Consider the following 287298-nt stretch of genomic DNA (forward strand, 5'->3'; position numbering starts at 1 on the left):
CTTGGAAGGAGGGAATTATTAAAGGTCGCTGCAAAGCCTGCTGAGAGCAACATAAAGTTTTCTGCTGACTGTGCAAGTTGTGGGTCAGACTCCGAGTCACCTGACAGGGCCTAGAGTGGAACCGACAGCAAACTCGAGCTTTGCCAAAAGCGCCAAGGAGGAGGAAATGAAACCTCACCGCCCTATTGATGCCAGAAAAAAACCAAAAAAAACCAAAAAGACCCCAACAAATTGCAAAGCTTAACTGATAATGAAAAAGCTGGGGGAGGTTCAGGCCGAGGACAGGTATATTTTACAGCTCTCCTCCTTCAAAAGACATTTTGAGCTAAAATACACAAAATCTCAATGCTTTGCAATCCACCACAGGTTGGGCTGCTCATCCTCCTTGGCAGAGAGAGCCAGGGAGTGCTAATGAATTCCAGGAGAACACAGAAGCTAGGCCATATCTACAGGCTTCAGCTGCTGCCCACCTCCTGGAAAAGGTTTGAGCTCGTGCATCACCTCCTCAATTCCATGCAATGATTTATACATTTGAAGCGGACCCCACATAGGGTGTTGTTCTCTCCCACAGAGACCAAAACCTGTCCCACTGTGAGGATGCATCCAGCACTGGAATGCACCTCACAGCTTCAGCCAAAGGAATGTTCCTCAAGGCCACCCCTCCTGGGAGATGCTGCAGGCAGGGTACGAGCCACTGAGACAGGAATCAGAGCCCAGGAATTCTGCTGGAGCACTGCTTCCCACTGGCCCACTGCTGAGGTTCAGGATACCTAAAGGAGGCCAGTAAGGAGACTGGAGAGGAAATTTGGACAAGGGCCTGGAGTGACAGGACAGGGGGAATGTCTTCCTAGTGCCAGAGGTCAGGGTTAGATGGGATATAGGGAAGGAATTGTTCCCTGTGAGGGTGAGGAGGCCCTGGCACAGGGTGCCCAGAGCAGCTGTGGCTGCCCCTGGATCCCTGGAAGTGTCCAAGGCCAGGCTGGACAGGACTTGGAGCAACCTGGGTAGTGGAAGGTGTGGGACGTGACCTCCAAGATCCCTCCAATCCAAATAATTCTGGAATTTGATAGTAATAATGGGCAGGTCACCCTTGCCCATCCAAGCACACCAGGGATGCCATGGGAAGGGTGGAGGATGCCCTGGACTCTGGGTGCAGCAGGCCTGGGAGGTTCATACCTGCTGCCTCATCCAAACTTCTTCCTTGACCCGACACATGCAAATCCACAGATGTTCTGCAGGAATGCTCTTCCTGTGCCTCTGAGGGGTGCAGCTGTTTCCCTGATCGTTTCATTTCCAGTGTCTGGGCTACTGCACACACGTTCCTCCACAGCAGTTTGGGTGTCCACAGGCCGTGTGTCTACAGCCCCAACTCCATCCAGGAGACTTTGTGCTGTGGCTTACAGCATCCCAACAAGCAGGGCTGTTGCTCCTGAGAAAACGGCCCATCCACTCAATATTTCTAGAACAACAGCCTAAACCAAGTTACACTCATTTTATAAATTTTTATGGTGTCTTCTTTTAAATTCAACCAGCCTTGAGTTTGGAGGGCTTGTTTGTTTGGCTTGGGGCTTTTCCACCTAATTGTTTTTGAAAGAAATAATGGGCCTTTCCTGCTTTTTCCTCCCCAGATCTCACTAGGAATGTCAAGCCTGGTTTCCCCTGGATTTGTTGAGGGTCTCAGAAGTGGAACTCGAGCTTTTGGGGGTCCAGTTGAGCCTTTAACAAAACTATCTTTTCTCCTCAAAGTTTATTCAGGTGCCTGAGTTAAACAGGTGTTGGTAAAGACAAAGAAAAAAGCAAAAGTTTTAATCAGTCTAAGAAAAAGAATTTCCTCCCTCAGCTGAGTAGGTTTGGCTCTCCCTTCTGATGTTGTAAGTGTAGTTACTCAGTAATTATTATTTTTTTTCTTCCTTAAATGGAAGATTTCAACCTTTCAGCATCAAATTAAATACCAAAGTGAAACCAAATCAGCTGGTAGCCAAGAAATTTGATCAGAAGGCACCCGCCCATCGCTGCAGCAGAAACCTAAACTGCAACACATGGAGGTGAAGGACTCAGGGTGCCTGTTTTTCCAAAATAAATCTTATTTTCCTAGGAATGCTGGCACATTTCAAAAAAGGTTGCTCTATTTAGAAAATGAACTTTTTTTTCCCTCAGTAACTGTCAGGTTTTTCCTTTTTCCCTTGGAGAGTTCACCAGTTACCCAGGACATTGTCCCATCCCTCTTCCAGGCCACTTAAGTCCAGGAGAGCAACGCCCAGAAGACCCAAACCCTGAGGCAGAAAGTGTTGCTCCCTGGTTTAAGCAGATCAATATTCGGGGAGGATGAACCCAATTGCCAAACAAGCAGAACTCTTCTTTTCTGGTACAGGAAAGCCAGGTCTCATCTCTGTGATCCCACAGCCAGGCTGCTGGGAATAAGAATGCTCTAAAGGCAGGACTTCTCACTGCAAGGAAAGAAGAAATTTCAGGGGAATTGCAGTGCTGTGGGATGAGAAATGAGGACAGAGGTTGCCTGAGCTCCAGGCTTTGCAAACTGTGATACTGATAGCTCAGGTATCCAAAAGCCCAGGTGAAGTTCAGGGCTGGCCAAAGAACCTGCAAAGGCCTGATTTTAACTGGCTCCATCATCTTCTGGAAAATTCCTTTTTTCTCTCTTGAGAACCCCCAAAAAATTTTCCCTTGTTTTCCCCTGGCATTCAGAACTGTGACTTTTCCAAATCGTGGCAATTCCCAGAATCCCAGTGGGCTCCAGCAGAGGCACCCAGCCCCACAGTTACCATGTCAAGCTCATTGTTTTGGCTTCCCTCTGCCCAGCATCTGACCTGCCAGATGCTGCACCTTGGTGGTTAAATTCCATCCCCAGCAGTTAAAACTTTGCTTTGAGAGACGTTCTTCCCTGAACCCATGAGGAGAGCCATTTATTGCAACAGCAGCTCAATTACTCCAGGGCTTTCCTTTGTTTTACCTTGTTCCTGTCTTTTCACCTCACAATGCTGTTAACTATAAGGTTGGTTCACCTCTTGAATCATCAGGATTCAAATTAATCCATGATCAGAATCATCAAGATTCTGGTTAATTCTCAAAAATATTGGAAGGCAGGAATACAAACAGCAGGCTTGGAGCAATCTGGTGTACTGAAAGGTGTAACAACTTCTTGAAGTTGGTGTTGCAATAAAAAAAAACATAAAGAGAAAACAAAAACATAAAGAGAAGCTTGACCCTTCCAGCCATTCCTGAGTGCTGTTGGAACACCCAGGCTGGATTTGGATTCACCTTTATATTAGTGGGAAGCCCTTCTTTCCCAGTTTAACAAGGCTGGAAATGGGGGAGGAAAAGGTGAGGAGAATGAAATGTTTCCCATGCTTTGATTTTTCCAGTTCATGAAAAAATATTTTCATTTTTCCTAGCCCAGGTTTTTAAGCTACAGTTGCTACTGCTGCAGCCACAATTAATATTCCACCTTCCAAAAAGAGGGAAAGAATGAAAGAAAAATTTCTTGCCTGTGGATTCCTAGGGAGCCATTCCACTCCGATCTGCAATTAGCAGTGGCCTCAGGCAAATGATCTAAAATAGAAATGTTATTTTTGGAATCCTGATAGCCACCACTTTTTACTCCCCAGAACACCCGTTCTTTCTGTGCTGTCATTAAAAATAGAATCCACAACAGTGATGCCGCTGCCTTTGGGTTTCTTTCCGCGGCAAGACGAGCGCTGCCATCCCATTGCTGCCAGCACGGGAAATTACATGGATTTCTCACCTTGCCAGAAATCCATGATCAGATCTGAAACATTGTACCCCATGTTTGAGGCAGAACTAGGTCTGGTCAGATTCTCCTCATCCTACTGACAGCGGTGCAGATGGGGATGGGCCCCCAACAGCTTTGTGCTTCAGATCCCAAAAACCTGTAGAGGACACTGAAGATCTCCCTTCTTATTCCAGAGGGGGAGAAATTCAGGCCTGATTTTAATATATCCACAACTTTAAACACCTGCCTGTGTCCTACAGGAGTTAGAAGGGCTCAGAAGCACCTGTCCTCTCCAAGACATGCTCCAGTGGGGCAGCCACAGCTTCTCTGGGGCTCACCACCTTCACAGGGTAGGATTTCTCCCCAATATCCCATCTTACCCTTCCCATGGCAGTGGGAAGCCATTCCCCCTTGTCCCATCCTTTCTGACCCTTGTCCCCAGTCCCTCTCCAACTCTCCTGGAGCCCTTTAGGCCCTGGAAGGGGCTCTGAGCCCTCCCTGGAGCCTTCTCCTCTCCACGATGACCCTTGAAATTCACACCTTGCTTGGTCAAAGCTTGGATGTAGCAGCCACCTTCATAAAGGAGATGGACAAAGAGCCTGTGGGCATTTCCTGGGAGAAAGGGACATCCGCTGGGAAAATCTCAAAAGTCCTTCCCTAGTCTTTTTTCTGTCAGCCTCCTGCAAGCCTTGCTTAAAAAGATCCCTGTTTCCAGGGTCCTCAAGCACCAAGCTGAGGGATCCAGGTCATGGAGCAAGGACAGAGCTGCCACCACCTCTGTCCTTACAGGGAGATCCAAAGCACACCTTGCTGCATTTATTGTCAGGATCATCCCACAGCGGGAATCGCTGCCCCGGGTCAGCCCCTCCTGCGCTGGTCCCGCTGCTCCGGGGCTTTGGAAGCGGAGGAAGCAGAAGGGAAGAGCGGGCACATCAGCTGGTAACAGTTCAGAAACAGATGTACATTCCTGCACAAAACTGCGGCCGGAGCGGATCCGATTACTTTGGAACCGTGCTCTGCTCCGAGCGTCTCATCCCTAAAGCCCCGCACCTCCCGCCCCTTATCTGCTCCTTTGCTTTTGATTAGGAACTTGTCACCGCAGGGGGAGAGCTCTGGGGGACACGAGGGATGAGAGAACAAAGCCCAGGCACCAGAAAGAGCAAGGACAATCCCAAGGCAGCACGGGCAAAGTGCCCACACCGGCTCGCTCCCGGTGAGTGCTGCACAAGCACTGAGGAATTATCCCCTTTAAAAAAGGAGGGGGAAAACCGAATCAGCTTAACCAGAACTGGCTGCAGTAGAGGTGGTTCGATGCTGGGTGCAATTTTGCAGCGGGATGTTTCTGGAGGGAGAAGGGATGCTCTCCTCTATAGCAGGAGGAGGAGGAGGGCAAAAGAGCACAACGGTGTCTGGTTTTCCCCAGTTTTTTCTCCAAAAATTGGCGTCCCTGGCAGCTCCCCAGCAGAAGGGGGTTGGAAGAGCAGGCTGGGTGCCCTGAAAGGTTATTACCTGCACTGTCAGGGCATCCAATCTTTTCCTGCTTCCCACGACAAGCAGAGGCAGGGGTGGCAGGAGGCTAAAATCCAAACTTTCTCCTCTTCAGCACAGAGAGGCCAGAGGGTGATTTTCTGGTCAAATCCTGCCGAGGGGACAACTGGACCCACAGGCTTCCTACAGAGAACAAGCACTGACCCCAAATCTCAATCCATATTCATTATTGCCTGATAACAAAATAATCTGGGAGCCTGACAGTGAGTGTCACATTCAAACAGGGCATTACAATTCCTCCGAAACTATTCTTTTATGTGGCAGTTTTTACTCCCTAACTTCTCTCCCACCCTGCCGTGGTGGCAGGAAGGATGGATCCAGCCCAGCCCGCTTCGCCAGCGGCACCTTCACGCTGCTTCCCCCACAAACCTCCCCAAACTCCGCTTTCCTCCAGGAGAGCTGGATCACGTTTCAGCCGAGGCTGGTCCCCTGCCTTTGGTCTGCTCCAGGGCAGATATTCGCAGGATTGTCACCACCAGTCGTGGCACCAAGCACTGCAGCAGTGGAGGGTCCGCACACACACAAGCGGCAGCTCCAGAGCGATGCTCGCTGGAGCCGGGCTCAGAGACTCCGTAATTACCCCACAGCCAAATCCCACCATAAATTTCCCCTAATGAAGCCTGCCTGATACTAAAAGGCTTTGCACATTTAGAGGTTATGCACAGCAGCAATTCCCTTAGGGAGAAATCCTGCCTCGATCCTGCAAACACTCCTTCGGTCTCGTTTGCTAAAGCGAAGCAGGTTTTTATTTAATTTATTTACTTAATATTAGCTGTTTAACCCAGAGGAGCGCAGGGCTGCTCTGCTGCTGCTGCCGTGCAGCCCAGAGAGGCACATCCCGGAGTGCCAGGAGCAGCAGCTGGACCAGGATCACGCCACGTGGCCACAGCTTTTTCTCAGCACAGCTCCAGTGAAATGCCCAGGAGTTGTGCCTATGCTTGCATGGGATTATCCCAAACTCCCTCTGCCAGCTGAGAACATGTTGACATCCATCCACACAGTCCACCCCCAGAACTCCTCTGTCACTGGTAGGATCAAATCTGAGCCCGTGGAAACACCTCACACACTGGGAGGTCATGCCCCGCTTTCGGTGCTCATGGCTGGGCCATAAAAAGCTGGAAAATAAATGTTGGCAGGGCAGGAAGAGAGGAGAGGAGAGGTACAACCAACAGCTCCACTCACCCTTCTCACCAGCTGGGATCATCTTCCCTTGCCCCTGGTGTCTCAAACGCAGCCCAAAACATCCCTGCTCCCTCCCTGAGCAGCGTTTTGTGGGCACCTGCAGACCTTTTGGGCAGGGCACCCCAGGAGCTCAGCCCTGCATCCCCCTGCTCTCCTGTGCTCCATGAATCCCTGCATCCCCCTGCTCTCCCGTGCTCCATGAATCCCTGCATCCCCCTGCTCTCCCGTGCTCCATGAATCCCTGCTAACCCACGGCGCCTCTGAAATCCCTGCACACCCGCAGTGCTGTGAGCCGAGAACCTGTTTGCTGGGAAAACCAGGAATGGTGCCCCTCCAGCCTTCAGTGATGGCTTCCCTCAATACTTGGGAAGGATCCCGAGCACTCAGGAGGCTCCTAAATAACCACAGGACAAACCAAATACCCCTCTCAAGGGGTGGCATCAGCTTTGAGGTCCGTGGTAGGCACCATCCCAGCCCACTTGTACTCCTGGAACTCCAGGTTTCGGATGCTGGATCAACCCTCAGATCCAGCCCCAAACCCTCTGGAAACTGGGATTTGGGGTACGAACAGGAGCAGCACCCACCCTGCCGAGCTTACCGGGGTCTTAAATCGGATTAAAAATCTATTTGCAGAATGGCCTCGCTTTCCGACTTCTGTGCTGCACCTGAAAACCTTTCCTTTGGAAAGCAAACACAGGCTCTCCCCGGGGGCTGCCAGGGGAAGCCTTTCCACTATAAACATTACCTACCAGCGGTGCAGCCAGCCCCAGGCAAGCCAAAAATTCCTTCTCCTACCAAGGAACACTTTCCAATCAAACCAGACATTATTTTTTCTGTTAATGAGTGTTGATACCTGCTGGAAAACTTCACAAAGAAATGCATTCCAAATCAATTCTTCTGATACAACATCAACGTTTTATGAGTTTCTCTTGTCTTATTTTTTACTACTACTACTACTATTATTATTATTATTATTATTATTATTATTATTATTATTATTATATTTTATTTTATTTTATTTCCCTGATCTATTTTGAAAACATGATCTTTGCCGCTCAGGAATGCATCTGTTCCTGCAATTTGGGCTGTGACTGAAATCAGAGGTTCAAATCTGATTTTTCTCTGCCTTAGCTCCACAGAAGCCAGCAGAGTTTTCCCACATTTCCCCCTACGGCATGATGGAGAGGAAAAAGGAGACCTGTTGTCTTCTGTTGGATAGATCAAAAATCCTGCTCTCACAGTTTTTGTGTGCTGGGATTCCACAAATTCAGCAGCAGGATATTCTGAAGGAGGAAAAAATGTCCTCCTACCTACCTTGGCTGCTGATTCCCTAAAATGTACTGTTTAGCTTTTAATGGAAGGGGGGAAATGGGGAGAAAATGTCAGTGCATGGCCAGTGTTGCCTCTCCGGGGGTTTTTCCACAAACTATTAGCTGCTTTCCAAATGGTCGATATTTTGGGTTTGTCCAGGAGGAAAGAAACCCAAAGGCACGTCCCCCACAAGTCGGGGTTTGTCCCCTCTGCCCCCAAATCTCCACCATTCCCACGGCTTAGCGTGCCCCAGGGAAGTTCTGCCGCTCCAAGGTGACCCTGTGGCATGGGGAGGCAGATCCCCACCCCATCCCTGCAGCACCCCCAGCACGGGGGGCTGGAGAACAGGGCCCCATTCCATGAGAACGGGGCACACTCTCGTGCTTGGAGAGCTCCCTCTGCACCCCGACCTGGGCACGGAACCTCTGCTGGGAACGGGACCCTGGGCAGCACCCCAAAAACCCCAGGGTGGGTGCGGGGGGTTATCCTGGGGGGGTGCCGCAAATCCAGCATACCCAGGGGCAGGGGGTGACATTCACCAACTATCTTCGATTCGAGGTGCATTCCCAAGATTTTAGTTAAGTGTAACATAAAACTGTGAAAGTTTAGCAGGGGAAAAGCCTTCCTCCCACCGACCTGGCCGGCCAATCAGGAGGGAGCCCCGCACCTCCCTCACTTCTGACAACTATTTAGCAACTGAGCTCAGCTAAAGTTTCCAAAAAGTTAGAATAACTTCCTCTCTCCAAGACCTCAGTTTTTTTACACAACCTCGGTCCTTGAAATAAGAGCCCTTCAAGCAACCTGGAAAACGTTTGGTCAGCAAAAAAAAAAAAAAAAAGGAAAAAAAAAGCAAAAAAGAGTCCTCCTGTTTTTCCAAAGGATCTGTCTCAGGAATTTAAAGCACATTTAAGACACACACACACTCACATAACATAAGGAGGGGGGGAAAGGCTCTTCCCCTCCCCTTCTTGCAGAAAGCATGGAAGAAAGCTCCAGTTCTCCTGTTTCCCCTGTGGATAGCTTGGGGACCAGTGAAGAGGAGCTGGAAAGGCAGCCAAAGAGATTTGGCAGGAAGAGAAGATACAGTAAGAAGTCCAGCGAAGATGGCAGCCCCAACCCAGGGAAGAGGGGGAAGAAGTCCAGTCCCAGCTCCCAATCTTACGAAGAACTGCAGAGTCAGAGGATCCTGGCCAACGTCAGAGAGAGGCAGAGGACTCAGTCGCTCAACGAAGCTTTTGCCGCCCTGAGGAAAATCATCCCCACGCTGCCCTCTGACAAACTGAGTAAAATCCAGACGCTCAAGCTGGCGGCGCGGTACATAGACTTCCTCTACCAGGTGCTACAGAGCGATGAGATGGACAGTAAGATGACGAGCTGCAGTTACGTGGCTCATGAGAGGCTCAGTTATGCCTTCTCCGTGTGGAGGATGGAGGGAGCGTGGTCCATGTCGGCCTCCCACTAGCGACCGCCCGGGCCGGGCCAGCCCAAGGGGTACGTACCCGTTTCTCTTCTCCTGGATGACTTCTCCTGGGTCTGTTTCCTTCCCTTTGCCCTTTGTGGAATGCTGGGGGTGCTGATGGGTTTGGGGTCACTGACCTGGAGGGCAGAGTAGACACATCCAGTTCCTCCCGCTCTCCCGGTGCTGGAGGAAATTTTAATAAATGGAGCTTCCAGGAGGGTAAAAATGAGATATACCCCAATTGATTTTATTTTTTTTGGGGGGGGATGAAAAATAATAATCAGCATGCTTTTGCTCTGTGGGAATGGGGAGTAAGAGGGGGCTGGTGTTGAGAGCTGGATGATGAGGGACAGAGGGGAAAGCCGTCACCGTGTGAGATTTGCCAGAAAGCGCTGCTTCGGAGCAGGGCTCAGAGAGGAAAAGGTGATGGCCACAACAGGCTGACAAGGGGATCCAAAACAGCTGCTGCCCCCCTCCGTGGGTGTCTGCACCCCAAAAACCGCAGTGCTGAGCCCCGTGGTGGCCACATCCCCTCTCAGCTGGGGGGCCAGGGGGTCGGCAGGACCCACACAGGGCTCGGCGATGGGTTCGCCCTAGGTTGTGCTTCTCTTAAAAGAAATGAGCAGCAGATGTCGGCTGCAGTCCTGGGCTGTGTCCCTTCCCCCTCGCACAGCAAAAAGCAAACAGACACGGGAGAAACTCTGCTAAATTTTTGGGTTTGTCCAGTTTCCCTTCCCCAAAGTGATGGTAGAGCAGTGGCTGGCGTTAGGTGCAGTTTCTTATTTACTCTCCTCACCAAACCCTTCCTCGTCGCTTTCCATTAGCAGAAAACTACTTCCTCTTCAGCTGCCTTGGGGAGGGAGGAATAAACAGTCAGAAAGGAGTGGGGAAAAAGCCTTTTGATAACACCCTCATCTCCAGCTAATTAAGCAGAGCGGCTCTGCGTTGTGTCAGCCGGAGTTTGGGTCTGGCTGGGCACTCTCTGGGGCTCCATACATAAAACAGAGCCCACGAGCCCATTCCACCAAGCAAACACTCTGAAGGGACATTTTTCCCCGCCACCCTTGTGATGAAAAAATGAAATAATTTTATCATGTGCAGAGTTGAAGAGGAAAGTTTATCCCAGCCCATTGGCTGGGCTTGTTTAAAGAGGCAAATCCATCTTTGTTCGGTCAGCAGTGAATGGCCCGTTTGAATAAATAAAATACAGAACCACGCAAAAACTTGATGCAACTGCACTGCCTCAGTTCAAAGAGCTGAAAAATGTGAAAGCATGGCTTACTAGTGGTGGGAAACAGATGTAAAACCATTTTAGATGCAAATGTTTCACTTGCATCCTGAAATGGTTTGGAATTTGCACTTTGGTGCTGGAATTAAGCTATTCTAGTGATTCCCCAAAGCATGAAAAACGTCTCAAAATTAGTTATTCTACCCATTCTACCTCTAGCACGAGCTGCCTGTTGTTTAGCTTTATTTAAATAAGTAACACTGTCGTTGTGGGGTTTATGGCCATCACTGGCATTCTTATATTTTGCACATAGTGCCCTGATTTCAACTGCAAAAATCCAAGACTGAATGAGTTTTTCAAAAGCTAAACCCTCCGTTTATAAAACAGAGAGCCTTTTCCCATGCTAATCTGGGTTTAAAAACTGCAGCAAACAGATTAAAAAAAAAAAAAACACACACAAAAACCCAGGCTTCTTGTCAGAACCAGATGTAAAATGTCCCCAGCACATATTTCTTCAGCAGTTTAGATTGGCTGAATAGGAAAGTGCTGGGCTGGAACAATGCATTGATTCTGTTGTTTCCCAAATGATGTGTTGCCATTAGCCAAGGATGGTTGGAAATCTGCTATCTAATACACCACCACTCCTAGCACATGGGAAAAAACCTGCCTTTTTTAAACCATGTTTTATACTCCTTGTCGCTTAAATTATTAATAACATTGCTCTGATGATGCAGACTTTATAGGTAGGTGCTCAGATTGTCCCTATCCCCCAAAAAGGTGAGGATATAATGGAAAAATCACCATGCAGAGCCAAACCCCGGCACATTTTGGTTTGATTTGGAATAAATTGGAATTCGGCTCCTTAGCCGTAACCCAACCTCCAACCCGGTGCTGCAAGGTGGTTCTTGCAGAGGAAGATCCCAAACTTTCCACCTCTCCCTGTGCCTGTGTTGTGCAGGAACACACGTGTGGTTGGACTGTTGAAAAGGTTGTTGACAAATGGCCTGGTGCGGTGCGGTGTCAAATTCTATCGTTTATGGCGACAGAAATTACGGCTGCCAGGAAATAAAAAATAAAACTACAACTAGGTCCTCAAGAACCCCTTGAAAACAGGCGAGTTTAGTTGGGTGGTGGGACTTTTCACGGGTGAGAGGGGAGCAGCCTGTGCTGCCTCAATGGACAAAAAATCCATAAGAAGTTGCCCTGTGGGTTTGGGATCAGCTCCTGCCTTTCCTAGGGAGTAGGAACTGCAAATGTGGGGCGAGCACTGCTCAGGCTGAGCTGCCATCCTCCCCTTTCCCGAGGTTTTGGGGAGAGAGAAGTAAGGAAAGGTTTTCTTCTTGGAGGGATGCTCACTCCCCTCTGGCTGCAAGCAAAACAGAAATCAGAGGAGCTGTTTGATTAGAAAATCAGAGCCTTGGGAACTGGGAAAATGCCACCTGGCCCCTGCGAGCGCCAGCAGGTCGCTGCTGCTCGCTTCCCTGGCCATGAGAGCTTTTCCTGTTCTGCTCCATGGAATTCCAGACAACTGACTGGCTCCGGGAGTTGCAGGAGAAACAGGCGCAGCTTTTGCACCTCTAGGACTGCAGTGGGATGTTTCAGCTGAGCCTTCCTCCCCCCAAAATCTCCCCATCCTCACTGCCGGCACCTGCACCCCTCCCCTTGCAGCCACTTTTCCCTTTTGCCTTCGAAGTGTTCTAAAATGGCTCTGAACTGAAAAGAACAAATCAGGGGAAAAAAAAAAAAACCCCAAGACAGTATATTTGCTGATATTCCTTTTAGCAGGGAACAAGCCTGTCCAGCTGGGATGGCAGGACCGGCAGCAAAGCGCAAAGGACAACACAGTCCTGAGCCCCGCACCAGTATGAGCAGCCTGCTGCTCCTTCCCACTCACTGGGAACGAGCCCTTCGCATCCCCTGGGCTGGAACTGGCTCTGGGAGCCCCTTTTCCCACCTTTTCCGTGCTGGAGAAACCATGTTTAAGGCATGAGTTCAATCCACAGCCCTCATGCCATCACCCCTTCAGACTCGAAGGGCTGTTTCCAGTATAGAACACCAGCATCCTATTTCATTTTCTCCTTAAAGAAGCAAACAGATGTTATCTCTGCTGGCCCTGGGAACAAAACCTAATTCTATAGTGTATAGAGAGCAGCACAGTTAGCTGGGGGTGTAGTGACACTGGAACGAAGCCCTTTTTTTGTCCCAAAAGCCCCGGGTTTTTTTATACGCATCCTTCAAAAAATGTAAATAAGTTTCCTTGACAGGAAGGATTGTAAAGTTTGGTATTTACATTAATAGCCTTGTAGCGGTGGGGAGGAGTGGGGGTTTCATCTCAGTGCGTTTAAAAAGCCCAGCAAAATGCATTTTGGATCCTCTGTTTACGTTCACGTCTTTCCTTGGGAAAGGATAAATCTGTTACCCAGCAGACACCAAACACGCTGCAAGTCGGCCAAAAACCTCTCAGGCTCAGGGATCTTTGAAAAAGAAGGTGCAAGGGAAATGCTCCGGAGAAGGAGACGTGCAAAGAGACAAATCTGCCAGGGGCTAGACGCAAATAAATGAATTACCCATCAGAAAGGGCTGGAGACACGCATGGCGGAGGGAAAATGCTGGATCGGGTCCGAAGGAGCGCTTAGAAAAGTGGTAAAAACATGTTATTACTTAATCTGCTGGAGGCAGAGCTGCGGTAAAAGTCCTGTCGGGAGAGATGTGCGTTGAAGGGTCATTAAGGGAACAATCGAGGCAGACATTCCGGCTAAGTAGACCTAATTTGTCTCCAAATTAGTCATCCTCACACCGCTCAGCTCTGCAGAGCGGCCCTAATTTTCAAAGCCTAATTTTCAGTTCTCATTAAAACAAAGGGGGAGATTGAAACGCTTCTATCTGAGCGGCCTCCCCTCACGATTCCTTCCTACATTGCTTTTTGGGGGGGTTTTCCTGCGGTTATAGGTAGTGGTGATAAATGAGCCGGGGAGATCACAGCGGGCTCTTACAGGGTCGGGACAGAGCCTGTAACCACCGCCGAGATCTCTTTTGGGGACATCTCAAGTCACCCTTTCCCCTGGCAATACAATTATTTTTATAGCCGTAGCCCTGAGAATCATTTCCATGTGCTTCAGCGCGACTTTGAAATCTCCGAGCTCAAAACCTCCAGAATTTATGTCTTAGCTGGAGAGCTGCGGGAAAGGTTTGATGGGGCCATGGACATGGAAAGGGACGGCACCAGAACCCCGAAACGCAGAGCGAGCTGGAAATGCCGCCAAGGAATTACAGCTGCCTGGGGAAAGCAGATATTTCGGGGAGCCGTTTTACCCCTCTTCCCAGGTTTTGCAGAAAATTGGGAAGTGGGGGGGAAAAAAAGCAGATTACTCCTTGCAAGGTGCTGATCCCAGCAGACACCTTGGTGGGCTGCTTGGAGAGTCACCACAGCTCCCGAGACCCTTCTCCAGGCAAATCTGGAAGTGAGGAGAACCAAGAAACCATCCAGATGGCTATTAGCAGACTCAAACTAATTAATGATCAGTTCTCAAATATTAAGACAGTAGAAATATTTGCCAGGGATTAAAAAAAAAACAAAAAAACAAAACAAAACAAAAAAACCCTACAAACAACAAAACACCAAACCAACACTTGGCACCCCGGCATTAATTAGATTAGTAGTTGTGGAAGATGACCATTCAGCAACAGCAACTAATCACACACAAAGAGCAAATTAACTCAGCCAGCCCATAAATCAAGGCAAAGCAGCCCTTGCCCTCAGACCCATCCCTTTAACCACTTCCACACCAGGCCCAGCCAGTCCCCCCAGCCCCAAATCCTTGTCCTTCTCCTGCCGGCGGTGCAGCAAAGACGTGGGAATCAGGGCTCCAGGGGCTCTTCGGGATGTGCTTCTCCTCCTGCCTTAGAGGGGGGAATTGGGGGTAAAATGGAGGATCCCTCTTGGAATTTTTTTTGTGATCTGCCACCCAGAGCCAGGTTTTCAGTGTTTAGCAGTAAGGAAGGTTTTCCCTTGGGAATGGGGGGGGAAGTCTTTATCACTTGAAGGGAAGCAGCATCAAGAATTTGGAGACAGGTTCCTTGCAGGAGGAGGGTGCAAATGGGACAGGGAGGTTTGGTTACCATTCCCATAAAAAGACAGCTCCCAAATAAGCAACAACTCCTGAGCCCTGCTGATATTAGAGGGCTCAAAGTGGCCATTAGATCCCTGAATTCTCCAGTTTTGTTCCCTGACTTCTCCGAGTGGCTCTCCCAGTGGCCTGAGCCCTTTGGGTGGAAAAGGTGTGTGGATCTAATACTCTGAAAGGAGCACAGGAAAGGCAGCATGGATACTTCATTCCCAAACCTGCGCCCACGGGGTGTCTGGAAGTGCCCATGGACTGGGATCCCCCTGGATCCAACCTCTCATTGCTATAATTATGTGCCTTGAGATTCTTAATTTATTGTTTAAATTTTTTTACATCTGTGTTTAGGCAAGGGATGGGATGGAGGCAGATCCGCTCTCCCCTAGATCACAAAAGTGGTCAGACACCAAAACAGAAAATAATCCTTGTGCCCTGCACTCTACGGTGAGCGACAGTCCCTCCTCTTCCTCCCGTCTCCTCTCCACCTTTCAACCACATCTTGGAGAACAGAAAAAGGAGGAGGTGGGGGTGAAAGAAGAGACAGATGTCTATGGGTTCAGCTTTATATATATTTACTGGAAGAGGTCCAGTAAGCCAGGCCTAGCTTTAATTGAATTCCTAAAAAGATAGTTTTGCTTTGTTAGCTGCCACCCCCAAAAAGCATTTCCTTAAGAGATATTAGACCTGTGCCAAACACATGCTTTAAAATGCATGAATTGGGTTTTGGGTAAGTTCAGCCACCAAAAATCCTCATGCAGTCATTTATCTGATTATGCCCTCGGTTTTAGCTGTTCAGGCCTCCTTTAAAAATCATATGTTTGTGCTTAAATGTAAATAAACCGAATTACTCTGCTGAAATGGGGAAATCACGGCTGAGCTTCCTATTAAAAAATAATTAGTTCATCCAACTTGGAAAATTTAGTAGGGTGGGATGGAGCCAGTGAGAAGCTTTCATAGAAAAACCAGTATTTTGGATGGCTGGGGGGATTCCCCAAGGCATCCACACCATTGTCCCCAAAACCAAGCTCCTCTAAAAAATTAACCTGCCAGAGACACAAAAATGCACATTTCAGGCTGACCCTAGTGGCAAATTTTACACACATCATGGTGAAATTTCTCCATGTGATGTGGCTCCTTAAGCAGAATTGCTGTCTGGGAGGGGGAAGCTCAGAAATGTGAGGAATAAAACAAATAAAATTGTGGACTCAGGAGGAAGGCAAATGGGGAGATGCTTCCCAGCAAACAACTTGGCATTGGTAACTGAGGATAAACCTTGTTTGGTTAAGGACAAGAAAGGAGTTTCTAGTTTAATCCATCTGGAAAAAACCCACCTGGGCTCACCAGGAACCCCTGTGCCAGCCATCACTCACAGATGCTGTCAGGAACTGCCCTGCAGCACAAAAATCTCACCCTGAATATGGCTGGGACAGAGATGCGATGAAACTTATTAAGGACCCGTTAATCAAAGGGCTTTGGATGGGGAAAATGGATTTTCAGTTTGTCCCAGCTGAGCACCTGCTTCCTTGTCCTTCTCATCTGCATCCCACCAGGATGGCCAGCACCACCTCCACACCACAACCCCTGAAATTCATCCCACAGGAACTTTTTTGCCAGTTCTTGTGAGTTTGAATCTTTCCTTCCCCAAACACACAGAGGTGAGCTCACCCATCAGTGGGCTCCAGAGCATGGCATGGGTGGCAGGAACTGAGCTTCTGCATGGAAGCAGAGCATTTTCACCCATGGCAGTGCCTCTGGAAATACCAGGGAATCACCCCCATGGAAATTTCCCAGTGAGAAACCAATGCATAAAACCACATGGTAAAAACAGGCCGGATGAGATAACACTGGGTTTTTTAAAAAGCGCTTCGCACGCAGCATGTTAACCTGTAATTTTACACATTGGATAAGATGGCTATCCTGCATATTTCAATTTATTTTACTTAATTATTTTGCCTGATGAGCCCAGGAAATTTCTGATAGCACCAAGCCTTTTTTGCCGCAGCAATTGCGAGCATGACGCTCCAGACGCGGCTCCGCAATCCCCAAATCTCCCTTCCAGCTTCCGTGGGGGTTTGTGCACAGAACAACCTGACATTTTACAAGGGCTTTTCCATCCCCAGCCATGAAAGGGGCTGTTTAGGAGATCTCTGGGATTGCCAACACTAAATAATCTATTTTGTACCAGATGGGGCTGAAATTTTGCTGTTGGAAGGGAGCTGGAGGACGGCAGAGCGGCCACGTTCTCAACTCCATTGTGATGTGATGAGTTTGCACTTGGGTTTTGGGACTGAGAAGAGGTTCAGGTTTTTGAACTGTTTAAATCAAATTAAATTCCTGCTCATGAACAGGGGAGATCAGAGATCCCTTTCCAGTAATTCCCTTGGAAACTTTAAAATCAAACAATGATGAATATTTCCTGTTATAACGTGCGCAAAGGAATAACTCACCACCGCTTTCGCTGTTCATGCCAGGGAAATTGGTAGTGGAAAGCACCTGAAAAAGACCCTGTCTCACCAAAAATACAGTTCCAGGCACCCTCAGGGCAATGCCATGCACCCAGAGGGCTGAGGGTACGGAATTGGGAGTTCAGAACAGGCTGATTTTCAGTAGGACCGAGTCGATCCGGAAGTTTTCCTCCTGAGCGCTGTTGTTTTGTAAACCAGGCAGTACTTTCACTCTCAATGAGTGGAAAAAGGTAAATATTTTAAAACTGCTGAGGAAAACAGACATGGCTTTGAAAATTGTAGCTATTCCTTAGCTGTGCATATGCATGGAATTGTAAGATTTTTCAGGCTAATAATGTCAGAGTCAGTTCACGGAATCAAAATCAAAAATCATGGTTTTCCAGGATAATCATGTCAGCATCAGAGAGAAAAACACCTGGCCTTAGATACATTTGCAGACTGCAAATCTGTGTCCCCCTTTTTCACACTAGCTTATTGTTCTCATACATGCCTCACTGGCTCACTTTCAGCTGCAATTAGAGAGTTTTCCATGCCCACTACAATGTCCAAGGTACGTGCACAAGTCCCAAGGATAATTCTTAGATCTGCCCACTCATCCCTGCTCCTCCAGAAAAGAAACCTCCCGTTTAGAGCACGTTCAGAGCTATTTCCTAATGCCATCATTTCACCAGCTGTGAAATGTATTTTTGTCCCTCAGTGCTGTTTTTCCTTAATCTTTTGCTGAAGTGCTACTGCACAGCCTCTCTCACACACAGCTACAGCCACGTTTGTGTTGTTTGAAGATCCAAAAGTTCTTTCTGGAGAGGAAATCCATAGGCTCCCCCCACCCCTTCCCCCTGCCTTGAATTACTCATCCACTGCACTGCTCAGGCTGCCTTGCAGCTTCTCTGTAGCTCAGGCACATCCTTAAAATTGTACACAGGGCTAAAACATTCCAAAACCAGGGAGGTTTGGGTCGTTTCTGAAAGAGGGAGAGGAGGAGATGAAGGTTTCCTGGAGCTGTCACAGGGAGCCTGGGCCAGGAATTAATGCCTAAAACTTTTCAGGGGTTCTGGCTGCTGAGACAATTTGGGAGCAGGGTACTTGGAGCTGCTCCACTGAGGTGCGAGCAGGGATAATGAGACGCAACCAGGGAAGAGCTCAGGAGAGTTGCTGGCCCCAGTGGTGAGCTTGCCTTTACCCCCTCTTCCAGCTGGTTCCCTTCTCCCACATCAGCTGGGAATGCCCAAGCCAGGAATGCCAAACCACTCCCAATCACAGCTCCAGGCCTGTGCAGGCACTGCTGGGACCCCAACCCTTAAACCTGGTCCCCAGCCCAGCCCCTGAGAGCAGGACAGGAGCCCTGCAATTTGGGCTCTCCCTCTCCCTGGCTGCCAACATCCCAGCACCACGGAGGGATGCAGGGACACCAGGCTTCACTCCAGCAGGTCCAGGAGGCATTGGATGGGGCTGGGAGGCAGATGAGGCTGCTCCATTTCCATTCTCTTAGGAAAGTTAAGAATTTTTATGAAAAAGCCAGCGAGGATTTGGCAGCGAGCGGAGGGTGGGGATGCCTGCCAAGGCCTGGACAGCTGTACCTTCTTCACTAGCAAGTTGTGTGATCAGCGAGGGCTGTGCTGAAAGCCAAGAGGAGTTACCAGAGCTGCCACATCGCATTTGGCTGATCCTGCCTCTGGGAGACACCTTAAAGAAACAAACCCACCCTAACAGCTCCACTGCCTTCAGCATAGCAAAACCAGGGGTCACCTCACAGGCCTGGGGTGTTGTTCTGGTGTTCCTCCTCTCTTTTCCCCAATTTTGGATACAAGACGAGGGGAACAGGGGAGGAGGAGACTTATCCAAGGCTGTTTTTCCATTTTTGCTGCGTACCAAGGCCCTGTCTGCCCCTCCCATGTGCGGCTGGACCTTCCCGACAGCTTGAAATAACCCAGGAAATTGTGCAAAAGCTGCGGCGGGCTGGAGGGACACCCAGCCTGGCAGCCAGCTCCAGAGGGTGGTCCTGCACTCCAGAATTCTAAAGCTTTGGTCTGCTGGGCTCTTCAAAATAGCAGGAGGGTGACACCAGAAGGAGGGGAGGAGATGTGATGGGCTTGGAGGAGATTTGGGGAGCACTGACATGCCTGCGGACCCCAGGCCGTGGCTGGGGGAGCCTCCCCTCCCAGCAGAGAGGGTGACAAAAGGCTCTCAGATGCCTTCTTAAACAGAAGATTATGCCCCTTGTCCTTCAAGAAAAAAGCAAGAGATCTATCTCCAGGTGTTACCCTACACCCTGCTTTTCCAAGCATGTCCCAGGCTTGAAGATTTCATTTCAAGCTCTTCACTGAAACAACCTCCTGGCCTCCAAAGCCTCCCTTGGCACAGCCTGCCACGTGCATTCCCATTTCCCTCACAAAGCTCATTTTCCTTGCAAGCATCTCCGAAAGGTCCTTCCGAGCAGCCGGGCCTGCCCCAGAGCTGCACCGAGGTGCCCATTCCCCACACATCCCACGGGCTGTGCACAAACACTTCTGGCCAGGTCTCTTCATCTCTCCCCACCCTGGCAGCCCCAGCAGCAGCAGATTCCCAGGCTGGGAGATGGAAAAGGTGGAAAACCACAGGAGCTGCTGACTCAGCACCTGCTGGCACTAGAGGGCAGGGTAAACTGCATGAAATAAAGAATCAGGTGGGGCTGGGGCTGTGTCCGAGGGGAACATCTCCTGTGCATCCAACGGGGAGCACATGGAATATCTGGGAGCAGCCAGGAGCTGTCTCACTGCCCAAGAAATAGAGGGACTAAATTTTGTGCTGGGCACGTCCCATGTCAGTGATCATCAGGAGAGCAGACTCCTAGGTTATTTAATATAAGGTCAGAGTGTGGCACCAGAGATGCTTCCACCCTGCAGTCACAGCTGCCTTTCTGATAGACTCTTTTTTTAGAAAAAAACAGTTTATTTCTCTGCTGTGTTTCTCTATGTGATTAATCCAAATCCAAAGGTTGGGGTGTGTGAGAAGCAGCTGGAGCCCAGAGAGATGCTGTGTCCATGGGGCTCCTGCAGCACCTCAGCACAGACCCCTGAAAACTGCACAGGAGAGCTGGCAGGAGCATCCTGGAGATACTGGGGCAGAGAGAGGAGAGGGACAGACCCCAAAATCAGAATGGATTCCTTAGGAGAGAGTGGCCAAATGCTGCTGGGTAGGGGAAATGCAGGGGTTTGGTTGTGATTTGGGGGTGGAAATGTCTTGGGCCTGCTTTGCTGCTGAGCAAGAAAGGGGTGGGGGTCAGTCTGTCACTCTCACTGAAAAAAGGGGGTTTGAAGTGCAGCAAATTGAGGAGGTGATGGGCAAGGAAGGAGCCCCCAGCTTACTCCCATCTGCTCTGGTCAGCTCCAGCCTGTCTCCCACTGGTTTTGGCAGGCAGCAAAAGTGCCACAGGATGCTGGGGCTCTTCCCCTTGGTGGGGATGCTTCCCACCAGAGCCTCTGGGCTAATGGAGAGGAGTCATCTCTCCTGTGACCATTTGATGGGGTAGCAGTGGTAGATTTTGCTCTCCTTGCACCCACAGCCCACCCTGGGCTCATCTCCATCATGCTCTAAAACCACCTTGCCCTGCAATTATGGCTGGTGGACGGTGGGTGCCTCAGTTTCCCCACCAAAAAGCAAATACTAACGCTTGCAATGCCCACCTTGCCACCTCCCCAGAAGGTAGGACCTTGCCAGCAGGCTGGCTTTACATTCAGCCCTTTCTATTCCTTTCACAGCTTCTTATTTCAGAGATCTGAATTGCAGATGTTGCTGTGCCTCAGATTTGGAGAGGGACAAAAACGGAAGGAAAAAGGTTAAGCAGCTCTCTGAGTCACTCCAATGCACGACCTACTGTTGATTTAGAAACCTACCTCGGCTGTAAATACAGAATAAGCTTCTCCTAAGTGTTTAACCTCTTGTATTCTGGCCAGAAAAACTAATAAATGAGAGCAAAACATCCCTCCTGGGTCACAGAAGCAACAAAGCTGGAAAACCCTGCGGTGGGGTCAGTACTGAGAATAAAGTGACCCAAAGCAAGTGACCTAAGGAGGGAGGGGAAGAATAAAGAAGACGTATCAGTGGGGCAGATAATGAAGAGAGCAGGCTGTGCTGCTCTCTGGGATCTGCTCCAGGCAGCAAAGGCGGGGAATAACTTCCCAAACAAGCAGAGAGAGGCTGTGCCATGAATAAAATAAAATACCAATAGCATGACTCTGGTTCCACAGGCACCCAGTTGGTGCACCCAGGCTCTCCTTGGAGTTGCACAGGCTCATCACATCCATCACGATCCCAAACAATTTATCCACAGGCTGGTTTTTTGGAGGGCTTTTGGGAAGCAAAGGACACCTCAGCCTAACTGGGGAAGGGCTGGGAGAAGAATTGCAAATGGGAGAATTAACTTTGCTACTGGTCTTGCCATGCCTCAGTGCCAGGGCAGCTCTGGAGAGGGCTGGATGTGCATAGAAATGTCTTGATTCCAGCTTTGGAAACGTCCTGAGTCCAGCTTTGGAAAGCGCTGTGAGTTTTGGAAGGCAGCTGAACCATCCAACCCACCCCACCCCCCACCCCTTCAAATATCTTGTTGAATCATCTTTTGTCTTCAAAGCAGAGGGTGTAGCAGCGGAAGGAGAGCTTTCCCTGGGATTTGAGGCACTGAGTGGGAGTTGAGAGAAAGGCCAGCATCTGCTGATCTCAGGGTACCACCAGGAGAATTCTGCACCAGGATCCCGAGGAGGTCACTTGGGCCGGAGCCATCCCGAGGCCTCCGGTTCCAGCAGGATCCTGCAAAGTGACCAAGGGGGGCTGGAGAGTCCCAACGACTCCACTGATTAAAGGGAAAGCTGATGAGCAAGCAGTTCCAGCATAAATCAGGCTCGCCTTAAATATTTAGGCTTGATTTAAATCGGCAGAGCCGTGGTTCTCAAACCACCAGAGGTTTTTGTAGGGATGGGGATGCTTTAAATAAAAATAAAAGTCACTGTTCTGGTCAGCACACAGATGTAAAACTCAGGGAAAACTGCCTGAGTAGTGCTGATGGATAATTCAGGCCCAAATACCTCTTGGAGTAATTTTCCTCCAGTTCCTCCCCATTCCAAGGCAATTTCCAGCCCTAATCAGACATGAACTGAGACAGGATTCCAGAAGATGTATTTTAAGCTCATTTTTGCTAGTTTAGAACTCAAAGATTATGTGCTCAAGCTTTTCCACCTAAAACACAGAGGCTGGAAATTTCCCCTATTAAAAGTACTACATTAACCAATTAACTAAATTAATAATCTGATCAAGTTGATGATGAGCAGACTGAAGCCAAAGAGATTTAGTGCCCCTCCAGAGCTGGGAGTTTTTTGAAAGACACCAAGTTTTTTTGATCCTTTCAGGAATTCCAGCCTAAACTCATATCCAGTGGCCTTTATCATTTAGTTACTTTATGGGTCTCTTGGAAAAACAAAAATCCCTAACACAAGAGCAGCACAAGTCAGGATGAAGCAGCATTGCCAGTTTGGAATACACAGCTCAAGTCCAAGTGAAGGCACAAGTTGGTTCAGAGCTGTTCCCACATGTCCTGGGCTGTCTCCATGTCTGGTCCCTGGACTAGGCCTCAGCTCCTCTTCCCAGGAAGGAAAATCCCACAGGGAAAATCCCACAGGCATTCTTTGCTCAGCCAACAACATGACTTGGCTGAATCTCATTAAGGGGGCCGGTAGTGAGTCCCCAGAAATTAATCCCCGTGTCCCGAGCCCATGCACACAGGAGGATCTTGGCATCCATGGAAAAGGGGAGCAGATCCCCTCAGAGCAGATCCAAATCACCAATTCCCGCAGTCAGAGCCTGGCTTGTGTAACCAGGAAGGAATGGACTCAGGTCTTTTCACACTCAAAGATCTTTAAGGTCCCTTCCAACCCAAACTAATGGAGTGGAGATGGAAATCATTTGGATGGTGCAACACTGGAGAAGTCCAAGAGCCTCATCCCCTGGCCTTAGGGCCATCCCAAAAGCAGAGGTGGAACAGCCAAGTGAGGAGGTGGGAGCAGAATGAGGATATCTCTGGAAGGAAAGGTAATGCCAGCAGTTCTCCTGCAGTGTCTGGAGCTGGCACAGTTCTGCCAGGCTCCTTATTCCAGCCCTACCTGGCTTGGGAGCAGCATGGAACATTTGGAAGGGAAGGAAGCAAGCATTTAATAAGTCTGAAATAATTTTTTTACAAATTCATTAGCTATTATTTCAGCTGCGTGACCTCCTGAAGGGACTTTCTAGAGGGCCAGATTATGCAGTCAACTGAAAATATAAATAAGTACGGAGAGGGCAGAGATCACTTTGTTCAGCCAAACCGTGTGGGACGTCAGGTTAAGTTTCCTGTCGGGTGCATCCGTGCACTTCCAGGAGGGGAGAGTGGCCCAGCATTTCTTCTGCCAGCTTCAGGGAAAATAATCTCATTTATTGGTGTTGATTTCAATCACTGCTGCTTTTAGGGAGCTTTTAATCTGAATTTCTGTGGGTACGTTCACAGCAATATTTGCTGATGGGGAAGTGCTGAGGTAAGTGTGCAGTGCACATACAGATACAGACCTTCCCCATCCCTGGAAGTGTCCAAGGCCAGGCTGGATGGGGCTTGGAGCAGCCTGGGATAGCAGAGTGTCCCTGCCCATGCAGGGGGTAGAACAAGATGAGGTTTAAGGTCCCTTCCAGCCCAAATCATTCTGTGATTTTATGGTACCATGAGGCCCATCTGTGCCTGTGTAAGAAGGACAACTAGAGAGTTCAAAAGAAAACCAAATCATTTTTATTGAGTAAAAAGCACACAGAGGAGTGAAAATTTCTTAAATTAAGTCATCCCAGACATCCTCCACACCCAGATATTTAATTGAATTTGGCATCACTGATGAACTGTGTGTTGTGTGCAGAAGCATGAACACATTTCTCTACCCACAGACAGATCCAAGCTTCCCTGTTCTCTCCCTGCCTTCAACCTGACTCCCTCACGAGCCTCTAAACCGCTACTCCAGTCACCAAAGGTAACACCCAGCCTCCCTCCACACACCACACGCTGGTTTAACCTGGGAAGCACAAAACTTAAACATCTTGTACTGCAAGTATAAACCACGTGTAAAACTCGGTTGTACAGAGCAGAAAAAGCTGCTCAGCACCAACCAGAAATTCCCTTCAGCCCTGGAAACACCCGAGGCCAGCTTGGATGGGGCTCGCACAACCCGGTCTAGAGGAAGGTGTTGGATAGGGTGACCTTCAAAGGTTCCTTCCAACCCAAACCATTTTGAGGTTTCCTGAGCTGTAAACCCGAGCAGAGCAGCCCATGGGTGACTCCTGATCAAGCTGCTGGCTCCCAGGAGCTCCAGCTTGGCTCAGTTCTGCCCATTGTGGTACCCAGAGAGGAGCAGCGCTGCCAAAATCCTTTGTTGGGAGCAGATGCTGTGGAGAGCTCCTCCCGCTCCCCCCAGAGCGGGGATTGCATCAGTGCCACAGGTTTTCATCCCAGCGGGAACCTCGCAGGGGTCACTCGCCGAGGTTCAAACAAGTCCAGCTTTTGCAGCTGGCAAACCTAAACAAGACCAGCCAGCTGCTGCTGAGCTGAGTCAGCCGCGCTCGCCCGCCCGAAAGCGAACACTTAACCCGTTCGTTTAATCACCCAAACCCCAAAAACCTGACAACTGCAGACAGGAAAACACACGTCTGCCCTTTTGCAGCATGACAGGCTGGAAAAGACCGTGGAAACCGATTTTCCGGGGCTTTTTTTATTTTTTATTTTATTTTTTTTCTTCTCCCGAGACTGCTGAGTGCGTGCTGCTCACAAATCATGTTCCTGGGAGTTGCTGGCTGGGCTGCTCTGAGTCAGCAGAGCATGTGCTAAATTTAAATATTCCACATGTGATTACATCCTCCGCTGAACACAGACCAGCCGACTTGTTTGCTCCTGGAGCAGAGAGATTGCATCTCTGCGCGCTTCGTCCTCCGAAAATTCGAACTTGCTGGAGCGAGGCCTTTGAGAAACAGCAGTGAGGGAGTGATAACTTTGTTTTACCTGTCGTGAAGCCATAAAATCCAGAAGTGCGATGAAAAGGTGACACGGGAGCTCTGAGGGGGATAATTTATCGATAGGAAAGGAACACGGAGCAGTGGCGCAGACAGCAAGCAGAATAAAACAAGGTTTTAGAAATCATTAGTCAGTCATTGCTTCGGGAATTAAAGCCCTCAGGGTGTTCATTTACTGGAGTGGAGGCTTTTGGAGCAGAGGGTTGGGAAGCTCCCGGCGCTATCCAGGATGGAAATTAAGGATCTCATGAGTAAGATCTGGCTCCCTGTTCAGTTCCCCATGGTTTGCCTGCCCAGCATGACCCACAGAGCAATTTCAGGGAAGCCCATAAAGCAGCTGGCCAGCCCCACACCGGGTCCAAGGCAGTGATGCTGCTCCTGGGAGTCTTGGAAAAATGATTCATGGACGGTCAGAGCCTGGACAGGGACTGGGGGGATGAGCTGACCATGCTGCTGGAGGAGGATGGCAGCATCCAAAGCCAGAGAAATAAAGATAAAATATCCCCACCCTGACCAGCCCTTAGGGAGATTCACAGCCCCTCTGCTGTTGCCTGCATCAAGTCCAACCCCTGGCCCTGCACGGGACACCCCAAGGAAGCAGAGGCAGCCTTGGGAAGCAGCTGGCAAAGAGAAGAGGAGGAGGAAGAGGAAAGAGAGGGGTAGAGCTGATTATAAACACCAGGGCAGGGAACGGGCTCAGTACCTTAAAGAGCTGAGGCTGAAGTCCAGAGGGCTTGGTTTAAGAAGCCTGGTTTAAGGGTTTTAAACGTGGTTTAAACAGGGTGTTCTGTGATTTCTAAGCATGGGCAGCACCATCTGCGTGGAAGGCAGCAGACATCAAGTTTAGGAAAACAACTGCACTGTATGGTACTCACATTAAAGGCTGGAAGAAACGTGGGGCGAGGAGAGAGGTGGATTTTGTGTCACGCTGATGTAGCTGCCAGGCCAAGGAAAAAGGAGAGAAAGAGCCCCGGGGCAGGAGGAGATAAGGAATGCAGGGCAAGTCAGGTCTATCACACCTATTCAAATTCCAAGTCACTGTCACCATTCCCAGGGTGCCAAAACCGCCAATCCCAATGAGCCCAGCCCCACAAAATCCAGAGTGGCTCACTCCATGCCAAGAACTCCTTCCTCCCCTGGCAGGATTGTTTGTCATATAAAATATAACTGCCCCTCATGGGGGCAACATCCTCTAATCCCAGGTATCTTAAGAAGTTGAGTGATTCTTGCCATGAAAAAAAAGATCAGAGGGCCTTTATTGACTGCAGCAGGGTTAAGCCAGTTTATTCCAAGTGAGAATTTGGCCCCTTGACTTGAAGGAAGCCATGCTGATTAATCCCAGATGGGGACCTGGCTGGGCACAATCCCTTCCCAAAGTCCTGGGGCTGAATCACCTCCATTGCTCAGAGCCTGGGTGGTTATCGAGGAACAAGGAACAGCACCTGCCAAGTGGGAAACATTGAGGATGGGGCCAGGAAATTGGGATTGAGGAATGCAGGGACCTGTAGGGTATGCCTTATACTGGGGGGAAGATGCCAGAGTAGCGTCCTTTCTCCTGCAGACATCTGGGAATGTCACCTGGGATGGGGATCCAAAATCTGGGCATTGAGCACAGTGAGCAGGGAGATGGGGAATCTTCCTGGCTTCTTCCCACTGAAGGCTTTTTGTGGTGCTCTGTGAGGATCCATGAGTGCAAAAACAGGATTAGATCCATCCATGCTTCAGGGAAGCTGCCCCAGCATTTCTTTGGCAGTTTTGAGGAGCAAACACAGCTTCATTCCTACATCAGATGCCAAGGAAAAGGATCTTTTTTCAGCAATCATCTCCGAGACTAACTCAGGACAGGCAGGATTTTGCTCCCCAGAGTTGTAGGCACAAGTGCCATACTTCCTGCAGGAAAATCTCAAATCCTTTACACGTGTGCCCATGGAGAGACAGCAAAACTGTGATAAACACCAGGACACACGGGTTCCAAGGTGGGTGCTGATGGGTTTTTGGGTCTGGAACACAGAGGGGGTGGTGCCTCCCCCACCACATCACTCATGTAGAGGCATTAAAAATTCACAGCTATGGGATGCCAATGTCTCTCCCCAAATTTCCCCTGAGGGTCTCTGCCCCGAATTTGCATCCTGCAGGCCAGGGGGACTCTGAGGGCTCGGCTTTTCGTGCGGAGGAGACTCCTGGGAAGAGGGAAATGCCTGGGCTCGCAGTTCCCTTGCTCCAGCCCGGCCTTCCAAGCTGTGTTTGTGAGGGCCAGCATCTGGAGCGGGGTGGGAGCCGAGGACTGATGGGCAGCAGCACACGTACAGCTGTGCACATCTGGCCCGCAGGTGTCTCAGCTGCTATTTGTCAAGGACATGAAAAAGCACCCCGAGTTCCCGGGGCAGTCATACCTGTCCTGTGGATTGTTCCCAGGAGCTTGCAGAATTCTGTGGATTTTATGTCTCTGCTTTTTAGTGGGTGGCCCAAATTTTTTTTGTTTGTTTTCCCATTTTAATTTTATTTGAAAGAAGGAGTTTAAACCCTCGATGCTTTTAAAACAGGGACGGTTTGTTGTTATTAATTCCACTGGCGTTAATTCATGCAGCTGAGTCAGTCATAGTGGATGGTTGTCATCCTTCCCCTGCCTTACTCCTAGGAGTAGAGGTTACTACAGAGCTTTTGTGCTGCACTGATGAAAAAAACTGAGGCTGCTCCTTCTTGTGCTCAGCCACAGGTACGGCCAGACTCTCTCCCAAAGTATTTAATCTATGCAGGAACAGGTAAATTGGGGAAACAGGTAGCAAAAGTCTCATCCGTGGGGTAGGAAAATCCCAGAGCAAGCATCCCACAGGGATGCTGCTGCTGCTGAGGTTTGGGAACTGCAGCTGCACACAGGAAAACTGTGAGAGCAGAGGAGTTGCTGGCTGAGCGGCAGCTGAGACCCACAGAGTTCCCTTGGAAAAAGAAGAAAGCCACAGATGTATATGTTTATTTTTAGAGAAGGTGTCTTTCCTAGAATTTGTATTATTTTGGCAGGAGCGCCGAGGGGAAGGAGGAAAGGTTTCCCTTTGGCCAATGATATCTGCTCCCCTAAAATGGGGTGGAGGCAGGAGGGTGTTCTCACAGCCCTCAGTTGTGGTTATCCCTGCAGAGGCTGACAGGCACCAGAGACCATGTCCCAGTGACTGCCAGCTTTGTCCTAAATTAAATTAAATCCAATTCCCCCTGGACCACCTGTGACAACCCCATCCTCCTTCCCTGATTTCCAGCCATTCCCACTGCTTTGGCCCCATTTGGGGTGTGCATTTCAGGCAGTGCCTGCCCAGAATCACCAGTGCTCTGGCAGCTGGAGCCCCTCTGGGTCCGAGAAGGCCGTGGGATATGGGACTCAGGAGGCAGAGGAAGGTGGGATGTGGCTGCTCTCTCCCTTGGTAAGAGCCTCAGAGCTGCTTTTTAGGGATATATCTGTGTCTGTGCAGGCTCTCTTCCCCAGCCCTGGGTATTTCCCTGGAGCTGCACTAGGAGGACACCTCATTCCCTGCCTTTTCCCCACTTTGTTCCACACCTTTCTCCTGTGGCTTGTGTGTGGGAGTGGATTTGAGCCAAAGAAAGCAATGACGAGCTCTGCTAGCCAGGAGAGCTGGTGGGGGCCACCTCCTGCTCCTCTTTGCCCCCAGTCCCTGGCTCAGGAGATGTTGCTGGCATCCCTCTGTGCTGGTTCCATGAGACGTGCAGCTCCCATGGTTCTCCCCAACTCCTGAACACCAGGCGCTGCTTTTCCCTGCTCCGACTGCTCATTAGTGGCTTCCACCCCTCGGCAATTCCAGGCTGCCATTCCAGTGATGTGCTGCCAAGGTTTCAACAAGGGGCTCCCACAAACCTTCCTCCTCCTCCTCCAGCTGCCACCAGCCCTTTTTTATTTTTTTTTTTAATGTTGGTTTAAAGCTGTTTTTATATTTGTTTTAATTTTCCAGTGAAGGAGGGACACAGCACCTTGGGGCAAACATTCCTGACTGCCCAAATTTTGCTGCAGGGAGGCAGAACCTACCAGAGCAACTCTGAGCATCCCAGCAGCAAAATGCTTCACTTTTCAGCATTCCCTTCTCCTCCCTGTGGTGAACACAGCCCCACAAGACTGATTTTAGCTCGGCTACAACTTGAAATGTTGAATAACTGGCTCTTTCTAGGTGTTTTGGACCCCAAAGGACAAGTTTTCCTATGGAAAGTTGTCGAGCCCCCAGGTAGAAGCCATTGAATTCCTCTCCTTGGCGAGCACCCCCCTCTTCTCGAGAGGTTGTTTCCATTCAAAATCGGGTTGGATGGGGTTTGGAGCAGCCTGGAATAGTGGAAATTGTCCCTACCCATGGCAGGGGGTGGAGTGAGATGGGCTTTAAGGTCCCTTCCCACCCAAACCATTCTGGGATTCTATGGGCACCAATAACCCTTTCTGCAGCTGTGTAAGGGAAAAAAAAATATTTAAAGCAAAATTACAAAGTCATTTCTGACAATATATGAGAGAAGCACTCACAGCTGGAGCTTTCTGTCCTGTCCCCTGCCTCGAGGCCATACTCCATCCTGCTCCAAAAGCTGGGAGCAGATCCAGGCAGGAAGGACCAGGGCTCTCCCCTTGGCATCATCTTTTTAGGATCCTCTGTTTTGCCCAGGGAGCAAGGTGTCAGCAAACCATGGGCCTTCCTCAGTGATGCACCAGAGGCTCTGGAGGGGGAGAAACAGCCTCAGGGAGAGGAGAAAAGGCTTCAGTCTCCATTTCCTCATGCCACATACCCATCAAACTGCTCCTGATTACATACTGCAGGACACGGGGGGGACGTTTCACCTCCAACCAGCCACGGGCAGATAAATCCCCCAGGAGCTGGAAAGGCAGGGCTGACTCACAGGGAGGCTGGGGAAGGGTCCGAGGGGGCCCCTGTGGCTCAGGAATGAACCCTGAGCCAGGGATGTGTTTTGAAATGGTTTCCCAGCTGTAAGATGCACATAATTGTGGCTTTCCCTTCATCTGGGAGACTTCAAGAGCAGAGGGTTGATAAGGGTTCCTAGCAGCAGAGGCAGCACAGCCCGAGCCAGGGGATCTGGTTTCAGTCTGTCCCTACCCGCAGCATGAGATCTGATTTTGGCCCTCTCGCCGCCCCCTCGCACAGACACAATTATCTGAATTCCCTTCTCTGCTGCTTCCTCCCCTCTGGAGCCCAGCCCTGCTGTCTTTTCCAGGGCTCCCTCCTTTCCTGGCTCATGGAAATCAAGGGATTTCTGCCGGGTTTATCCTTTCCTGGTAACACCCCCCAAAAATCCAGGGGATCCTGCTGTTTTAAGGTGTGAGGGGTTTTTGGGGGTTTTTTTTGCTTTTTGTACCATCCAAAAAGGTTTTACATTTAAACAAGGACAGCTTGAATTAAAACAGTTTATATTTAAATTAAACAAGCTTAAATTTAAACAAATTTGAGCGATTTATATTTAAACAAGGCCAGACTGCACGGGGCTCTGAGCGACCTGGTCTGATGGAAGGTGTCCCTGCCCACGGAATGGGAAGAGCTTTAAGGTCCCTTCCAGCCCAAACCACTCTGTGAAGTGGCTACCATCAATTTTGGCTGCAGGGACAGCTGAAAACTCCATGAAATAATTTGGGAACATCCCTTCAGCAGTGATCCTCCCAGTCATGGGGTTGCCATCAGCAATTTTGGAGCATTGGCTGCTTCCCACTCTCCCCATACCCTGAAACAGCTGGGCTATTTTTTTTGCCCAGAAAACAAAAACAATGGCAAGAAGAAGGAATCACCATTGGGCATGGAAAATGTTGAGCTCAAGCACCAAAAGTTTTGGGAGGTTTTTGAGCAGATTACACCCCACAGAATACCTGGAGGAAAAGTGCCCAAACCTGACCATGGATATTTTGTTTGATCCATGCCACAGGGATTTTTTGAGGAGTTATTCCCAAAACACCTGGGAATGATGGTGCCTGAGCTCAAGAATGGGAATTTGGTGATTTTCTAAAGCAGGAGCATCACCTTTTGTGCTGTAACCCAGCATTGCTGAAAGCTACTGGCAGAACTATTCCAGAATAGTTTTTTACATTAAAAAGAGGAGAGATTCAGTGAGGAAGAAAATTCCTCACCCTGAGGATGGGCAGGCCCTGGCACAGGGTGCCCAGAGAAGCTGTGGCTGCCCCTGGACCTCTGGAAGCATTTAAGGACGGGGCTTGGAGCAAGCTGGGATAGTGGAAGGTGTCCATGCCCGTGGCAGGGGTGGAACAGGATGAACTTTATGATCCCTCCCAACCCAAACCATTCTGGCATTCTGTGAATGCCACATTTTCCTCACCTTGACGTGTTTGCTCTGTCCCATCTTGTTCAGGCCTTACGTCCAAGAAGCAGCAACTCCATATGGTATTTCTCCTTCTCCATTCACCCTAAAATGTGCCTGGGATGTAGGGTGAGAAAACAGAAGGCCCTGGGGACAGGGCTTTTTTCTACACCCTCAACTTTAAAAAAAGGTGGAAAAACTACCATTTAAAAAACAAAACAAAACAGCAAAACCTGCCAAAACAAAAAAAAAAAAATAATATATCAAACTCCAACAGTTTTCCTGCATTTCACATTTCATTTGCACTCTCAGCCATGTCATTGAAATTATTTCAATCCTTTTGTAACCAAACCCACCCCAATCCTATATAAGCAAAAGCCTGAGGGACTTGTTGCAAAATTTCCTGCAACCAGGGCCGTGCTCTTGCTGCCACTTTCCATCAGGCCAGCAGCTCTCTGCTCCTGTGATATCCACAGGGATCACTCCTGGTGGGGCTGGGAAATGCTTTTGAAGCAGGGAAGAATGGATCAGCGAGGCCTGAGAGAGAGGAAGCTGAGCTGGGTCTGCACCGTGGCCGTGCATCACTGTGTTCTGTGCTAAAGCCAGAGAAACACTTGGGAATCCCTGAGAAATCCCAGGAGAAAGCAGTTCCCATCCCTGGAAGTGTGCAAGGCCAGCTTGGATGGCCCACAGAGGTTTTAGGGGCATTCTCCCTCTTCCTCAGCCCTTTCTTCCCCCGCAATACCCGAACTGACAGGATCACAAGCCGGACTTGGAGCCTGATTCCAGAGTGTAATTTCACAGAATCACAGCATGGTTCGGATTGAAAGGCACCTCAAAAAAGCCAATCCAGTTCCATGGAATTCGCATGAGATGGAGTGTGGCAGGGCCATCCCAGAGCTCTGGAAAATCCACGATCCTACCACAGGGTAGGCCATCACCATAAGAGGGAAGAAAATCAGCCTGTTAGCATGGAACTGCTGTGAAATTCCCAGTTCTCCAGCTGGAGCTGGAAACCAGAGAGAACCAGTGGGAAGGAGAGGCCTCAGGGCAGCAGCAGCCAGAGCAGGGGGTCTCAGCCAGGGTTAAAGGCATCAGCTCTGCCCTGGGAGCAGCTTTGTGCTGAGCTCTCCACTCTTGGGTGGGATTTTAAAAAAATCCCTGGAACTAGACCAGCTTTTTATTTGGTTTTTACCTTCTTTTCATGTCAGCCACATTCAGAGAAGAGCAGGGCACAGCAAAACCTCCTGTGACCATCCTCCACCCCTTTCTTCTGCTGGCTGGAAAAATTTTTTTAAAAAAAGAAAAAAATCAGCAATTTTCTCCGTGGTATCTTCCTGTTCCACATGGATTTTATTTTCCTTTCCTGGAGCCCTCCCTGGATGGGGAAAGGGTCAGCCTGTCATCTGTCAGACGTGGGCATCCCCAAACCACCGGGAGAGGTGGAGCTTTCCTAAGTGGTCCTGGGCAGCCTGACAAGTCCCTGAGCTGGTCTGCAGAATGTGGTTGTAATTAGATAATTAATAACTTGGAAAGGGAAAGGAAAGGAAATCAGCTAAATGGAAGCTTTCCTCAGTGGGAGGAAATAATTATATCTGCTTTTTGATATCTGAGCTGAGGTGGTTTTGCTGAGGGCAGGAGCAGCACCTTGCCTGCAAAGTCATCCCTGCCCCAGCAGGACGGGGCATCCCGTGGGCTGTGCTGGGTCATGGAGCTTGTCCCACAGAGTTCACCCTTTTCCTGGAAGTGTTCCATGCCAGGTTGGAGCAGCCTGGGACAGTGGAAGGTGTCCCTGCCCATGGCAGGGGGTGGAATGGGATGAGCTTTAAGGTCCTTTCCAACACAAACCATTCCAGTATTCAGTTTTGAGGGAGACATTGGATTGCCTATGGATTCACCATTTTAAACTCCAGTGCAAACCAGGCTGTGACATTACCAGACTCCAAATTTAGGCTGTCTATCCAAAAGTCTAATGAATTGGAAAACTTGCTCCTGGCACACTGGATCTTGCCCAGTGCCTGGATTAAATCCACACTGCTGGAACCAGGGTCAGGATTCAACACATGGCACTGAACCATAACCTGGATTTGGAGGGAAAAAGCCCTTCCCACACAACCTATCTCACAAAGATATCCTGCATTCGGTGTATTTATTTTTTTTTCTCTTTTCTTTTTGGTTTTTCCTTCTCCAGACTGTCCAGTGTCTGCGACTGAAGTGGAATTGGGATATATCCAAGTTTGTAGCTTCTGAAACCTTAAAAACCTCAAGAAAACTGGTCCAAAAGACCCCTCTTGACCTCCCTCGCTCTGAACTCTTGCGGAGCATTTTAGACTGAGCAGCAAAACAGCACCGAAGAGAAGGGGCTGAGACTTTGCAACATCTCTCCCCAGAACGACTGACCAAAGAGAGAAGGAGAAGCAACATTCCTGGTTGTTCATTGTTGTTGGGATTTTTTTGTCTGTCTGTGCGTTTGGTGTTTTATGGCTAATTTTTTATTTTATTTTTTATTTTTATTTTTTTCTGGAAGCTATCTTAATTCAGGAACACGTTTATGAGGCATCTTTGGGTTTGACTTTTACTACCCCTTAACTGCATTCTTCTTTTTTATTTTGTTTTTTTTAAATTCCAAACCCCATTTCTTGTACAGCAAAACTGGACCAAGGCCCTCAGCAAAAAAAAGGAAAGGGAAAGGAAGGAAAAAAACCCCACCATGCCCCTAGCTCCCTCCATGATTTGTTTCAAGTACAGCCTGGATTACAGACTGCCCTCCACACTCTGCCATCTCTCCCTTATTGCTCCATGATTTGCTACCGCTCATCCCCTTCCCCCTTTTTTTATTTTTTTTAAATTTTTTTTTTTATATTTTTTTGTTTTGTTTTCATTTTCTGTTCCAGTGTATATGTTGCTTATTTGTTTTATTTATTGAGATATTTTTAACGAGCTAAGAGACTGCAATGTCGCTGTGTATACTGCTTCTCTTGCCAGTAAAAATAAAGATGTCATGCAGCTACCGGGGTTTGGGATTTATGCTCTTGATTTCAGCAGAGACTGAGACTCTTCCTTGCACCCCACAATGTTGTGAAATTTGGCTAAAAACCCTTCCACAGGGAGTGGGGTGATGGGGTGCAGAGGGTGTGAGCATCACTTTGTCCTGGCTGATGTCTGCGGGATGATTTGGCTTGGAATGGACCTTAGAACCCAACACCTCCCACCAGACCAGGATCTGGAAACATGGGGCTAAATTATCCCAAATGACCTTTGTCTCCCCATCAACTATGGGAAGAAGGAAAAAACAAAACAAAACCAAAAAACTCCCTGCTGTGTTGTCTATGGGGCCATTAAAAGAAATAAACCATGTCGTTCCATCCAAAGCAGCTTCGGGAGAAAACATTTTAATCACCGAATCGCGCCCGTCTCTGTGTGTGAATCAGATGCATTAATTCCCTTACGGGTTCCCAGCCCCAATGTCAAGTGTTTATTTTAAAACAAGCCTCGGTTGCGTGGAGGAAAATCCATCACATCCATTAGAAGCTCTTACTCAGAAGTAAATGACATCTCAGTCTGGGCTCTGGGCACCAGCAGAGCCAAAAGCACCATTTAAGAAGGTGAATTTAACAGCTGTCAGGCGAGGCAGCACACAGAATCACTTTCCCCCCATCCAAGGAATGTGTGGGGCTTTTTGCATCAGTTACTGCAATTTTGGGAACCTCTAACGGCGTTCCAGGTTGTGATTTCACCACAAGAAGTGACATTTTTCCAAGCATGGGCACCGAAATCCAGCTTTTCCGAGGGCTTGTCAGGGAGCTTGTGGTGCTGCTCTGTTGTGCCATGAGGTGCTCAGGAGCAGGAGGACATGGTTGGATTTTCCCAAGGATCTGTGCCATGTGCCTTTCCCGCTGCTGCAGAGGGTCAGGGCTGCTCCCCCCATGCTCCAACACCATGGATTTAAGGAGCTGTCGCGGTAGATCAAAGCCTTTGACCTCTGCCTAAAACTCTAAACAAAAATATCAATGCTCACAAGCACCTCTGGAACCTCTTCCATGAATTCTGGGGCTTAGCCGAGGCTCCTGTGGGTGTATGGCATTGGAGAGGTAAATTTGGAGCCTGGAATTAGGGTACAACATTTGGTTTTAGGTAGAACAGGGAGTAATTGTCCAAATGGCCAGGACAGAGCTGTGCTGCGGGGTTTGGATGGGTGCATTCAGGTCCTGAGGAGAGAATCAAGGCCATAAAATGCTCTGAAAATGTTTGGGAGCTGACAACTCTCTGGGTGACAGATTTTTAACAGCAGACACACCTCACCCCATGAACAGGGAGCCAGCCAATTCCATCAGCTGCTGGAAAAGGCTTTCTGCGTGCTTGGAGTTCATCTGGCCTGAGCTGGGCAGTCGGGAAACCGAGACCCCAAACTGCAGCTGTGTCCTCATGGGCAGCACATGGATATATTTATATTTTCTTTTCCACATACAGGAGTCTTTTAAAATGGCATTTATCACCCCTAATTCCTAAGGGGATCAAAATTGTCCTTCCCAATCCTACTTCTGATGCCACAATGCCCTGTGAGATATTAAGGGATGTCACCAAGGGCAGGGACAGGGTGGCTTGAGCAGAAGAGAATGAAAGCAAGAAATCCCTAAGAGCAGCAGGATCAGATGGGTCCCATCAATGGGATTCCTCCTCCGTGGCAGCACACATGCCCACATGGAGCCTGGCTAAATATTGGTCCTGGATTGCTTGGTCTCTCTGCACATGAAAGGCTACAAAAAATCCTCCACAAACCAGTACAAACTATTCCAGCAAACCACAAAGCGAAATACTCTCTGGAAGGAAGCCAAGCACTGAGGTAAGGATGTAAAATGCACTGATTTGGGGTTGCTTTTTTTAAAAAATAATTTTTTACTCAATTCCAGCTCAGCTTAGCACCTTCAACCCCTCCATTTTTAAATGGGGGTGGGGGTGGGGGGGGAAGAAATAGGTTTTTTGCATTTTCAGCCAAAATCTGCATGAAAAAATAATAACTATAGAAAAACCCCAAACAAATCCAACCCCCGAGTCCCACCCCTTGGGATGTCTGTTCTCCCTCACTACCCCCAAAGCCACCCTGTTTCCACACAACCAGAGAGTGCTTGGGAGGGATGAGCGGAAAGGGGGGAGCCCTGACGAATTTTCCCAGGGATCCTTGTAAATTTGGAAGTGCTGGTTTGGCTGGGACCACCCAGGCACCACATTTCTGGGATGACAAATGCAGGCCCCCCCTCGCAGGGTGACAGCAAAGAGAGGTCAGTGTCACCTCAGCACTGAGATCTTGGCTGGGGGAACCTGCATCCCACACAAACCTGGGAGAGGAAGGGAGCCTTGGAGCCAGGGGAGGACCCACGTGCAGCTGCACGCTCAGGACAAGGATAAATCCTCTGTTTCCTGCTGCTGGGAAGTGCAGTGACAAAGGGACCTGGGTCAGGGCTAGGCAGAAAGGTAAAAAACTGAAATCAGAAGTGATGGGAAAGTAACTCACCAGTCCCAGGGGGATTTGAAATCGGCTTGGATGTGGCATTGGAGAACAGGAATTTGTGGTGGCCTTGGCAGTGCTGGGGGAATGGTTGGACTCTGCTCTTAGAGGGCTTGTCCGGCTTAAAGGATTCTGTGATGCTTCAGGCAGACAAAACCTGCTCCAGCAGCAGATGGATGGCTGGGAAAGGATGGAAAGCAAAAGGAGAGGTCAGTCCCAGCGGGAGGCACAGCCCATCTTTGTCACTCAGATATGGTCCCTTTGCTTTACATTAAAAATCACACATTTATGTCTCACCTTTAAACCTTTCTCCTACTTGCAGCACCAAAGCTGGGCAAAAGCTGCTCACCTAAACCACAAAAAGAAGCAAACACCACAAACTGAGGCCCTGGCAGAGAAACTGTGGCTGGAATCCCTGGAAGTGTCCAAAGCTAGGCTGGACACTGGGGCTTGGAGGAACCTGGGATAGTGGGAGGCATCCCCCGCCCATGGGATGAGGTGATCTTCAACAACCCTTCCAACCCAAGCCATTCCATGGCTCGATGATTCCATTACTGCCAGCATTTTGCCCATGTTTAAATGGAATAATTCCAGGTTTTTCAGCTGCATTTTTGATGCTCTTTGGGGTCTTGGTGCCATTTCCCTCGCCTTTGTAGTCTCAGGATTTGTTTGGAGCGTGGTAAAGTGCACTCAGCCCTTTTATGATTTCCTGTCCTGTTTCAGAGCCCTGCACTGAAAGACTTTAGTTGCCTCCTAAATCTTTTTCCAGAACTCTCCTGTCACTTTAAATATGGGCCAGCGTTTTGTTAGCTTCAAGACTTTGAAATAATATCAAAGTAAACCTCAAAGGAAAATAACGCAGTAAAGGGTAAGGTTGGGGCTTAATTCATATTTAAATAAAGATCCTTCACTTCAGCTTGGGTTACTGTGTAAAATGACTGGGAGCAAATGGAGCTTTTAAAGGCCTTATTCCCCCCAGGGGTCTATTTTAAAATGATCAGGGAGCCTACCAGGCCCAGGAATGAAATTGCCTTCCCAGGAAACATTCCCTACCACTGGGAAGAAAAATCCTTGAAATTCTCCAGAACCAAGACAGAGTTTTTTTTCCTCCCACCATCCCCTCCCAAGCTGTGATGCAGAGCAATGTCTGTGAATGGTGGGAAGGCAGACAGGATTCTTGTCAAAGCCTTTGGAGAAGGACACTGAGGAACTCAGGACTGATTTGCATGTCAAAACAAGGCTTTTTCTCTCATTCTCTTTTCACTTTCTAGGCCCAACCACACATAGGAACAGGAGACACTGCCTTTTCCCCCTCCCAAAATGCTGGTTTTCAGGAGAGAGAGGGGGAACTGCAGGCTGATTTCCAACAAGCCCCAGCACCTGACAGGGATTTGTCCAAGTGTCAGAATTCCAAGCTGACAGAATTCCAGCACAGGTACCTTTGCAAGAGCAGCCAAGCCCTCAGCTCTGCTGGGCTTTACCCAGGCATCTCCTTTGAAATTCTCCTCTAAGCTCCACGTCCTGCTGCAGTGCAGAGCGGGAGCGGTGACGGATTTGGCCTTCCACGTCCCCTCTGCCTTTATTCCTTATTTCCTACTCCAGCCCCGGGAGCAGTGGGTGGGAGGGATGGAGCAAACTCCAGATCTGCCAAAACCCTGAACAAAGGCTGTGAGAAAAATACTTCTGCAGGGAGCATTCCCTGAAACATGATTCATTTCTCCAAGATAAGTCGTATTTCCCCTGGCCAACACTTACAAAAGGGTTCTCCTCCCTCTTCCCTGCTCCAGCCTGGATGATGGACACGGCCAGAGCACGTGTTTCCAGTTGAGGGCTGGGAATTTTGCTCCCATGCAAAAGCAGTTTGAGGCTGGGGATGTGCATGATTCACTCCAGGTTTCCCTCATTGTCACAGGAGCCTTCTTCCCGCTCCACACTCCGGAAGGGGACTATTCCCATTCCCAGCTTCATGCCACCACTTCCACCATTGTTTTCCAGCCGGGTGTGACATCCCTGCCTGGCCGCTGTGGCTTTTTCACCAGCTCCTAGAGACAATGGACGGCGTGGGTCATTTGCAGTTCATCACGTCTCTGGAGCTGTCAGGGCACTTGGTTGAAAAAAACCAAACACCGTTCCTGCTTCCCGCATGGCTGGGAGATCCATAATGGAGTTTCCTACCATCCCTTATTGCAGAAACCCTCGTTCAAGAGGGGCCCTGCCAGACCATGGCTTGCTTTCCCAAATTAGCGATCGGGTGGGAGCTCAGCAGGAGCTGGGCAAGGGACCAGCTGGCATGGCCTGGTGACACATGGGACAGCAGCTCATGGTAGGAAATGTCCATCCAAGCATCAGGCAGGACAGTCCTGGTGGGCTGATGGACCCAAAATGCTGGGCAGGGACCTCCTTGGCCACAGCTCTTCTCACCAAGAAATCACGGAACGGTTTGGGTTGGAAGTGACCTTAGAGGTCATCTCATCCCAGCCCCTGCCACGGGCAGGGACACCTTCCACTGCTCCAGGCTGCTCCAAGCCCCTTCCAACCTGGCCTCAGACATTTCTGGGGATGCAGAGCCAGGCACAGGGACATTCCTGGGACACCACACTGTGTGCCAAAGCTGGCAGAGTCCCCCTGTGGGGCCCTATGGTGAGCCACGCCCAGGCCCCTTAGATCCATCCGAGGTGGTCTCCTGGTGCCTCCCAAGCTCCTCATCTGGGATTCTGTCAGTTGAATTTTTTTTTTTCTCCTTTTACTTTTTTTTCCCTGGGATACAGGAAGTCAGAGGAGCTGGCTGGAGCATGAACATGTTCCCGTGGGTTATTGCCTGGGCCACTCTCCCTGCAGACATCGTCATCACCATCAGCGACATCCAAGCTTCCTGTGTGCCACCATCACCTCTGGGGACCTTGGAACAGCTGGTGGTCCATGGGCCCCTCCTGACATGGTTTGGGCTTGTGCTTCATTTGCCAGTTGCCACCACAGAACATCCTGTTCTGGGGAGACAGAGCTGCCTGGGCAACTTGGACCAAGTAAAAGCCAGCAGAAAAATTAATATCCACCAGATCTCGAGGCCCAACCTTCTCACATAAGGGCTGAGGTGAGGTTAGGTCCCTCCTGGAGTCACACCACAAAAAAAAAGGAAAAAAAGTAAAAAGAAAGCAGAAGTGTGAAGGAAGAGAGGAGTGCAAAGGAAGAAGAGGATTATCATGAAGTATAGACAGGAAGGAAGGCAAAGACCTGCCTCTTCCAGACCATACATGCAGACCTCATGGTGGAGATGGACAGCTCCTACAGGCTCCCTTTCCATGTATCCATTTATCCACATAAATGGTATTTAAAGGACTCCAGGTGATCATTTCATTCCTGCTCAACTCTGCTGCTCTGCACTGGGACTCCAGCAGTGCCTTGCTAAGCCCACGTTTGTTAGCACTGCATTAAAATAGAATTAAATCAAAAAAGGACAACATTTTTGTTGCAAACACAGCAGGAGCACAGTGTTGGTGAGAAGGGATTTTATGTTATTAGAAGCTGCTCTTTGCTGCTATTCACAGAATCACAGCACACATTAGGTGGGAAGGGACCTTAAAGCCCATCTCATTCCACCCCTGCCAGGGGCAGGGACACCTCCCACTGTCCCAGGCTGCTCCAAGTCCCAGTGTTCAACACTTCCAGAGATCCAGGGGTAGCCACAGCTTCTCTGGGCAAACACCTCAACATTTTTCAAGATGTCCACCAGATCTGCAGGGCTTTCACTCCACAAGCATCTGGGATGAGCAGAACATGAAGACAAAATCTCGGGTCTGAGAGGTGGCTATGAGGACACACCTCCAGCCCTGTCAGGGGCAGGATGGGCACCTCCAGCCTCGGCATGGGCTGGGAACAGCCACCTCTGGCACAGCCCTGTGACCAGATCTCAGCCCCTGAACCTCACATTGTGACGTGTTTATAGAACCAGACCCTTTCCCCTTCATCCGTGGTGGGGTCAGAGAGAGCCAAAGGTCAGTCTCGGGGCCGATGATTTCACTTCTAAACAAAACCTCCACCTTCCTCCTCCTTCATCCAGTACCACCAGGATGACTCCTCCCCACTTCACTTTCTCTTTAACAAGAGAGGCACTTCATTCCCCAAAACCAGATCCTTCTTACCCTGAGTCCCAAGATTTTTGGGAAGTTAGGCCAGGATCCTGCCCCATGCCACAGCTTACCAGTGCTGGAAAAATAAAGGTGGCAGAGATGGGAAAACCCACAGTTGTCTCTTTGTCCCACTGCCTGGTTTTAATGCTTCTGCCATCTGTGTTCCCATGGGATCAGGGCCCTGTTTGATGTGCCAGGGGCTGGGAAGTGCAAAACCAAAACCCACTGTCTGAAACACATGTGCTTGCTTTGCTTTGGAGGGAAAAGAAGGGAAAAAAGCAGGAGATGCACCTGGCTTGCAGGCTGGCTGCCTGCACTCACTTGTGCCCTAGAAAAGAGCAACCCAAACTGCATGAGACAAAGTGCAAAGCATCATCTGTGTTTCTCCTTGTCTTGGACCCCTCTGTTTCTGTGAACATCTCTGAGACTTCCAAAAAGCTCAGCCCTAACATTGTTTCATTGATCCTGAAATCCCTTTCAGAACTTTTCCAGCCGTGGTTCTCAGGGCTCTGCCCTCCTCTTTCCAGGGAAGTTTCAGAGCTCAGCTGGCATGGGGAGAGAATCTGGTGATTTAGATAGCCTCAGAACAGGTTAAGAGATTTGGCTGCTCAAATCCAGTCAGTGGGTGGTTTCTGAGCTGTGAGGTTCACGTTCAAGTTCAGGTTGGAACAGGGCTTGAAGCAACCCTGAGACAGTGGAAAGTGTCCCCCTGCCCATGGCAAGGAGGGGAATGAGATGGGCTCTTCCAAACCAACCCCAAACCATTCTGTGATCTTCCTGCATCACCTTGGCCAGGGAACAAACTGTTGCTTTGTGGCTGCTTTTCCAGCCCTCTTGGATTGCTGTCACGGAAACTTTCCCCCCTCACTGGGTAATCCCCAGCTCCCCACCCCAGCTCAGCATGAAGGACAGTGCCTGGGGGCTGGTGCCATCGTGTGGATACAGCTGCAATGAAGAGGAGGAGGAGGAGGAGGAGAGGTGGGAGGCAGAACGCTGGGAAAAGGACAAATTGTCCAAACCCAGATCCAAACCAGGTTCTCTCCTAGAGACACAAATGGTTTAATTTAAATTAATTTAAAATGCTGCTTCCTCCAGCAGATGAATAAATAAAACAGCTTTGCAGGATGCACCACCTGCAATGTTGCTACCCCATGACATCTCCTGGTGCCACAGCAGATTCCCAGAGAGAGTCTTCCCTAAGAGAAGCAGCAGTGGTTGAGATTTAGATTCCTGCCAAAGGCCCAGAAGCTGAAACCACTGTACCTTACTCTGCTTTCCTGCTGGAAACTGGGCTGGAACACAACCCGTGCGTGCCATCCCCTCCAGGATCCCGGGACTGTCTGGTTGGCCAACACAAACACACTCTTGGACCTGGAGGAGAATCAGGCTGTGGATTTTGGCTGCTGGCAGAGGGTGGGTTCTGCACTCTGGGCTTGCACCCTGCCCTGGTAGTCACCGAGTCCCCAACCTCCAACTCTCCTGCAAAACTGAGGAGCAATGCTGGCCCAGGATAAAAATAAAGGGTCCAGGGGCCCTGCCGCTCTGGGGTCACAGTGGATATGTAATCAGGCTCCTTCATGTCACTCTTCCACTGCCTTTTACAGCCTGGAGCTGAAGTGGGGACAAATGACAAGCAGGGGGGAGAACAGATCGGGAGCTCTTTGGATGCTCAAAATCCCAAGCCAAGCCCTGCCAGCTGAGATGTTCCCATTATCCTGCAGAGTGGAGCACTGAACTCCAGTGGGTTCCCAGGCTGTGATGGAGAGCAGCCTGTCCCGACTCCTTCGGACACCTGGATGTGGGGATGAGCTCAGTCCCTCAGGAAGGGCAGGGATATTCCCTGAGGGCCCTGTCCAGGTACTGCCCAACCTCCCTCCTTCCCATACACACTCCAGGTCTATCCCAACCCCCTCCACGTTTTTGGCACCCCCAAATTCCCACTGCCAAGGTCTTTGCATAGCACTTGGCAGAGTGATTTCCCCTCCAAGTCCTGCTGGCTCTGCCAGGATGGCTCTGGATCTTGGCTCTGCAAGAGGCACAAGGGGTGCACCAGGTGATCAGGGTTCAACCACGAGCCCTCAGTGGCTCTCTGCTGGCTGTCATAGGGTTGGAGCACCTGCAGGTGCAGGTGGGATCCCCTGGATCTCGGGTGATCCATCAGGGCACATCCATTCTCAGCAAGCTGGCACCCCATCCCAGCCAGGTTTAGCAGCACCTGCATCCAAAATCCTGCATCCAAAACCCAGCCCCACAGTGCTGTTCCAAATTAAATGGTTCCCATTGTTATTGGGGAAATATATGAATTTTTCCCATCTGTCTTTGACCTATAAAAGGAACATCCCTCAGAACCCAGAGGTTACTGCCAGCGGCGTGTTTTCATTTCTGGTCCTTAAGCACATTTCATGGCTTGCCAAGATTTTTCAGGAGGTTAAAACTCAAGGCCTCGACTCAGCTTCCAGCACGTGCCAAATAGGATTTAGGTGCATGCTTGTGTCTGAGCACGTGTTACAGGCCTGTGCTGGACAGAAGTGCTTGCCCAAACTGGTGCCAAAAATCATCTTCATTAACTCATTGACTCCAATGTTTTACCCACCTGCAGGTGAAATTTGGCTTGCAGATGTGCAGCTCCTGGATTGCAGGGAGCAGCTTATTATCTGGGTAATGCTGCCTGGGGATTCGGGAAGATGCAAAAAGCCTGGGGGAAGTAGAGGTGGGTGATGATTTTCTGAAAGCGTGATTTTAAAGTCACAACAAATTGCAGAAATTTCATGGAGTGTTTAACAGCAGCAAAATTGGGAATAAAAAATAAGAAGGCATATTTGAAGTGCCTCTAAATGAAAATTCTGATTTAAAAAGGAATTTTACAATATAAACCACTGTTCAAGTAAAATATTAAATTTCAGGCTGACTGAAATACCTCTTTGCAAATAATGATAATGTCTTTTCTTTCTTTCTTTCTTTCTTTCTTTCTTTCTTTCTTTCTTTCTTTCTTTCTTTCTTTCTTTCTTTCTTTCTTTCTCTCTCTCTCTCTCTCTCTCTCTCTCTCTCTCTCTCTCTCTCTTTCTTTCTTTCTTTCTTTCTTTCTTTCTTTCTTTTTTTTTTTTTAATTTTTATTTTTGGTTTGCCAGAAATTTCCATCATTTCATTTTTCACCCCAAATGATTATTTTGAGTTTTTGGAGCTTTGCTGCTGGAATACTTAAGACTTGCATATCTAAGTATACCCTGAGAACTGAAAACAGAGATGGATAAATGAAGAGGGAATGCAAAATTCAACTCACAAGTTTGTCTTTAAGAACTTGCCAGTCGTCCAGGAGGAATTCAAGATAGCACTGGTATCAAAAGACATGGAGATCTGTACTTCAGTTCCAGGAAAGACACATTTCATCATCATCATTGGGTGGCAACCAGCCCAATCCCAGCTTTCAGCATTCCTACCTGCAACTGCTAAATCCCAAAATCCAGCCTTTTCTGCAGTGTGCCTTTTATCTCAGCAGCACTGTCCTCAAATGCAAATCCCAGAGGAAAGGCGATGCTGGATTTCATGGGAATTAAACCTAAAGCTTTTAGCTCAGTGAGACAAGGACCAAACAAATTTATTTGGTGAACCTCCCCCATCAGATCTGTCTCATTCTCTCTCTCCTGCCCCATCCTTGGAAATGTTCAAGACCAGGTTGGACAGGGCTTGGAGTAACCTGGACTAGTGAAATGTGTCCCTGCCCACCTGAGCTGAGCTTTAAGGTCCCTTCCAACCCAAACCATGTGGGACTCGATGCAGAGAGCTCCCATCAGCAAAGCAACAGAGCTCTTCCACCCACACAGCTTTTGCAGAACGAGGTGACCAACAGAGAGGGGAAAAATGCTCAAAATTGTTTGTCTGTTTGGGTTTTTTTTTGATTCTTAAAAAGTTTGTTTAATCCTGAAAGCAATTAAAACTGGGGAGGCTTTAATGGGGAGTTGAAAGCAGCAGCGGGGTGGGTCACTGGTGTTTGTTCCGACTGTCAAATGGTGAAACCAGCCTGTTATTTAAGATGGCAAAAGCCTGTAAACCAAACAAAATGAAGCCCAAGGTTCCCAATGTGTGACCACAGCGACACATTGATGGACAGCAGGAAAAGGGCTGCAGGCACAAAACAAACAAAGCTCCCCGAGAAGGGCTCTGACAAATTCAAGGGGAAAAGAGGTTACAAGTTATTTGTGGGAAATGCTGCTAAGAGGGAAGGATTAAAAAGACCAAGAACAAAAAATAAAGAGGAAGAAAGAGCAGAGGGAGACAGGACTGGGATAGTCCAGTGCCAGTCAGGAGGGATTTGGCCGGATGATGATTTTCCTGCACTGAAACGTGGAAGATACTTTGATTAATTCTAGGAGACTACCCCAAAGTCATCCTCACAACTCCCAGCACACTAATTACAGAGGAGAGGCAGGCAGTGACTCATGCTGGAAACTTCCCAACTTCCAAAGGGGGGAAAAGGGAAAAAAAAAAAAAAAAAAAATGAAAAAGGAATCTCAATTCTCAAGCAAACACAAAGGCCCCGGGACCTGCACTGGGAGAAAGGCTGGGCACAGCGTGGTGGCAGTGAAGCAGCCTTGGATGGGGTGGTCTCTAGGAGGCCTGGCAGAGGAGATGTCCCCAAGGAGGATTGGCAGGATGGGGGTGACAGCTGTGGGTGCCTCTCCAAGGCTGGGCTTGTCCCAGCATCTCCTTGTGCTGTTATCCCATCCCTGGAGGCAGGGATCTGCCATCCCAGCAGAGATGCCTTTGGGAATGCACCAAAAAAGTGTCAGCTGGTGAAACACTGGGGGAGGAGCTATGGGATCACTCTGTGTCCCTCCACCAGCACCTGAACCAGCTGAAGGGCTGGCACCACAGTCTGGCTCTTGGATGAAGCCTCCCAGCTCTGGGGTGCCTCAAATCCAGGTCTGCTGGATGATGGAGGTGAAAACAAAATCAGAGCCCTCGTGTCAAGCCTCAGGTGCCCTGTTCCCTCCCCTCTGTTCAGGGAAGGCTCAGCAGGGAGGAGACACAAGCACAGAGATGTTTGCTCAGCAAGAATCAGTGCCAGCTCCAAGAGAACCTCTTGGGATGGCAGCAGGAAACTGAGGGGGGTCCTTGCTGGATATTTATTATCCCATCTCAGCTCCGTTCTCATCCTCTCATCTTTAACTCTCTGGGTAGCTGACAGCACCAGGAACTGAGGCCAGAGCATCAGATTTACAACATCTTTCTTCTCCAGGCTCCTGGCCACGTGTTACAGGCAGCTCAGCCTGTGAACAGAACCAACACCCTGGAATCTCATGGGCTCAAGACAGAGCTGGGGGAGATGGGGACAACAGGATTAATGCCCTGCAGCCAACTGTAGTTACTTTTTTTTTTAGTTTCTCTCTTTAAGGAAAAGAAGTATTTTTTTTTTTTTTAATTTGTTTCTATTTTTACTTTTTTTAAAGAAAGGAAGGTGCAGGGTGAGAACCTCATCTCCACCACCCTGGCTAACCTGGGATGTGTCACACAGGCTTATGCCTCTCTGGCCCTAAGCAGGAACCCATCTGTGCCCTTCAGATGGCACCAACGATGAATAGGAAGCCACTTCCCTGCACCACCGAGCTCCTCTCTGCCTCCCTGGCTCCACCACTGGCTCCTTAACCACTAGAGGGGAGTGGAAGGTAATGAGCTGAGGAGATAGTTGTGTCCTCCTGGAAAGCATGATGCTGGTGGGTTGGGAAGTTCCCTAGCTCGGTGTGTCCACCACACCCAAAACTCACAGTTCCCACATGAGAAGGTTTTCCCATGACTCCACGGCACCAGCAGGATGCTGGAGCCACCTTCAGCATGGAAGAGCCACGTGGGAACATGAAAATTGTTGTCCAGGTCTCTTCCAGGCAAGAGGAAAGCACCACAGGCCCAGCAGAGGATGGGTCTTTCCCCCAGCAGGGAAAGGAACCCATTCTTCATCAGGAGCTGTGGGAGGCCATCTCCAGCTTTTCCATCCCTTAGCTCACCTTTTCCCAGCAATATCCAATGGCACAGGCACCACAGACTTCACTGTGGTCAACCTTGGCTTCTCCAGGGTCCCAGATCTCCATGATCCCTCATCAGAGGGGACATAAAGCCAGAGGGTCACCCAAGAACTCCTCTGACCGTGGGACTCACCAAGCGAGGGTTTGCCCAATGTACTCCCTCAGGCAGAGCTCGGGCTCCTTTGTCCTGTTGGCGTCATAGAAGTAAATCCATAAAAGGGTTCAAATGAACCCTGAATAAAAGGCTTGTGCTGATTAGAGCAAATTTCCATGTGGAGGAAGCACAGAGAAAAGGCTGAGCTTTTTTTTTCCCCCCTTCGGTCTGGAAGCCCTTGAGGTGCATTTTATTTCCGCTCTCCAAATAATTTCATGTGTGTCTCAGTGTGTCCGAGCCAGCCCAAGCACAAGTCACCAGGAAATGCTGGGGATGGTGGAGATGTACATTATGTACAGGGAATTTAGTGCCAGGCCTGGGGCACCAGGAATATTTCTCGTTTTGCTGCTGGGAAAACCCCACATTTTACCTTTTACTGCCCTGTCCCCAGCCCTCAATAAGGCTGTTATTAAAGAACTATAATATAAAGATATAAGCTAAATTTAACAGTTCCCTTTGCAGAAATGTGGTTGGGAGGCAGAGTTATCCCGTTCATTTGGTATTTTTGTGGAAATGGGAAATGTGGGGATTTCTTCCAGAAGCATTTTTTTTGTCCACTGGGGAACAGGTCAATATCTTGCTCGTGTCCATCCATCCATGCATCCATTCAAGGCTGAATGGGGCTTGGAGCATCCTGGGATCGTGGGAGGTGCCCCTGCAGGGGATGGAACTGGATGAGCTCTAAGGTCCCTTCCAACCCAAACCACTCTGGGGTTCTGTGATCCCACTTAGGTCACTGCAACATTTCATCTCTTACCTCCTCCCCCTTCCCAGATGGAAACGGCTCCGTTTATCTCCCGGAGGTGACGGGCTCTGTCCCGAGCAGACAGCTCTCCCTTTTATCTCTCACAGATCTGTCTGAGCAGCTCTGGACTCCATCAGCCCCGTGGTGTGATATCATCCCTTGGCACAGCCCCTGCCTGCTGCCAGCGTGGATCCTGGAAACGCTCACAAGGAATCCCGCTGTCCCCCAGGGGAAAACTGCTTTTTTCGCCCCTCCTCCCCTCCGTTGAACAGCCCATCCTTCATCCTTTGTCCCTTGTAGCTCATCCTTCTTCCTTCAGGGCTCGTGCAGGGAGGGAGAGGAGGAAATGGAAGCTGAGGGAAAATGGGAGGAAGGCTGGGGATGGAGAACCACACCGTGGTTCTTCCAGGATGACCTCGGTGACCAAGGATAACAAACAGACCTGGGGAAGAAGGAGTTAGCTGTGTTCTCTGCCAGTCACTTGGATTTTTAGGGGTTTTGGGGTTTTATTTTTTTCGAACTTTTCTTTAACTCTGCTGGGGGAAAAGGCTTTTTCTTGATGTGAAACAAGTTCTGCAGAGCATGGGGACAACCAACACCCAGCTGGGACTGAGCCCAGTCTGGCAGCCTGGGGCTGGTTACTTAAGCAAAGGAGGTTTTGGGGATTGTATCTGTCTGCTGCTTTCCTTATCCCTGCCACCCAGATTGCTCCTGAGCCCATTCCCTATTCACCTTGCTCAATAAGGGCAGCAAAAGATCAAATTTCTGAACATCTCATCTGCCAGCCCAAGTTGCTCCAAGCCCCATCCAGCCTGTCCTTGAATGCTTCCCGGGATCCAGGGGCAGCCACAGCTGCTGGGAGCTGCCATCCCTCCCAACCCTCCCCATGCAACAGGGAAAGGAAAAACCAACCTCCAACCTCTGAGCACTGTAAAGGTTTTATTATAAACAAACCTCTGGGAGCATTTTGGGAGCTGGGGTGATTAATATTCCATAACAAGGAAGGTGGGGGTGCTCAGGGGCTGGGGGAGGGCAGGCACAGCACCCTCCTGAGGGTCCCACCTTCCCACCTAATCCCCTGTTGCCATCTGGCAGATTTACTGGCCCCACTAACATTGCTCCCACCAATATAATGAGGAATTGCAGGCCAGGCTGTGTTTCCTCATGAATTTCACTTCCCTGACAAAAAAGTTCAGGGCTGGGTCAGATTTTATACATATATACATACATATATATATATATATATATATATATATATATATATATATTTATGCATATAAAAATATATATCTATTAATACACATATAGATTTTTCTTCTTTCCAGGTGATTTCCACTTTTCCCCACCTAAAGACTCACTCACCCTCATCTTCCCTGCCCACCAGGTTTTGTACTGTTGGCCTGAGTTTGGATTAAAGAATGGATCCATCCCCATCCCCTCCAGGCTGGGGATGCTGCATGGTGCTGCCTTCCGTGGGTGCCACAGGAGCACTGAGCCTGTCCTCACCCCACCTCCAGCCAGGAAATGCTGATTTAATCAAGCTCAGCCTGGGTATAGAGGGCTGGAAAGGGAATGTGGGTGGCTGGGACTTCAAAGAGCCCTGTCCCTCCTCCCAGACCTTCACAGGGTCAGAGAGGGACAACATGCCCCAGCATCCCAAATCCCAAATCCCTGCCCACTGGGCCCCTCCGGCTCTGCTGCACCCACCTCAAATCCTCCTTCCCTGGCCATAGCCAAGCTGCTCTGCTCCAGCAAGAGGTCACCAAACCCCTTCTTTCAGGACAGCAAAGACTCAAATCTGTGTCTAGGTGAATTTTGTAATGAGTGAAATGTTTCTAGGCAAATTTTGTAATGAATAAAAGCTCCTGGCACGGTGGTGGCTGGAAGAGTTCTCTCCTCCTGTTTAGCCAGAGTTCTGGCAGGAGTCAGGGGTTGCTGGCACTGCCTCTGCTGCCTGAGGGCTTTAAGATGCCAATTGCAGGCACAGATCACTGAGGAACGTGCCATCCCCACTTATTTGGGATTAGCTGGATCCTTTCCATGGGTCATCCCATTCCATAAGGGAGAATTCCCCTTCTGCATGGAATGCAGTCAGGATCTAGGAGGAGCTGAAGCCTGTGCACACTTGAGAGGGGTGTCCCAGAGGTCCGGGGGGCTCCATGTAGCTCGTGGGAACAGAGCTCATGGAAAATTTTGGATGTAATCCTCCCGGGTCTCCTCTCCCCTGCTCGGAATTAACCATAGCTGTCTGCTGGAGGGAGGTGCCCTTCACCCAGGGCATTCTCCCATTTCCATCAGGAGGGGAAGGGAAGGATTCGTTGCACCCCTGCCCCTTCATGAGATAATTTATTTTTAAGATCTCAGAATCCCAGTTTGGGTTTGGGTTGGAAGGGACCTTAAATCTCATCTCATTCTACCTTCCACTGTCCCAGGTTGCTCCAAGCCCCATCCAACCTGCCCTGGAATACTTCCAGGGATGGGGAAAATGATCCTGCGGGAACCTTTGCCTTCCCAAACCCCACCCCTGAAGCAGCCGCACGCCCTCTCACCAGAGGCTGCCTCTCTAAGCTGCCTTTTTCCCACAATTTCAGAGTTTTACAGCCAGCATTCCTCATTTTCCATGTCATTAATCTCCACAGGTCCTGGCTCCGAGCAGGCAGGAAGCCAAACGCTGCCAGACAGGTTCCAAGTGAAATCCAAGTTGTCTGGAAAAGAAGAAATTCCAGCTAAAAGTTGGGAAAGCACTCGAGCCTCAAATTGGCTCTTCCCAGCCACCCAGCAGGACAAGTGTGATACTGCTCAGCCAACAGATGGATTTGGTGGCAGCTGGGGAGTCTTTTCCCATTCCACTTGACTTTTCCAGCAACCAGCCAAAATACGTGTTCCTTTGAGTTCAGGGATTTAATTGTGCCAAAGATGGGGGGTAGGGGAAGGAAAGAAACCATCCACCCAACCCAAAGCAAAACTGGGAGATTATTTTTAAGTTTCTGTAGAAAGATATTGCTTTGAGAGCTGCTCTTGAGCACTGTCAGCCAATGCATTTTTTAGAGCATTTTTGCTGTGAGTTCTCATTTCCTCATTTTGGAAGTTGCTCTGCTGTGAATCTTCAACTCCCCAAAGCTGAGGATGACACAGGCAAAACCTCTTTCAGGTGGGGCAAGGCGGGGGAGAAGAAACCTGTCCTACAGTAGGACAAGGGGAAAGAGCAAAAGCTCACCTGGAAGTCTCCAGAAATACCTTTAATCCTTCTGCAGGCTGTCCACAGGGTTCAGCTCTGCTCAGGAGGACCAGAGAATCCCAGAATGGGATTCCCTTCAGTCCCTCAGGGAAGGCTTATCTTGGATATTAGGGGAAATTTCTCCCCTGAAAGGGAGGCCAGGCCCTGGCACAGCTGCCCAGGGCAGGGGTGGAGTCCCCATCCCTGGAGGGATTTAAAAGCCAGAAGGATGTGGCACTGGGGACACAGCTCAGTGGTGGGATTGGCAGTGCTGGGGGAATGGTTGGACTCTGTGCTCTGACAGGGCTTTTCCAACCAAAGTGATTCCACCGCAAATCTGAGGCACGGTGTTTTCCAGCTGAGGGCAGGTTGGGAGCCACCAAGTTCTGTGGTTTTGTGTCACTTCCCTGCCCCCAGACACAATTCCAGCATGGCTCTGCACCAGGAAGGACTGGCTGAGCAGCCCAGCAGCACGGGCATGGTGAGCCAGGATCCTTGGGAAGCAGGGCATGATCCAGCTGCCTCCCAGAGCAGGTCCAAGATGCGCTTTGAAGGAGCCCTGATGGAATCTGCAGGCACTTCCCAGCCCTGCTTGGATTCCTCTTCCCTCCATCCCCCTCCAGAGTTGGGAAGCAGCCCTGCGTACCCAAGCCCTCAGTCCTGCCTTTCTCGCCTCACAAAGGGAACTGAGAGGAATTGTTTTGGAATAACAGTGCAAATCGAATTTCCCGTCGCAGATAAAGGGGAGAGAGGTCAAATATGAGAAGGCTTTAGATGAAAGAGGAATTAGCCTGCAGCCTGCCCGGTATAACTCAATTCCAGGCTCGCTTTCAGCGCTCCCAGGACCTGGCACAGCACAGGGCCCCACTGAAGCCCAGCAGATAAACCTGGCTCAGGCAATTTGTTATCCCCAACAGGGAGCCGCTTCACCAGCCACAGGTTAAGCATCCCCTGTCCCCTAGAAGGAGGGAAAGCATCCCAGGTACCATCCCAGTACCATCAGCCCGGAGGGAGCCAGGCAGCCCCGAGCAGCTTCCAGCCAGAGCTGCGGGAAGCCACTCTCTGCTTTGGCTGTACAAATACTCTGCACCTTCCTCCTCCTCCTCCTCCTCCCAAGCTGCATCCCCCGGAGGTGGGGCTGGGCACCTGGCTGTCCCGGCCTGCAGACATTCCCTAAAAACACCTGGGGTGGGGGCGTGCAGCCCCTCTTCCCTTGGTTTGGGGCTCGGGATGGGCTCGGGATGCTCCCAGCGAGGTTTTCCCCCCCGTCTCCGCTTCAGCTTCCCTCCCTTCCAGATTTCTTTCCACCTTTCCCAAAGCCGTATTTCCTCCCTTTTTGTCCCGGTTTTCCTCCCTCTGGAGCGCTGCACAGAAGGATTTGGGAGCAGCCCCGCCAGGGCTGGGCTGGGGACCCTCAGCAGCGCCGGGACCTCCTCCTGGATAAATGTGCTGCAGGAATTCCTGGTGCTCAGCCCGCTCTGGCTGCATTATCCACGGGACTGGGGACGGGGACTGCAGGAATTGCTCTCTGCTAGCGGCGAAGGACGGATTTTTGGTTTTCATATTCCCCCCCCCTCCTTTCAGACTCACCCATGTAATTGAAGAGTGAAATTTTGAAAGCTTGTTCAGGGACTCTGGGTATTTAATTGCCTTTAAAGCCCAGGAATTGCTCCCCATTCCCTTCCTGATTTAATGGGAAACAGGTTTCTTGTTCCTGCAGGCGCTCTGAAGCTGGTGACCATTGGATAATTGTGCCTAGATATAGCACAAATGCACAGTTCTGTCTGCACCCTCATCCTTCTAAATACAGTAAAAAAAAAACTTTTTTTTTTCTTCCTTTAATTGCATCGAATTTGAAGAAGGAGTCCCTGGTCATGGCAGGGGGCTGGAACAAGGTGATCTTTAAAGTCCCTTCCTGTGATTCTGTGATTTCAAACCTTCCCCCGTCTTGGGGCAGGGGAATGAATTAATAATTAAAAAAAAAAAAAAATAGGTGAAAAAGACTCAAAAGGGGCCGTGATAAATCAGTGAAAGGGCACCTGTCTGTGGCCAGAGCACACTGGTGCTCTGGCTGTGCAATCCAATCTACACAGGAAATGTTTTCCCACTTCTGCTGTGCAGCAGGGAGATTTCAGGGTGGTTTTCTTTCAACCCCAAACATTTCCTTCTGCTACTGAATTATTTAATTTGCTGTAAACACGGGCAGAGGTCTGCTTTTCCCTCCTGGGCATCCAGAAGACACCTAGTTCCTCTCTGTGTCCCCCAGCCAGGAGTCCTTACCCTCAGAGCCTCTCATTAGGTTGGGATTTGCTCCCTTCCTGCTGAAGCTTTCCATTAGCAGAGCCTTGGAATGGGAATGGACTCTCCATCCTCAGCAGGAACTGGCTTTGCCAGCTTGTGCTGTGGGGAAAAAAAGGCCTGTGGAGCTGGGTTTTTTACCACAATTCTTAAGAAATATTCTCTGTTGCTCTGTGAACAGCCCTGATGAGGAGCCCTGCTTTTTCAGGCACCTCCAGAGGTTCAGCCCCTCCATGTCCCTCTTGCCATGAGCTTTCTCCTGCCTTGCCCAAACTTCAGCCTTTTCTCTCATTCCCAGACAGAAAAGGTCCTAAATTCCTGGATGTGACCCTGTTATTGCACCTTTCCATCAATGATCACAGGGTTTTCCTCCAGGGAAACTGTGGAACACCTCCTGGCCTTTCCCTGCCAGGAACTCACAGTCCCTTTGGCTTCCCCTGGAATTTCACCCCACACACTATTTTTCCAAGCATTTTCTCTGAGGGCAACTTTGCAGGTTACACCAACACATCACATGCAGGCAGGGACAACAAATGACTTTCCAGGTCCCTGGGTGAGCTTCTGAGAACTCCCTAAGAGATCAACCCAACCCTAGGAGAAAGTTTCTACTTTCTGCACACAGATCCAAATCCCATCATAAATCCAGGATGTTTTGCTGGCACAGACTGAACTCCTGCCCCCCGTGTGCTCAGGTTGTACATTTAATATTGGACCCTTTTCCTCCCCCTGCAGTGCTCCTGCTGCCACAGGTGTTCACCTAAAGCACAAAGCCTTGACTTGCTGCCCAGAGGGAAAAACTGCCTCTTCCTCCTTAAAAAAATTAGGAAAACGAGTGAAATTAAAAGAATTACAGCAAGGAGCTCAACCCTCCCCTCAGGTTTATGTCCCTGTGCCCATGGTGAGCTCAGAGCATTCCAGGTGAGATGATGCCTGGCACAGGGACTGGGATTGTGTCTCAAACAGCCCCCACCACTCAAAACAAGGCCTCAGCTGGATCACCCAGCAGTGGGATTTCACTACCAGAAACCAGCAACCCCAGCTCCTGGGAGCTGCTGGTGCCAGGCTGGAACCCCCAGACCATGGTCCTAAATCAACCACCACAATCTGCCACCACACAAATACCTCAGGGTGAGCTCAGAGCCCCTTCCAGGGCCTGAAGGGGCTCCAGGAGAGCTGGAGAGGGACTGGAGACAAGGGATGGAGGGACAGGACACAGGGAATGGCTCCCAGTGCCAGAGGGCAGGGCTGGATGGGATATTGGGCAGGAATTGTTCCCTGTGAGGGTGGGCAGGCCCTGGCACAGGGTGCCCAGAGCAGCTGGGGCTGCCCCTGGATCCCTGGAAGTGTCCAAGGCCAGGCTGGACACTGGGGCTTGGAACAACCTGGGATGGTAGAAAGTGTCCCAGCCTGTGGCAGGGGGTGGAAGGAGGGGGGACCTCCCAGATCCTTCCAACCCAAACCATTCCCATGAATCACGCTGGAGAAGCAGGGGATGCCTCACTGCTGAGTGAGTTTTCCCTTGGACACCAAGCTGCTGCTGCTCCTGGGAAGGCACTGGAAGGAGCCCAGACCTGAAGCGTGGCCTCCTCCCCTGTGACCTAACGACAATTCCAGGTGACACACATGGAGCAGATGGATTTTGGGTGGCCCAGGGGGCTCCAGAGACAAGCAGGAAGCCAATTAAGGGGAAAACACACATGAAAAAGGCTGTGAAAGGTATAAAGGTGGAGCTGCTTCACCTAGAAACTCAACTGGCTTTTTGCAGGCACTTGTCAACATGTACCTGGGAGCCACATGGAAACTGGGAAACTCCAGGAACTTTTGCATGAATCCCCCAATGTAGACATGGGTATATTTTGCCCAAAAAAACCACTCTGGCACCAAGACCCCCTTCCAGGACACACCAAGAACCCAGCAAATGAGCCATCCCATCCCAGCAATGGAAAGAAGATCAGCAGCAGAAACCCAGGTGGTACTATAATTAACTTTTTTCTTTTATTTACACCACAAGAATAACAAGTTGTCATAATGTGGTACAAAATACTGGACTCCTAATAAAGTTGAAATTGAAGTCGGTACTGTCAGAGAAAGACACCATTGGCCAGTAAAAAAAAAAAACAAAAAAAAAAAAGAGAAAAATAAAATAAAATAGAAAGAAAGAAAAAACAAGAATGAGAAAAATATTCCAACTCCACCAATTTAAAAGAAAGGACCATTGGAAAATCGAGCACAAAGAATGCTACCATCACTGAAAGTAGGGTCCGTACAAGAAGAGTGAAATTGTGTCTAAATTACAGCATAAACCGGTAGCTGCTACCAATGGTGACGTCATACTGAGCATGTATAGGTATAAAGTAGAATATAATATAGTTACAACTTTTTGATACTACATATCTGTAATAAGCTCTCGGGTGAATAATGTTTCAACCCCTTCCCCCCTCCCCAGCCCCACTTTTATATATATATTATATATATAAGTTTGTCATCCTCATAAATTGGAAAATAGCGCCTCCACTATGGAGCACAGAAAAAGTGTTAATTTATTTTCTTTCAATAGGATACTTTTTTTTTTTTCATCATCAATATCAAAGACAAAGTGAAGATGAGCTGAGAACGAGCCCAACTTCATGACAATGAAGAAACACGTTTTGCCTTTTGCTGTAAAGTCTCGTTTTTAAACCACAGTGTTGCACAGTACACGACTGCTTAAAGTGAAACCGAGCAATAATACATCATGTAAAAGTAATTTCTTAAAAAAGTTAACGCAGCTGTGCTGAAGAGTTAACTCTTTAAAGTCCTCCTCATCCATCCATCCATCCGTCCAGCTCCTCGGAATGAACGACTCCGTGTGTTGACACAAGGGTTGCATCCAATCTCCCCACCCAGCCTTTGAGAAACCAAAGCAAAAACACCAACCCAAAGGAAAATAATAACAATAACAATAATAATAATGACACAGGCAGTTTACTTGGTGTGTTCGGCGTAGTTTCCCTAAAAACACTGTTTCCACATAAATACAATAAACTCTTATTATTGGTAAGTCACAAGTGCTAGATAAACGTCTTAGTTTTTTTTCTTTTCTTCTTAAAATGAGAAATGTTTAAGTAGTCCTTTTTGTTTTTTATTTATTTACTCTTTTTAACAATAAAAAGCACAATTTCTTCTTATTAAGTTCAGTAAGACTCCAAAAACAAAGAAAAAAAAAATTCCCACTCTCCTTCCTTGGTGTGTAGCTGTGTGGGTGAGTGAGTGTGTGTGACAACAACATCCCAACCTTTAGTCTCCGCAAATGCCACGAGAGGAAAAAAAAAACCCAAACCAATAGAAAAACAAAACAAAACAAAACAAAAACCAACCCGAAGAAACCCCAAACCACCTCTTTTTTTTTTGTTTGTTTTTGTGGTTTTTTTTCTCGTTATCATTTTCAAAGCTGCCAAGTTTGGCGTGCAAAATCTGTATACAATATAAAGACATGCCAACCTTACAGACCATGCAACCTCAAGGTGTAGGAAACTTAAAAAAATATATTCATATATATTTATATATATATTTATATATATATCAATGCCCTTAAAAGAATGTGGGCCCAAAAAAGTTTACAAAAGGAAGAATGGAATGAATACATGACCGTGACTAATAAAAAAAAGGAATGTTTTGTATCGAAGGTAAAAAAAAAAAAACCAAAACAAAACAACAAAAGAACGAAAAAAACCACCAACAAAAAACCCCCCAATGGTTACATGTGTACTGCAAACTGGGCCTCACTTCACTGTAAAGAGGATTGAAAGATGTTCCTTTTCTTTCCAAGCAGGTACGAAGGATGCCCTGGGCAGCACGTGCTGGGATGTGGGAGCATCCCAGGCTCCCACCCCGCTGGCACGGCAGCCCCGTGGCAAAGTCATCTGAAATGAAGCTTAATGGCTCAAAAAGGTAAAAATCCCCCTGGAGAGCCTCAAAACGAGGGCTCCCTCCCCTCTCTCCGTGCCTGCACCAGCCCTGGAAAGCATCCCCAGGGAAGAGCATCCCCAGGGAAGGTCATAGCCCAGGGAAGAGTGTTCCCAGGGGAAAGGGGGATGCTGTGAAACAAATCCGTGTTGCCAGGAGTTTGGATGAGACGCTCTGTTGTCTCGGGAAAAATCTCCCCGTCCTGGCAAAAAGCTGAGGGGAAGAGAAGGGGAAGGGGAATCCCAACAAGCTCCTCTGGATTTTCCAAAGGAACCAGCTCAGAACAGTTGGCCGGCGGCTCCCGGGAACACAAAAAGGAAGGAAGGAAAAAGCTTTGCTACGACCAGGAGGAGAAATGTCAAAAACCTTCCAGGGAAGACCTGACAACACAAAGGGAGCTGTAAACATGGGCACCGCCCACGGCACAGGGAGCAAAACCCCAGGTCAGTCACCAAATTCAGCAGCGGGATGGATCTGAGATCACAGCAGCAGAGTGGTTGGATGGAAGAAAACCCCAAACCACAACATCCCCAGGTATGCGATGCTCCCGTAAGGGGGGACTTTTAGGATATGCCGAGGTTGGGCCTTGCCACCGGGGCTTTTTGGGGTTTTAGGGTGTACTTGGGTTTGCACAACTCAAATACTGTAGTGTCTGGTTTTGAAACAGCGCTAGAAATCGAGGAAGGAAACAAAAGCCTCCAGTGTGGGGTCACGCTCCCAATTCCTCCCACGAGCGAGTCCTGAACGGAACAAAAGCAGCTGCTTCGAGAACTGGAAAGAAGAGAAGTTACTGGAAACAACCCCACCAGTCACCGTGGGAACAGGATAAAAGAAGGAAGGGTGGTTAAGGAGAAGCTGTGCTGGGAAGGTGGATATGCTGTCTTATACTGCTGGAAGAAGGCACGCGGGGAGCGCCGTCTCCGCGAAGATGCTCCTGCTCTCCATGGAAGGGCTCGCGGCCTCTCCCACCCGGCATTCCCGGGAGGCAGTGACCTCCTCGGGGCAGGGGGCGAAAAAAAAATGCCTCCAAAACCCCTCCCAGCACCAGGAAGAAGAAGAAGCAGAAGAAGAAGAAGAGGAGAGAAAAAGAAGGAGAGAGGAGGTGGGGAGTTGGCGGGCATGTCCGGTGGAGAGAAAACGCCAACGGTCCCGGAGTGTCCAAGGAGCCTTCCCAAGGGCAGGCAGCGCCAGGAGCCGTGGGCCAGACAAAGGCATCGCCCACTGAACGCTACCAGGTAAGAAAATTCCTTATTTTCTTTACATAGCTACTACAAGAGAGCTGAGGAAATGTACAGTCGGCAGAATCGGTACAGCAAAAGAGCCCATTGCAGTCCCTCATCCTCCTCCTCCTCCTCCTCGGTAAAAAACGCCCTTTCCCAGAAAAAAACAAACTCTGTCGGTCTGCCCACAGTTCCTTACACCTGCAGAAAGCTGCTCACTGTACAAAAGAGTTGAGGAAAAGGAGAGAAAACAATACAGAAAATAAATAAATTTTAAAAAAATTAAAAAAAAAAAAGGAAAATTCATGTATTACAAGCAAGAAAAGGAGGAGGAAGAAAGGTTTAGATGCTATTGCCGTTTGGAAAGGAAACCTGCCAAATGGAAAAGAAATGTCAGAGTCACACAAACAAGGCTTCTGGAGGGTTTCAGGAAATATCCATATAAAAATTAACAGCAAATTCAGCGTCTTTGCTATAAAAAACTCTTTTTTTTTCTCATTTTTGTTAGAAAAGGATCACAACTAAAAACCTTAAATTAAAATACAAATGTTTAGGGTAGTTGCCCAGTGGCTAAAGTGTTGGCTTTCTGAAAAACTTCCCAACCTGTCACCTGAAAAGTCCTCAAGTTTCAACCTGGATCCTTCTCCAAAAGCACCTTTGGCGTTCCAATTCCCAAATCTGTCCCTAGGGAGCTTCCAATGGCTACTGTTAGAGTATGCATTTATTACATATATTTTTTTTCTTTTTTCTATAAATGCATCATAAATATTTTTCTCAATAATTCATAGGAATCCGGTTTCTAAGCTTGGAATACATTTGGAATATACATTATACACATATATATATTTATACCTAACAATTTAAGCAATATCTCATGCTAGTTGCTTTTAATAAAAAGCATTCCAGTCTTAAAACCTGCATTTGTGTCTAATACATGCTTCGACAACCAAATTGATAAGTTCAATTACTAGATAATGTAGAAGAGAGAGAAAACATCTGAAAATTGGTTGTTAAAAATGGTTGAATTTCAAAGACCCAACAGTATTTGCCACTTTTTTGGCAACTACCTTAATTTTTTTCCTTTTTTTTTTTCTTTTTTCCTTTTTTTTATCTCTGAAACAGCAATGAAAGAAAACAAAACAAATCCAAACTTGTCGACAGTTTTTGGAGACGCTCTGTTCAGCTGATGCCTGCTTCCCACCATCATGCCAGCACAAGCCAAAAAGTCTTCCTTCCTGATGGCAGTCCTTGGCTTTCCCAACCAGAGGAAAAATATTCAGGAACTGCTGTGTTCTTTGTGGTTTTTTTTTTTTTTTTTTTTGTTTTGTTTTTTTTTTAAATTAATTTTTACTTAAGGCATTGTTCCTCAAACTTCAGAAAAATCCAGCTGCACCAAATCCATCAATTAAAAAAAAAGGCACAAACTCATCTTCAGATGGCTTTGGAGACAATAAAGCCGACTCCATCTGGGCTACCGTTCCCCCCCTTCTGCTTCCCTTTTCTTTAGGTGTCAGATGAGTCCCTCGTTCCCTGTCCCTCCCCGTTAAAAATTCACCATCATCTCCCAGCGTTCCCGTTCCGACAAGAGCTGTCGTTGACTCACAGGCAGGCAAGAGCCATTTCCAAATATCCAAGAAATGAAAGTACACGATGGGTTGAGTGGTTCAAGCGGAGATTGCTCAGTTGTGGGTAATCAACTTTGTAAGCACCAGTTTTATGTTAAGGTTTGTTTGATTTGTGTTGTTGAATCTTTGACTTCTTTATTATTCTCGTGTTTTGTTTTTGTTTATTTTTTGTTTGGCAACTCTGCCAAAGACTTCCAGGCATCATTCCTCTTTCCGCTCCCGGTGAGGACCAGAGGAAGAGTGCCCAACGTGTCAGTCCTTTGCTGCTCTTCACCAGCGGTTCTTTTTCGGCAAAAAGAGACTCAAAGATGCGGAGAGATTTGTTTTTTTGTGTCGCTTGCTTTGCTTTACACCTGGCTGTCCTTCCGTGTTCGGGAAATAACCGTGACAGGACGCAGGAGTAACAAGAGAAAGCTTCTTGGCAGAGCTTCAAGACGAAGACGAACAGACAGGAGAACTCCAGCTCAAAGGTGGGTGCTACAGTGGAGGCTCCTCTTCCATGGGTTCGTCCTCAGGTCTGAGGGATCCACAGCCAGGCAGGGTGGGAGAGGGAGGAGAGAGAGAGAAGAGGGTTGGGTGTGACATAGTTGGGCAATTCGTGGTGCCAAGTCTCACTCCTTATGTTCCCATCACCTTCCCACCCAGCCAGCAGGGATCACCTGGAATTGAACTCGCCATCAGGAAGGGCTTTTGGACAATCTCACTTGGGCAACATTAACGTTTTCCCCAGCAAAATAAATCCCTTTTCATGGTCCAAAACCATGCTCAGAGCAGAATACTCAGGCACAGGGTGCACACACAGAGCTCATGGCTCTGTTGCTCCCCTGCAGCCCAGGAGGTCTTTTGGGAACCCACGGGGGACAGCGGATGTGGGGAATGCGGCAGCAGCGGCTGAAAGGAGAGGATTAACCTGGAAGGCTGTTCCTCCTGCCTGGGCAGACCTGGAAATGGGATGGGAGATCACTGACCTCTTCTCCGCCGGCTTCACGCCCACTGACAGTGATGCCATGGCCGTCACCGTCTCCGCCTCCTCATTCTCACACTTCTGGGCCTCCACCAGGGAATATCCCACCGTGGAGGCAAAACGCTGGAGGGAATGCCAGTATTTGCCTGGGGGAGAGGTGACAACAAGGCCATCAGGGCACCATTCCAGCTCCTGCTTTCCCAAATCCGGCCACCAGCTTGGAACTGCCCAGGGAACACTCATCTGATACACTCTCTCACTTTAAGGGCCTTAGGTCCTCAAATAATTCCTTTTCTACTTCAAATCCCTCAGAAACTTCTAGACTTAAGGAAAAATGTGCTTGGAAATGTCTCTCTACCAAAAAATGCAGGAGAGGGAAGGATGCAGTTCAGGTCTGGACCCAGCTGCTGACTGCCATGTGCTTTCAGCAGGCAGATCCCCGAAGACTAAGGAAGTCCAAGGGGTATTTAGAGCCATTAAAGTTGGAAAAGACCTCCAAGATCACCAAGTCAAAGCTTCATCCTCCAATGTATTTTTTATGTCAGCAGTTGACCTTTTTGCATTGGGAAGAGTGCAGGGAAGGCTCCAGAGGAAAGAACTTCCAAGAGTTTCTCCAGGCAAGATTCAACACAATGATTTTAAACTTCTTGGCTAAATAAACCTAAAATATCAACAACTGCCAGCAAAACGCATAGACTGTGCTTGGAAGGGACCTAGAGGGATCATCGAGTCTAATTCCTGGCCCTGCACAGGACATCCCAAGAATCCCAGCCTGTGCCTGAGAGCCTCCTTCACTTCTATGTCCATCTGTGCCTAATTAATAGGTGCCACAACACCCGACAAGACTCGTGCTATTCAGAAGATACTTAATTGCTTTTGTGCATCCTCTAATGGCAGGACAGTCTGTCCTTTACAGAGATTTTACGGCTTTCAATTATTGCTGGGTTAACAGCTGGACTGGATCATCATGAAGGTCTTTTCCAACCTAACCCATGCTTGGTTCTGCAATTCCCCCTAAAGGGCTAAAGCCTTGCTGGGTGTATGGCTCCATCCACAGTAACACCAGTTTGTGGCTGCACAAAAACCCAGTCCAGGGAGCAGTGACCGCCAGGAAACTGGGAAATGGCAGCATGGAGCTGGCAGAATAATGGAGAAGCCCAAGGGGTGTCCCCCAGGGAACCAGCTGGGTCGGTGGGGCTGCACTCACTGTGGATCTCAATGACTTTCTCCATGGAATGCACCGCATTAGCGTTTGCTCTCTGCTGGAAAACCTTCTCCGGAAGAGGGTCAAGCTGGAGAGAGAGAGAGAGGAACATCAAAGGAATGTTACCATTGAATCCCAGAATGGTTTTGGTGGGATGGGACATTAAAGCTCCTCCCATTCCTTCCCTTGCTATGGGCAGGGACACCTCCCATTAGTCAGCTCTGCAGTGAGAACATGCCTGTGCCATCCCAGGGAAAGGCCTGACAGCACTGCTGGAGGAATGTTTTAGGATTTGTTCTGTTTCCTTTAGAAAAACCCAAGAAGAGGAGACACCTCTGCCCTTCCAGGTTCTCCACTAATGAATGAATCCATCCCAAACCTCCAAGGTGGGGCTGCCCAAAACAAGAGATGTCCACTGCTGTTAACTGTGCTGAAAACATCACTCAAAGCCCAACCAGGGATGTTCCCCAGCAAGGAGCAGTTAGAGTTTAATAGTTTAAAGTACCTATGGCAAAGTTTAACTTCTGCTCAAAGCCAAGAGAAGCTGCAGCCAAGACTGCTCTTATAAGCACATGGTAGCCATTCCATGGGTACTTCACGGGAGGCTGCATTCCAGATTCAGTAATTATGGACTGCACTTTTTATTAATTCTCCACTCTAAAAATAGTTCTGCTCCAAACTGGTTTCTGTATGACATTAAGTGAAGGCAAAAGCAATTCCTGGATAAGTCTCTGAGCAAGAGCTTTCCAAGGCCCCTTGGTTGACACTGAGACAAAGCACATTCTTGATTCCAGAGCACACTCCTCCTCCTGAAATAACACTTACAAACAGCCTCAGCCTGTGCCAAAGGGAGCGAAAAACCTCGGGGCATGAGGCACCTGGTTGTCATCACCTCCTTGTTTGAAGGGCAGAGGCTGGTGATGCCCACGATGGACTGAGCAGCTCTGCAGGGTAATGGGAGAGGAACGGTGGCTGACAGGTCTGGACTGCCGTCAGCAGACCTCGGAATCATGGAATGCTGGGGGGTGGAGGGATCTTAAAACTCATCTCATTCCCACTCCCTGCCACATGCAGGGACACCTTCCACTACCCCAGGCTGCTCCAAGCCCCAATGTCCAACCTGGCCTTGGACACTTCCAGGGATCCAGGGGCAGCCCCAGCTTCTCTGGGCACCCTGTGCCAGCACCTCCCCACCCTCACAGGGAAGGATTCCTTCCCAACATCCCATCTAACCCTGCCTCTGTGGTTAAAATGGATTAAAACCATTCCCTCTTTTCCTGCCCCATCAGGACTTTGTCCAAAGTTCCTATCCAGCTCTCTTGGAGCCACTTTAGGCACTGGAAGAGTTCTCCCTGGAGCCTTCTCCAGGCTGAACAACCCAAACTCTCTCAGACTGTGTCCAAGTCTCTCTCTGCACCAAACTCACCTCTCATTTCCACTGAAGCCCTGTGAGCTTTGCACAGTTCTGCCACCACAGCAGGTCCATTCCCCAGCCCTGACCCCCTCCCCAGTGCAGTAATCAGCTGTACAGCCCCAGCTCTGGTTTAATTTCCTGGTCAGTTGGAAAGGAGCTGGCCCCGTGCTTCTCCCAACGCGGGAGTTTTGATCTTGGCCAGTGGACGCCGACTGGGGGGACTGGCACTGTTCCCCTCATTTCCTACCAGGCCCAGTGGAGCTCCAGGACGGCTCCTGAGCCAGCCCAGCTCCCTGCAGCCTGCCCTGGCCACAGCTGCCTCTCCACGTGTGTGCAGGCAGGACCCTCCAACACGCTGTAGATCAAACTGCATCAAAGGGCTGCGGCACAGAGCTGCAGCCATTCCCCCCCTCCCCGACTCTCTTGCCTTCAAAAGGTTCGAGGAAAGACCTGGATAAAATGAGTGTTTCCTGCTTTCTGATGTGTGGTAAGTCAGGGAATATTACCCTAGCTGCACAGCCCACCTAGTACATGTGAGAGCAGGTCTGTGTTAAAGTGTCCTTGTAGCCGTGATTAAAATAATCAATGTTTTTTACCTTTAAAAATCAATATTCCCTCTGCTCAATGAAACCACCCAGGCAGCTCACAACATCCAAGGTATCCTGAGTGCTGAGCTCCCCCCACAGCTACACACTCCCTAACACATCCATGGCTTGGATCAAGCACTTATTTACTGCATGTGGTTGCAGTCAGCCTCCTGTGATCCTAGGAGCACACTGAGCAGGAGGAACGACATCCTCCAGGCTATTCCCACTGCTTCCCTTTCCAAGTGCATCCTGCACCCAAAGGCGGATGAAGCCAGAGGAATTGCATATGGAGACCACTTAAAACAGATGGGTTCTACAATGAACACCTGACAGAATCCCAGGATGGTCTGTCTTACAGGGGACCTTAGAGCTCTTCCAGTCCCACCCCCTACCAGGGACAGGGACACCTTCCAATATCCCAGATTGCTCCAAACCCCAATGTCCAACCTGGCCTTGGACACTTCCAGGGATCCAGGGGCAGCCACAGCTTCTCTATGAAACCTGAGCCAGTGCCCTACCACTGGAACCCTCATTTCCACGCTGGTGTGGCAGCTGCCTCCTGAGTTTTCAGCTGTCCCGAGGGCTGAGTGAAGGCTGGAGCCATTCCCCGTGCCCAGAGCCCTGGAGAACCGCCTGGCCAAGCACAAGGAGCAGGATGCTCCCTGGACACTGGGAGCTGGGATGCTGGATGCTGGAATCAGGTGCTTCTGATGAATCCCAGCTGGTTTCTCTCCTGGCCTGGCTACTCCAGCCTCCCCCTTAATGCTGAGTGTGGATGCTCCAAGACAGAGCACTTCTCCAACAGGCTGGAAGTCAAACTGCTCCACACCTCCATGCAGATCCTAGCTCCAACTCCCCAGACACCTGATGGTCACTGAACTACAACCCTCCCCAGAAACCAGCTTCCACTGGAGACAGACCCACTGCTCAGCTCCTCTGGTGCTGCACCTTGGCCCAAACTAACCGTACCCAAAAGCCCTCAAACATGGTTTCAGGTTGTACCAGAGGAGGTTTAGGTTGGATATTAGGGAAAATTCCTTCACTGGAAGCATGCTCAGGCACTGAGTCAGGCTGCACAGGGCAGTGGTGGAGTCACCATTCCTGCAGGGATTTCAAAGATGTGTAGATGTAGCATGTTTTCATTCATCCCACCGATACTACAAGTTGAGGGGAAAAAGGCAGAGAAGATGGAGCATCTACTGTTTTCTCTGTAGGAAAATACCCTGACCTCTCCAGAATCCAAAACCTTGGTGTACTTCTCTGTCTGGCTCTTGTCTTGCAATCACCCCCCCCTGATCAATTTCTGGTCAATTTCTCCGACACAACCGAGGCTTTTCCTACACAGAAACATGCAGAAAATTGAAAATATAACTCCAAGGAAAAAAATCCAGCTGCAAATCATGTCAAGCAAGCTGCCCCACGCAGCAGGCACAGGCTGTAGGACTAGAGAGGGGAGCAAAGAGAAGGGAAGGCTTGCACAACGAATTCAGAAATTAATTAAAGGAGCTTTTTTTTTTTTTTCCAAAGAGCACAAAGCAAATTATTTGGAGAAAGAACAAACCCAAAAAAATCATTCTTAGCTGTTTCCCTCATCGCATGGACTGCAAAGCACAGGTGGTTTTTGAGCATAAAACAAACACTCTTTAAAGCACCAAGTGTCACAAGGACACAAAACCATGACAGAAACTTGGCAGATGGGAGGATGAGACACCCAAACCCCAGGGGGGAGGAGGTTTTGGGGGTGCCTGTACCTCGTTTCCCAGCAGGGCTGACACACAAGCCTCCGAGGCATCGCAGATGGCCGTGAGGTCGTGGCCACCCTCCAGGGCCAGCACGACGCGGCCCCCGGCCAGGCCCATCAGCTGCTTCGTCAGGTACCCGAAGCCTGCGAGGAGGGAACAGAGGAAATGCAGGAGAAGGGCAAAGGTGGCGGCTGGGATCGGGCTCCTGGCAGAGGATCAAAGAGTCAGGGAGAGGAATTACATCATATTAAAAACCCAGCGGGGATTTGAAAGGGCTCGGCGTGTAACACGAGCCAGGTTGGGCTTTAGCGCGCTCGCTGCGCTGTTCCAGCCGTGGCTTCCCTGCGATGGATCCGGCCGTCCCCCACCAGCAGCAGCCCAGCCGAGAGCATCACCATCCTCCCCCTGCCACCCCTCAGCACCCCAAATTATACCAGCAGCCAGCATTCCCTTTGGAAGCAGGGAAAGGGGAGGATTTCTGCTGGATGTTGCTTTGGGGGAGGGAGGAGGAAGGGGAACCGGCCCAGTTTGGGTCGGGATAGCAGCAGCGCAGTGCCCCGGAGAGATTTAGGTTTGACATCTCGTTCTCAGCAGACGGCTCTTCCCGTCCATAATATGCTATAAAAATTCCAGGGGCACCCGGCACTTTGATCAGATGACACACAATACATTTCTGCCCCCTTTAAACAAAACAGAACCAAGCAGTGAGGATTTAAAAAACGTGTCCTCGAAGCAACCTTCCCCCTCCAGGAGAAAGAATTAAAAAAAAATATCAAAAAGCGAAACAAAGGAAAAGCCAGGGAATTTCTCCCCTCCCTCCCCACTCCCTGCTTTCTGTGTTGGAGCAAACCCCTTTGGGAGTCAACAAATTAACAAATTAACAGGCAGAGGAAAACATCCACTGCCCAGCCTATAACTGGTTTTGTGAGAGGAGCAGAGCATGGCAAATTCAACCAGCAGGTAAACAAGACTGTCCCTTTCCCAAGTGGTTCTGGATATCTCAAGGAGCTTGTCTCTTGTAAACCTATTTCACTTTATTCTTTATATATAAAGTTTATAGGTTCAGCCCCTTTACGAGGTATTAAAGTTCACTGTAGAGAATAACTTTCCTGGCTGGAACAAACTCTTAAAAAATAATAATAAAACTCTTTTTGCAAGAAAAACTGTCCTCTGGATTAATTGAAATGAAACAGTGCCAGGTAAACTCCACATAACCTGGGGAGTGGATTTCAGTGCATCTCCCAAAAACATCTCGGACCCAAAGAAAAAAGGAAGGTTTGTGGGTCTTTGTAATTAATTCAAAGGTGGAGAGCAGAAATACTCAGCTCAAAATTTTAATAAAGTGTCCTGGAGGAAGAAATTAACTTGTAGCAATGAGAGTGTTTATAGCTGGTATGGCCTTTTTCTGCCATTTTATATTAATGCCAGCATAACTCTCTAATTCAGCAGAGATGTGACTACAAATAAATTACACAATATTACATATTGAATATTTCAAAGTTGAAATATGCAATGTTTCAGAAAAAGAAATAAATTAAGGCCTCAGCCAGGCCAAAATATGCATTATAAAAAGATAAATGCCATGAAAATGGAAAGAAAAGGGACGGAAGTTTTGCCATTGAAAGGAAAGATCTGAAGTAGATCCCACAAATTAAAATCTGGGAACACTGCTCTTTAATCCCTAGGACAGCAGCAAAAGGAAAACCCCCACTTACATTTTGCTGACAGATTGTATCCTCCGAGGGGTGTGGGGTGCCCTTCCACAGCATCGAAACCAGATGACACCAGCACAACGTCTGGGGCAAACTCGTTGGCAATGGGCATCACTACTGTCCTGCAACACAAAATATCCGTGGCACACGTGTCAGGGTGGCTCCTGAGCAAAGGCAGGGGTGTTTAAACCCTCATTCCACGGCAGCAAAGCCCATTTATTTCCCTACAAAGTGAGAGTCTGGCTGGAAGAACTCCTTGCACTCTCTGGGATTTCCTCCACCTCATGTTTTGAGCAAGGGAAATGAGTTGTCACCCCTTGTGTTTCCCATTTGGGATCATATCCTGATTTGCATACATGGGATAAGGGTAAAAGAAGAGGGCATCTAGCACAGGCTGCAAAACAACCTAGGAATCCTCACCCCCAAGGCATTATCTCCAAGTCCTCCCTCAGAACATCTCCTCCAGGCTTTGCAAAGTGATTCCTTCCCCCCTTGCTGCAGTCCTCATTCCCCACAACAAAAGGCTGTGAGTGTCCCACGGGGCAGAACAACTTTCGAATGCAAATATCCCACCCACATCCACCTCTCCCAGTGCCAGCTCCCCGTGATGGAATTGCTCAGCATCCCCATCCTATTGAGTATTAAAGTTGTATTTTAATGAAACAAGGGCTCTGTTCCTGTGGTTTCTCACCAAAAGACCTTTTTCCCCCCTCTGGTTTCTCTCTCTCCAAACTCCACAATTTCTCCCCAAAACCTACACGAGGTTGCAAACATCCCATTCCCCACATCAAGACACACTTCCCAAATTATGTTTTGCCCACTGTAACTGCACCTCCTGAATTCTGTATGTATCCCTAGAGCAACCTGACCTGTAATTTTTTCATTTCCCCATCCTAGGAACAGCCACCAGCCAGGATAACGTTCTACAGCAGGAACTGAAGTTATTTTACCCACATCCCAAAGCACGGACCTGTAAATCTTTGCACACACGAGAACCTCACACTTTATTGAGTCGAGTCTTTGTGTGATGCCCTAAAAACAGAGCCATGGGGGGCCTGTTCTGTGCTGAGATGGCTCAAGTGCTATCAGGATGATCATAAAAGCTCCCAGTTTTTGCCACAAGGATATTAAACATCTGCCAGAGTCAGCAGCCTGTGACATCCAGCTGAGCTCATGCCCCTGTGCAGAATTTATTTTTAAGGGGGCATCAACCTCTGCCAGGCACTGAGCAAACCCATCCACAAGTCTCCACTGCCACCACAGAGCAGGGACAGGCACCAAAAAAACCAAAAGGCACCCCCCACACCTCCCAGCTTTAGTTTTAGGGTTTTTTTAGGTTTTTTTTCCCCAGCTATTTGCCACAGCAACCCCCAGAGCCTCCTGCCATCGCTGCCGATCTCTGCGCGCAGACACAGAGACCTCTGTGAGAAAAAAGGGATGCAGTTTGCCCTTAATCTGCACAAAATTCCCAACAAGGAATTTGAATTTTCTCCTTCAGTGATGTGATTGCCTCTCTCCATTTTGTCCCTGGGGGATGATTCTGTGAGGAAGACGAGAGTACAGTTTGATGGAAATTCTTAGGAGAAATCCCCTCCCTCACCAAGGTCTGAAGCAGCAATTCCAGAGCAAGTGCAGTGGCCGAGGGTTTGTTTCCCCTGAGCTTTGAAGTGCTGCTGAGCTCTTTCATGCCTAACCCAGGGAAAACCGCTCAAATCATCGGATTTATTTCCCCCCCTCCCTGAGTTCTGACGCCATGGGAGCTGCAAGGATCTCAGTGGAAGTGTGGGATCACCAGAGCTAGCCCAAACCTGCACCCCCCCCAAGGTGTGGGGATGGTCCATCAGCACTGAGCAACCCACGGGATCCCGGATCCATGGGGATTCTCAGCCATGGCAGAGTTCATGGAGCGGGGAACAGCTGAGAAGGACCTTAAAAACCATCTCATTCCATCCCCTGGCACGGGTGTCCAATCCTGCCGGGCTCCTAAGGAATGGGGTGGTTGGTGACCCTGGGCTGGAGGTGGCTGCTGGTGACAGTGACAGAGGGACTCCTCCAGCACAGCCACACGGCCCCCAGGGCTAACCCTGAACCCTGCCAGGGGCAGTTCTAGGAGAGGAAAAAACCCTCTCCTAATTCCAGTGCGACACCAGCGCCCCAAAGCCACAGCCCCAGCTTTGATGCTCTCCACAGATGTAAAACCAGGAGGGCCAAAGCCAGCACTCCCTCACTTTGCCTTTCTAATTTAAGAAAAAAAGACAAAAAGTCCGGTGTGTTTCCAAGGCTCCATCTGTGGACAACATTTTGGACACAAGTCATCCAGCTTTTTGCTTTTCACTTTCCCTTGTCCACAGATAAAACCAGCCCCTTCGCTCAGATCCACCCCAGTAAAGCCAAACCCTCCAGAGGAAACAGGGATTAAACTGCAAGCAGCCCTGTGGATTTGCCCTGATGATGAGGCTATAAAAAAGCGCCAGAAATTCAAATTATTACCCAGGAGATAAGCAGTTCTACCTGGAACTGGGTCTTTGAAAGAATGGCTGAGGTAGCTGTAAAGTTATTCACTGAGGAATGAATATTCCTAACACTGAATATTCATTCAATCCATGTAGAAATTTTTTTAAAACAGGGAAACTGAAATTTCCCAAATTTCGGAAGCTTGTTGTGCTTGCTTAAAATAAATGAAATCCTTTTATTTGCCTGGTTACAGCTGAGCTGAACAGCTCTACACGAGAGCAAACTGAAGGCTGCAACCAGCAAAACCTCCCCATTGTGTTCTACAATCACTTGGGAGAGAGGAAAAAAATAGATAAATGCAATTTTAGATCTATTTTCCAGAAGGCTGAATGAACAATTTTTAGCCTGGCATTAGCCAATTCCCCAATTAAATGCCTAATAAACAACAGGCAGATGAAACAATCTTACAGAGGGTTATTTTGGGCTTTAAATGCTCAATTGCAGTGAGTAAATTGGTGAAACTTAGAAGGCTGAACACTTTTTTAGAGACTTTTTCACACTCTCGGCCACATCCATGTTTTATATGTATTTTTATATGTGCCATGTATAAATTTATATATGTTAAGTGTCTATATTTATATTATGCATATAAATATATGCATCTATGGATACATATTTTTCTATATATCTTGTGTAATTTCTATATATGTTATGCATATATGATTTTATACACATTATATATTTTATATATATAAACTAAAAACGTTATCCACAGGCTAAACAGCTTCCCAAGAATTCTGATCTTTACTTCTCCATGGTCATTTACTGTGTCAAAAGGGATTAGGAATTTGGGGATGAAATCGGCATGGGGAGAGCATGAAATTGAAAATACAGCAACAACCATTCCAGGCAAAACATCATCATCTCTTCCCCCTCCTCCTCTTTCTCACTCCTGAAATGGTTTATGGATGGAGGGAAAAACCCAAATCCCCCCAAAATTGGTTCCTGAACTTGTTTAATGCTTTTTGAAAGCAGCAGGAGGAGGGGGAAACACAGTCCTGGCTTTTTCCTTCTGGTTGAGGTGTTTTAAATAAAAACAAACGTGGAATCGAGCTGTATGTAGAATTATGGATGTGGAGGAGACCTTGGGATAAGGGGAAAAAATTCTCAGATACAACACAACTTCTGGAATCATCATGAAAATTTCCTTGCAGTTATTTCAGAGGGAAACTCCTGTGGATAAAACATTTCTAATTTCACTAATTGCTGTTCCCATGTAATAAGGAAGCAGACGGAGCCTTCCCATTTCTCCTGCAGGTTCCTTAGCCCGGTTTGTACCTGGATCAGGAGGACTGAGAGGCAAACAGGATTTCTGCTTGTGTAAAATGTTAGGGAACAACAAATCCTGGTCCAAAAAATGCCCCTGAATTTTACAACTGTTTGTTTCTGTAGCTACAGAGCAACAGCAGAGACACCAGGAACGTTCTGAGGTGTTCAGGGCTTTGGGAACAACATGCCCTGCATTTTTCCCATCAAACTGACCCCATTTCTGCCTGATCTGTGAAATCTGGGATTGCCCACAAGCTCGGGGGGCGAGAGCTCCAGGCTCCCAGAAAAATCTCCAAATCCCTCCTGATCACCCCCCTCCCCCCCAGAGGAACAGGGCACCCCTGGAGCGGGGGCAGGCAGTGATTTCAGCCCCAGGTTAGGAAGGTAACAAGTGACAAAGTGCAGGGAAAAGCACGTTTTTAACTCTTCATTTCTGACATGTCTCGGTGGCATTAAGGATCATCCAGAGGTCAGGAGAGCCTGGGCACCCCAAGACTGGGGAGTTATTTGGAGACAGGATGAAAATCAGTGATGTGAGTTCCCATCTCTTTTTTGGATGGAGCAAAACCACACTGAAACAGGTTTTCAGTGTGAGGATGAGTGGTTTCCCTGGGATTTATTTATTCCCTTATTTCTCTCATATAGAAGGACAATTATCTCAGTTATTTTCCTTTCTCAAACCCACACACCGGCTCTTCCTGAAATACAACAACAAAAAACGAGGAGCATGTTGCTTACTTAAGAATCTGCTCCTTTTACACAGAAAAAGGACTTTTTTTCCCCAAAAACAGGCAGGCATGTGAAGAGTTAAGGCTTAAAAAAAAAATAGAAAAAAAAAGAAAGAAAAAGTCTATCAGTATCTTTGCCTAGCTCAAAGGATTTCCACTGATTCCTCTCCAGACTTCAAAGCCTCACAGTTTGGCATTTGGACTGGTTTGAATTAAAGCTCAGTTCTCCACTGCGAGTTTCCAAGTTCATGGTGAAAATGCCTCCTGCTTCTGGAGTTCATTATGGCCAATTTTCTTATCTTTTCTTCATCTTCGGTTTGATCCCCAGCAAATGCAACGTGGCATTCGACGGGGTGGAATAACAAGGTGCTGCCTTGAAGGCATGTATTGTCTCAAGGGGCTAAAGCAAGAAAAGAAGGGGAAAAAATAGGATATATGACCCATTCCCTTCACTTTCTAACTCTCGGGGGACTATAAATTGTGAACTTCAAAGCGTTATTTTACATTAAAATCAATAGAAAAATTTGGGGGGTGGGGGGGGAAATGTTTTTCAAAGGAGCTGGTTAAGATCTAAAAAGGTCACTTGATAATGTATTATCATGGCCAAACTTGGCATACGATTTAAAAAAGAAAGCTTCTCATTTAACTTAGGGTTAAACTGAAGGTGTGCAGGCTCCAGGAGGAACATCCCTCAGCTCCCCCAAAACTCCCCAAAATAAGGGCTGAGACCAGCTCCAGAGGCTGTTCCTAAACACCTGCAGTGTCCAGGCAAGCAGAACCCAGGAATGGCTGGTAAAGGCCTCACTGTGCAGCCCTGAGTCTTTTCCAGGAGCCTGGAAACTCAATTAATATTTAATTGTCCCCATGTCCCCAGCCCCAGGTACTCTGGCTAACATAGAGATCCATCCTGGGGACTGCTGGGATAGCCAGGCTTCCACTCTGGAGCAAAGTGCCAGGAGTGACACCAATAACAGTGATTTGGTGTCATTTTAAACCGTGTGTGTTCTCTGAGGGCTTGTTGATGGCAGAATGAAGAGGATAACAGGATATAACAGGGAAGAGCAGAAAACAGCACTCCCAGATTTCATGCCATCCCACAGGGGTGATATTCCAGAAATGCACACACTCTCTATTCTGGCTAGTGTAGGTCTGCCCAAACTGAGGCCACCAGAGGTGCACTGAACCCGGTGTGAGGACAGGAACCCACTTGAAATTGTTAAAGGAGAGACCAGGCTGACCCATGGCACAGGGGAGCCAGGGGGTGGGACAGGACAGTGTCTAAGGAAAATCATGGACTGCTTCAGGTGGGAAGGAGACTTAAAGTTCATCCAGTCCCACCCTCTGCTATGGGCAGGGACATCTTCCACTGACCCAGGCAGTTCCAAACCTTATCCAACCAGGCCTTGGACACTTCCAGGGATCCAGGGGCAGCCACAGCTGCTCTGGGCACCCTGTGCAAGGGCCTCTCTTGGATGAATAATATTAAAATTTTAAAACTTATCAAAGGCAAAATTAAGGAGGAGGAGAAAGAAACCCAGCAGAGGTGAAAAATACATTTGTGAGAGGGAAAATCCAGTAGTACCTGAAGGCAGTTAAATATTCCGTGTCTCCCATGGGCGGATCCAGGCCACCAGTAAATGCCATGTTAACATTGAAACCGACTCCTGCTCCTGTGCCAACCTGGAAAAGGGAAATGGGACTCTTAATTAGCAGATTCTGGCAACACATCTTTGCTGTTTTCATGTTCTCCCAGCTGAATTTGGATTCAGTAGTGAGGTCGACTGGTCCCTGGTCTCTGAAACAAGATGGAAAACAAAGCTCCTCCACTTTTTTTTCTTCCTTCCAGGATTTTTTTTTGTTTCCTCCTTCCAGGAAAATTTTCCTTCTCCACAGGAAAATAAAGATCCTCAGATCTTTATAGGAGCTGAGGACCAGTGGTGTTTGAGTGCTGCTCACCCCAAAAACCACCCCATCATCAACTGCACCCTCTTGATTTTTTTTTTTTTTTTGTAGAGGAATATGCTGCATGTAATACCTTTCCATAATTCATTTTCAGATTGATTCATGAGCATATTTCATATTTCACAACAGTTGCAACTGGAGGAAAAAGTGTATTTTAATCAGAGTGAGCTCCCCCTCTGCTGGAGGAAAATAAGATTCACAGAGAAGGGATTTTGGCTGTTTGAGGAACACATGGGCGGGAGATGTAAATACATCCCTCTCCTCGCTTGTACTGCAAATGTCCCCATCTGCCCTGCCTGAAAGGACCTGAATAAGGGGAAAACTGAAAAATAAACCAGTTATTTATAAATTCATATATTTATATCTAATATGTTATATTAGATATTTATAAACCTAACTCTAACCCAGCTTGCTTTTTTTATTATTTTTTTTTTGTGCAAAGAAGATCTTTACATATGAAAAGAAGAAAATAATTAAAAAGTGAAAATTAATGTGTTGCACAGCTGGATAAAACTGCATGGCTTTTATTGCACATTATTCCTCGTACTGGTGCTAGAAAAACACAGGGGTGGGTGTTCACCTACCCACGGTGAGTTATTTTTCCATTGCTGGCTTAAATCAAACCTATTTTCTATTCTTTCTTTTATTTGGTCTAAAATGACACATCTAAAAATGAAAATCTAAAAATCTTTTTGTAAACCAGATTGCTAAAAAGCAGGAATTAAGCCTGATACAAAGGGCTGCTGTTCATTCACTACAACAGGGCGAAGGAGCAGCATCATGCCACATTTCAGTTTCTTTAGAGGTTGAAATGGAAATATTGATGTTTTCTCAAGCAGAAAATGTAAAATTGACAGGGGAAGAAGTTTTCAGATGTCACTTGGAGAGTCTCAGAGCACTCTATTCCATAAAATTTCCCTTTGCTAAATTGCTCTGAAGGACCATATTTCCTGGCAGCCCAGAGGGAAAGGAAGGCTGTATCCATGCAGACCTCAGCTCCCAGCTCTAGCTCATCCCTCCTGCAGCAGGCTCTGAGGACAGCACCAGGAAAGGGGGATTTGCTCCAGCAGTATCCATGATTGGCCCTCAAATCCCACAAATTTGGGGTGGAGGTGCAGCCTTGGTGGTGGTGAGCAATGCCTGGGCAGGGCAGGAGAAAGAAGGGGAGGTGGGGGAGGTGGGGAAGGGCCAGGGGAACGGGAGGAGAAGGGGAGGTGGAGAAGGGGAGGCGGACAGGCTCCATGGCTGTGCCAGGAAAACCGAGCGTGGGTGGTGCAGCCATGGACAATCTGTTCCTTCTCCATCTAAGAAACAGCTTCTGCCGAGGAAGGGGAAATCCTGAATGGGACAAGGAGTGCTGGGACAGCTGGCAGAGGGCTCCTCTGGAACAGGTTGTCCCACAAGGGCTGGAGAGCTTAATTGCAGTGATTCATTTGCTGCCATCCCGCCACTGTGCCCGTGGCTGTTGGACCACACAGACCTGGCGTGCCCTTGGATGGGAGCACAAAACCCAGAGGATCTCTGGCAAGGTGGCAGGAGCTCCTCTGAGTCCCAGGATTTTGGGATCCATGTGCTCACCTCATCCGGAGCACCGCTGCCTGGGAAGAAGTTGCCGTCATCATAGCGGTGTAGTGAGATATAAAGGACGTTGGGATCGTTGTAGAAGGCCTGCTGAGTACCATTCCCGTGGTGGACATCCTGCAGGGATCACAGGAGGGAGGTTAGTCCTTCACTAAAAACATGGATTAAAGGCATCAGTTCAGTATTTGGAGGGGTTTTCCTTGCTGTTGAGCATTGTTTTCTCCAACCTGGCAGAAGCAGTTCATGGAGAATGGGAATAACCTGTTCTGCACACCTAGTTTGAGATTACACTCCTTGTTTAACACAGGGGGATAAACACAATCCCAAATGTCTATCCAGCTGAGGACTCATTTACCTGGATGGAAGAACTGGATTCACACCAATCCTGGGGGGTGGAGACACTGGGATAAAGATGCTGCCCCACATCTGCATCTTTAGTCAATCTGTGGGGTGAGCACTGATACAAATAAAGCTCTGTTGGATCCAGGATAAACAACACAATCCAGGAGAGCTCCCCTACTGAGCTGCTGTGTGGTGCAGACACAGCCTGTGACAAGACAGGTTTCAAAATGCCCCTCCCTGACATGAAAAGCAGGTGGGACATGAGGAAAAAAACCATCCACCCAGTTGGTCCTAAAGACAAATAAATGCAATTTAACTTGTGGGTTTAACCCCTGGGTGATTGGTTCTAACACAGAAACAAAACTTTTGGCTGAAAAAATCACTTCTTAAAGTGACTTTGGCTGATAGAGTCACCCAGTCACTCCAATGCCTTCCCAGCCACATAAAATCTATTACAAAATAAAAATCTATACATTGCCACAGCAAAATCCCAAAGAAGCCCTTTCCTTTTATTTGAAAACTGTGGTCTCTTTAAGAATGTCTTCTCTGATTAGAACACTTTTATTCAGTTAAACGCCCAAATTTTGGTTTGCAGACAACAGGCAAGAAGTTTTTCACTGACTGACAGTTAAAGAAGAAACTTACAATTTGCAACTTACAGTTGCAAGAAGAAACCCTCCCAGAATAATTTCCACCTGCCCTCCCATAAGGAAAGAAGGGGCATTTACTCACCCAGTCCACGATGAGGATTTTGCTCACATTGAGCCTTTGCTGGAGCAGCTTGGCTGCAATTGCCACAGAGTTAAAATAGCAGAAACCCCTGGAGAGGGGAGACAAGAGGAAAAGAGAGGTGTTAATTACAGCTTCCCCTGGTGCCAGTGCATCCATCACCCAGATGGAACACAGGAGGGAGGAGTTCCTTCTGCTCTCACTCTTCTTTCCTCCCTGGAAACATGGAATGGCTCATGTTGGAAGGGACCTTGAAGCTCATCTCTGTTCCATGGGTAGGGACACCTTCCACTAGATCCATTTCCCACTGGAAGTGCTGAATTCCAGCAGCAGGCTCTAGGGACACAGGGAATGTCCCACACTTGCCCAAACCCACTGCTGATCCTTGCTAGGAAACATCCCCCTGAAAGCACTGAGCAGGATCTTCCCCTGTTCCAGAGAACGTGGGGAGCTTTGAATGGCACACATCTGATCTAGCAATAAACAGCAATTCCATAGAGATAACCTAACAGAATTCCTTTGGAATTCCCAGCTGTGGATCCCCCATCAAAGGAGCCCTGGATGAAGTCAGTGAACGCCATACTCACATGGGTGTGCTCTCCTCCGCGTGGTGGCCCGGGGGCCGGACAACAGCAAATCCATTCTGCACACAAAAAACGAGGAAAGGACAAGGTCAGAGGGACAAGGATGGACACAGGGGTTGCAGCCAGAAGCCTTAACCCTACTTGGCAACTCTGGAGTTGCTCTTGATGGTTTCCTCACAAGGTCATAGCAGTGGATGATGCTTTCCCTCATTGTGGAGGGGGGGAAGAACGGTCCCTGGAGCTGCTGCATGGCAGAGCCCCGGGCAGAGCCCTGCACAGAGCACAGCTGGGGGTTGTTTTCATACCTTCAGTTCTCCTGTGGCCACTTTGAACACCAGCTCGATGACACAGCCCACGGCCAGGCGAGCAGCGCCAGAGGAGTGCACCTCGTTCCAAATGGTGTCACTGTCAACCTGATGGGGACACACAGGAACCAGGTCAGGAGCAGGGAGGGCAGCCAGCAGTCAAGAGACCCCTGTCTTATAAAGACATCACTCACACGGGGAGAAAGGACAAGGAGAATGGATTTAAACTGAAAGGGAGGGGCTTTATTTCAGATATTGGGAAGGAATCCTTCCCTGGGAGGGTGGGCAGGCCCTGGCACAGGGTGCCCAGAGAAGCTGTAGCTGCCGCTGGATCCCTGGAAGTGTATAAGGCTAGGCTGAAGCAGCCTAGAATAGTGGAAGGTGTCCCTGCCCATGCCAAGGGATGGACTAAAATGGTCTTTAAGGTCCTTTCCAACCCAAACCATTCCATGATTCTGGGACTCCCTGATCATGGAATCAGCATTTCTCTTTAATTGCTGCTGATCCCAGATGAAATAGAAAGGTTTATGAAATAATTAAATGGTTATTTAAAACAACAAAAAAAATCCACAACAAGGAGGGATGTTTAGTGTTGGGCATTTAAAAGACCACTGCCCAGGAGTGACAGCAGCTTCCCTGAGGAACCACGAGCTCACCTGCGCAAACAACAGACCTTCAGCATCCCACACTGACTACACAGATTTACTTCAACAATAAATATTCAACAGAACCACCCTATTTCCCCCCTGAAAATACGGAAAGAGGCCACAGGCAAGGCAAGGCACCCTGCAGGCATGCCCATGCTGCTGTTATTGCAGATCATGTCACCAGATAAACAGGACATTCCTCACCAGGAAGGATCACCAGCTATTTTTCACGTACTACTCTGCCCTGAGTGGAAGTTGAGAGAGTTTCCTGTTATGGAAACAATGGCAGAGATGGGAAGAAAGAGATCATTTGTTGTGCCTGGCTCACTGAGCAGTGAGGAGACACAAGTGGCCCCACAGAGGACTGATCCACCTCTTTCCCAGCCATGCTCTGAAGCCATATTGGAATTGATTGGAAGTGATTCCAGCTCTGTGATCATGGATGGTTTCTGGTAGCATCCACCCCGAGGATGCTTTGGAAGCCACAATAAACTAGGAAAGCACTTGGAGAACACCAAAAGGCCTCTGGGGGATGCCACTGCAGTGACTATTTGTGGCCTCAGGGCTCCTCTGGACCCCTGTAAGTTTGGGCAGTACCAGCAGTGGGATGGAGTTGGATTTACACATGACAGCTCCAGGAATTCTGGATCAGGACTGCACACATGCAGAAGATGGGACTGACCTGACCAGGTCTCTCCAAAAGCCCCAAAAGAGATGGGAAGAAGCCCAAGCTGCTTCTCCTCCCCACTGACCAGGTGCTCTGTGAGGGTCCATCTTTGGTCTGCTGTCACTGGATCTGACCACCCACAAGTGTGTCTACCCCATCTCTGGCCATATCTAACCCATCTTTGAGCAAACCTAACCCATTCTTCTTGGTCTTTGGAAGAAAATACCTCAGGACACCAGCAGGGAAGAGTTTCCCTTCCTGCCTGGACACAGCCAGTCCAGGGCTCCTTCCCTGGGCCCTCTTCATTCCCCATGAGGCACCAGAGGAATGGAAATACAAAATACCCAAATTCACGTGTCCTAAGGGGCCAACAGACCCTCAGATAGCTGCTGGGGCCAGTTTTTCCCATAAATTAGACAGGATTCTTCAGTGCCAGAGCCAAGCACTGCCACATTCAGGCCCCAGCAGAAACCAGGCTCCTGCCAGGAGCGTTCCAGGAAGAATGTCCAAAATGAAAACCAAGGAGTTTTTCCTTCCTCATAATAAAAACTACAGTTTCCTTAAAATGATTTCCTTCCTTTAAGGAAAACTCAACGTTTTGTTATTAATATCCATGATGAGGCACTCCTACTCGCACTGCAAATTCCTCCTACTCACACTGTAAACTCTCCTATCCACTAATGTGCAGCCACCTCAGAATTAAATGAGCACCTTACAAAAGATTTCATTATTCTACTACTTCATTTAGCTGAGAAACTACACAGGTAAGAAATCAAGCACAAGGACAGGTAGACACAGGCAGTACCAGAGCTCCAGACCCTGTAAAGTGAAGGAATTCTGCTCATCCCTCACAGAGGAAAACACCCCGCCGTGTCTTCTCCTGCCCTCAATTAAATAATCCTCGCATTCTGTTCCTCCAACTCACTAATTAGCTCCTCCTCATTTCCATTCCTCAAAGTCCTTTCCATGCTCTCTGCTCTGCAAGAACATACTTTGCTCGCACAGTTAAAACTGTTGATATGCTCTAATCAAAGCCTTTGCACCCAAAAGTAGAATCACCTACTCTGGAGAAGATCAACAACAAAAACACCTCTGGAGTTTTTAGAACAGGTGCAGAAAAATTATGTGGATCTTCAGATATTTTTAGAACGTGTGCAGCAAAACTTTACACAGGAAAGAAAACAGATGTGCCAGCTATCCTAAAATCAAGCCTTTGAGTGTTTTGAAGAATCTGGATAAAAGTGTGCTAGGATGGTCTTGCAGATTTTCAAAGCTTGAACTCCTTTCTCCCAAAACCTTCTTCTAATTATCCTGGATTAGGGAAGGCCGTGGAAGTCAGGTGTTGAAAAAGGGGCGTGGGCTGCAGAGGAGCAAAGCTGAGCAAAATTCCCAAGTGATCAGCAGAAAAAAATGAGTGATGTTTCACTCAGAGCTCACATCTGTTGATTTCAGTGCTTCTGTGCTTGCTTTCTTCCTCTCCCGTTAGGCCAGATGGCTGTGGAATGGAGGAGGCTTGTCAGCCATGGGAAGGCTTCTTGGGATAAACCAGCAAGGAAAAGGAGTTTCCAAGCACCTGAGAACAAATTTACCCTTTCTCTCCTTGATTTCAAGACACTGAGACTGAGTTTTTAATTTAAAGAGAGAATTTGAAAGGTGTCACAAGATGAAGGGATTTGCTCTGAACTGTTTTCCTGCTCCCTCACTCCTGGAGCTCCAGGACAGCGCTCTCAGGGATGCACATGGTGGGACTGTTGGGGTGTCTGTGCAGGGCCAGGGGTTGGATCAATGATCCCTGTGGGTGCTTTCAACTCTGGATATTCTGTGATTCACTCTCTTGCCTGTCCTTTGTCTCGCTCGTTGCTGGGACAATTCATGGCTGTCCAAGCTCCATCCTCTATCCTGAGGCAAAACAGGGGAGTCTCTGCCCCAGAAGTGCCCTGCACCCCACTCCAGGCCCATCCTTCCTTTGCATCTACACAACATCCCCAAAGGAAGAGAGCCACACTTGACTGCTTACAGGAAAATAACCTGGTTTCTAAGCTTTCCACCCCATGATTTCACACAACACCCTCAGCTCCTGAACTCCAACCACCAGCCATCATTTACCTTTATCCTGCTCTGGTATAAATCTCAGGATCTGTCCCACATTATCCTACTCATTTTTTTGATTTTTTTCCCCCTTTCCTTTTGACTTTATGACATTATGTTTGCCCCCTGAAAAATCTTTGGCAAACAATGGGGAATGGCTTCCCACTGCGAGAGGGCAGGATGAGGTGGGCTATCAGGAAAGATTCTTCCCTGTGAGGGTGGGGAGGCCCTGGCACAGGCTCTGCTGATAAGATTGCTATAACACTGCACCAAAGTCAGCAAATATTCAACATTAAGGGTCTGTGGAGACAACCAAGCAACAAGCACCATCTTTATTGGGAGCATATCAGGAATAGCAGCACTGAGGCGTTTCCTGCCCTGATTTGGGATTTAATGCAAGACTTCTGGGCCTGTGCTGGGCTCAGACACTGTCTCTGCTTGTTACCATTCAGTCTTCATTTGCAAATGATAATTTTTTTCTTGCTTTGAATGGCATGCCTGACTGCAGGGCAGAGTAAATCCAAACCTTTTAAGCTCTGGCCAAAAATTTGCCATGAATTAGGCGAGTGCAGCATATTTACAATACAAAATAAAATATCTTCACGAGTGGCGGTACGAATAAACGACGATTATTCTTTTTTTTTTTCTTTTTTTTTTTTTTTTTCCTGACGGGATAATTTTCAAAGCAGCGATTTTGCAAAGACTCAGGAAGAAAACAATTTTGTTTCATTTCCATAACAGAATCCAGACCTTGAAAATTCAACCTCATGAGCTACAATTATGCAGCAGAACTACCACTGTGAATTTTCAAACACAATGCCTTTTATTGTCTCTTCTCATTCTTTTCCCCTTCCTGTTCTCCACAATTTTCTGTCCTGTCACCCTCCACAGAAACTCTGGAGCAGAAAGTCTGACTTGAAAGGGAAACTTTTAAGCTTTCAGGCTTCAAAGGAAAGCAAGAGAACCTTCAAAACAAGGTATCTGGGGTTTGGGGTTTTTTCAGCTTTGTGGGAATAAACAACAGCAAAAAGTCTGATTATATGGAAATTTAACAGCCGAAAAGTAACACTCAGCTTTTCCATCAGGGATGGAGGTGGATTTTAGTCACCTCCTGGAGAATCTATGTGGATTATCCTGGAGCTGGAGAATAAAAGATGCCAAATGCCATTTCATTCCAGGGCAGTGATGCATCAAACTTGCCATTCACAGGAATATGTACACTCCCAAATATTGTCCTATTTCACAGCCACGTTTCCCACCTGCCGTGGGAAGCAGGCAGCTCTGGAGCCCCGAGACTGAAGGTGGAACAGCTCCACAGCATGAGCATGTCCTGCTCTCCACGGAGAAAAAAAAGCAGTTTGGGATGCAAGGGCTGCTTCCAAACACAACAGCTCCTTCACCATTCAACATCCTTGCCTGGGAAATGAGGTTTTTCCTCCTAAACATGCCTCTGAGTGTCACACACTCCTGGGCTCTCCGGAACAACTCTGAAATCCTCACGCTGCTTTTGAAGAAAGGCACGTGAGGCCGAGGCACCCTGTGCCCCAGGCAGCCCCTGGCTGCTCATGGGCAGCATCTGGCTGCAATTACCTGCCCCATGGAATGCAAAGCAGCAATTTTTGGTAGAAGGGACCGGGAGAGAACAAACAGGACATTATTTACACATTAAAGGGAGTTTACTCACCCCAACACCACCGCAAGGCAGCCTGACAAACATCGACGTTAGGGAACCTGTGGGGGAACAAGAAGTGCACTCTGTGAGTCAAAAAGTCAGAGGTCACCAGATTCTGGGGCCGGTTTTGTGGCAATTCTGCAATCTAGCTGAGCACAGAAACATACACTGGGGGTTTTCTTCCCATTCTCAGCCAGCCCTGTTATAACACACACACAGTGTGCACACTTGGGCTCCTGCAAAAGCTGTCTATAAATCACTCATTTTTAGGCAAAGTTTGGGTGCTGTCCGATGTTTACACAAGCAAGATGCCACCAACAATCACTCAGCGTGTCTTCTCGGATGAGCCCTTTAACCCCTTCCCACTGAGGGAGGACAGGAAATCATAAAAACACCCCAATTATCACTCATTTGCAGTTACTAGATGACTCTGGAGAGCATGGGCTTCATAAAAGAGGAAGACAGAAAAATAAACCAGTGGCAAGCAAAGAAAAAACATGTGTTTTGACTGAAATAGCAAAACCAACAAGGAGAATTTGAGAAAAATTGAGAAAACCATCTGCAGGGCTAATTTTGGATCTGTAGGAAATGTAACATCGCTTTCTGGGCTCGCGTGTGAGCAAATTATCCTCCATTCAAAATTCCCCGGGGCTCTGAGCAACCTGGTCTGGTGGAAGGTGTTGCTTGCCCATGGCACAGGGTGAGATGGGATGGGCTTCAAGGTCCAATCCCACCCAAACCATTTGGGATTCTGTTACAGCAAAAAGACTTCATGCATCTGGACTCATCTGAGCTCAAAGTGGGATGCCGTCTTTGATTAGATCCACATGAAAGTACTTAGATGATCCTGCCTCAGACCTCCTGTCCCATCTCTCACTGCTAATCCACCCTTTATTTCCATATTTATCTTCTTGACAACAATTTATGGTTGCTCCCCACAAATTAAAAGCAGCCTTATTTGCCTAAGTTTCAACTGGTCCAACAGGTTCCAAGTATTTCCACTGTCCAATGGGTTTGTATTTTGTATCCTTGACAGGACAAGGGGGAATGGCTTTAAACTCTTTAAACTAAAAGAGGGCAGGGATGGATGGGATATTGGGAAGGAACTGTTCCCTGGGAGGGTGGGCAGGCCCTGGCACAGGGTGCCCAGAGCAGCTGGGGCTGCCCCTGGATCCCTGGAAGTGTCCAAGGCCAGGCTGGACAGGGCTCGGAGCAGCCCAGGACAGTGGGAGGTGTCCCTGTCCATGGCAGGGGGTGGAATGGGATGAGCTTTAAGGTCCCTTCCCACCATAACCGTTCTGGGATTCTGTGATTCCATGAAGGCACATCCCCCTTTTCATTTGCAGAAGCTTAACAAGAAACACCCTGTGTCCTGAAAAGCCTTTTCCCTTGCAGGCTGAGGTTTCTCAGGCTTTTTTCTTCCTCAAAGAGGTATCAAAGGTGAAGGGTTTACATGGAGTCATCGACACCTGCCAAGACACTCAGCCCTAACAAACTCCCATTTGCATCCCTAAACCTCACACAAAGCTTTGCCCTCAGCCTTTCAAACCTGCCCTAAACCCACCCTCTAACATATTCCAAAGAACCCCACCAAGCTGGTTTGCCAATTTAAAAGCCTTTTGTACCCCCAAAGGGAGAGGATGGATGAAGGAGGTGTTTTTCAGAGGCGTGTTCACCTCTCCACACAGAGCTTTTCCCTGATATCCTGGCTCAGGTCCTGCCCTGTGGAAACCACCAGGAGAGAAAAGGGGTTATGTGGGCTGGCAGCCAGTGCCACTGTCAGCATCTCCAGGCTAAAATGGTGCCAAGTGGGCTTAGGAAAACAGCTCAAAGCCCAGTTAAGAGCTAGTGGACATTCCCTTCTACTGGAGACCCTTGGGGACTTGACCTCCTGCTTGTCTGCAAGTTGTATCCAAACAGCATGCTCTGTACTGGAAAGCCCTCAGGTGTTAGAATTTCTCTTCTCTATAGAATTAAACTTGATCTCTGCAAACACTTCAAAATGAGCATTAAAGCCATGGCGGGCACAGAACTACAGGAGCAGGGGCAGAGCAAGGGCTGCTTCCCCCCCAGGTTCTCTACAGAAACCATCAGTAATGGTTCAGCAACTTGAGTGTCCCCCCAAAAATACTATCCAAAGAAACTGTATCTCCAAAGGCATCAGTGGCACTGGTATGACAGATCATGCCCGGAGCCAAGGACGGAGTGGAAAAGAATCCCAAGAGAATCTTCTCAGATCTCCTGGGGAAGATTTACCGAGCTTTCCACTCCAGAGCACACGACATCATAAATTCCTGAAAGTCTACATCCTAATGGAGCTATCATCTACTATCATCATGTCTACTTTTGGGCTCTCTGGCTTTAAAGAGGTGGGAAGTGAGCTATAAACACCGTGCTGTGTCTACAACCCCTGGCTAATGGCCTCTCTCTCTCAGAGCTCACCGACACACCAGCAAAATCTTTCCAGCTCCTTTGCTGTGACCACATCATGAAGGCCACGGAGTTAAACCTCTTTTTACATCATCCAAAATCAGGCTAATCCCAAAATAAACTTTCTCAATGTCTAGATTCCAGAGCTGTCTTTTTCTTTCAATGCTGATTCCCATGTGAGAACTTCCCAAACTGCCCCTCCAGCCTGCTGCTGCAAAAAGGCAGGAAGTAAAGGGAGGTGATGATGACCCCATGGAGGTGCTATTGTTTGGTTGCTCTGGAGGGCTGGTTATCTGAACACCCATCCCTTCGAATTTCGGTTGGGAAAATATAATTTTTTTCTATATTTTCGTCTTTATTTTACAACAGACATGGCCCTGCTCCAGGAAGATTTGGTCTCCAGTGAAAGGGATAAACAATCCCACTCCAGATTAAACAAATGTAGAGGCCCCTGCACATCTCCTGGTGACTATTCATACAAACCTGACAGGGGTTTGTCAATGCCTGTGCAGCTGGTTGGGGGCTGCAAACCCTTGGGAAGGTGTTCCAGTTCCCTCCCTAGCCATGGATAGCTCTCTAACACACAGAGTGCCCAAGGATGAAACAAACTGCCTGAACTGGATCTCCTCCTCAGGAAAACATCCATTTAGGTTCTGAAGACATCAAAGAAAGGAGGTTTAAGCTGCCTAGAGTTTAGGGATCTGCCTGAAAAGGGGGAGATAAATCTTGTCCCTGCATGGAGCTGGAAACAATACTCTTGGAGCTGCACAGGGCTAAGGATGAAGGGAACCCCAGCATCTCACCCAGGGGTCAGGAAGAGGGATTTCCCCTCAGGGAACGATACCTAGAAGCTTCTTGCTGTCCAGTTTCTGCCTGTTCAGAGGGTTTGTGCCGTAAAGCAGCGTGTGGGCTTCCGAGTGAACCGTCTGCAGCTCTTCCAGCGTTGCCTTTCTGCCACGGATGCACTGGAAAGGGAAGAAAAAGGGTGGTGAAATCACTGGTGAAATGCTTGGATCTCTTTTCTGTTTCCTTAGCAAGCCATCAAGACAGACAGCAAAACACAAAAATGGGTCCTGAGGTGGAAAAATTCACGTTTTGGGTTAATCCCTTACTTGCAATATTTATTTGCTCGGCATTGAAAGTCATCTTCAGATTAAAGATAATTCATTCAAGATAAAGAAGGAAACTTTAGGACAGGTGCTGGCAGGAGGTGGTGGGGATGAAGGAAGAGTGACCAGAGAGATAAGGGAGTGCATCCTGAAATGGCAGGGCAGAGCTTGGAGAAAGCCATCGGAGAACGAAGGCAGAAATTTAGCATTGGAAAAAAAAGAAGAGTCTGGTGAGGCTGAAAGTCACCAGTGGTCAGGAGGGAAACACGGCTGGAGAGCAGGTGAAGATCAACAACAGCTCCCATCGTGAGAGCAGCCAAAAGTACCAAGGTAAGCACGGAAATTAAGGAAAATAAATCCTCCTTAAGGAAATCAACAGGAAAATAAGGACAATAATATTGCTTTGGATCTTACAGTGACGAACTTACACATTAGAGAACATCTGTAACACCCACTGGGGAGGCCAGGCAATTAGCAAAGAGGTTTATTTGGTCCTAAATCACCCCAAAATTCGATTAAGTGGGTATCTGCAGCCAGAGACGGGTTTGAAAGGGATAAACGAAGGCAGGACAGGGAAATTTAGGCAATGGTAATGCTGCCACCACGTGGATGTCTTATCTGATGGCTTGGGAACATTCCCAGCCAGATCCTGACACTGCAGAAATATTTATGCTCTGGGATTCAGCCCCCTCAGGTGCTCAAAGAATCGATGAACACACACTTAAACCCCCATTTATCACCACTGCTGTTAGCTGTAACTAATAACCACTCGTTAACTTTAATTATTAACCTTCAATCTTTCTGTTTAATATCTAAGCTTTGCTCTCCTTTTGCTTGCTCTTAAAATGTATCAAATAAATCTAATTTAATCTTGTGATGGAATGGTGCTCAGTGCCATCCTCCTACCCCCGCTCCTTCTACAGCACAGCTTGACCATCACTTATCAAAGAGTACAAAAAAAGCTATTAAAACACAGAAAAGCTGCTGTTTTTGCCGGAATAATTGGGAGGGATAACAAATGAGAGGGTTGCATCACATCTTGCTCTTTTTTTGGCATAATAATAATAGTAATAGTAATGATAGTAAAAATAGTAATAATATAAATAATATTAATATATAAATATACTATATATAAATAATATAATAATATAATATTATAGTAAATAATATATCATATATTAATTGTAAAATATTTAACTGAATATTTAATTGAATATTTATTTTTATAAAATAATACATAATACATATAATTATATATTGTACAATATACATTTATAAATATATAAAATTATATAATAACAATTAAACAACAACTAATAAATATTTAATGTTTAAATAGTATATATAGATTATAATTTTATTATATTAACATAGTAATATAAAATTATATAGATAGTATTTATATAATATATATTATTTGTATTATAATATATAAATAGTAATAATAATAGTAATAGTAATAATAACATTACTAATAATATCAATAAAGCAAAAATAAAGCAATAATGCAATAATATTAATAATACTAATAGAAACAATAAGGTGGCTGTTTCTGGTGTTTCCCTCACCTCACACTTGCCCCGCAGCCCCGTCTCCTGGAGCCTGGACCAGATGCTCTGGATCCTGCCCGCGTGCTCGGGGTGGCTGTTGGTGTTTCCACAGGTGCACTGGTGCTTCAGCATCAACGTGTCGTACACAAGGCCTGCAGCACAGGGGACAAAATTGCTCTCGGGTTAAAAAAAAAAACACCAAAAATTTGCCACTTTACAGGGCTAAAAAAAAAAAAAGCATGTTTTGCACTTTGCAGTCAACAGTTGTAGGCCAAAATTTTGTGTTCGATCGGGAGCTACAGGGAACTGAAAACCCAAACCTGCACCCACCCCTTCCCATGGAAATCCTCAAGGGATATGAGAAGGAAATCAAGATGTGAAATTAAATGCCAGGAGGAGGCAACAGCTGTGTGAGCGCAGAGCTGCCGGCACAGGAATGGGATCTGGGGCTTTTTCCCTGGCTGCCAAAACGCCTCCAGGGCTTGGGATCAGAACCCAGAAGGACCAAGTCCCTCCCGGAGCTGTGTTTCACAAAGCAGCTCGTGCTGAAGTCCTCGCACCGCGGTTAATTGTTAATTAAAGCCATTAGCGCCCACTTGGGCATCGTTACTGGGAGGTGTTTACCCGAATGAGGGGCTCAGGCAGCTAAATCCCCCTGCATTCCCAAGGATTTATGGCATGAGAACAGAGCAGGAGACTTTGACTCATGCTCCACAGCTGCCCGGGTACGATTTTGGATGGGAAGTTTGGGATTCCATAGCCAATATTCCAGCCAGAAGAAAACAGCAGGTCCTCCCTCGTGATAGAAGACCTTTAATTGTTTCTCTCGAGTGAAAGACACGAAGTCAAATGTTTAAATCCATCTTTCCCTCAGCCAGAAGCTCCAGAGAACAGAATAAATGCCATTGTTTTGGGGTTTTTTCCCCAAGAAAAAGATTTCTTGCAGGCAGTATCTGTATGAACGTTGGTCCAAGGGCTGGAGCCCCTCTGCTGGGGGTGTTTAGCCTGAAGAAAACAATGCTCCAGGGGGATCTTAGAGCTCCCTCTAGAACCAAAAGGGGCTCCAGGAGAGCTGGGGAGGGACAGGACACAGGGATTGGCTTCCCACTGCCAGAGGGCAGGGCTGGATGGGATATTGGGAAGGAATTGTTCCCTGGGAGGGTGGGCAGGCCCTGGCACAGGGTGCCCAGAGCAGCTGGGGCTGCCCCTGGATCCCTGGAAGTGTCCAAGGCCAGGTTGGACACTGGGGCTTGGAGCAGCCTGGGACAAGGGAAGGCGTCCCCCCTGCCTGTGGCAGAGATTTAAAACCAGATAATTTCTCAGGTCCTTTCCACCCCAAGTTATTCCATTGCTTTCTACAGAATGCAAAGGTCCTGATGAAAAGCCAAAGCCTCTGAAGGCAGCAGTGGCAAAATCTGGTCCCAGCCCCCCATGTCCAAGGATAGCAGGGAAATCCCAGGCGAGCACACCCACGCTGTGGAGGGCGCAGCTGGATCCGTGTTCCCAGCTCCAGCACGGACACACAGCACAGTCTGGGAGCTCCAAGGGAACCCTGAGAGCAGCTGGAGCCCGGGCTGTGCCCCTGCACGTTCCCCAGCCTGGCTGCAGCTGCAGTCCCACCTACTGGCTGGGTGTGCCACCGGGAATCTTGGCTCCCTCGCAGGTCTGCAGCCTCCGGGGAGGTGTCTGGCAGCTCCTCGCTCTGCTGTAGGTGAGTGCAGAGGGAAAAAACAACCCCAAAAAGGGTTCCCTGTTCCAGGGAGAGAACAGAGCCCTGGTAATTAATTGGCTGCCCTCGGGTCAGCTGAAGTTCACCCGCAGGAGGTTGTGCTGCGAAGCTCTCTCAAGTTCTCCTGTGTTTGAATCCCAGCATCAAACATCACCAGGAGCTGCTGGGCCAAGGCAAGCTCGGAATTCACCTGAGGAGAAGCTCTCACCCCAGTCTGAGTCTAACTGAACTACTGCAAGGTCTTAAACTAAAAGAAATTTAGATTGGATTTATGGAAGAAATTCTTCCCTGTGAGGGTGGTGAAGCCCTGGCTGTCCCATCTCTGGAAGTGTCCAAGGTCAGGTTGGACAGGGCTTGGAGCAGCCTGGGATACTGTGAGGTGTCCCTGCCAATGGAGCTGGATCATCTTCAAGGTCCCTTCCAGCACAAACCGTTCAAGGGATCCATCCCACCCCAAACCTGGTGTTTACAGAACTTGGTTCATCAATGGTTTCTCCTTTCCCAAGGACTCATGATAACAGCAGTGTCTCAGTGAAGTTCTTCTGTGCTGCAATCTCTCATAGTTTCTCTTTCCTAGAAACCAGCCCAGTGGAAAAGGGAGCTGTTTCCAGCTCCTTCCTGCGGCTGGGGACACTCAGCTGCAGACACACACTCACACACACACACACACACACACACACAAAGGGAAGCTCGGCAATTTAAGTTCAAAATACAAAACCACACTGGCTCTTACAAGTTAATTGAAGTGGTGCTGGAAGCAAGACTCTTTTCAGACATAAGAACAATCACTTTTAAAGGTCAGCACTAAAGCAAAACCAACTGGCTTTTCTTGGCAGAACAAACATATGATCTGAGGTTCAGATAATTATATTGCTCTGCACAGGAGAGAATAAATGCCTTCATCAGAAAGGAAAAAACCCTTTAATGCAGAACATCAGAATAATTTGTGGACCCATTTTTGCAGGAGATCAGAGACTGGATAATTGGAACTATGCAAATTAATGGCCTAACCTGAGGATCCTTATTCAAGTGTGTAGAACAGGGCAGGCACGAGTATTCATTAAAGTCACGGGGGCTGCTCGAGCTAGAGAGGGCAAGTTCAAGGACTGGCTTTCTGGGAGGAAGGAAAATTAAATGTCATGCTTCAGGACATCAAACTGATTGCTGGAAGGATCCAGGAAGGGCACAGCTTTCACTTTGATGTGGAGTAATGGACATCATGTTTGAGAGCTGCAGTATGCGGCTCTTTCCCCCAGACCTTTGAAGTCTCAGGTGTTGGTCACCGAGAGAGACAGGAAAATAAAATACACATCAGCCCCAGAACTTCCAGCTGTCTGGAGCTAACTCAGTCCAGGGAAAGCATCAGCTTTCTGTATTTCTATATAATATCCCAAACATGAAAGGGAGGAACCATTCCTTTGTCTGCTGGGCAAGGACTGATCTCTTAAGGGACACGTTCACATCCAGAGTGATCGCAGTTGGCTTAATTAGGGCCATTCAATGAAGTTTGCTTATTGCAGCCCCCTCTCACCAAACCATCACACCAATTCTAATCCTCATTCCTCTGCCTTAGGATCGGTCTCCAAAGCAGCCACTTATCAGCTAGATGGATTTTCCTCGGGAAAAAGAAGCCTGATGCCCTTCAGCACTGCTTGCTTTTGAAAAACACCCAAGACTTTAATTTCCTGCCTTCCAAAGAACAGCTCAATCCCAGTGATTAAGCTTTAGTATCCACCTCCAGAAACACAATCTCCGACACGCCACCGTGCACAACTTCAACAAAACATGAGGCAATTTAACTCACACACATGCTCAGCAGCTGAAATGCCTTTCCTCCCCTTTCTCCTGCTTCCATGCCCATGGAAGTCCATTTCCCTGCTTCTCCCATGCAGACAGTGCAGGTTAATTAAACCAGACCCAGGGCTAGCTTTAGGACTAGTACACAGGTCTTACCTTTAAGCTTTGCACCTTAATTAGTGCCAGTGAATGCCTGATTTTATTGTGTTTCACCACCTCCATTCACCCAGCATAAATGTAGATGGAAGGGAAAAGTCAAGCCCCTGGAATCTTAACCTGGATAAATGCTGTGAAAATGGTATTTTACAGGTGAATTACCTGAAGCATTCTGCACCTCATCACTCTGTGCAGCACTGGATAAAAGCAGTGTGATATTCCACCTCTTATTTTAAACCACTTTTTTAGTTTTTCAATCCCTGCCTCCAAGGAACATAAATCCTGATACTGGAACAGCATGTTTTCCAAGCAGCACAGCTCTCAAATCTGCACTCTTACTGCTGCCTGCACTTCTGAATGAAATTCAGAGGCACAGATCTGAGTCAAACACAGGTCCTCTGGTAGGAAATGTTATTTATTGTATGTTCAGAGGCTTGCATGTGATTGATTGGGCAGCTTCAATACCAGCAGAGGAGGAGGAGGAGGAGGGAAGAAAGAGAAGAAATTCCTTCAAGCAGGGCCAGGTTTCCTTGTTTTTAAAGCTCCAAGTTTTGGGGTTAAGCATATTAGAAGCTCAAGTTTCATCTGTTCTGACCCTGAGCCAGGGGCCTTTTTCCTTGGACCCTTGGCAAAAGCCACAATTGTTTAATCTGGACAGAACTGACTGCTTTAGAAATGCAGTTCTGCTGAAATTCTGGGGTTCAGCGTTAACAACAAATAGGGACTTTAAAGGGCTGATTTGCAAAACTTGAGCCACTCTGGGGGTTTTTCCAGAGCTGACAGCACACACTTCCACCCTGCCTGCAGCCAGGAGCTGAGGAACACTGAGTATGCCCCTATTACTACACCACCAGGGCCGGAAAATAAACCCGACTCGCAGCACTGAGCTGAGTGATGCAAGAAGTGTAGGTTAAAAATGGAATAAAAGCAGAAGTGAAAGGGAAATAACATCCTGAGTTGTTCTTATTTGGGCATTGTGGATCTTTTTTTTTTCCCCTCCCCTTTTCCTTTTCCTTTTCCCAGGGAACACATCACGTTGCAAACTGTTCATTGACAAAGTAAGAGCCTGACATTTGGGGAAGAAGGTGGACTTCAAAATCAGTCCTCATCACCCAGCACAGGGCTAAACATTTTGCATGGAAAATCAACTTTCAGCTGCTGCTAAGGGCAATGAAGAGGCAGGAAGGATTTTGGAGGTGAAAAGTTTGCTGTCAGGATACAGGAAGAACATTTAAGTTTTTTGTTTTTAATCTTGGTGGAAAGATCACAGAATCCCAGGATGGTTTGGGTTGGGAGAGACCTTAAAGTCCATCCCATTCCCACCCCCTACCATGGGCAGGGACACCTTCCACTATCCCAGGGTGCTCCATCCTGGCTGTGAACACTTCCAGGGATGGGAATCAACCCCTATTTTGCGCTTGTGCTTTCCACCAAACACAGGATTGCACTCATCATTTTCCTCCACAGGTAAGTAAACACTCTTTGGTCTCTCCTCAAGACAAGTTGAAACCACCAGCTCACCTCGTTTTTCCTAACCTGTGTGACAGGAGCAGAGGAGGATGCCAGGGAGCCCAGAGTGGATAACTGATGGCATGAGATTATGGAGGGACTGGAAAAGGTGGAGGAAACAGAGCCAGCACTGCATTTGGCACTCTGTCCTTCAGGAGCACTGGCTCTCCCTGTCCTGCCTCTAAATCAGCTCTGTCACAGCCTGGGACTGGCTCTGTCTGCCTGGAAACACGCAGCTCCAGGGCTGTGCTGCTGCTGGTGTCTGCAGGGTATTTTTGCTCTGGGGAAGGGACAAGCAGGACAACAGAGATGACTCAGTCCACTCCTTGAGGAAGGCAGGATGTTATGGAGTACCCAAATGGGGATGAGATGCAGAGCCCATGCTTATGGATTTGCAGTGAAAGAAAAGAAGAAAGTCATAGGGAAGATATTCACAGAGTCATCACCATGGAATGGTTTGGCTTGGAAAAGACCTTATGGCTCATCTCGAGGGCAAGGCAAGGACACCTTCCACCATACCAGGCTGCTCTGAGCTCTGTCCAATCTGGCCTTGGGCACTTCCAGGGATCCAGAGGCAGCCACAGCTCTTCTGGGCAACCTTAGCACCCTCCCAGGGAAGGATTTCCTTCCCAATATCCCATCTAACCCTACTCCCAGCCTAAAGCCAATCCCCCTTTTCCACATCCTTTCAGAACAGCTCAATACAAAACAACCCAGTCACCACAGCCCCCCCAGCCCCCAGAAAAGCTCACCTGTTGTGAACCTTGGCTTAGTGGGTGGCTCCTGCACGGACATGGGGAAGGTGGCTGAGGCGGGGGAGGACTGTGCCCGGGACAGGGGCCGGTGTCCCCCGAAGGACACGGGCATGCCAGCGGCCTCCAGTGACGCCTGGTAGTTCCTCAGCTGGTGAATCCGCTGCTGCTCCAGAAGCAGGGCTTGCTGTGGGCAAGAGAAGTAGGCAATTGCTGAAAGGGCCTTCCCAAAAGGGTTTTTGAAGGCTCTCAGGCTTGGACTCCTTCACACAGAGCAAAAAAAACCAAACAAGTGACATTTCTAGGGCCATGTCAGGCAGGCACAGCACGTGGAGCCCCAGCCCTGAGCCTGCTGCACACTGACAGGGTCACTGGCAGAGGCAGCTCCATCCTCCCCCACCACTCCCTCATCTTCCTCCCCCTGTGCACCCACCCCATGGCACTGGGGCATTTAACAGTGAATCAGTCTGGGCCATGGAAGGAGTCCCACTCAACTGGATCCCAGGCTGGAGAGGGAGCTCTTAACTGGGCTGGTTCTCTGTGCAGCCATACCATCAGCTGGACAGGCTCCTGGTCAGAAGGGAATAGCTGTCCCATCCCATTCCCTCTATTTATTCCCTCCTGCTTTGAGGCAAAACAGTTGTAGAGGAGATACTATTTTAAAGACTCTTGAGGTGTGACCATGGATTCACGATTAAGGTGGAGAGGCTAAACTTTCAGAGGAATTGTATCAGTGATAGTGCTCCATCATCAGCAACACAGAATTAGAGAATCCCAGGACGGTTTGGGCCTTAAAGCTCAGCCCCTGCCATGGGCAGGGACACCTTCCCCTATCCCAGGTTGTGCCAAGCCCCATCCAATCTGGCCTTGGACACTTCCAGGGATGATGTGGCCACAGCTTTCCTGGGCAAATGCAGCTCCTGAGCAACATCCCAATGACATTCCTGAAGGACACAGATCAGCTCCATTACACTGTGCTCCCTTGTTATTGGTTTTACCATCTGCAATCCACAAGCCTCAGGTGCTTTCCCTCAAAAGTGAGCCTGACTGGAGGCTCCAGGATCTCTAATTCCAAAGCAGGAACACCCTCCATTTGTCCCCTGTTCCCTCACATGCAGTCTTTCTCTGGAGAGAAACTGGTTTTATATCATTAAAGCAAAATACAATCTCCTGCTGATGGCTAGCACTCAGAAATGTTAGGATACACTTTATCTTCCCAAAGAAATGGCCATGGAGGTGTCTCAGTAAGAACAGTGACTGTGTTTTGTGCAGGTGATCCAGACACTTCTCCCTGGGGTTTGTTAGCTGGTAAACAAACTCTCTCCCTGGTGACTCCAGGGAAGGAATCACCTGATTTTTCATCGGGTCCCTTCACCCAGCCAACCCTGGGCAGCTGCCTCCCCTCAGGGCTTCCCTTGGGAGTGGCACAAGGTGACTTCTAAGCCCAAATCCCCATCTCACAACCACCCAAGAGCCAGACCTGGCGGAAGAGCAGCTCCTGCTCCGCCTGCCTCTGCCCGGACTCCAGCTCCTGCTGCGGCTCTGCCTCCTCCTCATCGCTCTCGATGGGCTCCTGCTTGACCTGCACCACGCTGGCCAGCGCCGGGGGCTCCTTCTGGCCCGCGGCCCTGTCGCCGTAGGGCTCCTCCAGCAGGGCCTGGTGCTCCCGCAGCTCCTCCTCTGTCTCCTCGGGGTGGCTCTCGTGCTGCCGCGCCGGCTCCGCGGGCTTGGAGATGATCTGCAAGGAGCCCAGAGCCATCGGTGAGCGGCACCCCGCCACGGGGAAAGCACGCCCCGCTCTCCAGGCCTGCGGGAAGAGCAGCTCCGAGCTGTTCTGCCTCACAGTCCAGGCCCGGAACAACCTCAGGGAAAGGCCAGGGCAGCCTTGGCATTAAGGGCTCTGGAATCCCGTGTCCCAAGTAACGACACCCCCTTATTTTCCACTTCGTCTTCCCTCTGAAGGAACAAGAGCCTCTTGTTCCTGCACGCCTCCAGATGCTACTCCATTCACCATCCCGCAGAGCAACCCTCGAGATGTTTGGCAATTAAATTCTGAAAGAATACGGGGGACACAAACCCTCCAGTGGAGTTTCTGATGCTTTTTTGCTCAACATCACCTCGAATCACTCCCTGAATTTCATCTGTGAGGCTCAAATAATGATTACTTGAAAATCCACACTGTTACGGAGCTGGTTAAGAGGAAACTCAGGACGTGCAGCAGCCGAGAGCAAACCTCAAGAGCAGCATTGCTCTAACCTGACCTCCCTAACCAGACACAGTAAATGTCTCGGAGAGCAGCTCCTAAACCAAAAGGAACAATTTAATTTTCACTGTAATTCACTCACACTTTTTCTAAGTTCTTTGGCAAGATAAAATTCACAGTTCTCTGTCTCGGACTGCTTATGATTTTTATTTGGGATATAAAAAAAAACCCCAAATGTGACCTGTTTTTAACTCCAGTGTAGGAAAACCAATCAATTTCCTCCCTTTCAAAGAACTCAGGCTGCCCCTGTTTCACAGGCTTATAAAAAAACTGCTGCACTTTGAAAGTTGTCAGGGCAAGGTTTAATGAGCATTAGGTCATCGGTATGGAAAGCAATATTGATTTGAAATCTAATAAAGCTAAATCAAAACATGCTTATTGAACACATGCAGGAGGAGGCACTATTTGTCAGTAACTTGCTCTTTGAAGAACAGTGACTCCAAACTGGAATTAAGCCTTCTTCCCCCACCCCCAAAAGCAGGAAGGAAGGCTCTGCCATATAGCCTAAGCAAGGCAGAGGGGCAGGAATGGAGTTGAATTTGGCAAGGGACATGAAGAAAGAAAAGAGGAAGGCTGAGGAGATTCTGGTGCCAGCCCTGAACGATGCACCTGGTGGTACATGAGATAGAATTAATGCCTGTTTAAGACAATCCTTCAGGAAACCCAGGACTCTGACACCAGAGGAAAATTCTGGAACAAGGAAAACTTTCCTTGGTGGTGCAGGAATTACCAGGTTTAGGCAACACTTAAAAGGCCTGGGTATCCTAAAGTCCATGGGACTTTCATGGGTTGCACTCATAGGTGATGGGACAGGAGGCCATGGACACAAATTAAAGCCCATAAAATTCCTTCTGAACACAATAAAACTTTTTTTTTTTTCCTGTGAGGGTGGTAAAACACTTTAACAGGTTGTTCAGAGAGGTTCTGGAGCCTCCATCCTTGGACATCCTTGGGCAGCCTGCTAGAAGAGAGACATTGCCCTCAGTGACCTCAGGAGGTCCCTGCAAAGATTCAGGGATCAAAACCCCTCAAGGATTTTTGTGAGGTTCCCCCTGCCCCCCCAGTTTCATTCCTTATAACATACACTGAATAACCAAACCACATTAAGCTAAAAGTTCTTCCACCAATTTTCTTTAAGCCCTCTTAGCCTTGATGAGTATTTTCTGTTTTAAAGATAATTAAATCATCACAAACCATCTGCTACTTGTTTTTTTTTCCCCCTGCTTGGATCGAAGGTCTCAAGCTTTTGAACTTAATGCCTTTTGAAAATCTGAACTGCACAAGGTAGTTGCTAGAAAAAATAACTTACAGTGCCATTGTCATACTTAATGAGAATGAGAGGCAGTGTAATTCCCTGGAAGTTTTAAATTATTCCTATTGAAGGAATTTTAAAAATTCCTTCAAAATGTAAGAATTAAATGACAACCACAGTGAAGGTTGAGAAGACCAAGTGGTGGAGGACAAGGACATTTCAGACATTCTGTCGGCAAAGGGAATCTCCTGGTCTCTCACCAATTCCAGCTACTGCAACCCTCTTCTTAAAGGAAGATTTTGCAGAGAAAACACTTTGTTACCTACACATTCCACACAATACATCGGGTATCTGCATCCCAGGCCCACTCAAACTCCCTAAAAACCTTTCCATATGTGCAGTGTTATGAGCACGTGCTCGTGCAATTCAAAATTGGAGGGAACAAAAGTGCGAGGGGATGGCTGTAAAGGCAGCACTGAGAATGCCTGTAAATATATCTGAAATAGTAAGCACAGAGCACCATAAATAACCCCTCCATCCCTTAATTAGCTCTCTGGCTTCCTCTGCCACAAGGTTACTACTCTGTTTTCATATCCAGTGGCCTCTGGCTGTCACAAACTGCCACCATAAACCTCTGGTAAAGGCACTGCCTCTCCAGCCTCGGGCAGAAAACGACTTCGCTCCAGAATAAATTACAGCTCTCTAGTCACAAGCATTTTTAAAAGGCTCCATGCAGCTGGCAGGAGTTCTCCTCCACAGCTTTGAAATACAAAGAACAGAAATTTAAAAAAAAACAACACAGCACATAGCAAAGTCGGGTCATAAATACAGGGGAAACCAAAGAGTTCATCATTTTTTTGTGGATTGTTCCATGAGGGGAAAAAAGCTGCATTTTTCACTAGTGACATTTCAGCTGGCGTTGGATTTGTCCTGTAGATGTGATAAATAGAATCACAGACTCATTAAATCGTGCTGGAAAAGACCTCCAAGACCATCAAATCCAACCGCTGAGCATCACCATGTCCATCTGTCCATACCATCCTCTCCAGGACACCTTTCTCCACAGTGGCAAGTTCCTGGGACCTGAAGACCTTGAAAGTCCTACCAACAGGTTAGAGACATCTATTTACACATCAGAGATCCATGAGGAGTCCCCAGCAGAAAAAAAATGGAATCTGAGAACGGTTTGGGCTGGATGGGACCCTGATCCCCATTGGTGGGGTGGCACAGAGGAAAACCAGAGGAAGAGAGGAGCCAGGAAGCAAGGGAGGATGTCAGCTCAGCCCTGACCATGCCATGATGTGCAGAAACCAGCACAACCCTCCCTTTCCTCCCTCTGGAGGTGAAGGATGAACTGAAGGAAGAAGCAGAACAACTCTGGACAGCTGGAGACACAGTTTTGATGAAAATGAGGAAAAAACAGGAAAAAAAAGGATGATAAAGGCTGAACTCATTTGACTTGACGTGGCTCTTCCCACATTCCCTTCGGGTTTTGATTTTTAACTTTCATAGACTAAGGGGAAACAAGAGATGATAAGGGATGATGGGGAGAGGCCAACTTGGACACCAGCCATGCAGGGAACTGGCAGAGCCTTCTGCAGCAGCCAAAGCCTACAGAAATCTCTTGATCTGGTTTTCCTCCCACCCAAAGTGATGGGACTGCAGGGAAAAAAACAACACTCTGAGGCAGCCTCAGTCCTACTGCTGGAAGGACCAGAAGACTCTGGAGCTTCTGTGCCTGGAGGAGAGGGAACAACCCACCTGCAAGGCTGGATGGGGCCTGAAACAAAACTTCTTCTGATATTACAGAATCCTTAAGGATGGAAAAGCCCTCTCAGACCAATGAGTCCAACTGTTTCCCCAGCACTACCAAAGCCACCCCAAACCCTGTCCCCAAGTGCCACATCCACAGGCTGTCTGAACACTTCCAGGGATGGTGATTCCCCCACTGCCTGAGCAGCCTGTGCCGGTGCCTGGCCATCTCTTCAGTGCAAAAAGTTTATCTGACCTTTTCCAACCTAAACCTCCCCTGGCACTTCCCTTTTGAACATTAAACATGCAAAAAAGGTGGGAAATAGGAGCACAGGCTGGTGGTGGGATATCAGCTCAATATGAATCACAGAATGGTTTGGGTTGGAAGGAATCTTAAAGCTCATCCCATTCTGCCCCTGCCATTAGCAGGGTCACCTTCCACTATCCCAGGTTGCTCCAAGCCCAGTCCAACCTGGCCTGGGACACTTCCAGGGATCCAGGGGCAGTCACAGCTACTCCCATGACTATTCTTATTATTTTTATGCAAAACTACACATTTTTCCTTAGTTGCCTTCCTGGAAACAGCAAGACTTGTTTTGGCTGCAGTTCCCTAAAAAATTTCATCTGCTGCAGACACCTAACAGGGAACGTTTAAGGCCAAAATATCAAAGTTTGGAAAAATCACATGGAATTAAGAATAGCCTGATTTATGAGTATAAAAATATATAAAATATTTCAGGAGTATTAGTTACGGGAAATCCGCAAATAAAAAAATTAACAGGCAGTGCTATTGGTCCTGTTAATAATTAAATAATCTTTTATTTTATTTTTAGTCCTGCCTTTAACTCTCCTAACAAACACCAGGGTCCTAAAATATCCCCACATCTGGGAAAAGTCTTTTCCCATGTCAGCACTTGGATGCTGTCCCACGGGATAAATCTGCCACACGCACGCAGCGCTAGCACCAAAGTGATTTTAACTCGTGACTCCTATAAATCAAACACAGGGAAATCAGTTTAATTAAACCCTCTCTGACTGATTTTGCTGCGGACAGGCGATGGACAAAGCTGGAATTCAGAGTGCTCCAGTGGCTCTCCAGCTCCTGGGAGGTCCAGGAGAAAGTCTGAATGAGCTCAGGGGACACATCACAGCCAAGGCTTTGGAAAAGCTTTAAAAACCTTCACGCAAAAAAACCCTCCAGCTGACACTTCCCCAAACAAAGAACCCCAACTCGCTGCCCCACACCCTGGGCCCTGGTCCCGAGGAGTGTTTGGAGGTGAGGAAATGGGATCCCTGTGGAGCAGCAGCTCCCCAGGCCCCCGTGTGCGGGGCTGAGCTGGGGCCAGGGCTGGCACCCGTGGTGGCAGCACTCCAGGAGGACAGCATTGACGTCAGTGACTTGTGTAATCATCCTGCCTCAGCCCCGGCCCATAAACAAGGGTTTGGGGGTGGTGTGGTGTGGGGGGGGGTTGTGGCTTCCTTCATTCTTTGATCCAACCCTCAGTAGTTGTCTCACAGGAGTTGTTTTCTCGCGGGACTGAAACAGTGGGAAATATTCAGAGAAACCTTCTTCAGAAATGGAACAATGCTCTGAACCAGCCTGCCACAGGCTGGTCCTGAGCCCTGATCTGCTGCTGGAATTACTGGTGTCCTAAGGAAAGCTTCTATTGGAACTCCTTGGGAGGACTGCTTAGAAAGCCTCAAAACAGTACAAATCCCAGAATGGTTTGGGTGGGATCTTAAGAGATGATGCAGTCCCATCCCCTGCCATGGGCAGGGACACCTCCCACTACCCCAGGCTGCTCCAAGCCCCAGTGTCCAACCTGGCCTTGGACACTTCCAGGGATTCAGGAACAGCCACAGCTTCCCTGGGCACCCTGTGCCAGGGCCTGCCCACCCTCCTAGGGAGGAATTCCTTCTCAATATCCCACCTAATCAGTGGGAAGCCATTCCCTGTATCCTGTCTCTCCTGGAGCCCCTTTAGCCACTGGAAAGGGGTTCTGAGCTCTCCCTGGAGCTTTCTTTTCTCCAGGTAAGCACCCCTAAGTCTCTCACACTTTCAGCAAACGTTTCAGTAAATCTGAGTAACTTCCCTCACAAATATAGTCCAAGGATGAGAGGCCCAGGGATGCTGGAGGTAGAGCCCACAATCTGTACTAGAGACCCCGAAATCACGTGCTTGAAGCTGCTGTGGAGGAAAAAAGGCATGGAAAGTTTTGTGCTTACCTTGTTGATGTGCAGCTGCTGCTGCTGGAATTGCTGTTTGTGTTTCTCCAGGAATTGCTGGTGCTGCTGCTGGATCACCAGCTGCTGGAGGGCCTGGGCGTTCTGGGGCAGGGGAGCAGACTGGGTGCGCCCGAGCGGGCGGTGCTGCCGCAGCTTGTGGATCGAAGGGGAGACCCTCTCTCCACCCACCAGGGGCTGTGCGTGCAGGGGCAGTCCTGAAAGATACCAGTCTGAAGATAATATGGAGGAAAAAACAGCAGAGGAGAAACAAAAGGAAGAAGAAAGGAAGGGAGAAAACGGCTGTTGAGTAACGCTGATGGTGACAGTGATACCATGTCAAACCCAGCCACCTCGCCACCTGCAGCTGGAGCTGCCTTGAGGGAGAGCAGATAAATTAATCGCCACTGCACGGAGCAATGCTTTGCTTGGTTTGAGTTCTGTGTCTGCCTGGTGACTCAGAGACCCTCTGGAAACATCTCATTTCTTGAAACCAGCAACACCTTACCGACCCCGCCGGCGCTACATGAGACCACAGTGGTCTGGAGAAGTTTAAACCTCACAGCTTGCTGTGGTTTAGGGACTGATTCCAGACTCAATTCAAGCTGCAGGAACCAGCTGCCTCCCCAGCAGGGCTAGGACTGCAGTCACTCTTGGGCAAGAAGCCCTCTGCTCCCCTCAGGCTTTGGTTCAGGAGGGGAAGAAGCTGTCCAGAAGTCTGCAGCCAGTGGATGCTGAGGATTAGAAACACCTTGGCATTTGCGTCCCAGGATGTGACCTCCTTTCCCACTGACTCACAGAACTGCCCTATGTGGAACGAGCTGGCTCATGTGAGAGCCACTTTTCCCAGAAGACTTACACAGTTTCTCCCACTCTCTGCCTTTTCTGAAAGGGATCATGTGAAAGGGTATTTGATTTTATAAATGCATGTCTCTGCAGATGTCGGTGTGTACACGCACAGGTCTGCATATGAATACACTGATCATTGGGAAAGATGTGCTCCTTCTCCCTGAGGGCACAGCTCCTCCTCCCAGAAGTTCAAATCAGACAGCAGAGTGTGCACAGGATATTTTGGAAGACTACCTTCCTCCCAAGGCAATGGCCAAGGAGCTCCTGGCTTTCCAGGAGACACCATGTTCACAGAATCCTGGAATGGCTCAGCTTGGGAGGCACCTTAAAATTGATCTCATCACACTCCCTGCCATGGGCAGGGACACCTTCCACTATCCCAGGGTGCTCCAAGCCCTGAGTATGTTCCATCAGGAAGAAGGAACATCAGGACATGTATCACAACATGAAGGACACTACCTGGAGTAACCATTCCAAGAGGAATGGCACAGCTAAGGAATTCTAGTCTAGCTTCCCAAACTGGCCATGTCTACCTTCCAGCACAGAGAGAGCCATCACAGCTGGATAATCCTGCAGCACTTGGGACTATCTCCAGAGCTAAAGGCTCCCCAGCAGAATCCTAATAAACTTCTCTTTGTTACCAAGGAGTTTCCAAATATTAGCTGCAGTTGGCAGACGGTGCACTCAAGGCCTTGGGGACCATGTGTGAGCTCGCTGCCCCTCAGCTGCTGCCTCTGGAACGTGTGTTTCTCCTTGTTTCTTTGTCCTGACTCTTTCTCCTGAGCATTGGGTTGCAACACGTTGTACTCGCTTGGAAAGCACCACATGGAGCAGGTGGAGTAGAAGGAATTTGCTTGGAAGCAAACACAGTGTGCAGGAAACTGAGGGAAGCAAACACCACACTTCTCTGCATCAGCCTCCCCATATCTACGTGCTCCCAAGCTTATCCCAACCCCGGATATTCCTGGGGTTTGGATGCACAACCAGCCACGAGATGCAATGCTGCAGGGGCTGACACCTCCCAAGAACTTCCACTAGAAATGGAAGGAAGGGAAGGAAAACCAACACGTCAGTAACTGAGGCAGAACATCCTTTGTCCCAGCACCACACACAGGAAACCAGGAACACATCCCAGTGGGAATTATTGCTTTGAATCCAGCGTATTTATAGCCACAGGCCTTCCCACAGGTAGTTCATTCTGAAAACCCAGCACCGGGAGTGACTCACAGCAATTAACATCCTGGAAAGGGAATGCACACAAACAAATACAATCTGTTGGGAGGCAGCTGATTTTGCCATGGCTTTGCTATTTATATTAATGATGGAAAGGAAGTGTTTTAACCTGTCATTTTCTAAGTGCGTGCCTTTCGTACTTTCATGGAATAGAAACCATCCATGGAAAACAGGAATCGTTGAGACATTTTTGCCCTCACTTTGATCTCAACTGGTAAGAACAACAAATAGAGTTTTCAACTTTTGCCAACCAACTTTTGCTGTCCTGATGGAATAACAGCATTTATTTTCGTCTCACCAAAATGAAGTGGGAGATGTGATTTTGGAAAAATCACTGCTAATCAATGAATCAACAAACAAAGGTTTTATGTTCCACCTGCAGGGTGTAGAGGTGATGCAGGACCTAGAGGCTGCCTTGACAACAACCCACCAGATCCCTGCTGGCTTCCTCTCTTTTCCAGGTGCCCGAGCACTGCCCCCGGAGCACTCACCTGTGACCAGGGGTGTTTGTGCAGTTGGCTGTTCCAGTAGGACCATGTGCTGCAGGAGAGGGTTGTGTGCAGTTCCCCCATCCCTCTCCAACGTTGTAGTGCTCAGGTAGGGAGTGAGGTGAGTGCCAGGGAATAAGGAGATCCGCTGCTGTAAGGCTGGGATTGCGAGCCTCTCTGCGTCCTGCTGTGCTTGTCCCGCCTGCAAAGGCACCAGGGCACAGGGGGTTAAGAGACATCCCAGGGGCTGATTCCAACCCTGCTGACATCCCAGGGGCTGATTCCAACCCTGCTGACATCCCAGGGGCTGATTCCAACCCCACTGACATCCCAGGGGCTGATCCCAACCCCACTGACATCCCAGGGGCTGATCCCAACCCCACTGACATCCCAGGGGCTGATCCCAACCCCACTGACATCCCAGGGGCTGATCCCAACCCTGCTGACATCCCAGGGGCTGATCCCAGCCCCACTGACATCCCAGGGGCTGATCCCAAACCTGCTGACATCCCAGGGGCTGATCCCAACCCCACTGACATCCCAGGGGCTGATCCCAAACCTGCTGACATCCCAGGGGCTGATCCCAAACCTGCTGACATCCCAGGGGCTGATCCCAAACCTGCTGACATCCCAGGGGCTGATCCCAGCCCCACTGACATCCCAGGGGCTGATCCCAAACCTGCTGACATCCCAGGGGCTGATCCCAGCCCCACTGACATCCCAGGGGCTGATCCCAACCCCACTGACATCCCAGGGGCTGATCCCAACCCCACTTACACTGGAGGGGCCGGTGGCAGGCAGTCCTAGCGTGATGTTGGGCAGGGAGGGCGAGGTGTAGAGCGGGAGCTGCGTCACGGAGCCCTCACGGTTCACGAGCCTGTGAGCCAGGCTGGTCTGGAAACGAGAGGGACAATGGGTGAGATCCCATCCCCAGATGGACATGGCATCCCCAGGACATGGCACTCACTGGGACAAGGCAGCAGGAGGGGACATGGAGTCTCCAGCCCTGCACAGACACCCGAACCACCGCACCCTGGGCATCCCTGGCAGCGCTGTCCAAGCTCTCCTGGAGCTCTGGCAGCCTCAGGTCGTGCCCATTCCCTGGGGAGCCTGGACAGTGCCAGCACCCTCTGGGGGAAGAACCTTTCCCTGATATCCAACCTAAACCTCCCCTGGAACAGCTACGTGCTGTTCCCTTGGTACTTGTCCTTCTCAATCATTTTCCTTTTTAAAGGTAAAACAGATTATCTTAGGAAAAAAAAAAAGCTTTACAATTGGTGTTTTTCTCTTTAGCAAATAACAGACAATTTATGTTATTTACTAGCATATGTTAGCATAAATCAGACTTCAAACTCTCATCCAAAAGCCTCAAGGTTGCATTTATGGAGCTATTTCCTGATTTTCAGGGTGAAATGCAAGATTTTCCCAGTTATCTTGCAGGCAGTTGAAGCAAGAACACTTTAGCAAAAATACATTTAATTTCTAAACAAGACTGGTTTGAAATACGCACTAGAGAACCCATTACAAAAATTACAATAAAGTGCCTGATTTTCCTGTTAGGAAACCAGTGCTCTGATCACCCTGAGGTCCCTGTGGGTGATTTTCCAACGTAAATAGAATTTAGACTTCAAGAAGACTTCTACAGAAGTCTGTTAAACTCAGGTGCTGCTGTGAACAAGGGGATTTTGTTTAACTCAATATTCTGTTATGGGGCAGTCTGTATCTAAGTCATGGCTGTTCTATCCCTGGAATTGTTCCACCCACAAGGCCAGGTTGTTCTACCCCTGACATGGGCAGGGACACCTTCCACTATCCCAGGGTGCTCCAAACCCAAAATCCAGCCTAACTGTGGGCACTGCCAGGGATGAGGCAGCCACAGCTTCTCTGGGCAGCCTGTGCCATTTTTAACAGATTCATTGTAAAAAAACTTCATTTTTCTCTCTAATCTAAAGTGACTCTCCATGTGATTATTTGTACCCACACAATTCTCCTTCCAAGTGATTTTTGAGCACTCCTGGCAATTTTGCTTTAATTTAAATTACATAATGTCAGTGTGCCATTGAAAATAAGATACTTATTTTCAGCAGAGGAATGAAATATTTTACTGATATCATAAGTGAAACAGAACTACATCCATTTTCCCTTTGAACAATCAATAGTCTGGAGTTGTGCCTCAAAGCCTCTCCTGGGGATTTGATATGGAAAACAGAGGAGAGGAGAACACAGAGGCTGGATGCTCCCAGCATATGGGATTTGGCAGCATTATCATCACTTTAAACACACAGCTCCCATCTCTGGGCTGTGCATAAATGGGCCTGGATTGCACACAGCCCCTTCTGAATGCACAATCTGCAGCTGTACTCAAGGAGCTTTTACAGCCTTGTACCAACTGCAATGGCAGCGAATGCTGTGTGCCTTTCAGAGAGGGAAAAGCCTTTAAAAACAGTATTTCAAAACAGAAAGTGTCTGTTTTAAAGGAGGCAGGGCTGCAGTCTTTCCCCACTGAAGGCACTCAAATGATGAACTTGGGCACCATCCTCCTTCAACACACCTGCTCCAAGGGCTGATGCAGCAAACTAAGAAGCAGTGAGATAAACTTCTCATTTAAAATAAAGCATGAAGCTAAGAATGAAACACAATATCTTTTCAGAAACACTCAAATATTTCCAAACATTTAGTGGTGGGAAGGTGGGAAATCCTGGTCCATTGGTATTAAAGGAATCTCCAAGACTTGAGCTCCCAGGTCGTACAACTCCTGCTGAAGAAGAAGATTTTAAAGGACACCAAACCCCACTTAATGTTTCCCAAATACAGGCCAATGGATCAGCTGGGGTCACATGACATGAATGCTGGAATAAAATGAAGAGTTATTGTTCTTTGGGGAAGGGAAAGGCTTGGGCAGGACAGGTTTTTTTTCCAAATCATTTGTGCTGCTCACACCTCAGCCTAAGTCACAAAATTGCTGCACTACAAGCAGTTGATGGAAAGACCTTTTCTTGTGGTCAGTGTCCATTTGATTACGTGTTGGTGATCCAGTCCCAAATGATCAGCTCTAATTATTAAGTTAAAAATCAAATGGATGAGGAGGATGCTGCAGCTTCACATTCACCTGCAGGAGCTCACCCTGACTTCATGGAACGATTTGGGCTGGAAGGGACCTTAAAGACCACCTGATTCCAATCCCTTACAAGGACTTTTGGGAAGCTGCCTGCTCTGCTTATGTCACAAAAGAACTGTCAAATCCACCAGTTCTTCCATCAGCAGCAACTTTGCAGTTGCAGGGCATCTGCAGTTTGCTAAGGACAGACAAGACTGACAGCTCCTGGGATCAGCAAAACCAGAACTCAATGCTTGTCCTCCTGGGGCAAGTGAAGCCTCCACCTCCCACCCTCTTAATCTTCACACTAATTACCTAAATCTGTACAGTTTACTGTGGACTAGAGTGGCTGGAATGAATGCTGGATCATTTGGCAGGGAAGAGAGTGGAGAACGAGGCATGTTCTCCGTATTAAATACTGTTACACCACATTAGAAATAAAAATAAAGTGCAAATCTGTACAAAACTAGAAAGCAATAAGGACTGACATTTCCACCATCAGAAGGCCTTTTCAATACTAAAGGAATATTTGTGGAGAACAAGCCCCAGCCTGTTTTTGGAGCCCTGGTGTTAAGACAGACTCTATTCATGGGGAGCTAATGGGAAGCTGGATAAAAAGAAATGCACCAGTAACATCAGACAACCACACTGGTTTTCTACAGGCACGGCTTACATGGCCCAGACCCCTTGGAGAAGCTTGGCTCCAGGATTACTGAACACAGAAGCTGCTGTGCTTAATCCAACCCCACCTCACCCAGGCCAACACCCTGCCCTGGGCATCTAGCGATGCCTCAAGTGATGGTGAAAGTTTATGGAATTATAAACTAGCACATGGCACCAAGCTTTCAGATCCCCAGTTGTGGAGGAAAAGTTTAAATCTATTCCCTGTAATCCAGTTATGGTTATTTAGACCAGCCTACTGCACACAATAAATCCACCCTATATACAGGAATAAATTCCCCAGACATTAAAATACTTGTATTTGACCTTGCTCAATCCCTTTATTTTTACTTTCTCCTCACTACAAAACCACTGCAAGCTACCACAAGCTGTCTGTGAGCTGGTTCAAACCAGATTTAATAAACAGATAAGGCATCCCATCAGCTCAGGCTGAGAGGCAATTCCCAGTCTGCTCCAAGTCACAAGTCAGGGTTTTCCTTTTGTGTGGCTTAGTCCTAAAACTCTCCCAGAGCTGGTGGGTGTTAAAAACCAGAGGAGAGGAGGGCTCTGTACCTCTGCTTGGATACTCGTGACTGATCCTGCGATTCCGTTCTCAGTGCTGATGTTGTTGGAGCTGTTGTTCGGAGAGCTGGGACCAGATCCAGGAGCACTGTTGCATGCAGAGTCTGGAAAACACATCCAAAACCAACTTGTAACATCAGAAACCATCTCTGTGATGGTATTTAGACAGATAACAACCCTTCAAGTTTTGTTTTGGACAAAAGCAGCCCTCCACCTCCTCCTCCCCTTCTTCCCCCTACATCTTCCCAGGGCTCTTGAAATACCAACAAACACTTTCAAACGGTTTATCCAAGTACCTACTCAGCATATTTAAGTCTTCTCCCCATAAGGATTTCTCTTAGAGTGTATTAATAACTTGAAATATGTTTGAAAGATAATGAAAGGCATGGAAGGTTTGAAGAGGTCAGGCTGGAGGACATCAGAGTTGTTCTGCTTCATTTTTCTGGAAGTGCCTCTCTCACCCTCTTTCCCTCTAACCCTAAGGACACCTCCTTGCATCAGACCTCTCTCAGAAGGTCTCTCTTGTGAGAGTGTTGTGCTGCTGTGTTGTGTTGTATGGCACAGCTGCCAGTGTTCCTCCTTTTATATGGGAAGGTTAATAATATTCAGACCTTTTCTTTTGAGCTTTCCTCGTGCCCAAGCCTTTGCAGCAGGAAAATCTCCCAGCAGCTGCAGTGGCACAGGCTGCTCATCGCTCCAGGAGGAATAAAAGCTAATTTTTACAAGGGCCTGGAGGGACAGGAATGGTTTCCTACTGCCACAGGGCAGGCTTAAGGGGAATTGTAGGAAGGAATTCTTCCCTGTGAGGGTGGGGAGGCCCTGGCACAGGGTGCCCAGAGAAGCTGTGGTTGACCCTGGATCCCTGAAAGTGCTCAAAGCCAGGTTGGAGCATCCTGGTCAAGTGGAAGGTGTCCCATTAGAACCCCCTGCATTCTTTAGGGATTAAATATAATTTCTGTTCTCCAACATTCTCCCTCTTACCACAACAACTCAGGTACTTTTCTAACAGGCTCCAGGCTGGCTTCTTGAACCATGTCCATGCCAGTGAGAAATGGGAGCTTCCATTGCCATTTCTGAAGTCATTGCAGGGAAAAATGGTCAGCCAGCAGAGGCTGATTTATCCCAGGAGCCATGTGCCATACAGCACTGCGTGAGTGAAGGAAATTAGATTTTCAGGTCTGAAAGGCTGACAGAACTCACGCGGTGTTTGGAAAACACCTCAGGCACAGGCTGGGATTTTTGGGGGCCTAGGATCAGACTGGATTATCCTTCCAATTAAGCTTTCCAACTTCCAACGATATTTCATGATTCCACAACTTTTAGCTCTTGAAATCTTCCTTCCCCTCTGCAAACAGAGAGGCTCTGACACAGGGAAGTGATGAGGCACCCCAGGGTCTCCAAAAGCCACCCCGCTGTCCAAAGGGAGCTCACTTTGAACTTGCTGGAGTGATGATTGTGTGCCTCAGAGCGAGACAATCCTGGCAAAGCTGTCGCTGGGTGGTACTTACACAGAGACATCCCTAGATGGTGCTAGGAATTAACTTTATGGAAATCTCATCATGTTCTTTACTCTGATCCCACTTGCAAACTTTGGTCCTGGAAGGACAGGACTTTTCAACAAGAAACTGTCAGTTGAGTAGTCAAAAAAGAAGTTTAATACAGCTGTATGTATAAAACCCCTGGGTCAAGAACCTTTTCCTGTTCTCCATCCTAACTGACACAGCTCCAGGTGTGTCCCTAATCACAAGGAGCAGAGATGGGAGCTGTGGATGGGGATGAAGCCTGACCTCAGCCTCCCCCAGGCTGGACAATTCCAGTGCCCTCAGCTTGGTTCCAGCACTGCTGAAGCACACGGAGGAGACAGGATTGTATTTTTGGAAAGGAGAAGGGGGTGAAGAACGGAGGAATTATCGCTTACCCGCAGTACCTGTGACGTCCAGCGGGCGCTTCTTGAGCGCCGTCACCACAGGCCCGTCCTTCCTGCGCAGGAGGGGGCTGCTCCTCCTCTCTGCCACCTTCTGCTTTAGTCTGGAGCGCAGCTTCAGGTTGGGTTCAGAGGCTGGCCAGGAAAAGGAAACAGTGTTAGGAGTGTTTTACTCAGCCTGCAGTTGAGTTGTGTTGAGTTGTGTTGTGTTGAGTTGCATTGAGTTGAGTTGTGTGGAGTTGAGTTGAGCTGAGTTGTGTTATGTTGAGTTGTCTTGAGTTCTGTTGAGCTGTGTTGAGTTGTGTGGAGTTGAGTTGAGCTGAGTTGTGTTGAGTTGTCTTGAGTTCTGTTGAGCTGTGTTGAGTTGTGTGGAGTTGAGTTGAGCTGAGTTGAGTTGGCTGCATTCAACCACTTGCAGGAGGCAAAATTACATTAAGTCATTTGCTAACAAATATTTGGAACAGAGATTTTTAATATAACAAACAGGTCCCAGCCCATGTAATCTCTGGATTCAACAATGACAGTCACTGGAATTAAAAATGTAATAATCATCTTGCAAAGTCTTCTCTGAACAAAGACACAGATTTAGGATTAGTCTAGTTTACTAATCTGATAGGATTAGCAGTTTCCCACCTCTGCCCAACGTGTTCCCAACCCAGCAGCAAACCCAGGGAAGCAGCAGAGGAATGGCTGAGCCAGCTGATTCGCTGCTGTTGGTTATCTCTGGTGTGCTGCTGGAACAGGCAGCTCCACATCCTCGTAGCCATCTGACCCCAGGGTGAGCTGGCTGAGGGAGGGACACCAGGGCAGGAAAAAGAAAACACCAAAATCAAACCCCACAAGCAAACCAGGTGACTGTCTCCATGCTGGCTCCCTGTGTCAGCTGGAGCCAGTGTCAACTCAAGGGAAAGGGCATGAAAGTGTGGCCAAGGAAAGCAAATGCCAGTGAGGAGGAGGTTGGTTTGCTTGGGAAGCAACTTGGGGTTCCATCATCACAGCCCCACAGTTCAACCCTATCTAACAGCACACCTGGGAAGTTCCAGACTGCCCAGGGCAGGTGGAAGCATTTCCTGTGAGCACAGCCTTGTGTACACCACGCTTTTGAGAGAATCCCTCCAAAACCTGAGATCCCAAAAAGCCAAGGCAGAGCTCCTGGGAAGCCCCAGTGCCCCTGGGCACAGCACCCAGGACAGCCGGTGACAGCGCACATGTTATCGAGTCTTCAGCAGGGTCATGAAGCTTTAATTCAAGACTCCTCCTGCAAGATGATTTCCTCTAGGAGCTTTTTGATCTGAGCCCTGAGTGAAATACCTGCTGTGGGGTTTGAGGGCTCCTGACACAGCTGAGTGAACTGGCTCCATCCTTTCCATTCCTCAACAACTCCACTGATCAATCCCTTTGAACCAGCAAATCCTGTGCTCACTCCATTACCAACCAACACACTTCAGGGCCAGCCATCTACATTTCTTTAGAAGAATTAAAACAGGGTTTACAAACCGATTTGAATTAACCCAGTCTGGCTGCAGCTGTATTTCCCTTGACCACCAGGTCACGTCAAAGATCAAGCCTGTCAATGTTAATTGCAGGGCTTGAAAAATCAGAAGGCTGATGAATTCAAGATCAAATGCTTGAAGTTAAGCCATCAACACAGCGCTTTGATGGATTTTTTGGAAGGAAGGAAAAAAAAAAGAAAGAGCTTTTTAGTAAATGTTTTGGACAGAAAAATGCCACTAAGAGATAAAGGGAGCACAAAAAAAAATGCTTCCTCAAGATGATGCTTCAAATGCTGAATGAAGTGCATTAGCAAGGGGGGAATTATCTTGGAGAGAGAGAATTTGCATATAGAATGGCAGGGGACTGAATGCAGATCTGCTCCCAGGGCAATATTAAAGACTGGACCATTTCAAACACAAGCTCAGACTCCAAGCAGCAACTTCTCCGAGTTCTCTTCAAAACAGAGGTTGACATGACTTTAAAAGCAGTGTTTGGTACATACCTCATCCCACATCCTTACATTCCCAGCTTTAATTTGTCCCAATTTCTGAGCATTAACAGCTGCCTGGATGCCACACCCATGGCTGGAAGGAGTTGATCTTTAAGGTCCCTTCCAACAAAACCACTCTGGGATTCTGTGGAAGGGGAAAGTGTCACATCTGGATGCTGATACATCCATTTTAAATCAAGGAAATCTAAGCCTATGCCACATCTGTTGGAAGGATCTGTCCTCTGACAAAGGAGAACACAGCAATAAAAACTGTATTTCAGCCCAAATTTTATTCCTGGTGTCCAGATGAGGAACGGTTTCTGTTGGGAACACAAAATTAATTAGGTGGCTTTCAGATACAGAGATGGAATGGGTTTGAAACACCTTAAAAATGGGCAGGAAAACAAAAGATTTGGGGTCACAGATTACCCAACACACCCCATATTTAAAGCCACAATAAAGACCTCTTTCCATATAACAAAGAGGTGAACAAACAGAAAATGCCAGCCTTAAAAGAGAAAATACCTCCAGTGTAAGTGATTGCCAAAGCAACGTATTGGAATTTGACAGATTAAACTATTTTAAGGCAAAATCACTCTGTGTTTTCCCCTTCTGCTGGGGAATCGAGTTTCAAAACACCAAAGGTCTATTTAAAACCCTGCTCTGATTTTGTTGTTTATTCCTCAGATATAATCCCAAATCTAACATGGCATCAGGACCTCAGAGAGCGTAATCCCTACACGGATTTAACTGGGTGCTCCAGAGCCCAAAGTAGATGAATTAAAATTCAGCACAGGCAGCACAGCACAGCCTCAAACTCACAGAATTTACATAAAACCTATTATATACTAAAATAATTTAGGCTTGTTCAGATGTTTTTTAAACTATGATATAATAAAGATGTTTTTAAGCTGAAGAGAGCTGTCTTTCACAAGTATAAAACAGGAAATTTAAACAACACAGAAGCATCAATACCTGACAGTCAATGCAGGTTCAATGCTGTCTCAGGAACACCAATTCCACAAGAAATCTTCCCAAATTCACCCTGCAGGCAGTATGCCCAAACAAAGCTTTGCTAACTGAAGTAAACTTAAAAACTGGAGATTAAGCTACCAAGCCTAAGTTAAAAAATTACTGCTCCTCTACATCTCAAGGTGAAATATTTAAAACAAATGCTGTGAAATTATCAAAATTCCCCTCCAGCAAACAGATGAAGCCCATGCCCAAATCTGAGTCAGCTCCCACAAAGCCAGTGGGATTTCTTAAGCACTGACATACTTAATTTGGCCTATCATAAGGATTTATACAAAGAATATTTTGTTTTCTTCCGAGTAAATTAATAACCAGAACATAAGCCAAAAGCTTCCTTTGTTTTCAGTCTCTAACACAAGTTACCCCTCTTATATGTCATTGAGTGCAGCAGGACCCATGTAATCCAATTCTTCCAACATTTATGTCATTCCCATTGGTTTTTTTTTTCCTGGAATTGCAGCCCCTAAATTGCTGAACTAATTGGACATTAAGTCTGTGGAAATCAAAATCCCACCAAGTCCTGGGCAGAGTTTGCCCTGTTCCCACTGCCCATCCACGTTTGTGGAATAAAAGCAAACAATGCAGCATGAAACCCCTGCTCCCAGTCCTTGAACATCTTCATTTTGGCAGGTGGGGACTGGAAAGGGATGTTATTCATTTATTGTTATTATTTTAAGTTTCAGACTAAGCTTTACTAGTCAGGCAAAAGCCAACAAAATGATCTCATCTCCTTTCTAACATCCATGAGAAAACTCCATGAGGAGAGGGAGCTTAAGCTGAAGGAGAGAATGGGTTAGATGGGATATTGGGAAGGAATTTGTTCCTTGTGAGGGTGAGCAGGCCCTGGCACAGGGTGCCCAGGGAAGCTGGGGCTGCCCCTGGATCCCTGGAAGTGCCCAAGGCCAGGTTGGACATTGGGGCTTGGAGCAGCCTGGGACAGTGGAAGGTGTCCCTGCCCGTAGCAGGGAGTGGAATGGGATGGGCTTTGAGATTCCCTCTGACCCAGCCCTGGGATTCTGTGAACAGTGCAGGCCCCTGGCAAGCAGAGATGGAGCTGGGAGGACCAAGGAGGATGGTGGGTTCCCTGAGTGACTGGGATCCCCCTAAGGTGACACTAAACCACAAGATTTTGTTTGTCTCTTCCTGGAAGAGGCTTCTCCTTTGGTGCACCACTCACAAGAAGTGTCCTCATGATTCCACAATCATTAAGGCTGGACAAGACCTCTGAGATGACCAAGTCCAACCATAAATCCATCACCACCACAAACCATGTCCCCCCAGTGCCACATTCCATTTTTTGAACACTTCCAGGGATGGTGATTCCACCACTGCCCTGGGCAGCCTGTTCCAGTGCCTGACCACTGTTTCAGTGAAGCAACCTTCCCCAATATCCAAGCTAAGTGCTATTTTTGGATCAGACAGACTGATGTCCTCCACTTGGAGCAGGACAGGGTATTTCCAGAAGGGATTTCTCTGGCGGTCAGGGCCTCCTCTCAGTGCATGGGTCTGTGGGAAGCCAGTCTTCCAACCATGCTGGCTGGCAGGACAACGTGGGTGGGAAGGCAGAGATGCTCTTGAACTGGAGTGACACTCCATGCCACACAGAGCTCTGAGATTTCCTCTGGATTATACTCCCACATTACACCAGTGTTTCTGACTAGTCTATTTTCCTCCAAACAACCTTTTGTCCTAAAACAAGCCACTCCAAACACTCCAATAATCAGAACCAGCTCACAGGGACATTGCACTTTCCTCGACAAATGCAGCATTGTAATTGTTGACAAATTCTTTCATTTTCCCTTTTATTTCTTTCTAAATGCAACAAGTTCACACCAATTTCACCTGCTTAGCTGCAAATAATACCCAAAGAACTCCAGTTTTCTGCAATACCAACAACATCAGGGGATGCTGGATGCTGGATGCTTTCCTCTCTCAGGCTCCTCTCTTTTGCATGGAAAAAGAATCATGGAGTCACAGAATCATTTAGGTTGGAAAAGCCCTCTAAGATCATCGAGTCCAAGAGGAAAAGCATGTTAAGAAGTTAAATAATTCCCTTTAAATCTTCATGATGGTGGTGGTGTCAGCTTTCCAAGTAACAGCATGTTCTAATCCATCCACTGCTCGAATTTCAGAAAACAGGGAATGCCATCAACAACCTTGTTCCTGGAGGGAAAACGAGGACAGGATTCCTTGGAAATGCAAAACTGAAAAGCTCTGCTGAAACCCACTTCAGCAGCTCCAAGAAAGGTGTTGACAAACAGCTCTTGGGGTTATCAAAACAGGCTGTCCCAACCCAAAGTCTAAAATCACTCTGTAAGGATTTTCCAGAGATTTTCCTTAGAGTATCCTAGTGTGGCACATAACGAATGTCAGTAAATTTGGGAGACACCTACCTTGATCTAGGAGCAGAAAAGGTCACTTAGGGAATTTCCCCTCTCAAAAGCTGTCAATAAAACTCTGACACTAAATCCTACACAGAACAAAGTAAACTCCCCAAAAAGGAGAAATAAAAATCCTTGTGCTAATCCAGGTATTTAATAGCAAAGGCAGGAGCAGCACCAACCAAACCGATCTTAGTCCAGTGGGAAAAAAAAAAAGCCCCAAAGTGTTTGGAGAGAGGGAGCAGAGTGAAATTAATCCCCCAGCCAGGCTAAGAACAGGATTCAAGCAATTAGTAACTGCACCAGGAAAACAATTTCACACTGAAACCAAACAACCAAGAAACTGGAGCATAATTTAGGAAAACAAATCAGAGAGAGCTGGATTTCAGGGCACAGAAGGCATCAGGAACATGCTGCAGGAGCTGACTGTTCCCCCTGCTGAAGGCTTTCAAGCACTCTGAAGAGATCATTCATGCACATCCTCCCTCTCCCATAACCTGTGACTATCAGGGTGCTTGAAATAAGAGTAAAGACACTGAGTGCTGCTAAAATGCAGGGAATGGCAAATTTGATGGAATCATGGAATGGTTTGGGCTGGGAGAGACCTTAAAGCTCACCTTGTTCCAACCCCCTCCAAGTTTGGAGCTTCCTCTATCCCAGGGAGCTCCAAACCCTGTCCAACCTGACCTGAAACACTTCCAGGGATGGGGAATATTCATTCTTCCTAAAAGTTTTTCAACCTGCAGGACATGCTCCCAGCTCAGCAGACTGGGAGAAATGATAATTCCATCTGCCTTCCCACCACCCCCTAAGCCACCCTCTCCCCAGCAACGGTGCTGGTTGGATTCCAGCCCTGGTAATCAGAGCTGTATTGTGATGGGCTCTGTTATTTGAGCTGCAAATATTTAATCAAATTTAATAAAATTGGACTACACGATATGGCGGTTTTAAATTACCAACACAAAGCCAGAGCGTTGCCTGGTGCCAAAAATCTGAAAAGCTCACCCGTAATAAAGAACTTTATTTAGGATGGGCTCCAGCCTTCCCTGCCTTTTGTTTACACCAGACTGTTCAGGAGCCTTTCTTCTCCAAGCAACTTAACATTCTTGGCACTGGGAATTCTGCAGGATATTGCTGTGCCAGAGCCTGACGTGCTGTTGTGTTGAAAGGAAAATAAAAGAAAACACTGAAAAAAAAAAAAAAAAGAAAAAAAAAGAAAGAAATTCTCCCCTGGACCTTACAAAAGTGAACTCATTTGTATCCCAGACCAATGCCCAGGAGATTAATGCTGGTGCCCAAAAAGAACAACCACCAGCGTTCTGGAAAACCAAAATCAGCTGAACATCCTCCTGCTGGAAAACAACAATGAGCTTGGTGGCTTCCACTCTTTAATAATGTGATTAGCTCCATTTATCATCCTTAATTCCCCCTGTCTGACAGCAGGAGTTCATTCAGCAGGAGCTTTGGTGAGATCCCAGTTTGGGAAGCAGCACAGGGTGAGACGTGCAGATGTCTTCCTTCTCCTGCAGAAATTCCCTTCCAGGACACTGGGAGCTGGAAGGGTGACTGCTGCTCAAAGCCAATCTGACAAGGTGCCCTGAGGTGATGAGGCAGGCAGGTTTGGGAGCATGTCAAAGCCCATTTTTCCTGAGGGAATGCTAACAGGGTAGGAACGGATCACCTGGCATCACAAGGCATAGGAAAGAGCTAAAAATCTCTTGGAATCAGGCTGCCCACAGGCCCTAAGTAAGAGGCTTGGTGCCAAGGGAGGCACCCCTGCATGGAAACACTGTGATTCCCCAGGACAGCCTGGAAGCTCTTCCATTAGCCAGGAGCAGAGAGGAGAGGATGCCCTGTTTTTCAGCAAATGCAGCTTTCTAAGCTCGGCTTTTGGAGTCCTCCAGGAAGGACCCAGTCAAAAGTCCCATCCCCAAAGCCACAGGGGCACCTTTCCCAGGGAAAATTTTTGACTGGGTTCCTGTGCAGCTGAAGTGTTTGTTACTTGTCAAACAACCAAGCCAAGGGGGAACAGAGACAACTGTGCAGATGTGTGCAGATGGGAATCCATCCAGCAGGGCAGGTGCTATGGCTCCTAGTGAGAAATTCCCAAAAGGGAAAATTTCATCACTGAAAGGCTGGTCAGGCATCAGAACAGGCTGTCCAGGGCAGTGGTGGAGTCACCACTGCTGGAAGTGTTTAAAAAACCTGTGGATGTGGCACTTGGGGCCATGGGTTGGAGGCGGCCTTGGCAGTGCTGGTTGAAGGTTGGATGATCTTAGAGGGCTTTCCCAAACTTAATGATTGTGTGATCTTTCCAGAGCAGCTTTTTTTGCTGTCCTGAAGCGATTCCCAGCACGGCCAGTGGCAGAATTGCTCCCCGAGCGAGGCTGAGCTCTCGGAGCTGAGCTGTTCCCTGAAGGCAGCAGCCCCGAGCTGGCCGGATTGGAAGCCCAGGCTGTGCTGGCTCAGGGATGCAATACTGAGGAGCTGAGGAGCACAGCCAAGCCAAACAACCTGGTTTACATAATACAGGCTTGAGGAATAACTGACCTGCTCAGCCACCATGCAGGGAGAAGCCAGACTGAGAGAGAACTGTCTAGGTGTGAACCAACCCCTCGCAGGAAGCCCCGGCGCTTGCTCCGGCACAAATCCCCTTCTTTACCTCTTACTTAACTAAGTACAAGCTCATACATAAAATGCAAATCCCCCCAAGAAATGAACTTTTTCTCAGTGCTCTTCTTACTCAGCAAAGCATACCTGAGCTGGATCTCTGTGAGCTTTGGGTCTGGGTTTTTGGAAAACATGTCCCAAACTTTGACATGCGGCTCTGCCGTCTCCCGCGCTCCTTGCACACCCCAGAGCAGCCCCAGGCTCCCTGGAACACTGGGAGCACCGTGACAGGTGAAGGGGAAGCATGTGGAGAGGGAGCTTGGGAAACAAATCAGGCCTGGAATCCAGCTTTTTGGCAACATCCCTTCTTTTTCAGGACAATCAGGGCAGAGTGTGATGGCGGGGATGGCTGGCAGCGCGGCGAGGGAAGGGCAGCCCCACCTGTTTTTCTGAGTGGGAAGTCATCTTTGGAATCGTACATCCCCAGGACCGGGTGGTTGTAGGTGCCGGAGACGCCGCTTTGGGGTGGGGAGCTCTGGTCCAGAGAGCTGTGCTGAGTCTTCCTGCACAGAAGGAAAGAAGGAGAAGGGACAAGCTTTACACTGGTGACATGCAGAGGGGACAAGTGCAGCGCCTGCCACCTCAGGGAACGGGGAACAGGGCAAAGGGAACAAAGGCTCTGGCTTTCTCCCTGGGCACTCCTACACAAAACCCCCCTAAAATCCAATATACAGGAAGGTAACCAACTTAGGTTTCAGTGTAAGACTCCACGTTGGCTCAGCTCATGCAGGTATTTAACCACGAGTATAAATCCTAAGACTTAACCGGGGCTGGGTTTTGCTAAATCATGTTCCTGAATCTCAGCACAGGTGAGACCTCAACTTCAGCACGAGTGAACCTTTCCCTCCCCAAAACAAACCCCAGGCTCAGCAGACAGAGCCCAGGGTTGAAGCACTGAACCTGGCCAGCAGCAGCCATGCCACACAGGTGGCCCCCTGCCTTTCCTCCTGCCTGTCCTCCCATCCCAGGAGCTCAGCAGAGACGGGGCCAAAGCACTCAGCACCTTTCCAGCTCAACTTCCACCAGATGATAATTTATGGCTTTGTTTGAGCAGGCTGCTGGAAGTAAATTACAGTCTGTTTGCTGAGGATATTAAATAATGAATGAGTTTTCTCAGCCTCCTACCAGTTTGTTGGCTGCATCTTTCCTGCTTAATGACTTGTGCCCAGCTTTGCTGTTTCTCAGGAGCTCCACCAGCCTGGGAGAAGGCTCCAGTCAGCAGAGCAGCTCCATCAGCAGAACGACTGATTTAGCCGTGCAGGTGACACTCACTGGGCTCTCACAGAATTTAAACCAAATTTTTCTTCTAAATACTAAAGGACTTGGGACAATGGAAATCAAGCATTTAAAAAAAAAAAATTTAAAAAAAGTGAATATTTGAAATTTTATACTGCCTAAAAACCATGCTGAAAGCACTTTCCTACAAAAGGTTCTTAAAGGAACCAAAAGGAGCCATTCCCAGCTGAAAATTGCACAAATTCATGCTATTTTTTGAGCAGTACCAATCCCTTGAGTGCAAGCTCAGCTCAGAAGCTGCCTGTTTGCTGAGATCCAGAGGATCAATTCCACTGCAAGTTAAAACCTTCAAAATATAAGGGGCTAATGAAATACCACGAAAACACATTGAAACTTCTAGGTAATTACAAAAAAAAACCCAAAAACAAAACTCTTCAAATTTTTTTTGAAAATCAACATTTTCTATTCCCACAGATGACCTAGTGGCAGGGACTGGAAAGGGGTGGGGTTTAGGGTCCCTTCAACCTAAACCATTCTGGGATTCTATGGAAGTATGAATGACTGTGGTTTCCCAATCCTCCCTCTTCATTATCCAAATTTCTCTGTACATAAAGAAAAATGATTTTTGGGGCTCTTGCAGGGCTGTGTTTCCCACACCCACATCCCCACCCCTGAGTGCCCCCACACACACTTCAGTCTTCACCTGCAATCAAAACAGAGCCAAACTGAAAAATATTTGAGTCCCTCCTGGGAAGAGACATGGCTTTTCTTGCCAGGATCCACTCACTCCATGGGAAGGCAGCATGCAGAGATGTTTCACTCCCAGGAATCCTGGATGCTGTGATCCAAGAGCCCTGAGCCCCATCAAGTGACACAATGACATTTTTGGCTCTATATGAGCAACAGACTTTTTTTTCCCCCTCCTTTTTCTTTTTCTTATATCATGACCTAAGCAGCACAATCGAGTACATTGAAGCTATTTTCATCCCTTTGTCAGGAAATGTGCAGGAATTCAAAGGGCCTGTTTAGATATGCTCCAGGGCTGCTGAATGACAGATATTGAGCTCTGCAAACAGGAATACATTCCCTGGCTCCAGGACTGGGGTCTGACGCTGCTTCCAGCAGCATGCACTGGACTGGTCTGCATGCCCCTTTAGGAATGTCAGAGCTCTGGGAAGAGGAAATTGGACACTGCATGGAGCTTGCAGGCATTCCTGAAAGCACATCTCCTCTTCAAGGCATCCCCTATTCCCTGAGCTCCTTCAAACACCAGGCAGAAAGGTGGGAGTGATGATCTTGGAGGTCTTTTCCAGCCTTAATGATTCCATGATTTTGATATTTCATCTTTCAATTTCATCATGTTCAGCATATATTTGCAGACATGGGTACCTGTGCTGAAAAGTTTTGTGTTCACACCTGTGGATGTTGGGATCATTCAATGTATAATGTATAATGTGGAATTTAAAGAAAAATTGTACCTCTCTAGCTCACCATCACACAAAACTCCCTTCCATGGCTGCTTCCCAAGCACTGCTGACATCTTCCCAGGAGAATCACAGAGAGCAGAAATTCTTGGGTGGTGGGCTGCACAGTGGGTTCAGAATCCAGGGGAGGGACAGTCTGACAATGCAGCCCCAAAGAACCTCCTCTGCTCTTGCCTATCATAAAATCCCAGAGTGGTCTGGGCTGGAAGGTGTCGCCCTGAAAACTCAGCTTCTGAGCTTGCTGACATGGTTTTCTAAAGACTTTCCCAGGACAGTAACTGTAAACATAGATATGTGTACATTCTTCCTGTTCCACGTCTTGTGATGGGCAGCTCTCATGGCCAGTGCAGTGAGAAAGTGTTATCCTGACCATCCAATCCCTGGCCATGGTAAGAAGCCTATAAATCCTGGGAGGAAAAATAAACTCTGCTTTTTCTTTCACCACACCTTGACCTGTGTCCGCGTGATCTATTCATCTTCAGCGGTAACAGGAAGGGACATTAAAGACCATCTTGTTCACCACCCCCTTCCACCATCCCAGGTTGCTCCAAGCCTTGTCCAACCTGGCCTTAAACACAGGGATGGGACATCATCCTACAAGTCTTTTCCAGCTCTAATACCTCTGTGGTTCTGTGCCAGCAGAACATTTTTCCTGTCACATCCACTGACGTCAGTCGTGCTCAGTACCCTTAGGAGACTTTTTTTTTTCCCAAGCAACGCCTTCCTTTTTTATTTTTTTTAAAAAAAAGGAATTCACAAACCTTAATAAGACCAAGGGAAGTGCTTAAAAGCAGGCATGTTGCTTCGAGAGGCTCTCCCAGCATCTGTTACCACTTAATTGCCTCGCCTGCTCACAGTGGGAGCGTGGAGTGGATCTCCTGCAAGCTCCCCCCGCGTGTGCTCAACCCAACCACCACCCAACTGCATCACAGCACAGCTATGTGGGGGCAGGAGTGTCTCCAGAGCTCAGCTGGTAACCTATGAGATGCCACACAAATAAATACTAATATGTCAAGAATTTAAAGGTTGATTCTCATTTTGACAAAAAAAAAAAAAAAAGGAAAAATATTTTTTATTTTAAAAAGGATGGAAAGGAAAAAATCCTCAACTTCTGCCTTAACAAGTGAAAGGTGCATTTAAAAATTCCTGTGCTGCGGCCATTTGCCTTCCTCAAGGGCTCAGCAGGACAATTCAGCACTGAGAAAGAGCTGTGAGGCCCCAAGGCTTTGTCCATCTTGGGTTCGAATCCAGGACACCAATCCTCATCCCACCACTAAACAGATGGAAAATGAGGGGATGGCACAACCTGAAATCCTTGTGCAATGGTTTGTGTGTTGTCTCTGCCTCTTGGCACCCCTGGAGCATCACATGGAAGGGGTGTTTGGATGAATAAGTGCCACAACAAACCCAAACCACACACTAGTGCTCAGGAAGTTCTCAGCATCAGCTGAGGGAACATCCTGAAACCCCTGCAGCTAAAACCCTGCAGCAGCCCTGGCCTTGCATCACAGAGAATCCCAGGATGGTCTGGGTGGGAAGGGACCTTAAAGCTCACCCAGTGCCACCCCTGCCATGGCAGGGACACCTCCCACTGTCCCAGGCTGCTCCAAGCCCCATCCAGCCTGGCCTTGGAACTTCCAGGGGTCCATGGGCAGCCACAGCTTCTCTGGACACCTGAATTCTAACTGACCTTGTACAACTCCTGCATTAACTGTTATTTTAACCAACTTTTAAAGAAATGGAAGATCGGGATCTCCAACCACCTTTAATGAAATCCCCAAGTCTCAGATTAGATTTTCAGAGCTGTATTAAAGCTGCTCAATCTCACTTTGCCTCCAATAACATCTGACTTCTTCTGCCAATTCCACTTCAGTATTTCTGTCCTGGCTCATAGCTGGGATAGCTTTCAAATTTCATTGCAGCTCAGTTTCTGGAATCTGGAAACATCTTCTGGCTATGACCTCATCCTCCCTGTACACACGTTCATTACTTAAGACTTAAAACACTGTCAGTGCCTCAGCTTGAACACAAATTTCATGGTGAAATTAAATGACCTTTGTAACTCAAAATTTCATGAATTTTAAGGTCACTAAAGCAAACATCCAAAGCACTTTGGTTTTTCATTTAATATAGACAGTGACAAAGCCACTGCAGTGGAACCTTTCAAGTCACATCAAATTTTCTGATTGTCTTTAGTACAAGTTAATTTCTGTAATTGAAACTGGAGACCAACAGTTGAATACTTCCAGTTGAAAATTGAGATGTTGGGGCAGTTGTGATTAGAAGTGCAGACTGGACCCACTGGATGCTTCCAGTAAGAGCCAAGTAAACAAAACTTCCAACTTTGAGATATTAAGAAGAACAGTAAAGTGTTTAAAAGCTTTAAAATGCAAAGCTTAACTATCCTGAGCTGCAGGAATTCACTGAATCATAGAATATCCTGAGTTGGAAGGAACCCACAAGGATCATCAAATTCCAGCTCCTGAACATAAAAAATTATTAATCATTTGACTAAAGTTCAAGTTTTATAACACCAAGCAGGATCAAATCCTGGGTGAAAAGCTGGAGGACTTATAAAAGCTGATCTCTGGCTGCAGAACTTGTGAGTTTGAATAATTGTGGATTACAGATGACACAAAGACCTCTCTCTACACACAGATCACTGTGACCATCAAAGCAGACACAGAAACCACTCACACTGGAACCCTCTGGAAAACGCATTTTGGGAATGCACAGTGTTCCTGTCACTGCTCTGGCTTATCCCACAAGCACATCAGGTCTATTCCCTCAGGGAATTGGGGACAAAGGCAGCACTGGCTGAACCCTGCAGAAAGCCCAGCACCACTTACCCGTACCAGAAGCGAGGGTCGCTGGATATGCAGTGGTTGAGATTCCGGTGGGCCAGAGCCTTCTTCTTGTTTAACACAAATTCCTGCAACTTCATCTTCACTTCTGTGCTTGCCACTGCACCTGCAATAAAAATTTTTAAAAAAAGAAAAAAAAAACATTAAAAATGGTTATTAAATCAATTCACATACTTGAAGGAATTTTAAATTTCTAAAATAGATCCCAAATCAAATCTTTCATTTCCAGTCCAAAAAACCAGAACTTTGCTTTCAAAGAGAGAACAAAGTGCCTCCAGTAAGGAGCTCTCCCTTTTTATCCCTTTAGCTTGGCATAGATTCACAAGTTATGTTTGAGAACACAGATGAAATTTGGTTTATTTCTCCAGAAGAGCATGTTACACTTGCATAGAAGCACACTCAGAATAAAGCACTTGTCTGGGGTATCCCAGCTCTCTTTGAACTGAAGTTATTTAAGAAAAGGAGTCTTGTGTACCCTCAAGTTGTTAAATGTCACATCTAAAAGCAGAAGGGGAATGAGCCCAGTGGCTCATGTGTAGGTTTTGTCTTGAAACTCCTGTAAACAGGGACCTCTTTGTTCCCGAGTCTCTGTACACACCACAGCCAACGTAACATTTCGCTTCATTTACAAGAGCGCGGATCTCTTGCTTCAAACAGAAAACCTAACATTAAAAATAAATAAATAAATTTTAAAAAAGAGAGTCAGTCATTCTGCAGAGCTAAAATGTCAACTGTGTAATCCCTAATCATGATTCCCTGCACAATGGAGAGCAGGCTGTTCCCCTGCCATGATGGATCCCAGTGATCATCGGGTTGACAGCCCAGACTCCCAGGCAGGGCTCCTGACGGAGCAATGCATCCCAGGTTTGGCAAGGGGACACGTGGAAAATGATGGTTCATCCACACCATGGCGTAAGGCAGGAGCTCCAACGGAAAATATCTGGGCTGAGAGGAAAGGAAAAGGCCAGGGAAGCTGCATGCTCCACTGGGAACAAGAACTAAAAGATGACCCCACCATGTTCTTGTGTCCTGTGCCTTGCTCAATGATGAGGTGACATTTGATGTGTTTCAAGAACAGTTTCTGGGCTCTCCCCAGGAGCAGGGAGCTGCAGCATTCCCACAAGGCATTGCCTGGAGGTGTAAAATGGTTCAAACTCTGGAGTGAGAAAATCCCCTTTTTTTTGGAGCCCTGCATTTCTCACCAGCTCCACAAACACAGGTTTGGTGGAAAGGTCAAGCAAAGAGCTGGAGATGAATTCCTGAGGTGAGGTGAGGTGACAAATCCATGCTTGAAAGCATTTTCCCTCCAAAATGTGTCATCCTTAATCCATTAGCATCCTTAGAACACTCAAACCTGGCTGTGTTCTGCACTTTGGCATAAAGCTGTTCCTTAGAAGACTTGCAGTTCAATATTTTTGAGTGTAAGGTTTACCTCCTTACTGGAAGCTGAAAGATATCATAGAACCTCAGTGAGCTTTGGATTGGGAGGGACCCTAAAGATCATCTAATTCTAACCCCCTGCCATGGGCAGGGACACCTCCCACTGTCCCAGGCTGCTCCAAACCCCCTTGGACACTTCCAGGGATCCAGGGGCAGCCCCAGCTGCTCTGGGCACCCTGTGCCAGGGCCTGCCCACCCTCCCACGGAACAATTCCTTCCCAATATCCCATCCATCCCTGCCCTCTGGCACTGGGAGCCATTCCCTGTGTCCTGTCCCTCCATCCCTTGTCCCCAGTCCCTCTCCAGCTCTCCTGGAGCCCCTTTAGGCCCTGGAAGAGGCTCTGAGCTCTCCCTGGAGCCTTCTCTTCTCCAGGTGAGCACCCCCAGCTCTCCCAGCCTGGCTCTAGAGCAGAGGTGTTAACAAGGAAGGAGAACAAGCTCCACCTCTCACACTCTCTTCATATTTCAGATCAGGACAATTTTAGCTTCTCTTTGCCAAATTTTGCGATGTGAGAAAAATAACTTAAGTATCTTTAAGAACTGAGGTGTGATAATGATTCTACACCACAGCACTTCTTAAATAAAAAGTAATTTAAAAATAAAACTGTAGCCATGGGAACAGGATCTTCAACTTAACATCCCCAAATTCTGAGTTTTTTTCCTCTACACCTCTGTGTTTCACCCAAAAGATGCTTTGCTCCCATTTTCCAGAGATTTAGGAGCTTTAATTTCTTTTCAGATTACTTTAACAAGTATGGCCAGATATCGGTTCTGAGGAGAGGTCCAGCAAAACATGGATCAAACATCAACAGCTGATGGGAGCAGCAGGAGGAAGGAGAAATGCTTAGGGATTCTGAACCTCTGGTCTTTCTAGCACTTAAACAACGCCTTCCAGACATTTTTTTCCTGCTGAAAAACCTCCTGGAGCTTTATCTTATTCCCAGTTCCCAGCCAGCATCCCATCTTCCTGTCACCACTTTTCCCATGGTGAAACCAGGCCTGAGGAGTTGATGGCACAACTTGGAGAGGTATTTTGAGGTATTTCACCCCCATTCACTTACAGAAAAAGCGCGAACAAGCAGCCCCGAGTGTCTCTGATAGGGGACATTGTGAGGCCACAATGATCTCCTCAAGTGCATAATGACACACAGTGGGGAAGGCATCCACAAGCTGTAACCTCCTGAAAAAAATCCCCTCATGAATGGAAATGCTTCAGAAAGGGGGGAGCTGAGAACTCAGCTATGTCTTAAAAATCTGAGTGAAATTCAGAGCAGCAGAAACAGAAAAGGAGTGCAGCGTGCATCTGGTGTATTTTATGGGCTTAATATTCTGCCTCCATTAGGAATGCTGCCAAAAATACTTCAAAAAATGTTAAATCAAGGGAAGAGAGGATACGCTTCCTTTTGAAAAACGCTAAAATGGCATTTAGTGAGACAGAAATGAAGATAAAGCAGAGAATTGCATTTCTCTCTTCCCCTCAATTCCAACAAGCTCCCTATGCCCTCAAGGAGGTTCCTCCAGCTTTCTGAGGCTCTTTCATGTCTCCCATCAGCCTGTCACTACCCAAAGGACTGGTGCTTTGGCCACTTACTCTCTTTCCCTTTCTCTTTGTTTTTTAGCTGCTGCAGTTTCTGCTCTCGGTGCTGCTTCTCCAGCTCCTGCTCCTGTCGGTGCTGCTCCAACTTCCTCTGGTGCTCCAACAGCTCCTGCTGATGCTTCATGGCCAGCATCTCCTGCTGCTGCTGCGGAGAAGGGAACAGGGAAAAGGAGCAAATTAACACCACTGCCTTGCCAGAGCCAAAGCAGAGGCTGCAGACAGGCAGTGCTTCATTCATGGAAAGAAGGACAAGCACGGGCCACCTTTTATCTCCATCACCTGATTTTAAATGAAACCCCACTAGGGCACCCTCAATATTATTTGTTGCACAGAGAAATTGTGGCTGCCCCATCCTTAGAAGTGTTCCAGGCCAGGCTTGGAGCAACCTGGGATAGTGGAAGTGGAATGAGATAGAATTTAAGGTCCCATCTAACTCAAACCATGCCGAGATTCCGTGATTAACTGTAAAAAGAATTGTGGCAACAGATAAAAAAAAATAATTCCCCCAACATTTTCTTCAGGAGGGATTTTCCCCGGCCCTCTCAACTCACCCATATTCATGGGAACAATCAGGAGGCACGATGTCTAATCCAGGTAATTGTTTGCAAACCTTCCATCAGATGGGACAGTCAAGATTGGAAGCACAAAAGCCTCCTTGCCCCAGTGCAAGTTCCCCCTGGGCTCCCCAAATCCCAGCAGCTGGGAGGTGTCAGTGTCCCCACCAACCTCCTGGGAAATTTGGGGTGCATCCCCCAGCCCAGAGCCCCCTGTCTGGGAGCAGAGGGGATTCCCATGGGATGGAGCCCCCTGTTTGGGAGCAGAAGGGATTCCCATGGGATGGAGCCCCCTGTTTGGGAGCAGAAGGGATTCCCATGGGATGGAGCCCCCTGTTTGGGAGCAGAAGGGATTCCCATGGGATGGAGCCCCCTGTTTGGGAGCAGAAGGGATTCCCATGGGACGGAGGGTGCCAGTCTCACGCGTGAGGAAAAACCCCTGTGAGGGGTCTGTGAGGTTGCAGAAAAGCAGGTGACAAACAACACATCCCAGCCGCCTGCAGAGGAGCACAGGGATCTCCATGGGGCTAAAAAGGGATTTTTCTTGGGAAAGCAGAGCTGAAAGGACGATTTCCCACCCCCCAGTTTGATTTGCACCCTGCCAGCACGGCGCGGGCCGGGCCGAGCGCGTGGGCCGCTCCTGGGCCTCCCGCAAACCCCTGGAATGCCGGGGCCCTCCGGAGACCTCCGGAGCCTCTGGAGCCTCCGGAGCCTCTGGAGCACAGCGCCCACCCCGCACTCTTTACGTTGGCAGCTTATAAACCGAGGGATTGATCGGGAGCTGGCAGCCTCCGGCCTCAAAGCGCCGAGCTCTCTGGGGCTGCGCTTAATGGGGGCCTGTGCTCCGATACCACCCACGGCTCCCGCAGCATCCCCGACGCCGAGAGCACGGAATTGTGCCGTGGTTTGGGTTGGAAGGGACCCCAAAGATCACCCCGTTCCAAGCCCCTGCTACAGGCAGGGTCCAAGCCATGGCTGTTAACAGGGAACCTGTTCTCTCCAAAAACATCTCAATCCACCCTTCTCCAAACCCTGCCAGCTCCCGCCCCGAAGTTTTTCCTTCTCCTTGAGCATATTTTCCTTTTAATCCCTTTGGTTGAGATTCTTGGGGTGTCCTGTGCAGGGCCAGGAGCTGGACTTGATGATCCTTGTGAGCCCCTTCCAGCTCTGGATATTCTATGCTCCTCTGATTAATTTGTGGCATTACATGCTTGCACCGCCCAATGCTTCAGCCACAGATGCACAGTAAATATGAATAAAATCCCACCATTCTATATAAAGATGCAAAAAAACAATCTAAGAGGTATTTACAATCTGCCTGGCTATCTGCTGGAAACTCTCCATGGAGGAATCCCTGCTGCTGCCTGTTCCAAGCAGACAGGCTGTTGTAAAACACCAGAAATCCAGTTATTCTGCAGTGAATGCACCTATGCTTCCCCTCCTAATTCTATTGAATTATATGCAAATAACCAAAAATCCACACTGAAAAAAAAAAAAAAATAGAAAAGGAGGAAAAAAATAGAGGAAACTAGCTATTTTTGTTTTCTAATTAAGCAGCAGCTTCTACTGACACGTCTCCATTTGGGGAAGGAGTCTCTTTCCCAACTTCCAACAAGTCCACCACATGGTGGGCTTTGAGAACCTCGCCATGGAAAGTATGCAAATGAACAATATTTAATGCACAATATGGTAAAACAGGTTTTGTTATTTTTATGGAATCAGGAGCCTTTTCTCTCCATCTGCAGTCTCCTAGGCTCTGCAGGCTCTGCTTCCTGCGATGGTTTACATACATTAGGCTGCTTTAGAAGGAGCTGTGCTTTCATTGACATCTGGAGTGAAATGGGAATGAAAAGCCCAATTTGTCGCTGGATGGTTTAGGGAAGTTTCATTAGGGATGTATTGTCTCTGCTCATTTTGACCCCAGTTTCCACAAAGCCTATTCTTAATATAGTTTTTCAAATGGTTTCAAAGTTGAAAAAAAACCCAACAAATTTAAAAAATAAAATAATGAAGCCACGTCTCCAATTGTACCCATGAAAAACAAAAAGAAATCACTGTTGGTGTCTGCTGTAGCCTGGGAAAACAAAAAAAAAAAAGAAAACCCATCTGGGTGTCTTCTCAGGGCTATTTCTCCACACTTACCAGGAATGTTATGGGGAAATAGAAATTCAGGCTGGAGATCAGGGAAAGGTTCCTCCCCCAGAGGCTGCTGGCACTGCCCAGGCTCCCCATGGAATGGGCACAGCCCCGAGGCTGTCAGAGCTCCAGGAGTGTTTGGACACCACTCCCAGGGATGCACAGGCTGGGATTGTTGGGGTGTCAGGAAAAACATCAGTTTCTGGTTCATTTAAAGCAATCGTGGCAAGTTTGAACAGGCACTGCCCACTCAGACCCTGTGTGTTCATCACACACAGCTGGGGAAGGGGGCTTATTCCCCAACTGTATCTCCCAAACACTGAAATTTCATTACAAAGTGATTCAGTGAGGGAAATCCCTGGATCTGAGACTAACTCAGCCCCGAGTCTGAGGAGCACCGTGTGACAGACACACACACACACTGCATTAGGGAGCTGAGAACATCTGAATTAGGTGCTCTTGCCAAAATCAATATTTGTAAATATTCATAACTATGGGGATTCCTGCATATGTTTAATGTCACTGCTCCCACTATTTCTGAAAACTGCACAAATGTTCAACTGTACCTGCATTTAGTGTTGCTGGTGCTCCTTTAGCATAAATTAATATTAATAAAGGTAACAGGGAGAATGCAGAGCATTTCCAGGTATTTATCAACCGTTAGCCTACCATGAGGACTCAATGATCCAGAGGATTTTGCCACCACATTCCTCATTGTCTTCAGTGCTCCAGCTTGTCTGCCTGGGAGGGGGACTGACACCTTATCAGTAGGGAAATTGTCACAGAGAAACCTCTTTTTAAGGGAAATGCAGTTAAAATGGTTCTCTTTCATCTCTGCAGTGCCCTCCCAGGAAGAGTGGAGTGCTGACACCAAGATCCCATTTCCCAGAGACAACCAGGATGGATTTCATGGAGACCAGTTGCATTCAGACTTCCACAACTAAACAAGCTTCCACAGCTGCCAAACAAGAAGCCAAGCACAGAGATCCTTCCTGCCCCTCCCAGCTCAGACTGGCTCCTGGGTGTTTATAGGAGATATTTTGAATAGCTGCAATTAGTGGAAGGGAGAGCAAAATAATTGTGGAGATAAGCACAGGCCTGGGTGAACAGCAGTTGGAACACTTCTGGCTGATAAATATTCCCTGGCACCCGAAGTAGCTGTGTCCAGCTCCCAGCTTGCATCTCAATCCACACCTGAGATCAACTCCAGCACAGGGGGATATCAGGGAAAGGTTCTTCTGCCACCTGTCCCAGCCAAATTCTACAGTTTTGGGGGTTTAAATCAGGTATTCAAAATGATCTTTGGGCTCAGGCTCTGTAAAAATAAAGTCAGGTCATAGCTGAGAATGAAGAAAAACTCGCCAAGAACATAGATATCAAATCACCTCCCCGTAAAACCCTTGGCCACGGGTGGGAGCAAAGCACAGGCACTGGGATTTCTGGGAGATGGAGATGGATTTCTGGGAGATGGGTTTCTGGGAGCACTGCTCTGTTGGGTTGTTTCACAGCAATCCCAGCACTGGCTGGACTATGTGCTTCATGTTCCCCCCATCCTGTTTACTGAAGTCTCAGGCTGTGGCTCCAGTTTCAGGATCCACTCTCTTGGCTCTGTGGCGGCATGTTTGGGATACCTCCTGGAGCACAGGGCAGAATAAATCAGCTGTGCTGGGAGACAGGGAGCAGGAAACATTGTGGCTTCCAGCAGCAGCCAAGACACAAAGATCTGGGAGAATGAGCACCTCTCATCTCTTTTCTGCGACACACATCCCACGTGGCCCCTTCCCGCCATCGGGCAGCTGACAGCCGGCTAGTCCCGTGCCAGAAATTCCCATGGGTAGGGAATTTTCCACAGGGAAATGATCCCTCCCAGCCTCTCCCAGCCAGCAGCTCCCTGGGCAGGAGACTGATCTTGGTCAGACACATCCTTCTGAGGACGTCTGGTGCTCAGGTTTAGGAGGTTAAACCATTTCCAGGACCAGGAGTGATGCTGAAGTTCCCTTCCCGTCAGCTCCAGCTGATAAGATCCCATGTTTTTACACTGGCAGCTTTACACATGGATATGGAATTTTGTACCTAAGTCTCCTTCCCATGCCATTACCTCTCCTAAAAGGCTGGAAGCTCTCTGAGCCCTGAATACCTGCAAGGTTCAGCACTGGGAAAGGTTCAGAACTTTTGTATGAGCCTTTTGCTCTCTGACTCCCACTCCAGCCTAACTTTTCCCTTCCTCCAGAAGCAGAATATCCAACAGCCTTTCCAGAAGGCAGCAAGCTCTGTTTGTAGCATCCAACACACTCAGCTCCTTCTCCAATTTTCCTCTTTAAAGCTGAGGTAAACTCCTTTGAGTCTGCCTCTGCCGGGCTTTACGTGGTTATTGTTGAAGGGGAGGGAATCAGGAGCAGGGAGTGCCCATCCCAGCACAGATGGCAATAACTAAATCAGAAAATTTGACTTAAACCAATCCCTGTAAACCAAAGAACCACATAAATTCCTGTAAATGAGGAGCCCTAGATGCTAAATAAGAGATGAGACCTCGGTCCTTGGAGGAGCATCCTCTGTGAACTGTTCTGGGGTGTTTAGGGTATTACAGGAATTCCACGTTTCTGAATGTGAATGGATCAGCAGTGGTGTATATTAACGGGTCAATATTCCTGCCATAACAACAACATCCAGTGGGGTATTTTTTAATTCCTGCCCAGATTCTCTGTGTTCTCTTTGACTACTTACAGTTATTTTCCAAGTTCAAAAATAAGATAAAATTGGAGTTGAACATTTGCGTGTGGGAGCTGCCAAAACATCCCTTCTGCTGCCTTTACTTTGAAATTCCAAACTGACCAAAAAATAACCATGGTGCCCCACACGTATTTTACTCAAGAAAAATCTGGAGTTCCCATTGTGCTCCTTCTAGCCAACCAACTGTGGCCCATCTCAGAAGAAACAAAAAGGAAACATTTCTTCTACTGTATTCCAGCTCTGTAAGGCCCAGAGCAGCCAAATTTCCCTGGATGAGCATTCCAGCTTCACTCCTGACACCACCAGCAGTGCTTGGATGGCAGGAAGATGCCTGAATTATCCCAGCCTGATGCAGGATTCCTTCAACCAAGAGATGGGGTAAAAGGTGTCCAAGCTGCTCCATGGATTTGTTGGCAGAACCCACCTCTCTGTGTGCAGGTTTGTCCTCACCACTCTCGCAAAAGATCCTGACTTGGAGGCTGAGGAAAAGTCACCGCCCACCCCCTCCAAAGGGAGCAAACACTCTGATCTTCCAAAAGTTTTCCCCAGAGCTACTTCCATCAGAAGTTGAGTTTTGCAGGATCTAAGGTGTAAGTTTTGGAGTGGGCTCGGTGTGCCAGAAAAGCGAGGCAAGGTCAGTGAGAAAGAACAGGAGTCGTCTGGAAATAGCGCGAGTTCCAAGGCATTCGAGTAGTAACGAGGCACAAAATGTTCAGTCTGGTCTTTTACCACTGACTGTACCCAGCTGCAGCTTCCTAAGATGAATAATCCTGTCATCCCGGAATCCAGACAGAGGCGGACACCTGGTATCTCCAGGCTTTTCAAATTCCTCTTGAAAGGGTTGTGAGGAACGGGAGTGCTGCAGAAGAGTGGCACAAAAACGAGGAGAGGGAGCCCCTCCACGCTGGCTGCTGCAGGAAGAGAGCACGGAGCAGACAGACCCAGGAATGGGAGCTGGGATATCAGGGGGTGGGATGGAAGTTGGCCCTTCCAGAGCCCAAGGGAAGCGGGTGCTCAGCAGGAGCCAGCAGCATCCCTAGGGACACGGGAAAGTGCCACAGGGCATCAGCAGATGACACCAACCCCAGCAGCAGAGCTGGAACACGCCCAGCTTTCACTACTGAGCAGGAATCAACACGGGGAGGCCACCAAAGAGAAGCTCCGGGCACTGTCGGGGCTATGTCGAGAGCAGCCTCACTAAAGGATGATGTGATTTGGGCCCAGTGAGCTACCACGGAATCATGGAATGGGTTGGGTTGGATTGGGTTGGGTTGGGTTGGGAGGGACCTTAAAGATGATGCTGTTCCAGCCCCTGCCATGGGCAGGGACACCTTCCACCACAGCCCCATCCAGCCTGGCCTTGAGCAGCTCCAGGGGTATCTTGCAGGCAAACCTGCCATTCCATGGGCAGGTGGCTTCACATGAAAACAAGGAGCAGTTTTGCCCCTCAGCATCAGCATGAGAACTATCAAGTCTAGACATCTTTGGGAAAGAATTACATTTCTTTACAGCACAGAAAAATCTGGAAGATTCCCTGAAAGATTTTCACGCTCTGAGACCAAAGGAATGGCCCGGGAGTTTCACCCCATGTCTCTGAATAAGAGGCTGATCCCTCGAATGTGTTACTATCCCTCACTCAATGCAGGAATCCATTCTGTCAGGGGAAAGAACAATTTCATGATCACTGCACAGCAAACATCCTCACAAAGCTCCTTTCCCTGCTGCTGCTGCTGCTTCTCTGCCCATCCTGTCTATGCTGGACACACAGCCCAGCACTCCCTGTGCTATGGACGCACACAGTCCTCAGCACCTTCTCAGATGGTGGGAAAACTGGGAATGGGAATTGCACACCTGCAGGTGAAGATTTCAGGCCCATGAGGAGCTGGGAGGATCAGCTGCTTCCCTGTGCTGTTACCCCGCCACTGACATGCGTCAGCATCCCCGAGAAGTTTCCAGCTGTGGTTATAAAACAGCTGGAGCTGGGAAGAGCCCTTCTCCAAGCTCGGACAGAGGAGATGAACCGCATTCCCCACAACGTCCTTCCCTCCCTGCTGAGCTCAGAGCGCCCGAGGTGCCTCTGGCCCTGCCAAAGCGCCCATCCTGCCCCTCTTCCATCCAGCCCTTGACCAGAAGGGCAAACGGAAAAGCTTTTGGTAACTTCCAGCTGATCTTGGCTGGGAATGAGTGACTCACAAAGGAAAAAATTCCCTGCCGGTTCCTTCACAACCAAAGGTCAGGCAAAGCTCGCAGCGGGACCTGCGGAAAGGCTTTCCACCATCTCACCCGAGAACCAGGCCCCTTATTCCATTCTTGGTTTTGTTCAGGAAGGCAGATTTGAAGGCCATAAATTTTGTCCCACATCTGGCGATGCACAGAGGAGTGGAAAATCCACCTGGCTGAAGGCAAGTGGCTACAGGAGAGAGGAGCAGCCGCCGGTGCCTCCAGCCTCCTTTCTGGAGTGAGGCCTGGGCAATCTGCAGGGCTGCTCTGGAGCTGTGAAAGAAACAGCCTGCCCTGCTCCATATGGTGTGAAGCCTTCAAAAGGCATGGCTTATTTTCCCCAAATGTATCAGGGCTTTCCCAGAATGGCCACGGCATGCTTTGGGTTGGGAGGGACCTTAAAGCTCATCCCATTCCAAGCCCCTGCTGTGGGCAGGGACATCTCCCACTAGAGCAGTTTGCTCCAAGACCTGTACCTCATCACTAATTTCTTCCTAATATCGAGTCTAAACTTACTCTCAGTCAGTTCAAAGCCATCCCCTCTTCTACTATCTCTCTCTCCATCCCTGTGTTTTCTCCTTACCCTCCCACCCCTCCCCTGTGCCGAGCTCTGTGTCCATTATAGAGCCCTTCCACAAATATCTTTTCACTCATTTCTCCAAATGGCACCATCTTGTGGAATCTGGCACTTCTATGTGAAGGCCAAAACACAATGTCTATAAAAGCAAGGACTGGGACACACCAGGGAAAGGATCACATGTTCAGGCAGTCATTGCCTTCTCCTCCTGCACTAGGTCAGATGATTAAAACTGAGCTGATGGAAGTGATTCCAAGCTCTGGAAAAAGCCAAAACTTCAGCTCTCAATAGGAAAAAGTTATCTACTGGGACAGAAAAACAGACAATCATGCCAGCATTTTCCAGGCCAAATTTCACTCACTTAAATGTTCCTCACACTCCTGCTTTGTTTGGGGGCTGGGATGGAGGGGTGTTCACCCTTAGTTCCTGTCCAGTCAGACCAGCTCCTCTGTTCCCACCAATACCATGACAATAAAAGAAATAAAACAACCCCAAACCATGACTTCTCCTGTACCAGCAAAGGAGTCAGCACTGGAAACAAAGGAGATGACTGAAAGCTTCACCAGCTGGGAGAGCTGGGGGTGCTCACCTGGAGAGGAGAAGGCTCCAGGGAGAGCTCAGAGCCCCTGCCGGGGCCTAAAGGGGCTCCAGGAGAGCTGGAGAGGGACTGGGGACAAGGGATGGAGGGACAGGACACAGGGAATGGCTCCCAGTGCCAGAGGGCAGGGATGGATGGGATATTGGGAAGGAATTGTTCCCTGGGAGGGTGGGCAGGCCCTGGCACAGGGTGCACAGAGCAGCTGGGGCTGCCCCTGGATCCCTGGAAGTGTCCAAGGCCAGGCTGGAAAGGACTCAGAGCAACCTGGGATAGCGGAAGGTGTCCCTGTCCATTGCAGGGGGTGGCATTAGATGATCCTTAGGGTCCCTCCCAACCCAAACCATTTTGGGATTCTATGAATAAATTCTTTGCAGTTGATTAAAATGGTGGGCGCCAGGCTGTAGAGGAGAAAGCCAAAGTAATCAATTCTAGACAGTAGCACACACACAGAACAGAGTAAAATGCAGAAATTCTTCCCCCTTCACAGAAACAGTTTCCAAAGCAATCATGGGTTTAACATTATCACAGACTCACAGAATGGTTTGGGCTGAGAGGGATGTTAAAGCTCATCCCATTCCCCACCCCTGCCATGGGCTGCTCATGCCTGTGTGCACATGGGATTAAAAAACAAAAACAAAAACTCAGTTTCTCCAAAAAGAGCTCTGTGTCTTCACTCAGGACTGTTTCTATACCAAACTGCATACCCTGAGTGCTTTACTTGCAGAAGATAAATGGGTTTTATTTGCTTTTAACATCCCCATCCTGCTTTCTTCATGAGCTGGGCAGCTCCAAGTCCAAATTTAAAGTTATGTATTTTAATTCTCTGGGCAAAATAATCACTTCCCTGCACTCAGAGCCACTGAACTTAACACACTTGCCAGTTCTAAGAATCACTTAAATGTGGGCTGACTCCTGCACACAGAGACAAGCAGGATGTTTTCCCAGAGAAAATGCATCACAGGGGTAGGCTTTGGGGGTTATTTTCTTTGTGAGGCATCACAGGGCTTATTTCAATAAGGTGCTGTTTGATTTTTAATGCACTTCTTGTCCTACTGACACACTACCCAGAGATCACCTTGCAGGCCACCCTTAGGTACAGGATTTACCATCCCTATTTTAAGGCTCTCATTTAGCCAAGCTTACACGCAAGATGAAGAACTTCACTACCTAATGGGCTTGATGCACTGTGTGTCCCAAATTAGAGCTCAGCTTCTTCCTTACAGAGATTTTGAGCAGAGTCAGTCAGAGCTTTGACATAAATGGGAGCAAATATGTTCCTATCTCCAGTGCTTCGAGCTTGGCCATTAAATGGGATCTGACTGCCTGATTTTTCATAGACAAACAAGCACGGGCAATTACAAGGGAATAATGGAAATATTTGTCACAGGAGTTCCTGATCCTTTCTTCCCCCTCCCCCACCCTGAGTGCTTGTGCCAGCCAGTGTGCAAATGTGCAACCACAAAAACGTGGGGGTACGTAAACATTCCATACACACACCCAGAGATGCACACACTGTGCATCCATGGATAAATATATTCACACCCAGGCACCTCCTCACCTCTGCCCTGGAGACAGCACAGAGGACTCACCAAGGCACAGGGGTGTTTGCTGTTAATCCAGCCTCAAACAGGGACACTTCTCACAAAGCCCAGCTCCTCTCTGTACTAAGAAGTCTGTAAATAACACCCCATTAACTTTTAATCCCATCTTGCCCACTCTGACATGCATTTCGTATTGAAATGAAAGTTATATAAGGTTGAATCGAGGCTGCTTTTTAATATTACATTAAGGCTATTTACCATGTGCAGCACTAATCCCCCTTTGAAAAAAGGAGCCCATTAGCAATTCGGAAAGCTTACGTTGCCATAGCAATAGTCCAGCACTGGGAAATATTTATATAATGTCTCATGTTTTCACTCTGCAACAGCCATCCTCCAAACTGGACTGCCCACTGACCCTGCCTGCTGTTTCCTCCCTGTCACACACAGGGCACAGCACCTGAGTGCTGCCTAACTGCAAAATCTGAACGTGTCCAGACCCACCTGCAGGCACCTGCATTCCCTCTTCCCACGGTCCCACCACGCTCCACATGCTCGGTGTGCAGCTCGTGCTGATGGCCAACGTCCAATGAGAAGTTCCCATGCCCCTACTCCCAAAATGTGTGACCAGAGTAACAGGTAACCTCCCGCTGGGGTCAATTCCACTGAGGCATTTTTTATGTCCAGGGAGGGGAACAGAGCTGGGGAAGGGGCTGGAGCACCAGGAACAGCTGAGGGAGCTGGGAAAGGGGCTCAGCCTGGAGAAAAAGAGGCTCAGAGGGGCCCTTCTGGCTCTGCACAACTCCCTGCCAGGAGAGTGGAGAACAAGGGATAGGACAAGAGCAAACAGCCTTGAGCCATGCCAGGGAAAGTTTAGACTGGAGATCAGGGAAAATATCTTTCCTGGAAAGGTGGCCAGGCATTGGAACAGGTTCTCCAGGGCAGCGGTGGAGCCACCACCCCTGGAGCTGTTCGGAAGGTGTGTGGGATGCAGTGCTCGGAGACCGTGGTGGCGCTGCTGGGTTGATGGCTGGAATGGATGATCCTGGGAGGCTTTTCCAACCTCAACAATTCCACAGCCCCCTCCTTCCCGGCCGCCCTTACCTTGATGTGTTCGTGCAGCTGCGCCTCGTGCTGCCGGGAAAGCTGCTCGTGCTGCCGCTGGAACTCTGCGATCAGGATCTGCCTCTGGATCTGCTGCTTCTGCTTGAGGGCCAGCAGCTCCTGCTGCAGCTGCTGCTCCCGCAGCGTGGGCTCCGTCACCGGCATGGAGAACTGGTGGTCCAGCCGCAGGTCCATGGGCACCGAGCTCGGCGCCACTTGCAAGGGCAGGGCTGTGCTCACGTCAACTGCGGGGGAGAAGACAAGAGCGGGACTGAGCGGGGTCCTCATCCAGCAAAGGATGGGGGAACCACAGTCTGAATCAAGGGCAGCACCATGAAACTCACAGCATTCCTTCAGGGGTAACCAAGGACTACAGGAATTCCGGGATCAACAAGTTTTCCACCAGACACCACCTCCTATAAACCCATGTGTTTACCACAAGCAAAGAGCATCATGTGTGCCCCATCTGTGCCTTCCAAACACACACACACCTCTGTTCCACTCATCCAGCACCACCAAACACACACACCCCTCCATTCCACTCATCCAGCACCACCAAACACACACACCCCTCCATTCCACTCATCCAGCACCACCAAACACACACACCCCTCCATTCCACTCATCCAGCACCACCAAACACACACACCCCTCCATTCCACTCATCCAGCACCACCAAACACACACACCCCTCCATTCCACTCATCCAGCACCACCAAACACACACACCCCTCCATTCCACTCATCCAGCACCACCAAACACACACACCCCTCCATTCCACTCATCCAGCACCACCAAACACACACACCCCTCCATTCCACTCATCCAGCACCACCAAACACACACACCCCTCCATTCCACTCATCCAGCACCACTGGAAATAGGGAGGATAAAGAGTAATCCAAGACTTCACAGAAAGGATTAAACTTGACTTGTTAATTAATCTTGATGAACTGATGGACTGCTGTGGTCAGGAACATGAGGCTCTCCCTTTAAGAAACTCAAGCAGAAAACCATGATGTGTTGGATAATAAATCCCAAACTGGTTTGGTTTGGGAGAGACCTCAAAACCCATCCAATGCCATGGGCAGGGACAGCTTCCACTGTCCCAGGCTGCTCCAAGCCCCAATGTCCAACCTGGCCTTGGGCACTTCCAGGGATCCAGGGGCAGCCCCAGCTGCTCTGGGCACCCTGTGCCAGCACCTCCCCACCATCCAGCCCTGCTCTCTGGCAGTGGCAAGCCACAATCCCTTTGCAGTAACTGATCTCAGCTTGTTTCTCCTAAAAAAGAAAATTACTGTCACCCCTGAATGACTAAAAATCTTCTAAATTCCGCCTGAGTGACAGTTCTGCCTTTCACAGGTATTCTGTGTATTTGCAACATTTGCTGTCTCTCTCTCTCTCCGGGGCAATCCCTCAATAACTCTGCTGAGAGCTTTGAATGAACATCAGTTACAGGATAACAAAGGCTAATCCCTCAGAAACAATGAGCTTCAGCAAAACTGGGAAAATAAAGGTGGGTTTTTTTCCTTCATATCCTCTGTCAGGATATTAATCTTATCCATCCCATGGAGAGAGTTTTCATAGGGTTTTTCCCAAATACTTTTGTGGAGCAGAGGTCCAGAAGCGTGTTCATTCCTCCCTGCACCCAGCTTGGCCATGGAGAAGGAGGAGGAGGAGGATGAGGAGGAGGAAGAGAAGGAAAAGGAGAAGGAAACTTTCTTTTTTTGATGGAAACATTTTCAGCAAAAGGTCACATTACTGGAAGTGTTGCTATTTTTCGACCCACAAGCTCTTCCCTCCACTTCCCTATTGTTTTCCTTCCCATGGCCTTTTCTCCACTCCCCTCTCTCCCCCGCAGCACCAGAGTGAGGATTCCTTGTCATGGATTGATTTCTGAGCCACAGACAGGGATTTTGGGGAGAGCAGCACACTCTGACCCACCCTAAAGGCTGTGTTTGAGGTCTCTGGGGAGAGTTCAGAGCCCCTTCCAGTGCCTAAAGGGGCTCCAGGAGAACTGCAGAGGGACTTGGGACAAGGGATGGAGGGACAGGACACAGGGAATGACTTCCCAGTGCCAGAGGGCAGGGATGGATGGGATATTCCTGAAGGAATTCCTGGCTGGGAGCGTGGAGAGGCCCTGGCACAGGGTGCCCAGGGAAGCTGTGGCTGCCCCTGGATCCCTGGAAGTGTCCGAGGCCGGGTTGAACATTGGGGTTTGGAACAGCCTGGGACAGTGGGAGGTGGCACTGCCTGTGGCAGGGGTGGCACTGGATGGGCTTTGATGTCCCTTCCAACCCAAACCATTCTGTCATTCCACGTGTTCCCCTTGTCCTGTCCCTCCATCCCTTGTTCCAAGTCCCTCTCCAGCTCTCCTGGAGCCCCTTTAGGCCCTGGAAGGGGCTCTGAACTCTCCTTGGATCCCTCTATTCTCCAGGCTGAACACCCCCAACCCTCCCAAGCATGCAAAACTCAACCCAGTTTCAGGCAGAAAGAACATCCTTCCACTTGTGATTGTGCCTCCAGATCCATTCCTCCTGTTTGACTCCCTAAAAAGAGCCTTAAGTTGCCATTCTCTGCTGGAAAACAGTCCTAAGAAAACTCGACAAATCCCCCATTTTCCACCCAAAGGGACTCTCCCCACCCCCACAGCTGCAGGGATGAGTACCACAATTCCCATTCAGGGCTCTGCGTCATCCCTGACTCTCAACTATTTCAGGCTCCAAAAAAGCCCCTCTTTGCCCCGCCAGGAGCTGCTGACCCACAGAGCCCTGTGAGCCCCAGCCAGCCTTCCCTGCTCAATGGACACAGCCCCACAACAAAAACCCTCCTGTGTTCCAGGGAGTCTTTGATGGGACACTCAAAAATTGCTTTTCCAGGTCCTGCCTTGAGAACGCACGAGCACAATCGGAGTCGTGACGCGAGCCGAGGCACAAAGACGACATTCAGGGCTGGCATGAGAAATGCCAAAGCCATGAATGAGGAGACAAGATCCTGATTATAAATAATAAACTATCTCACGGTCTCTCCCTGCTTTTTTTTCTTCCCTGTAGGAACAGAAAAACATTAATTTTTTAACTTCCTCCACCCTTGGCATATAGGGAATTATTTTTTCCCCATGGTCAAGTTAGCCTGATTTTGAGTCCATGGTCATGTTACGATGATTTTTATACTAAGCTAGAACCACTCTGCTGGTGTTTCCCTTCCCAAATAAATAAAACATGGCTGTACATCACAGCCTGCTTGCACTCTGCACATTAATTAAGACCTGAAGCACTTCAGTCCCCCTCGGCTGCTGATGGAGGTTGGAAATTTGACATCTTGCAGCTTGTCTGGAACACGCTGAGAGGGATAACCCAAAACACAGGGAAATGAAGTGACAATCTCCAACCTGAAGGCAAAGTGCACATCCTACAAAAAGTATTTAATCATGGAATCACAGGATGGATTGGCTTGGAAGGAGCCTTAAAGCTCATCCAGTCCCACCCCTGCCATGGGCACCTTCCGCTGCCCCAGGTTGCTCCAAGCCCAATGTCCAACCTGGCCTTGGGCACTTCCAGAGGTCCAGGGACAGCCACAGCTGCTCTGGGAATTCTATCCAAACCCCTCCTCACCCTGTGCCAGGGAACAATTCCTTCCCAATATCCCATCCATCCCTGCCCTCTGGCACTGGGAGCCATTCCCTGTGTCCTGTCCCTCCATCCCTTGTCCCCAGTCCCTCTCCAGCTCTCCTGGAGCCCCTTTAGGCCCTGGAAGGGGCTCTGAGCTCTCCCCTGGAGCCTTCTCCTCTCCAGGTGAGCACCCCCAGCTCTCCCAGCCTGGCTCTGTTGGAAAACTAAAAACATTTCACATAAAGGCTGTAGATAAGGCATTATCAGGGAGTTTGTATTCTCCCACACTCCAAAACGGAAAATAACTTCTCCATAAGTCCCGGGTGTTTTGGAAGGGATTAGGGGAAGGTGACACTAAAGCTGTGAATATACTTTTCAATAAAACTAACAGTAACAATTGAATTTTCTTCCCTTTCTCTGATACAGCATTTTCACGTTGGTCTTTAAAGGATGGAAATACAGGTTTGAGTCCTGTAAATACACTAAAATGTTAAATCAAATTTTGGTATGAGAGGCACACCAAACAAATATTTAAATTCAAACTTTGTTTCAGAATAAGTTTTACTTAAGGCTAATTTAAAAAACATTCACAGAATCCCAGAACCACAGAGGGGTTTTGTTGGAAGGGACCTTAAAGACCATCACATCCCAGCCCCTTGCCATGGGCAGGGACACTTTCCACTAGACATCAAATTGGAGGTTTTTTTTGTATCAAATGCTGCTGCCAAAAATTACTCTTTCTTTTCCTTTTTTCTTTTTTCCTTGATCTTCTATTTTTTTTTTTATTTAAATTTAAGCAGCACAGAAAACTGCCTCTCAGATTTGAAATCCAACATCACCTTCAAAGAGAAAGTGCAGGAAATGCTTTCCCTTAGCTCTCTCTTCCTCTGGCATAGAGAAAGTCCCAATCAGCTCCTTCCCAGCTCCTCTTTCTTCAACAATTCCCTTTGGAGAAGGGAAAAAAATCCCATCCACCTCCCCAAATCTGCTGCAAAACCCTGGGGATGAGAGTCTGGTTAAGGCTGGGGGAAGAAAGCAGCTCCCACTGCAGGACATACCCCACCTGCCCATGACAGAGCAAGCCTGGGAGAATCCCAAAATCCCAAGAAAAGAGCATTCCAGCCTCTTCCATTGACTCTCCAGTGCCTGGTGCCCACCCCAGACACTGCCCACCAGGAATGAGATGTTCTTGCTCTGGTTGACCCTCTCCAGCCAGGGCTTTCCAGAGCCCATGGACTCAGCTTCTCCCCCTCTCCCATCCTTTCTGGGCCGGTGCTTTATTCCCAGCTAATGAGTTTGCTTTTTAATTACTGCTGTGCCAGCCATGCCCCCGGGCCAGGCTCTGCCAAGGGCAGCACGTCAGCCTTTGGGCACCCTCAAAAAGCAAACACAAAGCCAGAGGATGTGCTCAGTGTCCCAAACTCCTGGCTGCTGCCGTTGGATCATCCCCATCCTGCTGAACCACCCGGTGGGATGCTGAAGAAGTGTGTGCATGGATCTCCCCCTCTCAGCATCGTTTCCAGCTCTTTCATCCCCAGGGAAAAGCAAAAAAATCATCTGTTTATTCCCTGACTTTATTCTTCAGGGCTGTCCTCAGTGTTCACCAACAGTTTTCGATTTTTAAATAATTCCCTGTGTTTTGAAAGCCATTTGAGCACCAAGTTGCTGCCAGCAGGAATGCCTTGGGCGTGTGGGGAGCACGACGCTGGCTCTGAATCCTCGGAACACCGTTCCTGTAACCCATCACCCCAGTTTGCCTTCAGAATCAGCCTGGAAAGGGAGGCAAGCAGCTACTGCTGACTCTGAGCACAGCCAAGGGAGCACTTGAGGTGGTTGATTCTGGCAGGAAGATGTGTGTCAGTCGAGCATCACTGGATTATCGTGAATTGAATCCATCCCCCTCCCAGCAGCGGCTGGAGCGCCGGGATCCCCTGTGCCACCCAGCCAACACAGGGATCCTTTTCCAGTGGGGCTCCCACTCCCCAAATTGCCAGAACTCCCCAAAACACTGCGAGACGGTGAGATCAGAGCTATAAATAGCACCGAGCTACTGCAGTATCTGACTGCAGTGCCGGGATAAAAGCAGCGGATTCTGTGGGGAAGCGGAACGAAGCCACGGCACAGCGCCTTTGGAGCCAGTTCCATCTCCAGCACGGTGTATGTCCCACACAGAAGGAGAAATTAATAGGAGATGGGGGAAAACAACACATGACCAGCTTCACTCAATTCTGAATTTTTATTCTCTAGACAGGGTTGTGTCAAGCTGGACTGGAGGAAGCCCTAACTTGTCCAAGGGTGGGTGGTTGGAGCAGGTCACGGCAGGGCAGCTCCCAGGACACCAACATCCTCTGGAGCACACCCTGAGCATCATGTGGGGGCAGGATGAAGGCACAGTCCTGCTCTTCTGTGGATCCACACCAAACAGAAGAACTATCACTGATTTATGGAATGGCCTGGGTTGGAAGGAGCCTTAAAGACCATCTGGTTCCAAACCCTTGCTGGGTGGGACAGCAGGAGGAAACACTTCTGTTTTGCTCAATTCTTACCTCTGTTATCCATTTCCAAGGACTAGGATTGCGCTATCGTGGGCTGGAATTGGCCAACAAGCTTGAGCATCACAGCCCAGCTGGAGCCAAAGGCAGGTCAGCACCCTGCAGTCCCGGGGAATTTTGGGACAGCCCAGGTGGGCAGCTGCAAAGCCAGCCCGGATCCTGTCTGGGAGCACAAGGCAGGAGTAAACAGCAGCCGAGGCTTCCTACAAGCTCCAGGCACGCTGCAGCTCGGTGAGAGCTGGAGTCACTCCCTGCTCAGGGAGTATTTCCTGCTCTGTGAATGGGAACCAAAATTAATCATCCCATCAGCCATGGAAACGCGTCGCGAGGCACCACTCCGCAGGCAACAGATGGAGCTTTAAATGTCACTCACTCATTCATTGCAAGGAAACTTCTCCCTGATTACTACCGAGACCTGGAGACGTAATAAGGACGCAGAGATCCTGGATTTCTACATATCCAGCTTTCCTGAGCCTAATTCCTCCTCTGAACAGACCTCATTAGCATTTATTAGTAAGGTGCATGAAAATTTTATTCATGACGATAAGGAAGCCAAAATTTGAAGAGCAGACCACTCATCCTACTGTCTCCATCTTAGATTTAAAGCATTAAAAAATGTCTCTTAATTTGAAGAAAAAGAAAACCCACCGAGCTACACCCACAATGGACAGAAAACAACATTTTTCAGTGTTTGCAAGGAATCCCAGAATGGCTGGGCTGGCAGGGATCTTGTTCCAGCCCCTCTCACCTCAAAGCAGGACATCACAGTTCGGAAAATTATAAACTCCCATGGATAGATATCCAGGGGTATTTTCTTAATGAGAATATGGAGTTCAAGGCCAGCACCAAATCCTTGATGACAGGCATCTCCAACAGAGATGTCTCCAACAGATGAGCCTGAGCATGACAGAGCAGCTCCAAAGGAAGACACTCCAGTTTCTCCACCTCCTTTTCAACCATTATCCCACTTTATCTCCTTGTTGGATTCATCAGTGACATCTCTAACAAATGAGTGTCTCAGATGGAGCCAGAGCTTTTTGTGAAATTAAAGATAATGGAACGAAAGGAGTCGGCTTGGACTATTTCTCATTTCAAACTTCACACAATTGTGGGAAATCTTTCCTTGTACAGCTTCCTTGCATGGAGTAGATAAGCAAAACCCACTTAAGTTTTCATTGTGAAAAATCCCATCTAAATAAATAACAAATAATAAAACAGAAAACAACAAAAAATAAATGTATAGCTCTTCTTAAAAGGCTCAGGAAGCTGTGGCTGCCCCTGGATCTCTGGAAGTGTCTAAGGCCAGGCTGGGATAGTGGAAGATGTCCCTGCCATGGCAGAGGGTGGGACTGAATGATGTTTAAAGTTCCTTCCAACCCGAATCATTCCGGGATTCTGCGATTCCTGGGAATGTCATTTCAGCTGCCTCTTTGCTTCAGGCATTACCCAGCTATTGAACCTCTTTGATCCATCTGTGTTGCTTGAACAGGAAACTTCTCCCCTCAGCAGATCCCCAGGACAAAAAGCAGAGTTGAAGGAAGCCCAGCTGCATTTCTGTAGAGCCAAACCCACGTGGATTTCTCACATGCTTCTCTCTAATATCACTCTGAGCTTCCTTCAAGGGAAAATGACATTTTGGAGAAGAGAATTAAACATGGAAGAGATGGTGCAGGAGCCAGAAAGTCTCATCCTGAGATTACATGTGAAAAACATCCCATGAGGAAAAAAATAGTCCACCTGCTTGGGTCAGCATGGGAAAGACGAGTGAAGGGGGGCCAGACAAACACCTGGACATTCCCACTGGTCCTCTGGAGTTTTCCCTGGAGCCTCCCAAGGGATGAGCTCTCCAATGGCAGGAATAAAGCCAGCTGATGAGCTGGTGGCACAGCATGCTTTGGGTTCCCATCCCACCTTGCCATGGGCAGGGACACCTTCCACTGTCCCAGGTGGCTCCAAGCCCCAGTGCCCAACCTGTCCTTTGTCGCCCTGAAAATTAAACCTTCTGATCTTGTTTTCATAGATTCTAGCCACTTTCCCAGGAAAATAACTATAAACATAGGTGTTTATACATCCTTTGTAAGAAATGTCTTTTGATGAACGTTTCTCACCACCAGTGTGCTTGGGAAGGTGGTAACCTGGCTATCCAATCCCTGGTCATTGTCCAGAATCTATAAATACTGGAGTCACAAAAATAAAAGGAGCTCTTTTTCCTGTCATTCATTGAACCACGTCTGTGTGCATCATTCTGTGTCCTATAGCAACAGGCCTTGGGCACTGCCAGGGATCCAGGGGCAGCCCCAGCTGCTCTGGGCACCCTGTGCCAGGGCCTGCCCACCCTCACAGGGAAGGATTCCTGCCCAATATCCCATCCAACCCTGCCCTCCCTCAACTTAAGGTCACTACCCTTTGCCAAAAGAGAAGGTGAAACAAAATTCTTAAGAATTACCTGTCCCACTGTATTTCAAACAGCAAATAAATGGTTATTACTAGCAGGAGAGTGAGCTCACTTCTGTCACCAGCCAAGAGGCCCCCAGCTGTCCAACAAGCCACAAAATGTGCAACACCATCTCCTCCATCACAACAGAAATAAAGCAGCAAAAGGAGCAGCTAAACAGCAAACTGTAACAGGAATGCTATTCCACAGCTCTTGAAGACTCATTGACTGCTCAAAGGTAGTAGTTTTGAGTAGAAATCCAGACTGTGGTGGAAGGGAAGCCCATCCAAATGGGTAAGTAGCCCACAGCTTCCTGTAGCCCCCTCTAGAAGGGTTTGACTTCCAAATAATGGAAATACTCAGTTATCAGCTGCGTTAGGACCAGGATGCTACTTGTCTCCATTCAATACAATGAAGATGCACATTAAAATACCAGAAGAAAGTCTTTTAAGAGAGCGTCAACCACAGGCAGTTTCCTAAAGAAATTCAAGTAGCCTCAACCCATTCAAACCCCTGGACAGCACAGAGGAATGGCATTAAAGCCCCTTTTTATTCTGTCAGAACAGGCAGAGGTTGCCCTTCCTGGATGCACACACCAAAACACAAACCTGAGCTAAGATTTCTCTTAAAAAACAGACATTTTCCATTCCCCCCCACCCAAGACCCAGCAGATGAACTGAACACATTAAAACCCAGAATCCTGCCACCCAGATCCTAAAGGACGAGGGCAGATGTTCCCTGCATTCCCCATGGCAGCAGTGATCCGTGCATGACAAGGACTCCCCACGTCACGGATGGCTCTCCTCAAAGGGAGCTTCCTCTCGGCATTTCTGCCCAAACCACTGACACCAGGTGGCCTTTTAGGCACGGCACGAAAACTCAGTGCTGCTTCTGCTGCAAATCTGCCCAGCCTGTGGCATTTTCCTTCAGCAGAAGCAGCCAGGAGCTGCTCCTCAAACAGAGCCAGAGCCACGCAGGGATGAGCGTGAAGGTGAGCTTTAGCACAACAGCACAACAGGTAAAATCCAGGTGTGGTTCTAAAGCGTTTTAGATATTTCTCACAAGGAATCTCACTGGGATTCTCCATCTCTACCCTGCTCTGGTGAGGACCCACCTGTAGAGCTGCCTCCAGCTCTGGAACCCCCAGCATAAGGATGGGAAGCTGCTGGAACAAGTGCAGAGGGTGCCAAGGGCTGGAGCCCCTCTGCTCTGGAGCCAGGCTGGGAGAGCTGGGGGTGCTCACCTGGAGAGGAGAAGACTCCAGAGAGAGCTCAGCGCCCCTTCCAGAGCTGGAGAAGGACTTGGGACAAGGGATAGAGGGACAGGACAAGGAGGAATGGCTTCCCACTGCCAGAGGGAAGGGTTGGATGCAATAGTGAGAAGAAATTCGTGGCTGAGGGCTGTTGAGGTCCTGGTACAGGGTGCCCAGAGAAGCTGTGGTTGTCCCTGGAAGTGTCCAAGGCCAGGCTGGACAGGGCTTGGAGCACCCTGGGACAGTGGAAGGTGTGCCCATGGCAGGGGGTGGAATAGGATGAGCTTTAAGGTCCCTTTCTACCCCAGCCCTTCTGGGATTCTGTGATTCTCTGAACTCTGTTTTTAAACTCATTTAAACCTGCCTTCCTAAGGAATAAGCAACTTTATGAATGAACAAAGAGAATAGCTTCATTTTGGAAGCTTCTAGACTTAAACCTCTCGTTTCCTTCATTAAAAGCTCTGAGCCAGGTAGTGGCCTGCTGAGCATGGGAAGCAGCTTCCCAAACCACAACACACCCACACTGCACCTACCACAACCCCAGCAAGAGGGAAGCGAGTCCTCCCACAGAAATTCTGAGAAACTCTGGATTATCTTGCTTAAAAATGCCACTTCAGCTGCAAAACTTGGACCTAATACAGGGTTTAGGGATTCTGGCAAATTAAATGGTGCCTGCCTCTTTCAGTGGGAGGCTACAACTCTGCTCCAGCTACATGCAGGCACTAAACTTCCCTGTCAAGGAGTCAACTACAGCCTGATCCTTCCACAAAAAGAAACAGGATGCTGTGAGAAGCCCAAAGGCAAGAGATATAAAATATCTATATAAGGATGGAGCTCCTATACGTGCCCAAAATAACGGTGACTCGCTTTTCAGAACACTGGGAAAAGATAAAAGACTTGGGGAAGGAGCTGAAGAGGGTTCAGGGATTTAGCCAACCAAGGCTTAGGAGGACACCTTGGACAAAAGGAACTGGGAAAGTTGGAAGAAAGAGATAAAAAGGGCATGCACGCAGCAGCTGAGGAACAGCTGCAGGAGGCAAGCTGAAGAGGGAGGCTTTCAAAGGCAAATCTGAGGAGGTTAAATCTGATTCAGTGGTACCTGGAGGCAAACAGAAATGGCAATGGCTCATCTGCTGCCTCCCTGAAGTACTACACACCCTGGGTATTAGCAGGAAATGATGGAAATGGGACATCCAGGCTCGCTCCAACATTCCTCACCAAAACACTGTGTCAAGAAGCTCCAAAGAACACAGATAATCACTACCAAAACCCTCTTTAGGTAAAACTCCTGCTTGATACCAATGCACAGCTAATCCCTTCTCCACCAAGCAAACCACATCTCACATTAACTGTATTTGATTTTCACTTTAATGAAGCTGTGTGCTCTGCAGGTTCATCCTTCACGTTTAGGAGCCCACTCCTCCAAAAGATTACAGGAACAAGTCACTCTTTCAGGGAAAGCCAGACCGGCTGAAACATCCACAGAACAGAAAGTTGTGAGTGAAAACACTGTCCAGAGCAGCTGTGGCTACCCCATCCCTGGCAGTGCCCAAGGCTGGATGGGGCTTGTCCCATGGGCAGGGGACACCTTGCACTAGCCCAGGTCGCTGTATCCATATTTTCTATGTGAATCCCAGACTGTGCATCTCCCAGTGTTCCAGAAGCCCCCAGGACGTGACGCCTACAAAAGCCCCTCTGCTCTCCCAGCTGATCAGCCCAAGGAGCCAGCACAGAGAACAGCATTTCCAAAATGCCATTATTACCATTTTTTTGCATAGAGAAAGGTCTGCAAAGAGATGGATTCCTGCGCACGCCTGTGTCAGACCACCCCTCTTAACGAGGGAGATAACAAGCCAAACTCCAAGTGTGCCAAATCCTGTGTCAGTGTTTCCATCCTGAAATAAAGCTGCCTTAAATCACTGCAGCCTAATCCTCCTGTGATTTCACCCATTTTCATTCCCATGTTTCCACTTCACAGCCGATTTGCCTCAAGTTTGCTTTGCTCAGGGCAGCGGCCTTGAACTGCAGAGCTCTGCTTTGGCAGGGGCCGTGAGGCAGCACCAGCTCCTGGCCAAGGATCCCAAGCTCCAGAGATTTCCTAAGGACTTCACTGTCCCTGCACGAGGTGCTCGGGCTCTGGAAGGGATGCCTGAAAAATGAGGGAGGGATGAAGCTGCAAGAGCTGGACACGGAGGGGCTGGAGCATGTCCAGGGAAGGGAACGGAGCTGGGGAAGGGGCTGGAGCAGCAGGAGAGGCTGAGGGAGCTGGGAAAGGGGCTCAGCCTGGAGAAAAGGAGGCTCAGGGGGGCCCTTCTGGCTCTGCACAGATCCCTGACAAGAGGGGGCAGCTGGGAACGGGTCAGAAAAGAACACAACCTGTCCAAACCAGTGCTGTTAGCCACAGCCACATCAGGAGAGACAGTTTTAATAATAACCTAATTTACAGATCCAACAGAACCAGACAAACCCAAGCAAACCAAGTCCCAAGGAGGAAGAAACAAGAGGCTGAAGCACATTACAGTCAGTTTGATCACCAGCATGTTTTTAAGAGGATGCAAAACTCACTCCTGACCTTACCCAAACTTTGACTTCCCCGTACGATCATCACTCTGTCAGAAATGCCATCTCAGTATTTTTAGGTGACAGTACATTTGTTTGTACTGTACATTTCTGGTGAGAAATCTTGTTATGTTTTGTAGGTCACTTGGTTTTACCATCTGCCTTGATTTCTGCTCAAGGAAAGTGCTGCTTCTGAAATCCTCGATGCCACAAACAAACTGGGAGATGCTGGAACCAGCAGCAGCTTGGTTTTGTATCGTCCCAGTGGAAATACAGAATACTCCTGGATAATGGGAAAAGGGCTCAGCTTGGGGGTGGTCATTCCCTTCCCATCATGGTGGGAAGCCATTCCCTTTTGTCCTGTCACTCAAGTGTCCTAGGAAGCCATTCCCCCTTGTCCAGTCACTCAGTGTCCTTGGAGAAAGTCCCTCTCCAGTTCTCCTGCACGCCCAAAATTTTTGGCAATATTCCACAATGACTTTAATAAAAAAACAAAAGATACGAAGCTTATTAGTAAATGAAACCTGAGGTGGCAGAGATCCTTCACTGCAAGGCCTCTCCTCCCACTGCCAGCCCATCTCAGATGCCTGAAGGAGCTTTACCAGCCACGCTGACAGCGACAAAATAAAGCACTGTGACAACTAGCTGATCCTTGGGAAGGCAAACACAAAATTATTCAGTCAGGTCTTGGAATTTTATAGCGGATTTGTCCTTGTTTTGACCATAATCTCACAAGTGATGCCAGCAGCAAACCCATCTGGCGCGTGTAAGACTAAATATCTGCTGCTCGTGGAGATCAGCGTCTCGAAATCAGCATTTGTGCCGAGATCTGGTTTGCAGTGGCTTAAAGAACAAACAAGTTCATCTTCCTGTAGAATGCTGCACTCCTTCAGGCTGCTCTGCCCAGGGAGTCTAAATCTGTTGACAGGTAAAGGAGAACCTGGAGTGATGTGCTGCAAAGACTCATGGAATGGTTTGGGTTGGAAAGGAAATCTATCCTCAATACCTGCCATACCCACCCAGAGATGCACAGCTCAGGATTTTGGGTGTAAAGCAGCATTTGGGTAGAAACCAGCAGTTAATATTTCATTCCAAGGTGCAAATAATGCCCTGCCTTATGTAACAGCTCCTCAGAAGCTGAAATTCTCATCCTGCACAAGAACTTCTTTTGTGGGATAAAGAGTAAAGCGCATTCCAAACTGCACAAAAACTTAATATCCACCTGAAACCCCTGTCAAAGCTGCTTTGAAAGGATTGGAATTTGGCTTAATATGATGGTGATTTTTAAATCACCTGTAATTCTCATTCATCTGTCACCTCATGCACCTCACTTAAAAAGTAATTTTCCTCTTGTGGAACAGAACTGTGATGTAGTTCCTGTACCAGCATCCTGACCAGCAGCAGTAACTTTGTCAGAACATGTAGCCAAATCTCTGCAAAGAAGCCAAATTGATTTCAATAGAATAATAAAGAAATAATAAAAGCAAAACACAAAGGAGAAGTATACATACAACAAGGAAAAGTATACACTGCTAAGCCTGGGAGAAACAGTGCAAAAAACTCTTTTGCTTGGCAAAAGCCCATGAATATCTGAGTATATGAGTATTTACAAGCTGCAGGAACTTGGTGGGGTTCAGTGATGTACAAATTGCCAAGTGACTGCATTTTCTACTTCTCTGCTGCAACGAGCCTTTTCCAACCCAGCAAACAGCAGCACAACTCCAAAGCTCCCCCTCTGTGCCGAGGAACACGATTTCTGCCTAAACCAAATGGAAAACAGAGATTATCCAACAAATATGGGGGATTTGGGATATGTGTGAACCCTGCAATATTGAGACTGACAGTGTCCAGCTGGCACCTGTGAGTGAATATTTGGGAAAGGGAGGGGGAACGACTGAAATCCCCTTCAGAGTGGATTAATGCATGTGGTTCCAAACCAAGTGGCAGTGGTGGTTCTCCCAGTGCCCTGCTGCAGTGACAGAGGTGAAACACCTCCTTGCTGCATGTTTGGCTATACATGGAACCAGGTGAAGTTTCCTGGCTGCTCACCCAGGACACCTGATCCCCATGTCAACACAGCCAGTACCTTCCCTGCCGTGTCATTCCCAAACCTTCTCAGCGCCGGGACACGGCCAGATCGCGTGTCTGGAGCTGGTACAGAAGGTAAACCTCTCCCTCTGCTACCATCCCAGAAAGGAAACTCTGGAGAATTCCAGAATTCCCTTCTCTGCAATTTTAAATATTGCTCCATGCCAGCATGGGGTCACCAAGGTAAAGTCCTCAAGGTACCAAAAGGGATTTTTTTACTTTAAATCCATTTACTTATTTTTTAGTACCAGCCTTCTGCCTTTTCCACAGAGTTATCTCCTAACCCAAGAGCTCTGAACTCCTGAGGCTTTAGAGACTTTGTTACAAGCACAGCCAGGGATGGGCAAAGGCATCTGAGTTTTGATGAGCACTAATTCAAGACATGATAAACCCCTGGGACAGGGATTATACAAGGTTAATACAAATATATACACATATATGTACATATATAAGCATATACAAATCCCTGTATCGGGGATTTACAGGGAACGTGAAAGGAATTTTATTTTTCCCATCTACAGAAATGTTTGATACCTCCAAACATGGTACCAAAAGTCTGATACTGTGGTTAGGGGTATTTTTTTGATAATAATCCAGTGGTACTTTGCCAGCACAACATTTGGTCGAAGGTCAGGCCTGGTGTTTCCCACCAGGAAAAGCTGGCAGTTTTCCAGACCCTACAAACCATCAAAGGCAGGACAGGGAGACAAGGAGCTGCTCCCTCTGGAGCATCCAAGCGGGCTTTGAAGCCCAAAACATGGTTTGCGAGGTTAAATGCCCTGACACACACAATTCCACTGCAGTGGCCACCTGGACACCGTGGTCTGGCTGACTTCCAGGGACAGAGCTGGGAGCTGCTCCCAAGATCCTGCTCCCACTATAAAGCCATTGAGCAGAAAGAGGGGCAGGGTTAGATGGAATACTGGGGAGAAATTCTTCCCTGTCAGGGCAGACAGGGGCTGGGATGAAATTCCCAGAGCAGCTGTGGCTGTCCCTGGATCCCTGGAAGTGTCCAAGGACAGGCTGAACAGGGCAACCTGCGATAGTGAGAGCTCCTGGAAATCCCTGACCAGGGCAGAGGTGGAATGAGATGAGCTTTGAGGTTGCTCCCAACCCAAGCCTTCCTGGGATTCTGTGGTTTCCGAGTGTTTGAGGGTACTCGGTCCACGGGCTACTGGACCCCAGGGCTCAGCCAGCCACATCTGTGGGGAGACCCTGCCTGAGTGCTGCAGCACACTGTGTGAAGGGAACCCCTGCCACCCTCTGAGCTGAGTTTTACCAGCAAAACCCTGCTCAGCAAAACCCCTCTGGTGCAGCCCGGGCTGAGGCAGGCAGGGCAGGCCAAATGGCACCCTAAGAAAGGTCCTGTTTAAGTGACAGGCACAGCAGCTCCCGGGATTACAGGAGCTGGCCACGCCGTGTGTCACAAACACCTTCCCAAAGCTGCTGCAGAGCCCCAGAGCTCATCTCAGCCCTTTGTGCCAGCAGAAAACCAAGAGAAAACCCCACTGCTCGCCAGAGGAGGCTTTCAGACAGGGAGGGACAAAACCCCACCTGGCCCAATCCGTATCATCAAAGTCCTGGCACTCCCTGGGCAAAACACCTCCAACTCTGCCCTGTTAATATTTTTAAAAATACATTATTGCAACCACTTCATCTGTTTTTTGAAAAAAAAATAAATTAAAAAAAAAAGTGCAGTAATTTACTTAATGTGAGGAACAATTTGCACACAGGTGGCAGACGACTGTCCCCAGTGAAAATAAAAAGCCTCCCATATGTCACCCTAGGCAGGACGACTCAGAATCTTCAAGAGCTTCATTAATATCATTTAAGTGTGACTGTCTACAAGCAGGGTTATAAATGGGTCATAAAAGGCAAGTTTTGACCTAAATTTCACTGTTTTGTCACTCAGTGCAACTTGGAGATGTCCTACAGTAGCTTGGGACTTCTCCTCTCCAATGGAAAAGATCATTGCATTGCACCAATTTATTTTTTTTTTTTAATTCAGTGTACACAATTCACTGGCAAGAATTTTTGTCAGAGCTTTAAAAAGTAACTAGGAAAAGTATAATCAAAACGTGCAGTACATTTATGCTGCACATTACAACTGCAGTTCCAAATCAGTGATTCCAAAGCCTTTCATTAGATCATAAAAAACTTCAGGCCAGCTTATAATGAAATCTCTAATCAAATATGAATGAATCATCTGATATGACACAATTCCTTGAATGAGAAACAGATGGAAAAGTAGTGATGATTAAGTGGTTTAGATCACAAGATATTAGTTAAGCTAAAGGAGGAGATACTTAGTCACAGAATCGTGGACTGGTCTGGGTTTGAAAGGACTTTAAAGCTCATCCCATTCCAATCCCTGCTATGGGCAGGGACACCTTCCCCTATCCCAGGTTGCTCCAAGCCCCATCCAACCTGGCCTGGGACAATTCCAGGGATGGGGAATCCACAGCTTCCCTGGGCAACAAGCAAAGGTCTCTTTAATGAACCATCAGCAATTCTCCAGGGAAGCATCTGGAGGCTGCTGCTGTATTTCAGGCATCGCTGCACAAAACATTCACCTGATATTCCCTCCACTGCCCAAAGACAAAGCAGAGCCAAATATAGCCCTGAAAATCAATATACACTGGGGAAGAAGCCTCTGGGATCTTGATAAATGCATGTCGTGCTAGAAGAGGAATTCCTAAAATCCTGGTGACTGCTCTTTCCCCTTCGGCAATAAACTACCCCCAGCTCATTTTGGCAGAGAGCACCTGGGAGCCCCTGGAGATAACAGCACAGTCCATCCTCATCCTCCATCTCTCCAGGGAAGCTGATGGAAAAGAGGAATCGAGTACAGGGTGTGTTGGAGCACTACGGCCCCAGGACAAGAGCTACCTCGAAAAAGTGAAGGGACTGAGAAAGGAAATAAAAAGTAAAACAACAAAGATTTTACCCCGATTGCCTCTTCGGGGTTGCAAACCCAGGTGAAACATCCAGGCTGCAAACACACATGGCAGACAAGACGTGGCCTCCAGAATCCCATCTGAGGCACATGGAATGTTTGCCCCAAGGAAAGCCTCAATCCATGATCAATTTCCATGAAACATTTATCACTTTTCATTCACCACACAGTACTGCTATTTTTAGCAAAGCCAGAGGCAATGGGAACAAATTCCTGAATAACCATTCAAGGCAGCCTTTCCAGGCCTGCTCACATCCTGCCATCTCCTCCTTCCCGAAGTTTTCTTCACAAAGTTTTAGCTTTCAAAGGCTCTTCCCCTCATCACCCGCTTTTATATAAATCAAAAGCACGAAACAACCTTTCCTGTGGTAGGGAACTGGTGAGAATTCTTATTTTTGAAAATAACACTTGGTGAAGAGTCAGGACTAAGAGAATCCAGTGAATTCCGGAGCTGATCGGCGTGAATTAATGAACTAAGCAAGGTGAGGGAAGAAGAAAGAAAAACAGCAAGTTGGGGCTTGCAGCAGAGCAAACTTTCCTGCCTTTCATCCAGGAAACCAGCGCTGCATTCAAGAGCTTCACATTTAAGTGCTGCTTTCAGCTGTTAAAAGAGGGATAATCATTAATAATTCATGCCAGCTCCTCCAATTGATAACCATTTCCTCATGGGTAAGAAAGGAGACAGATAAATCATGACAGATAAATACATTTTCTGAGACAAAAGACAACAAAGCAGAGTTGAGGAGCTGTGAGCTCCTGTTCTTCCAGGAAAACCACATTCTGGGCTCCAGCATCAGATCAGTTCAGGACTGCCCATCCCTGGAAGCGTCAAAAGCCAGGTTGGATGGGGCTTGGAGCAACCTGGGATAGTGGAAGGTGTCTTTGCCAATGGGACAAGATGGGTTTTAAGGTCCTTTCCAAACCAAACCTGATGATTCTCTGATTCCCAGCTTGGCTAGAGAGGTGGTTTAATTCCATGTGGAACATGGCTGAAGTTGAGATAGAGGTGGCCAAAAAGCTCATCCCTCTTCCATACACCCCTGCACATGCACAAAGTGCTAAAGCAGAGTTAGAGGGTCATTAAATTATCCCACGGCCAACAAAACATGATTTTGAGGACAGCATTGGTCCACAAAAAAGGTTCTGAAGCTTGAACTTCCCTGCTCCTCTGCAGGGAGCTGCCCAGAGCCTCTAGATGTGGCAGCTCCCTCTCCTCTCCTGCATAAATAACCCCAAATTTACTGACTGCAAAGGGCTTCTAATAGAAGTGCAGCAGTTCAGCAAATCCTCTATGGAGATCGGGGAGCTGGCTGAAGGGCTGTGCAGGGCTTTCCTTGCTGAGGAATGCTTCTGAGGCTCCAGGAGTGCCTCCAGCAGGTGAAACACTCCTTTTATTGTCACTGCATGGGCTACGGCTTGTCCATTTAGCTCAGGTTGGAAATGAAAGACAAATATTAATAAATCACAAGTACTGCAGGAAATTTAACCTGGAGCTGATTTTAACTCTCAAGGCTTTGAGCTGCAGTCTCTCTGCTACCTTGGAATCATGGAACGGTTTGGGTGGGAAGGGACTCAAAGCCCATCCCCTGCCATGGGCAGGGACACCTTCCACTCCAAGCTGGGCTCCAAGCCTGGCCTTGGACACTTCCAGGGATCCAGGGGCAGCCCCAGCTGCTCTGGGAATCTAATCTTACACCAGAGCATCTAAATGGTGGCAAAATTGTCACACCAAGCCTGACAAAAAGAGCTGCAGCTTTTCAATAACCTAATGAGAGGACAGGATTGAACCTGCCCAGTGCACGGTTGTGACATCAAAATGATTTTTTTCCTCACTTTTGATGATAGTTTGGGGGGTTTGGATAGGTTCCTATGCCATCCTGGGCTTTGTGTACATATCCATATTATATGAATTATAGTATATATATAATATTGTATATATTATGTACATTGTGTATATTATTATATAGATTATTATATATATATTATCTGTATATCTGTGTATATATCAGGATATTTTTAACACTTTCTGAAGGGTAGCTACTTCTGGGGCACGACAAAACCTCACGTTGTTCCTGAGCTGACATGGATTAATCTCTGGCTGCAAAACCAAGGGACAATATTAGTCCAGACGCTCGTACAAACCATTTATTCCTACACACACCAACATCATTTTTTTGCAAATGACTGTGGAAGTGAGAGTGCATAGTTAGATCTAGGAAAATGAAAAAGCAGCAGGGAGTGAAATCACCCACTTAATTCTCTGTGTTGGAAGGGACCTCATCCCTTTCCAGCCCCACCAGGGACATCTCCCACTATCCCAGGTTGTTCCAAGCCCTGTCCAACCTGGCTTTGGGCACTTGCAGGGATCCAGGGGCAGCCACAGCTTCCCTGGGAAATCAGGGCATCACCAGCCTCTGATTATATTAATAAATTACATTTAAAATAAAAAAAAAAATAAAAAAAAAAATTAAGGGAAGCAAGGTTGCTCAATAAAGTTAATTTATTCCTTTTCCTCCCCCAGGCCAAAGGCGCAGCGATCCTCGCGAGCCCGAGGCAGAGCAGGCAGAGTTATCAAACTGATGATTATTGTACTCCTGAGCAGGATGTGGGCTGTGGGGGCTTTGTCTTGTTGTACTTCTGCGAGCACCTCAGAAATTCAGAAGCACCAATTATGGGTGATACGTCTTTGAAAAGGGAAAATGTTTCCCTTCCTCCAATTAATCCTTAATTTATACAGAAGATAGAAATAATTTTCACTGCCGATGACTTAACTCAGTTCTATTCAACAAAATTCACTCCTAAAAACCATTTCATAAAATTGCCGAAAGTATTTCTTGGAGTTGAAATGCTCTGCAGGACAGAGGATTTTTAGAACTTTCTCGCCATTTCATATCAGAGAAAACTAACAAGGGTCAAACCTTTCCTCCACTTGGTTCGTGGTGAAGAGAAAAACATTTTGGTTTCCTACAAGCACACCACAGTGATTTTATCTGAAACAGAAATGCAGCATAAAAGCTCATCGACCACTCAAGTTTATTCAACCTTACCCTGACCAGGGCAGGAGAATGTTTTCAACAAAATATCCCAGGACACAATCAAACAATTTTTTTTTTTCTTACGCTGTTTTTTACCGGCATTATTTTAGTCATGCTTGAGATTTGGAACACCACCTGACAATCCCACACACAGCTTGTTTTTCCTGAGCCATGCTTGGTGCTACTTCTCCTTTCTTCTCTCAGAAAGATCTACAGCAAACTCCTAAAGACAAGATGGCAATCCCAAAATGAGTCAGGTGGGAAGGGATTCTCAAGGTCATCCCACTCCAACCCTGCCATGGGCAGGGGCACCTTCCACTATCCCAGGGTGCTCCAAGCCCCAGCGTCCAACCTGGCCTTGGACATTTCTAAGGATCCAGGGACAGCCACAGCTTTCCTGGGCAACCTGAGGCCTGCCCACCCTCTCAGGGAGGAATTCCTTCCCAATATCCCATCCATCCCTGCCCTCTGGCAGTGGGAAGCCATTCCTCCTTGTTCTGTCCCTCCGTCCCTTGACCCCAGTCCCTCCCCAGCTCTCCTGGAGCCCCTTTAGGCCCTGGAAGGGGCTCTGAGCTCTCCCTGGAGCCTTCTCTTCTCCACATGAGCACCCCCAGCTCTCTCAGCCTGAAGTCCCTTTCCATAGCTCAATTCCTATGAGAACCATTTGACAAAGGGGTGGCACTGCCCATCTCTCATCTCACCCACTTCACACCAGCACAGCTCCCCAGGGATCCCTGTCTCATTGTTTGCCAAAAGCACAGAGGTGAGCTATTAAAAATATTCAAAATGGAGTCCAAACAGCAAGAACTCCCTAAAACCTGCATGGCTCCATCAAACAGCCTCATTTCACCAGGGGAAAACCAGCCAGAACAGATTCTACCATCAAGTTCCGCAAGCTCTCAACCACATTTCCAGCCTTTGGCCTGAAATACCTCAAAAGGAAACCTTAAACTTACCCAGCAAGCAAAATCAATACCGAAATAAAAGGATAGAAAATTCCAACCCATCCCTTCCACGGTCCTGGCCAATGATCCACAGAGCCACAAAATCCAACCTGGCTCACGACCGAGGTGGGCAGCAAAACCTGTAAGTTGACCTGCGCTACCACAGTGATTCTAAAATGAGAATCCCTCTGAGGAGGTAGGAAAATAGAACCTCCCTTACCTGCCAGACACGTCTGGGAGCACACGGAGGGGAGGGGATTTCTCAGAATCCCAAGGCGAACACCCGTGCCTGGTGAACAACCATCTCTCTTTCTCCAGTGCAACAACTCTACCTCCTTGAAAGCTTCCTTCCCCAGATAGGCATTTAAGTCCACAAAAATCTAGGTTAGGTCACAGCCCACTTTTTTTTCTCCCCCTCCCAGTGTACCCAAGTTGTTTTGAATAAACTTCGTTTACATCTTTCCAGCTGGCATTACCAGAAGTGCTCAGATCTTCTGCGAGATCTCATCCTTAGTAGAAAAGGACCTGAGGGCATTTTGGAAGGCAACAGAGAAGGGAAAGTTGGGGGTTTGAAAGATCTGAGCTGCTCCCTGAAGAGCAGATAATGTTTGCTATATCCTATCACCCCTGGTATAAATATCTGCTTGTACCTGGAGAAGAGGGAAACACAGGAGCCAGCAGCAGTTTCCCAGAGAATTCCAGGTAGTGGGAGCAGAACTTTGGTTTCCATCACTTGTAGAGCTGCAGCCCTGAGCTCCAAGAGCTCTCCCAGCTCGGTGAGGAGCAGGCAGGATGAGGAGCAGCAGGACAAGCCCCGGGAGATGCCCTGGCAGGATCATTAGGAGAGGGAGAAGAGCAAACAGCCCAGAGCCTGGCATGACACACTTTGATCAGCCTGGCCTTGGCTCCCTGTTCCTTCTCCCTTTTGAGAAGCAGCAGCTCCAAAAGCTCCTTCTGGGCTGGGAAAGGACTCATTCAGATGCTGCTTTGTTCTCCTGTCCCCTCCTTTCTCAGGCAAACCAAGCATCTCCCACCAGGCTGTGCTCCCCCCAGCCCCCTGCTGCTCCCAGGGCTGCTGTGCTCCATTCCCAAATCCCACTCTCCCAGCCTGGGAAAGCAGAGGTGTGCAAGTCCTGACAGACTCTGCTCCAGCACTCTGCATTTGCATTCTGCTCTCCCACTCGCAAGGCAGAGCTGCAGAGTGCTTTTCCTGCACCCCCCAGAACAGGAACCAGGTTTAATAGGAGGTTTTTTCCTTACCAGAGCTGGGCATGTGGTTCACTCGAGGTGGATTCAACAGCTCCACTGGCTGGTCTCTGCCAGAAAGCCCATCTGGAAAGAAGGGGGGAAAAAGGAAATAAAATCACATCAACACTTTGGGTAGCTGAGCTATTTTTAGCCATTCCAAGCAGAAAAAATAAATCAGTAACCAATTATCGATGCAGAGCAGAAACACAAGTAGCACAAATCAATGGGAACAAGAACATTCCCAGGACAGCTGAAGCAGAAAATAAAGGAGACTCTATCCTGAATTACACTCAGGGTTTCCTGGTGTTTAAGTCCACAGCTGGTGCTGATCCCAGGCTGAGGAAATAGGCATGTCAGCTCACAAACCTTACCAGAGAACAACTGAACTGCAATTCCTTCCTTGCTGGGAGAACTGAGCTAAGGCAGAGACACAGCTCCACGGAGCAGAGTTGGGGAATGGCTGGAATATGCCAGGGAGATGTTAAGGAAAACTGACAAATCACTGCAGGAGATTAAAATGCAGAGACATGCATAACAAGCCCCATTTTGCATAAGTTTGGATTTCAGAAAGGCATTAAAAACATACTTTGTAAATGAGATGCACAAATCCATCTTGCTGAAGCAGTTCCCTATTTAAAATATTTTCAAGATTGTATCTTGCATCCAGGTAGAGTTAAACAGAACAACCAGTGTTGGAGACTGCCACACCTGAGTTTCTAGTCACCCATTCCCCTCCCAGAAAAGCCGAAGCAAAAAATGCTAAACTGTGTTTCCAGTGTAATTATGAACCCTGGGATACAGAAAATTTATCTCAAACTTATTTGTTCCACCTTTGCCAGTCTGTCTCACTTTTCCCCTCCAACCTTTTTCTGCGCTGCAGCTCTGATAGGATCAAGCCAAACCCTGTCTGGAGACATCAAAGAAGCCACCCCATCTCTCTCAGGCAAAGGACAGTGTTAGAAAAACGTTAGGATTTGTTTTCTTCTCCTTGCTTTCTCCGTTTTTCTGGAGAGAAAGCACAGCTTGGGACTTCCCCATGTCTCGGCTAGGTTCACCTCCAGGGACCAGACCCGGATGGAAGAGGAAGAGCAAAACATCACTCTTTAAATATAATCGAGCCATCAGGAGGCTCCAGAGTCAGTGGAGAGTGCAGCCCAGAAAAATTCCCAGTTTTCCTGGGGAGCAGAGCCTTTTCAGCTTCTCTGCTGGGCAGTTTCAGATAAAGATGTTCCTTCAGAGAAGAACCACAAAACAGAGCCCTGCAGCAGCACCCAGGTGCTCTGTGAGACAAATCCAGGTCAGTTTGGGGGATTTTTAAGACACATTTAATTCTAAGAAATCAAGTACATTAATTTTTCCACTCATTAAAAAAAACAACAAGAAACAAACCAAACCCACAACCCAACGCTTTGCTTCAAAATGAGTATTAGATTAAACACAGCAGAACATTTTGGAACACCTTTTAAAGCACTGACACCTGAAACACTTGCAGCAAAATCAAGCTATCCAGGACCAAGGTTCTGTCTCTGCTGTCCAAATAATGCAAAATAAAATAAAATAAAATAAATATAAAATACATATAAAATATAGCTCTAAATCTCTGGAGTACTCCCTCAGCACAAGGATGTGGAGCTGCTGGAGCAGTGCAAAGAGGTCAGTCCATGCAATCACGGTTTGATTCTTCTCACAAGCCACAAACCCTGGTTTGAATAGTGAGACAGCCCAGACAAGCTACAAAATACTCCCCAGCTCTCTGCTGGCTAAATTGGTCCTAAGCTACGGAACAGAATTGGCAAGGAAACATCGCCTCAAATGGATTCTGTATGAATCAGCCTGATGATTTCCCCAAAATTCTGCAACAAAGTGTCCACGGAGCCTGGAGGGAAGCAGACACCAGCCTGGCTGATTCATGGCTCGAGTCAGGGAGCATTTCGTGCAGCTTCATTTCCAGATGGGCATTTCTACTCATTAATTAACAGGATGAAGCCGTAATTCATTGATGGAAACTTGAACGCTTTGGGGTTTTTTTATCCTAATCTGTTCCAAAGAGCTGTTTAAGTTTTTCAGAAAATATAGCCAGGACAGGTTGGGAAGCAGCTGAGCTTGCAGGATTCAAAGATGTTGAAAATAGCAAAACAAAGGCACAATGTTTACAAGTTCAGTCCAGAATAAACCAGAAACATGACAGATAAAAACCCTTGGAAAAGATGAAGCAGCAAAATGAACAACTTCACAGAACCAGAGAATTGTCAAGACTGGAAAAGACCCCTGAGATCACCAAGTCCATCCAGGGCAAAACTAAACCAGATGAGGACAGGGAAATACAACTTCACCACTTAAAAGAGACAAGAAATGAAGTGAAATGGAAGGCTGAAACATTCAATGAGATCTTTAAGAAAACTGCAAGCAGCCTGACTATAATTAACTATGATGAGCTTAAAAATGCAGGGCAGAACTGGGAACGAAGAGGTTATTTAAATAGTTTTCCATGTATTCAGATCTTTCAACCTGATGCAAATCACCCTGGCCTACCCGCATTCCTGGAGCAAAGCAACGAGCAGCTAAAAAAATGATCTTTAAAGGACACCCTGAGCACAGGAGAAGTTCTACAGAGGTGTACAAGTAAAACTTTAGAAGAGCAAGGGAGAAAGGCAGGAGCAAGAGGTAGAGAAAATTGGCATTACTCAGATTTGTCTTTTTGGAGCTTGAAATGCAGAATTAACACTAAAAAAACCCAGATGGGTGGGAGATGCAGTGACAAAGGAGTGAAACCTTCCTGCTGTGATAATGATAGAAAAATGTACAACTACAAATGGCAAATACATGGCCAAGCAAGGCCAAAAGAAGGAAAAGCCAAAGGATTTTCCAAAGCCAAGCACTCCCCTTTCAGTGGTGACGCAGAGGATCCAAGTTCCCTCCCAGATGTGCTACAGGGGCATGTGCAAGGTCATCCCTCGGGGACGTGACAGCCTCAGGGGCCACAGCTTTAGCTCCAACACCTGGAGATGAACTGTGGGCAGCCCAGAGAAACCTCAGAGAGAAGATTTTTAAAAATGAGACAGAGGGGCCACAGAACTCAGTTTTTTCCAGTTCTCCACTGAGGGAAGACAACAGAGTGGCCCAGAGATGTTTTTCAGGATGAGCAGTTTTTTGCCAACGCTGCAAATTTGAGGCCGCTCGGCCAACTTCTGTCTCCTTTGCTCATAAATCTTCTGGACAGCACCTCACTGCACAACAGTGACCAGGGGCTTCTGAGCAGGCAAGGAATTCACTCAGAGGGAGGGCAGGCCCTGGCACAGGGCACCCAGAGCATCTGTGGCTGCCCCTGGATCCCTGGAAGTGCCCAAGGCCAGGCTGGACGGGGCCTGGAGCCCCCTGGGACAGTGGCAGAGGGTGGAATGGGATGAGCTTTGAGGCCCTAAATCATTCTGGCGTTCTACAAGCCAGCACCAGCCTCATCCCTTTCCATCAGGCTGTTGACAGAGAGGCCCAGGCTGCAGCACACGAGAGCTCCTGGCTGGTGCTGGCACTGCCCAGCAGCTCTGGGCTGTCTCCCTTACACGTGTCAGCCCACGGCAATTCCATGGATCTCTTCCAGGCCCAGGAACGTGGGGTTTCTTTTCCCCCTGCTCTCAGTATCCACAGGCAGGCTATAAAAAGCACCTTGCATTTTGTACCCAGGCTGGGCAGGGGGGGAAGGACGATGTGCAAACAGGATTTATCTGCGTTACTTCCTGGCAGGATTTGGGAAGGGTCTGTGGGTGGCTCTGCTCGAGCGTTCGGCTGAATTTAAAAACCAGATCATGCACTGCCCCTGGAGCCCTGGGATGCCAGGCAGCTAAAGCAGGCTGCCTGAGGAATAAAAAGTCTCCACCCCTGACCGTTAAGCACAGGCCACTGGAACACCCTGACTTGCATATCAAGCATGTGACAAGTTACAATATTAGTAATGAGAACGCTAATTATCATGGGCGCGTTATTTATTTGTCTGCTCACTCGAAATTTACAGGGGGGGAAATTCTTCAACATTTACAAGAAAGCAATTAGGGCAGCAAATGGATTATTTCTCTTTAAACCTATGAGAAAATGCTCAGTGCATATTTCCTCTCTAATTTGTCTGCACTCAAGGATCTATTTTTGGAAGTCTCCCTAGACTGTATTGTAGCACCACATGTACTGTAATGGCATTTTAATTAGCCCAGAGAGCTGGAAGATGCACTCTGCATCCAAAAGAGAGGCAGCCTAACAAAATGAGAGCATCCTTCTCTTCCCTTCTTGGAGATTTACAGCAGCTATCAAGCCGAAATACCAATTATGGCTCCAGCTGGAACCCACTGCGGCTGCCGTAAAAACCCAGCGCCTTGCCCCGGCCCGTGGAACTCCACGGGAGCCAGCCCGGGGTTTAAGCACGATATACTCAGACTTTAAAAGTGGATGGTAAAAATAAAAACGGGCAGAACAAGGGACAGCAGGAGAGGAGACAAGTGAAAAAGTGTCAGATCTGTCAGAGTTATCAAAACTCCTCTTTAGATGGAAGTTAATCCAATCCTGTTCACGTGGGGTAATTTCTTAATCATTAGGGTTACTACAACTACAGCTAATATTGAAGTTGAGCCACCTTGCCTTGCCAGTGGTTGACATCATGCATCAACATCACCAGGATGATCTGGTATATATGTGTGTGTGTGTATATATATATATATATATATATATTTAATTTGCCTTCATTCTGACTCCTTGTTTTGGATGCAGCAGAAAGTAGGTCAGGCTGATGGCTTCCTCAGTCCTGGAAGAGGCTGGCACATCTGGAATAGCAAACCCCCCTCCTGCCCTTGACACTCCTGATTCCTCCAGAGACATTCCAAAGTCCAGATGTCAGTGGACGCATTCCACCAAAGCAGGAGCCCACTCCAGCCCTCAGCACCCCTCTAGAGAGAACCAGGATGGAGTTCAAGCTTTCTTTTTCTGTTAGAACATGCACAAACACCTCACAAGAATCTGAAGATACTCAGGTGTAACATTTACAAGAGCTTGGTACTGTCCTGGACCTTGTAAAGATAAATGCAGCAGGTCACAGTTTGGTTAACACCAAGGTGAAAGCATAAAAGGAAAAATAAAACTGCTCAAGGCCAGGTAGGATGGAGCTCTGAGCAGCCTCATCTAGTGAGTGGCACTCTGGCCATGGCAGGGGTTTGGAACTGGATGGTCTTGAAGGTGCCTTCCAACCCAAACCCTCCTGAGACTCTAATGCTCAGCAGCTGTTAACACAAAAAGCAGCATTTAATTTATTACTAGGAAGTTATCCTAGAAGCCAAAATACCTAAGAAGCATTTAAACAGGAAGCTGTGGTCCTCAAGGTGTTGACAGACTGATATCCAAACGACAAGACACCACTTCTCAAATGCCAAGCCCTGGAAGCATTGTGTTCCACTTCCTATGCCATTATTTTCCTTAATTCTTTGCAGTGGGAGGATAAAGCAACTCCTCCTAAACATGACAATCTTCAGCCTCCTCAGCAGACTCCGATGACTTCATCCACACAAAACTGAGGAGATGTGTCACTTTGGAAATCCATGGGAATAAAATAATCCTTTACATGCAAATGCAACTGAGCAGCTGATCAGAGTGACGTACCCTACAACCTCCATCCAAGAGGTTAACACTCACTGTCATAATTACAGCAAGAAGGAGGAGCTGCCCATTCCAGGAGATTTCTTGGAAAGAGATTTCCCTTCCCCTTTGGGAAGGAATGCCAGAACCCCCCAGAACCAGCCTTCCCACTGCCCCCAGCAAAGAATGCAGGGAAGGAAAAATGAAACACCTTAAAGGAAGAGAATGTATACTACATTTTCCATGTCTATTTTTTCTTCCAAGCAAGAAAAACTCACGTATTTAATGCTAGTTTTCATTCTATTTTACTATAACTGGCTTAGAGATCAGCTCATTTGGTCCATAGGAAATAACTGTGGAAAGCCAGGTAAAATTAGGGCTAAGCTCAGTAACAACATCCTGATCACCCGTGGCACCTCAGACACCCAGGATGGCTCAGGAAAGATGGAAACTCAAGGAATCCACCTGCTCCCATCCACCAGCCCACACCCACCTGGCAAACACAGCCTCTCACTGTGGTGTGTGGGGCCGTGGAGCAGCGGCGTCCTGACCATTCCCAAAGGTGTCCTGACCATTCCCAAAGGTGTCCTGACCATTCCCAAAGGTGTCCTGACCGTTCCCAAAGGTGTCCTGACCATTCCCAAAGGTGTCCTGACCGTTCCCAAAGGTGTCCTGACCGTTCCCAAAGGTGTCCTGACCATTCCCAAAGGTGTCCTGACCGTTCCCAAAGGTGTCCTGACCGTTCCCAAAGGTGTCCTGACTGTTCTCAAAGGTGTCCTGACCGTTCTCAAAGGTGTCCTGACCGTTCTCAAAGGTGTCCTGACCATTCCCAAAGGTGTCCTGATCATTCCCAAAGGTGTCCTGACCGTTCCCAAAGGTGTCCTGACCGTTCTCAAAGGTGTCCTGACCATTCCCAAAGGTGCAGGAGCCAGAGTTCAGTCCCTGGCTGCTCTGCTCCCAGTCAGTCCCAGCCTGTTTGGCCTCCCCAGTGTCCAGCAGGAAAGGCTGAGCTCAGATTTCCCCTGGCAGGCACTGCCCACAGAGTGACCTTCCCAGGCATGGGGCTGTGTCCCAGCTCTATTTCAGGCTCTCTCCTGTGGACAATGCCAGAAGGCCCCTGCTGGTGGCCACCCAACACCTCCTCCTGCCCAGTGCAGAGCAAACCCCAACACAAAGCTCAGGGCGTCCACAACCACCATTCCCAGGGCCCCCAGGGTGCTGGGAGACTCCACCGTGTCCTGGTGTTACATCAGTCCCAGGGGAGGTGCTGCCTGCAGGATCAGCCTGGCACTTTGCACAGCACTTTGCCCTTATCCCAGCCTTATCCCAGCCAGAGTCATCAGCATCATCACCAGGCAGCAGGAAAAGCACCCCTGTCTACCTGTTCCTGACATAATTTCTTTATCACAAGAGCTGGAGCCCCTCTGCTCTGGAGCCAGGCTGGCAGAGGTGGGGGTGCTCACCTGGAGAGGAGAAGGCTCCAGGGAGAGCTCAGAGCCCCTTCCAGGGCCTGAAGGGGCTCCAGGAGAGCTGGAGAGGGACTGGGGACAAGGGATGGAGGGACAGGACACAGGGAATGGCTCCCAGTGCCAGAGGGCAGGGATGGATGGGATATTAGGCAGGAATTGTTCCCTGGGAGGGTGGGCAGGCCCTGGCACAGGGTGCCCAGAGCAGCTGGGGCTGCCCCTGGATCCCTGGAAGTGCCCAAGGCCAGGCTGGACACCGGGGTTTGGAGCAGCCTGGGATAGAGGAAGGTGTCCCTGCCTGTGGCAGGGGATGGGCTTTAAGGTCCCTTCCCACCCAAACCCCTCTGGGATTCTGGGTTTCCATAATACCTGCCGTTATCCACCAGCTACAGATTGTCTGTATAAATCATCTTCATGTCAATTATGTACAGATTTCTAAAATTTGGACTTCGGATTATTTTTAAATCCTGGATTAAAAAAAAAACCAAAAAAACCAAAACAGACTCCCATTTCAATGCATCTAAAAGTAGATTCCACTTTCACAGACTTGGTGGAACAGCAATTTCCCCACTTGCGACGAAGGAGTCGAGACTCCACTGTTCATGACTATAAATATATTCATAGATATTTTCCCTGGCACAAAGCACTTCAATTTTAAAGGCAAGAGATTCATCAGCTCTTCTGGAGAGCTTCATCTTTTTGCTGCTTTGATTCTGTCAGTGAGCACACGCTCCTGGCAGGAGTGGAGGAGGGCACAATCTGCCACCATCTGCAGGGTGCAATCCATCTGAAAAGGTGACTGTCCTCAAGAAATTAGCATAGTCCAAGCATTTAACTTCACTCTGGAATATTATGTTCAACCAACAGGCTCTTTCCAGAGCCATTCTGCAAAATGTTCCTGTTCCCTGCATGGTGCTGGGTTCTTTTTTTTTTTTTTTTTTAAACTTTTAATGGAGCCTTTTAACAAAAGCAGATAACATGTTCCATCCTTCTTAGGAGGCGAAGGGGGTAAAGGCAGGATTCCACCCTCCCAGTTAAGTGTTTCTCCAGGAGATCAGCGTTATCAAAGCGAGGTGTTTAATCTGCTGAGACAGGTCCCATGAACTTGAGCACAGTAAGAAAAGCCAACTCCCCAGGACTCCCTTGGCATTCAGCAGGAGAGATGCTGCTGGCACCCAGCCACTCCCCAGTCACCCACTATTCAAAACACACAGATCCCCACTGGAGAGCCACAAATCCACAGGCAGAATGCCCCTTTGATCCAAACTAATCTTCCAGCAGGTTTTTCAAAACTGATTGCTGATACAAGAATGAAGTGAGGAAAGGGGAGGGGGGAAAAAAAAGGGAAAAAAGAAAAAAGCACCTTGAAATTATCAGCAATTGTCAGCAGCAGGAGACAGGCGAGGCACATTTTCGAGGCAGGAGAAAGGGTTCAGTAACCTGCTTAATTTTCCCTTCTCTCTGGATGAATAAACTGTCAGGAAGAAATCCAGCTGAAAGATAGCCTGGCTCATCCACAGCTCCAAATGAGGCTGCAGCTCCTGCCCACGCGCTCACAGGACATGATGTTCAAGCTAACGAGATGCCACGGGAAGAAAAGGCTTCCCTCCTTCCAGGAGGGAACAAACTGTATGTGATGGAAAGCAAAGAGCATGAGTTGTCTTCCAGCCCCGTGCTTGGCTAGCACACGAGCTAAAATAAGGCTGATCCATGCAAGTGATGATTTGGGGATGTTTAGATTGGATTTTAGGGAAAGGTTTTTCCCTCAGAGGGTGCTGGCACTGTCCAGGCTCCCCAGGAAATGGGCAAGGCCCCAAAGCTGCCAGAGCCCCAGGAGCTTTGGACACCACTGTCAGGGATGCACAGGGATTGTTGGTGTCTGTGAGGTTGGACTTTGTGATCCTTGTGGGTCCTTTCCAGCTCTGGAGATTCCGTGATTCCATAAACTATTTGCAATGCAGGCTGCATCCAAAGGTTCTGATCCTTTCCAGTGCAGAAAAGGGAAGTGAGGACACTTACTCAGCAACCCATTACAGTTCTGCTTACCCAGGAAGAATTCCTGGATGCAGCAGAGAGGGCAGGGAGAACAGAGGCAAAGTAAACTGAGGCTTGGAGCCCTCCCTGGACACTGCTGGCAACGGGAACCATCCAGGATTTCACCAGTAAGCAGATGCCTTCTAGCCTTAGGAGATGCCTGAGCACATGGCAGAATTAAAAAGAGCAGAGGGGGAAAAAAAGGGGAGATTTTTCATCAAGGAAAATAAATATGGAGACATGGAAATAGATCAGGCCTTGGGGTTTGATGAAGTGGTGGCTGTCAGGCTCCAAAGGCTTCCAGCCCCAACCTGTCCCAGTGCTCTGTCACTCTTGCTGCTACACTCATCATCTTTCGGGTGGAAAACTCATCCTTGGAAGTACCACATCCAAGCCTGCAACAGCATAACATCCATGTGAAAACCCTTTTGGTCTAACATTTTAAGGATCACAGACCAGCTGACCATGCTTATGAGCAGTGTGAACTGCAAGTCACCCTACGCCTGTTGAAGGCAACAGTGACATGTTTGAGTGGCACCCTCACTCTCAAGAAGGGAGGAGCACAAGTTTTCTCCTTGCTTTGCTCAGATTTCAAGCAGGTGCACGTAAAACTTGAGTAAGTTTGTGTGCAAAGTTTGGACCAAAAATTACTGGCACCGAGAAATCAAAATCCTGTCCCGACACGCTAATTCAGGGTGCTCAAAACAAAACTGGAGACAGTGCTTGTTCAATATCAAAATCATCAGTTCAACAATCCTGGAAGTACACAAACAAACAGCAATTAAACCAGTGCAGTTGAAACCAGACACGTCCAGAGCGACCTTATTCCAAACTTCAGCACCAGCTCTTCACCCTCAAAAGAAACAAAGCCCCCAAAAGTGCCAAGCACCAAAGGTTAATTTTAAGTAAAGGTAAGAACATGGAGTCATTCATCAAAAAGACTGTTTTGCTTTGAAATATTCAAGCTAAGCATTACTGTGGGAATTACTGCCCTTAAACTAGAGCCATGAAGAAGTTGGACACTTTCTGCAGAGAACTCTGGATGGAGACCACCAAATCCCAACCCAAAGGACAGCACCCACCCTCAGCACTTCCTTTGACTCATCCTGATGATGGAAAGCAGCAGAAAGCTCCAACAGAGGAAAATCTCACTGCTCTCACCAGAAAGGCACAATCCACAACTCCCTTGTGCTCAAAAGATTCCCTTTATTCCGGTTCTACGGCATAGAAGGGGTTCACACAAGCTGCAATGCTCCCACAATGCATAATGGGTTTTCCTTACCACAATGGATCATTATTCCATGGCGATCTAATATAGTAATAGCAGATAATACCAGTAATATGGATTTGCTTTAGTAAAAGCATTTTAAATTGCATTAAACACAGTAACACGAGAACAGCACATTTTGAAAATGGGTATTTCTAATTCCTGGTGTGTAGAGGAGCAACTCCTGTTTCCAAGCCAAGGAGAAACAAGTCCATCTTAACACAAGGCCAATCCAAAGTCATGGAATTGCAGAAAAGGTTGGAAAGGCCCTCCAAGATCATCTAGTCCAACCATCAACTCACCAGCACTGCTGAACTTTGTCCTCAAGTATGGCCTCAACGCTGGACTTCATGTTAAAAATAATGTTACAAAGAGGAGAAAATAAATGAAAAAGCATTTTAATAAGCATTGTTGTCTGTTCCTTTAGGGCACAGAACTTTTACCCACAAGGGGCAGCCTTCACAGGGGGCTAAACAGCACCAAACCACCTGAAGGGCTGCACTTCCATAAGTGGATTGCTCCAGGTCTGTCTGGAGACAGCCTTCATTGGGAATGAGGAATCTCAGGAGCGGCAACACCCAGGGGACTTCTGAGTCCCTGAGGATCCCTCTGAGTGAACAATCGGCATGATGAAATACTTCTGGTGTGTTACAAAAGGGAACAGATGTTCTGAAAAGTACTTGGCAGAGGTCTCCAGATGTAAATGTGAGTAGGTGGTCTGGACTGGGAGGGACATTAAAGCTCATCCAGTTCCAACCTCCCTGCCATGGGCAGGGACATCTTCCACTAGCCCAGGCTGCTCCAGCTCATTCGATCTCATTTCTGTGTCATTGTGTTGGGTTTTGTTTCATCACTGCAAGTAGAAAAGTGTAAATTAAGATACTTGGGCTTTCTACTTAAGTTACTCCTTAAGGCACCATTTTCTCAGAAGTAGTCAGGCAAAAATGGGATGATTCTGGGTGTTGTTATCACATGTTTTGTCTTAATCTGGAGTTATTTCTTTCCCACTTCTCGCCTTAAAGCCATGCCTCCCCACAGCCCTCTGTGTGCCCCAACCAAAATCCAGCTGGCACCTCCCAGAAATCCATCAGAATTCCTTTAGAGCTTCTGTAGCCAAGAGGTTCCTGCTTATCATGGGAGGAGAAAATCACTGCAAACAAGATGATCAGCAAATGGGGGAGTGGGCTTCACATAATAAACCAGAATGTGCTGGGCTGGAGAAAAGGAGGTTCCGTTTTCTCATTCCCTAGAACCGGTGCACATCATGAGCCTGAACATATTATCCTACCTGGATGTTATTTAATGTAAGAAACCACAGTGACTACAAATTAGCTAAATAGCAAATACCTTCATAAGCTTTGGCTGCATCCTCCAGTGTTTTACACCAACAGCTACTTCTGGGTTGCCTTCCTGCTGGAGAATCCATCCCCTGCCTTTTGCTGGCTGGAGGCAGCGCCGCTCTGACATTCCCGTCAAGCTAGCAGTGCCAATCAATGGCCCTCCCAAAAAAATCAATCCTGGCCCACATTTCAATCCCCGCCCCCAACACCCAGCCAGCAGGAATCGTTCATCCTTTGTGCACCATGAGCAAAGGAGCAGCTGAAAACCCTTGACATTTGTCAGTATGGATGAGATTCCCTCGGCGCTGGGTACGGGTGTTTGCTCCTGGAATCGGAAATGCATCAAGGCAGAGCTGATCCCAGCATCACTGCAGTTCTGTACAAGGATTCATCTGAACCAAAGCCTTTCAGAGAGCCAGAGAACATCCTGAAAGGAACCCCAAAGGATCCTCCAGTCCAACCCCTGGACCCCATGCACAGACCCCCCAACAGTCCCACCCTGGGCATCCCTGGCAGCGCTGTCCAAAGGCAGCCTCGGGGCTGTGCCCATTCCCTGAGGACCCTGGACAGTGCCCAGCACCCTCTGGGGCAAGAACCTTTCCCTGATCTCCAGCCTCACCCTGTGGTTTGATCCCTCTCTGCTGCATGTCAAGAAGCCATCAAGTAACACAAATAATTCCTCGCTGCTTTCCCTCAAACTCCGCCTCAATACCTAAGGTATGTCCTTGGACAGCTTTTTTTGAACATCTTGTTCTCCAGCCACGGTTTAAAATTCACTGTGCCCCTGCACTGCTGTCATCTGGTACTCCTGTCTCTGGCATACAGGAGGTTTGACCTTTTCAGATTTACATTTACAGCATTCACAATCCTTGTGAGCTTTGCTACAGACAGGGAAAAAAAATTAGTTGAGAGGAATTTCTGGAATGGTGACTGGACTGCTGATGTTTCCTAAGGCAAAACACACACTGCTTCTATTCCAGCTTCCTAATACCCTGGTAAACAAGAGAAAATTGATTGACAAAGGAACCCTAACTAGCTGGAATCTTCTGGAAGATGGAAAACAGACTTCCAGGGCTGCCCACACAAGTGAAGAAGCCTCGGCAGTCACTGTTCAAGGGTAGCACAAACAATGCTTCAAATGAAGAATGCAGCAGGAAAAAAAAATGCAGCCCAGCAGCTGGATTTCCAACTGAAGGAAGGAAAGCCAGGCACTTCCAAAAGTTCCCATCACATACCCAGCCTCACGCTTCTCCCTCGCCTTTGTGCTGGAGACGCTGCGCTTGCTTTCTCAGTATCCTTGATTTATGTGTGGATCCCCTCCACCCAGCTGTCTCAGCACCACACAGAGCCCCAGTGTGTTCCCAGCCTGTGGGAACCCCAGCCTGGAGCAGATCTTCCTCTCCCATCCAGCCCCCAGAGGGAGGTAGGCACACTTTTCCTAACACATCCACCACTTACAACACATGCACAAAACCCAAAACTCTGGATTTTAACAAGGCTTGAAGCAACAGGACCCAGGGAATGGCTTCCCACTGCCAGAGGGCAGGGCTAGATGGGATATTGGGAAGGAACTGTTCCCTGGCAGGGTGGGCAGGCCCTGGCACAGGGTGCCCAGAGAAGCTGTGGCTGCCCCTGGATCCCTGGAAGTGTCCAAGGCCAGGTTGGACAGGGCTTGGAGCAGCCTTGGATGCTGGAAGGTGGTGGAACTGGATGAGTTTTGAGGTCCCTCCCAACCCAAACCATTCCATGATTCTGTGATTTGCCAGCACTCCCATCCTATGAGATCATATGAGAGCAGAACCAGGCTCCTGGATAAGGATGATCAGCTCTGGGTAACAATGATCCTCCTCAGACATTTGTGTTCCTGGCCTTGGCTCAAACTTTGGCTTCCTCAGCCCTAAACACCCTTCAGTGCTACAGAGCACTCAGGCCCGAGTTACCCCTCCTGATGGGTCTCCCTTTTTAACATGGACAATAATGGGCACAAAGAGGGAAGGCTGAGTTCAAGGAATGGCAGCATTCCCCAAGCCACTCTTCCAGACCCCCTACCCTAGACCTGCCACCCTGCCAGTCACTGGTCTCCAACCAAATCATGCAATTAAAGCTGGTGAAAACCTCTAAGACCAAGTCCAACCATTCCCACAGCACTGCCAGCTCCACCATTAAACCACATCCCCAAGTGCCACATCCAGAGTCTGGAATAACTTTGTCTCAAAACAAATTCATCTGCCATTTATAATGAATGGGTGAGATCCAAAATATTGTATATTTAATCACCTGTTGGTATTTCCAGCACAAGACACCAGTGTGCTTGTACAACACTGTTACAGATCAGAAGCACCTGCCTCTGCACTTAGAAATTTTGTTTCCTAGAATACTCACTCCTACTATGCACACTCCATCCCTCTTGTCCAGCATCAATAAAATCCCTTGATCACTGTCAGCCACCAAAACCCAGCAGAAAGGTAAAGAGAAGATAAGGAATTGAGAGCCGACTGCAAAGGAGGCAGCTCCCAGGGCAGAGGATGTGGAATTACTGTCAGAAGGGAGATGGGCAGCACAAACTTTAGGAAAGGTGAAAAAAAGCAAGGAAATAGGACACAGCTGGTTAAAACAACACCTTCCTAGTCCTGCTTGGGGGTAAGAGCTGGATTTCAGCTTTGCTTGGGAAGCTCTGCCTGTTAAAGAGAGGCTTCACAGTGCCCATGAGCTTTTGAGCAAAGCAGCCAAAGAAGTGAGAGCCATCAGCAAAGCTCTGTTCCACCAGAGGGGAGATCACCCAGAGACCAGCTGCTCCTGCTCTCCCCTCCCCTTCCAAAAACCAGGCAGCAGAATGGGGCATGGGGGTTTCTCTGGCAGTTTGGGATAGGCTATGCACACAGTTCTCTCAATCCGAGTGCCACATCCTGAAAAATCACAGCAGGAAGCAGAAACAGCACCTGGAGGTCTAGAAAGGATGGCTGATTTTCTCACCCCAAGAAATTAAGAACTGTAGTGTGCCAAGAGGAGAGCAAACAACCAAGAAGCTGCCAGGTCACTGTACTGCTTCTTAAATAGTGATTACCACCACAAATTCCATCATCGGGGGCTAAGTGGAGCTCCAAGGAGATGTGTGGGATCAGAGATTAGTTCAGACAGTTTGAATTATTCCCTCCATGGTTGGAAGGAGATGTAGAAGAGAGGGGAGGTTGGGGTGGCTTTTTTGAGATTGTTTGGTGCCCTCCAGCCTGGTCTTTCCTTGTTCCACCTCCTTTCCACTCAAACAGACCCTGGCTGTCCATGGGGAGGATCGACTGTGCAGGACCTGGAGCTGTGAGCACACAGGCAGCTCCATGGCCACGAGTGCTGGCCCTGCACTGTGCCTCAGCTAATGAGGGAAGGGCAGGGCAAAAAAAGGATGGGGGCACAGAAATGGGGCTTTTCAGAACAGGCCCCAAACCATGCCCCCAAGCGCCACATCCACACACGTTGCCACTTCCAGGCATGGTGACTCCACCACTGCCCTGGGAAACCTGGTCCATTGCCTGATCACCCTTTCAGGGAAGAAGTTTCTCCTAATATCCAATATCCTAAAGCTTCCCTGGCCCAGCCTGAGGCCGTTCCCTCTCCTCCTGTCCCTGTTCCCTGGGAGCAGAGCCCGATCCCCCCAGCTGTCCCCTCCTGTCAGGGACTTGTGCAGAGCCACAAGGGCCCCCTGAGCCTCCTTTTCTCCAGGCTGGGCCCCTTTCCCAGCTGCTCCTGGGGCTCCAGCTCCTTCCCAGCTCTGTTCCCTGCCCTGGGCACACTCCAGCCCCTCAGGGTCTTTCCTGTCGGAGGGGTTCAGAAGTGACCCCAGGATTCGAGTGTGGCTCCCAGAGGAGGGAGCTGAGCCCACCTTGGGCAGCACCTTAGGCCAGGTTCCCTGAACACACATCAGAAACCATGACCAAAACCACCTGAGGCAAAGCCAGTTTTACTCTGTGGATGCTATTAAAAACACAAGCTGGTGGGTTCTATTCTGCATACACAAAATGATCATCTCTCCTCAGAAGCAGATGCTCTGGACCAAAACCACCACCAGACAGGACTCTGAATATGCAGTTTGGAAACACACACATCCAAAGGGCTCTTGTTAGCCCACGGATTAGGGAGCTTCCCTTTTAGGGAGGCACAGCACCAGCATGGAGCTGGTATTCCACCCCCTGCCATTCCAGGGACACCTTCCACTGTCCCACGCTGCTCCAAGCCCTGTCCAACCACTGCCAGGGATCCAGGGGCAGCCCCAGCTGCTCTGGGCACCCTGTGCCAGGGCCTGCCCACCCTCCCAGAGAAGGATTTCTCCCCAGTATCTCACCAAAACCTGCCCTCCTCCAGCTTAAGGCAAATCCCGTTTACGCCATCATTCCATGGCTTTGTGAAAAGTCCCTCTCCAGCTTTCTTGTAAGAATCCTTCCCTTCCCCATCTTGCTCCTTCAAGATCTCATTTCTGCCTCTGCGATAACTTTTTGATTGAAGCAAAACAACTGTACCTGCAGACCAGCAAGAGGATTAATTAAAACAAATTAGTAATAAACAACCCCCCTTCCACATAACCTAATACAATCTAATACAAATTAAAACCCATATTTTGAAGTACCAGGAACAAGCCAGTCAAAGCTGAGTTTATATTTCCAAAGGAAAGAGAGCCTTTGCACAGATTCTCAAACATAAACCATTTTCATTTCAAGTCAAAATCACAGCTGGAAATTCTAGTCATACATTCATTATCCAGAGCTCAAGGAGCATTTGGGAAACACTCTCAGGCACAGGGTGGGAATGCTGGGGTGTCCTTTGCAGGGCCAGGAGCTGGACTGGATGATCCTTGTGGCTCCTTCCAACTCAGGATATTCAGAGATTTTATCATTTGATTTTTCACCAGGTTTTGTCTGTCTAATCCCAGGGAAGAGCAAGGAACCAGGCTCCAGCCTGCCCTCCAAGAGTGCTCCAGCAGCTCTGCTGCCAAAGGGTAAAAGGGTTCTTGAACCATCTGTGGTTCTCAAATCAAATGGAACATCACTCACTAAACCAGCATAAAACAGAAGGCCCTGACCTATGGATTCCCTGTTAATACTGACAGGTTGGAGCTCAGAAATAGCACTTAGAAGAGTGAAAAAACACAGAAAAACCCAACATGAAGACTTTTTGTTGTGAAGAGCTTAAAAAAGTTGAGGAGCAAATCAAGGACTCAGAAAATGGTGAAGAAAAGCAGAATACTTCCAAGTGTAGTCCTAAATTCCAGAATGACAGCATCCCAGAGCATTTAACAATTTCCACTTAAGTCAAGCTAATACAGAGATTGAACTTGAATTTCCACTGAATTACTGCCAAAAGCTTTCCTTTAGTTGAGGATGGAAAAAGCATTCTCCCTCCTGCTTTTTCAACTTGTTCAGGATACACAGCGAGGAAAGGAGATTTTCACAAGTGCACAGAGTGACAGCACAAGGGGGATGGCTTTGAGCTGGAGGAGGGAAGGGTCAGATGGGACACTGGGAAGGAATTGTTCCCTGTGAGGGTGGGCAGGCCCTGGCACAGGGTGCCCAGAGATGCTGGGGCTGCCCCTGGATCCCTGCAAGTGTCCAAGGCCAGGATGGACACTGGGGCTTGGAGCAGCCTGGGATAGTGGAAGGTGTCCCTGCCTTTTTGTGACAGACTGCCCTTTTCCTCACTCCTGAGCCTTAACTGCAGCCATCCCCAATTTGGAAATGCAGCTGTTCATAAATGAAAGGTTAGCAGAGGCTTCAGAACAATCCAGTCCCTGCAGATGTGACTGCTGAGCTTTACAGCTCTGGTAACTTCTGGGGAGGGGAGCAGCAGCATCAGTCTGGGCAGGTCCCAGATACTCTCTGGCTTTAGTCTGTATTCCTGAGCTTGGGTAGCCTGGAAAAGCAGCCTTAGGTGGCCAAGGATCCATGAAAACACTGGGGGATTAAGCAGCCGCTTGTCCTGCATGACAAGGTGAGTCAGAGGATGCTAGCAATTCACTTGGGTGCTTCATTAAGCAATTAGAACTTGTTAAATAACCCACAAACCCTTCTGCCCTAGGGATCCACCTGACTCCAGAGAAAAGACCTATTTGATAGAACCATAAAATCAAAAAAAGCCCTCTATTATCATTGAATCCAGCTGTTCCCTCAGCATGGCCAAGGCCACCACTAAATCATGTCCCCAGGTGCCCCATCCACATGTCTTTTAAACCCCTCCAGGGACAGGGACTCGGCCACTGCCCTGTGGACAGCCTGTGCCAGGGACTCCCTCTGAGGAGTAAAATCAGCTGGGAGCAAGATCCTCAAGTGTGGAGAACGAGGCAGGCAGGCCTGTGAGTGTTCTTTTCCATGGGGAACCTCTGAGGTTGTCCAAAACCTGCCAAAATTTACCATCAGAGAGTCCAGAGCAGGAAAAGATGGATGGAGGGGAAAAACCCTGCATGCTCTCTAGTGTTTTATCAACATTTATTGATTTATTTTAAAAGCTGGGTGGAACATAGACCACCATATGCCCATGTGCTGCATCTGCTACAGCGATTTATTCTTATAGTTCTTTTATTACCTTCTTTGGGAACTGAATGAGAGAAGGATCAGCATCCTGACACTTGGAAATTAGCTCGTTTTCACGACTGTCAGCAGGAAAGCAGGAATTAATCCTCCAATTTCAGCCTAAAAAATAGTGAGAGCAAGCCCAGCATTGAAAATAAAAATAAAAATTGTTTCTGTGTTTGTAAGAGGGGGGAGGGAAAAAAAAGTGCTTGGAAGAGCAGTGGCCTCATTATGCTGGCAAGGCCACAGCCTGTGAGATCAATGTTTTCATGAGCACAAGGACTTGTGCCAGAGGGGGACAAGAAGCAGAAGAGACTTCAATGGGCTGAGAGCATGGAGAGAGGAAGAGGCAGGGAAGTGGTTTGGGAACAAGCTGGGTCATGGGCATGTTTAGGACAAGGGAGAGCAGGGAATGCCTGGAGAGGGACATGGGAGCAGGGCAGGACCTCAGCCACCAGCCCTGAAGGCTGGGAGGAAAGAGGAGAGGAGGGAGAGTGGTCACACTCACCTGCAAGTGGAAGGAGGATACTTAGAGGTGGAAAAGAAAGGAGAAGAAAGAAGTCCAGTGGACTTTGCACACAACAAGAGAAGCAAGGTACCTGCCCAAGGTAGCCCTCACTAGGTGGGCTCAAAGGGAACCCACAAAACCTCAGCCAGCTCCTGGGAACAGCTCTGTATCCAGCTTGGAGACCTCTCTAAGGTACCAGAGATCTGAAGTGAAGAGCAGGTAAGACTCTTGTGTGGTTTGGCTGTTTTTTGGGGCTTTAGCACGTCTCCAAAAGCTTTCCTGCACAGCAGCAGCAGCATCAAGTCGTGTCCCGCCCCAGGGCTGAGTCTGCCAACAGGACTTATTTCTGGGCTTGCAATCCCCCTCAAGCTGGGAGCTGCATTTCGGCACTGCCTTTGCCTGGCTCGTGATCCCATGGCAGTCACAGTTTCTAGGTCAGAAGGAGGATTCTGTAACAATCACGGAATTTATTGAGGACACCCGCAGGGATCATCCAGTCCAGCACCTGACCCTGCACAGGACAACCCCAAGAATCTCACCCCCTGCCTGAGAGTGTTGTCCAAGCACTCCTGGAGAAATTTTAATTTGATTGAAATTCTTATTAAGGAAAAAAAACCCAAGAAACTGAAACCTCCAAGTAACGAAATGCAGAGATAAACCTGCTCCCCTTCTCACTCATCACAGCAACGTGGGGCAGAAACCCTGCGCTTCCACAGCGAGACCTCGCGCATCAGCCTCTCCCAGACAAGCCCAAATCCACACACTCCAAGACGGGTTTCTGCAGCCGGCATCCAGCAGGAGAGGGCTGCAAGGGCAAGAACAGAACTCCCCAGCTCTCCCCTCCAGCACAGGCTCTCTCCCCATTGCTGAGCCCGGGCTGCTGCCGGAGAGGAGCCGCTGGAAGCAGCGCTCGCCTGGGCCTGGCGTTCCAAACTGCGAACAAAGGCGCCCTTAAATGTGGTTTGATTGACGCAAATCAGGAGCTGGGAGGGTGATTCATCGCTGTCAGAGTGCAGCACTTGCATAAAACCAGCAAGTTTTATTATTTACGGGGACAAACTTGCTGATGTGCTCCGACACTCAGCACTGCGGGGCCGCACTCGAACCAGGCCCCTCAAGAGAAGGGAGAATTATTCCCCGTATTTCCCACCCCCACTTCCCAAAGGCATTCTGCATTTTGCCAGGTTGTAATAAATCTTGGGACACAAATGTGTAAATTTGCAACTCGCTGTACCTGCCCACAGCTCGGCAGGGAAGATTAGTGTGTCAAATAAAGTAAATTGTCCCAGCATAATCCCAGCAGAGCTGAGGGATAGCCCATGGCCACACCCCACCCAATTCCTGCATGCTCTCTCTTTTCCATGCCCAACCCCAGCCTATTCCCTCTCTCTCCACAGTAAAGACACTTTCCCTCCTCTTTTCCTATCCCCTGAGCTTCTCAAAAGCAGGGTCAGGCTGGTCTGGGGCTGGAACAGAATTTTTTCCCCCGTTTCATAAAGGGCCCTTCAGAAAGGGCCCCAAACTGTGGCTCCTGTGCTGACCCCAAACTGGTCCCACTTTCCCTGCACTCCAAGAAGCTCTGCACAGGGTAGCCAGGGATGGGGATGAGGCTGGGATCACAAAACGGGTCAGGCTGGAAAGCAGGATCATCCTGGAGCTCACTGCGCAAGGATCGTTCCGTACTCTGGGAATCTCAGTCCCGCTTACGTAAAAGATTTGCAAATTGGAGGGAAACAGCCCAGATCACAAACACCAAGTTCTCCTAGCTGGAAAAGAGTGGGAGCTGGGGGAAGAGCTGCTGAGCCACAGGAGGGTCCCTGCCACCGGCAACAGGCTGGGGCTGTGCTGCTGCAGCTCTCGCACCGCACACAAAGAGAGCAAACCAACTTCTACCATAATTAACTCATGAAAATAACACCATTGTGTTCCTGCAAACAATTAGGAGACAAAAGAGACTGTACAAAGATCTTGCCAACACCACAAAATAAACTGAAGATATTGTTTCATACTAATTTTCTCATAAACTATTTCAAGACAAACGGGACTGTAGGTAAGAAAATTCCAACAGCCATGATTTCTGAGGTCAGTCTTCAATCCAAGGAGCACCTTGTGGTGGAAGAATGGATTTCAGTGGATTAGAGGTGGAAAAAGTTGTCAAGATCTGCCCAGTGGCTTGCATCAAACCTCTGCTCCTCAGCCTTCAGCTCTGCTAGCACAGCAATTCAGGCCAAAGCCTCTGGATCCTGAGCTGGCATTGCTAGAACAAGCTCATGTTTGCACCTGAGCTTCCCAAAGAGATGCCCTGGTCCAGGCATCACTCAGGCTCCTGATGTTTTGAGGCCTCTCCCAGCACCACCTGGATTTCCCAGCCAGAACCTGGGCCCAGCTGCCCCACAGTGACCCAGGGGAAGCAGCTCCATTCGGGATGAGCAATGAAGTGTCCTCCCTCCCAGTCCCACAAGGCTCTCCTCCACCCACTTCTGCCTTATGGTTCACTGGAGGCAAACCCTACACCAAGCAGGATCCAGGCATGCATGCATCCATGGCAGCAGCATCCAGGATCCTGGCAGACTCCAAGCAGAGAGTACCAGAGACAGGGTACACCCACAGGGTACACCACATGAGCAGATTTGGGACACAGCACCTACACTGTTCTGCTTTGTGTCTCAGGGCTTGGGCTGGGTCATCCTTGTGGCTCCCTCCCAGCTCTGGAGATTCCGTGGTTCTACCAAACAGAGCTACTCCACTAGGGAGAAGAGATTTTAAATGAAGGCCAAAGCCTAGAAGAGCTTCCAGTGCCACACAGCCCATCCACCTGGTCCAAAAATGCCTTCAACATCTCTGCGCTACTGCAGCTGGAGCCTAAGGAGAAGTCATTCCATCAGCTCCAGCATTTCAGAGCTAACTCCTCAGGGTGAAAGTAGAGGGGGGCAGGGAGCAGAACACAAGGAGAGATTTCTCAGAAACACACTTCCACGAAAAGAAGAAGTACACAAAGTTTAATCCTGCAGCACTGCAGTTGTCACCCTTCCTCAGGTTCTGGCTAAGTCATCATTGAACAAAATAAAAAACCAAAACCCAAACACGACTCAAAAACAAAACCCTCCTGAAGTTTAGAAGTGCCCACGCATCTGTGGCAGTTTTCCCCCCGGCACTGCTGCCCAGGAATCTGGCAGGATGTGCCTTCAGCTGTGCTCTCCAAACAACAGATCACTTCTTATTCTTTTTTCAGGAAGGGATTCTGCAGGCAGGACCCTACAAGCAGCTGCCTGCAAGAGTCAACAGCTGGAAGCTGAAGCAAATTATTTTAAAAATAGAGAAGGCAGCAGGAGATCAACATGTGAAGATCAGGACAAGGTGACAGACAAGAGCAAATACTTTCATATACAGGATAAATTTCTATAGCTCTCAGGGTCTGGGGCTTAGGAAACTGTCAGCGTGACTAACATCTTTAGGAAGTCCAGAAATGAAATCTTGCCTTGTTTTTGGCTTAATGCAGGAAATCAGCTTTAATGACAACCTACAGTTAGCTCTGGAGTAATTTTCTTTCTGCTTCATTGACATACATGACAAGACTTTATTAGCAGGGCTAAAATTAAAAACAAAACATTTTTCCCAGCTGCACAGAATGCTTAATGCACACACTGACACCTCAAGAAAAGAGACCAAAAAAAATTATTTCAAAGCATTTCCATCACCTCTTTGTATTTCAGCTTTTCTTTTAGTGTTCTACATCAGAAGTTTTGCACTTTGCACAGCCAAAACCACAGATTTTTTTCATCATCAAGAATAACCACTGTCCAACTTGTTGACATGGAAACCCAGAATGGTTTGGGTTGGAAGGGACCTTAAAGCTCATCTCATTCCAGGGCAGGGACACCTCACACTGCCCCAGGTGGCTCCAAGCCCCATCCATCCTCCCTTTAGACACTTCCAGGGATCCAGGGGCGGCCACAGCTTCTCTGTGTCAGGGCCTGCCCACCCTCAATTAAAAAAACCCTTCTTTTTTGTACCTAATCTAAATCAATTCTCTTTTAGCTTAAATCCTATACTCCTTGTCCTGTCAATATTTTACATACCCTGTATTCTTTAACAGTGTTAAACTGTTAGAGTCTGAGGCACAGAGTGTGCCCTTGTCTCTGATGCCTAGCTCTGACATCTAAGAAAACACTGAATTTCATATAACACCATGAAAACAATTGTTAAAGTTAAATATAAAAACTAAAAGTGTAAGTGTGTAGATTAGAGAGTTTTCTTAAGTCACTGGGTGAAAAAGGTAAAGTTTAGAGTATAAGCTAGTTTAGAAAACAGAAGACAAGATGAAGGATTTAGGGTGTTGTCTCTTTTCCTTCATCTTTTTCTTCTAGAGGTTTTTTGGGTAGCAGTAGGTGACTGGATAAAGAATGCTGCAGTGCAGCACACAGGTGTTGGGTCATTGGGTCACTAAGAAAAATAATTTACGTGTCTATAGTTAATTGGGTAAGAATAAGTATAAAGATAAAAGAGCTGAGTATTTCAGGGCCATTTTGTGCTATTCAAGCCAACTTGAGCCAGGCTATGGTGGGTTGAACTAGAGCAAAAAGTCCAGGGAGGACTGCCAAGTCTTTTGATATATATATATATATATATATATGAATATACACGAGAAACAAGAAGCAAATGAGCCTTTGGAGCATCCTTCCTAAAACAGAACTGAGATAAGGGAAACTCCTCGTGAGGGAGTATCCCAAGGGGCTCAGCCCTAAGGAGACCAAAATCTCCAGCAACATTAAACTTTGTGATGTAAGTGTTCAAAAACTTCAAATTCATGAGGAATCACCTCAAATTACACTCTGTTACAAAAGAATCAAGTAATTTAAAAACTATTTTAAAAAATCAGAAGTTTTAACAGTTAAAGGGTTTTAGGGCACGGAACTAGTTTGCTGTTTGGTACCCAATAATCCTTCCACAATTTTCCAAGTGGAAGCAGAAGCTCACAAAGGTTTCATCCTGCCAGGCATCCCTTAAACCTGGCGTGGTTTTTAAAATCTTTCTGCACACAGCGTTCCCTAGAAAAAAATGTTCTTACAAGAATCTTTCATCTATTCAGATGCTTCCTCTAATGATAGGACTTGGATTATGTGAAATCCCAAAACTACTGAGCCAACTCGGGATCTGTGCTGCCCAATGGGATTGGGTGGTGAGCCACTGTCACAGGCTTCCCAGAGAAGCTGTGGTTGCCCCTGGATCTCTGGAAGTGTCCAAGGCCAGGCTGGATGGGATTTGGAGCACCGTGGTTCAGTGGGAGGTGGGTTCAGGGGGTGGAATGGGATGGGCTTTAAGGTCCCTTCCCACCCAAACCATTCTGGGATTCCACAAGACCAGTCTGTATAACAGCCACGTTTTAAAATAAACAGACAATAAATAGTGTTTTCTGTAAATATGAGAAGCCTGTTCAGGGTGTAGATCTTTCTTAGGATGTTCCACAGAATCACCTTAATTAAACAGCAAGGGCAGCACTAAGGGATAAAACCCCACACTGGATATCTGGGAACAGCAAACAGGTGAAAGACACTGGCCCCAGGAACTGTGCTCACACCTCTGGAAGAGCCCACATGGATGATTTCCAATTATCCAATCTGAAACAGAAATATGAGTTGGCTTTTTGCTTTCTTTTTAGAAATTTTAAGGAGGAGCGATGGTGGAAAAGCGTCAGAAAAAAAAGGAAAAATGCAAAACCCCTAAAAGATTTTGTTTGACTCTGTCCAGCATTAGAGAAAAGAGAGAGGAGAGAGAAAGAGTAAGAAATTACAACTGTGGAAATGAAATTTGTTTTTGCTAAGCTCTCAGAGTGTTGCTGCAGAGAGAAGTTACTCAAGGAAGTGATCCTGCAGCACAGCAAACCATTAAAGCCATTAAAACCCCGAGATCACCACAAATGCCACGGCTCAAGGCTGCAGTAGCCAGGCTCTGCTCTGCTTTGTGTGAAACCCTGAGTACTGGTTTGTTGGCTCCTTTTGTGCCTGCTCTGTCTGATTAAAAACACATCAGTCGCACAAATAAAGCAAATATTGCCACCACCGAGCAGGAACTGTCTGCAGAGCTGACCCCAAGCACGTTCCTGATGCGTGGGGCTTTGACCACGACTTAAAGAATCACTGAGGCCAAATACTTAGTGTAAAACTGCACAGCATTTTCAGACATGCAAGGGATATGGGTCCTGAAGAGCTTTGGCTGATTGATCACGTACATCACTTGGATACCAATTCTGCATTTAGCGGAAGGAATTCAGGCTGGGGGTGCTCACCTGGAGGAGAGAAGGCTCGAAAGAGAGCTCAGAGCTTTCAAGGGACTCCAGGAGAGCTGGAGAGGGACTTGGGACAAGGGATGGTGGGACAGGACAAGGAGGGATGGCTTTAAGCTAAGAAGAGCGGATTAAGATGGGAAATTGGGGAGAAATCCTCCCCTGGGAGGGTGAGCAGGCCCTGGCACAGGGTGCCCAGGGAAGCTGGGGCTGCCCCTGGATCCCTGGCAGTGCCCAAGGCCAGGCTGGACACTGGGGCTTGGAGCACCCTGGGAAGGTGTCCCTGCTCCTGGCAGGCTGAGGAACGGGATAAGTTTTAATGTCCCTTCTACCCAGACTGTTCCATAATTCCCTGAAATTCAGTACAGCAGTGATCCAGGTAGGGAAGGGGCACTTTCCCAGAAAAGCCCCTGAGGAGCAGGGAGACTGAGCCCCTGCTTTCTCCGTGGTGGGAATCACTGCCAGTTTCCTGAGCAGTTTTCCACCACCCCAGCAGAACAAAGGCTCTGGAGCTGGCCCTTGGAAGAGGCACTGGAGCTATTTATAGCAGCTCAAGGTGTGTGCTGCCACTGCTGCTGCAGACAGGGAGCAGCTTGTTTTCCCAGGAATTGATCTGCACGGGTGGATTATATAAACAGTTGTTTCTCGCTCATTTCCACACCGCCGGCATCTCCCGGGGTAAGGACGTGCCTGTCAATACAGCAGCTGCTCACAGGCAGCAGAGCTGGCAGCAGCTGCGACGCCTGGAGCTGGGGATTCTAGGTGAGCTCGGGAAGGATGTTCCAAAAATACAGCTGCAGAAAGCTGTCACGTGCAGCTGGATGCAGGCAGAGGAGAGCCATCAACTCCTTCCATGCTGTTCTTCTGCTGTGTAAAAAAATCCCTAAAGACAATTCTCTCCATTTCACTCACCATAAATCCTTGTTTAAGCCTGCCTGCACGAGCCTTTTGGATGATTTCTAGGGAAAGCTCTGTACCCAGCGTCTGTTTCGGGAAAGTCCAATTCCTCTGAAGGCTATTCCTTCTACTTCAGCAGTTATTTGCTCCTGCCCCACAGCATTCTCCCAATGATTCTATCAGAGCAAATACAGGCTGGGAAGCTGCTCTGAACAGGTAGAGAAGCAATAACCACGCGTGTGAGCGCTTTGCTTTATCTGGCATCATCCAGGGCACACCTCATCCCTTTCAGGTTAATCAGATTCTCAGAGCAAGACCCAAAAGCTGCAGTTTAACTCCACGGTATGAGGAATGTTCCCTGCACAGAGATTCCTTATCACTTTTCCATTTTAAAATTTAATGACAAACTGGAGGAGAGAGCCAAGGCTGCAGCCTGGTTACGGTACACTCGCAGCTCGGGGCCCTGAAACTCGCTTTCATCTACAGCAGAAGCCACTGGAAAAGAGGGGAAAAAACCACCAAGCAGCCTTTGTTTTTCCCCCCCAGAGATGTACCCAGGTTAATTCTGCTGGCTGTGCATTGCAAAACCAGCACTCACCTAAAGGGCTGCTGGACTGTTGAGCAACGCTCTGTCGCAACTGCAGAAGTTACTGCCGAGCAATGCTAGAGAAAATTCATCTCTTCCAGCTGAGGCAGCAGCGTATCGCATTAGGGATCCCAAGGTTTCACCTGAGCAGCTGCTTTAAAAGCCAGAGCTCAGCCAGCACCAAAACAGCCGACCTACCCTGACAGAAATCCCATTACTGCACCCTGAGAGCCTGGAAGAGCCTTCCCGAAGAGCCACAAACCCTTTGACCTCCTCCTAACACACTCCACACATGTCCTGATGCAGCCTCAGCTGGTGAGAAGGCATTTTCCTCCTCACATCTTAACAAGAAGTGCCCAGGAGACCTTTTTCCATTCCTTTTGACTCAAAAAAAAGGCAAGCTCAAGTCAGCCCTGGCCAAACAAATGCAAAATATTGTGTTTAACGAGTGGTGTCCTCACTGCTGGCTGCTGTCCCTCTCTGGGGATGGAGACAAGATCACGGAATCACAGGATGGTGTGGGTTGGAAGGACGCTGGCACAGACAGGGATGTCACCCAGACGCTGCTTTCCATGCAGAAGATGCACACATGCATTGGTATATTTGTGCATAAACACCCATATCCAAGATACGGTTTTGGACATACACACATATTTAACGTCAGTAGAAATTCCCATTTATCAAACTCCTGTACTACTGACTGACCTCACGGTCCTCATCCAGACACTTACGAGGCAAGACACTGGAAAAGCTGGAATTTGAGGAGATGGTGGCAGGGGATGAAAGCAAGCCCTCCCTCCCAGCATGGATGGCACCAGACAGCAGCTCCTCCCAGCTCCCTTGTCTTTTTAAGGGAAGATTACAGAGGTTTAGAAAGGAGCAGCTGCCTCGGGGTGAGATGTGAAACAATCAGCTTGACTCCGAACATCGAACATCGTTTCCAGCAGTGGCAGCGAGCCCGCAGGTGAATACAGCCCAAAGAATTGCTGTCTGGGAAAAAAAATCCCCAGACACGGACGGGTCAGCAGTGGAGATAACAGCATTTCACTCCATAGGTTTCATCCACTATGAAATTTGAGGGCAAAATCTATTCCACACGTACATTACCAGCTGCCTGAAACCAGCACCAAGATGTACTCGAGTGCCAGCAGGCTGTGTGTGCAGGATGTTAATTAGTGCTCCTTTCCCTCCTGCCACGGGATGAGGGCCAGGTAAAAGCTCTGCACGAGTCAGTGCGATGAATCTGCCAAATTCATGATTGGCTGCCCGTCACGTAGGAGTCCCACAGTTAATTCACAGCTCCAGAAGACACAAACACGTTTCATGCCTTCCTGAAGCCAGCCGGCATCAGCTGCCTCCTCCCCACAGAGCTGACAAGGCTTACGGATCTGAACCCACGATTCCTTGGAAAACAGACTGGAAGTGTGATAAATTGAGAAAGTCTGCGAGTTAATTTGTATCAGACTTTAATTAAAGTTTGTTTCTAGAGGTTTTCCTTTATTATTGTCTCAGTGTCAGGGATAAATTAAGAGTCCACTAAAACAGGCACAGCTTTGAGAGCACTTGACCAGAGAAGCTGTGGCTGCCCCTGGATCCCTGGAACTGTCCAAGGCCAGGTTGGACACTGGACTTGGAGGAGCTTGGAGCAGCCTGGAGCAATGGAAGATGTCCATCCCTGCCCACAGAACTGGGCTTTAAGGTCCTTTCCAGCCTAAACCATTCTGGGATCCTAAGGAAACTTTGTTTTAGGAAACCTTATGCTCCAGGAACCGGATCTTAGACAAGAGTGCTTATAGGAAACTTAGTGCTTTCTGCTGCTGTTGGAACAGTGGGATTTGGGGCCAAGGAAACCCCAAGAGCAATAACTAAAACTTAAAAAGAAAAAGGGAATTACACTGGATGAAAACATTAAATACGTGACAGAGAAATACACTGCACTCGAAGCCATGCTGGGATGAAACTGCTCACTGCTTTTCCTTCCTTTTTCACATTTATTTCACTTGTTCAGGATCTATTTTCTGTGATTCCTATTTGGAAAACATCCATTACCTGTCTATTCATGGAGCCATCCAGCCAGGAACCACCCAGGCTCATACCTGATGCTTTACCAAGTCCAAGTCAAGTTCAGCATCTCTCTGCCACTGTCCTTCTCCACTGAGCCATCATCATCATCACCATCATCATGCCTGGACCTTCATGGCAACGTGGATATCTAAAGCAACCCTCCAACACTTCAAAAAATCCCCGCTGCAGCAAGGAATGAAGCAGCACCGGAGAGAGGGAGAGTTCAGGAATACAGAGGGCAAGGACACAAGTGGGGCAGAGCTGTTGCTGGTTCCCCCCACAGCGGACAGAAATATCCCCGTTTGTGTAAATACAGCCTTAGTCAACAGGGCGACAAATCCCTACAGAGATAAATGTCACCCGCTGACGTCAGCACCACAGCAACCTAATCAAAGTGCAGCCTTCAGCTATTTTTAAACCACAGTTCAAGTATTTTTCTTTAAAAAGAAAAAAAAAAGAATTTTTAAAACCCATCTTTTAAAAAAACAACCAAAAAAAACCTTGAAAAATAGATGTATTTAGCAGTAAAACAAAGGTGAAATATTTATTTCTTTCTAGTGCTGTGGCCATACAAGCAAAGCTTTACCCAAGCCCGAAACTTGCTGTTCCATCTAATGCGTCAGTGCACTAGAAAGCAAAAGATAAGGATTTGGGAAAGCGAGCACATCAGATTGGCACTGGCCTTTGTATTGGAAATTTACCCAGACAGGTTAAAAATAACACGGGGAACGTTGGGAGCCATGCTGAAGGTCGCTCTCGGCGGAGCTGCTGTTTTTATAGTACAAGCTGCTGGTGACATGTGACCACCACCGCCAGGATTTGCGTCCCCAGCGCGCACCGGGATCGCCCAGCTCACGGGCGCGGTCACAGAGGCTGCTCAGGACCCACATGGCAGAGGAGCTGAGCCCAGCACTTCCTCGACGGAGCTGTTTTCCTCCTCAAGACCAGTCCTCTGTGACTGCCGCTGAAGGGAGTCGCTCCTGTCCACTGGCCAACATTCCCGTTCTGCATTCCCATGGTTTTAAGGCCTGGTGTCAATAACACGGTGCTGTTTACACAGAGCTCGGCACAGCTTCAGGCCTAGCAGAGCTCAGTGAGAAGAGCACCAGCACCTTTACAAGAGAGCTGGTCAAACATCCACCATGACCAGCCTGAGGGGATGTTCCCCATGGTCTCCATTTAGAAAAACAATCACAGAAACCTCAAGGCTGGAAGAGGCCTTCAAGGTCATCCAGTTAAACACAACGCCACCATAATCACTCCTAGTGACACCCCCAAGTGCCACATCCAGGTGCCTCTGGAATGCCTACAAAGATTGCACTGGCTCCCTGGGCAACTAATTGCAATACCTGACCACCCTTTTAGTGATTTTTTTTTTTTTTTTCTATATCCGACATTCAGTATCCCACCTGAACCTCCCCTGGTGCAACTTGAGGCATGGCAGAAGAGCCTGACCCCCACTTCACTCCAACCTCTTGTCAGGTACTTGTAGAGAGCAATAAGGTCCCTCCCTCCAAGTCTTCTCTTCTCCAGAAGGAGAGTTGGACAGGAAGCAATTCCAAACTGGAAACAGCTGATTCTGGACTTCACGGGTGCAAGAGGTTCTGCTGCTTCCTTGCAGCCATAAAGTTTTCTGTAAACACTTTAAGTGGGGGAAAAGCATCTCCAACTGTTAAATCTTCAGTTTCAGCTCAGACTCCACAGGCAACTTGCAGAAGTCACTACTGGGTGTTGGCAAAGTTGAGCAGTGACCACCTGTCATGCACCCAAGTCCCCTTTCCAGGCTGTCCTGGAAAGGAGAGGTGGCACGGATTGGATGCTGCTGGGAATGGCCAGCAGCAAGCGCTCACACTGATCTCTTCTCCTTGGCTGCTGGCTTTAAGGGAAGAAACTCACTGCTTAGGAGGAGCAAGAATCTTTAATTCTTCCATCATCTGGAATGTACCACTCATTTAAGGGTTTCTTGAAGTTATCTGTACTTAACAGAGGGATGCCCAAAACAGGTTCTGCTCCCACAGAAAAACTGGATCTCCAGCCCCTGTGGCCTCACCCAAGCCCAAATTCCACCAGCAATGTTCTGCTGGGCTTCCAAGCTTAACTGCACAGAAGGAAATAACTCTTCAGCAGCAAAAGAACAAACATCAGTGCAGGAGGATGAAAAACATGAGGGAAGGGAAGAAGAAAATTCCTGTCAGCTCCCACTCAGTGAGATCACACACACACTTTGACTCGTGAAGATGCACGTGAAGACCAAGACAGATGTGCATCCATCCCTCTCTTAACCAAGGGCTTGCCTTATTTAATGGAAGACAGCAGAGATAAACCTCTGGGATAAAGTAGCGGCGGAAGAATCCATTTCCCCACCAGAGAGAATCAATGATTATCCATTTTTCCTTTTATCCTCCTCGTCGTACAGCGAATTGGAGCAAACGAGCTAACTGCAGCTCCCATCTGCTACTCTCCCAGATGTTCCTCCAGCTCTGGAATCCCCAGCAGAGCCCACACCAAACCTGTTCTGATGGGATTCTCTTGCCAAATTTAAACATGACAAGCAAAGCAGCTTCCCTTGGAATGCTAAATTTAGTGCGGCTTGACCGTGTAACCCACAGAGCTGGACACGCGGAGGGGCTCTCCCCGGACTCAGCTCTTGTGTCCAGCTCATTTCAAGTTGGGAATACACTGGCTCGTGGATCTGGAGTAGCACACAGACTCTAATTACATAAAGGAACACAAGTACAGAATAACAAAGTCTTTAAGCAAGAGCCATGCTGAGAGCTCCCAGGTCCCCTGCAGCACTTTCCCAAATAAAACCCTGCATTCGGGGAGGGGGGGAAGGAACACAAAGTGCATTTACTGTAACAGTCACAGATGAAGAATTGTAATTGCTCTGCCTTGACATCTGGTTTCTATTTCGCTCCCATTCCATCAGGTTACATAACGAACAGATGATGCACCAGAGCTACGGAGTTCTTCGGCAAGTCTTGTGCAGATTTGGTGTTTACAATCCTCGGCATAAAAATTCAAGCTATGCCACACACACAGGCATGTTCGAGGCAGACAGAGTGCTCGGAGACAAATGAGCAGCTCGCAGAGGAAAAGTAAGGCTGATTGGGGAGTGTGGGCGTGTTTTTAATAGAAGATTCCGTACAGAAGATCCTCCGCTGTCCCGATCCAGTTCAGGAATTGAGGCTGCACACGCCAGCGCTCGCAGCTGTGCAGACGGAGTTTGCAGGAGAGAGCCACAGGGAACACACGAGTTTACAGCCGGGAGAAGCGCTCGGGTGAAGCCAGTGCCAAACTTAATGATGCAAACACAAATTCCACCCTGCCCTGTTATCTAACCAAGCACGACCTCCGGGGGGCCTTCCTCCACCTTCTCATTTGGGTTTGCTTTTTTTTAAAGAAAATGGCACTTTTCACTCACTTCTGCTGCCACAGTGATTCACAGCCTCAAAAGCAAGCTGGAACTCAGGCATCCACTTCACTGACCCTGTCCCCCAACATCACACACTTTCTTTTGAGTCAACAGCACATCCTTCCTCAGCAGCAATTCAGGAAGTCATGCAGTGCTAATAAAGCTGACTCAGCTGAGCACAGGTCCCAGAGAATCCCCCTTCCCTCGCCAAAACACCTAAACACACCAAGAGCTGGACAATCATGGAGCTCATGATGCTCCATTGCTTCTCTCTGAAATTTGATCTGCAGTTATCCTGAATTATTCACAAACCCCATATTAATGGAAAATTTTGTTCACAAAATATTCTCCATGGTTCATACAAACAGCAAGTGTCCCCAAATTTTAAGTCTCCCCCAAGCTTCTCACTGCACATTTAATTGCCAGCTTGGCCTTCTTTACCTTCACTTTTTGGGCCAGCAAAAGTGGCAGATTTGCAAGCACCAAAATAGCCAGAATTATAAACTAATCTCACAATTTATTCTATATTCTGTTCTCATTTTGGGCTCTCGGTTTCGCTTCTTAGAGGCCATAAACACCTTATGCATCTCACTGTCAGGCAGGACATTGGTCCAGGTCAACATTCAGCTTCCTCCAGAACAACCCAGTCTAGGACTGGATTTATACCTTCAGGAGAGACCAGTTCCCATGGTGACTTGCCAACCTCATCACCACAAGTTATTTTTGAAGGAAGCAGGCATGGGACCCTATCTGAACCACAATGCAAGGGTGTAAAACATGTCATGTAAGAGGGCACAAGATCCCTGTGCTGTGTTTGGGAAATGCTTGCCAATGCTCCCTGTGGATGGGACCTCTCCGAGCAGGAGGTCGCTGACATTTAAGCTGGAGCCAAATATGAAAATAATAAAAGCCCTGATGGACATTGCTGCAATGCCTGCCTATTTCCCAAGGCCAGTGCCTGGCTCTTCTCCTCATATGACCCTCACACCAATCTGCACACATCCACGCACCATGGCGCAAGGATGATACCAGAAATGGTGCAGCCATTAGTGGAAAAATGTTCCAAAATACCAGTTCTCAGGAGGCCTGTCCCCCAGGAACTACAGGTATCTCTCCACTGCCAGCTCGAGCAAACACAACAGCAGAAAGGACATTTTCCTGGTCAGAGAACCACTTCTGGCCAAGGCTTAACAAGTTTATCATTAAGCAGCAAGAAAGCAATGAATCATATTGACTTAGAAGAAACACACAGCACTAGGTGCATTCCACTCCTTGCCATGAGGTGTTTTTCCCTCTATTTCCACCCCGGATTAGGTCCTTAAAAAGCCCACAAAGCAGCAGCTTAGGGGAAGAAAGAAGGGAAGAACAAACAAACAAAAAAACAAGAAACATCCAAACAACGTCACCTCTCATTACAAAACTCCAACAGCTAAAATATTTAATGTGTCCTGCAGAAATTCCATGGAAGTTAAGCACAGAGGATAAGAGCAAGGAGCAGAGCCAGAGCTGCTGCAGTCAACAGCCCCAGCACTGAGACCTCAAGGGGTGGCAGCTCCTTACTCCGGGAGGTAACTTTACACCTACCCACATTTTGCTGCTCTTCTTCAAGCATCCAAATTAATGAGTTCAATCTTCCATTCCACCTCCAGAAGATCCTCAGATGTCCATCCACTAAAACACATCAGGGATTTAGTCCGTGCTGACAGGATGTTTACAGCTGGTGAATGGGTTCACGGATTGTGCTTCGGATATCTCCTCCTGTTGCTGGGGAGCAAAGGGGTCTTCTACAAAATCAGCACACAGCCCAGTCAAAACACGTCCTGGAGCATGCCAAGGCCAGAACAGGGAACCCCAAAGGGAGAGCAGAACAGGGAACCCCACAGGGAGGCCAAGGGATGTGGAGAGAGTTTTAATTCCATGCTTCCCAACACCTGTATTTCAAGCAGCAAGCCACACTGAGGAAAAGGACTGCAAGACTGACTAGCTCAGGGGCCAAGATGGAAAAGCTGTTTCTCCAGCACCAAAAATTTTAAGTGCTTATTCATCCCTGCTTGTCATCTGTAAGCAAACTACTCCTCCATTCACTACAGACTGGCAGAATGCAAAGGCGTCGCGCAGGAGCCTTCGCTTTTACTATTATAAACGATGCTATTTTTGCCTTCGAGCCTCCGGTATCACAGATCCCACATCCTTCACATGCCTCACCCCAGCTCCCAGTGCTCTGCGACTGTGTCTTGCCGAGCTGGAGGTGTTTTCCTGCTGTAGCTTCACCTGCTGGGAGCAGAGCTGTACCACGTGCCTGCTCCATGAACAACCACTCATTCAGAGCACAGGACAATTAATCCAGAGCCACACAGGTCCCATTTGAGCTACACCCCCCGAGCTTTTGGCACTCATGGCACTTCTGGCAATGTCTTGGCTTGAAAAGACAAGTGCCTGCTAAGGAAGGCAGGAGCCTCCCTTGAAATAGAAAATGTAAATGCCTGCCCTCTGAACTATTGTAATTTTGAAATTAAGGGGCTCTCAGGCAAAGATATGGGAATAGGAATAACAGTTCTTTACTAGTATGTACAAATAAAAAAAAATACAACTTAATAGGAAAACTAAAATAAAATGCAGCAGTCAGGGTACAACCTGACACCCCGCTGGTCAGGGTGTTGGGAGCAGTCCAATTAAATGGTGGCTGCAGTCCTCCTGGAGTGACAGATGTGGTTCTGTTGAAGCAGTCATCCTATAGAAGGGCGTAGTCTTCCTCTGAAGGTTTGGTGGTGTAGATGGGTCTGGTCTTCCTCTAGGAATCCAGTGGAGAAAGGCTGCCTGTGGTGTTCCAAGTCTCTGATTATATTTAGGTGGGAATGCTTGCCTCCACCGCCTGGGTGGAGCATCTCACAATGGCATGATGTAATTTTATCAGTCATGCAGTGAGACTCAATGGCCCATTAACATCAGATTTCCCCCCAAAGGATTGTGGAAGGGATAAAGAACACTGCCTTTACCCTATGATAGAACACATCCTTTTGGTTACATCTTGCATTGCAACCTAAGACAGGCAACTAAGGAAGAGCCACCACAGCCATGCCAGGCACCACTGCCCGTCCCAAACCCAGCACACGCCGCGCCTTCTGCCCTCTCAGCTCTTCCCACCAGCACTAAGTGTTCCCTGCTGCCAGACAAAACATCTCCCAGCTGCCGGCAGTGGCCGGGCCGGCACGGCCGAGGGCGCACGGCAGAGGTCAGCAGCTCCAAGAAGCCACACCAAGGCACAGGATGTTCGCAGCGACCCCTCGTTAGATGCCGCAGCTTTTGCCATCCTGCGCCCACAGCTGTGTTTCGTGAGCCCAGTGCTGAGAGGTGAAACATGCCACACACTCAGTTCATTTTCCCAGCATCTAAGAAAGGGCTTGAGCTGAAATTACAATTTGGGGATCAGAGACAGTGCAGCTCAAATGCCTCTGGCTGCATCCAAGGCCTGAGCCAGGAGATGTGGAAGCTCCGAGTCAGAAACGTTCTAATTAAAGGACTCGGCAGACGACCAGTGAAAGTGGCCAGCAGCCCTCACTAGTTTCAGTTTGGGAGGAGGAGAAACAGATTTTTCCTCCCTGCATCTTTCCCTGTGCACAAAGGTATCCTTAGTAAGGGAAATTATTAACTTGGAAGAGGCAGAGCGGTAAATAACATGGATCTAAGCAGATAAATCACGTAGAATTTGCCAACACCGAGGATATATTAACAAACCAAGATGTTATTAACAACTTGCAAATGTGACAAAACCAGTGAAGCTCACAGACACGATGGAAACACAGGCTTGGTGGGAAACAGTACGAAAAAATATGAAAGGAGTGAACATTGAACATTCTGCCTTTTCCAAAATCTTTGAAAGCTGTCGGTGAGACCGGTTGTCTTTGCCAACACTACCTACTGCTTCCTAGTGCAAAATAAAAACAGTTGAAGATTTTGGGGGTAAAAAACCCACTGATGTTCAAAAGAAATAGCCCCACAGTTGTTTCCTGCAAGAGGAAAAAGGAGTTTCTAGCGAGACAGAACTCATCTCCCAGCATGAGTGTGTCTCATACCTCTGCCTGCTCAAGCCACAAATGTTTATGTGCCTAAACCAACTACTGCATCATTATTTCTGAATAAAAACAAGCTCCTTCTGCAGAGCTCTCTGGCTTCAGGAGCCTGAAAAGCCAAACAAGACACCACAAGCACACCCCTTTATCCCAGCTCACCTTCCCTGGGAGGGAGGGCTCATCCCACGGCAGAGCCAGGCTGCTGTGACTACAGAATCCAGTTCTGGGGACTGGTGGCTCCTGAAGGGACTCTCCTGCCTGCCCCTCCTGAAGAAAGCAGCCCCAACCGTGAAATACAAACTGAAATAGGAAGGAAATAATTCATTTTAGAGTCCACATGCTTTTTTTTAACACTTCCAGGGATGGCGACTCCACCACTGCACTGAGCAGCCCGTCCCAGTGCTTTACAAGAAAAAAATTTTACCTGAGGCACAAAGGAAGTCAAAGACCCCTCAGTGTGGGATGGGCATCCCAGAGAGCTCCCAGAACCAACAACCACCCCACACCCCAGCCTGATCAGTGTGGACAGAGGATCTCCAGCTCTCCAGCACCCAGGTCCTGGGGAGAAGTAAAAGCCAAGCACACCCTGAGCTGCCACAGCTCCACTCAGCAAACTGAAGGTCTGTCCACCCCAGCATCACTCACTGCCCACAGCACGCCCCGTGACGCTCTGCTCAGAGGCACGGCAGACACCTGGGCAAATGAGAGGGTGTGTGTGTGGGATCAGCAGGCTCCAAGAGCCTGACCTAACCCCGGGCTGTGGAAAAGCCCAGCCCCAGCCCAGCACGGCCCCACGGAATAAACTCTGGCCAGTTCAGACTGGAGGAGCCCGGACAGACACAGCCACATCAGGGGAGCAGGAGCTGCAGAGCCAGAACACCACCCTGGCATCACCACCAGGGAAGAGAAAAGCAGCAAAAGGCCCCGCAGCCTGCACCCCGACACAGGCACGGGCAGGCAGCTGCCAGAAACCCCGGTGACACAAGCACCACTGCCTTTTCCCACAGCCTCAACCCCTCGCGGCTCCTCCAGCAGCGCCCCGCGCATCGCAGACCAAGGGATAAACAAACTGAGCAGGAAAATGCTCTGAAACCTGTATTTCACTCCCAGGCCTCCAGCTCCAATGGGGGAAAAGGGCAGGGGGGATATTCTTTGCACACATTCTGCATTTTGGCCAAAACATGTAAATCTGTTAGTGAGTATTAGTTCACAGCTCCAGAGAGGAGGAGGAAGGTCAGGGAACAAGAGGAGAAATCCCAGAAAATACAGAGTTTATCACATCCCCACGTGAGGCTGAGAGCAGACCATGCTCTCCTTTCTGGCAATGCAAGTCACCTTTGAGCAGACAGTTTTCTCCTCAAAATAGGTGTTCTACCTCTGGAATTTCTTCCAAACCCAAATCACATCAAGGCCTGCCCTTCCAGTGCTGATCCACTGGTATCCACAGGCTGGTTGTTTTTTTCAGGGGACAGAAGGAATACATGCAGAAGTTTATCATGGAACACTTTGGTTTAGAGCAGCTACATCTGGTTCCTCAAAACTGGCAAAAATACCTGCCAAGAGTTTTCATCCACGGGTGGGATATCGAGGAATCTTCTCCCGCCCCTCCACCAGCAGCTTGTGTTTGTATTTAGACGTAGATTAAGAGAATAGTAATTTTTTTAAAAAAACTAAATTTTAGAAACTTTTCTAAATTATTCTTACTCTCCAGTCTGCTCAACTGTTCCATTTAGAGGCTGGGCAGCCACGGGGCAGCCTTGCAGCGGGAGGCAGAACGCACTCCAGGAAAGCCCAAGCGAGCAGTTCCATCAGGGCACGCTCCAAGGAGAAACCTCTGGAGAGAACCAGCAGCTTCCATCCCACTCTCTGACTCAGCAGCTGCCAGTGGATGGTCCCAGCCTCTCCAGCAACTCCCTCAAGCTTCCCTGCAAGAATCCCAAGTGCAGAAGGATGACCCACTTTCCAGGTTTCTAACCCCCTCTTCCCCATTTCCAGCAGCATTCAGCACCCGGTTTGCACAACAGCTGTTCCAGCAAATGGCTTTGCAGAAAGTTTCTTTCATCTGATGGCTGGAACATCTAAAGATCAAGTCCCTGTTGCCCAATGATTTGGGTAATCACTCCCAAAACATCACGTTCTTTTGTGCAACTGCTATCCACAGTTTCCCCAACAAAAGCAAACACCAGAACTACCAGTAAAAAAAAATTTAAAAAAAAAAAAAAAAAGAGTCTGAGCAAGCAGTTTGAAAGGAGCCAAGTGATGGGAGGTGAAGCAGCAAAATGAGGGCCCAAGTCACTGAACAGAACCCTTGCTCACAGCCACAAACACACTCCTGTTTTCCCAGGAAATCAAGCAGATGCACCCAAAGCCATCATGATCTAAGCTGCAGAACAATATCTTTAGAAATAGAGTAGAATTCCAGAAGATAAGGAGTTAAGGAGGGGTGGGGGGCAGAGGGGCTTGCAAGGCGAGCTGCAGCAGCTCTGACACCCCAGCCATGCACTGCTGGACTTGACCACCCTGCAGCTGCCGAAGTGGCAACCTCTGGCCTACTTGGGGGCATGTTAGAGTCCAACTGTATTTACGCTGACAGAGACAAGCAAAGGCTGTGACGATTTATTGACGCAAGAGCTATTTTGTGCTCCGTGCCAGAAATTAATCAGTGGAGGAGGAGGAATTCTCCTTAAGCACTTTGGTGAGCTGCTAAAAACAACAGGCTGAGGTCTCCCATGACAAGCACCATCAAAAAGAGAGGAAACAAACAAACAAAAAAATTAAAAGGGCAACTTTCACACAGCAGCTTCCTTAGAAAGACTCAGGAATCAGGCAATGCCTGAGCAGAACCTGCCCTGTATAACTTTCCTTGTGAAGAAGAAAATACATGAGAGGAATGAATCAGAGCTTTCCCAAACCTCTGTCACCACGACCTGCTGCTGTGTTTGTTCAGATCAACCCGTCTCAAGTTTATTTGAGGGAGGTGGGGGTGGTGGTGAAGGTGTAGTGACCCTTCAGGTTTGGCTCTACCTGCAGCAATTCCAGATAAAAAGAAGGAAACCAGGGGCAACAGTCCCATCGCCTCCTTGAAAGAGCTACTGCACAGAGCTCCACTTTGAAGGGAAAAAGTAAAAAAGAAAAGGATCTTTAATGCAGGCTGAAGGAATAGCATCAGCCCTACCTGCCAAGAAGACATCACGATAAACCTGTCAAGAGTTACGAGCCTGCAGAACAGGCCTTGCACCTGCTGGAAAGGAAAAAAAGGAAGGGAAAAAGCCATCTAATGCCAATCAGATTCCTGCTGCTGGCAGGGAAGAGATGCCAGAGCCCTTCTCCTGGGTTTGGTAAGCTGTGAGGATCACATGCTTTCCCCTGGCAGAGGTTCTGTGAGACCACTGGCACCTTAGTTAGAATAAAGCAAGTTCTGGGAAGTTTAAGAGATTTTTCCTGAAGCGACAGATGTCAAGAATTCAGTACTTGGATGGACTTGTGGAGTTTGGTGTATAGTGTTTTTTACTGTTTTGGATGATTTTACAACCAAGGAAGAGAGGTTTGGTCTAGTTCAAGCTTTTATGTCTTCCCACAGGAGCAGCTCAAGCATTTTCTAGATCAGGAGTGAAAAAACCATTTAAAACTGTTTCTCTTTATAGGCAGCATAAAATAAAGGTCACAGCTAACAGAGGGGGTTGAGCCCGTTTGAGTAGAAAGTGCAAGTTCTGAATGCTGAAACAGAGGAGCAAAATATAATTCTCAATGGATTATTTTAACCAAGCTGTAAGGGTTTCCTGCCCAAAGAACTGTCAATTCATCAGAGCTGCCAAAGCCACCTTTCCAGCAGCAGACAAAAAACACACCTGCTCTCATACCTCTGAGCAAAAAACCCACCCGAGGGAGCATTTCCCACCTCCCAGCTGCTCCTGATTCCGCGGCCGCGCGGCCGAACACCCGCATTGATCCGGCGCTATCGACCACGGGCTGAAACAAAAAGTCATCACACGGGAGTTCACAGACAGCAGCAGCTGGTAAAGAAAAACTCAAAATCTGCTGCACAGTGAGCATAGAGCCACGAGGGGCACGCAGAGCCAGGGGGGGCACGCAGAGCCCATGGCCCCTTGCTCTGTGTTTTTGATCCCGGTGGGGGCACAGAGCCTCAGCAGCTGCCTCGGAGTTCAAAACAGGTACCTGAGGCCAAGGCTGGCAGTTCAAAGCTCCCAAATCAGACCTCGCTCCCATCACCATTTGCCCCATAAAGCTATTTATGTGGTTTGGCAGCACAACGGCTACAAACAGCGCGAGTGCACAGGTTCCAGAATAGCAAAAGGGTCAGGATTGATTTTGGTTTTATTTTTATTTTAAAAAAAAAAAAAAAAATAAGTGATTTCTTTGAATGCAGCTGCAATTTCTCCAACACACTGATCCCAGCTCTCCCACAGAGCACAGAGGGTTTCCAGCAGTCTCCTCCACTGCAAGCAACTCTGCATTGGTTGGAAGTTTCTCCTAGAGGAGAGGCACTCTGCTCATTCACAGGCAAGTCAGCAAAAGTTGTTTTTCAGTGCTGGAATTGTTCAAACAAAAATGACAAAGAAGAAAACCCCAAAAAAAACAACAAACAAAAGAAAAATTTACTTTATCAGCCCTCCCAAAAATCCACCTCACACATGAGCAGGGGTTGAGAGAGGATGTATTTAATGGCTGTTGGCACAATCCTACCTGTGCTTCCCCCCTTCCCCAGGTATCCACAGGCATCTGTGGTCAGGCTTCTGTCTCCCCAGGCTGACCTTGCCCAGCCATCCTGGCAGAACCTCCTCACACTTGGCAACCCAAGCTTTCAAAACATTTATTGCTACATCAAAGTGGATTAGGGCAGCTACAAATATGGGGAAGGTTAAGCCTGGCCTGTGGATTACCTGGCAAAACCTGTGATGCCAGGGTTCAAAGCAGGACCAGCAATGCCCCACTGAACCCCAAACACACTCAGAGGCTCTTGGAAACTCAGACAAGCACTGCTGCCACCAGGGGTGGCTTCCAGCTGAATCAGGAGGGTCTCAGAAGAGCCCACCTGGGGTTACTCCCATGTGGAATTCACCTTACAGTAGGTATGAAGTTCAGTATCAGACTCACCCTTCTGAGAGGCTAAAAATCTGCTTCAAAAATCACTTGAGCAAATCAGTCCATCAAGCCAAAGGGTGACAGGAATTCCCAGAGAGAACCCCAAGAGCTGCTGAGCACCTCAAAGCAAACCAGGGCACTGCAGCTAAAATTTCCCCAGTAACTGATGAAACAACAAGATTTTGGGTTTGGTTATGGAAACAAAACCTTTAAAAGACCTGCTGATGTGTTAATTTTAGTTGTCTTAGTGGAAGAATAATTGTGTGCCCCATTTCTCAGTGGTTTGACCACTCCACCTGGCACCTCAAACCATGCAGGTGTCAAGGCCTTTCCTGCTTAATGGCCTAAACACATAAATAAAAATGGTGGGGAAGGTGGGAAGGGGAAATTCCTGGTACCTTGCAAGCTATGGGGAGAAAAGGACTGGCAAAGCCTTTAGTGATGGATGGGAGAATTACCAATTCCACAATTGTTCATCCTGCTACTCCACATTCACTCACTCTTCACTATCCTCTGACTGTAAAGGCACTTTCTGCAGATGTCAGAAGATGAAAAAAACGTACTAAATACTACACTAAAAGAAGAAATGTCATTGCAGTTGTTTATCCGCTCTTTAACAAAATTAATTTGGGGAAGTATGAGATACAGGGCAAACTGGGGTTGACCAAAAGTGAGTAACAAAAATGTAATAACCCCTTGGAAAAAGATTTGTCTCCTTTCCAAGTGAGACACAACATCCCAAGGACTATCTCAAACATTATTACAGAATCACCCGACCTTACAAGTACTACTTTTTAAAACCTTTTCCTACCCTGTACTTCACTCAAAATAATCCAGAGTTCTCTGCCTCTCATCACAAGTACCTGCTTCTCATCTTCGCACTGCAGGAAACATCACAGGCTAAAAATCTTACTTTAGAAACAGGCTTTTAAAGAATTCCTAAGTGCAAGAACTGCATTTAAAGAAAAAGCAGAAATGAGAGGAACGTACTTGGCAGGGACACTGACCTAGCAGGAACTTCAGCTTGAACCCCAAGTTGAAGCACAAAACAATTCTTCTCTTTTGAGGGTACAATCAAACCCTTGCACAGAAAGTCCCAACTATTTGATGCTCCAGAAAGTGAAAACTTCACAGGTTTAGTGGGAGCAGACATAAAACTTTCAAGGACCTCAAAATGACACTGTTCCTAGAGGAAATCCAGGACAGGCTCAGCTCCCACATAGGTAAGGACAGGAAAGCAGGCGGAAAAGGCCTTCTGCTGTGGGCTGGAGAAAGAAAAGTGAGTGGAGGTATGGCCAGTTCCATCTGCTGGAGTTTTCAGCTCTTCTGAGTTTACACCACAGCCAACCCCAAAGTCCCCCCAAAACTGAGAGACCAGGCTGCTCAGGGAAACAGCCTCTGAATTCCCAGTCTAGAATAATCCAGTAAAACCAGAGCACCAGAGTGGTAAGGGGAAGCAGGGCTCTCTGGTAGTGTTCCAGGCTGGGTTGGACGGGGCTTGGAACAACCTGGGATAGTGGAAGGTGTCCCTGCCCATGGATGGAGTAGCCTTTAAGGCCCCTTCCCACCCAAACCATTCCACAACTCTGTGATACACCATGCCCAGATGTTCTTCCACAGCCACCAAGTACCCGCCACAGCCCAGCCCTGCTAGAGGAGGCCTGGAGTTTCCCCCCATAGTCCTTGTGTTTATTTGAAATTATGCTCTTGCCCCCAGATAACTTCCCCAGACAGCCTCATTGCTTCCAGAAAGTAGGTCAGTGTCATTTAAAGCCGCCTTGAAATGCATCTCCACAGAAACTTCTTAATCTTTAAAAAGAGAACGCATCAAATATTTATTGGGTGGTGCAAAACGTTGGGAGATGCTGACGGGGAGAACTCTTCTGTGTGTGTGTGCTGCATGAAATGGCTTTCCATGCCTCGCTGAGCCGTGGAGCAGGGCAGGAGAGTGGCTGGGTGCAGATAAAGCCCCGTACAAAAGTCCTTATCTGCCCAGCAAATCGCTGTACGTGACTCCCCGACTCGTTCTCCCGGTGCCATGTGATCCCAGAGCTCTCTGCTTCCTCCAGGAGCTCCTCTCAGCCCCGATGATCCCTTGCTGCAGATTTTTCCCTGTCAGCCAGGCAGCTCATTCTGAAAACTTCAATATTCCTAATTATCAAACATTCAGCACTGCAAGATGTAGCTGAAATTTGCATCTCTGCAAGAGTGGCTCTGAAGAAAGGATGGAGCATTTGCATTCAGACTGGTTAATTCCTGCAAGATAACATTTCATAAACAAAATGCTTCATTGAACATGGAGATTTTTCAGCTTTTACAAAGGAAAGTGAACTTTAAACAAATACAAATCAGTTGAGTGATTAACTTTAAGTGTTTTGGTTTTTTAAAACTAATCTTTATGTATAACTAGTATCAGCAGAACAATCTTTACTGATTAAAGAAGCAAACGATAGTGAAACTCAAGCCACTGAGAATTAAGGGGGGAGGTAGAAGGCGACTGCAAGGAATCATTTAAGGTCAATATAAGAGGGAAAAAAAACCCTAAAACATTTTAGAAAAACTATTAGAAAAACCCCACACCTACTCACAACCCAGTCAGCCTGGGTAAGAAGAGCACCATGGGTTATGCAAGGCAAGTTTAAATTGTGGCCAACGCGAACAGGTTAAGGAGTGAAACTAAACACGCTTTCCCCCGCCCCCCCCCAAGCTTTGTCATAATCCTAAATGTTATCTTAATTAGCCTAATTTTCTTAATTATACTTTGAACCAACTTGAGCCTTTGCAGCACAGTTTCAGCATGGTTTTTTTCCAGCTTTGTTCCAGAGCTGGAAGAGGCGGCGACTCCTCTGCCAAAAGCCAAAGGCCACGTGATGCCTCCCAGGGAGTTTTCTCCCACCTGGGTATTCTCTTCTCCAAAAGCTATTTCTTTCTCCCTAAGGAATCTTACTCCAAAACACAGCAAAAGAAGAGGCAATGATGGGGGGAGAAGCCCCACTTTTCTTAGCCAATGTAAATCCTCTCCGTGTTTTTCCACTTTGTTCGGTGAAAAGCCCTAAGTGCCCAACACTGCTCACAAAAGCTTTGCAGAGTGAAATGAAAAATCAAAAAAGCACAGAAAACAAAAAAAAACCCAACCCAAACCACTTCCATTCATCTACACCACAACGATTTCATGGCACGGCTCCTAAAACATCCCATTAGGGCTTGGAGAAGATTAGAGAAGAAAGCTCGAACCCACTGAAGCAAGGCTTAATAGGCTCTCGAGTTAAGCCAGAGCCTTCCCTTAAACAATGCCCATCATTAGGAATAATTACCTGTAGCTGTATAATCAACATGGCTATGATAACTGACATGAGAAGTCCAGATGTCATCTTTGGCAAGGCTTGAGAAATATTTCTGCTCCTTATTATGCAACTGACTCTTAAAAGAGAAACGAGCAAACGAGAAAGAACACCGAGAGTGAAAAGTCACCACGAAAAACTGCAGAATTCCAACCCAACCCTTGGAAGTACAACCAGAGTAAGAACCCAGCACCCAGGAAGGGCACATGGGTATCCAACACCATCCTGCCCAGGTGCCACACCCCTGGGTTTTAGGCAGATCACTCTCCTCAGCACTACTCTAGACAGGGTTGTTAGAAAAACAAAGCTCAAGCTGATTTTGGGATCTACGGAAAAGCTCAGCCAAAGCAGCAGAAAGAGGCAGGAGAAACAAGTGTTCAGTGATGGATTATGAAAGGAAGCAAGACAAACCAGCATCAGGCTTCCACTGCACAACAGCCCAACCAGGAAGGACACCACCACTTCCCAAACCTCTGGAGAGCTGCTCCTTAAGGAGCCAAGAAACTCCCACGGCTGTGTTTGGACTGCAGGTGGGTGTTTAAGGTGTCCCACCATCACCATGAGAGAAAAGCAGGCAGGCACAGCTGCCCAGCCTCACTCCTGAGTCATGAAAACACTGAAACAACAATTACGTGCTACCTGAAGAACAGAGCTCCTGCAAAACACCAGTTGGAATTTGTGTCTCCAGTAAACACCTAAACTCATACAAACACACTTAAGTTTCTCAGCTTCTCATAGAACATATTTCAAAATCCCACAGACTGCTGCTACATTATGGAAGCAGAGGCTGCTTTTGTTTTTCCTTTCTTTTTGATAATTCTAATGATTTCAGAGACTCATAAACTCATTTCAGTTGTGAGGAGAGGGTCAGGTCTACCCCTGCTTCCTGTAAACTCCAGCATCCCCATTTACTGCAGGATTTCTTCCCCCACAAACAAGTGGTTCCTTAAACCTTAGGAGCTCTTCCTGGCTTTCAGCACTTCAGCCTTAGTTGTTAACCCCAACCTGATTAAACTGAAGTCACAGAGTAATCTCTCAGAGGCAGAGTGAAATAAGTCCTTCCACGTGCCTTGCTGTTGCTGGATTATTTGCTTCCCAGCAGCCAATTCTGTACCACAAACTGAAACAGCCCAAGCACAATTGAAAATCCCCCTACAAAGCTCTAACACAAAAGTTGCCCCAAACTCCCTAAAAACAAATGTGTGAGGCACTTTTAAGCTGGAAAGCAGGTAACTGAACAGCTACAGATCCTCCTGACAGACAGAAATGCACAATTTAGTAGTGATGAATCATGCCTCAAATTACAAGAAACATTAGGGATAATCCCCCAGACAGCACTGAGGTGGATCAATTGACTTTTGTTCCAGCAAAACTATTCCTCCCTATTAAAAAGTACTTTAAAAGTCCAAGAGTTTTGTTAAATATCAATAAAGGCACCAGCAGAACCATGCCAGTTCCTTGGAGGTACACTCCATATCGTTAAGGCTCATCAGCACAGATTTAACAAATTAAACATCTGGTTAATGACTCAGAAAATACAATTAGAAACCCAAATTTTGGAACAATCAAAAACCTGAAACGGCCAAACTTCCTTGTAACTCCTGATAACAGCAACAGCACTTTCCACCTTCACACGAAGTCTGAGAGGGAGCAGGAAGGGAAGGGGCTCTGGATGACCATTTCAGCACGATTAAAATGTGTGTTCATGCAGCACACTGTGTTCTGGGGTGGCTGCTGGGACTCCAAGCAGCCTTGCCCTTACCTGGATGGCTTTGGGAGCTCATTGCTGGCAATGTCTAGTCCTTGGGAGAAGGGACTGGAGACAGATCAGTTCCCACAGGAGTAACAGCAGCTCAAAAGAGCCCCAGTGCTTCACCAATACATAGGAGTGGGAAGTGGGGATTAAATCATGGCCACCTTGTAAAATCCAGGGCACAGTGACATGCTGAGTCAGGTGGGAAGTAATCCAAGAGGGTGGCAGAGTCTCTTCCAATGGCTTTTAAAATGGGAACCTGCAATTAAAGAAAAAGATGTCTGCATTAGCAAATGAAGATTAACAGCCATTTAAATTGTACATTATATAACTTATTTATCCCTGAAATTAAACTACAATGCTATTTTAGGCATTAAGGGCTGCAGAGAGTAATTTTCAGAGTTGTAAATGTTACTTTGATTAATAACCATAAAGATGCAGATTAATACTTAACATTATTTAAAAAAAAAAAACAACTTTCCAACGACACATTCAAGCCTCAGAAACCCAAAATTCCATGTTAATTCTCATCCTCCAACAGCACCATATGAAGCCACTTCAGTCCAACAGCTTCCATATTTTAAAAGCCATATGTATGAGTGGTAACTGTACTTCACGCATCTGTTCCCCAAAGAAGTCTAAAGAAAAATTCCTCAGTGCCAAGAAGTGGTCTTGGAGCAGGAAGGAAAAAAAACCCACACAATCAATTCCACTCCCACTCTACCCAAGCCTCCAGCAGATTACTAAGACACAGCTCCATACTGCCCCAGGGGAAAAAAATCCACCGTTCCCAATTATCTTGAAGCTGTGTAGTAGAGGGAGGGAGGGAGAGAGAACAGGGGGGAAATAACCCACAGAGTCAGCAACCCCTGGCCCCTGCCCCCCCAGAATACGGAAGTATAGAAGCAGTAGATAGCCTGGCTTGGAGAAACCCCACCTGAGACCCACCATGCTGATCTAACCAGCCACCCTTATACCAAAAGAACATGCTCAAGTTCAGTTTTGAGGGGGGTGGCGGTCTCAGGGCTTTTTTGGCACTAGACCAAGTGACATGCAGTATTTCCCATCCTTGGAAGTGTCCAAGGCCAGGCTGGACTAGGCTTGGAACAATCTGGGATAGTGGAAGGTGTCCCTGCCCATGGCAGGGGTTGGAACAGGATGGGCTTTGAGGTTCCTTTCCACCCAAATCATTCTGGGATTCCTGAGCATCCCTGTTTTGCAGGCAGGCTGTCTCAGGGACTCTGCTGTGCCACTAGCACAAGCTCCCAGACTGAAGCCAGCTGTGTCCTTTATCCCACAGCCACAGGTGATTCCCCTTCTTCGCACCATCAAACCCGCAGCCCAGCCCTCCTGGGTACCCAGGGGAGCTCCTCTCCTGCCCAGCATCACCCAGCGCTGGGGTGAGATCACCCTGCTGGCAGGAGCCAGCTCCAGCCCATCCCCAGGGATCCAGCTGACTCTGCTCACCCCAAACTGCTGATCCCAAGGAGTGGTGCCCTGCAGCACCACTGGGGCGGAGGATGGCTGCGATGGCAGCTGCGATGGGCACGGCTCCTGCCTTGCACAAGGAGCATCTGTCCACACTGAGGCTGTGCCACAGCATTTCAGGCACTGCTAGCTATTCCTGGAAGAGCTCTTAGCACACTCACATTTGAGCAGTCCTTTCCAAGAAGCAAAACCAGGTCTGAGACTTCCAGCACCAGCACGGCCACTCAGGATGGGCCTCCTAAAGTTACTTCCCTGATATGCAGGAAAATGCCCCAGCAGGCAGAGCTGAACACACTCCCCTCCTTGCTGTGCTTCATAAAAAGCCCTCTTTAATTGGCTGCTTCTCTGCAGCCCAAGTGTTTCAGCATCGCCACTCTCCAAGTTCCTCTCTGCCCATCTTGCATTCTTAGAGACCTGGAACGCATTCCATGTTAAATTTGCGTCAAATTCAAGAGAAAAATCACTTAAATGTCATTTCTAACCCCTGCAGGTCTCTGCCATCCCAAATGCTCAAGATGTTCCCCTCCTATTAATCAGCACATCCTGTTAAACAGAGCTGGGTCAGCTTAGACCAGGCATTAGCAAGATACTAACATAATTTATTTCCATTAAAACCAGCAGGTACTATTGTAGCATAAGCCATCTCAGCTGTAGACAAGAAGGATTTGGAGTGGAGTTACCAGATCTCCGTGTCCTCATTTTCCCAGCACAAGAATGAAAATGTGAGTGTGAACAGTGGAAAGTTTCCCAAAGAAACTGGGCTGAATCAGCAGCACCAACCAAATCCATTTAGCAGCACGTATCTATTCCTACTAACAATCCATTTCTACTTCTGCCCCACCACTGCAAGTGTCCGAGGCCAGGGGCTTGGAGCAGCCTGGGATAATAGGAGGTGTCCCTGCCCATGGCAGGGGGTGGGATGAGATGGATTTTAAGGTCCCTTCCGATCACTCTGTGATTCCGTGATTCTCTCCAGCAGTCATGTCCCAAATTACCTCTCCCGAAACTGTAATTTTCATGTAGCCCTTGCACTGATCTCCATGCAGACCAGTGAGCTGCTGCCAGGCCTCCACCTGCTACAATTCTGTAAATTTGTCCTCTTGCCACTGTCTCAAGGAAAATACTCCCTAAATTAAGGGAAGCAAAACACCGTCTATCCCTATGCCTCAGACAGTGGGAGGTCTAGAGGGTTTTCCAAGCAAATTATCTCGTTTAAAAAAAAAAAATAAAAATTAAAAAGAAAAACAAACCCAAGTTTGTTTAACTTCTGCTCCAGTGCCTCCCGGGACAAGGGCAATCACCTCTGGCCTGAGGAACAGCGAGTCCACGCCGAGCATCATTCCAGAGGCACATTCCCGTCCAGCACGGACAGGCACTGGCTCAGGGCCACCTGCCCACTGCCACCCTGCTCGCAAGAGAAAGCCCAGATGGGCACGGCAAGGTGCACCCCTGGCTTTTGGGGGGCCAGGGGCACCTCAGGCTCCCCTGGGCTCCAGCTGGGAGCAGAGATGGGCACAGAGAGTCAGAGCCTGCCACGAGCCCCAGGATTGCCTGCTGGCCACAGGAGCAGGCCTGGCAGACAGCAAGCAGGGCAACGGGGACCCTGCCAGCTTTGCCAGTGCCACGGGGACTGTGCCAGGCTTGGCACGTCCCTGGGCACAGAGCAAAGGAAGGGCTTGGGAGAGCATCCATGGCCAGGGCAGCGGGTGGCACTGCGGGACATGCCCAGCAGAACTGCAGCTCAAGCCAGCAGGTTTGTCAAACATTATTTAATCAGGACTGGGATCATCAAGCTTCCTGCCTCACAGGAGAATTTTCAGAGTCTGCTCACTGCTGGATTTTTAAAAATCTCAGGAGCAGCACAAGGAACCACTTAATGCCTGCTTATTTCAGCCTGCTTCTAGCAGGACACATCTGAGAGCACAGGCTCCCTAAAGCCACGGGGGCTGCTGTATCAGCAGCTGTGTCCTCATCACATCCCTGGGCCAGAGGGTGGCCGTGGTCTGACAGTGCTGCCACCCTCCTGTGACAGCCCCAGAGGAGCCTGTGTTCCTGCAAGGCAGGCTGAGGGGCCACAGCCCCTGCGTTTCTCCCTGCTTTGGTGCCTCAGCCAACCGCCAAACCTCACAAGGCGCTTTTCCTGGATTCAAAGTAATTCCAGATCTTCTCTTACCCCAGCAGAAAGCTTTTGCTGTTGTTGTTGTTGTTTTATCTTACAGTTCTGCCACAAGAATGATTTGTTGATAGGAGGCCTGGAGCAGCTCCCCTACAGAGACAGGCTGAGAGAGCTGGGGCTGACCAGCCTGGAGAAGAGAAGGTTGTGTGGAGGCCCCAAAGCAACATTCCAGTATCTGAAGGGGCTGTGAGGAAGCTGAAGCAGGACTCTGCATCAGGAACTGCGGCGAGGGGACAAGGAATAATGAATGGGTTCACACTGAAAAGAGTGGGAGTTTAGGTATTAGGGAGAAACGCTGTACTGGGAGGGGGGTGAGACACTGGCACAGGTTGCCTGGGGAGCTTGTGGATGCATCCCTGGCAGTGTTCAAGACAGGTTGGATGGGGCTTGGAGAAACCTGCGATAGTGGAAGGTGCAGGGGGGTGGGACAAGATGATCTTTAAGGCCCCTTCCAACCCCTTTATGGTTCTGTGATCCTGTGGCAGTATGAACATTCACCTTCCTCCTCCCAGCCCCTTCCAGCTGTGCCTCCAGATGTGCAGCAGCCACGAAGGACAGTCACCACAGGACTTTATTTAGAGCTGGAACTTTCACAGCTTTAATTGCTCTTTAGCCCCAACAAGAATCTTGGCCTGGGGCTGGGGTTCCAGAGATGAGTCAGCCAGGTTCCTGGGGACCAGGAGCTCTGATGCCCTGGCTCTCTCTGACATGGCAGCAGGTCCCTCGGTGGAACAAAGGGATGCTGGAAGGCCTCCCACATCCTGGCTCTCCTCTAGGAGCACCCCAGCACTGTAGGGTTTGCTCTCCAAAAGCCATGGAAATTCCACCACCAGCTTCCGAAAGGCGCCACCACCAATCCTTCTGCCGGGCATAGATCGACTACAAGATCATTTCCCCCCCACCCAAAATTACCTTCCTCTCTGCACTTAGAAGCAAACAGCCCTGAGTTTTCACAAACACACCGAGCTGAAGGGAGGCACAGCCTCTCTCAGAGCTTTATTGATTAAATCTCTCCTTTGACAACAGATCCTGCACTTTAACCAGAGGGGGGGAAAGCTGCCTTTGCTTCTCAGGGTTTGTTTATAAAATACTGCCAATATAGAATCTGTACATGAAAGGATGAGGGAAGAAGAGGCTTAGGGGTGCCTGGAAACAATTCACCGTGACCACAGGGAGATTTACTGCATCTTTATTTAGAATGATGGAACAGCTTGGGCTGGAAGGGACCTCAAAGCCCACCTCACTCCAAACCTCTGGCATGGGCAGGGACACATTCCACCAGGCCAGGCTGCTTTACTTAGAGCAGAGCCACTGTGGAACAGCCTCCCGAGCTTGCCCGCCTTCCAGGGACCACATTTCCCAGCCATCACTTTGCAAGGTGACAAAACCAGTGGCAGCAGTCCCCAGGACCCCACAGCCCTGTGACAACATCCCTTCGACTCCCGTTTCTCCAGCAGAACACAGCTTCACTGGGTCAGTCCCAGGAGAGCAGGTTTCACAAGCACTGCCCACTGCCCTGAAGTGCTGCACTGCCCTATAGCTCCAGCAATACTCAGATCTCTTCCAGGACATGTATTTGCAAGCCTCAAACACCATCAGACACCCTCCTCAAAGATTTTGGAGTCTGTGAGCCGTTCTCTGTCTCTAAACACACACTGAGAATAGCAGGTGACACTGTAAGATCTACTATCAGCTTAATGCTCAGATGTGGCCAGAAGAGCAACTGGATTACCACGGAATAATGACAAAAATATGTAAAGAAGTGAATTTGCTGCTGTGTTTTCCCAGTTCCTCCAAAACCACATGTATTTTGTGCTGCTCTGGACATTCCCCCTCCTTTTCCAAGTAGGCAGTGTAAGAGTTTCAAAAGGGCAAGAAAAACACCCTCAGAGATGTGGTACAAATTCCTGATACAGATGAAGCAGATTATTATAAACCTGCAGCCGAGACAGAGGTGACTTAAAGATATCACAGCGGGGCAGAATCATGATTAACACAGACAAATCACTCATCATTCAGCTATCCACCTATTTCTGCCAGAGTTAGAACTTTTTCCCCTGCTTTTGCTGGATGAGGAGCTGAGCTTCCCAGGAGGAAGGGAAGGGTCCAAATCTGTAAAAAGCACAATTTGAAGCATGCTCTCTGCATTACCTGCTTGTCCTTAGCTGCACTGAGAAACTCTGATTTGGGGTGCTAGAAAAAGCAAAAGTTCTCCTGAATTCCAAAAGCAAATGGACAAATTCCTTATGAAAGAGGACAAACACCAAGTGCATGAGGCCAGGAAACCCATGAGACAAGTCACTGAGAAGTGTCACTGCATGCCTGTCCTGTTGTGGAAGGCCTCCCAAGGTACATCCTCTTGGATGCTGCTGGAGAATGTGGCAGTCAAACACTTTTAAAGACCTTAAAAAAAAACCTTAAAATCTCACCTGGACACCAACCTACAGTCACCAAACCAACTCAGTTCTGTGTCATGCCATGCAGACATGACTGCCTCATCTCACAAAATATAAATTCTGCTCTGTAGAACTTCCTATACTGCACTGAAATCACATATCAGATTCTTTCCAGTTTCCACACTTGCACTCAGTAAATTAAGGGAAACACTGGCAAGTGGAAGTGTTGACACAAAATTCAGGAACCCTCACTGAAGGGGGACAGGGAGCACAAGCAGCGTAAGCACTGAAGCCTTCACTACACCTAGAACTGTGTAATTAAAGAGGAAACCCAGCCTAGTCCAGCTGTTACCAATAGCTCCTCTCCAAAGGAACTCCAGGGACATGGTCTGGAAAGGAGGATCCCAACTGACCAGTCCAGCCCTCTTTGCCAGGACATCCCAGTTTGCCAAACGCGTTCTTTCCCTGCAGCACCAGAGGTGCCTGCTTTGAGATCAAAAGCTCAACACGGTGGTTCAAGCACACAGAGCACCTCAGAAACACTGCAGCACTTCAAGGAACGGTGCATTCATTTAGCAAATGCTGACATTTCCCCGCCAGCTATCACAAGAGGCTCTCACATGACAAACATTGTGCTTCCGCCTCTCCCTGAAACTTCCACCACTCCCCAGCTCACACGTGCCATGGAGATTTGCTGCTCACACCGAACACTGTCACCTCATGAGAGGTTCTGTGTGAGAGATTCCATCTCCAAACATGTTTGTCCTGTGTGTTAAATTATAGAGAATGTGTGTTTGTGTTTGTGTGTGCAACAACACCTGCTCTGAACTTCCCCAGTTCATCCAGGAGCTGCAGAGTCTCCCTGGACAGCCCCTGGGAGCTGCCTTTGGGAGCAATCCTGCCACTATTCCATAATCAAGTCCCTGCAACATAAGCAGCTACACGTGACTGGACTCTCTCAGAAACAAAACCAACAGCCACAAATGGCAGGACACTAAGTATGAGCTGCTTTATTAACATAGAACTCATCCACAGCTATGGAAGGGTGGCATACCTAGGAGGAAATAATTAATCTAATTATGTGTAACAGAAAGTCTCTACAAAAATACTCAAGGAAAACTCTTTCTACGGTTTCCCATTCTTCTGCTTCTTATTGTCATGGAACGCTCCACAGCTGATTTCCAGGGCACACAGATTCCCTGAGTAAAGCTGCCTTTCCCAGGCTCTTTCCAGTTGTGTCTCAAAGTCAGGTGCTCAGACTGATCTCTGGTGGCAGTGCTGTACTTCACCTCTGGAAATCCAAGCACTGACACACCATCCCAAACTGAAAACATGGTACCTCAGTGGAAGTTTTGCCCATTTCTATGTTAAATTAACACAAAACTGACATTATTGAACTCGACCCTGGCAGTATTTTCTTCACTAAGTTTCAAACTGAGGAAATCCCTTGTGGTACCTTGCACAGACACTTTTGCAAATCACCACCCTGACCAGCACTTAGAGCTGCTCTGAAAACCAAAGGTGCCTCCACAACCTGGAAAGAAAAACCTTCTGGTGGACACCCAAAACCACCAAAGTTTTGTGCCCCTTCTCCTTCCTTGCTAGGAACACACAAGAGTATCCACATGACTTCCACAAATTTCACAGCAATACCACTGGGCAGATCTCCCATCAGCTTTCAGACCTCAGCAAGTATTGACATCAAAACCACTGCAGGTATCCCAAACACACAGAGGAGAAAAACCACTCTGGGGACAAGCAAGTGCATGAGGAGTGAACTTAAATCCTCCCAAGCATCACCCAAGACTCTGAACAAAAGATCCCGAGCAAATCTGGAAATACCACCTCGTGTTCACTCTGTGGGAGCTCCAATTTAAAGTGGCCAACAGCTTGGAAATTATTTTTTTTCCAGAGTCTAGCAGGAAGAGCTGCAGATTCAGAAACACAAGCGACTGTTGGAAACCTGGGACTGTGCAAATCCACAGGGATACAGAGTCCTCCTTGACTAGCAAGACTCTGGCAGAGGGTCTGAAAGAGCAGGATGCTTCTGAGCTCGATCCAGTTTCGCAGCAAGAGCAGCAAGAACAAGCAGTCTCACAGATGGATCCGCGTGGGAGGGAGAAAGGATAAAAGTCTGCCTCGGGAGCCTGTTCCAGCTGCTACCGGAGCCTCGCAGGAGTCGGCACAAATTGGGCAGAGCTACCTATAAAAATCTACTGTCTTGGCTTTTTCTGAGGCACTCTTCTTTCCCAATTCCATGATTTTCCTCCATCCTGCTATTTCCACATTTGAAGGAGTCCAAATCAGACAGCTGAAAGTAGTGCTTTCAAGCGAATGCAGACTGGGAGTTTATCCTGTTTCTTCATCCCTGCCACGCAGATCACCCACACTACACACTCAGGAGTAGAAAAATCAAAACTCCTTTAAATGCTTGACTGAGAAGTGATTACAAACAAGATACTCGAGGCCAGGTTGGAACGTGAAGCAGTGAGGGGCAGCCCTGCCCATGGCAGGGGGGTGGAACTAGATGGTCCCTTCTGACCTAAACCCTTCTGTAATTCCGTAATTCCATATTATTTTTAGCCAGAATCCCCCCAGTAACATTTTCAGTGCCAGGAAGAGACTGTGTGGCTGGCAGATAGGGAGCTCACCTCACTGGCTGAAAGCAATTCTTTGCCTGGAGTTGTTTTTCAGCTCCTCAGGTAGGTAAAGGCAGAGAGAAAAACATTTACCTTTTCTCTTCATGTACTTGAGCTGTTCCAGCCACATCTGAACTTCTTGTTCCTTCTGACAAAGAATCAGAATTACTGGTCACTAGCTGTGCCTAACCCATCTGGTCTCCCAGCATAAAAAAGCTGAGTACATGTGTCATCAATCACTGTTAATTACTTCATTAACTTGGAAAAAAAATATTGACTTTTTTTAAAGAACAAACATTGTTTAAGGTCAGCCTAGTTCTTTTTTTTTTTTTTTAATTGAATGCTATCTGATTACCAAGAGAAAATAATTTGGTCTGAACACTCAAGCAAGCCTGCCACACAACTCATGCAGTTCTTTTGTCTGGTGAGACATTTCCTCAAGTCTTTTTCTAGAAGGGCCAGTGTGATCCAGAAGCTTCGTGCTGCTCTCCAGCGCCCCGTGTTAACCTCGCTGCCATTCCCACCTACTGCCCCCATGGCTTTGGCAGTCCTGACCTTTGGCATTCTCTGGGAAAGAAACATGCCCCAAGGTCTCCACAAACACATTGCATCACTGTGGAATGGACATTTAGCCCACTGCTGTCACCTGCAAAACAGTGACACAGGCACAGATCACAGCGGTCTGCGCGTCCTCCTCTGCAGCAGAGCTGCTGCCAGCAAGCTAAAGCAGCCAGGAGCCACACAGTGCCATGCAAAGCTCCCCCTGGACTGTTCCCCTGCTCCAGAGACTGGCTGGGATCACCTCCTGGCCCCAGCATGAGCTCACTTTCCTTCCAGGCAGGGAGGTCCCTCTGCCCACAGAGCCCTGTCCAGCCCCTCTCTCTGCACTTTAACTCAGTGTTTATCACATTTTTTGTGCCTCAGTTATTGGCTCCAACACTGCTCACCTCCAAAAAGCTATTTAGTTTGAAGACACTCTGTGTCACTCCTGTGCCCCAGTACCCCCTGACTTCCCCCCAGAGCTGGGCTGTGCTTCCCATCCCACACTGCAGGAAGGCGTGCAGAGCTCAGGCGAGCACCCTCGGCCTTGGCTGGTGCCCAGCTCATCGGGCATGGCAGACCCTCGCCCACAAAAGCTCTGAGATCCCAGCACAGGCGCCAAAGTTTACATTTCTGCATGTTTTATTCCTCCTGTCTGGCACTGAATGCCAGAAATGAAAACAAAACACTGCCCTGCCCACAGCCAGTCAAGCAGCCAGACCCAGTCCCAGTGAACCACACGTCCCAGAATGGTTTGGGTTGGAAGGGACCTGAAAGAGCATCTCATCCCAACCCCAACGTGTGGTGCCACTCTGCCGTTTCTCCTTTCAAAGGGCTTGCTTTCCTACAGCCAGTAAAAGTCTTCTACAGCCTATGAGTGCATTGTGCACTTGTGTATCTTACTCAAAGGATCCTTACCTAAATCCAAATTTTACACGTGAGCATGAAGGATAATGCACCAAACATTAAGCAAGAACTCACAACTTTGCCTTCAAAGTGCAATTTAATTTGCTTTTACTTGTTGGAAAAAGCTGTAACCACTCACAGCATTCCTCTGCTGATGGGATAACCCCTCAGGACACAGGGCAGTCCTGGGCACTCTGCTCAGCTCCGGCTCCTCTGCTCCTCTGCCAAAATTGCCGAGACTCCAAGCCCCAGGCTGCTGATAACTGAAGGGGCAGGAATCCCCACAGGAAGCTGTAATAAATATATGGCTTTGTAGTCACAGGGGTTCCACGATTTCCAGTTTTAAATCACAATTAACACTTTCCAGCCACATCCACAGCCAGGATAGAAAAGCAAATCAGTCAGGACAAACCTGTAAGTTCCTCTGCTGCATCCCTCTGAACAGGGTTACATTTTTCATGACCAGCATCACTCTTGAATGAAAACTAGAATCTTCAGGCAAATAGCTCAGTCTTAAAAGCTGACAAGAAAAGCAAGGAAGGAACAACTGGCACCTCTCAGACTCTAGGAGGTTTTAGTTTGTTCATTATATATTTGTTTCATAACACCATGAAAACCAGAGGAACAAAACCCTTTAAAGAGGTACCTGCAGGTTGCCTTGACAGACAAAGGCCAGCAAACTTTTGGGAACTTACTTTCCAGGTGTTGCTCCCAACATCACAGTGATTCTTCAATTCAGCATGAAGGAAGGGCTTCATTTACTTTAGGATCTACGTTTTGTATGGCCCATTTTGCCTGTCTGCACAATGTGAACTGGAATTGTTGGAATTGCCCAGCAAGGCAAAGTGGAATTGTTCTTGGAAATAAAACTGGACTGTAAAGCCACACAAAACGTTAGACACATCTCAAGGACTTTCACAGTACCTGCCACAGGCTTTTTAAGGTATGTCTTGCAATACTGTCAGTCACCAGCCAGAAAGGGAATTCAACTGCGTCCTCAAGGAACCCTTAGAGCCCTAACTTAGGGTTTGGGTTGGAAGGGACCTTAAAGTCCATCCCATTCCACCCCCTGCCATGGGCAGGGACACCTCCCACTACCCCAGACTGCTCCAAGTTCTGTCCAGCCTGGCCTTGGACATCTCCAGGGATCCAGGGGCCTCCCCACCCTCCCAGGGAACAATTCCTGCCCAATATCCCATCCATCCCTGCCCTCTGGCACTGGGAGCCATTCCCTGGGTCCTGTCCCTCCATCCCTTGTCCCCAAGTCCCTCTCCAGCTCTCCTGGAGCCCCTTGAGGCCCTGGAAGGGGCTCTGAGCCCTCCCTGGAGCCTTCTCTTCTCCAGGTGAGCACCCCCAGCTCTCCCAGCCTGGCTCCAGAGCACAGGGGCTCCAGTCCTGGCACATCTCTGGGGCCTCCTCTGGACTCTCTGCAGCAGCTCCAGGTCCCTCCTGTGCTGGGCCAGCTCTGCAGGTGGGGTCTCACCTGAGTGGGGCAGAATCCCCCTTCCCTGCTGGTCACAGTTCTTTGGATGCAGCCCAGGATTTGGGATTTCTGGGCTGCAGAGCACTTTGCTGGGTCATGCTGAGCTTCTCATCCACCAACACCTCCAAGCCCTTGATGGCTTTTCATACTGAACAGCACAGACAGAACACTCCTCCCCACAACTCACTCTTCTTTCAGGGTGGGAATGAAGCAAAGTAATTTACACCTGCTTTTGTCCCTCTTCAGCCTTTTAAAACATCAAAGCCCAGCCTTTGGGGGTCTTTTATTGGCTTTCCAGGAGCCCGGGATTTTGCACCTTTGCATGCTCCTAAATCTCCTCCTGTAACTTCTGGCTAACAGCTCCAGGAGGAATTGCTCGGCTTGCAAGATAAGCGTTAGTCACCAATGCTCTGCTCTGCAGGATCTCCTCTCACCTTATCCACCTTATCACCCTGCTTGGGATACTCTGAGATAAAGCAAAGAATACAAGGTGAAAACAAAACAAATCCAAAGGCTCCGGTGTAAGCACTAATCTGGATCCATCTTGTACCTGACAGGAGGTTGTACTGAGGTGAGGTTGGTCTTTTCCCCCTGGTAACAAGTGACAACAGGGCAGGAGGAAGCAGCCTCAGGTTGTGCCAGGGGAGGTTAATGTTGGGTATTTCGAAAAGTTTCTGTGTGGAGAGAGCTGTCAGTCGCTGGGCAGCGGTGGAGTCCCGATCCCTGGAGGGGTTGGAAAGCCGTGTGGATGTGGCACTTGGGGACACGGGTCAGTAGCAGAGCTGGGGGAGCTGCTGGATTTGATGATCTTACAGAACTTTTCCACCCTAAATGATTCTGAGTTTCTATGAACATAATGATTAATAAGTTACATTATGGCAGAGGCTCGAGAGCCAATGGCTGCAGCCACCTCCAGCCAAGTGCAAGAGGGAAACCGTGCCCAGCCTCAGCACACTGACAGACAAACAGCTCCTCGGGATGTCAGGCGACTGAAAATGTACATTTCAGCACCAGTTTTACATTCAAGCAAAGCAAACACGAGTCCCATTACCTCAGAGCACTCGGCATGCAGAGCACACTCCAAGGCTGGGGCGGGGGGGGCGGGGGGAAGGAGATTGCAGGAATTTTTTCCTGAAATGGAATGGGGAGATAAGATCGAGTGAAAAGGAGCAGAGGCTGCTGACATATCTAGACTCCCAGAAGCCAGTAAATATGCAAATAGGCTGCCATTTCTGCCAGAAACACTCAGCGCCAACTTTGATTCTGCTAAAATATATCGCATTAAGCAAGGCAGATAAGCCCAGCACTGAATCCATACAGAGCAGCTCCCTTTGACCACGACAGCTTTACTCCTCACTCCAGGAAATCCTGAACAAAGCTTTCTATTCAAAGAGTCTCCACTCTGACTATCACAGTGTTTATGAATAACTTTGGCCATTTACCTTTTAGTAGTCTGATTTGCAAGTGCTACTAAAAACACAAAGCCATAAACCACCCTAGAAAAGCTGCATCCATCCAGGCCCAGTCACAAACCCTTCCCCAAACCAGGAAAGAGCTTGCTGCCCCGAAGCCATAAACAGCAAATTTCACAGGAGATGTCAGAGAGGAGAAAAGAAAGGGTGTATTGAATGTGCATCCCTGGAGACAGAGATTACAGAGCAAGAACTGAAGTTGATGTGACCTGATAGCAGTGATGAACTCAGGAGATGATAAAGGCATTCCCTGGACATCCATCTCTTGTCCTTGGGGTTTGGACAGACACGCCAAGCAGAAATACGGAAGCATGAAAATATTAAATACAAACACGACTTGTTTTCATATATATATGAAGTATATGTGTGTGGAATAAATAGATATATATTCAAACACCAGGGGCAAAGAAAGCATTTCTTCTTTTCACTCCGTTTTATCTGCCTACCACCTCTGAATCAGCGAGATGAGCTCAAAGGCCAGGGCTGGCTCCAGTCTGAGACACGCATTTTGCACATTGCTAAGCAAGAGCAGCTCTACCCTGCCATGGCAGGGGCTGAACCCAGCCTCAATAACTGATTCCATTCAACGAGGCTGTTCCCTAACAGAGGGAAAACACTACAACCTGCACCCCTCCTCGACAGCTCTTGGCTGCTCTTCCGAGACTCCAGCACACAGGCAAGAGCATTGAGACCTTCAAGCAAGCACCAGCATCAAAAAATAAGTGTGTACAGGAGCCAGGGAGATGTAAAAAATAAACCCCAGACCTTTGCAGGCTGAAGAAGCCTCCCACGTGCGGCACAGCACAACAGGAACGGTTTCCCCAGCAATGCCAGGCACTGCAGGGAGATGAAAGCAGGCTCCAGCTCTCCAGGAGCAGGACCTGCAGGCAGCAGGGAGGCCTTAGGAATTCCCAGGAGCAGGAAGCCAGCCCCAAACCTGTGGCCAACGCAGCAGAGAGCAATCCAACAGGAGGCAGCTGGGGAAGGCTCCCAGTGCTGCAGGAAGGTTATGACAAAGCAGGTTTGCTGGCAGGGAAAAGCAGCAGAGACGTGGACAGGGCTGCAAGGGCATGCTCCAGGAGAGAGGAGCCGAGGGAACAGCCCAGCAGCTGGGAAATGGCAGCCCAGGGAACCCCTGTGCTCACCTGGGCTCAGCCCATGCCCCTTCCATCGCAGCCTGCCCCAGCACTGCCCTGGCAGGAGAACACCAGAGCTGGCCTGGCTTTGCCTCGGCTGCACAGCCACGCTGGCTGGCTGGCTCCAGCATACACTCAGAATTCCCTTCTCCCTGTTCCCAGGCTGCCACAACTCCCATTTTCGTTGCCAGTGCTAGGAAGGAGCCTCAGAGCTATATGCTGAGGCCCTGGAATTTAAATATACGATAACACTGTAAATAAAAGGAAACAAATTCCTTAAGGAAAACCTTTTCACATGCCAGATCAGTTCCCAATAGTAACTGCTCTGCTTTGACAAGAGATAAATATTTACAGTCTGAAACAGAGAACACCTTGTGTTGCAATACTGGAACGCAAACCTTGTCAGTCCCGGTATCCTGAAGAGAGGGTTTTGATATTTTAAAGAAAAAAAAATTAGAAATAAACCCCCAAGCTGAGCACTTAGAAGCACACACACATTATTGTGCTCATTTACCCCACCAAAACAAAAACCTGAAGGTAGTCACACAGAGAAATTGTCAAACATGCTGAATCCAGAACAGATTTTCTCAAAAGGAGACCTCATCCCCCAGGGAATGTAGACAGTTTACAGCAAAAGTCTAAATTATTGCCAAGAATATGCTGCCTTTTTTTATTTATTTAAATATAGTCTAAGTTGCTCCTCTTAGGCATTTCTCTAGCAAACACAGACACTGGAGGTTTTTCCTACTGGAGCAAAAAGACATCAAGGAAGATCAGATGTCCACATCCAGCTCCTTGGACTTGGGCATCCCAGCCTGGGAATACCCTCAGGGAGAGGGAAGAGAAAGCCCGACAGCTAAAGCCTGCGCTATCCCTGAGCTTCCAGCATGATTCCCAGCCTCTGAGCCTGACCAGCTCCTTCCAGCTGAGGAAAGCATGTGGGGAATGTCATTCATACTGGCACTGGGGAAGACAGAGGAATGGGAAGTGTACAAGGGCTGGATATCCCGGTCCCGGGGAGGGTGATGAGCCTGGAGCAAGGAGATGCTCTCATTTCTGCACGACTCAGGGTGCTGGGGTTTGCTGCCATTTTAAACGAGCCAAGCACCTCATTAACCACGAGTGCTTTTTTTCTGCTGCGCTGTCTGTGCAGCCCAAACTCCCATTTCTGAGAGGACCCGCACGAGGCCAGCCTGGCCGAGCTGTTAACACGGCAGGATTTCATATCTGAGGTACAATTTTCCTCACCCAACTGCTGCTGGGGCTTATGGCCCTCTCCCTTTGAAGTGGGGCAGGCCGTCGGCCCAGGAAGAGTTCAATGTCTACCCGCCACTCTCCGTTCCCTTACTTCCTTCTCCCTTCCTGGGAATTATTCCCCTGGGCAGACCCTTCCTGCCCTGGCCTGGCTGCTGCTCCACGATCCCATCCCTGCAGTCAGGGAAGCCTTCTGTTCCGTGCTCAAGTTCTCCGTTTGCTCCTCTGCTTCCAGCATCCCTGCACGGCAGTTTATTTTTAGACCAGCATTTTTAGAGCAAAGCCCAGAAGCGGCACACTTTCAGTGCCAAACACAATTCAGCTGTGACTCTAAAGCTGTCAGCCGACAGGAGGACACTTGGGTTCCGTGGCCACACCACACTGGTGTGACCCCATGGCTGCCACCCAGGGCCGCTGCTGGCCCCTGGGCTCTGCCAGCTGCACACACCACCACCCCTGGGTGATCACAAGGGATGGTGACTCCCTGGGCAGCTCCTTCCAAAGCCTTACAACTCTTTCAAGGAAAAATGCTTCCTGATATCCGCCCTAAACGTCCGAACAGAGAAGTGTGCTGACCCAGGAGAGCCCAGAGCTTCTCCCTTGCAGGTCCACACGATGTTTGCAGTTTGGGGTCACTGCTCACAGCCAGCTCAAGGCAAAGGGGAGATCCCTGCTGCCTTTACCAGGTGCTGCCGGATCAAACCCTTAACCACCAATACACACAAGGAGAAGTGCCCCATTATACAAAGCGAGGCTCCTGCCCAGCTTTATCACCAGCTTTCTGGGGTCAGAGGTGGTGTTCAAGTTCTGAATACTAGTATTTGCCTTCTTTTGACTATGGCTTCTTGTTTCAGTGCATTTATAAAATAATAGAAACACATCCTGCAGGTACCACCACCACCTTTTCTGACTGACAGAACACAACCTAGCACAGGCAAAAGCAGCAAGAGACACCCAGACACAGCAACTGAGATGAACAAGACCATGCAACCTGTATAATAAATCCACCCAAAACCTGCAGGGATGGCTCAGAAAACTGCATGGTAAAACTCTTTTTTGATCTCAACAGCTCACAGAATGTCCTCCTGAACAAGATTGCAATGACAAGGCCATCTTCTCCAAGGCACAAAGCAGCCAGTGACAGAGCCACACTTTGCCCTGAAATCACATCAAGCTTTTTTGCCCACTGACCCAGAAGTCTCCAGCTTTTCTGAAGGTTTGATCATTTATAACACAAAACCTCAGATTACTTTTCCCTGTCACAAGCTGGTGATATTTGCAAAGCTTGAAGTAGGAAGTGTTTTTCCTAATGTTAAACATTTCATTCACTGTTATGATTAGGCCCATCCTCAAAGGCTCCATCCAAGGCAGCAGGGATGAACAAGGGGATGAAGAAAAGCCTGACAAGGAGAGGCAAATACAGTCCCCAAGGAAGCATTAGGTTCTTACCACATACAATCACAATAAATACTATTTTCTAGTCCTCTCCCTTCTCTTTTGATCATGCTTCCAGGTCAATATCTTGTGAGAGACAGTCCTGGCTCAAATGTATCCTTCAGCCTCCACCAGGATCTAACAGCAGGTATCAGTTGTGGAAATACATAAGTAAAGAACATTTCCTCCCAGCCAAAGCACTGCTATTTGACTCAAATAAGAAATCTCTCTTGGGTAGGAGAAACACAACAGAATCCACATGGAGAGCAATTTATTTTGGGAGGTTCACATGCATCAGGTAGTGAGGAAGAACTGAAAGGGAAATACAAATCACAGCAGCCAGTGTCTGTCCCAGCCTGCTGGAAGGACTGATCACTCAGCAGAACATCCAACAGCAGATCCCAACACACCTGACTCCCTGGGGCCTCTCTGCCTTGCCTTCCTTTCCTCTTCAGCACAGAGTGAGGACAAGACACAAAGTCTGAGCGCTCTCATCACCCTACACAGCCAGGCCCTCAGTGCCCTGCTGAGTGAGAGCAGCAGCAGCCCTAAAACATGGAGAACCCAGACGACCCATGCAGCAGTTCCCACCCACAGCAGGGCTCAGGGGCACAGAATGCAGGGGCTGGTTTGCTGACCAACAGCAGAAAGAGCAGTGTCAGACCAGGCTTTCTGCATTGCACAGGGAGCAAAGGGCTGAGCTTTGCAACAACCCAACAGAGATCCTGCTCACATTCACGGAATGATTAAGGCTGGAAAAGACCTCTGGGACCATCGAGTCCAACCAGTAATTCAGCCAGGTCTGTTTCTTTCCCTGCCCCTGAAGATGCTCCAGCAGCACAAACCACACTCAAACTGCACCGTCTCCCTGGGGAGGCAGCAGGAAGCTGCACTTCCCTGTGTTCCTGCCCTCTCAGGTTTAGAAAGGTGCCAGCCTTCATCCCCTCCAGCAAGACCTTCACAAGCAACACGACCCAGTATCCTCTGAGCTATTCCGAAGCATTCTGTGCTCCCCTTTTGCCCAGGCAGGCTGAAGAAATAAGCCAGGCTTCCCCAGCAGGACATGCACCCAGCCGTGCTGCATGAGGCTGAGCTCCGTGTTGCCGTCCTGGCGACCTCAATCACGCCATGCCTTGGGCAGGTCCCCTCTCCTGACTCGCCCACAGCACTGGGGACAGCAGTTTCCTTTTATTGCAAGTCCCTGCTGGCTGGGAAAACAACTCTCTTTGCTCCAAGAGATGAGTCCCACATGTGCAGTGCTGTAAAACATAACCCAGCCTGCAGGAAAGCTCAGTTTCACCCATGAACTATTCCCTCAGGACCCCTCCTGGATGGACAGTCTGCACACAGCCCTTCCCTTTCCAATGGTCCCTGGGAAATCTGTGATATTTGCATCTCTACCTGTCTGCAGTTGGACCCACTGCATCCAAAGTCAAGGCCAACAGCCCATCTTCCATCTCACCACACCTCCTTCCAAAGCAGTGTTCTCAATTACCTGCCCACTTCTCCCTGCCCTGAGCTCCCAAGGCTAAAGCTCATTGACTGCTCTGGTCTGCACAGTCCTCGTTGTTATAAAGGTGTGAAAAATGCCATTTTCCTTCACTTTTGTGCACAGGATTTGAGCAGAGGAGCAAATCTCACCACACCACACGCACATGAACCTGCAGCAAAAGGCAGCCCATTTTTCTGGCTCTCAGGGAGAATCACCTGTACTGAGGCTTTCACCGGAATCCACCACAAACAGTAACAAGAACTAGGTAACTGTAGCTCCCGTGGGGGAAAATGCAACCTTCCAAATGCTTTGAAAAGTAGTCCTTTTCTCAGGAACAGCACACACCAGGATTAATTCCTTGCTTCAGGCTCACGTCATGGACCCTTTCTGTGGAGATGAAATTTTGTCAACACAACTCCAGAACCAACCTGAGCATTATTTTCCCTGAGCAAATGGAGCACATCAGGAAAATCCAGGCAGGAGAAGGATGTGAAGTGACTGGGAACAGCCCAGTTATGAGTAACTGCTACTCCTCAAAGTGGAGTTAACACAAATTCTATCAGCAAACCGATGCTCCCACACACACGTGACAAATGGAAGTTCATTTTACACGGAACAAGATACAGTGTACTAATGCTTCCAGAATTTAACTGTAATTAAGTCTTGCTGACAGACACCTCATTAAAGCGCCACTTCTCCAGAAAAATTAATAAAGTGAATTATTTCCTGTGTGTGAAATATCAGGGTTTTTCACTGCTCATGAAAGATACATGGAGTTCAGTTCAGCTGGATGTCAGTGCTCCCCAGAATGAAGAAGTGACACGCTTAAAAAGACATTTAAAACAACACATTGCTGTGCTGCCAAAACCCAGGCTGAGATGCTCAGCCCCTGCACGTTATTTTATCCTGTGATGGCAGAAAATAAAACCCCTAAAATACAATTCTTCTTCCAGCAGACACAGACAGATAGATACACAGATAGATGAAATAACTGGCTTGTTATTAGAAAACCAAATTAAATTAAGAAAACCTAACTTTGGGCAAACTGAAAAAGAAAAAAAAAAAAGATTTCACAACCCAAAGATCCAGTTTTCAAATTGCAACTTTTTGGGGCTTAAATGCTTCTAATGAACAAAAGTTCAGCTACTGATGAGGAAGGCTGAGTGTGCTCAGGACCATGAGCCAACACACACTCCTCTGCACTGGGAGATGGCTCTTTGAGGCACATTTTAATCAAACTTCTCTGAGGTAACAGGCAATAGGAAAATGAGCTAAAAAAAATGAAGCTGATCCAGTTATGAATGCCACAGAAAAGGCCTGAATTTTTAGAGGGGAAGGCCAAGCTGCAATTCCTTCCAAAGGGAAAACCACAGAAGCTTTCCAAGAGATTTTACAGTCTTTTCCTAATTGTTCCTTTTTTCAACATCATTATGCAACCTCCATGTGTTTTCCTGCTTCTCTACCCCCCTTTATTTCACCCATTCTTCCCCCACCAACTTCTTCTAAATGCTGTGAGGCAGCTCCTTTAAGACAGCCAGAAATACAGTACAGATTTTTCTCTCCTCCTCCTCCTCCTCTCAGTTTAAACTGCCCAAATCTTTCCGGTGAAGAAGCACTGCCCAAAATCTGCTCGCTATTCAAGCAGCCCTGGCAATGACAAGCAGCACTTCATGAATCATCTGTTATATATTGCCTTATCAACACGGTCCACTGCAAGAGAAAGTAAACCTGGCCCACTTCGAGCTTGTGCATAACACAATCAAAATGCAAGTGGCATTAATTACAGGAGGGCTCTGGAAAGTTCCCCTCATCCAAGGATTCAATATAGGAAATATGTATTATATATATATAAAAATTATACATATATATTATTTATATATGTAATTTTTATATATTTGAGGCAACCTAAATCAAACCAAAATACTAACAGCCATTTTTTCCCCCAACACACGCAGCTTTTACTTTAATATTTTGAAAGACTATTTACCCTTTTTACTGGTTTCCAGAATAGACACATTTCTAATTATTAAGGCAGACAGCTTTAGTGTTTCTGTTGTTTTTCAGCTTCAGCTATTTGAGGCAAACACACATATTTTTAAGGGATTTTTTCCCCCAAAACCAGACTTCTAAGCTCAGCAAGTGAGGGAAAGCTTGCACTGCTCTTAAGCATTGGCCTGCTTAGACCTGGGGAACCTGGAAGCAAAGGTAAATGGAAGGGAGAAGCTATCCATGAGGGAAGAGGGCTCAAAACTGAAAAGTAATTGTGAATTCAGTGACAAGACACATCCCATTGGCTTCTCTGCCCAGTAAAACACACCCTTACAAAAAGCACAAACTCAAGGGGTTTGCAGGACTCTGACAGCATCTAAACCCACGCAGACTCGGCAGCAGGATTGAAAAAAAATATGGAAAAGCGATGGGATAACTGGAAGCAAACTGAAGGTGAACTGGCAGAGCAATGAAGTAGAATGTGACACCATTGAAGCCAGCAAGAAGAATACTTGGCAAATATTTAACAAATGTCATTACCAGTGGCCCAATAGCATGTTCAATTAATATTTCCTTGTGGTTTGGGACAAGCTCTGCTATTTGGAACAGGCCAGCAACAGATCCCACTGAGCAAATAAACTCCTCTGTGTATATTCAACCACAGGTACAAGGCGAGTGAAATACAGTCCCAAGAGCTGGGGTTCATATTTTTTATATATAAATATAAATCCACAATGCCAAGGAGTGCACAAACACTTCTTCAGATGGAGGACACCAAAGAAGTGTTTTAACCCCAAGATTAAGCTGGGACAGCTGGGCAGTGAGCACTCAGGCTCTCAAACCCTGAAGGGAGCATCACCTAATCCACACAGACCCAGGGTAACCTCAACAGCACACAGGTACAGCTGGTTACAGCGACCTTACAAAGGCACAGCGTGGCACACCAGCACGAGGGGAATGCTGGAAGGTGAAGGAAAATTCTCTTTTATTATTTATTTATTTTTATTATTATTTATCCCATCTTATGCATTTGTGGGCAAGTTTTAGTCTCAACACTTTGCTTGCAATGTGTTTGGGCACTCCAAGTATAGAAAGTCTGCAGCTTCCCCTGATTTGAAACCTGCAAACAAACCTCGAGGACAAGTTTCAGGCACTGGAGCAAGTTTCTGGCTCACAGGTACACCTTAAGCTGGCTTTAGGAGGTCTATTCCCCAGAAAGCAAAACGCATTTGAAAGAGAGATAAAGAGGGCAAACTGAGCTAAACCCATGAGCAATTTTAACCTTTGTTTTGAACAACTCCTGTTCTTCACCCCTGCAGTCCCACAGGGGATTTAAGGTTGAAGACTCCACTCCAGCTTTTCAGCAGGTTATGAGCAGGCAGTGCCTGTGCTTCCACCTCTGCCCATGGGAGGAAGGAATTGTTCCCTGTGAAGATGAGCAGGCTCTGGCACAGGGTGCCCAGAGAAGCTGTGGCTGCCCCTGGATCCCTGGCAGTGCCCAAGGTCAGGATGGACAATGTGGGCTTGGAACAGCCCGGGGCAGTGGAAGGTGTCCCTGACCATGGCAGGGGGTGACACTGGATGAGCTTTAAGGTTTCTCCCATCTTCAACCATTCCATGATTGTATGGCCAGGAGAAGAACAGGTACTGACCATAGGGGCTGCAGTCACTCTGCTCAAGCTGCTGCTCTCCAGGAGTGGGCAAGGCTGGTATGTCACAGGCTGGTGCTGAAAGCAGAACAACCTGACAAGTTGGGCAAAGCCTCTACCCAAAACCATCCCTCAGCTAACACAGATCCATGGGACGTGCAAACCTTCCCAGTCCAGGTGCTCCAAGGGCTCAGGAGACAGTCTGGAGTTCAAGCCCTTAAAATATGGGTAAAACATGTCTCTTCAACACAACCCACTGCCATCTGCACCTACCTAAATATCCCCTATCAGCTCCTGCTTCCAGGTAACTTCTTCAGGAGTTCAGCGATCTCCAGGTGTCCATAAACACATCACTACTAGCTTAAGAAAAAACTTGTTCTTGTGTTTACCTTTTCTTGTATTTACCTTTTCCTGCTGTCACTGCACTGCTGCTTTTATATCTTTTCTGCATTAATGGGACGTTGCCTGTGAAACATAAGCACAGCAGACAGTTGTGTCTTCACCAGCACAAAGATTATGCAAGAAACTACTGTTTTCATCTACCCTTGGAATGGCTTGGGTGAAAAGGGACCTTAAAGCCCATCCAGTTCCACCCCCCCTGCCATGGGCAGGGACACCTTCCCCTATCCCAGGTTGCTCCAAGCCCCATCCAACCCGGCCCTTCTTTATTTTCTTGGTGATTCACCATCAAAAGGGACACAAGAAAGTGAAACTAATTTCCACTACGGAGTTCACCTACATCCCACACCAGGACCTGTGTCTCCTCCACCTGTTATCTCCCATCCTGGGCTTCTCAAGGACTTGGTAATCTATCCTACTTTAGGATAGTCTGCTTAGGAGGCTTTAGGAGATGGCAGCACACAGACACAGGCTGCCCAACAGACATCTCCTCCCAAGGGAATACAAGCTTTCCGTGCCATATGTGTGCCTTCCTTCCACACCTCCATCCCGTTGAGCAAATGACAAATTCTTCTGGTGTTCTGAGCTGATTTTCAAAATGCTTTCTCTAATCTGCGTCCTTTCTAAAGCTAAGTCCTGAAGTAAAACAAACAAACAAAACAGGGTGGCAAAGTTAAAACTGTGAAGATTTTAAGATATTTTTTCCCTAAGTTTAGACCACCAAGGGCATAGCTTAATATCAAAACACCAGGAATCTGTCAGATGCACAGGCTAAAACATGCCATCCAAGGAAGGAGGGAAAAAGCAGCAAATCCTGGAAAGCTGCATCTTCCACATTTCACTTTACCCAGAAAATCTGCAGTCGCTAAAACTTACTCTTTCTAACTGGGTGGCATTTTACATTTCCAAATGTAATTGAGTGAGCGTGTTGCCATGGCAATAGCAGGGTTCTGCAATAACTTTGTTGCCTTGTAATTGCTGTATATTTGTATACAAGCAGCTGAGCTTTCTTTAATTCAATGCCCTCAACTCTTCCAGCGAGGCTGCAGAGCAAGGGCGGCAGCTTTATAGGCTGAGAACTCCGAGCAGCGGTGCTGGAAACATCAGAAACGATTAAAACTCAGCGCCGCGACCGACCGCATTACACACACAAAAAAAAACCCCACCACGAAACCCTGCCAAGAACCAGATTATTATATAAACTTCAGAGCTCCTTAGCTTTTAAAAATGTTGCCGTTACAACAACGACAACAAACAACAAGAAAAAAAAAAAGCACAATTCAGATAATTAACTCCAGGTAGATTTGGCAACGAGAGAAGCACTTTGAGGACAGGGAATAAATGCGGCACGAGTCCCATTTATTGACGGGGCATAATACCAGTAAATCAAAACGTGTTGGCCAAGGGATTATTCACCTGCTGTGGCTCCCGGGGCCAAATGAAGGCTCACTCCATGTCCCCGGCCTCAGAGCAGCGCTGCGGGGACAAGGAGATGCAGCTGTGGGAAGGGAAGGGAAGGGAAGGGAAGGGAAGGGAAGGGAAGGGAAGGGAAGGGAAGGGAAGGGAAGGGAAGGGAAGGGAAGGGAAGGGAAGGGAAGGGAAGGGAAGGGAAGGGAAGGGAAGGAAGGGAAGGGAAGGGAAGGGAAGGAAGGGAAGGGAAGGGAAGGGAAGGGAAGGGAAGGGAAGGGAAGGGAAGGGAAGGGAAGGGAAGGGAAGGGAAGGGAAGGGAAGGAGCGCAGCACCGAGCTGCCTGGTGGGAAAGACGCGAGAGAGCCAGTGCCTCGCCGCACGCCCCATCCCAGGGTTTTACAAGGCATTTTCACACCCTGTATCCACCCACACCTTCCCGACACGGATCCCCGCTCCTCGGGAGCGTTTTCAGAGCTGTAATCCAGCCCGGAATATGAGGCAAGGCTGGAACACGAAATCTGCTCGTACGGGCGTTAGCGGCGACGAGCCCGATTTATGCAAACCTACCAAAACAGCCTATTGACAGGCAAAAAACGCCCCAAAACCAGCACCTTCCCCTGCCACGGAGTGGGCGCACAACACAATTACGCAAGTGCTTTGAGCGAAGGGCAGGTTCCCTTCCCCTCCAGCCGCTGCCCAGCGCCCAGCACTGACAGCGTCAAATTATTGTTATGTAAATCCATCTGCTCCGCCGAGCTGTCACAAACACTCCGGAGAGCACATCTGGGGCGGCGGGCAACATTTTCGGGGAGCGCCGGGACCGCGCAGCATCTTCCCCTGATAAATCCCTGCAGCAAAACCCACACGCGGCTGCCGGGCAACACCTCCCTCTCCCCGCCAGCCCCAAAGCTCGGCTTTTTCTGCTTCGTTTCGCCCCGCGCAAGCCAAGGCTGGAGGTTTCGCAGCGGCACACGTGCTTTATCCCCCCCTCGGACCCCCAAAAATGGAGTTCTGGCGGCGAGGCTGCAGCCCTGGGCCTCGGACCTGTCCTTGCCACGGCCGGGCTCCCCGAGAGCGCCGCGCTGCCGAGGGCAGCACCCCGTTTTCTCCTGCCGGGCACAAAAATAGCCATTTTGGGGCTTTTTTTCCAGGAGGAGGTGGGTGCCGCGGAGCCCTCGGCCGAGCCCGGCAGTCCCGGGGCGCGGGGCGAGAGGACGCAAACTTTCCCCAAGTCCCGCGTTATTCCCGGGATTAGGACAAGGGAAGGCGGCGCGGGTAGAGAAGATGGAAGACCCGACACCGGGCCGCGGCCCGCCCGGCGCCGCAGGGCCCCGCGGCGGGCGTCGCCCCCGCCGCAGGGCCGCGCCCGCCCCGCCGAGCCGAGGGGCCGGGCCCCCGCGCGGCGATGCCCACAGCCCGCAGCTCGCTCGCCCCGCCGGCCACTCACCGCTGCCCGCATCGCCGCGCCGAGCCCCGCACGGACCGAACGCCGCCGCCGCCGCCGCCGGGGGGGGGACGAGGCGGAGCCGCGGCCGCCCGGGGGGGGCGGGCGCGCGGGGGGGCGGGGCCGGAGGCGGGGGCGGGCCCCGCCCGCCCCATTCACAAAAAAACCGGGCGCGGCGCGCGGATTGGGCGGCGGCGCTGCCAGGCACGCCCCCCCGAGCCCCGCCCACCCCGCCCGCCGCGCCCGGACCGGGCCGCGGGCGCGCGTCGGCCCCGCCCCGCCCGGCGCGCCGTCCAATCAGCGCAAGGCTCAGGGCGCCGCGCGGCTCAAATCCGCCCGCCACCGCCGCGCGGGCGCCTCCGATTGGCCGCACCAGCTGCCCGTCACCGCCCCCTCCCACACGGCCGCGGCGCAGCGGCGACCAGCGGCCCCCGGGAGCGGCCCCGCCGCGCCGCGAGCCCGCCGGGCGGGGAGGCCAACGGCCTTAAAGGGCCCGCGCCGCGGGCAGCCTGGGCTAGGCGGTGGGAGCTGTTCGGCTTGGCGGCGGCGGAGCGCCGCGTACTGACCTGGGCGGCGGGCGAGGCGGGGACGCTGCGCGGCGATGGGCCCCCCCCGGCGCGGAGCGCGCCACCGACGGACTCAGCCTGTGACGGGTTCCGCCATCTTGGAAATTTTTTTTAGATGGGGGAGTCACGTGGTGCAACCATTTTTTCCCCGCGGCCAATCAGCGGGCGCGGGTTATTTATAGCCGCGCGGGGGAAGGGGACCAATCGGGCCCCGCCCCGTGCGCCCCCGGCCACGCCCCGTGGCGCGCGGCCCGTCGCCTTGGCGACCGGGGGGCGGAGCGGCGGCCGCCATGTTGGCGCCGAGCCCGCGGCCCCGCCGGGATCGAGAATCGGGATCGAGATCACAGGACCGGGTTCCTGACCCTCTCCACTGAGGCCACAGCAACTGCGATCCATACCGTATAGACGGTATTGCGATAAAACGTGCAGCTTTGGGGGTTTTTTTAACCCTCCAGTGTTCCGCAGCCGCGATCCCGCTCTCCCTCATGGGCCGTTCTGTGTTCGCCGGCAGGTATCGCCTACAGCAGCAAACAGCTGAGGCGAGGGGTAAACGACAGAAAGGGCAGGGCATGCTTCAACATATTTGCCTGAATTACCAAAAGGAAATAAAGTAATAAAAAAAAAAATAAAAATAAAGATAAAAATGGAAAGGAGTTGCCTGGCATGCTTCCCTCTGCCCCCGTTTTCACAGCGACCATTCAACATTTCATTGATGTTTCAGTTCCACGTGGAATTACCCCATCGAACTGACACATCTTGTTTTGCTCGTGCTTTGTGGGTTGATGCAGGGCCCAAAACTCCCCAAGTCCTGCTCCCAAATGCTCCGGATAATGGGAAGAAAAATATTATGTTACTGGGTGCGAGGAAGCTCGTCCCATGGAACACAATCCGATTGAAACATCCCGCTGGCAATCCATTATTCCTGTTTCCCAGGGAAGCTGTGGCTGCGCCTGGATCCCTGCAAGTGTCCAAGGCCAGGTTGGACATTGGAGCTTGGAGCAGTCTGGGATAGTGGAAGGGAGATTTCCTACTAAGCTTCCAAGGAGTTTCTTCCCATCTTCGCCTAAGGCAAGCTGAAACATGACATTCCTTATTTCGGCAGCCATCCCAGCACACTTCTGGTGGGTTTGATTAATTGGCTCTTGCTAAACTGTTTTTAAAACTTCCAGATTTCCCTTAAAGGGAAAAAAAAAAAAAAATTGAACTCATGTCATTCAGCCATCTGGATTTACATGAATTCTGGGACCTGATGGGAATTGCTAACAACTTTGTCCCTCTCAAATTCTGCGTATACGTGGTAGTCTAGAAACACCGCTCCTTTTCTCTTTTTCCTTTTTGGAGATACTTACTACCTACATTTTCATTTGAAAGGGCCACCCTTACAAAAATGCTTGGCGTATTTATCCGACCCTTAAAGTTCTTTGGGATTTTTTCCCATGTTGTCAACAGGCTCCCAGGAAATACATTTCCCTGGAACACACACCTGAGAGCACCGCTGGCATAAAGAAGCCTCAAGCCAAAGCCTTTCTGTTTCATTTGAAGCTGCTCTGGGCTCATGGCTTGTTTGTTGCTCTTTGGCTGGTGAGGTTTCGCAGAGTTGTTCTGCCCTCTTTATTTGGGGCTTGTGCACTCGGAGGGATGAGTGAACGTGTGCACAAATAACCTCCCAAATCGTTTTTCAGTGCTGAGAGACCTGTAGGTGGAAGGGCTCCAGGGCCAGAAGGTTCCCAAGGCACGGTAATATTTGCCAAGGCAACAGATCTGCTGGTGGTGGTTGGTGCAGGGCATGGCTGTGGCAGCCTGGTGAATGTCTGCCCTCACCTGTGGTCCCCATTCCTGCTCCAGCCAGGGGGGGAATTTGGTCCCAAACCCTCTGAACATGAGTTATGACCTACCCAGCTGCTGGAACAGTTTGGAAACAGGAAACGAGAGGAGAGAACTGTGCCCTGGAAGTTGCCATGGAGTGTAAGTTCTGCCTTCAGGTTTTGATTGATGCCGTACCTGTGGCTGTGGGTGTGAGTACGTGTCTCTATTAATACCCAGTCTAGGCTAACCTGTGCATAATGGCAGAAAATTAAACCTTTGTCCTTGCTCATGGAAATTAGACCTCAGAGATTCACAAGGGAAAGGCTTCTTGCTATATGTTAAACCAAACATATTGGCTATAGCTGTATATAGTCTGGTTTTACTGTATTTGCAGCTGAGAAACTTACTCAGAAGCCACTTGAAGCAAAAAATATAAATCTAAAATAAAAACCAACACCCTGGCAGAGCTAATTCATAAAGATTTAAATAAAAAGCAATTACAGAACTTCCCGCCTACCTCCACCTCATCTTTAGCTGAACTCCTTGTTTGTCAGGAATGATTCCATTTTTTATGTTCTCAAGCAGGAAACAGCCATCACAACACTCCAGCTAATTTCCCTCACTAGTCACAGGGAGCTGGTGAAAGTAAAAGAGGGTGCTTCAGCTTTCCATTCCAATCCTGCCACTCCACAGCCTAAAAAAAAGGAGGATAGAGTTAGGAGGAGAGCCAGCAGGAACTGCCTCTGGAGCCTAGACACCAAGGATGTGCTGGTGCCATTTGGGTCCTTGGAGAAAAGTCAAGCCTAAACACAGTTTCCAACCTGTTGATGGCTTCTTCTTCCTCCTGATCATTTAGTCTCCATCGCTGACCTCCCTTGGTTTTGCTGCCCCACCCACCACCCTTCTGTGCTGTATCCTCCATTCCCTGTTCTCCATCTTTCCCACACCACACTGGTTTACTCCTTTTTGCCATTGAAAGGAAAACCCTGTCAAACTCACCTAACTTACAGCACAGCTCTGATGAGACAGGGAATGTTAAATTCAACATTGCCCCCTCCTGTGTTTTCCTCCAACATACCTTTTATTGTGGAGTTTTGTTCTGCTGTTAGTGTTTTGGTTTTTTAATCCTAGTGAGTTCTGCTTCAGCTGGAACTCCTCATTCTCTCCTTGCCTCAGAGCTTGCTCTGAGCCAGAACAAGGTGGTTCTCCTCCACTTCTGAGCCCCCCCACGGCCCTGTTTGGCTGCAGGAGCGTCTTCCCAGCTTGTCTGCACACCCAACACTTCATCATCTCTGCAGCACTCAGAGCCTGGAGAGCTGAAATCCTGAAGCAGTAATAGCAGACCCTCAGAAACAAGGTATTGCTGTTGTTTTGGGCAAAAGCAAGTCCCTGTCCCCCGCCTTAGGGGGAAAAACGAGCAAGTGAAGTTCAAAGTGGAGGTCACAATGTAAAGTTTGCTCTCTTCTCCATGTTTACACTTTATTTTTGCTGATGGAGATACATTGGATTGCTATGGCAGTCATTTCACAATGACTGAGTACAATACACTTTAAAAATAAAACTGCTTGCTTAAGTTTGTTTTCAATATTTTTCTGGATTTCTATAAACTTCCTATTTATTTAGCAGCTATGCTCTCAACTATGTTATGGAATATCCTGACTTGGAAGGGATACACAAGGATCATCATCCCTACTGCAGAGAGAAAAATTATTCTGTGCCCATTACAAACCACTGCCCAAAAGTTCTTACAGTGTCATCATCCCTCAAAATTAAACTGAAGAATTAAGAGTATGAAAGAAATCTCTTTTCCTCCTCAACTGTTTTTTTTTTTTTGGGTTTTTTTTTGCTTCAGTCAATTTTAGTAACACACTGAGGCTTAAATTTAGATAAAAAGCAGAAATAAGTCTAAAATGAATATGGAATCTTTGTGAAGTCAAGGCTAGAATAACTGTTGGATGGGCTAAGTTTATTTGCGCTCATTTTCCGATTCTTAATATTAAAATCAGGGGAAATGGGTATCAATTTATTATATTTATTTTCATCCATGGCAGCTGCTGGGAGAAAAATGTGTGGTGAGTCTCTCTATAGTGGGAAACTTTGAGGAAATATTGATCCATTTTTCTATTCTGTCTCTTTCAACCAGGAAAAAAAAATACCATCCAGGGAGAAAAACAATTAAAATCTAAATAAATGTAAGAAAAATATAACTATATATATATATATATATATATAAAAGAATTTGCAGCCTGGCCCCTGGGTGTTGGTTTTACATGAATATACTGACTTGCAGCTGAATGACGAGTAGGATATTTTTCTACTGAAATATTGATAGTAGATTACACTAAACCACAAACTATCTCCAGAAAGCCCATCATTTCTAATCCTAATGGTGTTTTCTTTCCCTTGGCTGACTACTACATTCATGAGATGATGGCTTTATTCTATCTGGGGGAAAAACTTTTTACCATACAGCTAAATTAACTTGTCAAAAGACTTCAAACTTCGGAAGCTTTTACAGCTCGATTCAAAGCTATTATTCAGGATTGAATGAGAAGGCTGTGGACTGTAAAAGCTGGCAAAAAAAAAAAAATACAAATTTCAGCAGCATTCAGGAGCTGAATGGAGCTCTCACTTTTTGTTCAGGTTGTGTGTGTTTCATTGAGCCGTCTCAGAAAGAGCTGGATTTTCGTATTTTAAGGCAAAATGCTTCTTTCTGCTGCTCTGGAAGCTGTGACCCAGTCCGTGCTCTTTCACACACACTTGGTTATATTTAGTTTGTGCCAACCTAAATAAGCGTCAACCAGCTCTCCAGAAACGTGGGGAGCACAAAAGAGAACGGCCAGCAGCTAAATTGAGGCAGAACGAGAACACAATTAGACTTATTTTTATCCTTTTCTTTTAAAATCAGATCACAGACTATCTTACAGTCAGCTCCAGCTTTCTCATGCAAATAAAAATGCCTGGCTTCAGGAGCAGCAACTTCTAGATTTTGCAGACGAGGAGCAGCTGGCAGAGCTCGTGCTTGGAGTCTTTCCTGTCGCGGATCCAATCTATTGTGGGACAAACCTGGACTAAAAAGCCAAGCCGACAACTGCAGTCCCCAGAAGGGAACCCAGGGCTCTCTGGGAGCATTCAAACACGTCCAGGATGTGGCAGGATGGGATCCAGGATGGCCAGGACAGGGACCAGCCAGGATTCAGCCCCAGGGAACACTGAGCATAGGAGCAAGCCTTAAATACAGCGTGTCACCAAGGCCTGCAGGGAGGTTCTGCCATCCACCAGGGACCCACAGCTCACTCTCCTGTTGAGGAACTGAATCAGAGTCCCTGCAGAGTTTGTGGAAATGCCCAGAGATTGCAGCATGTTGAAGTTCACATCATGGAAGCCCTGCACAGGGGATCCAAGTCCACATCCGTCGTCTGCCTGGCAGGTTCCTCCTCCACAGGCAGGGACACCTTCCCCTGTCCCAGGCTGTTCCAAGCCCCAATGTCCAGCCTGGCCTTGGACACTTCCAGGGATCCAGGGGCAGCCACAGCTTCTCTGGGAATCCTGTGCCAGGGTCTCACTGCCCTTATACCAAAGAATTTCCTTCTAAATCATCTTCCCATGATCTGAGTTTAGGTTTTGAGGGAACCAGCAGCAGAGCACCAAGGTGGTTTAGAGCTTGGCAGTCCAAGCCACTTAATGGCTGCCTTCATAATAAGGTACTAAGATGATCTCACGGTTTTAAGCAGTTGAGACTAAAGCTGCACTGATAGGCAATGTGTGCATACAAAATTGCATGGACCTTTCAAATTCCCAATTTTTCCCTCCTCTGTTTTGTTCCTCCGAGGGTCATTTAATCTCATTTCATGTGGGTCACAGCATTTCCTGAATACCAATTATCTATTAAAAGGCACCTGTGCTTTGCATTTGGCAAAACCTCAGTCAACCTGTTTTCCTTTTCCTATGGCAAAACCAAAACCACAGCCAGTTTTGGATTGGAATCCACTAAAGCACTAAAATACCTCAAATTTTCTCTATCTGCTTATCAAGGGGCAAGGAGGTTTTTCTTAATGCAAGCTCCTTAAATGTGATATCTTAAAAACTCTTGTTCCTTAGGAGCACCTTCACCGAGTTCTTAAAAAGCATCAGAGCAGAGCAAGATGTGCCAAGCAGAAGTGTCCGGAATAGCAACAGTGGCATCAAAATCATGAGAGGAATGTCTGAGAAGTCTGAAGGGTTATATTCAGACCCTGTTAAATAGCTGGGTGGGACTCTGGAATCCAGCCCTCACTTGCAGATACGTTGTTTAAAAGAAGCGCAAGAAGTGAGTGCTGGCCCATTAATGATAAAAATAAAGTTTAGAATGTATGAGGGTGAGAGGTCAGAGGAGTCAAAAACCTGTGCAGCCCTAGAAATGTCTTTGTGGCTATAAAACACGGGCTGAAAGGAGAGCTACTTCCCCCTTCTAGGATCACTAGGTAAGATCAGGCCTGTAAAAGACCAGGAGGTCCTTCCAGCTTTCTTCCACAAGGAAAAAAGAAAGAAAAAAAGGCAGACTTCCCATTCTGCAAAAGAGCAGATCACAGAACCCCCGTGGTGTCCTGGACTAGATCCAAGGACAGGACTGAATGTGATAGGATGGAAACTCAAACGGAAGAGTTGTTTTAAAAAAAGCTGTGAGGCCATGGGGACCAGCCCAGAGCTAGAATGTGAGGAGCTGATACACGGATCAATAACCCCACACTGCAGAATGAGGGCTGTGTGTCCCTCCTTTCGGAAAAGGAAGGGTTTCCATAGGCTCCTCCAGAGGTGATGCTGCAATGGAACGTGTGTGCAGCGTGGCAGTGGTTTAGGATGTTCACACTGTGATATGAGGAGATGAGGCACATGAACCTCGACTCATCCCTATCAGAGCTGCTTATCAGGTGGCCTGCTGCACATTAGAGACTGAGTTACCAGCAGAGCCTCTGCCTTGTGTCAGCACGAGGGGCTCCTGCTCATACACAGAGACCGAGGAGCAGCAATCATGTCCTGGCAAGTGTGGTGGTCCAGAAGTGGGACGTGCTTGTGTGTAATGGGGGAGGAGATGGAAGGTGTTGGGGCTTTTTTTTCCCTTCTTTTCTGGTCAAGGGAATCACAGAATGGTTTGGGTTGGAAGGGACCTTAAAGCTCATCCCATTCTAGCCCCTGCCATGGGCAGGGACACCTTCCAATGTCCCAGGCTGCTGCAAGCCCCATTGTCCAACCTGGCCTTGGACACTTCCAGGGATCCAGGGGCAGCCACAGCTTCTGCTGTGCCAGGGCCTGCCCACCCTTCCAGTGAACAATTTCTTCCTCATATCTAATCAAAATACTTCAGTGGGAAGCCATTCTCCCTCTCCTGCTCTCCTGGAGCCTCTTTAGGCTAAAATGGGTTCTAAGCTCTCTCCAGAGCCTTCTCCCTGCTCTCCAGGTTGAATACTCCCAGCCTCCCTCCATAGGAAAGAACACTTTTTATCACCTTGATGTTGGTAAAACCAGACCGCTCTTTCAGGGGAGATTATGTGTTAAATTATCCACAGTCTTGCAGATGCTCAGCTCTTTATTTTGGTCATATATTTCAAAGAACTGTTTCTCCAGCAAACAGTGCAACAGCTGTGGCTGATAAAACTCCTGGGTGCCATCATTATCCTGTTTCCTGATAGACTGTCACAGATTTACCATCGAGTTCTGGCTTGGAGGCTGGTGCTCTACAGCCAGCCAAAAGTAAAATGGAGCTGGATAGCCTTAACACAACAAAAGAAGAATTCCCAAGGTTGGAAAACTAATGGAACTGCAGTTACTGGACCAGAGGAAGGAGCTGTGCCCAACACAGGTATAAGAATATAGTGATGGGGATCTGCAGTGATATGTTCTCCCATCCTTGGCCATAGGGATCTTGCCACAAGACTGAGGGTTTTGGAAGGCAGACTCCTGTGCCATCATGAAAGAAGTTCTCTGAAGATCTCTTGCGTATTTCCAAGCTGAATTTCCAGAACATCCATCAGTTTGGGGTGCCTCAGTTACGGACTGTCTACAAATCCATCTCTGAAGTCACACCCCAGAAACCTCTCCTGAGGTTTCTCCTCATACAGAAACCAAAGTCAGACCTGGAAAGCTCTTCAAAGGCGTCCTCAGTCTGTACAGCGTGTGAGGTCACAGCTTTGGCAGGATATGTACCTGCAGCTCCTGGCGTGATGGAATCAGGAAGGCTGGGAAAGAGCTCCAGGGCTGTCAAATCCAGCCCTAAACCCAGCACTGCCAAGCTCACCACTAACCCACCGTGCCACACGTCCAGGGACAGTGATCGCACTGCTTCCTCACATGTCTCTGCAAGGCAACTTCCCCCTGGAAATCAGCTTTCCAAGCCGTGACTCCCTCACTCATCCACGATGCAAAGCCGACAGCGCTGGGGATTGGATTTCCTCTGCTACCTCACGGGGCAGAGCCGGCTGCCACCGCCTGCCTTGCCAGCCCTTCTCAGCAGCAGCCTTCAAGGCTTCATCTCAAAACTGTAGGGCTGTTCCATGGAGTCAGTGGGCTCTGTGAGCTGGGGCTGGTGGCGAGGATGCCAGGGGAAGTGCTGCTTTTGGGATGCACACACCTGAGCACCGGGGAACCACGGGAGCTTTGCAGCTTCGCCTCTCTGCCAGCCTGGACGGGACTCAGACCAGCAGAGAAATTATCCCTGCTCCCAAGGCATCCCATCTTCTGTGGGTCCAGCAGGACAGTCCCCCTCACAGAACAGCAGCCTCCCAGTTGGGTTTAAAGAAGCATTTTTGCTCTTCTGGACTTGAGCCCAAAATCCCACTTGGAGTAACTCACATTCACGTCAGCAGAACTACCCCAGCCAAACAGAAAGTTCCCTTTTTTTCTTCCCCTTTAATTAAACTGTTTTTCCCTCAAATCAAATGTAAGCGTTCTTCTCATTCCAAACTAAGAAAGATCTCAGGTGAATTATGCCAGTGAAAGTAGAAACTGACTTGAGACAGCTTTGCTTTTAGCAGAAAGTATCTTTTTTTCTTTTTTTTTTTTCTGGATGCCTCTTCACTGAGCTGAGTGTTAGAAGTGAAGTGGGGCAGGTTTTTAGGCTATCAAGCACAAAAGATGTTTTCTGTCTGCATTCCTTCTTCAGGAGAGATAAAACAAGCCTAGAGAAATGAAGATGCTGCAGCTCCTCATGTCGTGGAGGGGTGACCATGCACAAAACACATCCATTATCCACAGCTGCTCCCTTCATTCCCAGGGCCACCATGAGCTTTGCTGCCAGAAACAAACCCTCCCTATCACTGCTGGGCCACTTTGCTCATACCAGGTACTGGCATTTCTAGTGTTACTCATGCCCAGAAAGTCCCAACACCAGAAGAGCAGTCCTTACAGCCAGCCCATCCACCTTGAGGTCACAAAAGAACCATTTAGGTTGTAAAAGACATTTGGGATCACTGAGTCCAGCTGTCATCCCAGCCCCACCACCACGTTCTCCACTAAACCACATCCACACAGCTGCTGAACGCTTCCAGGAGTGGTGACTCCACCACTGCTCTGGGCAGCCTGTGCCAACTCTTTGCAACCCTCCCCACGAAGAAATATTCCCTTATATCCAGCCTAAACCTCCCCTGGCACAACTTGAGGCCGTTCCCACTTGTCCTGTCTCTCATAACCTGACTCCCACCTGGCTGCTCCCTCCTGTCAGGGATTTGTAAAACCCTCAGCTCCCACCAGCCCTTAAAACACCTCTTGTTACAACCCTTAGCAATTTATTTCCATCCAGTCTGGGCGTTTTGCAGAGAAACCCTGGAGAATGACAGAAAACAACAGAGTTAAACGAATAGAGTGGAATTACCCATCTCCTGCTCATTAACTGGCTTCAGATGGTACCAGCTTGCTGGTGTTTTTTCTGCCTCTCTGGCAGGGAATGTTTTATTTGCTTAGTAAAGTTTTCACATGCAATATGTTGTTGCTGTTTTGTTTTGTTTCTGAATTCCCTTACCTATATATTTATTACAGACAGATATTATACCCTGGCAGTAAAGAAACACTGCAAAGTGCTAGTTAACTTCTCAGAGCTGCCTGAATAATTCCATAAATACGAGGGGACTGAAATGACAACAATAAAGGGATCTGTACTTTGAACAATAAATATGAACTGGAGCTCTGCTTTGGATTTGAGGCATGCTGCAGCTAATAGGTATTCAGCTTGTGTGGGCCACTGACATTTAAATAAACACATGTGCAGTCCAAGGGGGTTGGCTGCAGAGCCTCTTGTCAATTGAATCCAGCCCTGGGAACACTCAGAGAGTGGTTCAGGATTGCAGGAATTCCTGGGCTCTAGCCCTTGGTGGGATCTCTCCTGAAACCGTAAGATGTCCTCTGTGGGGGAAAAAAAAAAGAAGGGGGGGGAGACGGGGAGACACAATGGGAATGAGGAGAGGGGGGTGGAAACCACCCCAAAATATGTGGCCTCAAAGAAATGTTGAAAATATTTATAAGAAAAATGCCTGGCAGGCTGCCCATGGCAGACTGAAGGAGAACTCAGCTCCTCAAGCTGAGATAGCTCAGCAACCTTAACAGCATTCCTACACTGCCTTGGGAAAAAAATCACCTCCAAACAGGGCCATTTGATTTGAATTTGCAGAGCCAGGCCAGAGTGTACTCTTAAAATCCATTCCTGATGGGAAAGGAGCAGGAAGGATCCTGAGAGAACACATTTGTGCAGCACCTGGAGCCTGCAAAGCCAGCTTTGATTACAGTGGCATCAGCTGCTCTGCAAAGGTAACCCTAAAAGTCAAAAATTATTTGGCAGCATCAGACACACAGAGAGGGACAGGGGTGCGTGGTGCTCACCCTCAGCATCTCACAGCAAAAATTGTAAGGCCATAAAGTGTCTCCAGCTCTTGTATTGTGTGATTCTCATAAACCTTAAGCATTCACAGGTTAAATATTCTCCCTCAGTATTGCAGAAAGCATAATTTCATGTCCAGGTGTCACCTTTTCCATCAGCAGGGCAAACGAAGGGTGACCCAGGGAAAAGGAGACATCAGCTCTGGGGCTGTCAGCCTCAGAATGAGGGAAGTGGTAGTTTAAAAAATAAAATTTAAAATAAAAACAACAACAATAAAACAAACAAAAAAAATCCGAAGAGGCATTAACTGAGCTACTAATCACTGAGTATAACACAGAGCAAAACAGTGGAGGCTGTGTAACAACATTACAGATAATTAGAAAACTGGGATGGAAGGAAACCGTTCTTTTGGTAGCTGGAATTGTGGCTCCGGGGGAATCCTCTGTGGCCATCAGTGCATGCAGAACAGGGGCAGTTTGCTTGGTACCCCGTGCCCTGGTTCCTCACAAACTCCCTCATCCTGGGGTGCCTTGGAGATTAATCTCCCCTGGGATTAGAAGAAAGGTTCTCAACTGAGTTCCAAACTGGTAGGAAACAGGAAGGGACAGGTAGGAATAAAATGGTTATTTTTCACAACAGAGAAATTCGCAGTGGAATCCCCAAGCAATTTGGGCTGTGGCATGTGTTGTTCTGAGAGCCTAAAGGATCTGGAAAAAGGGTATTTGGAGCAATTTGCAGAAGAAAAAGAAAAAAATAGTGACTTAAAGTAGCAGAAATTAGTGAGAATTAGAAAAAAAAACAAAAACTTGAAAGGACTGTGGGACATGGCAGTAAAAGAGTGCAGCAACACAAAACCAGGCTGAGCTCACCAGAGCAGCTCCCTTTGTTATTGCCACTCAGCAAAGAGAGAATCCAAAGAAACCTTCAGTTCATTCCCAAACAGTGAGCAAAGGAATGGACAACTCCAGCAAATCATGGAATTATGGAATGGTCCCAGAAGGGACCCTAAATTCATCCAGTGTCACCCCCTGCCACAGGCAGGGACACCTCCCACTATCCCAGGCTGTTCCCAGCCCCAATGTCCAGCCTGGCCCGGGACACTTCCAGGGATCCAGGGGCAGCCACAGCTTCCCTGAGCACCCTGTGCCAGGGCCTGCCCACCCTCACAGGGAGGGTTCCTTCCCAATATCCCATCCATCCCTGTCCTCTGGCAGTGGGAGCCATTCCCTGTGTCCTGGCACTCCAGGCCCTTGGGAATCAGGAGGTACATGGTGGTAGCTCCTTCTTTACCATGGCACTTCCACTGCATGGTACTGAAATGATACAGATTAAAAACCCAAGCTAGGCTGTTTTCCCCTGCAGACTGGGGTCTTTGCTTCCATCCATACTTGTAGAAGCCAGAAAAACGAGCACTCTCCAAAGGCAGTGAGAATAATGGAAGGCAAACCGACCAAAAACACCTCAAAAACAAAAACAGAAGGGAAAAGCCCAGTTCAAAGAAAAAAGCTGTGAAGCTGCAGCATGCCAGGAGCCAGCATAATGCCTGTTTTTTATTCCATTAAATGTCCTCTTTCCTCCAGCATCCCTTCCAGGCAGTGTCAGGGAGCAGAACCATGGGAGCCCCTGGGCAGCTGCTCCCGTCCTCACAGCTGAACTCTGGATCCAGCCCTAATTGGGGCAGAAAGTGAAACTTTGACAGGAGGCTGGGAGAGAATGTCCAGTGTGCATCCTTAATGCAGCCAGGGCTTCCGAAACAGCTCCTGCAAGCAGAGCTCCCAAAAACACCCTGATGGCAGGAGGCTTTAACATGGATGCAACTTCCAAGGCATGCTGCTGGGGTAGGGAAAATAAGTCTTTGCAGAAAGCAGATTTCCCACCCCCCACCCTGCAACTTTCTTGCTGGAGGACAATCAGAGAGAGAACCTTGGTTCTGGAAAAGAGTTTAGACAGATAAAACAAACAATAGAGCCACTGGAATCAATTGCTTCTCATTAATAAAGTAATTTGTGCCTTGTAAAGGAAATTAAAGATGAAATTATTGAACTTGTAAGAGGTCACCCTAAGCTTGGTTATTCTTCCCAAATTTTGCATTTAAACAGGGAGGGCACATGGAAGAACAGGGACACAGCTCTGGAGAATCAGCATCATTCCTGGAAAGGGAGGTTTTGGCTCACCAAACCAGGGGGTCGACACCTGGATCAGTTGTTCTGATCTTCCTGGACTTCCCGAAATGTTTCCAGTCTTTTTTGCTCAGGGCTCTGAGGTGCCACGGCGTCAGAGGTCAGGTCCTTGCCTAAAAAGCCTTTTTGGAACATCACAGCTTCCTGGAGCAAGATCAGATTCTCCTGCCTTGGAGTATAAGGTTTGGTTTGTTTTCTTTGTGTTTTACCACACAAGCCAATTTCTCCATTTTCTCTGCAGAGGCCAGAGAGCTGGAATTATCTCAGCTAGGGGAACACTTCCCTCACGAACTGAAGAGAGCCAAATACCCCCAAAAGATCAGTTCAGCCCTGTGAGAAGCTGCTCCAACACCTGCAATATATGTTGGTGAGGTACTGCTGTGCCTTGGGCTCTGTTTAAGGAGCAGCCTCATGCTGGGAAGCATTATGTAGATTTGTTTGCACTCAGCTGAGTGATTGCCAACCAGGAGGCTCTGCTAGGAATCCCAGGACTCTATTTCATTGTGATGGCAAGGTGATACCATTACACCAACACCAAAACCAACCCCTTCTCCTCCGATGGGATGATTGCTGTTAGCAGGGAGCTCTGGGATCCCTGCCCACAGGATGAGATGCTGCTGTACAAACCACAGCAGCCAAGAAATTAAAAATAAGACTGTCCACCCTTGAGAGAATTGCTCCTTTCTACCCTCAGCAAGATAGAAAGCAAATTTTTATTCAAGTCAGGATTCCCTCACAGAGTGGCTGCAGCTGACTGCCTGTGGGAATTGAGGGAATTATGCTGGAATGGAGAAAGGCTTGAGAATTTGGGGACAGGGAGTCAAATCAATCCCTTGCATGGGATTGAGACCAAACCAAGGAGCTGCAGGATTTTAACCTGGCAGGCTGGGAGAGCTGGGGGTGCTCACCTGGAGAAGGCTCCAGGAAGACCTTAGAGCTCCTTCCAGGGCCTAAAGGGGCTCCAGGAGAGCTGGAGAGGGACTGGGGACAAGGGATGGAGGGACAGGACCCAGGGAATGGCTCCCAGTGCCAGAGGGCAGGGATGGATGGGATTTTGGAATTGTTCCCTGGGAGGGTGGGCAGGCCCTGGCACAGGGTGCCCAGAGCAGCTGGGGCTGCCCCTGGATCCCTGGAAGTTTCCAAGGCCAGATCAGAAAATAATGCCCCCACTCAGAGCTGCAGCAATCACAGCTGATATAGGAGCTCTGAGGCAGAGAAACCTCTTTAGAAGCTGAAAGCTGCACAGCAGCACTTCCCTCACAGTTAATTTATTTCCAGGTTTTTTGTTGGTTTGTTTTTTTTTTTTTCCCCAAGAGGGATTCTCCTGTGATCAGCTATTCCTTGACAGTTCCCCACTTTCCGTAAGGAACCAGGCTCCTACAGCATTCCCAGCCTTTCCCTGGCAAGTTAATTGTAACAATGGACTGGGGGCTGCTGCACTCCTTCCCCAGGCAGCCAGCATGGGAAGCTTGGCCACAGAAGTTGGGAAGAAGAGAGGAATAAATCTGGGGATTCACATGGGAGCCTTGTCCTCCCCACTCAGTGGAGCTGTTTAACCCGTAGCCACCAGCCCGGACTGTTTTTCACCAGAGCTTTTGGCCACAAAAACTTGTGACAGGGAGGGAGGGAGGGAGGGAGGAAGGGAGGAAGGAAGAGAGAAAGAGAAAGAGAGAGAAAGAAAGAGAGAAAGAAAGAAAGAGAGAAAGAGAGAGAGAAAGAGAGAAAGAAAGAAAGAAAGAAAGAAAGAGAGAAAGGAAGAAAGGGAGGAAGGGAGGAAGGGAGGAAGGGAGGAAGGGAGGAAGGGAGGAAGGAAGAAAGGAAGAAAGGAAGAAAGGAAGAAAGGAAGAAAGGAAGAAAGGAAGAAAGGAAGAAAGGAAGAAAGGAAGAAAGGAAGAAAGGAAGAAAGGAAGAAAGGAAGAAGAAAGAAGAAAGGAAGAAAGGAAAGAAAGAAAGAAAGAAAGAAAGAAAAGAAAGAAAGAAAGAAAGAAAGAAAGAAAGAAAGAAAGAAAGAAAGAAAGAGAAAGAAAGAAAGAAAGAAAGAAAGAAAGAAAGAAAGAAAGAAAGAAAGAAAGAAAGAAAATCACTTCTAGATCACCCCAACAACAGAAAATACACACAACCTGTATGGACCCCAATGTACCTGGACTTCCCTCTTAAGGATAAAGAGATTAATTTTCTAAAATTGAATTTACTGCTGAAAATTCCCTCCCCTCAAAAGATAATAAAAACATATGGGGGGGGCAAAAAATATCAGATTTCATGTTAGCATTTTGGTTTTAGCAGTTCAGCAGTGAATCTGTAGATTGTTAAAACCACCAGCGATTGATTCTTTTATTACCAGCTACCTGCTGAGAGCTGCCTCTGTTGATGTTTCACTGACAGCAGAACACTTCCTACCCTGTTATTACCTGAAACCACTTGGAAAAATAACATATCCAGGAGGCTGCCATGAAGCCATCCTGGAGATGGGAGCTGCCATCAGTGATGCTGACATTTCAGGGAGTATTTAGGACACCACGTGGGGTTAAACCATCTGTAATGATTTAAAACATGTTCAGTCAATCAGATCACTGGAAGCCACAGCTCCTTCCAGCAGGTAATGGTGTTTTTTTGTGACTAGATGGTAGAAACAGGGGCTTTATGGACACCCAGATCACTCTAGGACCCTTTCCTCCTCTCTGCCCAGCGGGCAGCCAGGAGGAGAAAAGCAGGGAGAAAGCAGGTGGGCATCCGGGGAAACTTCCCTGGGTTCCTTGAAGCCAAACTGAGCCCACAAATCAGCACAAGAGGGTTCCCCCCCAGCCCCATCAGAACTACCATTTACCTGAAGAGTTTCTCACAGAGGTTGTCTGCACAGGTCCCTGGAGACATCCCTGTCCCAGATAGATCTTCAGGATGCTCTTCTTTCCAAGAGCACAGCAGCTCTAGCTGTAAAAACACAGTGTCAGCTTCATGGCTGGGCCCGGTCCCAGGAGCCTTTTCCAGCCTGAATGATTCTGTGCTTCCACAAAAAGCAGCCTGTGAAGTTTCTGCTCCTCTTTTCCACACCTATAAATTCTGCAGGCTAAAGGGCCAGAAAAGGTCAGCAGCAGAGAGAGCCCCGCTCTGCGGCACCACAGAATTCCCACAGAAGCACTTGCTGCAAAAGGACGGGAAGTAGACCCAGAACTGGCTACAAGGATGGAGAAGCAGGATTTTCCAAAGGGAATGGGGGGAGAAGGGATGCTATTGCCAGGATTATAGGCCTGAAGCAGCCAATGTGGTAAGAACAGCCTGGAGCAGGCTGCAGGGGTACTGGACTCTACCAGGCCCACGGTGGGAAAAGAGTTAGCAAGACAGAAACACTCAAGGTTAATCCTGAATATGCAACAATTCCTTTGAAAATGCTGGCTTTGGGGTAGAATTCCTGCAAATGGAGATGTCTTGGATGGACCTGCCCATCATCCAGGGCTGATGGAGAATGATCCCACCACCCTTCCTTAGGCCTAGATCCATGTGAACTCAAGAAGAGAAGCAAGGACCAAGGTTTTTGAAAGGGAAGAGCTGCCCTGTAGAACGGTGGATTGCGTGATTTGAACCCAAAGAAAAAGCTCTCATGTCCTCTCACCCCACTCCAGGCCTGTAACTGTGCAGGACATTGGCTGCCAGCAGCACAGGGAACAGCTCCAGGTCACACAAGGAAACCCTGCACATGCAGGAAGGCAGGAGCAGGGCAGAAAAAGAATTTAAAAGCAAGAAGGAAAATTAATAACAGAATAAATAAATAAATAAATAAACCCCAAATGGCAGTGCTTAATTGTTCAGTGTTTCAACTACTTTCCCCTCAGAAACGAGGAATTCCTGGGGCTGGAGAACACTCCAAGGAGCAGGAGGAGCGTCTGATCCTCTCAGGGGCTATGGGAAGCCTCTGAAGCTCAGCATCTGATTCCAGCTCAGTCCTTTCAAGGCATGGAGGGTCCCTGTCCCCTGTTCTGGTTTTGGGGGCTGCTTTCAGGCCAGCAGGAGATGCACAAAGCCTGGAGTTCAGCATTCCCTACCTTCTGTCCCCCAGGTCAGTGGCACCCTGTCCAGCCTAAGCACATCCGTGTTTCACGGGCAGGATCACACACTTCCACCCTCAGGGGCCCCAAGCCTGGCATGCCATTGAGGGAAGGAGGAATCCTCTGGTCTGGGATATGCTGTTGAGGACCACTACAGCATCTGAAACTGGAACCATCAGGAGCCATGCAGCAGGTGGAAGCCTCTTTCCCATCTTCCCAACATCTGCAAGAAGCGGAGGAGAGCCACGAGCCACCTGCACCAGTCCAGCACGGCTTGGAGTCTGAGCCTGGTGGTGTGAGGAACACCAAAGCCACACCTGCAGCAGCCCCATGAGCCAGAGAACCTAGAAGGGGATTTGGGGGGTGTAGAGAAAGCAGCTCTGAGAACTGCATGCCCAGAGCAGCCTTCACTCTTCCCTCCACCCCCTTCTTCCTGAGGATGGCAGAGCTGGGTTTATTCACCCCCTCTCCATCGATGGGAGTGCGTCAGCGGCTGCAAGGGTGTAGGAGGCGTGCCTCAGTCAAATCCCAGCCTTTCAGCTTAATAACACCTCAGGGGGCACTGGGAAAAACAGCAGGGGAAATAAATGATCCGTCGATATAAACTGAAAAGGAAGGGGGGGGGGGTGGGGAACCAAAACCAAACCCCGCCCCAAAACCTCCACAGCAGGAGGTGAAGGAAAAAACAGTGCCTGGAAAAAAACACGTCAATAAATAATTGAATCTCATTTTCTTTGGCACGAGGCAGATAACTCTCTGAATGATTTGGATTGGGAGGGGTCCGAAAGCTCGTCCCGTTCCACCCCCTGCCATGGGCAGGGACACCTTCCACTATCCCAGGCTGCTCCAAGCCCCATCCAGCCTGGCCTTGGACAGTGCCAGAGATCCAAGGGCAACCTGTGCCAGGGCCTCACACCCTCACAGAGAAGGATTTCTTCCTAAAAAAAGAAAATTATTAAAGAGGGATGGTTGATGGTGATGGAGCAGGGATGCTGAGCAGAAGCACAGGAAAAGGGGATTGGGCTGCAGCAGTCCTGGGGGAAGGTCAGTGCCACCACACTCCACGTGTGTGCCACACAAAAACACACAACAACGGGACTGGCCAGTGGAACCTCGTGATGAACATACCAAAAATGCCAGTGGTTTGCAGGGCAGGAGAAGGAATACAGGGAGCAGAGGACAGCAGACATTCCCCATGGGATGTCAGCTCCCATATACACAGGATTCCTTTAGAGCAGGATGATGGTGACCGTCCCTAGATGTTTTCACACCTGAGTGGCCTCATGAGGCCATGTCCAGGCACAGCCCACATCCCCAGCTGGCAGGAGCCCATTCTCCTGGGATATTGAGCCACAGGAAAAGCTGTGCTTTGAGCACAGTGCTTCAGGAGGGAAGCACAGACCTCACGGAGGCCATCAAACCCCTCCACAGCAGGGCTCTGCTGCCTGTGCCCCTGCCCCTCACTCCACAGCCTGGCCTTTTGGGTCGCTGTCCCTGCTGCAGCCGGGATGCTGCGGGCTCCAAAGCCGAGCCCCAGCCCAGGCTGGGCTCCCCGAGGCTGCCTCGGGGCTGCCAGGGCGCTGCCAGCCCTCCCGGAGCCGTCCACGTGCCGCCGGGCGCTGGCTGCCGTGCCACGAGGCGCCCGTGCTGCACAGCCCACGCTCCGGCAGGCAGATGATGTTTTTCTGAATGCATCCCCATCTATAATGAGACATTACTCACAAGCTGCGGAATAAAATGGAATAATAGCATCTCTCAGCGTTAGTCATGCCTTAAATGCGTACCTTTCAGAGCAGGAGGGGATTTGATAGGATAATCTTCCAAGAGACACGTAGGAAGCTTTCATTGAGGGACACGGCCCCATTGGCAAATTACAGCTTGCTGCTCGTCGTGCTGCTGCGCTGAATGATGCTCCCAGGGGGGGACCAAACGTGGGGCAGGGGGGCCCACGAGCCCCTGCAGAGCGGTTCGGGGCAAGACAAGAGGATTTAGGAGTTCTGCCAGCTCCAGGTGCCACAATTCTTTCGGCTCTCAGTGCCAGGCCATGGCTGACCGCAGTCACTCCCCTTCGCCCTGCACTCCAGCGTCCTCGGTGGATGTGCTCCCCACCCAAACAAACCCCGTGTGGCTGGAAGGGAACACGGGCTGCTGCAGAAGAATAAACTCATTATTTCACGTGTGGAAGCAGGCCCCAAAGCTCTGCCTGCCAGGAACGTTGCAGCCTCCTGCAGCCACCGTGCTCGGGATGCCCAAAGGGGCCAGGAGTGCTGCAGGGAAGCTGGCTAGGCTGGGAGAATGCAGTTTTGCCCCAAAACCATGTCTGTTTGCACGACCCCCGGCCAAAAAGCAGGAACCTGCTTGCTGGGAGAGCCCAGCACCAAACCGGGCTCAGCACCAGCACCGCTGCGCTCTGTGTGGGAAAATTCAGCGCAGGGTCTCGTCCCTCATTTCTTTACCCACGTTTGAGGCTCGCTGAAGGCTGCCAGGTGATCTTTCCTGTGTGCTCCAGGAGATGGAGAGGAAATCTTGTTCCCAGTCAGAGGCACTTGAGCAGTTTCTGAAAGAGGAGCGATTTCACACGGCGGTGCGGGCACATTCCTGCAGCCTCCCTTCCTCCCTGGAGAGGCTTCTGTGAGGGATGAACAAAACACAGCAGAGGAGCTGGGGTGAGGCCCAAAGCCTCCTGTCCTGCCCCAGGGAAGAGCCCTTCAGCTAGAGCTGCAAAGGCTCCAGCTGTGATAGAAAATACAGGCAGCCTCCAGGAGAGCAAAAAACTCAGCCCATGCCCTTCCCCAGGGGCTTCTTGTACTAAAATAAAAAAAAGGAAAAAAACCCCAAAACAATAAAACCACCAAAAAAGCCAAACAAAAAACACCAAAATAGGGTAGAGGAAAGCAAAAAGGGAAGGGAAAGAATCCCATAAGGATGTTGCAGTTCTCCTGGTGAGGACCAGTTCCACAATCACAGGTAAGATGTGAGCAAGCCTGCACATCTGTGTGGCAAGGGATGAGGTTTGGGGGCCTCCCAAAGCCCTAGCAGGGGATTAAAGCCACCCTGTCTTCACATGGTGGATCCATAAAAACGCATGGTACACAACTCAGGTTCACAACTCTGAATCTCCAGTGGGGCCTCAAACCACCCCAAAGAAGCAAAGGTCTCCATTTTCCTATGGCACTGCTACACCTGCTACAACACCAGTGCAGAAATTTGGAACAGCAAAACCCAAAACACTCCCTTGTCCTTTTCCTTTGCATCCGGATCAAATTCATTTGGAACAGCAGCAGCTAATTGATGCCACAGAGAATTTAACAGCAGCACTGCTGACCCCTGCACACCTCCCTGGTCTCTGCAGGCACATCAGGCCCTGGTCCCTGCTGCAGGAAGCAGGTGGGAGAGCAACAACTTCCCTTTTATACTAAATCAGGGTGACAGCAAAAAACTAAAAGAGTGCACGTTTCCAACCATGAGACTCCCATACAAATGGTCCCCACAATGTTTAAAGCATTTGGGCTCCTTCCTTATGCTGTTTCTAAGTTTGAAGAATGCCTGCTGGGGATGATTAATATTCCTCCTCCTACACTTACCCGTTACTCCTGACAGCAAAAATTAAAACAGGAGCTTCTCTTCATTCAACCCCGGCCCACAGGAATGTGGTTACATGGGGAGAAGCTGCTAATAAAAAAGGGGGAAGGTTTGTAAATCTGCTGCATTCACAGGCGGGAGAGGTGTGGCTCTCATTCAGCATCCCCGATGGATGGAAGTTCCCTCACCTGCTCCCGGCGGGATGCTCGGCACGGCCGCTGCTCAGACAGCTTTGGGGAAACAGCAGCAGGCAGCAGCTGGATCAAGGTCTCTGCCCATGGGATCTCTGCAGCCCGGCCCACACCGCCTGTCATGGGCACTGCTGCCTGGGAGCAGCCGAGGGGAGCGAGAGAGGAGACATCCCAGAGCTTCCAAATCCAGCTCCTGCACCTCCTGCACATCTCAGGTCACCTCTTCCCAGACTAAAGCCTTCACCCCAGGCAAAGCCCTGCTGGCAGGTGTGCCAGTGGAGTGCCTGGACAGATGTTTCACACCTGGGCAGAAGGAGAGGGAACACCTCGGTATCGATCACTGATTCTCCCGAGCAGCCCCGCCCTCTGCATCCATCCCTGGGCGCGGGATGCAGGGCAGAGATTCCGAGCTGGATGTTTTCCCTGTGATCCTGGAACAGCTTGGGGCTAAAGGGGCCTTTGAGGCTCCCCCAGTTACACAGGAGGCTGACCTGGACCGCTGGGAGCAGCTTTGTCACCCAGGATCTGTCTTCAGGGAAGATGTGGGGTGGCCCTGACCTGTCACTGCTTCAAGACCTTCATGGGCTCCACTTCAGACGCTTTCAAAACCCATCAAAGACTCTTCAAGGTTGTCCAGCATCCTAAAATTGTTACGGGTACCCGCTGCCATGCTCGGAAGGGTTTGTGTTCATCACGTGCAGGCAGGGACCCCGAGTCAAAACCCCCAGCTCCCTACAAAAAATGGTTCCACATCAATTTGGCCCATTTATTTTTGGGGTCAGGGACAGTGGTTTGCCTTTCCTTTGTTCCTTTTGCATGGAAGGGCTGGGGAAGTCAATTTTCCCCCCGTGCTTCTTCATGTGCCTTGGCTACAGCAGGTCTCCAAATACCAGGGGCCAGAGTTAACTCTGAGTCTGGAAAGCTTCAAGGGACATCGTGCAAGAGACACTTACACAACTCTAATGAGCCAGAGATGTCCTCAAGGAAGAAAAAAAAAACAAAACAAAAACAATCACAAGAAACCATGTTAATTGCAGCCCTTTCCTTTCAATTAACTTTCCTCCTCCTTTAAAAGCAGGAGCAAGAGATCAGGAATTTTAGGCAGGCCTAAGAAAGCGGGTGTTCCACAGCAGCTGGACGGGGCTTGGAGCACCCTGGGATGGTGGAATGTGTCCCTGCCACCCATGGCAGGGGATGGAGCCAGATGAGCTCGAGGTCCCTTCCAAGCCAAAGCATTCCACGATCCCACGTGTGCTGCCCTGGGAAGGAGGAGATTCCCAGCCCCACCCCCACCGTGGCATTTGGATGCCCTCAGACTCCGCAGGTCTCTAACAAATGGAGATAATCTCTGCCTCACACCGAGCATCTTCACGGGGCGGGTGCAGAGACAGCGAGGAACGACGGCGTTCCTCTTTAATGAGGATAAAGATCAAAACCAAGTCAATTAAGTCTGCCGCCGGTGACATTCGTCTAAGCACATGAAAATTGGTAAAAGCTGAAGCAAGACAAGTTGTTTGAACTCCGTGGGCAGGGTTATTTCTCTTTTTTCTTCTCTCTCCCCCCCAACCCCCCACTGAAATGAGTTTTTCACGCTGCGTTTCAGCTCTGTTTCCCCGCCGTCACTGGGTAGGTTCGAGGGACATGTGGGACAGATTCCACTCGACAGTTTGTAAACAGCTGACGTGGGAGGGAGAGGGCACTCGAGCTATTGGGATTGTTTCCATTCAAACAATGTTGTAAATGAATTCCTCCCCCAGGTGCCCGCTCCGAGCCGCGTTGCTGCCCCCGCAGGCACAGATGTGGATGCGCTCGCAAACCTCGCCGCGCTCGGCAGCTGTAGCAGGAGTCAGCCGAGGACAAGGCGAGGAATCGGGCGAGAAGGAGCTTTCCAAAGGCTCCTGCGCAGCCTCCCAGCAGGGACGGGATGGGAATTGGGGCTGAGGTGCGCGGGCTGCTCGAAGAACGGCACCCGCAGCATCCGCAGGCTCAAGGCTCGGGACAAGGTCCTGTCCGTGCTCCCTGTGTGTCCCTCCGTGATTCCACGGCACTCCAGCCTGCGCCGAGGTTCAAATGCCCTTTCCACGCTGAGCCCCCCTCGCTCTCCAGGGCGGCACCAGCAAACCGGAGGTTTCCTCCTCTGGCTCAGGGCAGCCAGAGTTCTCTCACCGGCCACACTGCCACCTCCATTCCCCCCTCCCCGCCTTTATCACACCGCAATGTTTTAAGCCTCAGGACAGGGATGTCGCTTAAGTCCTCTTTGTTCAGACTCTACCTGCCGACCACTTAATGACGGAGCGATTAGCACGCCGTAATTAAGCGGTAGGCTCCCGGCCGGGAAAGCGGAAGGTGACACAGCGGAGGTGACACCGGGGGGTGCCCGGCTGCAGAGCCACAGCCCCCGGTGCCAGCAGCCAGCGGAGGGAGGGCAGGAGCTCAGCTCGGGCAGGACCCGAGTGACCATCCCGCAGTGCCAGGGACGCTGCAGCCCTCGTTCCTCAGGCTGGTTCTGCACATTCTCCGATACCCAGCCACAGCCGGAGCACGGTGCCTTTCCACCGGGCACCAGAGCTCTCCTCTCCCAGACTGGTGGGAATGAGAGGTAATTAAATGTTATTTCTCGCTATTATTGCTTCCCCTGCCTCTGTGAGCAGCTGTCTCCTGGCTCACTCTCTCGCATTTGGAGCTTGCTGGAAGCATCCCTGGATTGCCCTTGCTGCTCTCCAGCAAGCTGCTTTTCCCAAGGACTCCCTTCTGCATCTCCCTGCAGGAAACACGGAAAGCGCTGCCTCCTCCGCTGACTCATAATCCTTTCCTCAAACATACAGATTATTTAAACATAAGCAGGGATTTCATGCCGGGTTTCGGAATGCCAGGGCTGCAGAGCATTAAAATCCACCATCTTATATCCTCAGCATGCCCAGCCCCAACACCCAGAAACAGAACCATGGAACAACAACCACTTGCCCAGCCCGGAGACAGAGCCCAGTGCCTCTCCCTCAGTGGGAGAACACAGACACGGCAGCTCAGCCAGCTCCTGGCAGCAAAACCCAAACCCCTCGTGGCACTGGGCTGCAGGGTCACCTCTTTGACACCAAAAAACCCCCTAAGCCTGCTGAGGTTGTACCGTGGTGGGCCAGGGCTGAGCTTGCTGTTTCCCTCTTCTTGGCCTCCTGGAAGTCTCAAGAAATCCTCATTTCATCCACACCTGTCAGCAGGCAACAGTACAGGGATCCAGAGTCCAGATCCCTGAGGAAAAAAAGCTAACTGGAATGCAAAAAAACCCCCAACAAACAAACAAAAAAAGCACTGTGGGATATCCCCAATTACAAGATCCAGGCAAACACTCCCCACTGCTCCCCCCAAACCTCACTCTCACAGGAAGCCCATGGATCAACCCATCTCCACCTTCCTCTCCAGCAGGTCCCATCTTTCCCAGGGAGCTGTTCCCCTCCTACCATCCTAAAAACCGCAGCAGGACTCCCCTCCTCTGGCTCATACGGCTCCAGGAGCATGAACAGCCCCTGCTGATACCACAGCCCCACAAAACGGCCCCCAAAGCCTTGCTGCAGCTCTGCCCTTCCTTCTAAACCTTTATCCCACAGTTTTTCATTGGCACTTGATTACAGCCTGGGTCAGCAATGAGGCACCTAATTAACCCCTTCCAGGCAGCAGCGAGGTGGGATGTGCTAACCCCCTCTTTTCTCCTGCCCTCTTGCGAATCCATCTCTGCCAACGCAGCAGCCCCACCGTGCTCGGGCAGCTCCTGGTGGCTCCCGGGCCACCAGACCTGACGGGATGGGCTGCGGGACGCCAGGGAGTGGTGGCACAGCTGTCAGAGCCCGTGTGCCCCGTGGCGTGGAGAGACTTTAGAGTGAAAAGAAGGAAAAAAGCAGCTGCGACTCGGCAGCCAGGCCACGTTGCTCACTGTGGTCACCATCACCGCTCCTTGAGCTGCTCTGCCCCAGGGCCATCTTCTCCATTCCCTGGGAATGTTACCTGTGGAAAGGTGCTCACATGAAAACCCTCGGTAAAAGGTCTCCTTTTACTGCTGTCAGCCCGTCCTTATCCCATTTCTGCCCTCGCTTGATCCCACTCGGTTTTCCCGACACAGCAGAGCTGCAGCCCTCCATCCCCTAGGAGAGGGACAGCGTTAATTGTCGGCTCTGTGCTCGCTCCTGCATTTTCTCTTCAGTGGGTTTTCCTCAGCGCTTCCCCACCGATCCCTGAGTCCCAGGGGTGACCCGGTGCTCAGAGCAGCCGTCCCCCGGCGCACCCCTCACCATCCCCTCGCTTTTGGCAGGGCAGCACGGTCATTGTCACCCGGCTCCAAACCCAGCATCCTTATTAGCAGCTGCTAAATTGCCGCTCCAGCTGCTGAATGGCAACAATTAACTCGATTAACATCTAAACAGATGCAATTTTTGAGGAAACGAACAACATTAATAACAACCAAGAGGGGAAAAAGCTGCAATTACAAATGTGCGGGGGGGAAAAAACCCAACCCTGCGCGGCTACAGCCAGGCGAGCGCTGTTCGCAGTGTCCCCTGGAGAGCTGTCAGAGCCCGGCCCTCTCTCCCGGAGGGCTGGCAGCTCGGAACATCCATCCTTCCTGCCGCTGGATGTGCCAGGGATGCACAACTCATCTCCGCAGCCTCTGCCATTGAAAAGGCGTTTCCTGGCAGGCAAAAGCTGCAAACCCCTATTAAAACAGGTCTGTGCCCCGCTCCGGCTCGGTGACCTTTGAGTGCCAGGAGTGACCTCCTGCCTGAGCTCCGTGTAGGACACAGGGACATCTAATGGCAGGAGAACAGCACTGCGAACAGCGCAGCTGGAAAATCGCGGCGGCGGCAGCGCGAACATTGAGCGGAAAGCGCCAATTGCGAACCCCGAGCTGGGGCTGTGCCCTTGGCAGCATCCCTGCAGCTCCCAGGTCCCGGGAATACCTGCGGAATGATGGGAAGGAAGATTTGTCTCTTCTAAAAACCCTTTATTTTTATATCCACAGCTACTCCCTGCCAGCTCGGGTCTCCAGACCTCCTCTGGGTGTGTTTGGGTTATCACAAAGAATTGTGGAACATATCACATAGAACCATGGAATCACAGGGTGGTTTGGGTTGGAACGGTCCTTAAAAACCATCCCGTTCCACCCCCTGCCACAGCAGGGACACCTCCCACTGTCCCAGGTGCTCCCAGCCCCAATGTCCAGCCTGGCCTTGGGCACTGCCAGGGATCCAGGGGCAGCCCCAGCTGTGCCAGGGCCTGCCCACCCTGCCAGGGAAGGATTTCTCCCCATTATCTGTCAGTGGACCCCTTTTCCCAGCCAGCTGGGCTCCCTACAAACCAGGGCCACTTCCCTGGTAGCCTCTGCACCCCACAGACAACAGGGTTGGCAGTGGGCAGAGCCCTCGCTGCAGCTCGCTGCTGGGTTTAATGTTCAGATTAAATTTTAAAGAGCATTTAATTGGCAATAACTCTGCTCTCTCCATTTATGCACATCTCCCTGGGCTGGTGCTTTTCCTCAGGCAGAGGGGGTTGAAGAGGGTTTGCAAAGGAGCTGGGTGAGTCTCCCCCCAAAGCCAAGGCCTCTCGGAGGCTGGGGAAGTTCTGTGTTGATCTGTGAGGGATTTGCCCTGGTTTTGTGGGTTTTGCAGATCGATTGTTTATGTGCATTTGCATCTCATTCCTGATGTTGGCAAGGGGAGAAGGCAAAACCCAGACTTGGGCTTTCATGTTAATTTTCCTTGCATTCAGGAGGAAAATAAAATTGTGCCAGGACAAGCAAGAACATTCCCCCTTTTATTTTTTTTTTTTAATTTTTTTTTTTCTGTTCTAGCCAATTCTCACAATTCTGTAATTACCATTTAGGTCAGGGGTTTCTAAAGAAAGCCAACCTCAAATTCCCGTGGAAGGAAGGACTGTTTGCCAATAAAGCAGGATTTCATCCCAATAATACCTCCCCAGGAAAAGACTCCACTTTGACTGAACAGCAAAAGACTTGGCTGAAAAATTTGGGGTTAAGGATACACAAACAAGCTAGATGGGGGTTTGCCCTATCCCCAGTTTCTACCTGTCCTTATTTCACTGTAAATAGGATTTCTGGAGCAATGCTCTGGGTCCTGTAGCCCAAGTCATGGCCAGCTGTTGACAAATCCTGCCTCGCTGCCATCTTCTTGTTTAATTTTTAATCCCCTATAATTTAGAGGTCTACTGGAAACAAGGCAAGCTTGGGGATAAAAAGAACTGCTCAGGGTTTGCTGAGGCAGCACCTTCACCCGGGATTTATCCTGGATGAGGCAGCTGAAAGAGGCTCAGGACCTTTCCTGATGAAAATGGGAGCATCAATCTCCATTTCATCTTTATTTCATCTTAAGTGTTATGGACTGGTCTGGCTGTTTGCAAAGTGCACCCACAGGCTGCTCCTGCTGCATTCCACATTCCAGCATCTTCAACAGTGTCCCAAGATTGAGGGATCTTCAGCAGCATCCCAGGATTCAGGGATGCTCTGAAGTTCAGGCAACACACGGAGAAACCTCTGTCTCAGCACCTGTGCTCCAGATGCTTTTGGGTTTGTTTCTTTTTCCCCAGTGGCAGTGGGCAGTGACACCTGTGTGGTTATTTATCCCCAGGCAAGGTTTGGGAAGGGCTTTTCCGGGCCACAGGTCCATCCTGATTTCCTTCTGGATGGGGGAGGTGGAGCCTTACACCAGGATTTCCAGGGCAGGCATCAGCCTCCTCCTCCAGGCTGGCAAAGCCCAGCCCTGCCCAATTCCTCTCCCCGTGGAATATTGGCTAAGGAGCTGCAGAACCCCTGCTGGGGTAAGGAACTGCTTGGTGGGGGCTGAAAAAACCCAGGAAACATTGGGATTTTGGTTTTCCCGAAGTAGATCCTGGGGGGATGGGGTTCTCCCTGCTGGCCTTACAGGCAGGAGGTGCAGCGGCATCCCTGGCTTTGCCTGGACACAGGGGATGAGTTCACCCCCGTGGCATCCCAAGCCCAGTCAGCCTGCTGGAAAATCAACCAGCAAGTGGAATGAAGGAGGGTAGTGGTTTTGGCTGGAAAATCCCTGGCACATAGCTGGCTGGGTGTGGAGCTCCCCTGAAGCTTGTGGGCTTGATGGGGTCACCCTGCTGCTCAGCCACCTGAAAACACACAGATTCCTGCCTATCCTCTCCAAAACCTGCTCCCAGCAGAACCCAGGAGTGCTGAGGAGCTGCTGGGTTAAAATCTGGATAAAACAACCTCCAGCACAGTGGTCTACACAAACACACTGACAAAACTCGGGTGCTTTTTCAAGCAATCATGAAAGTTGTGCAGGGTATGAGCCAATTCCCATCTCTTTTAGCATCCACTCACTCTCCACGCCAAAGCTTTTTGGAAGCCCTTAACTGGTAGCTTTGAAGCATTTTGAAAAAAATTGGTTTCCCCTCTTCATTGATGTACTGTCTCTTTTTTCTGCCAAAACCCACAATTTTTTATTTTTTTTTTTCCAAAATAAAAACCCACTAGTGTATGAAAGCAGAGCTCATCCCCCAGGGAGGGCAGAGATAGCGAGTACAAGCTGACAGAAATAGAAAAGCTTCCAGGAAATAATATCTTCAGTGCTGTTTTATCTGCTCCATCATCCTGCAGTCAAGAGAGATTTTACCAGGGTCCAGATGAGCCCAATTAAAGCTTTCTAATTTTCACAGACCTCTCCAGAAAATATGTGGTGTACGGCAGCCACGGGGACCTTGTGGATACTACGTTGGTGCTCACTCCCTCCTCTGGTGACAGTGCCAAGCCTGGCTAGGATTTGCTGTGCCACACACTGGCAATAAACTGGGGTTTATTCCAGGTCCCACACTGCCCTCAGGAGCATGGAGGTGTCCCCCAGACCATCAAACATCTGCAAGGAATTCATCGGCTGTCTGTAGTTCTTTGGGGAGGGACAGCAGACCATTCCCCCAGGTTTGCAGGGTAGGATTGACCCTGTTTGGCTGGAATTTTTGGGTCTGAGAAAGCAAACACACTATGGACATCCAGCTCTATAAGGCCCAGTAGGGCTCATGAAGCTTTTTCTCACCAAGGAGGCCAAAGGGAAAACCCCAAAAGAAAACCCCTTCCACTGAATCGGGGGCAGAGTCACCTCCCTGCTGACTTGGGGACTCCAAGCACCCACAGTCCTGGTTCCCCACAGGTTTTCTGAAATCCATCCCAGCACATTTAGGGCTGGCTAAAAGCCCCAGGACAACCCCAGCCCAACTCACTTGGAGTCCACAGCCTGCTGAGAGGGCAGAGGTGACTTTGTGAGAGGGGGAGGGGAGCCATGGGGACACTCGTCCCTCTGTGGGTGTGCAGGAGGGTGGCACCAGCCCATGCACATCACCCAGTCCCCCAACAGCAGAGCAGGGAAATCTCCCAGCCTCAGCTTTCAATGAGCGTTTCCCACAGGGAAACCCAGAAGTCTCCAGCTCCTCCCAGAGCAGGGACTGGGAAAAAGCCTGGCAAGTCTGACTTGCAGATGCTACTGGCCTGACTTCAGAGGGTGCCAAGCTTGCCCCTGTGCCTGGTGCTCAGTGGGGATGCAACCAGCCCAGGGGGGGTGAAGCTCCTCTCCACAGCAGCTTCCCACCCCAGGAGAGGCTCTCTGGGGAGATGGGCAGGGGTCGGGCTGGGAAAGTCCTGCTAGGACACGTGTGCTCCTTTATGGCTCCAAGGGGAACATTTCTCATTATCTCTCCTCGCAATTTAATTAATCCACATTCAGTAATGAACCTTGAAATTTCAATTAAAAACATCATTACTAATCAGGACGGGATTCAAAGCAGTCAAGGGCTCTCGATAGCTTCGCAGTGGCAGGAAGTTTGGGTTGGCGCGCTCGCATCTCTTCATCTTGGACACAGACCCGCGGTGCTTTGCGTCTTCTCCGGCGCAGGCAAACCCAGGCACGGGAGCTACAGCGTGAGCTCCCTTTCTGCTGAAAACCACGGGGCTCCAGAACAAACCCAAAAATAAAGGCGGGGAGTCATGCAGGAAAAAGTCAGCGGAACAAATAAATAAATAGACACCTCTCGGGGGACGCGGTTGCCTGAGCGTTGCCCAGCAGTTAACACCTGGGGAAAGGGAGTTCTGCATCTCCTCGGGCCATGAACGAGGCAAGGGCGGCTGGCAGCAAATCCCAGGAGCTGTGGGATGCCAGTGCTGCCCTGGGAATGTCAGAACGACCTGACCCAAGCCAGGCGTCCCTCCCCACAGCCCACAAAGATCCTCCTCTGGTCGCTCCCTGCTGTTCCCGAGTTTGTCCTTGCAGTGCCAGCACCAGAGCATCACTCCCGTGGCTGTAAATCCTGAGGTAACCTAGCCCTTCCCCTGGCTCCAGTAACAACTGGATTGTGGTCATAAATCCATGGAAAAAAATAGCCAAAGTAAGCAAGGTAGGGAGGGGAGAAAGAGAAATGAATCCTGTGTACCCTGGTTGCCCGTGCTCTTTAGAATAGAAAGGAATAATAAATATCTTCACTGGAAGAGAATAAAATGAGTATTTTTGGTTTGTTTCAGAGGAAAGCTACACCTCCAGCGAGGTTGCAGGAGGATGAGGAAAGCTTGGGGGGCAGGAGACACAGAAATGCTGAATGTCCTGGCAGTGCAACCTTCAAAGGGAAAACCAGACAGAGGAAGGCAAAGCTGGATTTTTTTTATCAACTCCCCCAGCTTTTGGGTTTTCATTGCACTGCAGCCGTGTAACTTCCCAGATCCATGATCACATGCTGACTGCAGCCCTCTGTAAATCCCAGCAGACTGAATTATCCCACCTGGGAAGTGTCTGGGGGACGATGCTGCCCTGGTGTCCAGCCCTGCACCAGCCCAAAGCCCTTCCTGACCACAAAAGTCCCGTATGGGAGCACAGCCACACATCATTCCCTGAGGCCCCTCCACAAACAGGTCAGAACTGTGAGCACAGACAGAGGATGGAAGTTTGAGCACAGCTTTGTGAAGTTCAAGTGAAAAGCTCCATCATCCCAGCTGTCCCTCCGAGGAAAGGGTAAATGGCAACTCTGCGATAAAACACGTGCTGTTTCCAAAGCCCGGCTGGTCTGCAGCTGGGATAATTAGATTTAAGCCGCAGAGGTAAAACCCACAGAATAAATTATTAATCACAGGTTGCTTGCCCAGGATCGAGTGAAAAAAGGAGGGAGCATTCTGAAAGCTCCGAGAGGCAGCAGCAGCTCTGCAGCGTTCGTGCTGCATCCCCAAAAGGTGAGGTGCGAGCACAGGCACCCCCAGCTCCAGGATATTCTCCTCATTCCCTGCCCTGCTCCCTGCATTAAAGGTGGGATGGGCAGACATCTCCACATGCCTGGATGACAAGCGATGGAGTGACAGGACAAGGGGAATGGCTTTAAGCTGAAGGGAGGCTGAGGTTGGATTTTGGGAAGGAATCCTTCCCTGTGAGGGTGGGCAGGCCCTGGCACAGGGTGCCCAGAGCAGCTGGGGCTGCCCCTGGATCCCTGGCAGTGTCCAAGGCCAGGCTGGACATTGGGGCTGGAGCAGCCTGAGACAGTGGGATGTGTCCCTGCCCATGGCAGGAATGGGATGGGTTTTGATGTCCCTTCCCACCTAACCCATTCCATGATGACCAGCACAGTCATGCTATGGAGGGAGCCTCCCAAGTATCTCCCCAAAAACCCCAGCATGGCCCTGGTGGGGGGTTCAGCCTGGGCAAGGTGGGGAGGGGTCTGAGCGCACTCTGGGGCCTCTGCAGCTGCTTTGTGCCTTTAGTTGTGGCCGTGTTTCATTTCCTCAGGAGCTGCCCACCCTTTCTGCGAGCCTGGCTGGGCTCAGGGCTCAGAGATGTTCCCTGGCATGGAGCTCTGGGGTAATTTTCGCTGGGGCCCACACCCAGGATTATGGCTTTGAAAAAGGAGGAAACACGGGAGCTTGGCTCAAAGGAACACGCTAATTACCTGAGCAGGAAAAAAAAAAGAGCCTTTTCTTTCCTGGTAGAAGGCATCTGATAAAAGCTTGAGACCAATGGTATTTATATTAGCAGATTTTACATCCTCCTTGTGTGTGCTTGGACTGTGAGATATAAATCAAAGCAGGGGTTCATTCCAAGAACAGTTTATTTTTATCAGTGAAGTATGTGCTGGCAAACCAGATATTGGTATGTTGATTCTGTTGGTTAGGTGTGATTTATAATAGTTCCTATTGTTTTATGGTGTGTTTCACTTAATTTATCCGAGTCGTGGGTTTAGGGTTTTTTTGTTTTTGCTCCATTTAATGTGTATTTTCTTATGGGTGGTTTTGCATTTTAGCGGTTGGCTGCAGTCTTGGAGCACTTTAATGTGAAGGAAGAGCCTGAAACCATGAAAACAAATCCTAAATGGGTTTGCAATCAAACATCTCCCTCTCCAAATTGCGAGGTGGAGAGCAAAGCAGCACAGAGTGCTTCTCTGTTTGCCAGTGCTCCTTAAGCAGGGTGAATCCTCAGCAGGGTTTGGGAAGCAGCTGCATCCCTGGGAGCATCCAGATGCTGAGTTCCCAGGAGGCACCTGCAGCAAGGGAGGCAATGCCACACAATCCTGGAATATCCTGGGCCCCACAGGGATCATCGAGCCCAACTCCTGGCCTTGCACATCCCAAGAATCCTCTATGAATGAGCAGGAAGGGAGCAGCCCAGAAAAAGGCTGCATTCAGAGCACCCAGGTGTCCCTCAGCTCTCCCTGTGGCTTAAAACCAGGGTCCTTGGGAAACTTTGCAGGGGAATTTCAGGAATTTCAGCAATTCCTTTAAGCCTGGGCTCTGCTGGCAGCTCCAGTGGCAAGGAGAGTGTGCCCTGTTCCTTAGCTTGGCGCCTGTGGCTGGTAATTAAAGCAGGGAACGGGAGAGAAGATTTAAAAAAAAAAAATCCAGAAAAATCACCTTCTTCAAGATTTATGAGAATATAAACTTGGAGCTTGAGATGTTCCTATCACTACCTATGAGGCTCAAGGGACAGTTTTACCTTAATGCAGAGTCAGCTGTTAGTCCCAGTGATGGATTTGGAAGGTGAGCAGGGAGCTCCAAGAGGAGCACGCAGGAGCCTCGGTGCTGCCAAGCTCTGGTTTCCCCTAATTCTGTCCAGCTGTTGGGGGGCACTGAGTGTCCCCCACCCCTGGCCAGGTGGTCCTGCACTGCTAAGGAATTTGTGACTCAGGGAGAGCAAGGAGGAGCAATGTTTGGGGCCGTGCTGCCCCAAGAACCCTAAAGCCATGGCCAGAGGAATCCCATCAACAGGTGCCCCAGAACCTTTTATCTCTGAATCACAAAGTAAGGTAAATTAAAGAAATAAGTAAAAGCAGCACTGAGGAGGGTTTTTAAAAAAAAAAACCACAAAAATGGAAACATACAACTTGAAGACTCCATATCCACTCTTGAGCCAAAGCTCCCGTAAGCTGCTGCAAGCTTCCAGTAAACGCAAGGAGATCCTTTCCCATTTCGGGTTTCTAACCCTCCTGCCCGCCCCTCGGAGTGAGCCCCAACTTCACTGTGTAGGAAAGAGCCACATCCATTCCAGTTAAGGTAATCTGCCTTAATAATTCATAGGCTGCTTTCAGGAGAGCTCAGAGCTCCAAGGAGAGCTGAAAGCTTCTGTGCACATCTGTCAGCAACACCAATCAGTGCCTACCTCTAGAGCAGAATAAAAACCAGTGAAAGCATTTTGATCAAGCAACAGGGTCAAGTACTGGCTTCTTCCAAGCTACAGAAGTCACATCTGGCTTATATACACACTTCTCCTCCCCTAAAGTTGCATAAGAAAAGCACAGTCCTGAAAAGAAGAGAAAGATCTGAAGATGACAGCCGTGCTGCCTGTCAGATACACTTTTAACTCCAGAGCGCTTTGTGGAGATTGTTCCCAAGGAGTTGTCCTTCCAGGGAAACGCCTCCACAGATGGTTTGCATGCCTGCTTCCATACTGTCCCCCCTCTTTACACCCTCATTCCACTCCTTCCTTGTCCTAATTGCATTAGTGCTGATGGATATTATTCCTGGGGAGCCTTGGTCGATTAACCTGGCAGAGCCTAAGAAACACAGCTGGGGGCTGTGAAATGGCAGAGCTCATGGAGGTCCCCCCCTACCCCGGCTCCAGGTCTGACCCTTTACTACCCAAAGACATCCTTTGCTGTGAAAAGGTCACACTGGACAGGACTTGGCCCAGTGAAAGGCATCCCTGCCCATGGCACGGGGTGGGATGAGATTGTCCCTCCCAGCCCAAACCAGTCCATGATTCCTTGTTGAGGATGCACCTCTGCTGATGAGGAGGTGTTGGTTTCTCCCCTCCTAGCCCAGACACTCCTCTTTTGCTTTCTCACCACACCCACCCTTTTCTTTTCACACACCTTTCCCCATTTTACAAGGAGTTCTGGCTTCCAGCGGCGTTTTGTAATCCTTTATGAGCCTGGGCTGATTTAACAGGATTCTCAGAGGTGACTGAGGGATGGAGACAAGCATCTGCAGGGAGAGGAAAAGGTCCTGTGAAACAGCTTCTGGCTGTTTGAGAAGCAGGGCTGAGTACCCTCAAGACACAGGCATGGCCTGACACACCATGGGGGCTCTGGGATCCATATTCCAGGGGTCAGGAGGGTCCCAGGTGACCCAAAGAATGTTGGCTATGAAGTGCAAGCAGCTCCCCAGATGCAGCAGCCATTGGAGTGGCACAGGCAGAGCAGCCCTTGAAGCTCATGGGAACTCCTCTGAGATCCTCCCAGGGAGTTTTCCCGTCAAGATCCGTCTCCCAGAGTCCCTGCCCAAGGACAAATGCCCTGCTAGGAATCTCCTGAGCTCCCAGGCTCTGAGACCTTGATTGCTGTCTGCTATCCCCGGATGTCCCAGCACACATGGGATTTCTGGAAGCAGTGCAGTCGTGGCACTGGGATAATTGTGCCTAATTACACCAAAAGCCTCCACCAACCTCTCAGTGTGGCTCTGACTCCGTGTCACATTCGCAGACACTGTACTTTTATTTCAGGCAGCAGAGAATAATCCCGCAGTCAATTACTCCCACTTTCGGCCTTTGTGCACTGCCAGGTATTTCAGACAGCATGAAAGACACTCTTAAAATATTCTGAATGACTGCTCCAGGCTGTTGCGAGCAAGCACTTAATACAATGCACAGGGAAAAAAAATAAATCTCTCCTCTCACTGAAGGAGTCAGCAGGCTGCATCCATGATGAGGCAGGAGCTGATCCTGCACCACACGGGCTGGGGAGCGAGGGGGCCCAGCACGAGGGACTGGTGCTGCTGGAGCAACACCCACTGACACTGCACAGTTCAGGGCTACCTGGAATCAGTCCAGTGAGGATGCTCCTTCTTCATTTCACCTGCAGCAGAGACCGAAAAAGAGCCAGGAAAGGAACAAAAAGCCCAGAGGCAGCCAGGGCCGGAGCAGGGAGATGCAGAATCCTGCGGCAATAGCTCCCATAAACACCGATTTTTATTTTTTCCAGGCAGCTAAAATCACTGACTTCATCTCCCAGCAAAGGCAAGGAAACACATGACCCAGCAGAGGACAAGCAAGGAGTAAAGACAGGGGCACAAATGGCATTTCTAGCAGAAGATGCAGCATTAGCTGGTTGGTTTAGCTCCTGCATTTCAGCCACACTGCTGGGAGCCAGCAGCGATGGTGAGGCCAGCGCTGTGCTGCCAAAGGAACCCAGGCTGCACGAGCATCCCATCCCGTGCTCAGTGCTCTCTCCACTGATCCCCAGCTGCTTTGCCACCTGCTGCGGACACACATGTCCCAAAGCCGGGGTGGGGATGCAGGAGGGTGGGAGTGGTCACACAGCAGCTGCTCAACCTCCCCTTTTGGACCCGACACCTTTTCCTCTCTGCTTGCTGTGAGGAGAGGGACCGAACACGCAGTGTCCTGAACCCCAGCCAGGAGCAGGTCTGACCCCAAATTATCCTTCAGCCCCCACCCCCACTAAACACACAGCAAGAAATTCCAGAAGGTCAGCAGCAAATGAGATCTTTCCTTTTGAAAGGAGGTGGGAAATTTCAGAGGCCTTTCAAAGCCAGCAGAAAATGTCTACTTTGAAATGCTTCTTGCCATCACTTAAAAGAAAATTCTGAAGAGTCAGCTCTGTGGCTGGGCGTGCAGATAACCTCTCACGCCATCAAAACCTTCTGGCTCCCACTCCAGGGCACTATGAATGGCTGTGTGCACAATTAGCAGCTTTTGGGGCAACCTACAGAAAATCATAACTCACGTAAAATCGTTAGGATCAGCTTTCCCAGTTGCAAAGGTCAGGGGGAGATCAAAGCAGCAGGAGATCCTGGGACGGGTGGCAGCGGCAGCTCTGCAGCCTGGCGATGCTCCTGTGCTTCCACGGGGTGATGCCAAGGCTGTGGGTGCAGGGCAGCAGCTCCCCAGCAGCCTGCAGCACCCCACTGCAGGGGCCTGCGTGAGAACTCCTCTGGCTGAGAACGCATGGCAGTGCCCTGGCTGAGGCTGCCCAGCAGTGCATTTCATGTTTTATCCGTGCTGGCTGTTTGACCAGGGAGGATCTCTTACCTGCCTCTCCAGCTGGCTGTGGCTGCAGAGGTGGGATGGCACAAAGTTCTCTCCTTTCGCACCCCTGCAGCACCCAGGACACAAAGTGACCACACAAGTCGGACTTCGCTTGAGCCCTGCGACAGCTTGGGGACCAACAGCATGGATGGAGGCTGAATCACAGAAACACACAATGGTTTGGGATGGAAGGGACCTTAAAGCTCATCCTGTTTCACCCCCTGCCATAGGCAGGGACACCTCCCACTGTCCCAGGCCGTTCCAAACCCCAGCATCCAGCCTGGCCTTGGACACTTCCAGGGATCCAGGGGCAGCCCCGGCTTCTCTCTGTGGTGATCCCCAGTGCCAGGCAGCTGGGCCTAAAGCAGTTTCTTTCTGTAATCATTCCAAGGATGAGCTATGCAGATTTGGCTCAGGAGAGCCTCAGGAATTTACGTGCTTTGAGTTTCCTTCTCAGCTCTTTCCCTCTTGCATCACCAGGCCATAAACTGGATGGTGCAGGCAGCACTGAGCTGAGCTGAGCTCAGTTTGGCACTGTTGGAGATCACCAGTGGCAGGGCTGCTCTTGGTCCCTTCCTCTCCCATCTCCTACTGATCCCAGGGACTGCTCCAAAGCCCCGGGGAACTCTCTGTCCGTGGGAGAGACCAGTGCAGGCCTGGCCTATTCTTCCTCTTGAATCCCGGCAGGGGCAGGGAGATGGAGCTTGCAGTGTTGGTCAGGAAGGAGAGGGAAGCACTCAGGCAGATCCTGATCAGCCTCTGGAGCGTGCTGGCTTCACTCCTGGGTGCGTGCTCCAGACAGGAGCGCGTTCCCCGCGGCAAGGACCGCAGCTGTGGAGGTGGAGGCCATGGGAGTGGCCATGCCTCCAGGATGAAGAGGGACGGAGCTCAGCCCACGGTCTTCTCGGGGTCAAGCCAAGCCATCGTTCTGCGCGAGAAAAAGAGGGGAAGGGCGTTTAAAAAGAGCGTAATTCCAGAAATGCCTTCTCCACCTGCCTGAGGCGGCTGGGGTGGGCCTGCCCACCACATCACTGCTCTGTGCAGGAGCTCGCCCTGCCAGTGCTTCCTTCTGGGCAGAATTTCCCTTTACAAAGGTCAGGGAGGGAACTGAAACCTCCCCAGGAGGTTTCCCACTGATTTGACACAGAAAGCCTGGCATGTTCTTTTTCAGGGGAGGACATTGGGCATTGGATGCCACTGGAGAATGGTTTGCAGAGGTGAAAGCCCAAGGAGAGAAGAGGCCCTGCCTAGGGAACACATCAGGATGGGATGATTTCCAGGGAAGGCAATGATTCCTCAAGTTTCCACCCCACAAAAGCCAGAGGGGTTTGCTCTGCCGCCGCTGAGCTTTTCCAAGGCAGCGGGTATTTGTGCAAAGCCGCTCTCAATCCACACAGAGCCTGTGCATAATCAGGTGCTTTATTTTGGGTGGAATGATCTCCTTCCATGCTCTAGTCACACCACAGTCACCCTTCTCTTCCCATACCTTGAATCTTCCCACCCTTCCAAATTAGCCATCTTCCCTTCAAGTATCTCCATCCCCTTCCACCTAAAAATGCATCAACCTAACAGCTAACAAGCAATTCACGCTCATTGGAAGGCCGCAGCTGACTCTACATCAGAATCAGCCACTACAAAAGGCATGGTACCCTGTCCATTTAGAAGGCAGGTTATTATCTCTTTTTCTGCTGCTTGCTGTATTTCTCAGGTGAAGAATACGAGCTCAGCCTCATTTCTGACCTTGGCATGCACATCCTGAAGGAGCATTTCATGAGAGGAGCGACCCGCAATCAAAGGGAGCAGATGCCTATTCCCTGGCCAGAAGGAATTACCAGGAGAGGCTTGAGCCTTTGATACTTGGGATAAGTTGTCAGGCAGAAAATCGAATGCAGAGAAGCTCATGGAGAGCACAGAGCAGAATGCTTTTTTCTGGTGTTGGGATGGGGCACGGCGATGCCAAGCCCTCCAAGAGCTGCCACCCTCTTGCCAGGAGATGCCGGGAGGGTCTGGTTGAATGCAGGCCTTGAGGGGGTGTGCAGGCTTGTGATGGAGGGATGGGAAGTGGAAAATGAGGTTCCCTAACTTGTCTGGTCATGGGAAGTCACAAACTTCCCGATGTTCCGGTGTTTTATGTGTTCCATGCTGGGAGAGGCAGCATGGCAGACAACTAAGGTCGTGACAGAAGGCACCAGAGCTAGGTGATCCTTTTCCTAGACCAGACTTGCTCCAAGTGACCTTCTGGTATCCCCAGAATTTGGTTGCTCACTGTTTGAGCCCCTTGGCGGAGTGACAGAGAGCTTCTCTTACTTAACACAACTTCTCCAAAACACCGGCACAGTGGGAAGGTGCCATTTTGAAAACTACCAATGTGACTTTGGAGCTGCAATCTGGCTGCCAAAAGCCTTTTAAACAACCAGCATATGCAGACAGTGGACACAACACTATAGGCCAGGTCCTCCAGATGTGAAACCTCCCAGTGAGGAACTCGATGTCCCCTTGCCGAGGGGTGACAGAGGACTCCAGGCAGCACCTGCAGTTTATGCAGCAGGGAAAAGGAAGATCGGGCTGTGTATGTCTGGTCCTGGATCCCAGACTGGAAATGTCCATGACAATACGAGACAAACACGGCAGCAAATACAAAACTATGTATGTGCTCTGCTGGGTACTGCACAGAGCAAGGAAAATGTGGAATTGTGATGGCACTTTTCACCAGAGATTCATGAAACTCAGGGATTTTCCACTGTGGATAGACTGGGAGCCTGCAAATCTAAAGACAGAGGGGACAACCACTGTGGAGTACAAATTCTAAGTGTTCAGTGTGAAGAGATTTGCCAGTCTGTATATGGGTGTTCAGCACCTGGCAGCCTATTTTCCAAGGATATACAGCAGCACAAGGCAGGATTGGCTCCGGAGCCACTCGAAGGGGAGTGTCAGGACCAGGCTGCTCTGAAAAAAGGGAGAAGAGAAAGGAGAAAATGACGGGGAAGAATGGCAGGGCGTCTAACACTTTGCATCTAATGCCTCCACATGGCTGCAAGTGCCGTGGCAATTTGGCCCCGATAACACGGATGGAGGGATGTTGCTAACATATTGCTTCCTTGTCAAATGTCTCACTGGTTTTGCAGCCAAGTCTCCTGCCAGCGAGGCCGCAGCAGCGCCTCTCCGCTACTTTCATATGCAAAGAGGTTGTTAACTCAATTGCCAATAAAATTCTAGTGGGTGGAGAGGAGGACATCTGCCTGTCTAGTCCTGTGCTTGCCAACATGGTTCTTTTATTCCTCCAGAAGCCGCGGGCTCCGACTCGAGCTGGTATTTTGACAAGCATTTCTGTTTTCCTGACACAATGGGCAAAGCGGGCACAGCTCTTGCGTGCCACTCGGAATATGTTTTCGGCGTCGTGATTTGCATCCTTTCCCCGGATGCAGCAGCTTGGACAGTGGGGTTTGGTCTGCCATGGAAATGTGCCGCCTCTCTGCTTGTGACCGTGCGAGGACAACGCGGGGACAGCGCTCTGCAGGGGCCACGGGGCTCCGAGGGGCTTCGGAGGAGGGAGGAGAAGGGATGGGGATGGTGCATCAGGAATTCATGTTAATGACACAACTTTGGACCCCAGGGCCGCAACTAAGCCAGGCTGCAGCTCCCCGAGGATGCTGCTCCAGAGAAAAGGGGGCTGATGGGGCACCTGTGCTCTTGGCACAGTCGCAAATCCGCCCTGGAGTGAAACTGGAGCTGGAAACGAAGGGCACCCAGTGACTGGCCGTGGCAGCCTGGTCACCAGGAGTGGGGCAGGTGGGCTTCATCCCCTGGGACTCGTACCCAGAGTCTCCCAGCGCTTCCCAGGCCTGAATTCCAGGTAACCTCTGCTTTCCTAGCTAAGTATGAGCCTCTGCCACGTGGCTCGACCTGCCAGGGGAGGCTGAGCAGCCACAAGGATTTCTGCAGGCGAGGCTTAGGCACATCAGACCGTGCAGATGGCCAGAGCTGGAATCTCTCAGGTATCACACAGGGCACAATCAGCTCTCCTCCATCCTTCTCTTCCCCTGGCTCGCCCTGCGTGCCAACCCTGCTGCCAAGCCTCATAAATTATCCCTCAGCTCTCCGAGCAGCGCTCCACGGAGGGTGGAGAGCCACGGTCCAGCTGCTCCTGCATCTGCCCAAGGGCACAGCAGCCACACTGCTGCTCTGCCTGCACCCCCAGAACAGGACCCCTCCCCTGGGGGGGAGCACAGACCTAAAGGAGGGCTAATTTCACGCCTTTTGAACCAGATTCCCTTCAGCACAAAAAGAAAAATAACAGAGAAGTTTCTTGTCTCCCTGGGGAATGCCTCAAGACTGGACCTGTTTTATTATCTGGGTTAGTTTGACATCTGAGAGGAGAAGATTGTGATCTCAAATCTGCCATGAGAAGGGGGTTAGGCCTCCAAAGCGTTCATAAATTGACCAAGAAGAGATATGTGTCACTTTGTTTTCATTTACTGGGCTGAAGGTCCATCTCAAGAACAAAAGATCAGGAATTTATTGTCTCGTTAACTGTCTGGAGGCTTTTAATAAGGTGCCGTGTTACTTTGACCATTTTACCATTCTGTAATTTGATTATCCAGACGTTCTGGCTCTTAATTGATAATTAATTTGAATAATGTGCAAAGAATTGAATGATGGAAGGGAGAAAGAGAAACAGATGGTTGGTCTATGCAGCTAGAAAACATTTAACGGGGGAAAAACCATCGCATTTGGAGCATAACAATATACTTTGTTCATCTCTGGGAAGAGACAATGGCATATGTTGTGGCTCATGCCTTCAAACTTCTGCCCTGGTAACAGAAAGGAAGGGGAAGATGCTGCGACTGCAGCACGAGAAGGTGGATGGCAAAACGTGTGAGGACTGAAGAGCTGGCAGATGTGAAATCTGGCACTGCCATCCCTGGAAAGGAGAGATCTGGGCCACGCTGTTTGTTGGACATAGTGCTGGTGTGGACAGTCTCAAATTCCAGCTCTCCTTCAACATGCAGAGCGGCTGAAGTCGGGGATGTAAGGCTGTAGCAGCAGGGGCCCTGTGTGGTTGTTCAGAAGGGATCTGTGTCTTTTGTGTTCTCAGATTAATTCCTTGCCTCTCAGTATGTTATGAAGAAGATGCAGCTCCTGGAAACAGAGAGCGGGTAAAATGGCTCTGAATTGCCACCATTTTCCTTACCCCCTGCAACTCCACTCCCTAAAGCCTCCCTGCCCCTCCCAGCCCCTTATTCCCCCCTTCAAAATTCCCACCCACCTCTGGACAGGATGTGGCTACCAAGGTTCCTGCAGAGGACATGCCTGGTGGGCAGCTGCTCCTGACCCTCTCCCTTCACCCCCTGACATTCCAGGCTCCTGATCGGGTGTTTTTCAAGCCATAGCCTCCAGAACTCTTCTTTCTGGGGTTTCTGGCTATGACATGGCTATGAACTTTATGAAAGCATCTTTTCCTGGAACCTACACCCACTTTTTTTTTTTTTTTTTTTGAAAGGATGCTACTTAAATGTATTCATTCTTCCTTCAAGGGCAGACTATACTTAGGGAGACAGCAGAGAGAGTTATGGCTGAAGGTAATTCACATTCCAGGAGGGAAATAGGAACAAACAAGTAATGCATTTTCTCCCATCCACCCACGGATGACAAAGGCCTAAAGCCCTTACCTCACTGGAAAGATGAGTCAGGAGCCCACAGACAATTTTGCTTTATTCTGTGGACAGTGCCACACTAGTTCTGGGTCTGAAAGCAGCAAAACTCTCTGCAGAGTGCTCTTCCCTCCCCCAAGCTAAATCACATTTTGCTTGTGGAGGATGTGCAGGAGAACTTATCCTCACACCCTTATGTCCCAACCACTGCCCAGTGCTCCATCTGCGTTCATGGGCTGGGATTTCAAAAGGAGTCCAGCTGAGGTGAGCAGGATGGCAGGGGGATACCCAAGGTCAAACATTATACACAATCCGTTTTGGTAGGGCCTACAGAAATCATTGCTTCCATTTTTTCTGGCTTTCCAGCCAGAAATAACCCCTCCAGTGGAGTAAGGAACCAAAAACCCTGATTAAAGAGGCTCTCATTGATGCAAATGGATTGCAATGGTTTTTAAAAGAGTTAAATTTGCAGCCTGAACTACTTGGCAGAATCTCTGAAATCATTATTCTTTTATTCATAGCAGTAATAAATAATAATAAACCTAAACATCCCAATGGTCCCCACACCTCCTGCATCTCCCTAGCTGCAGATCTCGAACATGAATAATAATTACAGCTTATCAAATCAGCCCATGATTAGAGACAACAGAAAGACATTTCATATTGTTAACTTCCTCGCACAAGAGGGGAAAAAAAATCAGGTCATAGGGGTATTAAAAATTTATATCGTAGCATTTGACTTGACTCATCTCTTAAAAAGGAAAAAAAAAGCCAGCATGTATTATGTATTTAGGCAATTCCTTTTAAACCCTCTTCCGAATGAGAACAAGACAGGCCAATAGCTTGATAGATGGATGGCTCCATCCAGCCCGTGTGCATATTTTATACACACACGCACGTGCAGACACTTGCTGGGCACTCACACCTATATAAAAACATCATATACATACACAGAGAGTGGTATAAATCTATTTATAGCCCTTAGCTGAAGGCAGGCGCAGAGCTGATGTTTAAAAAAGAAAAAAAGAAAAAAAATCCCTATGCAGAGATAACATCTTATTTAAATCTGGCAGCTTTGGAAGGGAAACTTTTTTGCCAATTTCTTGTGGAGTTGCAGCAACCTCAGCAGAGCTTGGTTCATTAGCTGCCTGATTCCTGTTTGTGTTTGCTGCTTGTGTGGTTTGTTTCTCTTTCCTTGGGTCATTTTTCTGGCTTTCGTGGTCCAAGAAATACCTTGACAAGGGAAAAAAGCAGGTCCTTGATGCCACGGAGCACAGAGGAAAGAGTGGAAAAAATGAAGTCAAGCGAGAGGCTGAATCCTCATCTCACCTCTCAGGAGATCATGAGATGGAACCAGAGGTTGCTTGGATGATTTTCAGGACACACATTGTGCCCTGTTCACCTGCTGGGGCTGCACATTTACTCTGGGCAGGGGAGCCTTGCTGAGCCAGGGTCCCTATGGGCAGGTTCCATCCCATCCCATCCCATCCCATCCCATCCCATCCCATCCCATCCCATCCCATCCCATCCCATCCCATCCCATCCCATCCCATCCCATCCCATCCCATCCCATCCCATCCCATCCCATCCCATCCCATCCCATCCCACCCCATCCCATCCCATCCCATCCCATCCCATCCCATCCCATCCCATCCCATCCCATCCCATCCCATCCCATCCCATCCCATCCCATCCCATTCCCTGTGGTTGAGCACCTGACCAGTTCAAGGGGAAAATGAGCAATTTCAGTCAAAGCTGCCTGAGACTGCCTTGATCCTGCTGCCCTCTCCAGCTGATGGAAGAAGAAGCTTCCAAATCTCTCTGGATGCCTCCTGGTTCCTTAGATCCTGGCTCAGAGTTTTTCTCCAGCCCATTACAACTGTTCTAAAACCTGACCAGAATCCCCACACCGCTCAGAAAAACCCTTCCACATGTTTCCATGCAAAAATTCCCTTTTTATGAGACTCGGTTCTGTGTCCAAGGGTGTCAGCACCACATCTCTCCAAAATTCCGCTGGAAATCTTGGAAAAGCAGAGCCCACAGTGTGCTGCAGCAAATGTCTCTGTGTGCATCCCCTGGCACCAGCCTGCTCTTTTCAGGAGAGGTCAGCACATCTACCTAGATTCTTTAATAGAGCAGACACCAAAATCTCCTCTAAGATGTTTTGAAAGCTTAAAAAAAACCAAAAAAAACCCCGAAAACTAAAAACCCCAAAACCCTCAAATACATTTTTTTTCAACATCTGCAGTCAATGAAAGGAGAGATGCAAATCTGTGTCATTTGCATGCAAATTTTTTACATCAAATCAGTGACAGAATGCACAATAAACACACTTTAAATTGAAATATTCCACGTTCACTTCCTCCTAGCCTTGCCTGCAGCTGGGATTCAATTTTCATGCACGGCTCCACACAGGTGACCGTCCTCCAGTGGCTCTGAAGCCAGGAAGAGTGTGGGAAAGATGGAATTACAGAAGCAAAGTAATTGCAACCAGCTCATGACTCAAAACCCAGCTGTCATGAGAGAGAGTAAAGATGAAGGTTCTTCAGAAATAAATGCTGTTGAAAGAGTCTGTATCTGTCTCAAAGCCTAAAGCATCCTTTATGATAATCACTAACATTTTGATCACAGGGAAATATGATAATCGCTCGCCCCAGAGTCCACGCAATCAGGAATAATAGCAAATATCTCTGTGAGGCTTGTTTGCTGCAGGCTTTGAGCAGCTCAGCCCGTGTGCGGCGGCGCTGCAGGGCAGGGCAGCGCTCCCAGCGTCACCGTGGGGCTGGGCTGGGCTGGGCAGCCAGGGAAGGGGCTGGCATGGGCCCTGTGGGGAGAGCAGCAGGGCAGGAATGGAGCTGGGCTCTCCCCAGGGCCCACAGCCACCCTTCTGTGTCCCATGTCTCCATCCCCAACTCTATCCGCATCCCTATCTTCATCCCCTTTCTCTTCCCATCTCCACCCCTATCTCCATCCCCAAACTCTTCTCCATCCCCATCTTATTCCTATCTCCATCCCCATGTCCATGTCCATCCCCATGTCTATGTCCATGTCCATCCTCATCCATCCCCATCTCCTTCCTCTGCTCCCTCTATCCCTTCTGGAGCGTGCTGGTCTCAGCAATGTGCTCACAGCTGTAGCTGGTGCTTCACCTTTCCTACCAGGGAAAACCCTTCCTGGTGTCTGCCCAAAACCCTTCCCACTCTAATTTAAACCCTCTCATTCTTGCCATGCGTGCTCAGCTGAATATTTGTCTCCAGCAGTTCCCAGCTCCCCCCATGGCACTGCACATCCATTGAGTCCATCCCGGCTTTCCCGGGGAGCGCCCGTTCACCAGGAGGGAAAAGCAAAGGAAAGGCTGGGAAACCAATCCTTTGTGTTTTAACAGCCCGAGGCCAGCTGGGAGCCCTTTGGATGCCTCGGTGTCTTGCTCCCTGACGCTGTGGGAGCAGGGCAGGTTGCCAGGACTGGTCCCGGACTCGTGGCTGGGGGGTGGGAGGTTTGGAAGTCGCCTGGATCTGTCTCAGCCCCTCAGCAGCCAGAGGTACCTGGCAGCAAAGCTTCACTGTGACCCACACACTGCTAAAATCCACGTTTTGCCCCAGATTGCTCTACCCCAGCGAGGCTGCAAAGGCACTTAAGGCCGGTTAAGGAAGATCTCCCTAGAAGTTAAGCACGGAATCCGCCTGCCTGTGAGGAATTTGATGTCTGGTGAAATCCAGCCTCAGGCACTTCCGAGCTCCACCTGAAAGCCCAGCTCAGACCAGACACAGGTCAGCGGAGCAGAGCTGCAAGCACCTTCCCGTGCTGGCTTCTGCACGTGGCAAAACCTCCAAGCCCAGGAAAGCATGGAGGGCACACACTGGAGAAATCCCAGTGGAATTTGCCCCAAAACCCCACTGCTGGTGCCCACTTGTCAAGCCTCTGCATGTGTATTTTGAAACAAACATCTCCGGGTTGTCAGAACTGCTGAAAAAAACCTCCAGCCCTGAAAGGGTCCCAAATTTACCTGATTCCCTCTTTTTTTCTGCAAGAGAAAATGTCCAGGATAGAGCAGTGAGGTGCGAAGGAGCATCACCTGCCTCTGTGGGAATGAATGTGCTCTCCTGGGCAGCTGCTATCCAAAAACCATTTAAAACACAGAACAGCTGAGCTTCTTCTTTTCTCCTTATTCTTTTTTTCTCCCAAGAAATTAAAAGTCCTGTTTGAGACCCCCTTATCTGTCAGGTGAAGGGATAATTGGAAATGCCCTGGTAGAGCTGACACATCCAGAGATACAGCGAGGAGCAGCAGGAACATCTCGGAGACAGCACAAACTTAATAAGTGCTGGGGGGGAAATCTAATAATCGCTTTGCTGTCTCAACAGCTCCTGAGCTGATAGAAGAGACACTCATTTCTCACTGTGTGTCCACTGTTCTTTAACCCTGTGAGAGCTCCCATAAAACACCCACGCTCCAAGGTGTCCTGAGTCAGCAGCACATCTGCCCAAGGTCTCCTTGGCAAACCTCGGCAGCTGCCTCTGGAAAAGCCCAGACGCTGCTGGCTGTGGGTCAGCCAGAAAATATTTCCTCCCTGGTTTATGTGCCCAGAGGCTGGAAAAATGCTATTTGTGGCCATCTCCCACCTTTTCTGTTAAAAATAAAGCTTGAGTGCTGCTCAGAGCTGTCTGGAAAACGATCAGGAAAGCACTGGCACCAAGAATTTGGAGGAAAGCAGGCAGTGTCCATCTGGTGCTTCACTCCCCTTTCCATTTCCCCTCACATTTGTTGGGCAACAACAAATTGCTTTTCCAAGGTTGAAATCCAGTATCTGGGTGCAAGGAGAGGTCCCCATCACAGAGAACCCATGGGACACTTGCTGAGCCCTTGCTCTGGAGAAGATGTGCCAGCATGGGCAGTTATTCTGGACAAGGCACCATAAAAGCAATTCCACTTCCATTTCCTCGTGCATGAGCAGGCTCCCCTGCCCTTTGGCCTCCCATGGAGTTTGCATTTTCATGGTAAAGCATTTAAAAAATGGTTGCACAACCTCAAGCATAGGCCCCTGGCTGGCTTGGGGATGGTGTGGCTGGTTATCTGTACAGAGGCAGTGGAATATTCCTGGATGGACGTGTCGAGGATGGACACAGAGCCCCACAGCCTTTCCCACCACTCATGGAGCCACCCTCCATGATGGATTTGGGGTCACCAGTGGGGATATTTTGGCTCAGAGGTCCCCAGGCTGTGCAAAATGCAGAGTCATGGTGGGTGTGCTTCCATAGAATCACAGAATCATTGGTGTTGGAAAAAGCCTTGAGTCCCACCATGAACAAGCACCACTATGTTCGCCAAGAAGCCATATCCCACAGTGCCACATCTACTCCTTTTTTTGAGCTCCTCCAAGGAATGATGACTCTTTTCCAGGTCCTGCACAATCCCTGCCCACATCCCCCATGGGTGGTAGGGAAGAGGCAAAGCCCAGCATGGAGAAATCCAAGCAGCTGGAGTAGAGAAAAAAATATCATCTACCCTTTTCCAGGAAAGCGCTTTGCAAGATGACTGCTCTTGCATTTGTTTATTAAACACAGGTTTGAGGAGGAAATGCCTCGCTGCGGTGATAGGCCGTGTTTCCAAGGTTATCCCGGAGCACAAGGCAAGACAAGAGCCATTTCTCATCCCCATAATTAGAGAGAGCATGTTAGCAGATTAGCATTAAGCAACATTTACATGCTGTGATGTGGTCCTAACCAAATTAAGGGCTTTCCCTGTCACCCAGCTCAGCACCTTGCAGCTGGCAGGACTGTGTTCACAGTCCTGCATCAGGTCATCCAATTTCTGGAATTTGCTTCCCCTGCTTCTCATCGCATCCCAGAACCTCTTCCCAGAGGTAAATTTAAGAACAACCTCTCTCCACCACCCGGTTTTCCTTGGGTTTGCTCATCACTGACAGCAGCTCAAATCCCTGGCCAGGACGCCTGGCAGAGACTGGGCATGGGATGGTCACAGAGCATTCCCAGGTTCCTCAAACCACCTTCCACGAAATGCTCCACCTCCCCTTCCTCTCCTCCCCACCAAAATTCCAACCCTGAGCCCAGCCACTCCCAGCTCCTCCACAGCCATTTCCCAGGTTCCCAGACTTAGCTGTCGAGGCTGCAGACACATTTATTATCTTTTTTTTGCCGTGCCATCTGGCATTTGTGTATCAGAAGAAGATTATATCTATGTCAAACAGGGGGAAAAATATCTCTCCCTGTAACAGTTGTAGAAGCAAGGGGGAGAAAAAAAATACATTAAAAAAAAATTAAATCCCGTGGACCATATGGAAGATTTTTACTTAAGTGATCTATCTTGAGCAATTGGGAGGTGTCACAGGCAGTGTGCAGGTCCTGGGTTCGCTCGGAGAGGTGCAGGGTGGAAGCGTCGGGCTACCTGAGCCACTGCCACTGCCTGAAATATCCCGGGAACACGAGCTGCCCCCCTCTCCTCTCCCGAAATGGGGGCAGAGGGGCAAGCCAGAGGAGAGGGAACAAAGCAGGACAGCTTGCAGCACGCCAAGTGAATCAGAGCAATGGCCTTTCTTTGCCTTTCGGGGTTTTATCATCGCGTGTCTTGCGAAAGCGAGAGGTGTGAACCCGCCGTGGAGCCCGGCCAGGTCTGCAGTGCCTGCTCCGTGCCTCCCCATGCTGGGGATAGTGGAAAATTACCGGTTTCTCCTGCCAGGGCTGCCGCACGGGCCTTGGCAGAGTGAAGGAACCACCCTTAGGGCTGGCATGGTGCGCACCGAGAGCAGCCAGCGCTGCCACCGCATCCTGCGGTGTGCGGGTTGGGCACCGGGGTGTGCCATGGGGACAGGGGTGTGCCATGGGCATCAGGGTGTGCCATGGGGACAGGGATGTGCCATGGGGACAGGGATGTGCCATGGGGACAGAGGTGTGCCATGGGGACAGAGGTGTGCCATGGGGACAGGGGTGTGCCATGGGGACAGGGATGTGCCATGGGGACAGGGGTGTGCCATGGGGACAGGGGTGTGCCATGGGGACAGGGATGTGCCATGGGGACAGGGATGTGCCATGGGGACAGAGGTGTGCCATGGGGACAGGGGTGTGCCATGGGGACAGGGATGTGCCATGGGCACAGGGGTGTGCCATGGGCACCGGGGTGTGCCATGGGGACAGAGGTGTGCCATGGGCATCAGGGTGTGCCATGGGGACAGGGATGTGCCATGGGGACAGAGGTGTGCCATGGGGACAGAGGTGTGCCATGGGGACAGGGATGTGCCATGGGGACAGGGGTGTGCCATGGGGACAGAGGTGTGCCATGGGGACAGGGGTGTGCCATGGGCATCAGGGTGTGCCATGGGGACCGGGGTGTGCCATGGGCACCGGGGTGTGCCATGGGGACAGGGGTGTGCCATGGGGACAGGGGTGTGCCCCAGGTGCTCTTGGCTCGGCAGGGTGGGCACAGCCCCGCCTGGCTTGGCAAGGTGGATCCATGGTCACCTCCTGACCAGGAGCATCCTCTGCAGCACACCTGCTGCATCCTCCAGCTGGGAGAGCACAGGGAGGGGAAGTGCAGCCAGCAGCACCCAGGAAAAGTCCTGGTGGGCAGGTGGAAGTTCCAGCAGGGGATGTGCAGGTCCTCCTTTCCGCCCTCGGTGCGCAGGGGAGCAGCTCCCGTCGGGAACCGGGAGTTGTTCCCAGCCTGGAGCCGGGCTGAGAAAGCGGCTCCCGCCACGCCCTGGCGGAGCGAACGGGCTCAGACCGACACCGCACAGGCAGCCCGGCCCCATCCTGCTGGGTAAACAAAGGAAATACCACAAAATCAAACAGCATCACTGCCCAGGGCACAGCCAGCCGTCTTCCCCCACTCCTCTCGGGGAAGGCTCCTCGCCTCCTCCCTTTTCCCCCCCTTCCACCACTGGTGCTCTTGTCGCTGGGAATCAGTTCGGCCCAGGATTTATTCTGCCCCCAGCCCCCCAGAACTCCCCCTGGGTTTTGGCAGTGCCAAGCAAAGCCATTCCCTCCTTGCTGTGATTCACACCAGCCTGGGCAGATGTTTGCTGATGTGGTGGCGGGAGGGAGTGAAGCCCCAGCTGCTCTCCACTCTTCCTGCTCTGTCAAAGTTTATGCCATGGAGTTATTTTTACCAGGAAATCCAGCTGTGGTCAGAGCTCTTCTGGCAGCTGCCCAGCCCTGGGGGGAGGCAAGCACCAAAACCAACCGTTCCAGCATCCCACGCTGTGCTGATCTCCCCCTGGGTACCCTCCCTCGGCCCCCCACGCCCCCCACATCAGCATCACCGCAGAACATCCCACGGGGAAGGGCCGTGCCAGCAGCTGCCCCCCGAGCTGCTGTGCGTGCCCACCCCACTGCAAACAGCCACAGTGGCACCTCTGTCCTGGGCCGTGTGCCACTGACAGCAGCCAGCAGGCCTGAGTCACCCCGGATGTCTCACTGCGGCTCGACCGTGCCACCCCTGATTTTGGGGAGAGATGGAAAGGAGCCAAGGGGCAGAGAGAGGCAGCTCAACAGCAGCAGGATCATTTAGAGGGCTCCAGCCTCCTCTGCTCTTCCCAGGAATGCAGGAACCCCACACTGGAGGGTCTCCCCATCCCAGCCCACCATTGCCCCTGTGCTTACAATGACACTGAAGTTAGTCAGGTGGGGCAAAAGTTTCCATCGATGACTTTTCATTGTAAAAAATCCTTTTGGAAATGAATAAGCATGAAAGTCCTGCTACCAAGCCAAGGCTGGTTGTGATCCATCCTGCACCCAGGGAGAGAAGATCCCTGCTGGGGTGCACCCTGTTAAAACTGCTCCCTGCAGGTCTGGGGCCACCAGGTTGTCTTAGCAAAGCTGGTAAGAAAACCCTCAATAATAACTTGTCAGAAAACGTGTCCCAGCAGAAATGTTCCTGAGGTTGCTTGTGGCTTGCTTGTTTAGACTTCCCTGTCCTCCTCAAGGATGCACCTGGAGCCTGCTCCACACTCCAAACCCCCTCTTCAGGGTCACTTGGAAAGCTCCCACTGTGGAGAACAGGATACTTGTTCCTGCCTTGACCTCTCTGCAGAAGCCTCTCCAAACTCACTCATTGCTCTCTTTGGTTACCTTCAGGAAAGTTCCCAACATTTCCCATCCCCAGTTTGCTCTGGCAGCCCCAGCAGCCCTGCCCTTCTGCACCCAGATTCTCCTTTTCCCACCTTGGCCTTCCATTAGGAAAGCCCTCTCCTCTGGAAAATCCAAAGCTCAAAAATCCCTGGCTCCAGCTTCTCCAGAGCTCCTCCAACTCTGCAGGTTTGGGCAGGAGGTCTCCTTCTCCAGCAGCATCCTTGGTCTGCATTGGAGTTCCCCATCCTGCACACCCAGGAACTGAACCTCAGGCCTGTTAGGCCTTGCCCTGCAGAGCTGCCATTCTGCAGGAAAATAAGGGGATGAGAGAAGTGGAGAGGGATGAGGGGAGGATGGATGTCAGCTCAGGAACATCTGAGTGGAAATGAGAGCTGGCAGCCAGTGAGGATCCCAGTTCCTTATCTGTTATCTGTTTCGTTAGATTTTGTTTCTGTTCTGGGAAAACTGGAGGGGGTGGGGGGAAATGTATCTGAAGTCAAACAAAACATTTTCTTTTGCTAAAAGGGAAGGATTTCATCTCTGCCTCAGCATTAGAAAAATTTCCATTTCAAAAGTGGGCTGTGATTTTGAAATGAAATTTCATTGAAATGAAAATTGAGACCGTTCCATCCCCAAAGGCTGAAGTGGGCTGTTTTGACAGACCTTTCTCTTTTTTTCTTTTTTTTTCTTTTTTTTGTCTTTTTTTTTCCTTTTTTTTTTTTAACCTCTAGGGCCCTTTTGCCTGGAATCAATATATCCCTGCAGCGAGCTCTGCATTTGACAAGCAGCAACTTTTCACCAGCTAAACATCCCCTTAAATCTTCATCAGTCGAGGACAAGGCACAGAGGTGCAGCATCCTTGTCGAGGTTCCTCTGCCCTTGGATGCTGTTTCCTCCATCCTCACCAATTCCTCAAGGATGTCACCTGGCAATCCCCACATCTCATTAGCACTTAATGCTTAAAAAAGAGGAGCTGGTGCCTCTTCCTCCCATCCAAAATAACCTCCCAATGTTTGGAAATAAACGGCAGAAATATGTCCCAGCAGGTGTTACCTCTTCAATGTTGTCTTGTTTGTAGCCAGTCACAAGACAACATTCCCATAACACCAGAGGTAAGCAGATGGCACTTATTAATTTACATCGTAAATACGCTCTAATGTGTACACTGAGAAGCCGCTGCTGTGGGAGCTCTACCTGGCTCACACGGAACATCCCAGCCCAAACACTTCACCTGAGGCCGGGAACAGCCGTGTTCCTCCTCCAGTTCCCCACTGAGGCTCCATTGCCTTTGTACAGCAGCACCGGAGCGGCTCCGGAGCAGCCGTGGCCATCTGCACCCCCTCTCTTCCCACAGCTGCCAATCGGTTGCCCCAGGCACCAAACCGGAGGAAATTACACCCGAAGTTATTAGAGGCAGCGAGACTGCAGGCAGCATCAACACAGCATATGTCCCGAAGTAAACAGCTTGCATGGAACTTTCCGGAACATGCTGAGGGGCTGCCGGGGCCGAAATCGCTCTTCCTGAGACGCGGAGCCGCCTGCAGGGAGGGGAGGGAGCCGTGCGCTCCCCCCAGCTCCAAACCCGGCTCTCCCGAAGCGCTGCTGACCCACCAACAACGGGATGGAGAGCTGGGAAATCAGGGAAGGCGCTCTCCTGGCCGGGCCACCCAGCCCATCCAGCAATGATTGGGGCTGGATGGAGAATTATCAACACAGATGGGTTTGCACTAAAATAGCTCTGTCCCATCTCCCCCTCCCAGCCCTCCTCTCCTCTCTTCTGTGAAGAGACACAGTCAAAAAATTGGTGAGTTTTAATATTTTTCATGATTTTTTTTTTAAATCCTGGAAAGAATCACAAGTAAATGGGCATCAAAGGGAACCCAGCATCACCCAGGGATCTAAAAGGTGTAACTTTTTTTGCTGACGTGGTCCTGAGCTGGCAGGGCACCAGCCCACCCTTCTTGCTGTGGACACTGTGGCACCAGAGAAGGAAGGACACCCCAAGGACTCCAACCTGCCAAGAGCATCCAGCCTGCCTGGAAATCCCTGTCTGTGTTGCCTAACACAGGGGCTGATCCCAAATCCAGCTGGCACCCGTCCTGCTTGGAAACTTGGGAGTGTTGCTCAGAGGCTTTGTCCCCAATGTCACCTGCGTTCAGCAGCGGCTGCGAGCACCGAGGGTAAAAGCCCAGCCAGAGCACATCAGGAGGCTGTGATCAAAGATCCTCTGCACAGCATCATCCCTGCAGGACCCAAAATCCACGTGCCCTCAGATCTGAGCAAGAGGAGCCCCATGTCTGGTGCATCACCTGCCTAGTGCCCCCTTCTCCTGTGGCCACCCCAGAGCCCACGGCAAGGGCTGGATGCAAGGGAACGTCACCCACACTGCAGAGCCTGCACTGGGAAGAGGAAATTCACTCCAGCTGCCAGCTCTGGCTGATAAGAAAATCTCCTTTCATCTCTTATTGCCTTTCACTCCACCTCTTCATTCTTTATTTTCTCTTTGGTTGCACCCAAGGGCCTCATGCTGCCCTGGGTGCCCTGCGTCACACTGACGTCAGGAAGACAGCCAGGGCCATGATCATGGGGCTTCTTTCACAACCTGCCTACCCTGGGGACTCTCATTAATCAAGATCTGCAGATAAGAGCTCTGCAGAGCACTGCCAGTAGTCCCAAGGGAGCCCACACTGGTTTTTCTGCACAGCCACCCTGGCAGAGCAGGAACAGGGCAAACATGCTGGGAAAGGAGGCTGGAAAATGGCAGGCACAGGGCTGGAGGGGCTCCAGGTGTGTGCACGTTGGCAGCACTGGGCTTGGAGAACCCTGGTTCAATGGAAGGTGTCCCTGTCCATGGCAGGGGCCAGGAATGAGATGAGCTTTAAGGTCCCTTCTAACCCATACCCCTCTGTGATTGCCCCAAGGTTGGCACAGGACCTTCTGTGTCCACCCTGGGACAAAAAAATAGTAGATTTGGCCACTGGCCTCTGGCTTTAGCAGTCCTTCTTATTTATCCATCCCATTCTGCTGGCTGTGGATATTGAGCACCAGCCCCATCAGGAACATCACTCACCCCACA

At 48.9% G+C, this 287298-nt stretch overlaps 2 protein-coding genes and 1 pseudogene across 15 annotated transcripts; 1 reads left to right on the forward strand and 2 right to left on the reverse strand.

Moving 5' to 3' along the window:
• Positions 1-8530: 8530 nt before the first annotated feature.
• TWIST2 (twist family bHLH transcription factor 2) lies at positions 8531-34398 on the forward strand. The gene is made up of 2 exons (XM_005532694.3): positions 8531-9280; positions 33600-34398. The coding sequence occupies exon 1, from the start codon at positions 8769-8771 to the stop codon at positions 9249-9251; it is 483 nt and encodes a 160-aa protein (XP_005532751.1). The 5' UTR covers positions 8531-8768; the 3' UTR covers positions 9252-9280; positions 33600-34398.
• A 20821-nt stretch (positions 34399-55219) lies between these two features.
• LOC102113281 (uncharacterized) lies at positions 55220-56887 on the reverse strand (annotated as a pseudogene).
• Positions 55443-233450, reverse strand: HDAC4 (histone deacetylase 4). 14 transcript variants are annotated; one of them, XM_088059251.1, is made up of 31 exons: positions 233315-233450; positions 229901-229960; positions 217999-218106; positions 217726-217877; positions 216234-216288; positions 207451-207700; positions 161166-161237; positions 138474-138718; positions 127011-127161; positions 123965-124085; positions 118777-118898; positions 110323-110463; positions 108396-108508; positions 104843-104959; positions 104069-104267; positions 101499-101728; positions 95486-95743; positions 94006-94192; positions 88081-88214; positions 86248-86368; positions 82986-83032; positions 77900-78007; positions 77598-77653; positions 77014-77101; positions 75937-76056; positions 73979-74076; positions 67889-68007; positions 66183-66316; positions 62434-62518; positions 61231-61372; positions 55443-60779 (listed from the first exon to the last, which is right to left on the reverse strand). In XM_088059251.1, the coding sequence occupies exons 6-31, from the start codon at positions 207470-207472 to the stop codon at positions 60740-60742; spliced, it is 3270 nt and encodes a 1089-aa protein (XP_087915377.1). In that variant the 5' UTR covers positions 207473-207700; positions 216234-216288; positions 217726-217877; positions 217999-218106; positions 229901-229960; positions 233315-233450; the 3' UTR covers positions 55443-60739. The 14 variants fall into 14 exon arrangements, with proteins under 14 accessions (XP_087915377.1, XP_087915378.1, XP_087915379.1 ...); XM_088059252.1 differs by lacking the exon at positions 216234-216288; XM_088059253.1 differs by lacking the exons at positions 216234-216288; positions 217726-217877; positions 217999-218106.
• Positions 233451-287298: the final 53848 nt, after the last annotated feature.

The sequence above is a fragment of the Pseudopodoces humilis genome, chromosome 8 (assembly GCF_049639895.1).
Source record: "Pseudopodoces humilis isolate 2021_Gansu_Grassland_sample_001 chromosome 8, ASM4963989v1, whole genome shotgun sequence".
In the NCBI taxonomy this organism is placed as follows: Eukaryota; Metazoa; Chordata; class Aves; order Passeriformes; family Paridae; genus Pseudopodoces; species Pseudopodoces humilis.

Coding starts and splice junctions, on each gene's coding strand:
- TWIST2 (XM_005532694.3), top strand. CDS start 8,769: ATGGAAGAAAGCTCCAGTTCTCCTGTTTCCCCTGTGGATAGCTTGGGG.
- HDAC4 (XM_005532693.3), bottom strand. CDS start 194,786: ATGCTTGAAGAAGAGCAGCAAAATGTGG. Junction 124,086..127,010: donor CAAAGAGAAAGGGAAAGAGA/GTAAGTGGCCAA, acceptor TTTTTATTGCAG/GTGCAGTGGCAAGCACAGAA. Junction 118,899..123,964: donor GACCCTCGCTTCTGGTACGG/GTAAGTGGTGCT, acceptor CCTTCTGTGCAG/GAAGACTCAGCACAGCTCTC.